The sequence below is a fragment of the Leguminivora glycinivorella genome, chromosome Z, assembly GCF_023078275.1.
Source record: "Leguminivora glycinivorella isolate SPB_JAAS2020 chromosome Z, LegGlyc_1.1, whole genome shotgun sequence".
NCBI classification, from domain to species: Eukaryota; Metazoa; Arthropoda; class Insecta; order Lepidoptera; family Tortricidae; genus Leguminivora; species Leguminivora glycinivorella.
In genome coordinates, this window is record NC_062998.1 from 12,866,781 (window position 1) to 13,155,138 (window position 288,358).

Here is a 288,358-nt window from a genome sequence, read left to right on the forward strand (position 1 = left end):
AAGGTATTTCACTGACTATGGTAGTGTAATGAAGTTCCCACAAATCACTAAGGCGCCTTCACCTCCAAACTGATTTAAATATGCAGACGGCCGTATCGATTGTCTCCGAGAATAACGCCCTTGTGACGTGGAGCGTCACCCGAGCGCGGCCCAGGTACCCTAATAACCGGGACCGTTATTTTTTGACGTTTCATTACACAAGCTCTACGAATAGGTCACAAAATAGAAAATTTAAATGGGATTGTTTTACGCTGACAAAAGAAGCTCAAAACACAGAAATCGGCTCAGAAATAACGAATGCGCAGTTTCAAATAATACTTATATATGTAAAACCACACACACACAGAATCAAATTGAGATTTGGAAGTCGCTTAAATAACAATTGATGTGTCTTATTTATTTGCTTGTTTTGTAAAAAAACACAACTTAAATTATCTAAATAAAATTATTATATTATGTTAAAATTATTGAATAAATTATTATATTATTTTATAAATATTTTTACAATTGTATATACTTATCTCAATAAGTGAAATGTAATATTTCTTTTGAGACAAATAAATATCTTTAAACCGAACCGAATATTAGGCATTTACATAGGTAGTATTATACATTGCCAAGATACGATTCCGGAAAATTCGTTGTACCTAATTAATGTGTTATAATTACATTTTATCAAATTGCGTTTTAGTGAATTTCCTTTATTACGCAGGCGGTACTATACTAACGGGTATCTGTCGAAAGTTCAAAGTCAAAGTTTTGGAACAACGTCGTTTCTTAAATGATAATTTGAAATTTTGTAAGCGATCAAGGAGGCAAATTGAAGTAATAATTTTTATATACTATAAGCACTTATTAGGTAATTACAAAAAAGCATATTTTAACAAAGTACATGTACATGGCTTTTACTAAATAAAAAATATGTAAATAGTGTAATAAAAAGACATCAAATAAATACTGTCTTGCTCATTATGTAGTCTAGAATATTTCTCGTGTTTCAACGATTTAAATACGAGACGAAAATGTTCTAAAAGAAAATCTGCCTGAAGTAAATCGTTTGGAAATTATAAAGATACGTAATTAAGCGCTGGTAAATATATTTCAGATGCCTATAAAAAGTTTATGTAGCTATTTGTGAGCACAAGTTTATCGTAAGTCTGCCAAGCCATAAAGCAGGAACATGAAGCGAATTGCAATTCTGACAAACAAAGCTAAGCTTTAACTGTCTTGACAGTTGTGGCTAGTTGAGTAATAGCTCGGGGTACTTCAGATACCGTATACGGTGAAGTATGAGGGAAGTTTCTTGAGTGGAGGAAGTATATAAGTATGTACGTGGAGCTACTTTGCATTTAACCAAAACTTTGTGAAACTAGATTTGAATGACTTCCGGGTGTGTACCTACTGGTACTTTTAGCACTTAATCAAATTTGTATGCGCTTGAAGCACATTCTACGTTTACGCGTAACGAGGTGCATACCTACTGTTATCATGTTTGGTTCCGTGGCTATAATAGTAGAAACAGAACTTTTTTTTAAATTTAATACAGTCATTAAAGAATGCTCGTTCTTTAAATTTTGTAGAAGAACATAATAGAATTTCAATTTTTATTCATCTATTTACAGTCTAGTAAATAGTATTCATATACTAAGACTATGTAAGATAAATATTAGAAACTAGCTTTTGCCCGCGGCTCCGCTCACGATAGAAAGAGACAAAAAGTAATAGCCTATGTCACTCTCCATCCCTTCAACTATCTCCACTTAAAAAATCACGTCAATTTGTCGCTCCGTTTTGCCGTGAAAGACGGACAAACAAACAGACACACACACTTTCCCATTTATAATATTTGTATGGAAGTATTGATTAACTCCATTACGTATTCTGAGATACCGAGATAAATCAACCAACAATCGAACAAGCCAAAAACAAAATATCAAATCATTTCAATTTCGTAAATTGGGCCAAATTAAGTTATAACGAGTTGTTATGAACACAAAGGATTTCTACTTCAAAAGTTGTACGTCTTTAAGATTTTCAGATAATAGCCTGCCTTTGTTATTCACGCTGATATAATGCAATATAATGAACGTATACATAACTGTGTATTTTAATATACCTACGTTACATTACATTATGTTTTGATTCTCCGTGTGGGTGTGTAAAACGCGTCGGTGCCATAATTATAGAATAACATTTGAACAACCTTCTTTATTTTATGACTCATTATATCAATGCACGCAACACGGCCTGCGGTTGATATGATAGCTGTTACACATGGTGGAGTATACTTATCATTTTTTGCATATATACATGTCAGGGCTCCCTCGCGGGCGTTATCAAATGGACGGGCTGAAAGCAAATTTTATTATAACTCTCGTAAACGGCATGTCGCCGTCGAGTCTGGGTGCCTAGCCTTATCGTCAATTCCGGGTTATTATAATCGTGTGTTCCTCGTATCTCTCAAATTATACCGTGCGGGTAATTACTTTGAATTACCAGCCTATTTGTATTTTTATGTCTGTCGCTTATTTTTCGTAATATATTGAGTTGGATACAAAAGCTAAACAAATATATACATATTTATTCATACGGAATAAAATTTGGCTCCATAGATTGACAATCTGACAAATCTTACCCTAATACTATAGATTATGAAGGTTATCTGGTAGAGATCGCTATTTAGCGATAAGACCGCCTGTTGTCTGCCTCTATTTATAATCATTTGTTTTGTCTCCACTGTATCTTTTGCTGAGGTGTGCCAATAAAGAGTATTCTATCTATCTATCTATTTTTAAGACGTTGGTGTTTTTATGATTATTTAGTATCGCATCGTGTAATGAAATCTAAATTCATAATTTTTGAAACATCTTAGTATACGTTAGGTTATCAAGACACGTGATCATATTTCTGAAACTATAAATTTAGGTATTCGTGTATAATTTAACACTGTCTGGCTCAGTCGGTAGTGACCCTGCCTGCTAAGCCGCGGTCCTGGGTTCGAATCCCGGTAAGGGCATTTATTTGTGTGATGAGCACAGATATTTGTTCCAGAGTCATGGATGTTTTCTATTTATATAAGTATGTATATTTATCTATTTAAGTATGTATATCGTCGCTTAGCACTCATAGTACAAACTTTGCTTAGTTTGGGGCTAAGTTGATCTGTGTAAGGTGTCTCCAATATTTATTTATTTATTTTATATATTTAATGCCATGGGAATACTAATATAGATTTAAAAGCTAATACTTACTACAGTTACAGAGAAGCTAAAGGATCTTTAACGAACTCTAATTATGTAATTTTGCTCACAGAATGTCTGCTGAAATTGTACAGATTTTCCTTTTGATGAATTTCCTAAATTCTCTTTGTGTTGAGCGCTGCCTCGTAAGGGCCAACGCTTTTATTATTTCAAGCAGCTTTGGCTGTGCCTCGGTGAGTTAATGAGGAAACTTCCTTATAAATACTAGCGACTACCTCTGTACATTACATCCATGTGTGGCGCTGGCGCCAGAGCCCCCGGGAGTCTTACTTAACAACTTTACTGTTGTGCGAGTATAATCACATAAGGGATTGAACAATTTAAATATGGGGCACTTTCTTGATTTACACCTACCCGGGTTATCTATTTGCTCGGTCATACCAAGGACGATATAATACCGGGACAGACAAAGTCTATACAAAAAAGCGTACCCCTGAAATCTATGGGCCTTTTAGGCTTAAAATGGCGCTGTTACGCAGCCTGGAAGTGGCCAAAGTCATATTTTCCCGAAATATTTTTGCGTGTTTTTATTTTTTATAAGAACCTATAATATGACATGCTGCTTCTTTACGTTAATATCATGATATCACGTCAATACACATTTTGATAAAATAAATTTGTAAGCATCATCAATTCATCAGTGTAGTTATGATAGTATTTAATAGGTGGCGCAAAAAAAATGAGATACGATTCTTAGTATGAAGATTGTAAATCCTATATAAATCATACTTGGTCAAGGTCATACTAGGCCCAAAAAGGATAGGCGCCTATCCGTGGTGAAACTCTGGAACTGCTATGAAAACGCTAGAACTTATTTCTGCACTCCATATAAAACGAAATCTACTAACTGTAGGTAATTACTTAGGCTACTAAATGTGGCTTTTGGAAAAATGTAGAAAAATATAGCTATGATTGCAAAGTATTGGAAACTGCACATGTTAATTTAACACTGAAGTCGAAACATATGGAAGAAGTTTTCGATTCAGTTATTGGTTATTCATAAAGGTCGGTGCAGTGCACGTGGAGTGAGTTATTTGTTGACCTTAGTTCCACGTGACGCGCTGCAGTAGCGAGGTGTGCTGGTATCTAATCCGCTCAAAGCCTGTGTGAGCTTGGGCCCGAACTCGGTATTTGGTATTCTAGAGCTTTTCCGATCCCGTACATTCAACATTGTTTCGACCTTAGTCCGTTTTGCTTTTCGCATATTGATTCTTTTCGTTGCTTTAGCTCGACTAAAACAAACGAGTATTCTTGTGATGGAAATTGGATTGCCCGGCTTAACGTCAATTTCAATCTTTATTTGAAAAAAACTGGAACGGGAAAAGTGAGAAATGCTTGATCAAATACGAAATCCATTGGATGAATATGATGTCTATTGAATAGAGCGTTAATAGTGAACTCGTGCTCAATCGACACTATACGAATCCTTTTGGAATGAAACGGAGCCGTTTCTATACGAAAGAGGAACGTCGATGAGTTTTTACTCTATACTGACGATATATATTTTTTTGACTCAATTTATTTATACCTATTCGTATGTATTTCTCATTTAAAGAAGTTAAAAATAAATGTTTAATGTTTTTTTTTGTAGTAAAATTATATGTTCCTATCAATAAATAAACATTTAATAAGGTAGAATTACAGATATAACATATACATATACACTCAATCTCAATAGAATCAGGAGTATTCATTTTAGTGGAATGACGTCTCTATAAATATTGTATTATAGGACATCAAGGAAGCGTTATTATATATATATTTATATATTTCTACTTGACTTATTAAATAGAAATTGAATTTAAAAATAACTTCTGTCCATTCTTATAATAGGCTAGTGTCCTACTAGTCAAATTAGCTTCTTTTTATGAACTGTCAAAACGATTTGGTAATATGGAATTACTATGAAATACTGAGGAGTGACGTCACGTTCAATTCATTTACTTTATATATTTCTCTTTGACTTATTAAATAGAAATAAAGTTTAAACATAACTACTGTCTATATTTTTCTTCTAATTGTGTGGTGCTTTATTTCGTGCACTGCATAAAATATTTTATTTTAAGTATAGGAAACTAGCCTATTATCTGATGCTTTATTTCGTGCATGGTATAAAATATTTTTCCCCTCACTAGCTCGGAAACACGTGTTTTGTCCTTTAATACCAGCGGGTAAAAACGCATTTTATCCACTAGTGGGTAAAGTAATTTGACCTTGGATAAAGTCAAATTGACTGCTTTAAAATTGTCAAAAGTAGGTGAATCTAGTAATTAAGATGATTTACCACCTGTGGAACTACTGGAAGCAGAAATAAACGCATTTTTTGCGTTGTAGTTTCTTCGCTGTAGTGAGGGGAAAAGTTTCGTGTTACACTCGCTTCGCTCGTGGTTCAACTATAGAATCCTTTCACTTGCTCGTTTTTCAATTCCACACTCGGCGTTAAAATACAACTTTGCCCCCTTGTATAACAAATAACTATTGTTTTGACTACAGTTCCCTATTATAGCGCTTTTATACGCGCAATCATACGCAATAGGTTCACACGCGCGCCCACACAAACACACGCACACACACATACACACACACACACATACACACACACACACACACACACACACACACACACACAAACTAGTTTAGGTTAATTAGTTTAGGTTTAGTGTACTAGGGTCCGACTGAAAACCAGCGTTGCAGTAAAAATTACTGCGACATTATGCTGAGTCGCGGCCCTTTTTAATATCCATGTTTGACCTAATTATTTTAATTTTAACATTGTAACATTGTGATATTAAATAAAGCCATTCTATGTCTATGTCTATGTCCCAGGAGACAGTCTTCATACTAAAATTCATAATTTTAAAAACTTGTATGCAATCTGACAGTTCAGATCTGTCAGTGTCTTGTCAGTGTCAGTTTGAACTGTCAGATTGCATACAAGTTTTTTTTAAGATTATGAATTTTTAAGACTGTCTGTGGGGAGCCTCTGTCTATGTCTATGTCTATAGGATTGACAATCTTCATACTAAGAATAGTACCTCAATTTTTTAGTGCCACTTATGAAATACTATCATAACTACACTGATCATGCCTACAATTTTTTTTCAAAACGGGTATTAAAGTGATATCGTAATAATAAAATAAAGAAATGATAATGTCGTTTGTTCTTATGAAAAATAAGAACACGCAAAAACATTTGGGGAAAATATGATATTTACCTGATGGTTTTCTTTACTTTGGCATGTCCAAGTGTCGAAGTGTCCGTCATTGTTTCCTATGACAGTTATGGCAGTTACCTCTTGATGATTTCTCTATATACATAGTTAAGTAATCATTACAATATTTATTAGGCGTTTTATAATTCGTTAATATGTTAAGTTTTTGTATTATTTTGTTGTCATATTTTATTTTTATACAAGTACATAAGGTCAGTGTTGGGAAGACCGTCTACCCGGAAAGATCGTCTAGTGAATTTAACTTTTGTATTTATATATCCACCACTTCTTACACCTCCGAAGGTATACCAGTTTTTTATCATTGACCCATTGGTCTTCAACATACATGCCTAGGACGAACACTAGTTAATAATAAACCGGATTCGTGTTTCGAACTCGAACATCGAGTTCAACGGTTACGCAAAAAAAAAAATAGAAGCTTAAATTAATAATTCAGTAAATTAATCACTACTTACATAACTAATAAATAACAGGGATGACTATACCACTATCTTAGGTAATACCATAAATTAAATATAACAAGATCATACCATCCCATACATTAAAATGCGACCGCCTACGAACGCGCTTACACTCCACCACACATAGATGGCGCCACAAAAAAATGTCTTGTAGCTTACGATTATACTTGTAGATGGCGTTAAGTGTCACTTTTGACATAGATTTACGGCTCGGAATTGACACTTAATGCCAATCTACAAATAATCGGTGGCAACAAGGCATTTTTTTGTGGCGCCATCTATGTGTGGTGGAGTGTAAGCGCGTTCGTAGGCGGTCGCATTTTAATGTATGGGATGGTATGATCTTGTTATATTTAATTTATGGTAATACTAAGTTTTAATAAAACCATGTTGGTGGAAAATAAATCAAAAAGAACATTTCTAACAGTATATATATATTTTTAGAAACTTGGCAATGTATTCAGAATTAAGAAATATGGCGAACGCTACGCGATGCTAGAGCCGAGATAATGTTACGCGACAGGCAATTTCCCCGCATCTTTCTGGCTTTATGCAATGCAACATTATAGTTTAACTTCGGAAACAGTTTGATTAAGATGTGGTTCGTCGTACCTACACAGATGCATGTTTTAGAGACAAGTTTATTAATGTTGAGGAAAATAGTGTCCAAACTTTTCTTCTATTCGATTTAGCTTCTTTAAGAACTGATAAACGTATTGGTACGATTTGCTAATATGGAATTAATAATATATGAAATCGATTCGAGTGACGTCACAGTTAATTGTTTTAGGTAGGTACTTATACCGGATGGCCCTCTGCCAAAAGCAAAAAATGAAAATGTATGCATATATAGGTATAGGTATATACTCCAGACTCCTTATACTGACCAACATTTGTTCAGTAACTTTTAAAAATAAATGTTTTGATTTAAAAATTAATCACCCTTCAAAGTCTATCCTAAGAGGTAACGTACACTCAGTTGAACCATACTTGTCCAATCATGTATACAAACACTGCTGGAAAACATTATCTCACTTTTCTCTGGAATTGCACATAACCATCACTAAATATGTTATTATACACTTAAAGAAACTCACAAAGTATTGAAATCAATCAAAAAACCACTGAAAAATATCATTTCTATAACGATTTCCATCAATAATTGTAATTACGAACGAATGACATCAAAAACTCCTGACATTATGAAGTATGAAGTCTATGAGTCGCAATGTTGGGATGACAACTTATCGTTATGAACGATCGATATTAACATTTGAGTTTGTATAGCTTGGAAAAAATGCGTTGATATTAATTACAATAATTTATCAGATTTATTAACCGACTTTTTTTAAGTTTTTATTACCTCTTTACAATAAATATTATATCAGTATATTTTTAGTTGTATTAGTGTTAATGTTAGGTACTAAGTATAAAATGAATACTGTACTAGCCTTTTCCATAGGATTGTTGCAAATACGACGAAACCTAATTAAATTTTGGTTTTTACATAGATATTGTGTGACGTAAAATTGAAAATCCTCTGATGACGTTAGCAGCGTTTATTTACAAATTATAGTTAATACATCATTTTATCGACATTTCCAATCACTAGTAATTGTCTTTGATCATATTTGACGTTTCGTTTGTTTACATTGGTTTACATGATAGGACAAGTAAAGATGAACCGACTGTATTACGAAATCTGTTAAGTCTAAAGCGTGACAGACAACGTCAAAGAATATAAAAATTAAAGACTAATTTTTAAAAGTCGCTGAACAAATATTGGTCAGTTAAGGAGTATTGCCCAAAGAGCATTGAATCACTACGTTTTATAATAGGGTCATTTACACCAGCGAATAAAGATAGATAAAGATAGATTTAGATTTTGACAGTTGACAGCCCTCTAACATTGAGTTAAACGGGTGGCGCAAGTGGCCCTTAGTGCGTTTTCACATTATCCGATCCGATATCAGATGTCGGACCGATATCCCATACATTACAGGCGCCATCTTGGATTTTTTCTATTGAAATCCTTCCGACATCCGATATCGGATCGGATAATGTGAAAACGGACTTAGGTGTTCAAAGAGTAAAATACAGATGTAGTGCGAAAAGTATTTCCTTCATATTTTTTCGGAAACGTTCTCATTTGTCATGCTAGCTCAGTCAATGTCAGTACATCTTGTACTGAGACTGACTGAAATAGCATGACACGTAACGTACGAAACGTTTCCGTAACAATACGAAGGCAAATCTTTTCCCACTACATCTGTAGTACATTACGACACGAGTGTGGAGTTGCGGAGTTTTTTAAATAGACACGAGTTGCGAATTTTCTTTTTGCACGTGTATTGTACGACCCTTTTAAAATTCAACATAGGCACATAAAGTACCTTCTCGCACTAGTGCTATAAAGTAGCACCTTATGTGCTGAAAATTAAATTAAATGTAGCTGATGCTTGAGAGGTGGCCATAGGAATATTAGGAACTTTGTGGAAACAAAAGTCGCCAAAGGCCGCAGAAAGTCAGTCTGGCTCTGTCGCGCCAATGGGCTAGAGCGATAGAGATAGATTGCCGTTCGGCTACGGGGCCAGCACTGTCACCATGTGCTACGCAGGCGCTACGCGCTACGAGCGTAGCCTATACAGGCCCCGTAGCCGAATGGCATTTCTCCGACGCCAAACGAAAACGAAACGCCGCGCCAGTTAGTCGGGCTCTGTCGCGCCAATATGCAAGAGCGATAGAGATAGATATCTACTAGCGTTTCGTTTCGTGAGCGTTTCGTGAGCGTATGTGCCATTCGGCTACGCACCCAGATGTAGCAAAAGGACGCACTTTCAATACCTACAACAAGTATTAACGGTAAAAATAACATGGCAATAATGAAACTCGCCGAGAGAATATATGGGCCATTTTTTTCAAAGTTGTCCACCGCACTTTTTTTGTATCATGGGTATTTTTTATTTTACGCGATTCATACATAATCGCCTGAAAAATGTCTCAAGGTTTCCATACATTTTTCAGACCTTCCATTCCGTTACCGCCATACAAAATGTATGAAAAAATGGTAACGTAATGGGAAAAAAACCATGGGGCTCCAGGCGGAAGTATGTTGATTTTGTGACTACGATTTCTGAAGAAGTCCAAGTAACCAAAGTAATTACGGTAAGTTTTTTGGTATCCCAAATATCTCAAATGCTAAGTATTATTAATAATATACAAAGTTGCCTTTTAATTGCATCATTTTAAGTTCAATATCAGATTTCGCCTCGCTCCTTTAATCTACGTAACATAATATTTTACGTTTCATCCCAAGCTGAAAATGTATGTTCGTTTAGTCATGATTAAATAGTGCCTTAGGAATGTTCACAAGGTTCAGCGGGCATATTTATTTCATCATTTTCACCGAACAGAAAAATAATAAGAGCTTCAAAACATGGCTTGAATCATGCGGAAAACGCGATGCGGGCCAGACAGGTTGTACGGTCGGTCATTCTCAAGACGTAAGGGCGAGTTCTAATTACCGCGACTCATTTGTTTTCAGTGGAATTTCAGTTCCAATTCGAATTTATCAGAATTCAAATTCTACTGAAAATAGAAGCGTCGCGGCAATTAGAATATGGACTAGACGATTGAGAATTACCGCGGTCAACCAATTTGAACCCTAGGCCACTCTGGAACCCTGTCTTATTGACACCGTATTATATTTGCCACAGAAGTCACATTGAAGTTTACTGTACAAAAATTATACAGTGGCCATAGAGAAATAAGTAAGGGAAGAGTTAACTCCAATACATCAGTAAATGCGAGTTATTTATATAGGCATAGTTAAGTGACATCTAGCGACAATCATGCGTCAATCACGCGTCAAATAGCGTGAATTACCAGTACCACTACTCGATTCTAGTGGCAACAGTGTCTCGCCGGCCAAAAATTTAATATTAGAACAGTTTACAACTTATATTACAAGCAGAAGGAATTGAAAACAGAATACTGATTGTGATTAATACTATTGTAATATTAGCTAAAAATGGTTGAGCATTCGACTCTTCGTTCGTCGCGACATCTATTGACAAGTAGCAGTACTGATAATTTATGCTAGTTGACGCGTGATTGACGCGTGATTGTCGCTAGATGTCACTTAACTATGCCTATACAAATAACTCGCATTTACTGATGTATGGAGTTACAATTTAACTCTTCCTTACTTATTCCTCTATAACAGTGGCCTAGGATTCAAATTGGTTGACTGTACGTACGTAATAGCAGATTCCAGAAGAACCGCCATCGAAAAGAAAATCATCGTCAAATGGGGGAACTTGGGACGGTCGGGGTGACTTAACACATTCATTGTCACCCGGCCAAACGTGACATCCGCCCGGGGCCTCAAAATGTTTGTCATTATGCTCTAATACCACGATCCCGACTATCGGGTCATCCGGAAAAAAACATTAAATACGGCCACAGCCGAGTTTTCGACTCTGAATGTGTTAAGACAGAGAAAATATTCACTAATAATTAGAAATATACAAATATCACACCTCAATCAAATACATATATGAAAGAGGCGCGTTCCTAGCACACAGTCTAAGCTCGTGTAGGTGAACGCGTACCATGCTTGTATGAGTGAGATATGACAGGTCGACTGTTCGCATTTTTGACAGGCGGTAACTGTGAGGTAACCGAGAGGGGGTGGGCGGCACTTTCAGCGGGGAGCGGGAGTAGCCATACTGTACGATAGTACTCTTTATTATACTGTGCAAATATCGTTGAAAGGGGGTGTATAATGTTTGAATGCTGATTTTATCATTTGGCGGCACTATTTGGAAGTGTTCTATTTCGTTACCTATTCCAAAACGTGTATGAAATCGAATCTATTTTAGAAACACGACCGACAGAAATTGGAATTAGAATTTTAATGCCTAATGTTTGAGATAGTACTGAAGGAAAAACACGGAAACATGCGATCCAAATTCAGAATTGGCCCCCTGTTTCTTTAAAGGTCGAATAACGGGTCGAAAGGTAAATTGAGAGATAAATAAAATAGGTACCTAAACATTCTCGAATTTTCGATCTCGGGGATACACTCTAGAGTGTAGACAGAGTAAACATTCTACCGAAATCAAGATTAAAAGCTAAGATTGCATTTATACAATGTTACACACAGTATACAAAAACAGTATAACTTAATTTCATTATTGAAATTATAAATATTTAATGGGTGAACTTTTCTTTGCCAGCAAAATTACGCATACTTCGACTACATGTGGTCAGAAAATTTAATTTGTTTTTAGTGTAATTAATTAACGAATATATGAATATTTAAAGGTATAAATTAATAATTATTCTAAATACAAAAATTCCTATACATAGAAAGAATAAAAAACTAAACCTAAACTAAATCTAAAAAAGGTCCCCGCGGCAAGGTGCCGCAGATGCTGGCTGCGTTACCTCGCTGGACTGCCAAACTGATTCGTTGAGCGAGGTAACTGCCAGCTCTGCGGTCGCCAGTTGTATCCCTGAGTGTAATTAGTTTATACTTATTATATTAAAAACAGATATACAAGCTATGCAATACATCATGTTTTTATAGGATTTGCTATTTTACTACTTTATTTCGAGCAGTGACCCAGTGGACATAGCTGTCCCTCACTTTTATATGAAAAAAGTGTCTCTTCCACTGGGTCACATATAGATTTAATTGTAAATGTTTTTTTTTAATTATTCCCTTAATGTAAAATAAAAATCTTTATCCACGATGGCCAGGTTAAAACTCACAAAAGTAGAGCTAATAATAAGTATGGGCAATTCTTGCAAAAAGCAAGAACAAGTTGATTCACCCTAATACATAATAAGTTAATAAGTAAGGTACACGATCAACGGGTGCATATAAAGCCTTAGGGCCGGTTGCACCAAACCGTCTGTCACCGTTAAAGCATTCGTTATTTTTTATTGTATGGGAAGTTCCATAGACCTCTGCTGCGTGACGATGATGTGTCTGTCAAATGTGGTTGATGCAACTGGCCCTTAATCTAGTATGAAACGTCAAGTCCACGTGGTGCATTTCATGCGTCAATTGAAGTTAACCGTTTTACCTTAATAACATTCTGTGTTATTTTTCATACATTTAAGCAATAAATATTCCTTACACGGCAAACTAATTAATTATTCTACCGCACGAATGTATTAAATTATAAAGTATTTATACGTGTACATACATAAATATTAATTATGCTCCACGTTAAACTAAAATTACTTATTATTTACTGATAAGTATACAGAGGGGAATACTTTACCATACATGCAGTAAATAAGTACTAAACTTATCTAAATCCACGTACCTGCAGCTTATGTTGGTGTTAAAACCATTACGCCTGCGCTGAAATAAGGTTTCAAGCTCAAGAGTTTCTGAAAATCTTTAGCTGTACCTCTCCAAACGAGCTGAAGAAATGTACAGTGTATGTGAGGTATAAATACGGTCTCTATGTGTATTTAAATAACGGTGACGACCATGCCACCCAAATCATTTTTTTAATACTTACTTTTAATTCACGTGTAGAGTACAAATATATAACCGAAGCATTGACAGACGAAAATAGCAGTCGAAGAAAATACTTCATGCACGTACTCGGACATCTAAGGGTGAACATAAAATCTAATACCGTATAAACTAGCATACCTTTATTTTGCCTCGAAATTCATGGTTTCTGCCAAGAATGTCCCAAAAATATCGATTCACGACGAATACACCATGTCTCCAGCCGAGACAGACGCCCCCTCCACTCTACGTACACATATGACTCGGCACGTCAAGTGAGATATGAAATTGTTTTCCCGCCACTAAAGTTCTTTGGCGAAAGTTCAACCACAATGAGGAAAAGTTCTACAAACTATGTTAAAAGAGTCAGTAAGCAATTCAGCAAGTTCTATCGGTATTTTAAAATCAGTTTTTTGTGAGAAGGATATGATTAGAGAACAGACTAAAAGTTTGAATGTATCGTTCAGACGTAGAGGAGGACCATGCGACAGGCTGGCGCGTGTGCTCGACTCGACTGACAGCGACCCCTGCACAGCCGCCGCCGCTACGCGCAGGTCCGCGCCCCCCAGCATCGAACCCCTGCGTAAAGATCTGGTAAGCTTTTAGAGAGCCCAGACCACGTGCCGCTCGGCACTACCGACCTTCTGGAACTAGAGCTTCGCATAAAATTTAAGCCATTCAAGATAGAGTTGAAACAAAAATGGATATACCATCACGAAGCGTCAATAAAATTTTCTGCGTTTTTACATTTCTATAATCAATAAATTGTTAGACAAGGACGGCAACAGTATATTCTAGAATCTCTCTAAAATTACAGGATCTTTTCAGCTCATGAAACAGGTGATATTGCCATTTCCCTTTACTTATACCAGCTGCTGACTTCATGGGGCACTAAACGCTGCCTTATCTGTGATAACAAACTTTCAGCCAATAGCATTCGAAGGCAACTTCGCAGCTGACTCGGCATTTGCTAGAATTTCAGGGGCGACTTTTCATTTTATTTACGTCTCTACCTTCCCAAACATCACAACGCATGCGTGTACCTTAGTGAAACCAGTTCAGGTCAAAGTGCTGTGGATTTTGCACTCTATAAAGACCCATACATACCAAACGTTTGTTAGGCGACTGGCGGGAGTTTTAAACAACTAAAGCCTGACCTGATGACTACGCGCCATGTTGCGGAATTTCATAAGAACTATTTTCTTCATACTAAAGTGAAGTGTTAATTAGGAGGCAGTGCCAAATATGAACGTCAGGCATAGGAATGGCCGTAGCAGGATAAGGGAAGAAAAAATGCCCTTTAATGATTAGAAGCTGTTTTTTTTTTCTACAGTTACACTTAGTAGAACGATTGTGCAAAGTTTTGTTGAAAAATTCCCAATGGTTCAGCCGGCAGAAAAAAAAACCAAATTCATGAAATATGATTTTTCTCTAAAAGTATTTAACTCTATCATGCAATCTTTTTTCATTTGGGTTAACTAAATAATACTTATAACCTGGAAGAAAATTGAGTCTCCAACTATAATAATATTTGTGCAAAAAGTACGTAAGTCAACATTTCAAAAAAAATTTTTTTTAGTTTCTGAAGGAGCGACCACTCTAAGTGATACTTCTAAAAAAGCCTTATTTAATGATCTGTCAGTCATAAAAGTTTGACAGTTAAAGTCGAAAAGCAACAGTGTCAAAATTAAAAACTAAAGTTGGTTGGATTATGTTACATTTTACGAGTATTGTTATACCGTTCTAACACCGCCAAATAACTTAAAAATTTATTTCCTGATCGAATGTGTAAAAATAAAACAAATTGTCGACAATATTGGCTTCAAAAAGATATACAGGGCATATTTTGATAGCGGGTCAGTGAGGGCAGCTACCAGATCCCGTGCTGCTACGCAAAAACGGTCTAAGGGAGACATTCCATCTATTTCAAATTGATGAAGATTGGCGTTTACAGATTTTGGAAAAAACATAGGGGGTGTGCGAAAAAAGTCATTTTTCACAAACTCTTTTTTGATGCTAAAAGATCCCATTCCTCTCAAGGATCAAAAGTTTGTATGGAACCAAAAAAAAATCCGGCTATAAAATCCACAAATCGAGAAAAACTTTTCCAATACAATTAACGATTCCATTCTTATTCAGTATCAATAGTTTCCTAGAGATCAACTTACGGTAATATACTAAAAAGCTACAAAAAAAATTCCCATCTGGAAAAAGGTGAAAATGTATTCTAATTTTACTATATGTTATGTTACTGTTATGTCTTCATACATTATTACGGTCCTTCAATGTAACAGGACCAATTGGCGTAATTACATTACATAATACATTTTCACGTTTTCTCCATAGTAAATTATATGGGGAAAGTTTTCTTCAATTTGTATCTTTTTAGTACATTACCGTAAGTCATCATCATTCCCTTGCCCTTTTCCCATTATTTGGGGTCGGCGCAACAGATCATCTTCCTCCATTCCTCTCTATCAGCCTTCATTTCCATACTACATAATACCTTTCACTCTCATATCATTGTTCACACATTCCATCTATCTTTTCTTAGGTCTTCCACTACCATTGTATCCATCCACCTTCATATTTACTACTCATTCATTTTATAACATCGCTTTCATCCCTCCGCATTACATGCCCATACCATGTTAATCTACTTCCTCTCAACTTCTCTGTCACTGGCGCTACGCTACTCTCAGGCTTCCTGCTCTTATATACTCATTCCGAATCCTATCCAGTCTTGTCACACCACACATCCATCGCAACATTCTCATTTCATTCACATGCAGTCTTCTCTCATCATTCGTCTTGATGGCCCAGCACTCACGGTCGGATAACGGATTTATAAATTTTCCCCTTCAGCCTGAGAGGCATACCGTAAGTCGCATGTAAAAATAAATAAAAAAAATTTTTCACATAAATTGTATGGGAAATGTTTTTCTCGATTTGTGGGTTTTCTAGCCGGAATTTTTTTTGGTTCCATACAAACTTTTTATTCTTGAGAGGAATGGGATCATTTGGATTTTTTTTTTAAATTACTTTTTTTCTCACGCCCTGTACCTATATTATTTCCAAAATCTGTAAACGCCAATCTTCATCAATTTGAAATAGATGGAATGTCTCCTTAGACCGTTTTCGCGTAGCAGCACGGGATCTGGTAGCTGCCCTCACTGACCCGCTATCAAAAATTCAAAATAAACCCTGTATATCTTAATATATTTTTAAGTTATTTGGTGGTGTTAGAACGGTATAACAATAAAATGTAACAAAATCCAAAAAACATTATTCTTTTAATTTTGACACTGTTGCTTTTCGATTTTAACTGTCAAACTTATATGACGGACAGATCATTAAACAAGGCTTTTCTAGAAGTATCACTTCGCCGTGGCTTGCGTGGGCGACGGTCGCGCGATGGTCGCGCGACGGCGATGCGACGCATACGAAATCAAACCTTGTCGATATGGAAGTATGAGACACGGCGTTAGAGTGGTCGCTCCATCAGAAATATTTTTTTTTTAAATCAACATTTCAACACTTACGTACTTTTTGCGGAAATATTATAGTTGGAGATTCAAATTTCTTCCAGGTTATAAGTACTATTTAGTTAACCAAAATGAAAAAAAGATTGTATGATAAAGTTAAATCATTTTAGAGAAAAGTCATATTTCATGAATTTGGTTTTTTTCTTCTGTTGGCTGAACCACTGTTTACCCTTGTAGTTTACCCTTGAGTGGCGGGGCCCTCACGGGTGGTCATCGCGAATGTTACTTATGTTACAAAAATTATAATTACTCAAAAAATGTAGGTATGTTGTGCATAAACCATACATCACTGGATTCATTATGAAACGGCTGAAATCATTCTATAGAAAAAAAATACATTCCATTTATGTGAATTTTGCTAGACTCGATCAAATATCAGATGGCTACATTTTCCACTTCCATTTATTAAAGTAACTTTATTTAGGCAAAAAAACAGTAAATTGGAGAAAAAAGTAACTCAGGGACTTAAATATACATTTATTTACACTTATATCTCTTTTTTTAATATATTACAGTACAATTTTTGAGAAAAAGACGGTTTTTAAACACGTGTCTCAAATATGGCAGGCGGATGGTCCAATCAAATTGGTTCATATTTCAAGTTGTTTTGAAGTTGAAGGTGTTGAACCCTTACTGAATGCCGTCCTTGTTTAGTGACGAAGTGGTGACGAAGTGTTCGTGCAAGTATGAGGAAGCTAGATATAGTTTTCGACGGTTTTATTTATATATTTAAGTATATCGTCGCACGGGGTCCGGGAGCCGGTCCCTGCCACTTATCAGCTTGTTTTTCCCAGAGTCCGGCTCCCGGCGCCTGCCACTTAACGGAATGTTTTATAAAATGACCGCGCCACTTCTCCCCTATGCAACTTGTAGCTCTGCCACCTGAGGGGTTAGGGTAGCAAAGCAGCATTTTTTTCTTAAATTTCATACTTTGACGTCAATTAACGGGGCGGTAAATAAAACTGACTGGCTCAGGATGCCAACGCCAAATCCTTGAAATACGCCTCTGAAAGCCATCCCATTTTTTTTAAATATATAAATTTACTTCTAAGTCGCCATACTGCAAAATATCGCACATTTATCGATATCGATAAATATTAGGGACTGGGTTGGTCGAGCCCTAGCGATTTTTTTCTTTGTGTTGGTAGCAGTGACATGACGTCACGACGCTTGCATGATACGCGGACGTCCGTCGTAAATCGACCGCGACCGCGACCGAACAGTGTGCACGGAACAAAACATCCAGCGAGCCAGATTTCGATCGAACGTCCACGCGCTCAAGGCCACGTCCACGTCCGTCGACCGATAGTTTGCACGGTAAAGCTAGGAACATACTACGCGGACGTCCGTCGTAAAACGACCGCGACCGCGACCTATCAGTGTGCACGGAACAAAACATCCAGAGAGCCAGATTTCGATCGGACGTCCGTGCGCTCAAGGCCACGTCCGCGTCCGTCGACCGATAGTTTGCACGGTTATGTGTATTTCCATTGTCCAGATTCCCGTCCGCGGTCGATTTACGACGGACGTCCGCGTAGTGTGTTCCTAGCTTACCTGTGCGGACTGTGTGCGACAATTTCGTATTTCTTCTTTGGTTACCTACTTGTAACAACATTCATATAAATATGAAATATTGTAAGAAAGTAAATAATATACTTATGTATAGTTTATAAACACCACAATGATTATGTAAATGTATCAATTTCCGCTACCTTAGGTTGTCTGGAAGAAATCGCTCTTTAGCGATAAGACCGCCTGTTGTTTACCTTTGTTCGTGTTGCTTCCTTGTTTTGTATTGTTGTTTTTTATCAAGGTGTGCAATAAAGAGTATTGTATTGTATTGTAATGATAATTATCTTTTCCTGCATTTTTAGAACGAGACTGGACTTGCACAGATATTGCACAGATACATAGCTAACCTGGCAACCCTGTTTATTTCTGTCTAACCGATCGAAATTTATGACAAACAATAATAGTGGTAGCTTCTGCTCAATATTTATTTTATTTATTTAATTAACTTAAGTATCCCCTTATAAATAAAGAAAACTGGTGCAATGGCTCAAGCTGAAGATACAGAACTCCGAGATTTAGTGTTGGAAGCTTTGGAAAAGAATGGATCTCTAGCTAAAATACGTGCCTTGCTTCGTGCGAATATTTTTTTGGCCTTTGAGGATGATTGTGAAAATATGAAGCAAAATGTGAATTTGGATAACATTTTAAAAATACCAGAAGGTGTGCTCGCTTTGTCGATTGTTCACGAGTTCTTGGAGTTTTGTAACCTTAAAAACACGCTGTTTGTGTATATGTCGGAGTCGCGTCAGGGTACGGAATACATGTATGAAGGCCGAAATATGTTGATTGATCGGCTTCAGTTCTTAAACGGTAATCATGATTCCAAGGAGCCTGTTCTCGTCACGTTCGTAAAAAATATTCTACGACCCCATCAGAGGAAGTACTATGAGCAGGGAGACGCCGGTAATGTGGGCCAACACGAGTCGCTTACGGCGAAACACCGCAAAGATGACCAAAACTGTACTTACATAGTCCACGAAGACTCCAGTATGTCAACTAGTAATTCGACTTCTGACAACTCATCAGATGAAAAGAATAAACTGCACTTGAAATTACCTCTTGACAATTCAGATACAGACACGTCCAGTGACTCTGTAAGGGAGAAAATGAGCTCTGAGTATATTCCCAACCAACACATACTATCCCAAGCCAGAAGCAATGTTGACAGATTTAGCCTTGACCAGTACTCCACAAACAACCAACAGAAAGATAATATTAGAGTGAGTCAAAACAATGACACTCCCAACACAAATTTGCAAGACCATGAAATAAAGCAGAATATTAATAACAGTAGTGAGTCCACATCATACATAGATATTAAATCATTTAAGCCACCAGATGAGACAGATGTGACAATACCGGTTATAGCAGTTGAACAAATTGAAAGTGTCCATCCAGCCTTCGGAACCCAACTCACACAAGTAGTTCTCAACCTGAGGATAAAACAAAATCTGAGTCTATAATATCGGCAACAATGAATAGTATTACATCAATATCTTTGAAGCAAGAACATGGAAAAGAAATTCAAAAAAGCAACTTACTCACATCAGACGATAGAGCTAAGTCAGACAATGAAGTGACAGACTACAGTTTAGATTTTTCACTATCTCAAGTATCTAGAAATAAGAGTATACCTGAAAGTGATCTGCAGATCCAAGATCAGCCGAGTAACACATCTCTAAAGGAACAAAATTCACCTCTCTTAAGCCCCCACCAGAATTCTCAAAGCTCTCAGAGTTCTGTTTCCATATCTGATGTTGCTGACCTAATTGAGTACAGTGACCGAAGTTACTTATTCGAGCGTACTCAACATAAAGAAAATGAAACTGAAGATACTCCATCTAAAGCAAGCAATCAATCTAAAAAAAGTGATCAGAATTTAGTGCCAAGTGAGGACTCCGGTGATTTTTCAGAATCCCCTATCCCATCTCTTTCAAACTTAAGTCTTGATGTGCATAGTGATTAATCTAAATCTAGTCTTAGAACTAACTGGATTGCAATTGGATCAAATTAAGGGCCAGTTGCATCAGCCACATTTGACAGATACATCATCGTCACACACCAGACGTCTATGGAACTTGGCATACAATAAAATTTAACAAACATTTTAACAGTGACAGACTGTTTGATGCAACCGGCCCTAAGTATGATTCCTTATTCAAAAGGCTGTTGAAGCATAGTGCACCATTGCACATGTAACCAAGATGTTAATTTTAGAGTAAGGCAGAATATTTTTGAGATGTGTAACTTGTTTTTTGAGAGTGCATGTGGTTCTACTATCTCAATTGTCATGTCATTTCATTTTAAAACCTATTTACTTATGTATTTTTAAGTAGCTAAATTAAAAATCACATTATGTAAAATGTCAAACTAATATCCCTTAGTAACCATTAATTTGTCAGCAATGTTTTTGTTGTCTAAATAGACTGAGATTTTACCAATTAAAAACATTTTCTATCTGAGTTGATTGTCAAGTACTTTCTTAACTGTTTAGTAAAATTCACTCTTTGAATATTGAGCTACATAATAATATTAATATTTGCAATCACTTGTAAAATCTGGAGTATATACAATATTTTTGGGATATGAAACCTGTCCTGTAAGACTAGCAAATGATTGCCACGAGAATATGTCGCCGCGAGATAGACTACCCATCCTTATGACATTAAACAATTAGACAAAGACATGTCATTTATCTCGCGGCGACATACTCTCGGGACAATCCTGTGCTAGCCCTACTGCCCTGATTATATGTGACAGTAGTGCACATCCTTGAAGTAATTTTATTTTCTTCTCTTATCATTGAACAATGGTGTTATGATATTGTAGCATTTGTCACAATAGATATGCATGCATGGCAATAACTGTGTTGAAATAATGGAAGCTTGACAAAAATTAAAAAAGTAAGTCACACACAATATAGTAACTGTGAATCTTATAAAACTTATTTGTTGCATTGCCATTAAATATAACAAGTATGTCCATCTCTCAATAAAGAAAACATACTTTTTCCCTTTTGGGAAATACAGTAAATTAAATTCAGTTACTTTGTTTTTTAACAGTTATATAAATCTGAAATCCGGACAGGGATGGCACCAATCAAACGAAATTATGTGTCAAAGTTTAGACAAGAGGTCCCATTTTACATCTTAGCATAAGGATGCTTGTATCTTTTACGGTAAATATGGCGCTATGTTACCGCACTAGTTAGGAAATATGCTCATTACGCAATGATGTCAAAAATTGAAATGACCATATGTAATGTAAAACGTTACGACGTAACGTACGTTACACGTATCTCTTCGGTCGTATTTTAATTTGTCATCACTAGTTTCGAATTCCCTGTTCTCAGCACTTGTAGCGTAACGTAATGTACTATATAGGTATAAAGAACCTGTTTTTGCAAGCAACAAAAAGGGACTTTGCTTGGAATGACGCAAATTATTAGATAGAGGTCACTTGAAATTATATTCTAGGAAAGGGATAGTGAAATCTAAGTGTATATTGTATTAATGTTATTCATAATTAAATACTTTTAATTCTACATTATACCTGCAGTCTTAGTACTGAAGTTTTTGTAAATAATTGGTAGGTAATAATATTGTATTCCTGTTTTATAAGTATGAAAATGACTGCTTTTCAAACCAGACACCACTTGGTTATAAATTGATTACCTATTTGCCAGTTCCAGGTGTTATTTGAATAAAGGTTGTGCCTTATTTATATGTAACAAGATTCCTTTGAATATAATTGTCTACCTGAATTATAATTGTCTACTATGTTTAAATTCTAGTCTTAATATACAACCGGTTCCGTCCAAATTGCTCCATTGTCATGTCATAATAATATCCGGGAAAAATATCCGCATCCATAGCTTATTTACTTTATGATCATGAATAAAAAATTGAAGTCGCGTAGTTTGTTTGTTTTTTATATTTTATTATGTTACAGAGGAATGAATTAGTGTTCTACCTTGTATAGTATCAGTGAAACACAAAACTTTTCATCACAACAACAAATCAAATCTATCAATTTATTAAATATTATTGATTTTAAATCATTTATAATACAATGTAAATTCTACGAGCCAGCTCAAGATATCAAGTTAAAATTTGTATGAAACTGCACTCTTGTGAATAAAACGAATAGCACAGTAAGCTTTTACCAGTTGGTGTGATGAAAAACAATTTTACTCATCAATAGGACTGCAGCCTTACTGACCTATCACCTGTGCCCTGTTTATCAAAACTTACAAGCCTTGTATTACAAGCATTTTGCCTGTAAAATTATTCATTATTACAAGAAAGTGTTTATCAAAACTTCACTTGTAGACTACAAGTTACAAGTGACGTTTTTAATTTTACAAGTATATTTTTACACGTGTATTCGTGATTTTGTTTATCAAAATATTACTTGTAAGTTACAACTTGTATAAAATGACGCAAAAACCTTAGGGAGTCCGGAGACCCTCTATTCCGTATTACAAGTTCACAAGTGTCGGTTGGTAGGTGTTTTTAATTATAATATTTTATTTCAAAATGTGGCTAAATGATTCGAGTGGCCACGGAACCAGATTTATAATAGTCATGTTCATACAATAAAAAATATAGTGGATTATGTTAGAAGGGAGCAAAATTACATATTTACAGCGAGAGCGTAAATTGAATCCTGAGCATAGCGAGGGATTCAAGTGTTAACAAAAGGTGGAAATTTTGTTAATATTATATACTGATAACATGAAGTCCTTGAAGGAAAAGTGCAACTTTGCTCCTCACAGAGAAAAAAGTAGCCTTTCCCTTGAGTGATGTGAAAATATCATTTTAAAATCCCGCTTCTAACGAATAGCATTTGTCGAATTATATCAATAAGCTCACTAATTCCAATAAGGTCTAGTTTACCCTTCAGGTTGGAAGGACAGATGGCAGTCGCTTTAGTAAAAACTAGTGCCTATGCCAAATCTTGGGATTAAATGTCAAAGCGGACCCCAGCCTCCATGAGCCATGGCAAATGGCGGGATAACGCAAGGAGGATGATGATGATATCAATTAGCTCATACGTGACTATGTCAAAAATTTAAATGGCTATGTGCCGGAAAATTTCGTACGATACACGTGGGAAAAGGGAATTCGTATTTTTTTTTATATGTTAGGCACAGACGTTATACTATTCAGCCATGTATTTAACTAGTCCACAACCATTTAAAAACAAAAAAAAGTGACATGGCGGGGAAAGAACATGGTTGCGGTACTTGCGGTACATTAATTTGATTTTAGAATTCACAAGAATTACAAGTAAAAATTTACAAGTGTGTAATTTCACAATCCTTGTAAGCTTTTTTTGATAAACGTAATTTACACGTAGGTACTTGTGAATTTTTTCTTGTAACGTGTAACTTGTGAACTTGTAGACTTGTAATATTTGATAAACAGGGCACTGGTCTAAGAGGAGAGAGTGAAGGCGTCTTCAAACGTCATCAGGATTATATTATAAAATTAGTGTAAGGAAGATTTCAGTACGGAACAATATATTTTCAAAAGGACACGCTTGCTCCAAGGCACTATAATTTATTATTGTTAACTTTTTTGTCATTATTGGCTCATTTATTTAGGAGTAGGCCAAATAATAATGACGTGCATTCTTATGCGGATAACTAAGTAATAAAAGGCATAAATATAATCAATGTTTATTTCACAATTTCCGTAAAGCATAGATTGTAGATATCACGTTTCAGTTATGCACACAAGTCAATCCATACCGAACACATAATTAATATACTCGTTACACTTTTCTATACAAAATTAACGCTATACTGTTATGGGTATGGCGTTCTAGCAGTTAGTGTAGTAGCATACAAAAAATTATATTAAACATATTTACAACTAGATATTTTTATTAGGTACATGAGTTTTATATGAAAATGGTATAAAAATTACACTTTCATACATTCAATTACATCTAATATCATTGTAATACAAATGCGATCCGTATCCTAACTTGCAAAAATATAACAAGAGTAAAAAAGACAATGCTCCATTTTAATTACAAACAAGAAGTTTCAGAAATACTTATTAAAACATAAAAATCATTCCAGGCACTGTCGTTACATAGAACTTCAAACGCACTTGCTTCACTAGAGGAAATTCCCTTCTAACCTGAAGCAGTCGAATTAAAAAAAACGAATATACCCAACAATTTCGTGGAAAGGTCCAATACTCGTGCTTTCAATATTTGCTCAGACTTTTACAAATACAGCAGAATACAAACCTTTGAATATATTGAATCCATCAATTTCTATGTTTTTCTTTAAAATGTTCAAATTATACACTAGTAGTATACAATAAGTCAAATAAACATTAAATGTAAATAAATATAAATAATTTACATATGGCAACTATTTGGCTTTGAATAAATGTACTATAGTTATAAAACCAAACAAGCATATAACTAAACAAATATTTATGATAGCAGCTTGCTTGTAAGACTTCCTTTTATGACTTCTAGGGCTCTATATATCTTAACGTTGAAGCCATGTCATATATTTAGATCCTGCCCGTTAAATATGTATCATACAGTTAGGAACGAAACGAGGGACATAAGTATTGCACGCGTCAAAATACAATTTGTAATGCAGACAAAGGAATATGCAATATATTTACTGAGAGTTTATTTTCATTACCATCGAAAACAATTTTTTAATAGTATGAAATGTTTCAGCAGCACAATATATACTATTAATAGCATCATGGTGGTGTTTACAGCTCGTTTCCCACAGAGCTGTCGTGCGTTAGATTCGAGTCCATGCTCGCGTTGTCGGAGTCTTGGCTTTGGTTTCCGCTGTAGTTCGCCGCTTCTTGTAGCCGCATCAGCATGTTCAACTGTAAACAAATGATTATAAATATTGGGAACACCTTACACAGATCAACTTTGCCCCAAACTAAGCAAAGCTTGCGACGATATTCATACATAAATAGATTAATACATACTTATAGAAAACATCCATGACTCAGGAAGATAATATATCTGTGCTCATCACACAAATAAATGCCCTTACTGGGATTCGAACCCAGGACCGCAGGCCAGGCAGGAGGGCAGGGCCACTACCGACTGAGCCAGACCGGCCGTTTTCGATTCATTGTAGAAGTTGCATTGTATGATTAGTTGATTACCAATTGCAAATTAAAATTCATATTTGGGAGACTTATTGCGATTCCATGTGTGTTATTAGGTAAAGGCTGTACGGTCCATATTGTCGCAGTAATATTATCATGTTGTAAAGTAGTAGTTCTAATAATGTCCTTACCAAAGGATCCTGATTGTTGTTGGTGTTTGGATCCTGATTAGTTTCTTCTATCCCGATTTCCTCGACAGTAATCGCACGTAGAGTCTGAAAATAAAATGCACATTAAGATAATTACGCCTAAACACGTACCTATATTCATTGCCGTATCGGCAAAAAAGTTAAGAATAGTTTTACCAACATAAAAGAGACTAACGTATGTTGTATAAAAAGAGGTAAATAAAGGAAGAGAAGACGGCGCGAGCTCTAATGCCATTTTAGTTACATTGCGGATTGAAGAGATCATATGTAAGTCAGGTTACCAATAAAATACCGCAATGTAATGAAACTCGCATGCATGTTCTCGCACTATGTAAAGCAGCCCTAATACTCACGTGAGAGTGGTTCGGCTCCCGCCACGGGTAGCTGGACTTGACGTGCTGCAGCGGGTCGACGGCCGCGTGCCGCCGCCGCCCGTACAACGCCACGCCTTCGCGCACCGCTTCAGACGCGTACGGCACTATGCTGTAGTTCCATACGTCTGCGAACCACGCCTGCAAAGAAGTTCTGTGGCATTAGGGTTGGTAACTTTCAAAGGTTTTATAGATTGTATTATAGCTTGACTCTGTACCAAGTTACTATATGGCAAGAAATCAGGTCAAGAAAACAAAACAACTAGGATAGGTTCGCCATTCTATAGAGACACGGAATGCCGTCATCCTCTTAATTACAGTACAACTCTTTTTTTTTCTTTAATGTTGCGGAATTTCATTAGAACTATTTTTTCATACTAAACTGTACTTTCACCGCATACATCATCAAATAACAACGCCCCCTCTTGATAATAGTCATAATCAGAGATCGGACAGTTAGGCGTCATTTGTATGACGTTTTCGGAATAATAAACCTTATGTTGTTAGAATGACGCTCAGTTGTCCGATCTCTGGTCATAAGGTTTCTGGTCTGGCTTTATTATATTGCATTTTTACCTGACTAGCATCTAAATCCATAGGACAAGCGAGGAACAGCCTCGGGCCGACAGTGACGTCACTGGATGAGTGCGCCTCTAGGAAGGCGTTGAGCGTCGACCACACGCCCGGCAGCCATTCTAGCACCGCGGCCAACGCGGGCTCGCGTCGACCTAGTCGGAGTTCGAGCGAGAATAGCTTGCGTCGGAGATATCTGTGACAAATACATTCGTGATAATAGTATTTTATGCAACAGGCGTTTAAAGGAGGTCAAAAAAGACGAGTGGCGTGGGTAACAATTTGAGGCGAAGCCGAAAATTGTTATTGAGACGCCACGAGTATTTTTTGACTCAGTTAAACACCGTTGCATACAATACTTTTTCTACGACCATGCACTTAGTATTTAATAGTTTTCTTGAATAACTTTCGTGAAATTCACACTGCTTCCTGTATTTTGACGCAAAGGTTTGCACTGTCAGCTCGGCTGCCCAGCCTTTCCGCGCACTCGCGCAGTGTCGTTATAAGGCGTTGCCATGGTTACAGAGCCAAACAATGCGTTTTCAGTTTTTTCGATACTGCGCGCATGCGCGGAAAGCCGGCGGACGCTGGCTTTGGGGTATAGACCTTTATGTAGGGTTTTAAAGATCTATGCACGACCCTGTAAATGACGAATAACAGTTCGGGAGTAGAAAAAACAAACATAAACCATAGCTGTCTTTTGAATATACAATATAAGGTCCTAATTTATTAGATGCAGATATTTTTACAGCTGATAATACTCGGTCTCTGGAGTATATTAAACCGTGAAACATTATAGCTTTTACGATGTTTTTTTGGAGAAAACGGAAAAACAAATTTGCTACGTAAAAACACCCTGTTTATGTGATTATTAAATGAAAACTCATTGAACAGATTCTAGTACCTCTTTTACGTACCACTTAACTGTAACTGGCCATTTCAATGACATGTGCAGTTTTCCCGCCGAACCTTTACGACATTTACAACAAACAATTGTTGACATGACAGACAGTGTTATTGTGACATGTGATAATGCACATGATGATTTTTTTTAGACGAAATTATAATTAATTTTTTTGTTAGGAAAATGAAATCAAAAAAGTTACATGAAAAGATTTCTTAATTTATATTTAAAGTTAATTATTTTAATGTAAAGTATCATGTGTTAAAATATCTGCAACTAATAAATTAGGACCTTATATACTAATTTGAAGTGTTTCTCTAGCAACATCATGAAATCAAGTTGATATCTGAATTTTAACTCAAATACAGCTTAGGAAAAAAAATGCATCATGAACTCATTGCGTCTAAAGCTAGGTAACAGTACTCGACTGTAAACAACAGGGCAAAGTAGTAGATAAGTGCCTTAGCCGAATGCACAAACGCTCACGATAATATCTCTAGCTATCTATCTCTATCGCTCTTGCGCATTGGCGCAACAGAGCCAGACTACATTTCTGCGTCGTTTCGGTGACGTTTCGCGTCGCAGAAATGCCATTCGGCTACGCCCCCAGGCAGTCGTGAACTGCCGAATACTCATCTCGATGGTGCCAGATCTATCCGCGTGTGTGGACTCACGTGGGCTTGTCAGTCATAATGAATGGCCTAATTATATACTGAGTAATGGGAGATGGAAATGTACATTCCAAACTTGCTATCAACTACATAATAACGCCGTGGCACAGTATAATAAAGAGTACTATCGTACAGTATGGCCACTTCCACTCCCCGCTGAAAACGCCGCCCACCCCCTCTCGGTTACCTCGCAGTTACCGCCTGTCATAAACGTGAACAGTCAACCTGTCATATCTCACTCATACAAGCATGGTACGCGTTCACCTACACGAGCTTAGAATGTGTGCTAGGAACGCGCCTCTTTCATATATTTGATCGCCAGTGTCCGAGATGTGGCCGTGGCTTGCGTGGGCGACGGTCGCGCGACGGCGATGCGACGCATACGAAATCAAACCTTATCGATATGGAAGTAGACGATGCGATGAGACGCGACGGCGACGGTCGCGCGACCGTCGCCCACGCAAGACACGGCGTAAGTCTATTGTGTGGTGGCTAAAAGAGTGGATGAAATTTCAACAAAAAAATAGCTATCTCTTTACCTGGCTAAGAATCCTTTGACAGGCTCCATGTGGTTGGCGGTGAGCAGCCATCGAAAGTTGTGGTGCAGCTGGAGATTCGTCGTGTTGCACGTCGCCTGAGACATCGTTCCTGCGGCAATCACATTTATAGACTAGTTTCTATGATATTGAATCTCTGACAATTGCAGATTGCACATTATTGGATTGGAATAAAGGGTGATATTTGAATCACACTCTCATTTCTCAAAGATGTAGGTAATTTTTACTGCCAGCTCGGTATTCTAGCAGCATACCCGACTCAACAGAGGCACCAAGCGCCTAAAGCGTTCTCCGTCTGTTGTGTCAGTGTAATGTTGCGACACTATTAGGTAATATTTACCAATGATAACAGGCATGTTCCTGTTGTCGGGCGGCAAGAGCCCCGCGAACGCGTCGCCGAGGCCGGACGCGTGCTGTAGATTGTCGAGCACCACCACGGACGGTAACGCCGCTTCTTCGCCGGCCGCCGCCGCGCCGCACTGCTCCGCGATGTTGGCTAGGTAAGCGCGCAGCTCGATGCAGGATTTGCGGTCGACACTGTTGATTCAAATAAAACTATTTTAATATGCAACCAAAAATTATGGACTTTATCATATACACCGTGTTTTTTGTTTTCCGTTAAATTCGACACCCAGTTATGTTCATCATCGGGAAATAGGAACCACACTGTATACCGCTCTTTGTTAAATTCGATATTTTTTTTCCATACATAATAAATAGATTCATTAGTGTGAGAGGACCTTAATCATAACATTAAAGGTATTGTCAAGTGTTTGACGGCACATGTCAAAATAAATAACATTAGGAAGTGATAAGGGATGCCACACACGTGTTCAGTAATTAAATTTTTTTTTTTAATAATTCGATAATCGTAAGAGTTAAGAGGCTTGTTTCTTAGAGAAATTAATTGTATTTGAAGTAAAGAATCTTCCCTTAATGTTAACGGAATTCAATAAAAACAGGGTGTATATATTATAACGTCAGGCTATCATATTTGCACTTACAAATAGTGCGTAAAAGACGGTATGACGTTTTATCGTTTATCACGCGACCATGCTTGCCTGCCTGGTGAGGGGAAACTTGTTCCTGTGTTATGACGACTAGATTAGACTCCGGGCATTTGAGGATTAAAATGGAGGTAGTGAAACGACTAAAATGGATATTGTAAAAAATGGATGTAGTAGATACTATCATAGGCTAAAGTTCTGTGCTAGACACTCTTTGTATTAAAAGGACTATGTCTATTTGCCCGTTTCGTCAACGACTGAGACCTTAAAATTTCTCGAAGAGAAATTTTAAGTGAAGTTCGGATTCTACGGGGATTATCCAATGGACGGACGGCTATGAGACACACGTAGTTATTTCAGTCACTCTCTATAGTCGAATCATGATGTAGTTTAATGAACGTATGTAAGTTAGTGTTGTATACGTACTTGAAAGTGGCAACCGCTTCAGCGGGGTTCCCTCGGCGTTCGGTGCCGTTCCGTTGCACGTAGAACTCGGCTAGCTTGGCCGCCAAGTACGACTTGCCAGTGCCGCTCGGCCCACAGAGGATCACCCGCTTGTGCTTGTGTTCCGATAATAGCGACACGTATCTGAAATTATTATGTATTTTTTTAGAAAGCAGTTTCGAGACATGAATTACTATCGAGTATTGTCGTATCGCAAAAAAATATAAATTGACATTTGATTTTTCTTCTAACAAGAAAAAAATATAACTAAGAATCAGTACTAGATCTATTGATGAATCACATGAAATCTCACCTAATCATAATATTTTTTGGTATAAGGCTGTCGAACGCTAAGCTCCCGACGCCTTGCAGACAAATGTACAGCGTGTTGACTGTCCCGATGATGTACCCGCACGGCAGCAGCTCCGGAAACCCGATCTCGGGCCCGCGCGTGGCCTCGCCCAGGTGGTACGACGTTATCGAGTCCGTGTTCAGCCCTAAGTTCGTCCCCGGGTCTATCCTCGAGAGATAATCTTTGAAAGTCTTCCTAACTATGTAATCTAAGTTCTGCCAAGTCGTCTTCCCGGATATGTAGGTGTACGCTATCGTGTACTCGTTGCAGTTTATGGTCGAGTCGCTATTGTATACGTTCTTATAGGATGTGCTGTGAGCGGATTTGTTGCTTTTGAGGCTGTTGGTGTTGGACTTGTTTATAGAGTGCGGGTAGTCCTGCGGCTCTGCCTCAGGGCTGTGGTTCTGCGAGAGTCTCGGCGAGTCGAAGCTCGGCTGCTTCTCGAAGTGGTTGTTGTACCCGCTGGCCGACTGTTTCGCATAAAACCTGCATTCGGATTCGGTGAGCGTGTCTTGTACTTCTTCGAAATATCTTTGGAATGTCTCTGGCTGTCCTAAATATACTGCTATTGCTATTTTCTTCCCGTCTGTCGTGTCGCCTTGGCTGTCTGCTACACCTGAAAAGTAACAAGACTGTATTTTTCGCAAATGCTTCACTTCCCGGAAAAGTCCCGCAATGGTGGATGAACTACACTAGAGATGATATGAAACGAAGGCAAGTGCACGATGACGGCCAGTAACGAGGTATGGAAGCTGGCCTGGCTAGATTATTTATGCTACGAACATTCGGAACATTATTACTAGTGCGAAATATTAGAAAAATGTTATGCGTACCTATATCGGAATAACTCTCCCCGATGGCCAGTTCGCGACTCTTCGGCGGCGGCAGTACAGTGTTAATATCGTAATCCCCGCTTAGCCGCTCACTGTTTAGTCCATTCGTGAATATATCCGCGGCCCCGTTCAGCCCTAGCAGCGCTTCGTTCTCACTGAGCTCACAGGACGCCTTGTTGCCGTATATAGGCTCGACCATGCTAGACTTGGGCGAGCCCTTCTTGGAAAAATCCATGGTTGGAGTGGAGGCTATGCAGTTGAAGTCGAGCTCGAGCGGCTGGGAGTGAATGTCGATGGTTGCCTGTGGGATGAAAAAATGTTATCGTTAGTTTATGTATGTGTTGACCTTCGATTAGATGTTGAGCGCAAGCTCTTAAAAATACCTATGAAATTCTAGATTAATATTCAAGTCAAAATATTCTTTATACAAATAAGAACTTTCAAATTATTACATTGCTAGTTTGGGAGAAGTGACTTTTCTTGTTCTTTTCTCCTTGCGTTATCCCGGCATTTCCCAGGGTTCACGGGAGCCTGCGGTCCCCTTTCAACAGTCCCCTGATAAGTAATCCCAAGATTTGGCGAAGGCACTTGTTTTTACGAAAGCGACTGCCATCTGACCTTCCAACCCGAAGGGTAAACTAGACCTTATTGGAATTAGTCCGGTTTCCTCACGATGTTTTCTTTAATTAATTTACTAAGCTACACTAATGTGATTTACCCTCATTCACAATCATATCGAAATATGACTCTACAATTCTTCATGTAATGACATTTGATGGAACTTTAGTTTGAAACAATCAGCCTCAAGGCGCTGACATTAAATTGACATTATATCGATTGACATTATATCTACAGTGTACAATATTACTTATCCCAGATTTCACTATTATATGGATATCTAGGCAATAGAGGCGTGTTCAGATATTTTTGAGTACCTCGGGCGCTCTTATATATCTGATGGCGATATACCATAAAATGAGCATAAACCTCATTTCGATAATTACCTATACATTTAAGTACTATTTATTCATTACTAACAACTTAGAAAGTAAACTGTATAATTCATTATTTTAGTATCATTTTATTGAAAATATATGTGCAAAACATAGAAGTGTGAGGAATAAAACAAATTAACTTAGCACACTAAATGGAAATTGGACAGCTTTCCCAACTGCTGGCGATTTCTACTTTATCTTACTAAATTCCTCGATAAATTGGAATCAGGTCAGGATTTGTAGTATATTCGATTTTATAGTGAATCAGTGGTTCTGGTTTCATTTTTCACGACAATGTTCAAAGGCAGGTCGCAGCCAGCGACGTCGGGTAAATACCTGGACAGTCAGTTGTTCTGTCCAAGTACGGTCGTAGGGCGTGACGTCACCAGCCTATGTAGCCTCGTTGTCCTGTCCAGGGTCAGTCACAACGCTAGTATACCTGGTGCATGCTGGCCTGGTCGGCGAGGCTGAAGCGGCGCGGGTCCTCGACGGCGGAGCCGCCCGTGCCGAGCGAGCTCTGGCTGCCGGCGAGCGAGCGTGACGTCACCAGCCGCTGGAGACGCTCGTTGTTTTGCTTCAGATTCAGCATCTCGTTCTGAAAAAGGTTAAGAGTTTAATATTTCTTATCATTATATATTGACAATCAGTTATGGTGTAACGAGGATTAGGGTAAAGCTTGTATGCAGTTATTTTTAAGGTAGGGGAAACTTCATTTATTCTCATAACTCGTAAATGTCATACGTTCATGGGGTTTTTGAATTTTCCTCCATAGTGTACGAGTATACACGTTAGTGCGTTTTCACACTATCCGATCCGATATCGGATGTCGGAAGTATTTCACAGGCAAAAATCAAACATGGCGGCTTAAATGTAAGGGATATCGGATCTACATCCGATATCGGATTGGATAATGTGAAAACGCACTTACTAAGCTTACGCTAAGATTACAATTGAATTGCTTAATAACGTCAATCTCGGATTAAGTCAACAGTCAGAACTAGCCATTCAGGTATTAAGAAAATGTGTCTAGTTGACTTTTATTTGTATAAACGTTATGAAAGTATCGCCCACAACCACACGTCTATAGCATAGGTATAGGACCAAGGGAACATACCTAAGTTTATAAACAACCCATACGTTCTCGTATTGTGTTCTTTCCGGTCCACATAACAGGGCCGGGCCCCGTGGACTCACGGCTACCCGAGTCTAGACTAGATTGGGATCGAACATCTGCGCGCAGTATGGTTCAATGCGTTTAATAATAAAGCTGTAGCGCATACCTTTATCTAAATTTTGCAATAATGACCTACATATTTCTAGTTTGAAAGCTTTTATGCGGGCAGATGGTTTCAATGACTGCAATTGAAATGGGGATATTCCTATCTATAAAATCTCATATCTAACATTTATGTTTAACTTTTTTATCAGAAAATATTCATAAGAGAATTTCCATACTACGCCGTGTTGCTCATGCCTTTGTAGTATTTTTCTGTTTATTAAATCTATCACCTACTTGGTTTTATGAGTTCTAAACATAAATCCGACTTTCTTGGTAACGCTCATATGCACATAAAATGAAGTACAAATAAGCCATAATAAAAAGTACTTTAGACGTGTTCTTATTTCACGCCTCCTTGTTTTAACATTATGCACATGACTTTAGCGGCTCAAAATTCCATTGTTTATGCTTCATTTTAATGTGCTCTTGTAACTAAAATATACTGCAGCCTTCGGTCACTGTAGCCGTGCTAATACATTATTAAGTTTTGAAATTTCACGGAGCTGCCGCTTGAGCTCGTCCACCAGGACTGACTCCTCTGGTGTACAACTACTGTTCACTGCGGCAGTAACAGAGCTACATACCCGCATCTTGATGACGGTGTCCTTGAGGCTCTCGAGCTGGTGCGCGGAGCTGAGCGCCTCGAGCCGGATGTCCGTCAGCACCAGGTCCTTCTCCCGGAGCTGCCGCTTCAGCTCGTCCACCAGGACTGACTCCTCGGGTTTATCTGTGACATTAATAGCCAGTTAAAAACATGTCGCTACCGTCGCAGACTAGGATTTTTTCATGACATTACACCAAAGAAATCAAACTCTTTAGCCTCGAGATATTGCCAGAAAAGAAGAGTTGAAAGGTAATATTCGTATGTGTCAATGGCAATCTACCGCCTTTTCTGACTGAAATAGTGCATCTTAAATGCGTTAAAGGTTTATAAGAGAAAATTAACGTTCTACCATCAATCATTGTTTTTACAGCTGATTACAATATTTATTTTGAATTTTTTTATGCGTAAGTAGTTATAAAAGCATTTCATTTCAGCCATGATTGTACACCCTTATTTGTGTCGCTTAGTTTAAAACTTTAGTAAATCCATTCTGCTTTAAGGTTGGATATATCAAAAATATAATATAATCTGAAAGATAATCAACCTTATAGCAGAATGGATTTACCCAAGTTTGAAGTTAAGCGACACATTTGTAGTGATGTTTATTTCTTTAGTTACGAAACTGCTAAGTGTTTTGGTGTCCTTATTTTAGCTGTGACAAACAACGTGGTTACAAAATTCAAGAGGTAAGTAGGCAAAGTGCAAATAGTAAATTGTTCACCCCACTCGTGACTTTCACTTCGGCAACCCAATTTCACTGAGACCTTGTTGGCTATTGTTTACCTAACAGGGACGTAAACCGTATTATTTGTTTAATATCTATATGGCGGTGTCCGCGAGGCATGACCGCGGCCTGCCGGCGCCTTGGCACTCTCTCAAGACCCGACCTCGCACTGTAGTTGTGATCATTTTGACGCTCACACTCGATTTTAACCAGATTTTGAGACGGAAGTTAATAATTCGATAGCGTTTGTGCGTTCACAGTAAGCTACTAATGCTAATCGATAAAATAATATATCGTCTATAAAATACAATAACTCGGATAACAATGGCTCGGAGTTTATATCAATATTAATGTGTCATTGTGGACCAAATGCTTCAGGGTTAAATTAATATAATTACTCATTCTGGAATATTTAAGCATCTTCCGCTTCACAGAATCTAATCTAGACTAATATAAGCTAAGAATAGAAATCAGCACGAAATTCATGTCTAAACAATAATATCAAATCTTTTATGACGTCCGTTTTCTGATTCTGACATGAACTCAAAGGTAATGACGAAGCGCATTGCCACATCCACCTCGCTATTTCCATCACCGGCCGGAGGGCACGTCAAGTTGTCATCTCGTGTCATGACACAGCGGTCACGGCGGCTTGATGTTTATTTGTTTACCTTTGGTTTGTTCCGCGGGCGCCTGCGGGCATGCAGGCTTGTCCTTCGCTTCGGGAAGCGCTTCATGGGAATGTTCTAGACTGTTCTCGTTGCTCCCCTCGCGGATCGTGTGCGGATCGTCGTAGTGGTGGGAGCCCGATGAGCTGTCCTGGGACGATAGCTGCCCAAGCGAAGAGTGCTTCGCCGTTTTAGAGATTTTCGCGTTTCGAGAGAAAGCTTTCGTGAATGATGAACGCAGCTGTTGACCATATTGAAAGTAAATTATATAGAAACTTAGTTAAATTGACGCATGAAGGATCAAACATATTACTTCGTAATTGATTATTCTGCTATGTAAGTATTAGATTTTTTATGTGTGTAGCTTATATTTTTATTTGAGAAATATAGAATCTTTCTTCTTACAGTATTTTGAGGCGCGTAATCTAGCAAGTACGTACCCATCCTTTCTTCTTATGCTTCTTATCATGCGGCGCCGAAGAGCCGCTGCTGAGGCTATTGATGCTCGACACGCTGTCCGTAGAAAGATGTCGGGTGATCGCTCCGTTCCCGGTCTGCGCTAGGCGCTGAGGAGAACTCTGCTGTGTTTGAGGCGCTGCTGGCTCTTGCAATTTTTCGGCCTGAGAAAAAAGTCAAGGATTAGCCCTTCTATAATGAGTATAAATATAAAAGTATCAAAGAACGCAACTGACTACAGTAGAGTTTGATGATCATTGTACTAAAGTTTTCACATTGTAAATCATTGCAATGGTTTCGCCTATGTGTGACGTTTGCACAACTCAGATAAAATTATCGGCATAGAATACCTTGGAGTGTTTTAATCTATGGCAAAAGAGCTGAGCTGACGCATCTGGTATGGTATATTGTTAGTATTTCATAAAGGCAGTATTTATTTATATTATTGTGTATTGTTACGTCAACAACTTGATCGTAGAGATTTGCCAAAGGTACGTAACTATCTCTCTAGTATTCGCACTTGTGTATCGTTTGACGACATCATGAATATTTTTTATCGAATTTAGATAATATTTCAAGTGTTTTTTCCTGCGTCGCCGAGATCTATTCAATGCGCCGACGTGTAGTTGTGCACGCGTGCGCCAAAATGTTAGAACAGTATTCTCACATGCCAGGTAAGCGGTTCGTCGGTGTTCTCATAACGATAAGAATAGGTAGGTACTAGGTACCAATAAGTCATACCAAACCCCGTCGGTGCAGGTATTATTTTCAACGTCAAGCTTCTAATATGAACTTAATACGTTTACCTAACCAGACGGGGCTATCAAATTCGATGTCTACTTGGTACAGTCGCCGTCGGATATATAGGAGCGTTCAAGGCTCTCACAAACATCTGAACACGCCTCTATTTTCAAGGCGATAGAGCGTGGTCAGATATTTTTGAGCACCTCAACAGCTTCGATATATCTGAAGGGGTCTGTATGACTACATATGACGCGCACGTTCAAGTCTACGCACACACATCCGGTGCGCAATAGGCCTTTAAAGTCGTCAATCATTATGTGAGACAGATCTGTGTGTCTTGTCACTCGTCAGCTCTAGAGACACGGCGACGTCGAAAGTGGAACGGGAACAGATCCATTGATGGCCAATTGGATGCAAATGGAACCTCTTGCTGCTTGGCTCATTTCATGTCATTTATTTTATAGGCCGTAGCTTTCCAATGTTTAACTGAATTTAAACATATGCTGAATACGTTAATACTAATATTCCACCGATTATTACAATATAATTCTTGAATGTATACTGTAAGTCACTATAAGAAACAAAGAAATAGTAGTATCTACTGATTTTACCTAAACAATACTGGCGCACCCAATATTATAGAGGCCACACACAAATCGCCAAGGAAGTTACATGTAATTTATTTTTATGTTTTTACGTTAAATATTGAGGATATATGCATCTGATTGGCCATTTCGTGGCACTTTATTCTTCTATGTCATTCTTAAAAAATATTGTTTACTGTCTGTGTGCTTACGAATAAAACTTTCTATTCTATTAAATGATAAAAATACAAATGAAATTTTATCAATTTGCAGATAATCTGCAGATAAGATTTACAGTTGTAAGTACTCAGATACTAAACCGATATCCCAATGTCAAGAGATATCGGAGGCGATCGTTAAGAGATAAACAAATACTTGATGACTATATTTTTGCACATTATTTTAACTTCACTGGACATGTTGTATAATAGTCAATAAAATACCATTTTATATTAATGGGTGAATCAAACTGGACATGGTTTTATGCAAAATTAAGCTATGAAATTATGCAAGCATGCATGTAGTCCATAGGTGGCAAAAAGGAAAGGGCTTGTTACTAGAAAAATGCGTGTGCACAGTTTAATATTTTTAAACTAGCGTGACTCGTTTGGCAATAACAGGCAAGAAAAAGATACGTTTTAGATACTTTTTAGGACCGAAAACCCAAGGTACATAATTACAATTACACGAAGGTACATATTTTTACTGTCGACTGCCATATTACACATTGACTACCACTTGTAAATTGTAACTTCTAGCTTCGAGAAATGGGCTCCGTGACGAGTATTTTGCACATGTGATCATCGAGATAGTCCATTCACTCATTCAGTGTTCACATTCTGTACTTCATGTTCCCAAATGTTAAATAAGTTGAAATTAGGAACGTCGACAAATCTAATACTTCCACAACCAACGCTTGGGCAGGTTTTTGGGAATGTAGCAAATGACAAAAGGGCTTAGTTTTGTTTGGACGTTTACGAAGTCATGTTCTTGAATGAGTAAATATAACATGCAATAGGGGAAAAGATGAGGTTACCTGTCCCGTGACGTTGACTCCGTCGGCCCTGATGCCCATGGACTGCATGTGTGCCGTGGTCAGACCCGCCTGGATCGACTGTTTCCGAAGCAGCTCGATGGTCTGTCGTAGTTCCGTAAGCTCCGAGTCCTAACACAAAATGTTTATTCACTCAGTATTGTAGCCGGTGCAGGTTCCGCACCAGGACGTCTAGTGCCTATTTTGTTTAGAGTTTGTGCGGAAAGAGATGTCATATAATAGGCGAGACGACTAAAAAAAACTAATTAGTCCGTCAGTTAGATTATCAAAGAATTTTAGACACGTATTTTTTCTTTTTTCTCGTAAACGAAAAATTACGACAGTAGGTACAGTGCGTTGAAGTCAATTTGTACAATTTTTACTTAGAAGTGACTTCACAAGCCCCCACTCCGGAACTTTGATGATCTATATCTTTGTATTTTTTCATTAATTAGAAAAAGTGAAAAATATGTGTTGAGTATTTTTGGACGATCTAACTGACGGACTAAACAGAATGCCATTTTTTTATCTAGTCTTCATCCCTATTAGTTCATAGACGGTTCCCGAACCTGTTGTTAAGTACAATTCAGCGTGAGCATACCAATTAAATACCGCAATGTAATGATAAAACTCGCAAAGTTATCACGCCGAGTAAAGCGCTCACTGCCCTTATATTCTGACTCCTTTAAATCCGCGTAGTTTTAACAAGCACGGATTTCGTTGCGCCTGTTAAACCACTGGTTTTTAGTCATTTATCGTACTTATAATGAGAGCGGTGAGGTAATAAATCAAGATTATTAGAGTATACAAAATTAAAGAAATAAGTTCAAACGACTCAAATGCGATACATACATATATATATATATATAAGGTACAGCGGGACAAATGCCGACTGGGGGGCAAACGTAACTGATCCATTTTTTCCATGTTTTACAATGTTTTCATTATTAAATAGTGTTCACCTGTTATATATGGTAGGCGTGTTTAGTGGATACATTAGTCATAGGGCTTACGGCGAAATTCTGGTCAAAAGCTGCACTTTATGCAGAAAGCAAGCCACTTTGCACAGTGATACTAGGGACCAATATAAACGTTTTCATCCGAGGAAACACGATTTTCATCCACTGGAATTCAAGATGGCGGACATTTTCCAAAATGGCGGCCGCATATTTTTAAAAATTTATAGAATCGTAACGGCTGCACCGATTTTGATGGTTGGGGTGTCTATCGCATTGTATTGAAGTGTTCATTAATATAAAAAAATAAAGTTATAAAAAAAATAAGATGGCGGCCGAATAATAAGAAAAATATGAAAATTTCAAACTTTTTTTTTCATTCTCGTGCAATTTACCAATAAATTTTCTATGATATGGTCACATTTTTATGTATTTAAATTGAACCTGATAATATTATCTACATAATAAAATAAAAATCATGAAAATCCGTTGAGTAATTTTTGAACTATACTCATTTGAAATGGAGCGCGCGGATTTGAAAGACGTTTTCGCACGTGATGTAAACAATTTTGGAATCATAACGGCTGCACCAATTTTAATGGTTGGGGTAGCTATCAGTTTGTATTAAAACATTTATTTATATAAAAATTAAAATCATTTAAAAAATAAAGATGGCGGCCGAATAATCAAAAAAATATGAAATTTTCAATTTTTTTTATTCTCACGAAATTTACAAATAGTTTTTCTACCATATGGTCACATTTTTATTTATTTAAATATAATCTGATATTAACGTCTACAAAATAAAACAAAAAACCATTAAAATCCGTTCAGTAGTTTTTGAACTATACGCATTTAAAATAAAGCGTGCGGGTTTGAAAGACGTCTTTGCACTTGATATGTGATGCATCGTATCGTTTGGTACCGCTATACACGCAAGACTGATTATTTATTTTGGTCACAACTTACTATATTACTACTCAGAATCAATGTTTTTAGTATTTATATACATTATTAGTTTTTTATTCCGAGTTTAGGTATATTTAGATAACCCCCGTAAACTTGACCATCACATAATTTTTATTTTAATACGTAAAAGAACTTAAATGCACATAACATAACATTTGTATTAATAGCAATTGTCCTTTCCGAGGACTCCAGAGATAATTTTCGACAACTCCTGTAGGGGCTACGGAAACATATATTAATACAAGACATATTTTTTGCTTCTCGTCTAGGTTATACTGAAAGATAAAAGAGATAGAAAATAATATCAAACAAGGAAATAATGATAACATTATTAATACATTGCATTATTTGCATTGCGCCGCGCAGGGTAGACCCACAACACGTACAGCGTATTGTTTCGCAGCCTTTTTCACAACCGCAATTGTCCAAGTATACATATTCATACCATATCTCCCTGTTTTCAGACCACTGCAGTACCCAACTATCATTGTACGTCTTGGCACGTACGGATGATGGCATAGGCACAGAAGTAATATCCAGAATATGAGGCGTTGTTATACGACACGGAGTGCTGCCGATGTTGGTTAGGTACTAATTTATTTTCGGTGGTAAACAGTTTCTTGCTCACCAAGTTGAACTGGAGTGAACTTTTCAAGCATGGCGATTATTCCTCCAGGAAGACTTTGTAGTTACTGCGATGTTTCTATCAAAGCTGGTATAACTTAACTTAACGTATCAGACGTTAAAGCGTAAAAACCACGAATAGCAGTAGTACCTTATACTCCGGTAGGTTATTCTCATTTGAAGTCTTAAGAAAATATACTAGATAAGAATTGGAAATTTCCCAATATAATTAGCTCCATAGATCACATGCTTAAATGCCAAATTGGGACCGTTCTTAACACATATTTTAGTGAGCAAGCATGGACTCAGGCCTGTTTACCGGTATGGTTTGGCGGCTGAGGCACTCGTAAATTGTCGTTTTGCCGTCATTCCTGCCTCCATTTACATCACGTTCGATCTCGCACGTAACGCCCTGAAAGCCTCCACGGCTACAAACTGCGAGATAAACTCAACGAAGGGCATGGGATACTCTAGCATCCGTTACCACCCTGAACTCACTCGAGGTCTCACATGAGGCAAAGACCTTTCGAGGCTCTAAGCTAGGTCCAAACCCGAATCTGGCCACTGACTTTACGTCTATCCTTCACCCGAAGACTCCAGTGGTTTTTATTTAAATACTAAGACATCTGTATCGGAAGATGTGATGATACGCGTGAGTCCCTGTTCCGCCATATCTTTTGGGCGAGGTACAATGAGGCTATCAGCTTCTTCCGGTTACGTTCCTATGGTTTACCCTGAAATAGCAGAGCAAATGTTCTCTGAGGAAGTAAATTGTTTAGAAAAAAAAATCACCACACTTATAACATCAACAGGCTATAGTTTCTGGAAAAAGTATTGTTGGTTGTCATGCTGAACAGTGTATTCCTGGAGGAATAATGGCCATGCTTGAAACCTTGATCCGCAGACTCAACATTTATCGGTTAACTTGGTGCGCTTGGAACTGTTTCCAACCAAAATTAATAACCAGCATCCCACCAACATCGCCAGCACTACAAAAACATACGCTCCTTGTCGCAGAAAACAAGTTATTTTATACATAGATATTTCTGAAGCCCCCTAAGTTGTCGAAAATTATCTCTGGAGTCCTCGGAAAGGACAATTGCTATTAATACATATGTTATGTTATGTGCATTTAAGTTCTTTTACGTATTAAAATACAAATTATGTGATGGTCAAGTTTATGGGGGTTATCTAAATATACCTAAACTCGGAATAAAAAACTAATAATGTATATAAATACTAAAAACATTGATTCTGAATAGTAATATAGTAAGTTGTGACCAAAATAAATAATCAGTCTTGCGTGTATAGCGGTACCAAACGATACGATGCATCACATATCAAGTGCAAAGACGTCTTTCAAACCCGCGCGCTTCATTTTCAATGCGTATAGTTTAAAAACTACTGAACGGATTTTAATGTTTTTTGTTTTATTTTGCAGATGATAATATTAGATTTTATTTAAAAAAATAAAAATGTGACCATATGGTAGAAAAACTGTTTGTAAATTTCGTGAGAATAAAAAAAAAAGAAAATTTCATATTTTTTTTATTATTCGGCCGCCATCTTTATTTTTTAAATGATTTTAATTTTTATATAAATAAATGTTTTAATACAAACTGATAGCTACCCCAACCATTAAAATCGGTGCAGCCGTTATGATTCCAAAATTGTTTACATCACGTGCGAAAACATCTTTCAAATCCGCGCGCTCCATTTCAAATGAGTATAGTTCAAAAACTACTCAACGGATTTTCATAATTTTTATTTTATTATGTAGATAATATTACCAGGTTTAATTTAAATACATAAAAATGTGACCATATCATAGAAAATTTATTGGTAAATTGCACGAGAATGAAAAAAAATTGTTTGAAATTTTCATATTTTTCTTATCATCTTAATTTTTTATGACTTTAATTTTTTATATTAATTAACGCTTCAATACGATGCGATAGACACCTCAACCATCAAAATCGGTGCAGCCGTTACGATTCTATAAATTTTTAAAAATATGCAGCTGCCATTTTGGAAAATGTCCGCCATCTTGAATTCTAGTGGATGAAAATCGTGTTTCCTCGGATGAAATCATTTATATTGGTCCCTAGTATCACTGTGCAAAGTGGCTTGCTTTCTGCATAAAATGCAGTTTTTTTCCGTAAGCCCTATGACTACATGTAGAACTCAACATTATAGTGTAATAATGGAAAAAATGGATCAGTTACAATTGCCCCCCAGTCGAGATTTGCTCCGCTGTACCTTAGAGGGAAAAGTATGCTCATAATATAAACTCTCACTTATTTAATTTATAATGAAAATAAAATTAATAATAAAGCGCGTCAGTGATAATTAACGATTATTTTATTACGTTTTATATAACGACAAACGCACATAGCGCGTAAGAGTGAAATTGAGTGAAATAATAAAATGTAGTTTATTGTAATGGGTGTTACCTTTCTCTCGGCAGTGGCCGTGAGTGATTGTAGTCTCTGCGTCATGTTCGAGAGGCTCTGCTCGAATGCTGATACTACATGTGCCTGTAACAATGAAAAAACACCAATTAGATTTTCTATATGTTTAAGTATTATTCTGGTTGTTACCCTAAAAGTTTGATAATAATGTCAAGGGTCGCGGCAAAGATTTTGATTACACATAATCAGAAACCCATGCCTGTATTTCCAAAAAGACAGGCAGCGCACATGAAACTGGCTAAAACTTGGAATATTATTAAATATTATTATTGCTTGATACACATGGACAGGTAGGGACAGGGACTGGCATTTTATTAGTTCATTTTTAGATAATTACTATTGATTATTTTTGCAGTTGACATACGCGCTAAGCTCGAGTTTACAGTTAATAAAAATAATAAGAAAGTACAATCCAATATAAAATGAATTTATAATGATATATTACTTGTACATAAATATATTGAATACCTACCATTGTGGATCCTAGTAATCTACATAAAAGAATGCATTCATTCATTCATTTCATACTCGTTTGTTGCATTATGCTTTCACAATTTCATGATTTGGAATTTGTAACTATTTGTTTGTATTTACACGCACGGGAACACGGTGTGTTCAGAGCAAACAAAGGAGGACAATGCAAATACCGGCTCTACGTAAATACATAGGTACGGCATTCTGTTCAGATGACAAAGATATTTTAGATTTTATTGAAACCATGAACACATATTCTTTTTCTAACATTTAGATTCCGGACAGATCAGTAAATAAACTAACCACAAAATTTTTATTTTGAAAAAACCGCCGACATAGTGAACCGATTTTCATGAAACATGGCTAAGAGCACTCGCGACTAACTCAGCTTTCAAACAAAATAAAAACGAAATCTAAATCGGTTCAACCGTTCGGGAGCTACGATGCCACAGACAGACAGACACGTCATACTTATAACACCCCGTTTTTGCGTCGGGGGTTAAACAGCCCGAAATAAAATAAAAACCCTAGCCTCGACCAACTGAGGAGCCTAACATGTTTTGTTGTTACTTGAAACTAAATATTGATCAATTTGACGGACTCTTGAAAGATTGAAGGTATGCACAAAGTTACCAACACCATCAACATCTAATCCAAAGGAAATTTTACCGTTTTAATTTTGCAGACTGGTTACCGCTCACTGTCCTCGCGCTGCCTGATCAGTATTTAGAATATGAGTATAATAATTAGGGCTTCTTTGCGACCAGTCGACCGACATCCTGCGTTCCGCGCGTGAGTAATCAGAAGTGGCCACAAGCCGGCACAGATCTCTTTAATGGGCGAGTTGTAGGACGAGATTGCTCTGTTACCCGGCATGACGTTGCTACCTCACCTCGATAATGATTTAAATTGCTCTCGCCCGTGTACGATCGATGCCTATATCGGCTCGATGACACTGTAATTGCCACATAAATACGAGTATTAAGGCCGAAATGCGCGCGGGTTTGATTTAAGATGAAATTTCTACATATTTTTTGCGTTCATCTTTTTCGACTATATTAAAGCTGCTGAAAACAATATTTCTTACTGAATGAGGTATTTACTGTTGCCGTTTCTTAAAAATTAATTATTAGGTACCTAAGGAATAGGACTGATTTCATGATTTTATCATTAATTCGCGTTTTCTCTTCACGGTTGCCAGCAGACTCGCACTATTATAAAATACAATAAGACTGACATTTATTAACAACATCAGCACGGGAAGCATGATCGCGCGATAGACGATAAAATAGCAGGCCGTCCCTATCGCACTATTGATACTTCCCGTGCAGGGGGTTGAACGATAAGTAAACATTTTATAGAAAGTATACTGGAAATGTGAGTCATCGAATTAAATTGCTTTATAGGCCGGCAATAGTGGGCGTGGGCTAACTGGACACGGGAAGCTTTGTTCAACGTCACAGGAACGCACTCAGCGAAATTAAAATACATGGTCGCAGAGGGCAACGAACGTGTTCCCTAAACGTAAACAGGGGAACATTACTCGTAGACATACATTTAGTTATGTCAGTTTTTAGTATTGTCGTTTACGACCACAAACCACGTAACGTCCGTCGAGGTCTTAAAACATTTTCTAATGTGGCATATGGACTAGCAGTAATGAAAAAACAGCGACACCTACAGACAGGTAGTCCGTCCAGTATCCTAATAGGGGTTCACCTGTTAGCGAGTATGCTGGCAAGCCAATTACGCGTTCGTCAGAGATGGATCTACGCGGGACACCTTTAGCACAAGCCGGAGGGCGATGGAGAAAAAGTGCGCGAAGCAGGTGCCGCGTAATTATTAATCGACAGCTGAGGATGCAGCCGCTCTCGGGGAATTAATGAGAGACGACAGACTTCCTAGGCATTCGCTATCTGAATCTAAAGCTGGAGATCGAGACAATAAACATATCGTTATCTTCGTCGATACTCCAGTTTTTTTAACTGAATAGGTACATATTTAAACTCTAGCTAAATGCCATTAAACATATTAAAAGTTGGCGTGTCAGAGTGCAATTTGCATAAAATAAGGTAGCAGCGTAATGCAAGTGACCATCATTTAGTAATTAACAGTTTAATGCAATAGAAGGGGAAGAGAAAGCGGACATTAACTAAGCTGTTATTCATTCAATATACTTGTTTATAACAAATGTATCCGAACACATAGTTGTACATGTCATTAAGTGGTAAAACCATGATACTAAAAATGCTATCTAGTTTTCAAACGAGATGTCGTTATTGTAGATTAGCTTTGAATTGAATTATCAACTCTGTTTATTTACGGAGACAAATGATAGAGTCCGCAATTTGTGCCAATTGGATGCAACGTGAATGTGCCTGACGAGTTGTTTCCGGCTTTCGCATAAAAAACACTCTCTACACACTTACTATTACGGTCTTGTTCAATATCTTTTATCGAGATAATGCACCCACAGTCACACTTGTTTCCCGTTCAACCGCTAAGGTAACTAAGGAGATAAAACAACAATACTTATTGACGGAAAATGTAAGCAAACCATATCAAGGTGAGACACAGCCTTCATCGTATTAAAGTTTATAATTCTATAACTCTCCTTTAACATGTGCACAATGACAATAAAATCGATAATATAACCAAAAGAAGTACATTTTATGCTTTAATAATAATCATATCATATGTTAAGGCCCACTCGGCAGCTTGTGGCTTTTATGGCTATTGTTACATATCAAATTATGTTTAAAGAATGTTGTATTTTATTATATCCTCGCCATATTTGGATTCTCAATATGCATTGTAAGATTATTTTTTGACGGTCAAGACCTGTAGTTAGGCGTCATGCCAATATTATCATCATTATGTAGAATATCTTTATTTCTTTTACTAACGTAGTTAAGATATAATATGTACAAATTATTTCGATATCATTAGTTTTATATATCTCGTATGGTACATTAAATCCCGAGGTCACGGGTTAATATCTCCCCATCAATGAGTTTTTCGGAATAAGCGTTCGTAAAAATTTGCGCCCTAATACATTATTTGAACTAGAAGTGAAACTGACGCCCTTGTACCGTGAGAAAATCCAGGACAAACGCTAGGAATTAGAGTACGGAGACGTATCTATTCTAGTTACTCCTGGTAGCTTTGTAACTTGAGCACGATTCCTAATTTAACGTGTATGCGTACGACAATGCGCCCCATGGCTATATGTTTGCTCGCTGAAAAGAGCTAAAGGTCGGAAAGCAAATTAGCGTGTAGTAATGGAGTTAATGAGGTACAAGGCCCGATCACGCCTCGCCCACAGCTTCAGCCAGATTCGTCTCACCCACTCATAAATTTATTGGGGAACAACTACTAACGCCCACGTCATGTCTTACTTACACTTAAATCTGTATCATTCATGATTTGTATGAAGTAGTAAACCGTTAGCCTCAAACACATATGTTTAAATTTATTACCGTCACAAAATCATGTTATATTTCATTGTGGTATTTACAAATGATACGAACAAAGAGTCATTAAATACAGTAAGAAATAGTATCTAAATTTATCTACGAGTGTCTATTAGTTTCGCTTGAAATAGAGGCCTCTGGTATTATTGAAGGTACCTATTCCTATGGATGAACTTTCAAATAACATTTAAACTGTAATTGAGCCGATTAAAATGCTAACATAAGATTTTTGGATCTACTATACTGTAGGGTAGTTTCTTTTGTTGGCTTCCTTGATTTTTTCTCACTTGATAGTTTCGTAGGAAGATCAGCGCTCATGCTTATTAGTCACCATCAACATGCTGAAATAAGGCCTTTGAGGCAAAATATATCCTATTTTAAAAAGCCTCAAGTTCAGACATTAAAAAAAAACACCTATTTGAATAACAATATTTATACAGGCTACACGACAGGACCAACATCTACTAGCGTGTTTACTTATTTTATAAATGGGTATGATTTATGTAAACATCTAAATAAAAACCGTCTGACTGCTATCACTTTTTTTTGGTGAAATGTTACAAAACCGGTCGTGGGAACTGAACTTATAATAATCGTTAAAAATCAGTGAATGAGCTACGGAACTATTAAGTCAACACCTGTCCTGGTCAGTTTTTTTTGGTAGCCAGGTAGGAGTATGACAAAAAGTACAAAGGCTATTTTAGAATGGGAGATTTCGAACGTTTAAACACTTTAAACTTAAAATATTTGACATAGAAATATAATACACCATACCTGACGTATTTAATTTTGTACAGTCACCGGTATAAGTGATGATTTCTGTATCTTGTCGCTTTAAAGTAACAAGGTACAGAAATCATCACTTATTAATGCCGGTGACTGTCTCGATTATATGGTATGGTTTAAGAATATCAATATTTGGAAATTATATTTTCTATATAAAACTATAAATTGTAGCGTTTTCTTTTGTTCATATTTTCTGACATATATGTATTGCTTCGGCCCCGCGCAAGCCTCAACATTATATACGAATGGGTATAGTATAGACAAATACGCTAAGTAATAGTATAATACCAACCCATCGCCGTTCCTTTAAGCACTTAATCGTCTTTACTTAAGCTTTGAAACCGATGAAACGTAATCATATGAAAGTCGACAATTCGAAAAGAACCTCATAATACCTTTTAGGGAGTAAATGTTCTACTTAGCTTAATACTATTGATAATATAAGAAGAAACTCCATGTCGCTTTTGTGTTTGCCGCTTGAGCCGCTTCGTACGACTAATAATTTATTGTCATAATAAATTAATAAAAGCTACTCACATCTTTCAGGAATAACACAAATGTAACTAAAAATGCAAAAATAAATGTATCCAATTTAATAGAGTTGAATTGCTAAAAATGATGCTTACGTAGGTTATGCCGCAATAAGTTAAAAATGCGTAGAAAACTGCACGATTAAGCCAGAAAGGCTTACCTATACCTATACCTATGTTGCTGGCGCCTAATTTACGCATTCAGTAGGTACCTAATTTACGCATACAAGCTAAAAACATTTTGTGAAATTGTTAAAAATATGAGATTTTACAAAAAAACAATAGAGGGGAACCTTCATCAGGTGAATATGCCAGGTCACCCATTAAATTTCTCCCCTACTGATGTTTCGATTTGATACGTTACTTTCATAACGTTAAACATAAATATCCATAACCATACTAAAAATGAGGGGATATCCAACACACCCTTAAATGTAATTAAGGTAGGAAAGTGATTCACCCAACCGCCAGGTTTTGTACGTTACCGATAGATCCATATTGTATCAATCCTGGTGCTGTAGGTCTTTTTATACATTTACGAGTAGAGGACAATGAAGTTTATGATATGTGTTTTCTAAATATAAGGCTGAAAAGAGGCATAAGAGACAAATATAATATTAAAGGAAACCATCACTTACCTCTTCTAATATCGGGCAACTTTTGTAGCGAGATTTTTTGATGGCCAGTTCCCACCATGGCACCGGTGGCTTGGAACGCAAGATGGTCTGGCACCCGACTTTGGGGTCGTGTGATTCGTATAGAGTATCGAGAGTTCTAGAAGAGGGCCGAGATTGTGACTCTTCATCTTCTTCTGCCGGTATTCCAGTTACACATTCGCAACACTTGTGGGGTTTCCTAATAACGGTATGAGGTCTGTAGTCAGCACTGAACGAATGTCTATAGTTTAGTCGCTTATTGTTAAACCCGCTAGTTTCACTAACCGATCTCTTAAAACCATTTCTATTACTTTGTAAAGGCATTCTTGGGATTTGATGCACTTCATTTAAGATACTAGGTTCATCGAGTAAACTAACATTATCTCCGGTGAGTGGCGTGTTAGGTTCCGAATGATACCCCATTTTGTTACGTTGTAAACTACCATAAAATGGATTTTCTTTGATATTACTCGTTCTCAAATCAATCGATTTTGGCCTTCGTAAATTGAGCGTTGCAAATTTTTGTGGAGATCGATGAAATTTAGATTTGTTAGGTAAATCTTTAAGAACATCTTCAGTGTCCGTTGATGGTATCGTGGAATTGTCACTGTAGCTAGATATAGGCCGGTCGTTATCGGTGAGGTACGAGGACGATTCCGAGCAATTATCACGGTCGCTATGGCTTCGCCTACAGTCAGCGGAGGAGCCGGTAGTGTCTGTGCGCACGGAATGCTGCTCTGCGTCTTGGTTGGCAGAGTGTCGCCTGTAAGACTGCCGCTCGCCGTTATTTAAGCTCGCGATACCAATTTTTTCACCATTTCTTACGTCCTGCTCTGTCGTATAATCTACGCTTTTCAGTCGCCCTCTTGGCTTGATGTCTATAGAATCGTAATGATTTTCTTGTTGCCCGCTCGCATATTTCACTGGAGAATTTCTCTTTGGAATCTGAAGGTTCGCTCTATCATAAATAGGCTCAGAAAAACTGAGCCGTGAAGTTTTATCCGATACAATGTTAGCAGCCCCATTACTCGAATCGTACTGTACGCCAACATTGCAATCTAGAAAACTATTTTTGTTGGGAGTTCTTTGAAGCGTAAAGTACTCTGAGTGGCGCTGAGGTAGACTGACTGTTTGATTTGGTTCTACTAGGTTTCTTATTTTAATTCGGCTTCTAGGAGCGCGAATAGTAGCGAACCCATCATGTATCGGAGAGCCATGATAAGTAGCAGAGGTGGTCACCGCCATAGTCAGCTCGCGTTACACGCTGTTGAGTCCATTCTTGCTAACCAACATGTCGTGATTCTTTGCAACACCTAAACGTGATAGGTATAATGCTTATAGGGACGTCCTATACACGGCGCGATCAGGCCTAGAAAGCGTAAAATTGTAAAATACTGCTTTTAGTCTTCATTGCCTTGCACGTGCCGAGCCTTCACGTTTAACTGTAGGTTTTGCGAAATGGAAAACATTGATGGTACGTGGTACGGCGGTTTAACTATTTAAAACTATATCTATTTTATTAATGAAAATGATAGTCCTTATTAATTTGTTTTCATCACATTTGCTGTTTAAAGGTATCATTACGTCTACGTGTACTGAAGCATAATGTACTATTTTATTCCCAAGGGAATAATGGATTTAGTTTTAAAAATTAATACAATCCGTACAATACTTCAGGCAAAGGATGTTTCAATCTGCCAAGGATTTTTATTGCACAACAAAAATTTGACTATAAAATATATTATACGATGGGAAAAATGCATTTTATTTATGTTTTACAATTATTTCAGTGTGTTTTGCATTTATTTTGTAAAATTTAACTCAGATAAATTGTTATAATTTACAATCTGACAATTACTTTCTACTCGCGCTTGACCGCGGGCGTACGCGAGGCACCCACCGTTGCCTAGCAACGGAGAGTACAACATAAAAATAAGTACAATTTTAGTTCAATCATTATGATTTATTTGCTTTTTGAACGTTGCATTTAATTTATATGCAGTATTTTCGTGTTTGTTTTCGTTCAAAAAGTGTTTGTTATCAAAAACAATGGATTTAATATGAATAATCTGATGTAGATCAAGATATACTACTGGTCGCAACGCCGCCGGTTGAAGGTTTTGCCTTATGACTGTTTCCTCTGTATTTTTCTCTCAAATGTGATGAAAAACATTGTGTGTAACTCGGGGAGTATGAATATTACTAACTCGAGTCTTTAAATCGCTCCGGCAAGCCGTCGCGATTTAACTTACTCTCGTTAGTAATATTCAACTTCCTCCCCTTGTTGCACAATGTACTATTTTGTAAACTAGCACATTTTTAGGGTTCCGTAGCCAAAATGGCAAAAACGGAACCCTTATAGTTTCGTCATGTCCGTCTGTCCGTCTGTCCGTCTGTCCGTCTGTCCGTCTGTCACAGCCGATTTACTCGGAAACTATAAGTACTACAGTGATGAAATTTGATGGGAATATGTGTTGTATGAACCGCTACAAAATTATGACACTAAATAGTAAAAAAAAAGAATTGGGGTGGGGCCCCCATACATGTAACTGAGGGATGAAAATTTTTTTTCGATGTACATACCCGTGTGGGGTATCAATGGAAAGGTCTTTTAAAATGATATAAAGTTTTCTAAAAAACATTTTTCTTAAAGTGAACGGTTTTTGAGATATCAGCTCTCAAAGTCGTAAAAAGTATGTCCCCCCCCCTCTATTTTTATAACTACGGGGTATAAAATTCTAAAAAAAATAGAGGTGATGCATGCTAATTAACTCTTTCAACGATTTTTGGTTTGATCAAAGTATCTCTTATAGTTTTTGAGATAGGTTGATTTAACTGTAATTTTGGTTTGCTGCTACGGAACCCTTTGTGCGCGAGCCCGACTCGCACTTGGCCGGTTTTATTACTATACCTAGATATTTTTCTGGCACGAACGTCAAGTTTGTGCTTGACAAAATAAAAACATCGACAATCCTTTTATCGATAAAATAGTCTTACATAAGGTTAATAATTACCCCTAATAATAACCTCTAAAATCTTGAAAAATAATTTAAGAACTTATGTATTAAACTATTAAAATAAGGTTCACATTAATGTTATATACACCTAAATTAAAGCCTGTATTCCCTAAAAGGGGTAGGCAGAGCACATGAAACTACTCAAGATCCAGTGCCACGACAATAATTAATGACATATTATAATGTAAGTTATCGATGAATATCGGAAGGAAGTCACTAGTGCCACTTCGTTCGTGCTAGAAAAATATCCAGGTATATTTATTACATTAGACAGTATTAAATAATAAAACTAAAGTAGGTGTTTAGAATCGATTGCACCCGAGAATTTCATTTGCGACGTCTAGAGTATTCAGTGGTTTGTGGTTACACAACGTAAATATAATTACGCAATTATTATTTAGACACAGGTACATAAAGCCACAGATGTCATATCTTATACTTTTAAACGAGCAATTCTTGTATATTTATTTATTTATTTATTTATTTATTTATATATATATTTATTTACACTGACGATCTCGGAAACCGCTCTAACGATTTCGCAGAAATTTGTTATGTGGGGGTTTTTGGGGGTGAAAAATCGGTCTAACTTATCCTTAGGTCCCGGAAAACGCGAATTTTCGAGTTTTCATGCGTTTTTCTTCGCGCGCCATCTCGTGTACAGTAGTTGTACTGTTAAGACAGAATTCTTTCGGTCGATGTAAGTACTATTTATTGCAAACACTAGATGGCGACACAGGTCAAGGCTAAAACGAATAGAAAAATACACTATTTGAGTTTTTGTGGCGAAATGCGCGCCATCTCGTGTGGAGTAGTTGTGTTGTTAAGGCTGAGAATTCTTTCGCTCGATGTAGGTACTATTCATTTTTGAACTAGATGGCGACACATGTCAAGGATACGAAACAGAACCGAGCGAAGCTCGGTTGCCCAGATATTATACCATAAATCAAGCAAACGTATCTACTTAGCGTGTCAAATGAACTCAGTGAAATCCACTGAGTTGTCCGTCTTTAATCGCAGCAGCTGCAAGTTGAAGTCAATCAAAACATAAAAAATGCCTCGTTACGTGATATTCAATTGCAACAACACAAAAATTATGAACAATCAAGAGCCTGAGACATATTTAAAATTACAGGCAAGAAACAACTTCAATACAAAATTTGACATGCTCGGCCCCTATACAAATAGATGAACTTGTTTCTTTTATATAAATAAAGTTCTGTGCATAAAGCTCATTGAAAATTGTTGGGTACATGGGGGCAAACGTCTCTCTTAGATCGTATAGGTTCTTAGAATACTATACCTATAAAATTGCTATATTATTGGAACACGTGGCTAAAGCTTAAGGTTTTAAGCTTCTAGTTGTCACATCGCAAGTATCGCAAGCATCCGGTGGCGGTGGCCGAGTCGACGCGTACTTTACTATAAGCATTATATTCACGCATACATTATTTTGTGTGAGTATTTCCAATAAGTGAAGTTAAGAAAAAGCTTGGTATATGTAGTCGAACTTTGTAGTAGAAGCTAAATTAAAATATTATATCATTGTCACATTATTTATTATATCAAAGTGGATATATGATGAATAATAATCAGTAAGTTAAACACGAAATAAATAGTAAATTATAGTACGATGTTTTCAGTACAGATGGTCCTCCGAAGTTTTGACCTGACATGAAATGAACTACTTCTCGCACTAGTGCGCAAAAAAAGCACCATCTGAACAGAAAAATAATTTAATTTGTTCTTAGAGAATGAATAAGTTGGCAAGCAGAACAGCAATTTTTTTTAATTTTGGTTTTACTATACATATTTACCAGTAAATGAGAAGGAACAATACCTACGCTCAGTAGTAATTTTGGAACCTGCTCTGTAATACATTTTTAAGCTGTTTTTTGTTGATTACCGACATTATATAATTTTATCATTATATTTAAGTGGCAGTGGCGTCGGGCGCTAATCACGCGTTCACAAACAATGGGTAGGTCATGTTGTAATATGGGCTGAGTTATAAGTTGTAAAAAGGGCAAAACTGCCGTCAATCGGCCGGGCGTTCGGCGCAGGGGCAGGGGCAGGGGCAGACCCTTGGGTTGTTCCTTACAAACACTTCTCAAACTTTACGCGCCGTTTAATAATAGCTTTACTATAGGGGGAATCGGTACCAAATAACAGTACATTACTACAGAGGCCGGGACAAATGGGGTTGCCGGCCGAATACATATAGACGGCGGAGCGAAGCGAGGCCCGATAGGTCTGAGGCGGGCAACCCCATTTCCCGCCGAGGTATGCATAGTGCTTTTCTCAAACATGGTATGAAATAAATAAAGTCTACTGAAAATAGTAACTTTGGATGGCTGTATCTCCTAAACGGTGCGTCGTAGCGCAAAAATAATCGAATTTTCGTTCCCCTTTAATACCTCGTATACGCCTATAAAAAAACAAAAAATTAAAAAAATATTAAAAAAAATATAATAAATTTTTTTTGTATGAAAACGCACCCAAAATCAAATATTGTCTAGGGCCCGTACCAGTTGCAGTCGGCACGTCTATAAAGCCCCTTATAGTTTTTTTTTAATTGGCTAAATACCTGGATGTTATGTCACAATTATCTGTGTTTGGAAATTAAAAAAGAAGACTTTTCCGGCCTTGGCCTGCAAGGTTTGTATGAAATTCCAATCTATCAATCGTCCTAGCCGCACCTGCAACGTCATACTTCGCTGCCAATTATAAGGCACATAACATCAATATTTCATACCATGTTTGAGAAAAATATTTTAGACGCGTTAAAAGGCCATAATTCATGTTGCAGGTTGAAGGATAGTTTGCAAAGTGTAAAAAAATGAAATAGGCATTTTGTTCAGCAGGTACATTTCAAACAGTCATCGACTCACTACTTATTAAGAGCGTTCCCTGCGCCAATGATTTGAATCCATTGATATTATTGATATTATTGAATCCATTGATATTGATAGTATTATACTCGTAGTTTCTAAAACCTATCATCGTCTTTACACAAAATAGTATCTCATAATTAGTTCATGCCTCATTGTTTCTGTAATATTTGGCGTCAAAATGGAACAATTTTAGGGTTAAAAACTGTTTTTTAGTCATAACTTTTGTTTTAATTACTTTGAAATTAAAATATCTCTTGAATCTTTAGAAAAGGCAAAGGTAAATCCAAACTTGTCGATTTCATGTATGTAACACCCTTTACTAAAATCAAATTTCGATAAGTGTTTTTTAGGCCATGTTCTAAAATTCATAAAAAAATAAGTGGTTTTTTTTTAAATATGGCTCTTACCGATAGAGATAAAGATTGAAGAACCGATGGGCGTTGGTCTTATAATTCTATCTATATAGTGCAAATTTAGCAGTTTCAATTCAAAAATTGACAAAAATCGATGAAAACCGTGTGGAGCCCCTTAAGTAGGTATTTTGCGTTTTATAACTAATATTGTATGGATTGCCCACGATGCTTAAAAACACCATAGGTATTCTAAGAACACTTCTCACGCGTTAGTAATTATCGGCAAAATTAGAAAAAAAAAAGGTTTAACGACACACTAATAAGACTGCACCTGCAGCCCAATGCGTCCCTTTGAGAACCGTCGGTTGCAATAGAGAGCGAGATGCACAAAATGTTTATGCTACCCGTCTCCCTCGCACCGGCAGTGCACGCGGCCCGGCCGTATCAACGACCTTTACTTTACGTACAGCCGGTAGTACCGAGTGTGCAGCACAATATTTTCGTTTCACGGTCATTTCGTAACATTTCAATATTCCCATGTTCATGCTGATTGACGTAATGTAAATAAACTTGAAATGCTTGAGCGGCGCTGAGGGGATTTCAATGGGCAAAATGACCGCTTGTATAAGCCGCTTGGGGTACATTGTACTTGTTTATACTAAATAACAATTAGCATAATAAGTTATAAATAAATAATATTACACATAGTGACATAGCATGTTTATTGAGTAGGTACTTTTTTTAGCTTTAGTGTCCTAGAGAAGAGATGGAAAAGGAAGAAACTCGCTAGAATACTATCTATTTAGACTGGATCTTTCATCAAGCGAAGCGTAAGAAACATTGCGTAAGCTATATAACACATATAATAGGTAATACTAATAATTAAACACATGTAGACACAGACATTTAGAAACTGTCTTGACAGTATATATATGTATACATTTAGTAAAGCAGGTTAAACCAACAAACATTGTTGGAAATTTTATCATCTTAGGTAATAAATACCATAATCATGAATAATATTAAAACAGTAATTAGTAAAATTTCGTAAAAACTAGCGCCTACGCCAAATCTTGGGATTAGTTGGCAAAGCGGACCCCAGGCTCCCATGAGCCGTGGTAAGTGCCGGGAAAACGCAAGGAGGATGATGAGTCTCTTAGTACCATACCATTAAGAGAGGATTAAAATTATAAATAAGTACGTAACGTAACCAAAATCCAACGACAATCTATTTGTAATCAGAGACAAGACAGATTACCCTCATTGCCAATACTATGGACATGGCTCATTTATTATTTTATTCAAATTCGAAGAGAAAATATAGCTAAGAAAAAACAAATACTTGGCTTACATTTTTATTTAGCACGCTCTAGCGTGAAGTTCAAAACCGACACGTGTTCCAAAGAGATCGTGACCCTAACGGTTTCTATTGGTCCCATCTCATTGTCGGCGCCGTCGATCATGCGTATGCACATGTAAAGCTACTATCGTTTAGCGAACTAATTATACTGTACTCGAACGACTCGAATCAAGCCGAAGGTACCGTTCGATACGATAACAAAAGCGAAGAGATTCTACATTTAATGAGTTAAATAAGCCCAAAGCTATGAAGAATCGGTCATTGCTCAATTTCTTGCATAGCTTAATGGTGCATTTTAATACTCGTAATTGCTAAAGCCTTGGAGGCGATGTTTTGGTAGTGGTATTGTGATATATTTTTCTTAGAAGTAATGGTCAGTGTGAGACTATTTTTCAAGCTACCCATTTGCCTAAAACAGTAATAAAATATGATGCCCCTAATCCTTTTTTCGCAACTAGCAAAAAATTACCTTTTCTTTTCAACCGGGATATGTATTTACAGGCGTTAGGATGAGAAAAATATTTTCATAAATATAATTTTTTTTATTGGTCATATAATTTACGAACTCGTGTTAGATTCGACACAAGTCTTGAATATGGCAGCCCACATCGCACACCCAATTAACAATGCAAATAACGATGATCTCAACGTAATTGATTATAATTACATGTGGACACTCCACGTGAGAAGATTGTATGTATTTACATCATCTAAGTAGGTACATATTACACCTATTTTTACCTCTGTTATATTCTGCGCACGTCGTATATCCATATATCACAGAATTTAACAAAATACGGCAATATATTAAACACGTTACTGTGATTTTTTAGATTCAAATAACGTACGAATACAACAACATGAAGTCCTTGGACGTAACGTCCACGATCATTATACATATTACATATGTAGGTACATCTGTATTAATTATACTTTGAATAAAGGCGTGTCAATTAAAGTAGAGTTATTTGATATCGCAGGGATCGCAGTTGAGCAACATTTAAAGTCTGTAGGCTCAAGGGGAGCATCTGTTGTGCACATGGCCCGCTTCTACCTATATAGCTGTACAAGAGCGCACTTGATGGGATATGGGATAGACATTCGATACGACTCCGAGGTAAAGCTTGAAACTGCGGCATCTGCTCAATCCTTATAATTACTCAGAACTCGGTCAAGGAGCCGCTTGATTGAGGTGACTGAACAATTGTCGTGACAGTATATATACAGTTAGTAAAGCAGGTTAAACCAACAACTACATTGTTTGGAAATTTTATCATGTAACGAAATATGGCGCAGATTCCGAATGTTAGACAGTAAGTTTGACCCGATCTGCCTTATCGTGTTCTCATTAGCATAAATTGTAGATTTCTATACAATAAAGCTATGAGAATATTGTCCAACTGAAATGTCAATGAGATAAAAAGTTGTCAATCGGTATGTATAATGAAGAATGTGGATGGGATGGCAGCCGGAATTGTAAACGGATAAAGCTGATGTGGATAGGATAGTCGGTCGGTTATGCGAATAACTAAGTGGGTTGGGCGCATTGTATTCGACTGTATCACATACGTCACGTCAAAAGCCAGCACTGTTTTAAGGGCACTCACGTGACCTCTGACTTCTCTTTGCTATTGTCATGCTAATGCAGGCCACTGTTACCGATCAACTGTGACACACACTAGTAATAATCAGCATTACTGAGCGCAACGGGGTATAGATATCTCATGTAGTGGGGGAAGTAAAAGTGCAGAAACGTATGGAGCAATATGTACTTTTGTCTCAGGTTATGCCGCTTGGCACGATTGTTTCTTAGAACATACTGATAGACGGTAAGTATTTGCTCAAAACAAGAAAACTAGTTTGAGTTTTTTTTGTACGTCTAACGTCGCCGTGACGCTGGTACTACCATACACAATTCCTAAAATATTTAAGACAGTTACAGTTCTACGAAATAATTTCCTACAGTGCGCAACGACATTTTGCCGCACAAGGTCCCCAGTTGAATCACATAGGTACCTTCTACAGGTGGTCTTTATAAAGTATGTTATCGACTGTTATTTCAGGTGAGTCAGACGCGACCACCTCGTGTGCCTACTGCCTGTCCCGGCGAGTTTATCGCTTGCAGCCTTATTCCCGCCTATCTCTGTTTAAGTACGGTAGCTGATGTTTCCTGACTAGATAGGATGCTCCCTTGTAGAGCTTCCTTCCGTACTTAACGATTGATCTCTTCAAGCATAAAGGATAAAACCACTCAAGCGGGTTTAACTATTCGTATATCTTTTTATAGTTTGATTAGAATAGGATGGAAGTATAATTAATGCGTCCTATTCTTATTATAGATTTTACCTGCAACGGAACATACATGATATTTTTTTTTTTTTATTAATTTCAAAATAATTGCAACCCATTTTTTACAGGCCTTGGTTAACTGTACCTATTTATGTATACGTTGTAGGTATGTTGAGAATATTATACCTACTCATAATTTTTATCACACTTACATACCGAGATTTTTTACTGAACTCCTAAGAAAGCGTGTTTAGGATTATCTAACAATGACAGACTCGCCCACATCCGTTAATTTGGAATATTCGGATGCCTACTGTTCAAGATGCCGGGCAGAGAGCAGGAGATGAGATGATTAACTACATAATGTAGTGTAAGACATGAGAATCGCTGCTCCTGTCAAGGTCGACCCCGCAAGCCGGTGACGCAACACTTGCCCGGCGTGTTTTGTATCAAAAGCGATAAATCTTGAACTGAGGTCAAAAATGGTTAGAGCGCATGTACGGGATCGATAATGTCCTCCCGAAGATACGCTTAATTTATTATCGAATCTACTTACAGTATGACTGGTGTCGTATGAAAGTTAATAAAACAGTGATTTGCTGTATAATAGCTACATTAGCTACATGACATAATTAAGTGATAGTATAATTTCAATTGACTGACGTTAATTGGAAGATAATGCACCTTCATTATTAGCGTAGTGCAAGTTATTGGTGCATAAAATATATTATATATATATCTAAAGAGCAACATACTTAATTTCTGCACCCAAAGCTGATTGGTCTGGAAATAGACAATGAAACAATTCGCAGTGACAATACAGTAGCAAATTAGCAATTAAGAATGAAAGCGCCCCGTCGCCTACACATGGACCAAAGGTAAATAGACCCTGTTGTTCGTATGCTAACCTATCTAGTAGATTTATACATAGTTATGTCGTTTCCCCCGGCATTTAGCCCATATTGTGTGTTGTGAATTATGTTGAGTATTCTTCTATTATATTAGATGCCAAAGCATCATCATTCATAGAATAATATACTGGGTGTCCGGTAATTAATGGATAACCTTTTATCTACCGGTATCTTAGGTTAGATCCAGGAAGTGGACTTGAAGGTATGGTATACGATTAATAGGTTGTTTTACATGGTTTACCAGATATTAATCGAACTTTTCTTTGATGATTAATAGCTAGCGCCATACTTCGCTTTAAGTGGAGTCAGTATGTGTAAAGATGTAAATGCGAGTTGTGTTGTATCATAGTAAATCATTATAATTTGATTAATTACTAGCCACCCAGTATAACCTTAATTTATAGGCAAGTAGCAATGGTATACATATGTTGAGTGATAACCATGCCTTGTGCGGATACTGCGGATTAGAAAATCATAGCTTTTGAATTTCGTTTCCAAAACATTTCTTTCCTTCTTCAAAATGTTTTCAATGTCGAATCTCAAGGCGGATGCAGAATGGCATAAACATTAGAATAAAATACTTTCGCTATGCTGTGTTGTGAACAAATGAGTAACTTTCGCTGCGATCCCAGGATTGGTTACATTTGAATTAAATACATATATAGTAATAAAACGAGTCGTATAATTGTAGTGTTGTCAATAGACATATTTTGCCAATCAGTTTTAAGGTAAAAGAATCAACATAACGTATATTATAAAAGATAAAAGTAATATCAAGTATTGCATGTATATACTTAATTGATACAGATCAAACCATCAAAAGATTTCTATCCTTTTTCCTTACATAGCACATGTTGCTTCAGTAATAACAGCGTTTAACGGACACAACGAATTATACTCCATCCGTATATTCATTTATTTTTCCAACCTCTGTTTCTTTTTGCTATATAACTGGTTTGCGTTTCCGATATCGGTTGCCAGTATGTTCGTTCACGTTCCAGTCGATTTAATATGCAAATCTAACATTGAATTTCCTATCGCAGTATTTAAATAATGATACATGACAAAAATATTACTTCAGACTTGGTGACTTACAGCAGCCAGGCTAAAGCTTCTGACTCTGACACCAGTTTGCTTTGAATATGTTTTAAGGAACATTTTACGAGTTCGTTGTCTTTGTACTGTAAACAAATGAACTATTCTAATTCTAACCAAAAGGCCAGGCTGGATAACCATAAACTTTTTGTTTGCCTAATAGGTCGTTAAGCCTGTGACTAAAACGTTTAGTAGATAGTACCTTCATGCTTATCGGCGTCGAACCTTAGTTGACTGCATTATGTATAAATATGACTACCTTATTACGTAGTGTGTTTATATGTATAGTAAACATGAATGTTATTGCTCGATGATGTACGCTATTGGACATTAAGTAATGCCACAGGGCGCTAGAGATCCCCTGGCCCGTCTCCACATGAATTAACCTCAATTGAGAGTGCCGAGGAGGCGCTTCGCTGATTGAAGACAGTCCACTCTAACAACCAGTAAACGACCCTCCCAGTCTTCCTGCCTCTTCAATAAACGAGCGAAATTTACTATGTAACAATGTCCCATTTATTTTAAGTTTTATTTCAATAACTGGTAATACAATCAGTTATGTACGTCGTATGTGCGTAGGTTAAAACACCTAGATACGATTCAAATATCGGTAGATAAGAGATTATAACTACTGATAACAAAAGTGTCAATTGTAACAAAGACAACGCACCTCATAAGATCGATAAACTCGACTGGACGTTTGCACTTATTCGTTTATAAACATCTTAGTTCTAGGGAGTAATGAAGCCATAATGGTACTATGATTTATGCGCCAAGTTACAGTAAATCTTTCTTTATGTACCATCCGGTGTAAGCAAAGAGGTGCTTTGAACCTCGCCCTTAAAAGAGCTTTCTCAGAACATCTTGTTAACATATTCGTATGTACATCAACTGGGTTCAAAGATGTCACGCAATACTTGTGTAGGTACTCACTCTGTTCGGTCCTTGTTTGTTTATTTTTCTTTCTGACTCTTGGAGACCATATACATCTCCAAGGTAAAAAGTAGATTAAGTATATATATATATATATATATATTTTTTATATTTGCTTAAGACAACAAGAGTCTTTTACAACTCTAAAGTTATTTTAGTTATTCGTTTTTTTTTCTTCATGTATAATTTTTTTAGATGTACTTTGACACTTAGAGACTCTATACATCTCTAACATCTCTTATTAATAATCATAATAGCTTTGTACTTTGTATAATTTCTTGTGTTAATATTTTTTTATGAATACTTTTGCTTATTAAATTGTATCTTGTTTTTTTTAATGCATGTTAATTATAAGATGTAATGTTTTGAAAAGAAGTGGCCCGCCGAGTTTCTTGCCGGTCCCATAGTGGATACCCTCCTCCAACTGAGGGGGGACTGAAATCTTCTCGAGGCTGAGGCGTAGGGTTAGAGCCGGCGTAGTTTTATTTGACGTTCATAAGCGCATTGTAATATGCCTACTTGGAAAATAAATATTTCATTTCATTTCATTTCATTTCATTTCATTACATAACAGTACATAACAGTGAGACTGAATGCCATCTTCTTCCTTCAGAACTCAGAACACAACTTTATATCTCCATTCGCGAAAGAACTCTCCACTACTGCGTGCTCTCTCACTACTGAATGCGCTCTTGGCGTCAACACCCGAGTGCGATCTGATTGCATGGCGATGGGCGGCTGTGAGAAAGGAATGCTTGAGGTTTTGTGAGGAAATGGATGCTAGGCCATCGAGTGTAATGTGAGGTACTTAGTGTTATATTGTGTTGTACCTTTCTAATTTTATACGTTGTTATATGTTATTTAAGTTTCATGGCGTATTAGCTCACTGTAATGTCATGTTAACGTATCGACAAATAAATAAATAAATAAATTATATTTATTGTTTTGTTCAAAATATATCAGTTGCATTCGGTTACACGTTAACATGCGTGTCCCTAGTTTGATTGAAGAAGATGTAGATAAGTATTCGGAAGAGGAGTTCGGAGCAACAGTGTTGCGTAAATGGGGCGCAGCCGAGCCGCCGCGCGGTGACAACTACTGGAGCACAAGTTACCTCGCTAACCACAAGATGCAGTAGTTATATTTTACCTTGTCTTACATATTCAAAGCGTTTACTGAAAGTTATACTTATCATAAGGCCTCTTACATCTTGACAGATGATTTAAGCAGCGTCTGAATGCGAGAGACAACGCTTCGCGTGACTATATAGACCTATCCGGGAGCGACATGCCCGTCCGCATTTCGTACACGTAAATTGAGGCCCCACCGCCGAGGAGAGAGTATCGCGACTGTGTCTTTTTGAACGCTTTACGGCTAAGTCTTGAAACCAGGTGTTGTCGTGGGTTTCTCTACCTCGAACGCGACTTGGCTTAGCATAGTCTGCCTGGGCAAACGAGTGCTGCTCATGCGGTGCACGTGCCCTAGCCACCTCAAACGTCTCTGTTTGAGTATTGCGGTGATGCTATGCAGCTGTGCGATCTCCAGCACTCTCTGGTTGGTAACCTTGTCCTTCCATGTGATGTTAAGAATACTTCGAAGGCAGCGCATGTGATACACGTTGAGTCTTCGTTCATGTTTAGCGTAAGACGTCCAGGTTTCGGCGCCGTACAAGAGTGTGCTTAAGACACAAGTCTGATATACAGCCATTTTGGTCTCGGTTTGGTCATTTTGGTTTTGGTTGGTTTGATCTTGCTGGAGGGTATAGAAGTCGTTGATAGTATCAGGTATTTAATATGAAAAATATGGACTGTGAGAGAGAGATCATAATTACTTTTAAACGATGCTGCTCATATCTAAACTAGCTCTAAACGGTGAAAAGAAGCAGGGCCAGAGTAAAATGCTAATAAAGATACATCTTAATTATTTTAAACAACCGTAAATTAAAATTTAACGCTTATTTTATCTTATTATGTCTTCTTCAAGCGTGATGAACTCTAATAACTTAAAAAGAAAAGGCGGAATATGATAATGTCATAAAAATAAAACACATCAAACGAGGCTGGTATCAAAACGTTTGACCCCAAATAGAACCAGATCCGCCCATAAACAGTTTTCCACTGTTTGATGTTTGCTTTTATCGCCAGTTCCAATTCGTGCAGTACTTGTTGGGTATTGGCCAGTTTCACCAGGACCAGTTCCCATCCAACCCATTTCAAAGAGTTTTGTAACAACATTAACCGCATACGAAGTGAGTTTTTAAAAGTAAACTTAACAAGAGGTGCATCCCATTCCCACAGCATCCCCAGGGCAATAACTTTGGTAATCGCGAGTATAATGTCCCACTCCGAACAGGATAGACTGCCAATAATAGGCTCAAAGGAACAGTAAAAAAAGGGGACGCGGTTACCTGCTCCCAAAAGCTAACACGCATCGTACTGAAGTTTTTAAGTACGTTACTAAGTTTTCATTTTAGAGCAGAATGCGCAATTGGTATACACTATGTTTATATATGTATTGTAAATATATTGTTCATTTCATTGTTTGAGTAAACACCCAAATTGTTTGATTCACCTATTAATCGTATTATTATTCATAACTATCGTATACCATCAACGTTTTCCATTTGAAATAAGTACACAAAACATACAATAATTCAGAAATAAATTATTGATCCTAAAATTGATCAAATACAGCAACGGAAACACCCGGATGTCTTGGTAACAAAACAACAAATTACAAGAGACGTGTTTTGCTCATATGGAGCTTTTAAAAAACGTTAAAGTCGCACGTTTCTAAAAACCTTAATGCTAAAACTCGCGGCAAGGCATTGAAGAACCACACTTGAACTAATACATCACTTGTTAATATTCAAGAAAGAAGTTTTTAAAGTAGTAATGGGTCACTGAAGTCAGCGAGAGCGCGATGCGAACCGCGATAGAGGCGACGCGCGAGCGTCCGTCCTCCGCCAAAGGTGGATGCACACTAGCCCGTGTTGACTAATGTTGTATTGCTGCCCTGTGAGTGACTACATTCAATAAAACGGAGTCACGGAACTGAGCCGAACCCAAGGAACCCGGATCACCAGTCATTGTACATGTTCCATTGGTTATTTATGGGGAATAAATATCGGGGGAAGGGAAGTGTCAAGGATAACTAATAACTATGGCCAATCCCTATGATTATTTATTGAGTTTTATCTACATTTTGGGCCAGCCTTTTCAAAGGTGATTAGGTAATATAATGCGAGACTGTACTTTAGTCTAAAGTAGCTTAATTAATATTTTTTCTGTATGTGGTTAATCTTTAGTATTTAATTTAGGTACTTAAAGTTTTTATATGCAAATATAAATATGATACCTACATATTTTTTTCGCCCTTTAATTAGGGCATTTGCCTTGTACATAATTTATAACTTTATAACCATAAATTTTCAGCCCTATTTCTCAATGAGCTAAATTGTACCTAGTCTTTTTTTATCGTGGAAAAAAGAACATTTAAAGAGTCTGAAGTAATATTCGGAAAAGTTACAAACCATCCACTCAGATGAGTATATATGTAATATGGTTCAGATCATGGGTATCATTGGTAATCGCAATCGCTTGTGCCATCCCGAACTGAAACTCCCGAGTTCGTAGAGGTGTTTAACAAAAAAACCTAGTTTGAGTGGTGATGAAGAAAGAGCGGGCACTATCGCGGCACTTGTTGCGCAAGCACCCGGGATTTATGGGCCGCGCTCGAGTTACACTTGATAACGGACACACAAGACAAGAGCGTTATGTTTGTGGTGTAAACAAAGGATCATATCTATTAAACAACATGTTTTACAGATCTGGGGAGATAGTTCAAATGAGATTTTTAGAATTTAGGGATGTTTGAATACTGATGACATCTGAAAGTCCAGACAATCTACCGACGAAGAACAGGATCTCAGAGCGTCGTGAGCAGATCATTTGGAGCACTTGAATCCAGCTCCCGAAGTTGTAGGTATGATAAAACCAAAAACGTAGGTACATCATTTGTCTGGGAACCAAGATATTTTCATAGAAATTTGAGGTCTACGACGACTTTCAATTACCGACAGACCAAGTCCTAAACAAAACTCTTTTACAAAAGAAAAACTGGCAACCAAGTTATCAAATTTGATCTAAAATAAATGTATTTTTAGGCAAATACATTCATATCTTACGTTTACCGGCAGTACGGGCGTTCTAAATTAATATTAGAATACCTATTTTCACGAATATATTTTAGTACTTAGCAATATGTAAGAAACCCGCTGGTTACGATTAGGCATTGGCGATGCATTTATGCCGAGCGCCCCTTGTTGCTAATCTTGGCATTCCGCCAGGCACGCTTCTGGTGGTAGCACACTACAAAAAATACTTACCGCACTCTTTGTTGGTGGTTAATGACAAATAATGACAAACAATAAACTAATACACGAGGCAGAATAGATACAATATGATAGAAATAAAAGAATAGTGCATCTTAGCGCGGTATCTTGAGCGCTCAGGTAGGTAAGTATTTCAAGTGCTGACTAGCAAAGTGTTGGCGGTTTATATAAACAAAAAATAAACAACATGTTTTGGTTCATTCACTCTACGCCCACACGGTACCAACGTCTATCACCTATAATGTGCGATAAGTATTTGATATGTCATAAATCAAAATCAAGGTTAATAATATACTCAGGAATGGTATCCACCTATATAATATGAATCAGCACAAATCAACTAACCTTAATAGTGTAACAATAAGTTAAGATGGGGCAAGAACGATCGATGCATCAAATTAAAACGCCATTGAAACCAATTGGTTGGTCGTTTGTAACCACAGAACGTTTGTTAAATACGACGCATTTGATGCTAATGTTCTGCCGGGAGAGAAACGCAAAAACTCGTATCGACAGCCAACGCTCCGAGCTATTTAACCGGAGCAATTAATACTAACAGTAATTACTATCAGTTCCTTTAACCGCCGCGGACATAACGGAAATACTGATTCACCTTATCGATAACATGAAATTACGGTTTTCATATAAGGCACATGGCTCGAGCGACGCTTTCATAACACGGAAAAGCTTTGGTAATCGAAAGTTGCATCGTACAATGATAGCATCGAGACAAGAAGGCTTTGTTAACGACTACAAATGTCGAAAACTATACAAAGACGAAGCAAGAACGATGAATGTGCGCTCTCCGTTGAATTATTTATGCCGCCATGCTGTACCGGCCAGTAAATTAGGAGAACAAAAATTCATTGAAAAGTCCACTTTTTCTTAGTCGGGACGAATTTAATGAGCGAAGACATTAAATAATGCAGCAGTATACCGTTAATTCCCGAAATCAACCTGCTGTATGGTAGTTTAAAAACGATAGGTATTAAATATGTTGTTTTTACCGTCGTGATCAAGTATTTTTGTACCTACTTTATACAGTTATTTTCGTACAACTAGGGAACAAATCAAATTATTTTATTGAATATATTGGCCTGCCTTGCTGTGGGCCTTGTCGTTTTTTCTTTCGTGTATGATATCTATTTCAATTTATAGTTATTATCGTACGTATAATCGCACGAATGTTAGCCACTACCTCATACCTTGCATACATATGTGCAATAATTGTCGTAGCGTTATAAATCAAAGGAGGAATTATGACCATCAATTAGAGCAATTAGCATTTAATGGTTCTTCCTGGGGCAACGGTCACTATTTCACTCCAAACATGTGTCGAGAGCGCAGCCTAGTTCTAAAAGTAAACGTTACATAATGCCGATAGGCCGATAGCGAATGCTGGCTCCTTTATAAATTATACACGGTGTACTTAACACGAGGAAACCGAATAATTTTAACAGCGTCTTCCTGAAATCATTTCAAGATTAAAATGTACTTTAAGCTTATTTGAATTTTACGAGTTAACAAAATTAAAAAAATATATATACAACTAGGTAATTATTATTTCTTAGCACTGAATCCTTTTTAGGTGGCAATGATACATTGACATCTGTAACACATTAAAAAAAAGGGAAACAAGATAAAAGTCAAAATTAATTTCAAATTTCAATTTAACGATTAAATACTAAAAAACTATTTAAATTTTATATTTTTGCCTAAATTTATTTTAACTCACATTACTCCATTTTCTCTTTTGACCTCAGAAAAGCGTCGTTAAAATATTTCAGGTTCATCATGTTACACCGTGTATAAAGCCGGTTTCTGGTTAACATGTGAGGGCAATACCAATGTAGTCATTACGGGTAACGTGTGGCGTCACTTGACATTTATATTTGATTCGACGGCTACCATCTGGTCTTACTCATTGGCGCTTATAAATTGGGGAAGATTAAAGATAAAAGGCTCACCATCATCATCACCAAACTATAAATTAATAGGGCCACAAGATTTGGGTCTAGCTAGGGACCCAGGCAACCTGGCATTGGTTTTGTGGAAGCTCCGATAACATTTAAGGGGTCCTTTGATATCCTTTAATAGTCTCTAAATCGGACCCAGCTAAATAACATCTGAGAGTAATAGAAATAATATTCGAATCATAATCTGTAATATTTGTACGATGTAAATCATTATATTAGTAATGCACAACCCTAAAACACATCAGATTTATACTACTTTATTTTATACACATACAGACAATGCAACGTATTGACACCTTAGTAACTACCTAAAGATTTTTGCAACATTTTTCTGTGCCAAAATGAAATTATAGTTCTGTTCATTATGCTTTTAGTTGCACTGAACTGCATTCGTCATGATAATATTAAGGCGTATCGGTTCTAAGAAGTAATCATTTAGTCAACTGGCAAAACAATTACAGTTCATGTAAGATAATCTTCCGAGGTAAGTCGTTATATACCACTAATAGGTATCTCAGTATAAATTGCAAAATGCTTACTTACAGTATATGTGAAAATAAAACTAAAAATCGGCATAAAAAGGGGGCTACTTTTTATTTTTACAAACGTAAAAGCTTTGGAAGAAGTTTCGTGCTTTTATCCGGAACTTTTCGAACTCAGATATACATAAATACTACTACTTACATTACTTAACATTTTCGTGATAGTCTATCTCATAAAAAACATACATTTCAGCTGAAAATCGACTCACAAATGTTGGAACCAACAAATTAATTCAGTGGTAACCATTTATTAGCATTAGCTAAATAGGTATAGGATATACGAGTAGCGGTGTTTTCAACAGTCTAGGAAAAACGTGACATATTATTACGAGACCATATAAAATGATTGACCGGTGCAGTACGACATATCTATAAAGCATTTTCAACTGCCTGTCCAAACCTAGACCGCGTTGCTTTCTCGATGGAAAATGTCAGTCAATATCACATATCTGTTTCCGGATGCAGGATGTCTGCAGCGGTCACTGTGTGAAAACGTTTCAAAGCTCGCACAGACTAAGTTCAGAAGACTCCGCGTTGTGAAGCTTTGTGTTCGCGTAGACACGCAGTCACTTTTATTTTGTGTGAAGGGTTGTAGTACTTCAATGTAATATTCATCAAAACGAACTTAAAAAGGGACTACAGCAATCGCTTTGGATTATACTCCTATATTTTTGAAATAGGTTACGTAGGTGTCAGGGTGAACACCAAACTGCATCATTAGAGCAAACAGTAAAAAACTACGTTGATACATCATGATCCAACGCGTTCGCATCATGATCAATCGCAGAGGCCAACGTGGACAGTTTCGCGGCAATAATGCGCAAAAGGTCACTAATGCGTCGCCTGCGCGGCAGCCCCAACAACATCTTGAGCGTATTTATGGAGCGTGAAAATGGCCCCATGCTCAACCGATGGCAAATTAATGCTGCACGCTGTTAGTGGGGAAGTTTATCGACAAAAAGAGGCCAAACCTTTTTTTTCTTGACCAAAGCATGAAACTTGGCACAGTTGTTCCTTATATCAAAATAAGCCGATTAAGATCGGGAGCCTTCGGGAGCCTCCCCCCTGGGGCTCGGGAAGGGGGGGTCAAAGTACCGCTTCACCCGGCTTGCTTTGAAAAATTCTAACATACCCCGTTTAGTTCATAGGTCATGTTTGGTATCGTTTTCGAGTAAATCAATAACGTAGAATTCGTTTTTAGTACTAAAATTATAATTTAATGGTAAATAAAATAAAAAAAAATAAAAAAATTTAAATTTTCATCCATGATTTACAAATTCAGTTCATCATAAATAACAAACTGTTTGCTTTTTCTATAAATAAAAAATAAGACATGATAGCCTATTTAATATAGATTATAAAAAATATAACTTTTATCCACCTTTACTAACGTTAAGTTCCACAAAAAAATTACTTTAAGACGCGCGGCGTCGGGACGCCGCGAGCGTAATTTTAAAATGCCTTTATTTTAAAAAACTCTATTAGAACCCGTTTAGCTATTAGGTCATGTTTAGTATCGTTTTCGAGTAAATAAATAACGTAGAATTTAGTTTTGGTACTAAAATGACCATTTAATGTTAAATGAAATAAAAAAAAAAAAATTCTGTGAGTTGCAAATTCAAGTCACCATAAATGTCAAACGGTTTGCTTTTTCTATAAATATAAAAATATGATATTAAAGCCTATTCACAAAGGATAGTACGCGTTCACCTACGCGAGCTTAGACTGTGTGCGGGGAACGCGCCTCTTTCATATATTTGATCGCCAGTGTCAGAGGTGTGTTAATGCATAAATAGAAAAAGATTCATTATTATTGACTCCGGTGTCGACAACGGCAACACTCGGGTCGGACCACACGATCTAAAGACCGACTGTACCTGTTATTTATTCATTGTAGTGAATCCTGTAAGAAATTTATATAATAGTATTTTATACAATCGTGATATAATACAAAACTTTTCAGTCGAGTACCATGTGTAGTACGGTACTAGAGTGAAAAGCTTAATTATATCACTATTGTATACAATACTTTTTCTACGTGTCATCATCTTCATCATCAATGGACGGAAATATCACCATTCATGCAAGTTAAAATTAATGTCAATAGAGTCGTTCACTGTTGTACATCGAATTACCTAGCAACCAATTGTTTGTAATAACCGTCTCTGATTGGCCGATACCGCGACAGATAAAAAAAATGTGTTTCAGATGCAGGAAAATTTGCCAGATATCGCAAATTAGTATAGAAATTGTATGAAGTTCTATTTTTGAAATTATTATAGTTAACTAAAGTCAATTATAATGAGCTTATTATAATTGAGTCGGAACTGCCATAGAGTATCCAACACTGAAAAGTTAGCACTTATAGTTTAGTCTGTGGTGTCCTAATTGACAGATTACTCATACTCATACTCATACTATACATTCCCTTCACAGAGACATAGCTGGGTACATATGGAACTGCATAAAGAAGGCTCTACCCACTTTATGCAGTTGCATCGGTGTTTGCAACCTGATTTACATTTACATCTTTTAACTTCTAAGCATATACTGGCCACTTCAGTATTGCCTGACTGGGATGGAAGGAAGAAGGAGACGAATGGGTACCACACTACCCATTCGTCTCCTTCTTCCTTCCATCCCCAAGAAGACGGACTTGGCAAATTTTGGTGTGGCACCAACGCCTGACTCCAAACAAGAACGCCCTGAGTCCCATTTCTCAAAACTGAAAGTTACAAGTTACAAGCGGAAGTCTCTTTGCAACTTGTCATATTAGACATTGACAACCAGTTGAAAATTGTAACTTGTAGCTTCGAGAAATGGGCCCCTGGTACACTGTGCGCAGTATATGCTGATGCAAGGCAGCCTCTGAAGGAGGTATGTGCTCCAATTGTCGATCTTTTTTGGTACCTAAAGAGGTAGGTACTTCGACCACTCATTCACCGTTACGCAACGACTTGGTCTGAATCTGAAACAATATGTGCATTATCATTTTAGAGTCTACAACTATCAATTTACAACTTTTTGGTGGATCACGTAACCTTCAGTATTACCCACTTACGTTACGTATCATACAAAATTATTACAAACTTTAGTAGAATCTGATTCGCCTCTGATATTGCTCCATCTTGTAATAGTTTGACACCTTGGGTGGCCTGGCTAAGCTTCAAAGCCAAAAGAAAACGTTTCTAGATTAGACATAGTATGGGATAGGTACGATAAACGCAGCTTGAAACGATCAACAAGGGAGAAACATGGCCACCTAAGGCTTCAAACTATTACGAGATGGAGCAATATCATAGATAGGCTAATCTGATTCTACTAAAGTTTGTAATTATTTTGTATGATAGGTAAGTGTGTAATAGTGAAGGTGATCCACCAAAATGTTGTAATTTGATAGTTGCAGAATCTGTTTAAATAAAATGACAATGCACATATTGTTTCAGATCAAGGGTCCTTACGCAGCAGTGAATGAGTGAAGGAAGAACCTCTTTACTAGAAAAGATCGACACTTGGAGAACATACCTCCTTCCGAGGCTGCCTTACTTCATCATATACTGCCATTTGTCTAAGACTGGGGCTAAAGACATGCCAACCACACCCTTGCTGCCGACGCATTAGGACACCACGGACTCCACTGCCAGTCTAGTGCTGGCCGAATTTTGTGACACGCTGCACTTAACGATTTAATCCGCAAGGCTCTCGGCACAGCGAACATACCGACAACCCTCGAACCTGTCGGCTTATCAGCAGCAGACGGAAAGCGGCCTGATGGTTGCTCGCTTTTGCCTTGGTTTCTGGGACGACCCTTGGCGCGTGACCTGTGTGGATACCTTGGCTCCGTCCAACGTCTAACGTTCGGCCCAGAAACCAGGGACTGCTGCTGCAAAACGCCCAGTTTAAACGCGCAAATATGCATTTTTAAAAAACAACTACATATTTGCGGCAATTGCATTTGAAACATTTGGACCATGGTCATCAGACACCAAGCAGTTCGTGAAGGAAGTTTTCACCAAACTTGTCTGGGTGTTTGGTGACATACGCATAGGCTTTTACATCATATTTTTTATTTAAAGAAAAAGCAAACAGTTGACATTTTTGTTGACTTGAATTTGCAAATCATAGATGAATATTTTTTATTTATTTATTTACCATTAAATTATAATTGTAGTACCAAAAATAAATTCTTTGTTATTAATTTAATAGAGTTTTTAAAATAGAGGTATTTTAAAATTACGCTCGCGGCGTCCCGACGCCGCGCGTCTTAAAGTAATTTTTTTGTGGAACTTAACGTTTGTGAAGTTATATTTTTTATAATCTATATTAAATAGGCTTTCATATCATATTTTTTATTTATAGAAAAAGCAAACAGTTTGTCATTTATGATGACTTGAATTTGTAAATCATGGATGAAAATTTCAAATTTTTTAATTTTACTTACCATTAAATTATAATTTTAGTACCAAAAATGAATTCTACGTTATTGATTTACTCGAAAACGATATCAAACATGACCTAATAGCTAAACGGGGTCTAATAGAGTTTCTAAAATAAAGGCATTTTAAAATTACGCTCGCGGCGTCCCGACGCCGCGCGTCTTAAAGTAATTTTTTTGTGGAACTTAACGTTAGTAAAGGTGGATAAAAGTTATATTTTTTATAATCTATATTAAATAGGCTATCATGTCTTATTTTTTATTTATAGAAAAAGCAAACAGTTTGTTATTTATGATGAACTGAATTTGTAAATCATGGATGAAAATTTCAATTTTTTTATTTTTTTTTATTTTATTTACCATTAAATTATAATTTTAGTACTAAAAACGAATTCTACGTTATTGATTTACTCGAAAACGATACCAAACATGACCTATTAACTAAACGGGGTAAGTTAGAATTTTTCAAACCAAGCCGGGTGAAGCGGTACTTTGACCCCCCCTCCCGGGCCCCAGGGGGGAGGCTCCCGAAGGCTCCCGATCTTAATCGGCTTATTTTTATATAAGGAACAACTGTGCCAAGTTTCATGCTTTGGTCAAAAAATTTAAGGTTTTGCAATAAACTCCCCAGCTATGTCGCTATGTCTAGGTTTAAAGTGTGAATTGTTTTAGTTTTTTAAGTCTTAGCATTAGGTAAATGTCTTACTAACACTAATATTAGTTCTTTAGAGTTGTAATGTTCTACTAACCATCTATGGACCCTGAGTCTGAAATAAATGATTTTTATTTTTATTTATTTATCATGATTATATTCAACAATAACAAATAGCTACTAACCTATTTGTGAAAATATAACAACAAACTGTTTGCGGTGGAGGCGTACTATAAGTTACTATTTCGTTTACAGTTATTCATTATGGCGGCAGAACATTTCAGTAATACACATAAATTACAACAAGACAAAAGTAAAAAAAAAAAAAAATACTTCCTTTTGTCATAAACGGTGTCGATCAAATAGTGACTGTTTGTAATATTAAAAGGACAAGCGATCTATGTCCACTTCACAATGTGACAGAGGCAGTTGGCGACTGGCACACATAGTAGCCACCCGATATGGCATCGGCCGCGGTACCGCCGGCAAATTGCACCAAGGTGCCTATAGAATGGTGGCTATGCCGACTCGGGTCGCACGGCCGTTTGTTTCATTCGATAAACTTCACTTAATAGGCGATTAGGTTTGTATTTTAACGACATGGTTAATTTAAAAAGTACAGTTCATGGAACTCATTAATGTTAATATTGATTTGTTTCGAAACGAATATACAAGTTAAAATAAAACAGATTGACTTAGCGTCGAACTAGTCACTGATTTTACTAGGCGACGAGATACATATGTACCTACATAGAAAATAAACTCACGTTGACAATAGGGAACTTAACTGTAGTTACAATAAAATATTTTATACCATGCACGAAATAAAGCATAAGATAATTATAAGAAAAACATGGACAGAAGTTATTTTTAAATCCAATTTCTATTTAATAAGTCAGGAAGAAATATATAATGTAACTGAGTCGACCGTGACATCACTCAATTCATTTTCATATACATTCCATATTAGCAAGTCGTTCAAATTCGTTTTGACAGTTCTTTAAAAGAAGCTGATTTGAATAGGAGGCAAGTAGCCTGTATAAACAAATGCCCTTACTTAATTGTGGTTCACGAACAATAAGGAATGAAAACATTATCAAATATTGCCAATGACTGTTGATTTTTTTGCATTGACATAAAATATATCATTCTGATAAATTACCTTACGAGTATTTCTCGGTATCTTTGTCAACGTCAAATGTCACCATTCAGAGTGAAAGCTAAGAAATAAATTGAAACAGTGGGTCTGTTTAGCCAACCGCAAAAAACGCTTATCCATACTAATATTATAAATGGGAAAGTGTGTGTGTCTGTTTGTTTGTCTATCTTTCACGCCAAAACGGAGCGACGAATTGACGTGATTTTTTAAGTGGAGATAGTTGAAAGGATGGAAGGTGACATAGGCTACTTTTTGTCTCTTTCAAACTCCCCACTTCCCTGAAATGGGGGGTGGAAGTTTGTATGGAGCACTCCGCAATTTTGGAATTTAACGCGAGCGAAGCCGCGGGCAAAAGCTAGTAGAAATAGTACATTACATCAGAGGCCGGGAAAATGAGGATTTCCGGCCAAGTGGGTATATACGGCGTGCGAGCGAGGCCGGATAGGGATACGAGGCCGGGAATCCGTTTTCACGCCGAGGCATGTATAGTGCTTTTCTCAAACATACAATGAAATAAAAAAAATGCTCTAAAGGACAATATTTTATAAAAAAAAGTTACTTTGCAGGCCTAGGCCTGAAAAATAATATGAAATCCCTTTACAGTCCTCTCGAGTTGTTGCGCCCAAAAAGCGATACTTCCCAGCCCATTTTAAGGAACGTAAAGACAATATTTCACTGCATGTTTGAGAAAAATAATATTACGTTACGTTGTTATAAGGCAAACATATTAGTTAACTAAGCGGTAGGCATCTCGTGCTCGGTAAACCTTACAAGGTGGCAGAGCAGAGATTAAATTCTGTCCACGCTGAAAAGATCAAATTTCAACTGACTGTTCCAGTTAATCGGACGACGTTAGCTTCTTTACTGACTAATATTAATATTCTCATATTTATGTTTCATCATAGACCATTACTTAAATGAAATGCCTTTGTGACAGGTTTAAAAGAAAGCACAAATTGTCTAGTAATTTGTTTTCAATGGCCAGAGTAATTATGAGACTGGTTCTTAAATGAAGGCGTCAATAATAGTTAAATACTTACGTTTGTGGTGAGCTGAGTTGTCAAAGTGTGTACTTTTTCTTTGGCATCGGCGAGCTCTCTCCTCAGCTTCCGTACCTGTCGATGAATGCCATTTTTAGTTGCAGAATCCATGTGACCAAATATGTGTGTAGATCTAATATACTACACACATACAGGGTCTAATTTAAAAAAATATATATGAAATAGTAAACTCAATATAATCGGTTAAATACTACAAATCAATCAATATTAAGCCGATGGTAATTTCAGTGCCGAGCGCCCACTTGATATTAATATCGGCTTCCATAGGCAGAGTAACTATCGACCAGGCCAGACCGGTCGTTACCCACAACCCTCAACAGCGCGTTTTGTACCTAGTGTGAAATAAATCAGGATGTGTGCGCCCTTACTAAAGCATATCTTTTCCGCTTATTCACCGGTACTTAGATTTCAGGGTGCGTAGCCAAATGGCACAAACGCTCACGATACGAAACGCTCGTATATATCTATCTCTATCGCTCGTGCGTATTGGCGCGACAGAGCCAGACTACCTTTCGCGGCGTTTCGTTTTCGTTTCGCGTCGCAGAAATGGCACCAGATCTGTGACGCTGACTGACGCGTAACGGATTTTATCCAAGAGGTCCTTTTACGTTCGCGCTGCCTTTTACTCGCACAGACCGTTGCATTATTTAACCTATCACACCCGTTTTGGTAGTCTGAGGAGACATACACATGAACCCTTGGAACATTTAGATGAAAACGAATATGTTTTTGCGTCGTACTATCCGGTACAGTGACTTGGATTTTTCCTACTTATTTATCTTGACTTAAAAGGGTCGACATATATAAAAAGTCGGCGAAGTGCATTTTAGACTATGCAATATATTTTCGATAAGACGTATTAATTTCTCTCCGTTTTCTTTTTTTGTCCATTCATTTTCACGTGTTGAAGCAGATGTGCCAGCACGTGCTCGGTGTTTCTGGAAGGACGTCATGGGTCGTGATGATAACAGATAACAAATTTTGCCCTTCTTCTAGCATTTATTTCAATTAATTCAAATCATATTAAATTAGAACAGATTTGCATTTGTTTTATTTCGTTCAATAGTTAAATATTAGGTTGTTGCATAATTATTTTCCCACTTCAAAAATTTCTTGCTATTTCCAGTATTGTCTGGAATATTCTAGAATAAATCTGGTATATAGCAGAATGTTCTCGAATCTTTCACGTCGGGTATATAAGCGGGGGCTTGTCACAGGGATTTAGTTAAAATATAAACAATGGACCAACAACATCTTCGAGCGATTTACTTATACGATACACAAATTGGGAACCAGTTCAAGGGAAACAGCAAATAAGATTAAAAGTGCTTTTGGCCCAAACACTACTACCGATCGCACAGTACGAAATTGGTTCCAGCGCTTTGATGAAGGAGACACAAGTCTAAAAGACATTCCTCATACTGGTCGCCCCGTAACTTTTGACGAAGTGGCATTGCGGCGCAAGCTTGAGTTGCATCCGGATTCCACCACCAGAGATTTAGAGAAGATTCTAAAATATCACTACAGTACCATAGATCGCCATCTACAATCCATGGGTTACCGTAAAGTTTTGTCAAGATGGACGCCTCATGATTTGACCGATGCTCAACGTGAAGTATGTGTTAGCATTTGTGAAAGTCTGCTGCTGCGTCCCCAAAAAAAGAACATCATCACTGGAGACGAATCCTGGATCTTGGTACGAGAACGTCACACGAAAAGCCTTTTGGATACCTGCCGATAAACGGCCACCAACACAGCCGAAAAGCAGTACGCATGGTCGGAAATTTCTCCTGTCAGTCTTCTGGGATTCGCAAGGAATGTTGTTTTGGGAGTTACTGGAGGATAACCAGACTATTGACGCCGAAGTCTACGTGAATCAACTAAAGAAGTTGGCGAACGCTGTTAAAGAAAAACGGCCAAAACGTCTTGAAGTGTCATTACTTCATGATAATACAAGACCACATGTTGCGATTGTATTGTATTGTATTGTATTGAGGACCCGTAAATTTCTAGAGGAGCTCGGTTGGACAACGATACCTCACCCACCTTATAGCCCTGATTTGGCACCTTCCGACTATCACCTTTTCCGGGCTTTAAAACAGCATCTTCGTAAAAAGAAATTCGAAAATTCCGGTCAGCTAAAAAATCACCTTGCTAATTTTTTTGCCTCTCAGCCACTTTCTTTTTGGGCTAAGGGTATCGGTTTTTGCCTAGCAGATGGCTACATGTTCTAGATAATAATGGTGATTATATTGTCGATTAATTGATTTGATGCAGTGGGTGTCATACCCATATAGGCCATAATACCCATAAATGACGACCGGTCTGGCTCAGTCGGTAGTGACCCTGCCTGCTAAGCTGCGGTCCTGGGTTCGAATCCCGGTAAGGGCATTTATTTGTGTGATGAGCATGAGCACAGATATTTGTTCCTGAGTCATGGATGTTTTCTATGTATATAAGTATGTATCTATCTATTTAAGTATGTATATTGTCGCTTAGCACCCATAGTACAAGCCTTGCTTAGTTTGGGGCTAAGTTGATCTGTGTTAAGGTGTCCCCAATATTTATTTATTTATTTATTTAATATATAGACTTTTAATCTTCAAAACAAATCTGATCGGATTATATCATTAATACGAGTAGATAGATACTTGTCATTAAGCCCAGGCTGACCTCAGCCCGCAAGACGCTAGTGGCTCTTAAAAAAAACTATTACTTATAATATGTGTGCCTATCTAACATGTCTAAACCTAATGATTTCTTCTGTGGTTGTTATTTCTTTTCAAATGTTTATTATTGTACTTACGTCGTGTGCCTGCCTCTCCTCGGACCCTGCGCCGGCGGCAAGCGAGGACGCAGTCGAAACCAGCGAGGCGGTCGATCCGTGAACTGTCGGAAAATCATTCGGTAAGTTAGATGTCAAGAAACATTTATTACGATGTACATTTTACCAATGTGGGTGTAGTTTTTAATACAGAGGTAGACTTTTATGACGTCACAATTGCTGCTATTTTCATATCTGTCATGTCATAGTTATATTCAGATCATCGTTATGTATTGATTTCAAATATCCTAGATGACTTGAGCGTAAGGCCTGATTTAGACGGCATGCGAACTCGCATGCTATTTTGGTTGCATTGCGGGCTGTTGAGATTACATACAATTTTGCACAGCCATCAAATACCGCAATGTTATTAAACTCGTATACGAGTTCTCGTACCATCTAAATAGGTACTAATTCGATTTCTGGGTAGGTACAAAACGGACATGACCAGTGTGCGTAGCCGAATGCACAAACGCTCACGAAACGCTCACGATAATATAGCTCTTTCGTATCTATTTATCTCTAGCCAGACTACATTTCTGCGGTGTTTTGGTGGCGTTTCGCGTCGTAGAAATGTCATTCGGCTACGGGGCCTGGCTCCTTTACGTAAATGTTTTTGAAGAGAAACCAATTAGATAATTGTATCTTATACAATGACCTAAGTATAAAAGATTTTTCCCCTCACTACCTCGGAAACACGTGTTTTGTCCTTTAATACCAGCGGGTAAAAACGCATTTTATCCACTAGTGGGTAAAGTAATTTGACCTTGAATAAAGTCAAATTAACTGCTTTAAAATTGATAAAAGTAGGTGAATCTAGTAACAAAGATGATTTACCACCTGTGGAACTACTGGAAGCAGTGATAAACGCATTTTTAGCGTTGTAGTTGTAGCGAGGACGCTATAGTGAGGGGAAACGTTTTGTGTTACACTCGGGTGCAAATGTATTTTTCATCACACCCGCACTTTAAATGTGCTATTGCACGCAGGCGGAGCGTGAGTTATAGAAAAATCGTTCTCCCAAGGGAATAATGAAATTTCTTGTACCATACTCAACTTTTTTACATCTATTTACATATTTTTTACATTGCGAGTGTGATGAAAAACATTGTGTGTAACTCGGAAAGTATGAATATTACTAACTCGAGTCTTTAAATCGCTCCGGCAAGCCGTCGCGATTTAACTTACTCTCGTTAGTAATATTCAACTTCCTCCCCTTGTTGCACAATGTACTATTACTTCTCGTGTGTTAAAAACTCGCAAGTTCAGGATTCTATTCTTGAACCACTCGCTTCGCTCGTGGTTCAACTATAGAATCATTTCACTTGCTCGTTTTTCAATTCCACACTCGGCGTTAAAATACAACTTTGCCCCCTTGTATAACAAATAACTATTAGCTCGTCTATATTTAGATGTCACTTTAAAACACATGAACATTAAACATGATTAAAAACCTACATAAAATGATACAAACGAAGTAAAATATGCAAGGACATGTACCAAAGCGGACTTATCCCCGAAAGGGGTCTCATCCAGTTAACCCGTGAGAAAACAAGTAAATCGGTACAGTCTCACGCTCACGGGCGGTCTGTCGTTATTGTTTCATTTATTGGTTTATTGATTTACTGTAATTCATGCATTTAGTATAATCGGGCGTTCAGCCAATAAATCAAGTCGATAACAGGTGAAATGAGGCTACTGTAGCATTACCTACATCTGAAGGCCATGGGAATTTACATCAGGTATTTCAGAACTAGGTTCCGACCGTGTCTTCGTCTATGTGAAAGTATGATTTGATTGACACAAACTATACATAGTACCTATATCCTTTCCCAAGCATCACAATATCTTTACGTTTGTTTAGAGAAAAGGGGTGTCCGTCCGCTACCCCATTTTTTTCAAGCCTCAATAGGGAATAATAATATTAATAGGTACTCTAATATCTATCACATTTTTCTGGCAAAAAATAGAAAGACTTAATTTTGCATTTATAATATATGTGTACTAAACACTGAAATAATGTAAGAATAGTATAAATTCAACTTTAAGTACGTAGTGAAGTACTGTGAAGTCTGTGATGCCACAGTACGTATGTATTATAAAATCCCTTTTATTTGTTTCGTGAAATTTACTATTAGAAGTGCCTACGAAAACTAAGAACAGGTACTTGCGCGTAAAAAAGGTAACACTTTTGTTACGAGTGCAGGTAAGATTAAACCTTTCATTGTGAACAAATTATCAATGGAACCAGAGGGTCGTTGCGTGACCGGTACTGAGCAAAAAAAAATGTCCTTTAATATTTATGGTTCTTCAATTTATACTATACATTCTTCTTCTTCTTCCTAGCGCCAGGGTCCGCTTTCCTGCTCAGCCTTCTCCACTTAATAATTGAATAATTTATACTATACATTATTCAATTAAATTCAGAAACAACTTATAAATAGTTGTAATAGTAGATAATTATACATATAATATATATAAAATAGGATGCCTGCGCTGTGACATACGCGCAGTGGAAGAACATGTCCGCAATCAGTTCTAACTATTAAATACTAATTGTTATGGATACATTCAGTATTATTCTCTTGGCCATGAAAAAGAGGCATCATATATTGTAGGTAATAAATATTTATACTTGCTACATGTTTTTTATGCAAACTGTACACATACCAGCGCACAAGAAGGGTTTTAAAAAGAGTTTTATCTTATACCAAATACAGCGAGGTCCCTACATAGCATTGGCGGATCTGCCTACGACCTATCTTCGGTTCACAATGTGTAGGTACTTACAATAAGTTAAGCTCGCGGCGGCGTCTCTATAAATTGATTTTTATATGGTTGTACCCCCAAAGAGACTTTGAGTGTACCGTGGGAATTTATGTAAGAACGTTCCTATAAATTTATTTGTTTATTGTTGAAACAGTGATCGATCGAAGAACGTCGACCTACGACCAGCGTACGCTATAGAACCACGCTGAAATAAGTTAGCAATTATTTAGACAGCCTCAGCGATGCACATGTTATTTTAAATATTAAACTTCGATGTAATTATGGCGACTGCTCAACCATTGCAGTGGCAGAATAGGATATATTTTATTCCAGACAAATTATGAAATTACACATTATAACAAAAACAAAAAGGTATGAAGACCCACAAAATGGCCTCATCTCAGCGTGTTGCCGGTGACTTCCAGGGCTGATCTTCCGATGACGATATCAAGTGAGAAAGAAAATCTTTACCAACTTATCTTAGCTTGACTCTAGTAGTCACTTATTATAAGGCACAGCGGGGCAAATTTCAACTGGGGGTCAAATGTAACTGGTCAATTTTTTCCATGTTTTACAATGTTTGCATTATTAAATAGTGTCCACCGGTTATATATGGTAGGCGTGTTCAGTAGATACATGTAGAACTCAACATCATAATGGAAAAAATGAATTAGTTACATTTGCCCCCCAGTCGAGATTTGAACCGCTGTACTTTACGTACACTTTCATTGATAGGTACAGCTACAACTGCATTCGATCGACGTCGAACCGGACCGTCCGTGTGTCCAGTAACACGTATAATATATATTATATGAAATAAATAAATATTATAGGACAGTCTTATATAGATTGACTGAGTCCCACGGTAAGCTCAAGATGGCTTGTGTTGAAGGTACTTAGTAAACGATATATATATAATATACAAATACTTATATACATAGAAAATATCCATGACTCAGGAACAAATATCTGTGCTCATCACACAAATAAATGCCCTTACCGGGATTCGAACCCGGGACCGCGGCGTAGCAGGCAGGGTCACTACACGCTAGGCCAGACCGGTCGTCAAGTAATATAATAAGGATAGGTAAGGATATGGTAAGGTCGTTAAGTATATACCGTCATCGTTTTTCTTGGAGTAGTGGTGGGAGTGCCTCGGCGTGTGAATGACGTTGCCGGGCTGGTGCGTCGGGCTGAGAGCCGACCGCGGCGAAGGCGACGGCGGCTCTGACACGCCGTAGTTGATGCCTGGAAGATATTGTTTAGTTAGGCTAGGTAATAGTAGGTAAGCAGTGTATAATAAGCACTACGCCATAAATTAAATATAACAAGATCATACCATCCCATACATTAAAATGCGACCGCCTAAGACCGCGCTTACACTCCACCACACATAGATGGCGCCACAAAAAAAATGTCTTGTAGCTTTCATTTATACTTGTAGATGGCGTTAAGTGTCACTTTTGACATAGATTTACGGCTCGGAATTGACACTTAATGCCAATCTACAAATAATCGGTGGCAACAAGGCATTTTTCTGTGGCGCCATCTATGTGTGGTGGAGTGTAAGCGCGTTCGTAGGCGGTCGCATTTTAATGTATGGGATGGTATGATCTTGTTATATTTAATTTATGACTACGCGGCTAGCCTCAAACGGCCAGCCGCACAACGGACACTGTACGTACTATGGCATCGCGCAGTATGGCCACTCCCGCTCCCCGCTAAAATGCCGCCCACCCCTGTCGGTTACCTCACAGTTACCGCCTGTCAAAAATGCTAACCGTCGACCTGTCATATTTCACTCATACAAGCATAGTACGCGTTCACCTACACGAACTTAGACTGTGCTAGGAACGCGCCTCTTTCATATATTTGAACGCGCCTCGTTTATTTCATATATTTGATCGCCAGTGTCCGAGGTATGGCTTAGTGCGTACTAGCCCTACAGAATACTACAAGACAAATCCCCTCAGATAAGTTCGCCTTTGTACTGTTCTTTACTGTAATTACTGTGTTTTTTGTTATTAATTGTACAATAAAGAGTTTACTACTACATACTACTACAAATGACCATAATTGCGAGAATCTCCAATGTCCCTTACATCTCCTCAAACATATCGACGCGGAAACGGCTTTCGCCGACATAAAGTCACTTGTTAGTGTGAACATGCGTACGAATGTGTTCAGCGACGAGGACGCGCAGGCGTCCGTTATACTAACGAGCGATTTTGGTCGGCTAGAGCACAGAATATATAATCGTACAAGCTAGAGTCGATTCCGCGTCAATAGGTTTGGGGAGACCCTTCTACTAGAGTGATCTTACTCATCATCTTCCATCGTCATGGCAGCACTGAACTGTTTTGTTACTTATACCTTTAGTTCATGGGGTCTAGAGATAAACATTTCGCTGGATAATATCGGCCTATCGTCCGCGGTAAGGTAACATATGGTAAATCGCTATTTCTCCCCATCGCTCCTCCGTATAAGGCACTGGTCCCACCGTGCGCTAGTAAGCTATGAGCTATCGGCTATAAAAACGAACAAAAGATAAGCACCCCGTGCAAATAAAAGAGACACGGCGATATTGATAGCTCACCGCCGGGCGAGTAAATAAACATCGCCGTGTCTTTTTTTATGACGACCGGTCTGGCGCAGTCGGTAGTGATCCTGCCTGCTACGCCGCGGTCCCGGGTTCGAATCCCGGTAAGGGCATTTATTTGTGTGATGAGCACAGATATTTGTTCCTGAGTCATGGATGTTTTCGATGTATATAAGTATTTATATATTTTATATCGTTGTCTGAGTACCCACAACACAAGCCTTCTTGAGCTTACCGTGGGCCTCAGTCAATCTGTGTAAGAATGAAAATGAAAATGAAATGAAAATGAAATATTTATTTTTCAAGTAGGCATATTACAATGCGCATATGAACGTCAAATAAAGCTACGCCGGCTCTAACCCTACGCCTCAGCCTCGAGAAGATTTCAGTCCCCCCTCAGTTGGGAGGGGGGTATCCACTATGGGACCGGCAAGAAACTCGGCGGGCAACTTCTTTTCAAAACATTACATCTTATAATTAACATGCATTAAATAACAACATACAATTTAACATGCAAAAGTATTCATCAAAGAATATGAACAGACTAGGTACTCTATGGAAATCAATTTCAATAAATTATATTATCTTATACTATTAAACGAGCAATTCTTGTATATTTATTTATTTATTTATTTATTTATTTATTTATTTATTTATATATACCGACGATCTCGGAAACCGCTCTAACGATTTCGCTGAAATTTGTTTTGTGGGGGTTTTCGGGGGTGAAAAATCGATCTAGCGTAGCCTTAGATCCCGGAAAACGCGAATTTTCGAGTTTTCATGAGTTTTTCTTTCGCATTTGTAAACGTAAAATATGGTCCTTAATTTCGCCGCGCGCGCATCGATTCCGCGTAGCTCAGTCGCACGAGGTCGGTCTAATGTACGCAGATAGATCGTAGGTGTCAGGGTTTCGAATCCCGGCCAGAAATTAAGTTTTTGTTTTTTGTCTTTTTTTTTGTTTTTGTATTTATAAGAGTTTTTTTTTAATCTAAAGACGTGATATATTAAAATAGAACCGAGCGAAGCTCGGTCGCCCAGATATTTGCTTAATAATACGTCGTTCTTCTTCAGAGAAAACATATCAAATTGTCATAGAAGAAAAAGATAATATGAATCTCAATATCATTAAATATGTAATTTACCTACACAACATAAAATATAAAATATTTGATGTGCTTTCTTATCTGAACTGTGTCCTCTATACATAATACAATTATTTTAATTGCTATTCGTTTTTTGTAGTTTCTGGTTCGGGCCATGCATGTTTGTCTGTCAAATAGTCCTCGACTCTGTAATAAGCCTTTAACATCAATGATTTTTTTAAGTAGTTCTTAAGAGCTGGGAGGGGTAATCTCAAAGCAGTGTCAGGTAACTTATTATAAAAATGAATGCATTGCCCAACAAATGACTTCTGTACTTTACGGACACGAAACTTCTTTATGGCAAGCTTATTTTTGTTTCTAGTGTTATAATTATGGATATCAGAATTCTTAGTGAAACAGTCTAAATTCTTAACAACATAAATTATACTATCATAAATGTATTGGGAAGCTACAGTTAAGATATTAATTTCTTTGAAGAGTTCTCTTACTGATTCACGTGTTCCTAAGTTGTAAATAGAACGAATGGCTCTCTTTTGTAATACAAAGATAGTCTGTATGTCAGCTGCTTTGCCCCAAACCAGAATACCGTATGACATTACACTGTGAAAATAACTATGATACACTAGGCGAGCTGTCTCAACATTAGTCAGTTGCCTGATTCTCCTAACGGCGTATGCGGCTGAACTTAATTTGCTTGCTAGTTTCTTTATATGAGGACTCCATTGTAGATTTTTGTCCAATGTTAAACCAAGAAACAGTGTTGTATCTACCATCTCTAAGCATTCATCATTCAAAAGTATTTTTGTATCGATTGGTTTAACATTCGGCAGAGAAAATCGAATACATTTGGTTTTCTTAGAATTAAGAAGTAAATTGTTGACAGTAAACCACTGCAGTACATCAGCTAACGTGCTATTAATTACATTGTAATCCGTAGATTTTCGGTCAACATTAAAAAGCAGTGATGTATCATCAGCAAAAAGTACTATTTCACAAAAGTTTTTCACTATACATGGCAAATCATTTATATAAACCAAAAACAGGAATGGACCTAAAATTGAGCCTTGTGGCACTCCTAATTGGACTACAGTCCCGCTAGAGCGAGTTTTGTTAACAACTACTGTTTGTGTTCTATTGCTAAGGTAAGAAGACATAAAGTTTAGGGCATTTATAGACAAACCATAGTGTTCTAATTTCAAAATGAGCGTTCCATGATCCACACAATCAAAGGCTTTTGAAAGATCACAAAATATGCCAATTGCATCACAAGAATTTTCCCAAAAATTATATATATGTTTAATGAGTACCGAAGCAGCATCGGTCGTGGAACGGCCCCTTGTGAAACCGAACTGTTTGCTTGTAAGTAATCTATGTCTGTTGAAGTGTCCCAGTAGATCATTTAACATTAGCTTCTCAAAGACTTTACTTAGTACAGGAAGTATTGATATGGGACGGAAATTGGTTATATCACTCGAATCACCCGATTTAAAAAGCGGTATGACTTTGCTACATTTCATAAGATCTGGAAAGGTGCCTTGTGAAATTGAAATATTATATATTACGGCCAAGTAAGGTGCTATTATATCTATGACATGACTAATTACTTTAACTGATGTTCCCCATAAGTCTTCCGTTTTCTTTAAATTGAGTGACTTGAATGTTTTAACAATATTTACAGAGTCTACTTGACTAAATTCAAATGAATTATTACATTTCTTAACATTAGCACAAAGTAATGAATGGGCTTGAGCCGCAGAAGAATGTAAACATTTTGTGGTGTTAACGGCTATATTTGAGAAATAATCTTCGAATGCCGAGGCAACATCGCTGTTCGACACTATTTGTTGATTATCTGATACAATGTTGACTTGACAATCGCGTGATTTACATTTACCAGCTTCTTTATTTATAATACTCCAAGTTGTTTTCACTTTGTTGCCCGACACTTTCAATTTAGAACTAATAAAGTTTTTCTTGGCAGTTAAACACACTTTCTTGAAGATTCTTGAGTAGTTTCTTACATAGTCCAGGAATTCTGAATTCTTGTTCAGCTCTCTCTCACCATAAAGTTCATAAAGTCTTTTTCTACTTTTGTGAATACCTACAGTAGCCCATTCACTAAACTTTGTTTTAACTTTTGACCCACTAATAGATTTCACTTTGAAATTGTTATTAAATTGATTAAGAATTACATTGAAAACATCTTGATACAAATGATTACAGTCATAATGCGAAAATGGTATTATAGACAAACTATGTAGAATTTCATTTTTGAATGATTCCAAGCGAGATCCAGTAATGGGTCTATATGTTATTGTTTGTGGAGTATCATGAATAACGTTTAAGAAAGCTGCCCTTTGGCCGCTGTGATCGGAATGAAAACAGTTAAATAATTTCTTATCTATACATTCACAGTTACAAAAAATATTATCTAGGCATGTTGCACTAGTCACACCTACCCGGGTAGGTTCAAGAAATAAATTAAATAAATTAAATGATTTAAACAAACAGAACATTTTAACAGTATTACTAGATGACTCGAGCAAGTTAACATTAAAATCTCCACATACAATAACATGTTTTTGGCCCTTGCATACTAAATTCAGAACATTTTCCATTGTAGATTCAAATATGCTGAAGTCAGCTGATGGTGGTCTATAAACACATACAATAATATATCTGTCTAATTCAACACATGAAATTTCTATAGTTCTTTCTATGGAATATTTTACAACATCTTTGCGCTCTTTACACTTCATACAATTTTTAACAATAATAAGGGAGCCACCATGAGCAGCAGATTTTCTGGCAAAAAAACTAGCTAATTTAAAATTAACATAATCAAATATCAACTGTTCTTGTTTCAACCAATGTTCAGTAATACACATAACTTCAACATTATTACTATCTAAAAATAATCCTACTTCTAATTCTTTGCTGGAAAAACCCTGAATATTCTGGTGAACAACGTTCATATTCAGGTGTTTTTCCGCTGTCTTACAATCTAGTTTAAATGAGGCATGGGGTCCTTGGCTTTGTCAGCTGACTGAGACTTATATATAACACTATTACATCTATTTGGCTCAATATTGAAGGCCAATAACTCCACTAAATATACAAATAATTTCTTTGGCAAAAATACCTTCCGTGGAGCTAGCATGAAGCGCTCAATGAATTTATTTAAGTCAAAGAAATGGTACTTTTTATTAACAGCTATGGCATGGTACATTAAAGAATTATAGTAAGCTATCTTACAATTATAGTCATATGATACATTTTCTGCATAAGGTAGTGCACATAATATAATTTTCCCCACACCAGATTTTTCAATAACATTTAGTGTGGACATTAATTTATCTATGCTAAGCTTATCTACATTAAGACTATTTCCTAATAAAATTACTAATGTAGTACTGCTATCATAACATCCCTTTGAAATAAGGTCACATAAATGAGACAAAGTAATGTTTTGATAACAGTAATTTGTCACTTGTTGCTCTAACTGGTAGCTTAATAATGGGCCCATTCCTAACCCAATCTGATCTGAAAAAACAACAGTCTTACTGACTGCTCTAGGGGGCTGTTTAACTACTGCCGCATGCCTAGTTGTGTCGTGGGCCACATCGGCTTGAATAATCTTTGCTGGTGGCATTTGGCCACAATTACAATGTTTTCCATTTAATAATGCCTTACACCGCTCCTCCAAATCTCTATTTTCTAGCAGCAATTTATTAAAAGCCTGTATGTGCTCCTCAACTTGTTTTTTAGTAGTCTCATACATGGTGGATACTGCCAAAAGCTCATCTTTCAGCCTGTTAATGTCGGCATTTAATTTCAGAAAATTTGATTCCTTGACTTCCAGCTCTGAATGACAGTCTTGAACCCTATTTTTCATAACTGTTAATGTATGTTTTAATTTACTATATTTTTTAATACATGCCTGGCCTTTGATCAGCTTTTGGGTTCTCCTAATATACCTATTAATCTTAATGTACTTTTTTAACTTATTACTACTATTAAAGAATACTATGTGTTTGGAGTCCCTACTCAATTGTGTTTCACCGCTTACCAACTCTTGGTACACATTCTGTAACTGCGAAGCATCATAGTGCTCCCGCTCTTTCCTAAACAAATTAAGTTCCTCATTAGCCTCAATGTCCTTATAATATTTATTTATTTACACGGGAGTGATTATCTTTTGTTCGTTTTTATAGCCGATAGCTCATAGTTTACTAGCTCGCGGTGGGACCAGTGCCTTAGTGCTAAAGATCTAGTTGTGTTTCGTTCGTCAAGGAGCGTGGACGATTCACACTGGCTAGGCAGACTGTTACTTTGGAACTATGGCGAACTGGTGATCGGTGGGATAAGTTAGTTTTGCTCGTAATTCATAACTTACTGATTTCGGATAATGTTAAAACTAATGAAATACATATGTTACCTTGTCCCCCTGGTCCATATTGCACGGGCAGGCAATAATAAGGCTCATAGTCACTCTCGGAGGACCTTTGCAGCATCGACGGATACAACTTCTCAGACTTCGTGGATCTGCAATGACAGAATACTTAAGCGATATGCTCTGGGAGTTAACAGTCATAAATATATGAGGCGCAGGACACACAGCAAGCGTCATTTAGTACTTTTAAAATTTTTGAGTTTTCGAGGTGATTTCGTATGCACGGACCCTTAATCTGTTAAACAAAAGGTACTGTTTAGTGTTTACTCCCTACGCAGTTATTTAATTTAATTTTCCTGCTTTTAAGGCTAAAATCGTTCCCGTCATAATATAAGAGAATGGGAACACGCTTGTTTAAGAGTGTCGCTATATATCTCATATTGGGGCATTGCTCGAGAACGTCGCTTACGAAATGCTTGGCTTGTATGGCAGCTATTTCAATTTTCAATCAAATCCGTAGAGCTCGATGAAATACTGCAAGTTTGTTAACCAAGTCATGAAAGGTTATCAGACACAACTTCGCGTCTTCAGAAGTATTAGAAGAATTGTATTTCGTAAGCAAAATTCTCGTGGAATGCCCCTATTGGGGCTAATTACCTATTTTCCGAAGTCATGATTGAGGTGTTCCATATTTGAACCGCAATAATATCACGATAGATGATTTTTAAACTTTAACGATACTACAAAGGCGTCTGTTTAACTAATTAAGGGTTCGAGCCGAAAGAAACATGTCTGAAATTTTCACTGCACTCATACTTTCGAAATGCGCAATAATGTCGCGGTGTGTTCTACGCCTAAGGCACGGCACGAAACGACACATTATAGCTGACAAAAGCTCATAATTAAAGTACGCATAACTGATTATTCATTATCCATACAACTTATGAATGGACAAATAAAACAAAAACAATGAATGAAATTCGACGCTTTAAAAATTTAAATATTACAAAATAATTTGTTATTTGGCTTCAAAATAATGAGTGATATTACTTTGTGAAGTGTAACAAAATGTGTATAAATCAATAAATTAGTGGTAATAAGCCGTGCCAGTCATGCGATTGTAATAAGAGTTTACTTTTACGTGAAGCGTGCCACCTGGAAGCTAAAACAAACAAATTTCCGACCGTGGCATACCTTGGGAACGTCCTATCTCTCAGATAGCTAAAAATTGTAATTGTCAATAAGATTATTTTAACTGGTTTATTATTCAAAAGAAATTATATGTTCGATGGCAATGAATAAGGAGTTTAAGCATGACGAATGAGTTCAGTGATTGAAAATGAGATGTGCATGACCCCCTTAATTCCAATTCCTACATGTATGTTCCACTGCACGGTTTGGAAAAAATCGTGTGTCCACCAGTGTACTGATGTACTTATGTGTAATGTCGGCCACATGTTATAGAGTTGTAAGAATATTTTTAGCTACAAGCATTTCGCTCCATCAGAAAGGCGAGAATATTCGCGATTAGAAAGTGCCTATATAAACTGCTGACTGCAAGAGAGAAATATACAAAAATTACTATACAAATATAGCGAAATGATTATTGTTACTACTCTTTAGTGTAACTATAGGGAATACGTAAAATCTCTTTTTATATTTTCAAAGTTTCCAAATTACTTTAATTTTATTCTTGATATTTTAGAGCTTTTTTTGTAATTATAGATTTCAAATTATCCATGCGCAAAAATCGCAAAATGTACTTTTTTATCATTTTTAAATAGTTTATAAAACCGAACCCACCTAATACTGTTGCTCCGGTTTAGCCTGGAGCCCTGCGGTTCCCGGTGCATGATGAGCTTATTGTGAGTGAGTGAGCTGCGGTGGTGTGAGTTAGGGGAGGAGGTGTGGTTGTGCGCGGCCGAGTGCAGCGACGTGAGAGACTCCATCGACTCGCCCTCGGACAACCGACCGCTCGCCGAGTAAGTGTTGCTGAAAGGGGAAACGCGATAAGGGGCATGCTGGCCAGGAGTTTGACCGGGGCAAGCATGACTAACATGTGCGTATGACACTTCTGGTAAACAAAACACAAATAGCACACAGGTATTGGGCAAAGGCGGAATGAAATGAACTAGGTATGTTAATGATATGACAATGCTATGATACAGTTGGAGGAGTTGAAAACCTTGGGGTCGGTTGCAAACATCATTAACTTTAAAAATTGCTGATGGTGTAAAGTCATAGGTACACTATTTTACAAAATAAATATACTAACCAGATAATCATGAATAGAAATCCTTATAGTTTTAATTATTTACACACACACTCTCTGCCATAGAGCACAATATTTAATCTAATGTTTAAAATATAATACAAAATAACAATATTCACCTGTGCCTCAGCCAAGGAGCGTAGGGTATTCCATAATCTGACTTCACTTCTGAATAAGTTTGTGTATCCGAAAGGCTACCGTCACTGATCTTAATCCCACCTCTTGGGGTGATTCTGGAAACAATTAAAAAATTTGGTTAGAAAATATTAAATACTATGAAAAAATGTTCATTGACCAGGTTGTGGTCAATGCAGGCATCTAAGTGATATAAAAGTTCCCAGGATCTTAAAGATATTTTCAAACATGTAAACTATCTTGTTTGCTCACAATGATAAGATATTACAAGTGCACAGTAAACAACTAAACATATAATATTTATTACAATTTATAAGCACTTGAATGAAACTTTACCTGAATGTATGTGACATTATTTTATTCTATAACACTTGTTTTTTTCCAAATAATCATAACAAGAAAAAAACAAAAGAGACCACATTGATTTTGTTGCGGCTGACATCAAGAGAATACTTCGCAGTAGACTTATTTGTATTGACCAAGTGGCACTAATACAGGCCCGTATTCAGAATTGCAATGTATGTACAGCTACAGTTGCACATTTTTAAGATGTCATTGTTTTAGATGTACTAATTTTGACATTAATATTAATGTTGGGTTTCTATAAAAAAAATTTAAGCCACTGACCCTTGAAATAGATTTTTTTTTTACATAACACACTATTTCAGGTAAATAATTAATTACTTATAGCATATGAAATTGTGATTTCCAGTCAAAATTGTAACTATTATAGAATAATATTTCAAATATTTCAATCCAGCCCTGTACTCCAGTTATTAAAATCCAAGTATATGACATGTACTAGCAAAAAACTGTAGTTATTTCTCTGTCTAACATTAGAGAATACAAACATACTGTCTCAACAGACACCTAAATTGTTTAATTGTTGATGTAGCCCAAGCAATTGGCTCACCAATTACCACATTGTGTTGATTATAAGATCAGCTGTTTAGTGCAATTCATTCCCGACTAGCTACAGTGAAGCATCTTTGTACTCTTGCCACAGAAAACCACCTACCAAGACCACGAGTTACCTATAATCTAAGTATCAGGTGGTTGGTCTAAGGCTCTTTCTGATAATAAGTGTTTTTACCTGTGATGGTGAAACAGTGCAGCGAAATCATGTGTTCCAGGCTTAGGAAGGGACTGAGAACCAAGCAATCGCTCCCGTACTGATGCTGACAACTGCGCTGCCGCCGTACCACCGAGTGAATAAGACTTCGGACCAATCCCATTTTCTATTACAGAAAAACATATTACAGATAATTCACGCGTGTCACATTATAAGATCAGAAAATTTTCGTTTATATTAGCAATAACTTACTGTGAATTTGAAGGTCTTGAGTGCAAGTTTGAGTCCCGCCAGATACTTTAACTTTAGTACGAGGAACTGCTGAAACTTGAGCCATTCTACCACCTAGAACAACAAACGATGCTAACAATTTAATGGCGTTGCACGTTTGCTGACAATTTCATTAATAATTAATGTTTTGTACATTTTGCTTAGGCTTTTTTTAATAAACAAAACATTAAGATCATATTAAAAACACTCACTAACTTGTTTGGCGCGCCGAGTATAATTGAGTTTGACATTGACATATCCATTTCTTTTTTATTAAAATGACGGCTGGACTCTGAACTTTAAGCTAGGAACATACTACGCGGACGTCCGTCGTAAAACGACCGCGACCGCGACCTATCAGTGTGCACGGAACAAAACATCCAGAGAGCCAGATTTCGATCGGACGTCCGTCCGCTCAAGGCCACGTCCGCGTCCGTCGACCGATAGTTTGCACGGTTATGTGTTTTTCCATTGTCCAGATTCCCGTCCGCGGTCGATTCACGACGGACGTCCGCGTAGTGTGTTCCTAGCTTAAGCCTTTCCAACAAATCGAACGTCAAACAAGGTTTAAAAAAATAAATTAGATTTGAAATATTTTTTCATGGATTGCAAAATGTATAATTTAACATATCGACCCAGGTACTATTTACTATTATCAAAGGATTTTTTTAATTTGTCGCCTAATTATACTGACGAAGTGGGTTTGTTCGAGTATACGTTTCTTCGAACAGCGCCCTCTATTGTATACAGACAACAACAAAAGTTTTATCTATTCATCAATAGATGTCGCTTAAAATGAAGCTTCCGTGGCACCATCTTGTAACGAGTAGAAATGAATGATAGTTTGTATTTCGAAAGTAAATGACTAGATGGCAGCAAAAAGAAAAGATGTTATTCCTTGCACTTCGGTTTCTACGTAATTTAATTTGTGTGTGAGTGTTTTTCCTAATCTACCCTAAAAAGAAGTACGCGATCTTATAATCAAAACATTTGTAGATTATAGTGAAAGGCCTTTGTCACTGAATCTACAAATATCCGACAGCAATAATACTATTGACCGTATTTTTTCTTCAAATATTCGTATTACAATCTTTGTTTCTTTAAAAAAGATATATTTTGTAATACGATATCTAATTGCTAGAATACGTTCAAGTAACAACCATAAACCTAAGCTACTTCTAATAACGGGCTAAGACTATCTTGCCCTAAGTGAACATTCGTTTCACCATAAATTCGCATTGCTACCTAACACACAAAATTTTGATGATGATGATACATACATTTCGCGATGCCAATAAAAGTAAACAGTCGCTGTAGCATTACTAATGAACTCGAGTTCGATTCTACATTAAACTTTTAATTACCGTGCCCATGCTGCGGTGGGCTGTTGGATTGCGAAGTCGGTTGCTGCACGCCGTTTTGCCTCTTCACGTAACCGAAGTTCTGCGGCACTTTGGCTTTGCTTGAGCAGTTGCTGCCGTTGCCTCCACTTGAAACGCTTGATGGCCGTGAAGAAGAACCACTGGGTGATTGAACCTGAAATATAAAAGTATCTGTTAAATACTATTCTGAAACAATACCCATTAAAAAAAAATTTGCTTACTAAATAAGTTATTTAAATGTAGTCAATGGAATGACGAAGTTTTATTTGTAGAATTCGTAAGTATTAGGTGCAGGACGATTCGCAAAAACAGGCACGAATAGAATTAATGAGGGAATGAAAATATCTAGGTACTTTACTTATTAAAGTTTTTACGTTGAAAAGTGTTCGAGACGTAAAAGGTGCTTACGATAATCTATGGCTTTTGCGTAATGAGAACATAAATATAGCTATTAAGTTGTCTTACCTGTGGCCCGCCACTCCTAGAAGCATGCTGGTTTGAAGAGTTCGCTGCTGCATACTGTAATGGATATACAAAATGGTAATGGTATAATAAAAAGTGAATCCAGCTCGTGCTCGAAATTCGGGTTTTTTTAAACCTAAATTCGCCAAATTTTAATAAAAAGCGAATTTCGGGCACGTGAAAGCAGGAAAGCATAAAAACGTGGCATAATAATAATTAAAAGTAGGTAAGTATCTGTAAAGAATTGATGTCGTAAGCAGTTTTCTAACACAGTGGTGGCCCGAGCGCCGTTCGCCCTTTGCCCGTGTCACGGAGCACCTACACTAAACTATAAGTATGTATACTCAGTGAACTAAAATCTAAAACTCGAAACAGACCTGCGGATGCGGCGCGATGCCCAACTGCTGAGCCGCAGTAAGTTTCTCCCTCTTATGATGTTGCGGTGAGTGGTGACCCGCCCGCCGTTCACCCTTGCGTCCGTGCGACGGACTCGGCGGTGCCTGCGTCGGCTGGTTCTACAAATATAACAATAGTTTCATTGGTCATTGTTGGATGACTTAGGGCCAGTTGCATCAACCACATTTGACAGACACCTCATCGTCGCGCAGCAGACGCCTATGGAACTTCCCATACAATAAAATTCAACGAACGCTTTAACGGTGACAGACGGTTTGGTGCAACCGAATTAAGCGTTCGCCAAATTTTTAGTATGGGAATTTCCTGCTGCGTGATGTTGACGTGTCCTGTCAATTGTGGTTGAGGCAATCTAGCCCTAATTGTGATGTACCTACACTACCTACTTACGTAAAAGATAAGTACCACATTGTCGCTTAACATTAGCGCGAACTTTGCTAGTATCTTTCTTTATATTAATTACCTGAAAACAACAGTGAGAATTTACAACAAGTTGTTCAAACAATCTGTGCCAAGTTAGGAGTCGAGCTGGACCCTCGCGACGTGGACGACGTGCGACGTGTTGGCCTCCGCGGCGGCGGCGTGGGCGGCGTCGAGCGGCCGCGACCCATCGTGCTGACGTTGACGCGGCGCGCCCCGCGCGACCAGATCCTGCGCGCCGCCAGGGTGCGACGCGGGCTCACTACCGATATGCTGGAGGTGCCGGGAAACTCTCGTCGCGTGTACATCAATGAACACCTCACGAAGGCGAACAGGGTTCTATTTAGCAAAGCTCGAGCCGCAGGAGCTCAACTGAATTTCAAATTCACGTGGACCGCAAACGGCACAATTTATATGCGTCGCTCAGAAACCAGCTCTGTAGTGAAAATTTCGTCGGAAGCTGTACTGGAAAAACTGCTTAGGGGACCAGCATCTAATACTCAATCTGAGCCGTTTCAAGGGCTGTCTAATTGAACGCGGGTACATAATACTATTAACCCTGCTAGCAACTTGCTTCCATATAATATTTTATAATTTTGATATTAATTTAAACACAAGCTTGCCTTGTTATGGATCTCAAAAATATCTGTCTCGTGCCATATTTTATTGTAGTTCTAATACTGTATTTATTTGGAACCGAACTGTTATATTAAGCCTTTACTGTTTAACTCGTTATCTGTCTGTTGCTACTCCCTACTCTATATCATACATAACAAACACAACACTCACCATTCTACCACTATACGTCTTTAGTATGGACTTACACAAACTGTACCAACTCTACATCAATCCGATTCAGGAGAAAGTCGTATATTTAACTAATCTTAATCGGAACAAGTCAAGAATTAGTACTGTTATTTGCAGTAACGCATTACTTATTAATACAAAAACCAAACTGATCTACTCATTCCAGGAAATCGTGATATTTAATCAACTTAGATATACTCTGAGCACTAAAACCTTTTATTTTCCAACATTGACACACACCTACCTTTCTTTCAAATATGAATAGTGCCACCATCGCAGAAGATTTAGACGCTGTAATTAATATTCCTTGTTTTGAAATTCCCAATCCGGACTACTGTAAAACTGTTTTTAAATTAAAGCGTAATTTTAAAGTTCTGACCTATAACATTAGGAGTATTAATAAAAATTTGGATCTTTTCCTCCTTAATATATATCGAATGCAGACTGATTTTGATGTACTAGTGTTAACTGAGTGTAGGCTACAAGACTCTGCAACCATTGATCAAATTCCAGGATACTCAGCTTATCATACATCACACAACATAAACCAAAACGGCGGAGTAATAATATATGTCAGAGACCACTTTACTGTCACTGCTTCAGAGCCCCATTTTAATGAAGCCTGCTGTTTATTAGTAGAGATTCCAAACCAGGCCACTATTCTTGGCTTGTACAGATCTCCATCCTTTAAGTGTACGTCTAATTTCCTACTTGACCTAGAGAGTATTCTTGATAAACTCCAACAAGTAACCCAATTAATCATTGCAGGTGACATAAATATTGATATACTACCTTCAAATACTCACCACGCTAATAATGCCACAGAATACCTATGTCTTCTTGCAGAAAATGGCCTCTCGCCCGCGATAACTTTGCCCACGCGTGAAAGAGCCTGTTTGGATCATGTGTTCGTAAGAACTCAACGATCAATAACTGGCCTGGTGTGTGACCTTAATATTACAGACCACAAGGCAGCCGCTATAGAAATCTCTTCTCAATTGTCCTCTAGTACAAAACGAGACAGAACTAAAATTGTAGTTGACTACGAAGGCGTCAATCAGGAGCTCTCAGCGACAGATTGGAGCGACGTGTTAGGAGAAACTGATGTGAATAACGCAACTAACACCTTCATGACCACTATCAAGGAGACTATAGAAGCTAACTCGAAGCACGTAAAGATTCCTCGATCCAAATTCACGCTGAAGCCCTGGATGACGCCAGGACTCCTCCGCTGTACACAACACCGTGACAAGCTGCATTTAAAATCAAAACAACATCCACACGACTCCGTACTCCAATTAACCTATAACCGATATAAAAACTTCTGCAATAATCTCATTAAAAAATTTAAAACCGAATACGAAAAAAATGAACTTCTTAATAGTAATAATAACTCAAAGAAACTGTGGAAAGCAGTCAAAACTATTTGTAATATTAATAAAAAAAGCACAACACATTCTGAACTCATATCTGCAACCAATCCTGAGGAATCTCTTAATAACTTCAATAGATTCTTTTCCTCCGTCGGTCAAAATTTAGCCAATAAAATCATATTACAATCCGGAAAATCAGAGGAAGATCTTGCCAATAATATTAAACTAAGCGCTTGCAACGAAAAGTCCTTCTTTATGCATCCAACTGACTATAGAGAAGTTGAAACCATTATCAGACAATTAAAAGACGACAGTTCACCAGGCATCGATGGCGTTACTAACAAACTCTTAAAATTTATAATTAAATCTATTATGTTGCCTCTAACCCATATCTATAACTTAAGCCTTGGTTCTGGCTGCTTTCCTGACCAATGGAAAATCGCATCGGTTACTCCGATACATAAGGATGGGCCAAAAAGTATTCCCAGTAATTATAGACCGATTTCGCTGCTCAGTGTATTATCAAAAGTCTTAGAAAAATTAGTCAACAATCGTCTAGTAAAGTACCTTGAAAGTAATAACCTATTATCGGATCGGCAGTTCGGCTTTAGGAGGAACAAATCCACGGAAGATGCCACTACAACTCTTGTTAATCTAGTCTCATCCTATTTAGATAAAAATTTAAAATGTATTGGCATCTTCCTGGATCTGGCTAAGGCCTTTGATACCGTGTCGACACCGATTTTACTCCGAAAACTTCAGAATCTGGGAATACACGGTGTCCCACTTTCGTGGTTCGCTAGTTACTTGAAAGATAGAAGTCAACTTGTTAGAATAGGTTCCTTTAATAGCATGAAAGAAAATATTAAATTCGGCGTTCCACAGGGGAGTATTCTTGGTCCCACCCTTTTTACTATTTACATGAACGATATCCTAAAATTACAAATTCCTAATGCCGAAATTCTTTGTTACGCTGATGATACCGTCATACTTTTTAATGGCGTATCTTGGGAGGACACCGTTGCGACTTCGGAAAAGGGCATGAGATTGGCCTCGGACTGGTTCCGTTCCAATCTCTTAACCTTGAACTGTACCAAAACTAAATTTATCTGTTTCTATAAAACCAAACTCTCTAAACCATCTTTTACTCCCATAATAAAAATTCATTCATGCCCAGAATACCCTATCTCAAACTCCTGCAACTGCGAATCCATACAGAACACTGATGTGATAAAATATCTTGGACTTTTAGTAGATGACAAACTGAACTTCAAAATCCACATTAACAAACTCTCCGCTCGAATAAGAAAATCCATATTTATTTTCAAAAAACTACGTAACTCAGCCGACGAATCCCTACTTAAAATGATCTACACCGCACTCTGTCAATCTGTAATTGGCTATTGCATTACAGTTTGGGGAAGTGCAGCAAAGACCTCAATGTTGGAAATTGAAAGGGCTCAACGTTCAGTTTTAAAAGTTATGTTTAAAAGACCCTTTCGATGTCCAACTATTGATCTCTTTGCTCAAGCAAAAGTATTTACAGTGCGCCAACTATTTTTACTGAAAATAACCTTACAAACACACAAATCTTCCAAACTGATTCCATGTTATAGATCTTTAATCAAAAAACGTGTCTTTAACCTACCAATCCCCGAAGTACGTTCCGCTTTTGGGATGCGTTTTGGAGAACGAATCCGATCAACTACTTACAACGCCATTCTTAAACACTGCAACATTAAATACTGCACCATGACAGAAGCAAAAAAACTCTTATCTCAATTTTTACTTTCCCTCACTTATGCCGAGACAGAAGATATTTTAGTTAATGTTCTTTAAATCTTGTTTTTTTTTTTTTTTTTTTTTTTTATACATTTCAAAAGCATGTAGGTATCTTTGTACTTACCTGTATTCCTTACACTTACTTTACTTAAGATTATTTGCATTGTGTAACTAACTCAATTACTTAAATTGTAACTGGTTCCCCGCGATACAGGCGTAGCCTAGTGCGGAGACCTCTGTCATATCTGTTATTCATTTTATGGGCAATAAAGTTATTCTTATTCTTATTCTTACCTGTTAGAGCGTTCTTAATCTTATACTTAAACGACTATGTCATACCTTTCGCTTGAGAATGGCACAATTATCCAAGACCGGTAAAATGTATCACTTTGTCGCATGCCATAAAGACGCTTTGACACTTTATAGTAGGTAAGCGATAAAGTGGCAGGTTTTACAAACTGCGGAAACAAGTTCACAATTGATAATAAAATAAGCAATAAAAGGATATCAAAAACTTCACCTTCCTACAACTTCTACAGCAATATGATAGGAAATGTGTAAAAAATACACCTACCTCTACATATTATGTTGGTAACCACCACACTAGATCAATATATTCATGAAATCCAAAAATCAAGTACTTAGATATAAACAGGGTATAGAGTAAACTAAACCTAACCTTCAAGTAGCATATTTTAATACTGGCCTTGTAACTTAGATCCAAAACAGCTCAGCAATAAGTAATGAATGTATGCACATAACGCATACCTATTCATGTTACACCAGACAACAATGAACTACTACTTAGTGCAGTAATATAAGGGCGTTAATTTAATACTGCTCCATTAAAGTTTCTTCATAGTGTGTTGCTCGCACGCTCTAGTGAAAGTATGTGAATCAGTACTTAGCCACCATCTATAGGTATACGTATATAAGAAAACATGAGAGGATTTTATATACTTCTTCCTATACTATAATAAGTGCTGAATTTTATGTTAGGTAAGTATTACATACTCAGGTATAATCAGATTACTCAGACTCGGAGTACATTTGCACAGCCTGCGTTATATAAATCACTGCAGAGTTAATTTAACCTGACTCACGTTATAGTTCTTGCGCGGTTGCTACTCGGTCAGCTGCCCGAAATCGGCCTTGCTGCCCTAATGTCTATAAACATTACGTACCAGCGGCGGAGTCCCGATTCCAGGCGAGTCCGTGTACTTCTTCCACGTGGTGTCCTGACGGGGCGCCGGCGGCTGCCGCTCGGTATGCCGAACGCAATCGGCCTTGCTGCCCTAATGTCTATAAACATTACGAACCAGCGGCGGTGTCCCGACTCCAGGCGAGTCCGTGTACTTCTTCCACGTTGTGTCCTGACGGGGCGCCGGCGGCTGTCGCTCGGTCTGCTGCCCGCAGTCGGCCTTGCTGCGCGTGCGGCCCACCACACGGTACACCACACCGCTGCCGCCCTCCATGCCTCTACTGCGCGGTCCGCGTCTGTAGAAATACCCCGAATATAATGCGGTATTGAAAAACACCTTGTAACATGACAGATGCAGACGCACTCCAAACGAACTGCAGAATCTGTGGTAGGTACATATAAAGTGCAGTCCCCATTGCTATACATGTTACAGTTAGGTTAGGTGGCAGTCGGAATATAAAGATAAATATGTATGTGTATCGACCCTTATAAAATTACCTACTCTAACACACCCACTTTGGTAATAGCGAGCGCGATTTTCAAAGTTTCTATGAGATGTCCACTTTTCGCGCTTAAATGTTTTAAATTTCTAGTCTTTCTACTTACATATATACTGTCAAGATTAAGAGTGTTTTATGTATTAGAGCGATTTCAATGTAAACGGGGCAACGGCGTAGGCCCTATGGTCATAAAAGCTGATTAGGTGCGAGAGTAAAAAAACGGAAGGGGAGAACTTAATTGTAAGAATGGTTTATGTACTTACATCAACAAAATTTAGTCGAATGTAAGCAAAGCATTTGAGCGAGAGTCATTCTCAAATATTTTTAAATTCCTTTTTATTATTTTAGTAATCCCAGTGGAATCTGGGTTCTTGTTGTTTGAAAAAAACTTAGTGTAGGTACTAAATAAGAAAAATTACCAACAATATCGTTTGATATATACGAACTCCTACCTCGTCCTACCTATACCTATCTTCGGCGATAAAATCAATGTATTGGATAGTGTAAAACAAAGTAAAAGCATTCTTTAAGATAAGTCTAGGTAAAAATTTATAAATTACGAAGAAAAATTTCCAAGTAAATCCTATTGAACATTTTTCTTCGAAGAAGCAATCGCTTTAAACTCATTTTCTAAGGTTTTTCGATAAGAGCAAAATAAAAAGGAAAAAATGCTGGTACCGACAGATACCCAAACACTTGAATTTAATATAAAAAAGGGACCATTGAATTAAAATAGGTACTGCTAGGGGAGACAGCCCCCGACAGTAATAATGAGTCAGCGTAGCGCGTAAGTACCTAAATATAAATAGGGACCTATTATAGCCACATTTGAAAAAGGTTTTCAGGTTTTAACTAATAACCTGATATTTTAAGAACAGAATGATTAATGATTTTTCGTAGGTATGTATTTGTTCCGGTGTGGAATTACTTAGGTGGCAGCTACTACCTAGGTTGGTACCTATCAGCCGCTAAATAGCGAAGCCCTCATTTCTGTGATAATGTAACATAGGCGTGTGAAAATAAATTTGGCTACTTAGGCTAACACAGTATACAAATTCTTCCATCTCTTCTTAGTCTTTTTTATTTGTGTCGCTTAACTTAACTCCAATCCATTCTGCTATTTATAAGGATGATTATCTTTCAGATTTTTATATGTTTTTCTATATTATCAACTTTAAAGCAGAATAGATTTAGGTGCTCGAGCCGAGTTTAAAGTTAAGCAACACATTTTTCTTCTCATTATTTCTTTTAGGTTTATTACACTCTGTTTTCAGAAAGTCGATAGAGCAGAATAGGGAAAGATCTTTTTGACCCTGTGAACTCTGTCTGAGCGGAACTTACGCGTGCCTAATGTGGCTATAGGTAGGTAAGTGTAAGCACAGTATAATAAAGAGTACTATCGTACAGTATGGCCACTCCGCTCCCCTTTACCTCCCTTTACCTCTCATGCAAAAAGGCCAGGTCAGAAGTACTCGAAACCGACGAGCGTGTATGAGAAACGTTATGAAAGTGTGTGAAGCGAAAGTGATTTGTCAGGATCGTAGTAAATGGAAATCCGTGATCTCTGCCTACCCCTCTGGGAAACAGGCGTGATTGTATGTATGTATGTATGTATGTACCTCTCAGATACTGCCTGTCAAAAACTCGAACAGTCAATCTGTCATATCTCACTCATACAAGCATGGTACGCGTTCACCTACACGAGCTTAGACTGTGTGCTAGGAACGCGCCTCTTTCATATATTTGATCGCTAGTGTCCGAGATAGAGTTGTGCTGTTCCCGAGAACGTTCTCCCGTTTGTATGGGAAATGTTCTCTCAGGAGAATATTCTCCATAGTAAAATGAGAACGTTCCCGAGAACGGCACAACTCTAGTCCGAGATGTGGTGTAAGGCTGGAGTGCGCGCTCATAATATTGAGCGTGCAAAGGGCGAAGAACAATTGAAGTTCATACAAGTGTCTTGAGTCGACACTGCATAGGGTGGACGCACGCTCGCCCGCCACGCTGCACGCCCCGCCGAACGCTCCGCTCCCAGCGTCCACTCAGGCCTTACTCTAAAGATTCTTATCATCTGACAGTTTTCTCAGTTAAAAAAAATAATAATTTCATTAGTAAAGTAGAGTTTAATAAGCTACCGGCGGAGCGGAGCTATTAAAGCCTTATACTTTTCCCGTCGAAGCCGTCAGATTTAACGATTAAAATAAAAGAAGGGCCATCATAATTGGATCCATTTGAAGTCTTATTTTCTATAAAGCTTGCTAATCCTTGTAAATGACGGATGGTTTTATCGGGTACCTAACGAACACCTGTATTTTACAGTTGCGCAACTTAGGTACCTACGCAACTTTAATGTTCAAAGTTGTTTACGTTGACTTGTTACCAATATAAGGGTACTAGCTTGCGCTCGCGTTAGAAACAGACAAAAAGTAGCCTATGTCACTCTCCATCCCTTCAATTAACTATCTTCACTTTAAAAAATCACGTCAATTCGTCGCACCGTTTTGCCGTGAAAGACGGACAAACAAACAGACACACACACTTTCCCATTTATAATATTAGTATGGATTAAGTATTTTTGAAGTGCGAATTTCAACTAACAGCGTTTTACCGCGGAATGGAATAGGTATCGAGACAAACCTTATTGGTTTAACGATACTATGTAAATTAATTGGAGATTTATGTTTGTAATTATCTAAATAAATAAATAAAAATAAACGTTTAACGCGTTTAACGCTCAGTGTAATTAACCAACTCGAATTTTGACAAACGTTTTCAGCGTTTCACTTCTTCCGCGCGGAGGGACTTCACGCACTATTTTTATCCAATTTTGACTGGCAGAGAATTCCTTGTAGCTTTAAGTCCGCTTTTGTAACTACCTATGTTACTTTACAATAAAATTAATATTAATATTTTAACTAAACAAACTAAATTCGTCGATTTACGAAAGTACAAAGTATCTGTTTGCTATACTAATATACTACACAGAACAACAATTCCTTTGAGTTTATTACATTGTACAACGTATCTTTGAAGCGGTATGAATGCATTGATAATCCAAGTGCTCTCATTACATGACGTGTGTAATAATATGCGTATGACCTAATTTGATGTAAAGATTACAGTTTAAACAAAATGGTTGCAACCCGATACCGCATTGAGTCGTCGAGTAGGTACCTACTTATAAAAACATTGCTTGTACACGTGATATACTCGTACCTAGAAATAGGTACATGGTATAACGTGAGAAAACTGAATAATTTCTGGTCAGATAATAATACTAAAATGTCATATTTTAAACGCATTTGGATTTCGCCTAGTTGGAAAGTTATTTATAATTAGGTAAAAAAACATCTTATTGTTACTCAATACAATAGGAAAGTGACAAATAACCTTTCTGAAACTTAGATTTAATTTATATTTAATGTCAATTTAAAGAATGTAATTTACTTAAAAAAATATAAACAAGTAAGAAAAAAGTATTTTTTTTGCCGAAATTGCGTTAACTCATTTCTTTCTTATGGTTTCCTCGTGACACCGTGTATATCTGAAGTTTCCACGCCTGAACGGTTACATTATACTTCATCTACGAATTTTGGTTGTATTAGTATTTCAAATTAAAAAGTTCTTATTCCTCTAGAATCATAAGGATCATTTGGAAAAAGCACATACTTATACTTTATTTCGCGTAGCTACTGTACTGTAAAGCATGATAACTGATAACTATTTTGATTAACTCGTACCGTGTTTACAAGTTTCGAAAAAAATTAAAACATTGTCACTTGTCACTCGTCTTGAGAAAGCAGTACACATAATTTGAATTGTAATATATCATTTTCCTATCAGTTATTACTCACAAAGGAATAATGCATGTTTTAAGAGCACACATCAATCAAGCGTGCTCTCGATTCAGATCAATAGACTCTCTATACCCGTACGATTCAAGCTTATTTCTTATCTCCAATTTGATATTTCTGCTATACATAGTGTACAAACAAAGTTAAAAGATAAATAAAATGCTCGCCGCCAGATATATCATATCTATACCTAAATAAATATGTCAACCACGAATAAGATGTTCAAAATAATCCTTATTCTATTCACATTATTGTGGGAAAAAGTCGCCAATCCCTCGGTTAAAATAAAGTTGAATAAAAGTATAGAATTTTACAACATTTAAAGGTTTTCTGAGCTCTTTAAAGTCGTACAATCCATTACTAAGCAGGAAACTCAGCCCTTGCAAAGGAAATGAAGCCAAGCGGAGCGCGTACATTCAGTGTTCTGGGCAGGTTAAGTAAACTTCTTGGGATTACGTACAAACACAGCCGAGCATTCGTGGCAAACCCGACAAGCTCTCATCAGATACCGGCCGCAGTGGCCTACATAAGGGTAGCAAGTGGGTAGCAATGTGTACAGAACAAAAGGGGACTAAACAGTACATAAAAATGTAGGTTTGTAATATAAGTGTGATAGATTATTTGGCATTCTTGCTATCTGTTTGTGTATCGAGCTTAAGTCCAATGGCGATGAGCCAACAGCAGCAGTGAACTGATTTTCGCACACAGGTTAGAAAGCGGGCGACTGAGGTATTCTTTGTCTTTCCTCATTTTCGCGTAAGAAAACATCAAATGCAAATCCTTACTCAGCAGGATGTGTATTAATCTACATCGGCAACCCGGCAATCTTTGTCGGTGCCGTTTTGTCATCACAACATTGACATTTTAATGAAAACTGCGCGCCCGAAGCCACGCACTAATGATGACGGATCCGCTGAAAGCGTCGGCTCATACCGCCCTGCTCATTATCTATGAACTGAGCAGCTTTCTCATTATTCCTCACTTCCTACTCCCTATTATTTACTAGGCATGAATGCCTCTTTTTCTGGGAATTTGCAGAATGCAGCCATGTTATTGTTCGTTGTTTTATTAAAGATTGCCAGCTCAATTCACCAATATTAAGGAAAAGTGGAGACCTGAATAAGAAATTAAGAGTCGTTTTATAATCCATACTAATATTATAAATGGAAAAGTGTGTGTGTCTGTTTGTTTGTCCGTCTTTCACGACATAACGAAGCGTCGAATTGACGTGATTTTTTAAGTGGAGATAGCTGAAGGGATGGAGAGTGACATAAGTAGGCTACTTTTAGTCTCTTTCTAATGCGAGTGAAGCCGCGGGCAAAAGCTAGTAAGTAATAAATCAAATTAAAAGTTGGACACTATATTAAATATAATCCAGAAGTGTCTGAAGTCTATATAATCGGTCGGTGTAATCGTGACTGTAACAAAGTTTCCGACGTCCTAACTTGGAAACAAGTTATCGGCAGAACGGATCGGGGACTTGGACATTTCAGACAAGAAAATCTAGGCGGAAGATATTTACGTAGGCTTAATTTAATTTAATAAAGGTTTTATGAGAGACACGTAAAATTGGAGAAGGATTTTATGAAGAAATTTAAGTTATTTGTGAACAATTGAAATAGATTGATGCTATCCAATAAACTATGTATTAATACGATGTAAAGTTGCAGAATTTCAGGTTATCTAAAATAAATAAAATGTGATATGTGTTATTTGATTGACCATAAAGATGACGGTAAGAAACTAAAACTATTTCAAACTAAACCCTTGTCTAGTAATATGAAAAGATATCACAATGGCCCAACAATGGCCGCCTGTTCATACGACTAATTTCCTTAGCCTTTCCTTTGATGAGTTTTCCACAACAATAATGCTATTAGCTATTGTTAGCACTAACAAGTAACACCTATCAAAGCAATCCAGCCAAGTATATCCGCCGCGTATGGTACAAGTCCATCACCCTTTTATTGATCCTTCCTTTACGTTGTTGTGTTTCAGAGTTTCTTTATTAAATTGACTTTAAGATTTTAATTAATCTGTTCACGAGTATTCCTTAGAATTATTAAGCGATATGTTAGACACATATCGAATTTAATCAGTGTATCTATTATGTTTGCCTACTCGTAAGCTCTCGTTAAAATAATTACATCTTAGATTTGAGAACGGATATTATGAGAAATATGTACCTACTTATATTTATGCAAATTCATAAATAGGTACTCTAAAAACACGTGCGCATCTATGCATACAAAATTACAAATACGCGTTCGGACAAATTGACAAGGCTAAACAAATCATTTAACTTGATACGCCATATCGCCGAAATCGATTGAAACTAATCGAATGAGCAGCATGCGGGCGGACACTCGATGCCAAAACAATCGAATCCATGATTCACAAACAGTGAAAGGCCTACGTATAGCCGACTGGCATCGATTGTATGCTCTTCCTCGAAATACCCGCCCTACGGCGGGGTAGTGTGTATGTATAGGCGCACGATCGTTTACCCCTAACGTTCGGAGCAATGTCATGAGTTTGCGGGTAAGTCATGTCGGCGCTTTGGGAGGAATTCACAATTACTTGGTACGGCGTAGTACGGGTACGAATGTAATATAAAGTTTAATAGTTTATGTAAGATTATTAATAAATCTTAGTACAATAATATCTCATCTTTCCCACGAAGGCGTCTTGTCAATACGCCTATTAGAAGACAAGTATTTATTACCAAAACAATTGCACGTGTGATAACATTGAATAACTCAATTATATAATTTGCAAGTTCGCACGTTCATTCAGTGGATTAAATATCCGGTTATAAATATAAAAGCTTATCAGGTTCACACTCCACATAAATAAATATCACTTATTTTGCTTTGATTACCTTTACCATTATGTAATATCAACAATACTTTAGACGTGTAATAGTTATTGTTAAACTAATTTAAAAAGATGATTAAGTAGTATTTTATAATACATGAAATGCTTTATAAATCATTTTTTGTCATGATCATTTGAGTTATCGCGAAAAGGAAAAAATATATGTATGGATAGATTTAAATTTTGAAATATTTTCATTTTGATACATCCATACTAATATTATAAATGGGAAAGTGTGTGTATCTGTTAGTTTGTCCGTCTTTCACGTCAAAACGCAGCGACGAATTGACGTGATTTTTTAAGTGAAGATAGTTGAAGGGATGGAGAGTGACATAGAACTACTTTTTGTCTTTCAAATGCGAGCGAAGCCGCGAGCAAAAGCTAGTTTTACAATAAAGGGGACAACTGATAACTGGAGTTGTTAAAAGCAATTGAGTGGATACATATTATGTTTTTGTACTTCGTTTTGCTAATAAATTCTTAATTGAAACTTTAAAAAGAGTCATTTTTCGAGTTGGACAAGAACAAACGGAATAAAAACGTTCACCCCGATGCAGTTAGTTAGCTTTTACCAAACTAGGGGACAAGAATTTAATGTAAATTGAAATTCTTACAGATTGATTGTGGTCGCAATGTGCACGCTACGTCCATACATTAATTAAATTATCTTTACCAAGAACTGTATTTTTTATATAAATATTATTTTTTTTGCTTGTTGATAAGTAGATAAGTACCTAAGCTATAATGGTCCGCAGTTCTGTAGACTGTTATCAACTTTTTTTTTTAAATTTAGGTACTTAATACCGTAATTTGTATGACGCTTTTTGCATTGAATAAAAAAACTATTGACTATTAGTCTCCATACAACGGAGAAAACAGCAAACACGTGCTAAGCTACTTTAATTTGGTGTAACTGTACGTGAAATGGATTCAAAAGGGATTTCTTCAAATACAAACTATAGATATATGAACGACTCGCTTCAAATTAACCTGACACATCGTTGGGCACAGGCAATCGAGATGAAGGGTGAGGCATTGGCCGTTAGTTTGGACATCGCGAAAGCGTTTGATCGCGTTTGGCATAAAGCACTTCTTTCGAAGTTACCATCCTACGGGCTTCCCGAGAGATTATGTGTTTGGGTGGGTAGCTTCCTGGCAGACAGAAGCATAAAGGTCTTAGTTGACGGTAAATGCTCTGACTCCATGCCTGTGAATGCTGGTGTTCCCCAAGGCTGTGTGCTATCACCTACGCTATTCCTCTTGCATATCAATGACATGCTGCAAACCAGCGGCATTCATTGTTATGCGGATGATAGTACGGTTGATGCTACTTACACCGGCCGCACCAATATCTCTCGGGAATACGTCATCGAGAGCCGGAACAAACTTGTGTCTGAAATTGAGACTTCCTTGAAAGAAGTCTCTGAATGGGGTCGACTTAACTTAGTCCGATTTAACCCTACCAAGACACAGGTTTGCGCGTTTACCGCAAAAAAGTTAGAGTTTGTCGCATCACCCTTTTTTGAGAGCACTCCCCTCACTGCCACAGCCAGTATAGGAATTCTAGGCGTTGACATTTCGAGTGCAGTCCAGTTTCGCGGTCATTTAGAAGGTAAGGCCAAACTGGCCTCAAAAAAGCTGGGTGTGCTCAATAGATCGAGACAGTATTTCACTCCAGCCCACCGCCTTCAGCTCTATAAGGCGCAGGTTCGCCCACACATGGAGTACTGTTCTCATCTATGGGCAGGGGCACCTCAGTACCAGCTTCTCCTCTGGACCGCATCCAACGACGAGCGACTCGAATTGTCAACTGCCAGCATATCTCCGATCGGCTTGACCCCTTGGCGCTGCGTAGAGATGTGGCCTCGCTCTGCATTTTCTATCGCATGTATAACGGGGAGTGCTCCGAGGAATTGTTCGGATTAATCCCTACCGCTTCTTTCCGCCATCGCCCTACGCGACAACATTTCCATCGTCATCATCTAGATGGCTGGCAGTCCTCAACTGTGCGTTTCTCCAGAAACTTCCTGCCCCGCACAGCTAAACTGTGGAATGAATTGTCGCCTGCGGTATTTCCGGACCGATGCGACCTTCAAATCTTCAAGAAAAGAGCGTACACCCATCTTAAAGGCCGGCAACGCACCTCCAACACCTCTGGTGTTTCGGGTGTCCATGGGCGGCGGTGATCGCTTACCATCAGGCGACCTGTCTGCTCGTTTGCCTCCTATCCCATAAAAAAAAAAAAAAAAAAAAAAAAAAAAAAATGCCTACATAATGCACTGTAAGAACCATTCATCCAATTGAAATAGACTAATATTTTATTTAAAGGATACGGTGACAGGTTACGGTGACCGATTTCCATCAGGCGAACCGTATGCTTGTTTGCCACCGACTTGCCACCGACGTAGTATAATAAAATAAAATAAAGGCTCCATTATTGTTTTAACTTTAAGATAATTATTATTTACTTAGTTATACTTAAAATGACCTCTAGACTAGATACGATATGAATCGGATAAGTGTGTTGCTTAACTTCAAACTCGGGTAAAACCATTGTGCTTTAAGGTTGATAATATAATAGTATTTTATGCAACTGGTGGTTAAAAGAGGTCAAAAAAGGTGAGTGGCGTGGGTAGCAATTTGAGGCGAAGCCGAAAATTGTTAATAAAGACGCCACGAGCATTTTTTGACTCAGTTAAACACCGTTGCATACAATACTTTTTCTACGACCAAGCACTTATTTTGAAAGAAAATTATAAATTCAACAAATACCTACTTTCAGTCATCTTAGTTATCTAGGTGGACCGCCTACCATTTTGAATATGTTTGAGTGCAAACATGAAAATAAAACTGTCTATGGTATGGTTCTTTGAAGCCTGGCCACTAAGACGCATCGAGCCGAGTTGAATCGAGTTCTTATTAGATTTGGGGCAATTAATTAAAAGACACATTGCGATTTATAAGAGTTCAAATATATTATCGCAATATAGTAAGGCAAGGTGTGCTCCTATTAATAGCTACCAAGCGACTAAAGTACAAACGAAGTCCTTAAGATTAGGAACTATGGGCTGTTGTTTTTTATTCAATAGTTTACATGTATGAGAGAGAAAGTATAACAATATACTTGTTAGAGTAAGATAGATTTAGTTTTGTTAATTCCAACACGCCCCCTCAAAAATAAATCTATGATTAAAATCATTATACAAAACAATAACAGCATCACCCGCCTTTTTCTGGGAAATATTATGGCCAACATTTGTTCAAAGGTAAGGGAAACCCAGTAAAACCTTACCAGCCATGTCATGAACTTATTTCTAAAATACAAACCAATTTATTTGACATTTCCTATCTATATGGTACCATATTTAACAATTTTATTCAACACATATGCATATGTAGTTCAACACACCAGAATCGATTGATCAGATCGATTCAAGTTAATTATAAGTAGACACAATTAGTCAAATTTAAGTATAATCACACATACACTTATAACGTTTAAGTCTTAATATTAACACTGACATTTTAAATACCCACAAGTGTGTACGTATTCATATTGCAATATTTAATATAGCATTTATACAAAATTAAACATCATGAACAATTGAAAATACATTACAGTTGTTTCTTGCATCTAAACGAAACATTTATAATTTCACAGTAAATCAATCGTATATAATTTTCATTAATATGTATCAATAATAATATGTAGTTTCAGCTTACGCTTTTTTATTTCATATACAAAAACCACAAATTCAACCATTCTCAGTCAACAATTCTTTCAGTAGTTTCAGTAGGATTGTACTGAAATGCATGAAGTTCACTTTTTTATACATTTTTCATGTCTTTTATCAAAACTTAAAAGTTTAGCTTTATCAATGTCTTTGACAATTAACGAAAACCACTTGACAGAAATTTGTAACCCCTACAGAGTGTTCACTGTTCAGCTCACTTAAGATTTCCTTATCCGTGAGAATCAACCCGATATGCTTTAGCATAACGAAACGTATTGCTTTGTTTATATTAGTTTAAAAGGGCTAAGAACAACTACACTTTACTTACAACAAAGGGCCTTTGTTTTTCAATTTGAAACTCTTTGCATTATTTATTTCACATTCCAAAATAATCCTAGTGCAAAGACTGTGACTTGAAATCGAAAGTGCTTAATCGATATTTGTATATTTCATTTTAGTCTGTACATCCATACATAGATACATACAATCACGCCTGTAACCCATGAAGGGATAGGCAGAGCACATGAAACGACTCAAGTTTGTGTCACTTCTGGCAAATTTAGTTTAGTCTGTGTAATTGAGTAATTTTCATATTTGAAATAAAATGCATTTGTTATCTATAGTTAACTTTTTATGATAGATTTATGTAGTTAAAAAAGTTAAACTAAAATACTTTATCTGTACGAAATATAATATTAATAATTGAAAGTAATTTACTGATTGACTTTTTAATTACAGTAACTGATTCTTTTGCCTTTGTCTATTACAGTTAAATTATGAAATATTTAACCTAAATTTGTTCTCTGAATAATCTGGTATAAACTAATAGAAATACCAAAAAAAATATAACACATATTTAATATTACTGTTTATCTTGTTTTTATATTCGTTTTAAATGGCATATTTACTCTTACACGTCCAAACTAAAATCTTGTGGTCTGAACAAAACAAATTTACTAGGTATCAAAGCGTATGAAAGCGGTTTAATACCTACACCATGTGGTGGTATTGTAAAGATTCAATTTACCATTATCTGTCATTTCTTTACGATGCAATTATTTGGAATGTATAGTTTACAAACTAAGAACAAATACTTTAATACTTTAAGACTAAAACATATTGCTTAAATCAGGGATAACTCCCAATATTATTAGGTTCATGTAGTCCACTTAGACTTTGCGTAACATATTCGATAGTCAGTATCACCGCAGGCAGTTAATTCACCCACATAGACTATTCGTAAAACGTATTTTCAAATACTTCAGACTCAAGGCAGTTGAACCTCCAAACCTTTAGACGAATGTGGTCTCTCTTTAGACTGTTCGGAAATCTGAATGTCAATTTAGAGTCTCACATAGCTTAATGTGGTCTTTCCTTAGACTATTCGGAAAGCCGAATGTCAATTTAAAGTCTCACATGGCCTAATTAATGTGGTCTTTCGTTAGACTGTTCAGAAAACTGAACGTCAATTTAAAGTCTCACATGGCCTATTTAATGTGGTCTTTCGTTAGACTGTTCGAAAACCGAACGTCAATTTAAAGTCTCACATGGTCTATTTAACGTGGTCTTTCGTTAGACTGTTCGAAAACCGAACGTCAATTTAAAGTCTCACATGGCTTATTTAATGTGGTCTTTCGTTAGACTGTTCGAAAACCGAACGTCAATGGAATTTCCAATTTCTTCAGTCTCATGTGGCCTAATCTTAGACTATTCGGAAAACCGAATGTCAATGGAATTTCCAATTTCTTCAGTCTCATGTGGCCTAATCTTAGACTATTCGGAAAACCGAATGTCAATGGAATTTCCAATTTCTTCAGTCTCATGTGGCCTAATCTTAGACTATTCGGAAAACCGAATGTCAATGGAATTTCCAATTTCTTCAGTCTCATGTGGCCTAATCTTAGACTATTCGGAAAACCGAATGTCAATGGAATTTCCAATTTCTTCAGACTCATGTGAAAGTCACTAGACACACATGGCCTAACGTCTGTCTTTCAGATAAAATCTGAAAGTCAATATTGGAATTCTTTGCAGGCTCACATGGTCTAACGTCTGTCTTTTCAAGAAAACTCTGAAAGTCAATATTGGAATTCTTTACCGGCTCACATGGTCTAACGTCTGTCTTTTCAGAAAAACTCTGAAAGTCAATATTGGAATTCTTTACCGGCTCACATGGTCTAACGTCTGTCTTTTCAGAAAAACTCTGAAAGTCAATATTGGAATTCTTTACCGGCTCACATGGTCTAACGTCTGTCTTTTCAGAAAAACTCTGAAAGTCAATATTGGAATTCTTTACCGGCTCACATGGTCTAACTTTTGTCTTTTCAGAAGAACTCTGAAAGTCAATACTGGAATGCTCGTAGTCTAACATGACCGATATAAGAATATCTTGTAAACACTGTAAAAGTGATATTGGAATGTCCTTTAAAGTGCTATCACTAACTACACTATCACTGTTCTCACACCTTTGGCATTATAATTATTTGTTGAGACAGCAAAATACAAACCACATCTTTGTTACAATCAGAATCAAATACCTGTAGTATTTGTACGTGGCCTCAAAGGTGTATTACAATTAAACCAGTGTTTCAGTGAGCTTTTCATATTCACACAAGACACAAATTCCAGTTATTTACTTCACTCAAGAACGACAAGTCAATAGTAAATTGACAATCAACATCAAAGTGTCATTTCGTTTCTTTTTTACGAATATTTGATATGGACACTTATATATAATAAAAATACTGCCATATATATATATATATATATATATATATATAGCAAACACACTGTAAAGTCAAAGACTCTTTATGATTTATAAATTCTTAAACATCTCAATTGATAATATGATAAATTTCAAACAAATCTATTGCAAAAAAAATACTTTCAAGTATCGAGCGCTCCAAAGTACCCATTCAACAAAAAACATGTTTTTTTTATTCTTAAGAGTCAAACAAGCGACATCATTGGATACCTTGTGTCAAAAGAAACTTTCGTAGCTGTTACAATGCTTGATTTTTGCCATCATTTTATGTAGCATTTATTTTAATGTGTACGGTTTTTTTTTATGAGCTGTTGCATTTGTTAATGCTCAAACGTAATAATATTTCATAGCATTACTTGTAATTAATTATTTGTGTTCTGAGTCAAGCAAATAAAACTAAAACAAATTAATACATATGTATGTAGTTATGCACTGTCTTCTAAAACTCACAATTGTTTAAAATTTTACTTTGAATAGATACAATATCTATTACCTATGCAGGTTATTAAAATAATAGCAAATATAACCATACGTACCAAACCTTACACTCACTGTGTAAGCCAATGCCATTGTTGGATTTGATGGTATGACTGTCATCATATAGAGGTGGTGTCAGCATGCTCAAGGTAGACAGAGAGCCACGTAGCACTAACATCTCGCCGTTACCACATACGTTACCAAGTACGTGTGTGCGCATATGTTGCACGTTGAGGGTTCCATAGTCGATAGTCTTATCTGGTCACAATGATGTTTCTTGCTCATGTATGTAACAATTATTTATGTTCTATATTACTCTGAAGAATTGCTCATCGAACTCGTACTGCGATAAGATCACATATTTTTGGACATTCTATGATATATGAGGCATAGTAGCAGATTAATCGTTTAGCGCTGCGTGTTGTAAGTACGTTTTCGGCGTTTAAGATTCCTTTATTATCGGTTTGATGGTCGTATTAAAAATTGGTCCCAATATAGCGCAGGCGTCAGGTAAAATAAGTCAACGTGGATTTTCATGTTGTGTTCATGTACAATGTACATCTTTGAGTAAGTATTTAGTATTCTCACTCAAGTTTATTCAAACTTACTCGTAATTTCCAGCGTTATCACTGTTATCAGTTTGCGAACTTCTTCGTCGACATAAGTCAGCTGCATCTTCAACTTGGTTAGACATTCTACCGCTTGTCTTGATCCAATTTTAACGGGTCTTTCATAAATGCCATTAAAATGATTGAACGACTTCAAAATTTCAAATGTGTAACTTCCGCGTACTTAGCTTTTCACCACAAAGGGATTAATGTTCCGTTGAATGGTTAAATTGTTCACAATCACATTAACATCACTTAAATGGTCCGAATCTCACAACACTATTTTCAAAAGTCTGTTAAATGTGTCTGGGCCCATAACCTATTAGATTTGGGGCAATTAATTAAAAGACACATTGCGATTTATAAGAGTTCAAATATATTATCGCAATATAGTAAGGCAAGGTGTGCTCCTATTAATAGCTACCAAGCGACTAAAGTACAAACGAAGTCCTTAAGATTAGGAACTATGGGCTGTTGTTTTTTATTCAATAGTTTACATGTATGAGAGAGAAAGTATAACAATATACTTGTTAGAGTAAGATAGATTTAGTTTTGTTAATTCCAACAGTTCTCATACATTTGAATGCGATTCGAAGCGTCGCCAATGAACGCAGCAGAAAACGAAGGAGTCTCGACTCTGCGAATTGGTTTGTTAAGTTGGTAGCAATGTATTTACTGAACTGTAACAGCTATATCGTGCTACTGCTACTAAATGTTTTCAGGGTATAGACTAGATAGATTTGTCCTGGCATCTTTTATGTAGGGTTTTAAAGTTCTATGCACGACCTTGTAACTCACGAATAACAGTACGGGAGTAGAAAAAAATAATAATCTAATCGGAAAGACAATTAACCTATAGCCACAGTATAATAAAGAGTACTATAGCAGAATGGAGTTTGAAGTTAAGCGACACAAGTATGACACTGTATCAAAGGTGATTAGGTACTTCTCACAAAAACGTCACTTTTGATACTGGCATAATATTAAATTCAATCAAACAGTAAAATCGTTGAAGAATCTGAAGTTTGAATCGAGCCGTTAGTCAAGATCTGAGGCGGTATAAAGAGAGGGTGGCGTGTTTTATAACCAGAAGTTCGTTCCTTCGTTCTAAGCTTTTAATACTGGCACGACTGCGAATTTATTATTTTTAATTTCTTATCGTCCTAACATAATTCACGTGATTCCAGTTGTATTTAATATGATTCCAGAATAAAATACTAGCATTAGATACCTAATATATCATAATATTTAATAATCAGTACAGAGTAGAGAATCAAGAAAACATCTTACGCTCGACGTTTTTTACAGCAGCTACATTCAAGTAGGTAAATAGAGCTGATCTATTTTATTATCATATTAATATTAACTAGGTATATGACATGACATATTATACCGAGTGTTGGCCACATGTCACAAAGCGCAATACATTGACATCGCTCGCGGCCAGATGTCCGCAAGGCCTTCGCCTCGTGGCAAATACTTTACTTCGAGTTCGAACAGTGGGATAAAAGTTCACACGCATTGCTCTGACATTCATGAATATCCAATAGATGTTCAACCATAGCCAATAGAATTCTGTTCGTCCACAAACGAGATGCTTTTAAGATTTTTACGAATGAATTTTATTTACCGAGTGTTAAAACATAGTCTTACCAAAATCATTGTTTCTTCAGCTGTACTCACGTTGAAACTGACTTAAGTCCTTTTTAAAATAGCACATATGTTCTAAAAACTATTAAGCACCGTAAGCTTACAACATCTACTGCGAAAAGCAAAGACACGTAGCAAGGCAACACTGATCCTTACACAAAGTTATGCAAAATTATTATCATGTGACGTATCAAAAACCGAGCAAATTATTGTTACATGTTACGTTTATTCACCCCCGGTTCAAACTAAGAAGGCACAACGCGTATGGTCCACTACATCGAATAAGATACACTTAGCAACTATCTACCACCAAAAGTCAAAGGATTATTTGTCGTAGTGTAAAATATTAGAGAATGTCTATCCTGCCCGGTGCCGGGCCTTTGTTAAGTACGGTCCAGAGCCCGGCGCCAGCTGTGATCAGGGTTCGGCGCGCGTACGTCTGGCGTTGGGCGATCGATGCGGCCAACAGATTTACATTTTCCGCGGAGGAAATCGGAAAAGTTTGTCACGTGCGTGTGTGAACGCGGGCGGCGAATACGGCGCGCCCGCTCGCCGAGAGAGCGCGGCGCCGAGTGCCGCCCGCCCTGCCGCCGCCGGGCCCGAGGCCCGCCGCGCGGGAGCCGAGCCGGCGACCCGCGCTGCTACGCCGCTGGCTGCTCCCGCTCTCGGCACGCTCTCAACCTCACCACACCACACGGCTCACGCTAACCCGAATCATAACTAATTGACATTTCCGATCAAGTTGAAATATCAAAATATCTGCAACCGGGATGGATGGAATTACCTATCTGACCATCAAGATACATGTGGTGTTATTCATCGAATTCATACGTTTATAAAAGTCACACAAACTACACAGCGTGAGCATCTAATTCATATTAAAATAGAAAGTATTGATCAAAAAAATTACAAAACGTGGGAAAAATGATAGCAATCCAAATATTAATGGAAAAGCGGAGGGAATAATCTGTCGTAGCGTCCAAAGAGCAATTTTATGCTGAGGATCATTAAGGTCCCGAATGGTGCGGTACTGTTGGGGGTGGTTAGTGTCGTGGCTGTCGTAAATAGAGGCGCGCGGGGCAGGGACGACGTGAGACGTAGGAGTATCGATTTTGGCTACCCCGCCCTCTCCCCAGTACTGCGACAGTGTGGGTGAGCAGTCCTCGCTCCGTGCAGCGGCCACGAACGCTGCGCGAGAATACCTCACCACAAATGCTTTGTTCGCTTCGATTACCTACTAACAAACTTTGCGAAATGAACCAGCGCTTGACTATCTCTTAACGTGTAGGATGTTACGTTACGAGTCACGGGTGCGTCCGGCCCACAGCGTAAGCCCCGTAATCTGCTTGCTTAGAGGTGTGCGTAATGCGGACCCTCTACAGATCGATGCTCACCCTCGTCTTATAAGATAATGCCAAGTATTTAATTGATATATACGTACTTATAGTACCTGCTTATACATGATCATATTTATTGACAAGAAAATAGTTTATTCAAAGGGTCGATTCCAATAAGAAATGTTTTCGTAATCATTATAATAGACTTTGTACCTTGTACCTATAGTACCTATTTGGTTCTTTGAATTCGTCTTGTACAGGCTCTTTAACATCCTTTTTATAATATAAATCTAGAAACAAAATATTGAAATCCACTAGTTGAACTGAGAGCAGGTCGATACTACACATATTACATTATGTAACGTTTGATAGTGACGAAAGGCGGGCCGACCACTTGTGGAGCGAGACGCTTACCCGACGCTATTGGAAAATGGATTTGCTCACATTCACGTTACATGAATCAGACTCGGCAGGCTTTCGCGTAGCCAAATAATTCGCGATGTGCATCTGTTAGAGAGTCGAAGAACAATTGCAATTGCAAGCAATTCGGATTATGCGACGTTCTTGCCAATGTCACTTTTTCCTATTCGCAATTCTGGACAATCTGAATCTGTGGTCGAATTCAGATTGCGTATAATTGCGAATAGGAAGAAACTATACTGTACACAAATAATGACAGTGCACAATAGCGCATGAGGCGAAATACCTATTGTGTGGAATTCGAATTGCGTAGAATCGCGAAGAGGAAGAAACTATACTGTATACAAATAATGACTGTGCACAATAACGAATGAGGTGAAATACCTATTGCGTCGAATTCGGATTGCGTAGAATTGCGAATAGGAAGAAACTATTCTGTACACAAATAATGGCTGTGCACAGACGCGAATGAGGCAAAATACCTATTGTGTGGAACTTAGATTGTGCAGAATTGCGAACAGGAAGAATCGCTTCTGTACAGAAATAATGGCTGTGCACAGAAGCGAATGAGGCGAAATACCTATTGTGTGCAATTCAGAATGTGCAGAATTGCGAACAGGAAGAATCGCCACTGTTCACAAGTAATTACTGTCCACAATAGCGAATGAGGTGAAATACTAATTGGGTAGAATTCAGATTGTCCAGAATTGCAAATAGGAAAAAGTGACATTGGCAAGAACGTCGCATAATCCAGCAATTCACCGGGAAATCGAAAATTCAATTTGGCATATGGATTAATTGCATCTTCGGGTTACGACCGTGGCTAATACTAAATGCAATAAAGTTGAAGTCAGTCGAGCTGACGTCTCCGTAAGCCGGTACCCTAATAAACGCAATCCCGCTGAGACAATGAATTGTACGTCGTGAAAGCTTTGTGTCAATTTTATCACGGCGGAGTTACGATTACAGACTCGCCACATAAGAGCGAAAGCATTGTACATTTTAAAGACCTTCAAATCAAGAGTGAACAGGCATCTTCTGGGCGAGCTCACTCCATCGTAGGCCACGTCTTTGCCTTTGGCTAGTCTGTGGTCAAGAGTAAGCCCATTTATAATAAAAAAAAACTTACCTTTCATCTAGTTGCTGGAGTTGCGACGGCTGCTGGTAGTTGACACGTCGTCCGTAGAGTGACGCCCCTCCTTCAGACATGTATCCGTCCATTATATCGTTATTTCTTCCTCGATCCATGTCGTTAATGTTTATTCTTCTCAAACAGTCACCGTCAGATAAATATCCCGATGCAACTTCCATATCACAATAATCAGGGTTCGAAAAACCGGGGCCGTAATTAATTCGATCGCGCATTGCTATATTTTCTCTACCAAAGTTAGCTTTGACAGTGTTGGCGTGATGCGGATACGTCGGTGTGTTCTTCTGTGATAGACCAGATGTTCGCATAGGAAGGGTGAGGTGGCTATTGTAGCCTCTTAGCAGTGGTCTCATAGGCATTACGTTCATCAACGGATTGTCATCTTCGCCAAGTGAATTGTCACGACAGTGAGACGGCGTGCTAGACCTGCTTCCACCCTCTAGCTTTTTATTTATGTCTGACAAAGTATTGTGATCAAATGCTGGTTTTAATCCAGAGTTTTCTAGTAATCGTCTCTGTGCTGCCTGTTTTTCAGATATTTCTGCCTCATTTATAACATCATTGATGTACGTTGCATTCATATCAATTCTCTTGCTACCAGAATGACCATTCGATGTTGTTTTCGACATTTCAGAGCCGGATTCACTGGAAGGTCTGTATATAACACTACCGTCACTAGAGTTTGAATGCTGTCCGGTAGTACTATGTGTAGAATTTGAATGCAAACTTTCAGACATTTGAGAAGTGACATTTTGTGTGGCATTATTAATCACAGGCATCGGAGATACAGCAAGTGTTTGTTTTTGTGAAACATCTTTGCTTAAATTAGATTGTTCTCTACTAAATGGAAGTGCACTTACATTGTTTGTAGAATTTAAACTAGAATTGCTCTGTATTGGACTTAATTGACTATTTGTACCTTTATGTATAATATGTCGTTCGTCCTTTGATATTTTAAATGTCCCCTTTACAGCAGCAGTGGGCTTGGGAATACCAGTGTGATTTTGTAACGATACATTTTGCCCGGTGTTTACACTATCAGTGTTATTTTCAGTTTTCTGTTCGCTTAGTTTTATTTGACTTCCTGACAATTTGACCATTTTTCCTTTTGAATTCCTTGGGTGATCATCAATCTGATTCAATTTAGTATTACTTATCGATTTAGGTGCAGCTAGCTTCGATTCTTTGTCTCTTGCAGTAAGTTTCGGGCTGTTTCGTGATTTATCATTATTACTTGATTTAACATTCAATTTATTTAAATTTGTGGACGAATCCTTCAAGTTTTTAGAGCTTATTAATTTAGACTTTACAGTTTTACCAGATTTATCTTTTGATAAAGTATCACTTTGTTGCCTTATACTTTTAGGTCCTAACAAATTCGACGTTTTGATATGTGCGTTGGTAGTATTTGATGATTCGTTTAAACTTAAGCTAGAGTCTGATCGTTCACTTTTGGCAGAAGAGAAACCGCTGGAAGAACTTGTTCGCTTGGACACCGCCGTGCTTTTACTATGTTGTTTCTCATTACTAGGCTTATCTTTATTAAAAAGTTTCAATTTGTCCAGCATGGACTGCTTCGTTGGCGTCCCATTCTGATTGGTCGCTTTTTGGGAATGCGATTGAGGTTGCGTGAATGGACTAGCCGGGATCTTGCTGCCGGGGGCCAAAAGCGAGGAATTTGGTCGTGATCTGTAAACAAGTAACATATATTGGAAGGGTAGGAAAATTACATTTTCTCTAAAATACTTGTAATCTACTGCAGATAATTTATAACTTACCCAGACGACGACGCAGGTGCTCGTGGTATGAAGCTGACAGCTCCCTGTCCCAGAGGGCTAGTAGAGCGACTGGAGCTCGCCGACAGAGCACTTTTTCCACCTGAAGAAATACACCAGTTTATAGTTTATTGTTAAACACAGTCGCAAGCTCATGGGTCGCCCGTATCAAACTTATTATACCAAACATTCGATATTAAAATAGCTTTCAGCGCAAGTTTATCAGACGGGCCGTGTAAATATTTTAGGTAAACAGTCGCGAGATAAGTCGAGAGATTTCGTTTATCATAATAATACGGGTGGTCTGCGCTGCGCCCGCGACGCACTGAACTGTTTGGCTAAAATGTTTTGTCGTCACTCACAACTTTGTCTACTTGACGAAGAGCTATGTTACCCCTGTGTGTGTTGATATAAAAAGGGGAACCTTAAACATACTGGGGCTCTTCCTACTTTGGTTTTCGACAATCGATCGTGGCATACAAAATAATAATTTCGTGACGTCATTTAGTACTTGACAATGATATGCGTGCGCGTGTACCAACCCTAAAGTAGGGACATTATAATGAGCCAATGGCGGCCATAAACATGGTGTGTTATGAGTTTCTAGTGTTGCTAAGTATGTCACCGCGTAGCGTGACCACGACTTTTAACTACAAATTTGAATACAAAAGCTCGGAAAAATCTTTGATATGCACTTACACGAATATTTTGATTTGTTTATTTTTCATTGACTCGTTTCTTAACTGTTTCTACAAATAAATATGTGAAATATACATACTAGAATGGTTTTAAAATATAAAAGGTCAATTGTTTTTTTATAGGTACTTAAGATTTTTTTTTTTAGGATGAAATAAAAAGGACCGTTCAAACTTTGCATAGTGACTTTTTTGGACAACATTTATTTTTTCTTTGAACAACTTTCAATTCATATGGGACCAATGCTGATATCGCGAAATAAAATTTGACTGTTCTATAGAAATAAGCGGCATCATGACGGTCGAAATGTATGGAGCGAATTTTTTTTTGAGATTTCAGCATTGGTTACCTTCTCTCCCCTACATTCTACAAACGAGTTAAGACTAACTTTAAAATGACCATCTTCATTCGAACCGATCCGTAATCATCGCCGCGAGGTGTCGGTGTCACGCGAGCACACAGGTGATTGTCAAGTAATAGCGTTATTGTGTGCCATGTCACTCCTAGACCAATAGACGGGAAGGCGGGACAATAAAGCGGTTGACAGAGTCGCATGCGATGCGACAAGTGTAACCAACTCCCGTGCTTGACTCATACATATTTAGTGCTGCACTGAAGTGATGTCGTAACTTACGAAAGTTGTCTACTATCAATATAAATTAGACAAATAAATAAATAAATAAAAATTATAGGACAGTTTCGTTTTCTTTTAACCCCTTATTTGCCAAGAGTGGCCCTGAAGCTTTAGTAGTTTCATGTGCTCTGCCTACCCCTCATGCGCGGATCCAGGGGGGGTCATGGGAGTCATGACCCCCCCCTGGAGCCCAGGTTGGCCATACAAATAGACCATGTGACCCCCCCTCTGGGGCCTGAGCCTTTACCACGTGACCCCCCCTGGGCACGAAGCTGGATCCGCGCTCGCTACCCCTTTATGGGATACAGGCGTGATTGTATGTATGTATGTATGTGTATAGGACATTCTTACACAGATCGACTGAATCCCACAGTAAGCTCAAGAAGGCTTGTGTTGCAGGTACTCAGACAACTATATATATAATAAACAAATACTTATATACATAGAAAACATCCATGACTCAGGAACAAATATCTGTGCACATCACACAAATAAATGCCCTTACTGGGATTCGAACCCGGGACCGCGGCGTAGCAGGCAGGGTCACTGCGCGCTAGGGCAGACCGGTCGTCAAAGAAGCCAGCCGTAAATGCCAGGCGTAATGAAAATAATGCAGAAAATAACAAAGCCACTATTGCTCGTTCCTGCTAACACTGATTTAATAATGACCAACCGTTCTTCAGTCGACTCGATCCTTCATCATCACCGATGGTGTCGCGCAAGTACAGTCGCCATCAGATATATCGGAGCGCCCAGGTGATTTGTCTGAACACGCCTTATATGGCGTTAGGCGTGTTCAGATATTGTGTGCGATATATGTCACTACCACAGGTGATTTGTCGAGTTATAATACTATTGTGTGCTATGTCACTCCTAGGACAATAAACGGGACGGCGCGACAACGCTGTTGACAGAGTCGCATGCGACAAATGTAATAACCAACTCCCGTGCTTGACTCATATTTAGTTACCGCACTGTAAGTGACAGCTCGCCAAAATATTTATCGTAACTTGACTAACTTGTATGTATGTCTACTATCTATGTAAATTAAGCAAGCCAATCCTAATGATAATAATACAGAAAATAATAAATTCATTCGCAATAACAGAGCAACTACTGCTCCCTACTCCCCTACGTAATTTAACACTGATTTAAAAATGACCAACCGTTCTTCAGTGGAGGCGATCCGTCATCATCACTGAAGGTGTCACGCGAGCACACACAGGTGATTTGTCGAGTAATAGCGCTATTGTGTGCAATGTCACTCCTAAGACAAGAACCGGGAAGGCGGCTGACCGAGGTGCATACAAGTATTATAAGTGTAATCAACTCCCGTATAAGTCCGTTTTCACATTATCCGATCCGATATCGGATGTCGGAAGAATTTCAAAGGAAAAAATCCAAGATGCCGCCTGTAATGTATGGGATGTCTGTTCTACATCCGATATCGGATCGGATAATGTGAAAACGCACTTAGGCTCATTATTCAGTGATTCAGTGCTGCACTGGAGCGATAGCTCGCCAAAATATCGTAACATGGAGCTAGGAAAATTGTGAATTATCTTACAATTAGGAAAGCCGGAAGTAATAAAAATCTATTTTGTGAACCTAAGTATATATTTTTCTATTCACATCACAAAATAACCCAACCTAAGTTTGAAAAGAAATAAAATCTGAGTCTCTAGAGACCATTTACTTTCTCTCAGAATTTATGACTGGCTGTTAATAATCATAAATTTATTTGTATAAGTACTTACCAAATATGATACTAAACAAATGGAAGAGAATTGCTAATAATCTTCACATCTACATTTTATTATAAGAACTTTTACGCCCGAATTTCAAAGTTGTGAAATTTGCCTGAATCAGAAGACATTATCAGTACCTTTTACCTATATATCGACCTACTTAAATTACAATAAATGGTTACTAACAATTTCGACAGATACTTACAACAACACTACTTGTATTGTATACAATTAACAGAACAGATTAACAAAACTTTCAACCCCAACTTTCATACCACGAGTATGCGATTAGCGGTCATAAAATACTCCTACGGGAGTAAAAGGTGCGCGCGCGTCGAGTAATGCACATCAACTGGCGAGTGGCGCGCAACAAGCATGATTCCAAACTGTCTATGGCTTTAGCCACTCGAATCCAGCCGCTAACCACCCTACTCACGGTCTCCGTCTTCTGATAAAGGAGCATCATGCTTCCAAACTATAATTAAGAGACTAGCCACTCGACTTCAGCCGCTAGCCACCGAACTTAAGGCCCTCGTCGCCTGATAAAGGATGCACCACACACCCGTCTGATAAAGCTCCGCTCAATTGACTGCTAAGACAATTAACACATGACTCTACACAATGTGCAGCTTGTTACGTTGTAATTTATTGCCGGAATATTAGGTCTGCCTTATCAAAACTGTAAGTCGATTACATAGTTGGATTCTGATAAATAATTTACTGAGTAGAACCAAAGAGGATCGAGTTTTATGGAGAGTTACTGTCAAAGTAAAATGTGTAATCACATTGCATAGACTCACAAGCTTAAAACTTTTGAACCTCAGTTTTGACAATTTGGCCCATATTGTTAGCTTGATATGTGTTAAAATGTCAAATATTAATATTAGCGCCATCTAGCCGAGCGTTCCCCAAAGGCGTAACGCCATCTAGGCCACCGTACCTTTTTCTCTATGGCTTTGAGGTACGTTTTTTTCTTAGAACTTATCCGTCTATACGGAGTTACATATATGTCTCTGGTAGAACGGAGCGTCTATGTTTCGGGTTGAGTAAAAATGCTGTCACATGCCTGGCAATTCTTTACAATTATTCTTAAAAGCAAGGTATTTAATTAAATATCTTTTCCCCTCTCTAGCTCGGAAACACGTGTTTTGTCCTTTAATACCAGCGGGTAAAAACGCATTTTATCCACTAATTTCTTGAATAAAGTCAAATTAACTGCTTTAAAATTGATAAAAGTAGGTGAATCTAGTAATAAAGATGATTTACCACCTGTGGAACTACTGGAAGCAGTGATAAACGCATTTTTTGCGTTGTAGTTTCCTCGCTATAGTGAGGGGAAAAGTTTTGTGTTACACTGGTGCAAATGTATTTTACGTGTGTTAAAAAACTCAAGTTCAGGATACTATTCTCGAAACTCGCTTCGCTCGTGGTTCAACTATAGAATCCTTTCACTTGCTCGTTTTTTCAATTCCACACTACTTTGCCCCCCTTGTATAACAAATAACTATTGATTTACTATCAATTCAGTTTTTTTAGACACGTAAGATCCAAGTCAGCAAGCCACTACTATCACTACATTATTTAGACACTAGCTTATTAAATACGCAGATTGAAGAAATAAACTGTCCACTATTTTCATTTTCTCTTACAATGTCTAAATACTCTTACTTACTGTACGATTGATTACATCGCTTTAGCTAAAGCGTTCCTAAAATAGCTTACTAGCACCGAGTAAATACTTAACTTGTACGTAACGCACAGCCAAGTTCCCGTGTTAAGTATTCCAACTCTGCCAGCTTGATAAGTAGGTAAGTACTTAGTTTGTAAGGTATTAGACACTGTCGGCGCGATTGGAACTTTAAGTGAATGTTCAGACACTTCAAGTATTATCTCTAGAGGTAGATACGATAATGTCATGTCAACCATGAGTCTCATGGCATCTTTTCAAACAATATCGTATAAGTATAGAGCTAATACTTGACGTAGGTATCTTAATCTCGTGCGGCGACTGGTTAAGAATTTGACCACCTCCTTTTTTTTTTATTGAGGTCCCGATATTTCCCGGTCAATATAAGTCTAATAAAACTAACCGTGAAACATTTAAAACTAACTACTTTTTCTGCCATTTCACAATTTCGTTAACTTTCAACTGCGCTCACTGGAACTTAGCAGTTTCATGTGCTTTGCCAACCCCTTTTTAACCCCGACGAAAAAACGACGGTGTGTTATAAGTTTGACGTGTATGTCTGTCTGTCTGTCTGTGTGTGTGTCTGTTTGTGCATCGTAGCTCCCGAACGGATGAACCGATTTAGTTTTTTTTTTTTGTTTCAAAGCTGAGTTAGTCGGGAGTGTTCTTAGCCACGTTTCATGAAAATCGGCCCACTATGTCGCGGTCGGGGGTTTTTTTTAATGTTTATTTTGTAGTTAAATAGGTTATTGGAATACAAGCGTGAGTTTATGCATAGTATCTTAACTTTATCTCGTCCGAATCGCGGCATATTAAATTTTCGTTGACAGAAGGCTACAGTAATAAGTTCAGTTAGTTTGATTCAGACCATTCAAGGCGGTCTAATCCGACTCGCAATACTCGAGATTAGATTAATTTAGAATTGAATGCAATCCGCTTCCATTCATGTCGCATCTTCTATAGTTCAATATTACTTGATAGCGTTCTTAAATCAGGATATCCAGTTATTATGCAATAATGTATTTCATTTGTTTATCAGATTTGAAAATAGATTCTTAGTTTGTAATTTATATTTTTGTACATCAGTTAACATTCTCGTTTTTTTTTATTTACAATACATTTCTACAAAGAACCGCCCATCACTGCCTTTTATACTTAAATATTACATATAAGTATTAAGAAGGTATTTTATCAAATAAATATCACAACACCCCTTTGTTACCATAAAGACAAATATTTTCACGTTTTTTAAGTAGAATTTAGCGAATCTAATAAATCCATCACATGCGACTGCGCCAGTTAGCTTTGCTCAGACCATTTTTTGCTGCGTAGCAGGATGCCCTTAGATTTTAAGATAAAATTTATTTATCGCCAAAACTATGTCATATGTATAAAAATGATTTAGGTTAAAGTAGATTAGGTATATTATAGTACTTATTTGTTTTACAAGGGGGATTTTTTTTAACCACTCGTGCTAATATGGAACCCCGAAAATATCCAAAATTGAACTACAATCAAATAAAGTAATTCAGAAAGTGGAGTCTTGAGCATAACGTGGGTTTCAAGGTACTGTCAGCTGCAAAAGTGTTTGGCGAATTTATCAATGAATTCATTCATAATTTCTCCATACACTTTTGCTGCTGATAGTACAAAGGCCCAACTATTTTTACGCTTGAATAAAATGCAAAACGTTTCACTAGGTACGTGAAATCGAAGAAAACATTAAATGCAAAATATCAAAATCAAATAAAATCATATCGAAATGAACATATTTATAACAAAATCTTGATTTAAAACTCACTTTTATCAGGTGACTTTAAAAAACAAAAAATTTGCATCTGAATACTTTGCCCCACTTTGTAGTTAGGTATAACTCGAGAATTCCTCATCAATTTTTGAACAATGAAGAGCTTTTTGCCGGTAGTTTTGGAGGAAAATCCATCACGTGTCTTCCTAGACGAAATGAAAAGCTATTGTTTTACAAAGTATGGTGTTACCTGTATGGACGGGCGTGGCAGGTAACGGCCGCTTATCGGGCGGGGCTCTCCGCACCGCCGCCGCCGACGCTGGCAGCGGGATCGACGTCTGCAGCACCGACACTTGTCTGTAACAAGCAGGTTTTGTGTTGAAAATACATACGGTTAATACAAAGATCCCATCTGAAATAGGTGAGTATTTAAGTTTAAATCCAAAGCTGCAAACTTCTGAATAGTCAATTTTAATTTTTTCGCTCTCAGATATTAGATGGGTTCTAAATCTTGGGTTATTACACAAAGTACTATTAATTAATTTACAATTCACTTTAAGTAATTATTAATTATTTATTTCAAAACAAGTAAACACTGTCACAACTGTACAATTAAAAGTAGTATGTATAAGTTCTGCTACTTCCCACTAGATGGCGTTTACCCACGCGCATACGCACCCTAGATAGTAATTTGTGTATACGGCAAACTCTATAGTATTGTCAAATAAATTCACATAACGTAACTGAACTAAATAAGTGTGTTATATTTACTAATAGCTTTAGGTAAAGGCAATATATTTTTTTCTAAATTCTTTTGTAAACATACAATATATGACGACGGTTTGGCCTAGTCGGTAGTGACCCTCCCTGCTACGCCGCAGTCCCGGATTCGAATCTCGGTAAGGGCATTTATTTGTGTGATGAGCACAGATATTTGTTCCTGTGTCATGGATGTTTTCTATGTATATAAGTATTTGTATATTATATATATCGTTGTCTGAGTACCCATAACACAAGCCTTCTTGAGCTTACCGTGGGACTCAGTCAATCTGTGTAAGAATGTCCTTTAATCCATACTAATATTATAAATGGGAAAGTGTATGTGTCTGTTTGTTTGTCTGTCTTTCACGGCAAAACGGAGCGACGAATTGACGTGATTTTTTAAGTGGAGATAGTTGAAGGGATGGAGAGTGACATAGGCTATTTTTTGTCTCTTCCTAACGCGAGCGAAGCCGCGGGCAAAAGCTAGTATTTGTTTATTTCATTATTTCCCGTATTATGTTGTTATATAACTTAGTTAAGGTACTAAATAATTATGTTTTTTAAGATTATGAAACATACAGTAAACCCACGTGGATTTGAAGTCTAGTATTTGACTTTTCAATCTTTATTATCTTAAGGATCAGGCAGGTCCAGTTGCTAGGCGCAAAACTCCTCTCCTATTTCAGATTAAATCACTTAAGAGTTTCTCCGGCACGTCTGCCACTTATTGCCGACTTATTGGCAAGTTTAAATGTAGGTACAGAATTAGTCAAGAGCTTAGAGCTTATTTACAGAAATACGTACTACAATAACCAATAATGTACCTATATTATTCCAAGTTATAGAAGCTGTAATGATGTGACTTGTGAGATAATATTGTAATAACGTTATACATATTTACGAACAAAGCCCTTAGAATATGGCTACATTGTAAAAAAAAATATACTAAATGTCAGTACTTAGGTAATGAGGCAACAGTGTAGTCAGTATTACCGTTTGCTCATCTCAAAATATGAGGGCGGCCTAACAACAAAAATGTACTTATACACAAATAGTATCTGTTGGTTGCACCAAACCGTCTGTCACCGTTAAAGCTAGCTTTCGTTAAATTTTATTGCATGGGAAGTTCCATATTATGTGTCTACTGCGTGACGATGATGTGTCTGTCAAATGTGGTTGATGTGGCTGGTGCCTGATTTTTTTATAATAAGTAGTAAGTACTTGAATTGGCTGTATGCTCATGAAAAGGTAGCGGTTAATCACTACATAAGGGTTGACTGGTAGAGAATACATAATAACATTAAGGTCGCCTTTTGTAAATTAAGTTTGTGCAATCAAGTATATGATTAGATACTTACGAGCCAATGTCTACATTATGGTAAGCGACAACGTTGTACAGTCAACTAATTGGAACCCAAAGCCACTGTAGAACTATGTCATAGTGACTTTATAAATCAGATTGTAAGAAATCTCTTACTGCTTGTCATTTTGACATGGTTGTAGAGTGGCCTAGGGTTCCAATTGGTTGACTGTATCATATATCTGAAAACGTCACAAATACTCCATAGCCACTCGGGCGCTACAATGTCCTGCGCGCAGCCAATATATTTCATAACATTCAGTGGTGTCACTATAAATAATAAACCTACTTTAATGGTAGGTACCTACCTACCTACTCGGCGCTATCGATTTTCCAAAGCGCGTTATAATATAGGTAGTGTTACAAATTACATGATCTGGGTTACATTACACTACTACTATAACGATAGCAACACTTTAATATTCGAATGAACATGAATATCATATCGATTAATATTTAAGATGCCGTGAGTTGAAACAGAGTTTTTGGATAATTGTACCGTCTTTGAAAACATGTTAGGACCACTGTCAAAGTTGCTACAATCCATCTTGAAGGTTTCAGGTCTAAAGAGCTTCATTCATCAAAGAAATTTAACATTTCGTATAGGTAATGAGAAACTGGCATAGGTACCTTCATACCTCCATATATGTGAATGTGCACAGGAAAACGTCACACTTTGTCGATTGCTATAAAGCCGCTTTGTCAGTTTATTCATATAAAGAACAAGTAAACATCGTCGCCTTAATGTTAACCGCCAAAGTGGGACGTTTTACTAAACACACTCACATATGTTTATTTACAAGGAAATAGAATAATTTTAACCTAGAATTTCTGAGGCCAAAAGCCAGACAAAAGGAAAAAATCTTAATTCTTGTCCAGCTTAGCGCCAAACAAAAACATATGCATCATGATCACGTTTCCTCTGGAAAAACCTGGTGTGTACAAAGTTGAGTGCAGTTGTGGCAGTTCTTACATAGGGCAGACCAAGCGCACTATTGCCTGCAGAATTAAAGAACACATTGCTGCAGTCAAAAAGAACGATACTCGCAAGTCTGCTATTGCTCAACATCTCATTGAGTCGGGTGCAAATCATTGGATCGAGTTGCATAGTCCTAAGGTAATTTCGACGGAACGCCACTACATACCGAGATCGGTAAGAGAAGCCATTGAGATTCACAAGTATAAAAATTTCAATCGTGAGGATGGCTTCAAACTATCTATTTAATGTATGGAATCCAGTGATTTGTTTGTGTAAAAAACCGGTGAAGTCAGAATTGAACAAACGTAGTGACACTGTGAGTGTAGTGTGTTTGGACAGACCATCGAGTGTTAATGCGACCAGTGGTAACGCTGAAAGTGAACGCAGCCGACGCGCGCGAAGGAGGGTAGATCGCGCGCTGTCTATGCAACTTTAACATCCACCCGCCTTCGTCAGTTTTCCGTGATCATGATGCATGCAACTGCGTCGAAATATCGGGAGCTCGACAAAAATCAAAAAGGTAATCACGGTCTATATCCCGGTCAATATAAGTCTAACAAAAACATAGTATTTTTTACCTCACTCGACGAGCTTTTTTACTAACCAATAAGATCGGGCAAAACAATCTCTAACGTTAAAACGTTTCCAAGTATTGAGCAGGTAAAAGTGTCATATTTTTCGATAACATCAGATTTTATATACCTACGGTTGTTCAGGATTTCCTATTAATAAATAAGCAAGTCAATAAGCCCGCGCCCTCACAGGCCAGTGCGCTCGCTCGCGCGAACGCGTGCCTTCACGTATAGGTAAATCCACAGTCTACAGAGCCCCTATTATAGACGGCTGAGGTCTGCTGAAATCACGATCAATACAGGTAATATTTATTTTTAGTTTGATTAAATTTATTTCAATTCATCCCATAGTCTATTCAATTGTGATGAAAGTTGTATTGGTTGTTTTAGTTAAAGTTGTACCTGACTTGATGAGTCTAGAGCAAAAGTATTTCCCAATGTTAAAACGTGTCTAAATATCAGCGGGCCCATTTTTGAGTCTCACGCGTTCGAATTCAGAAAATTGTCACTGAAAATAAGCAGGTCACCGTTTTCAACCGGTATTTTAGTGACAAAATCCCGTATGCGAGATTCAAAAATCGCCCTCCAGGCTGGTAAACGGGTACGCGGATACAATAATTCTTAATTACATACACCGTGTCCAATAAGTCCGAATACTCACATTTTACCTCAGTTCTAAAGATATAGGGATCACAGGCCATCAAATTCTTATTTAAACTAAAGAGTATATTCCTCTTAATAAAATACAAGCACAAAGTACATGAAATTTCCGAAGTGTCTAAGAAAAACAAAGAGGTAAAGTGCCAACAAAATACTTGCTCGGCACGCAGGTGACGAGTTATTTTTTATAAGGAGAATCTGTATGTGATAAAACAGACGCCACGTGTCCAAAATAAACTATTATGGGTACCGAGGATAGATAACGTTCCGGGCAACTAGAAAAATGTGCCTAGGTTCCAGAGCTCACCATCGGCCCAGGTGTGGGATGCAGTACGTAAGCGAGGTAAACTACCTTCAGTACTTACAGATAAAAGCGTTAAAATCAACGTTTTTTTCTTTAAAACCAAGGTTTTGGAGAAAAAAATGCCTTAAAGTTAAAAAGGATGCTTGGGAATGAGTATCATGTGTCCCAACAAGACGCACCTCCAGCACATTCGGCAAATGGTATTCTAGCGTAGTTTCAGACTAATTTGGCAGTTTTTTATCCGAAACATGAGTGGCCACCCAGGCCTCCAGGTTTAGGCGTATTAGACTATTTTGTATGGTCATACATGCTTTGAAGACTAAATTTTTATAAAATCATAAACCTTGATCATTTCAAAAAGGTTATCGAGAGTATTTGGGATGAAATGTGAAGAAAACGGTGCGTGCCGCGTGTGATCCGTTTGAGAAGCGTTTGAGGCTGGTAAACAAGTTAATGCTGGAGTTATTCTAAAACATTTGTTGTGAATGTAGTAAATAAGAGTGCCATTCATAAAATATAATAATAATGTAGTAACTATTTGTTCATTTTGTTTTATTGGCTATTTGTGCTGTATTCAAACTTATTGGACACGGTGTAAGTATATATCAAATCTTTGCGATAGAAACTGTACTTATAGGTATTATTTAAATAGAATTATCTTAACAGAACCTTTTATATAACAAAATAACACGTCGGTATAACCTGTTCATTAGATTTAATTTCCTTATAAGTATATTTAAGTACTTATTTATACACGTACCATAGCTTAGTAACTTTCTTGTAAGTAAGCTTTTTTGTCCTTTATTCTCCTGACGCATTGCAACAACTTCTACCCCTGACCAATTTACGCTAACTTTATAAATCTGATGCTCAGCAACTAGTTGCCGCATGCAAACATGATTAACTGTCAAAAGTTTGTTGTTAACTTCTTAGTGACCTATCAAACCCCGCTCCATTTCACAGTAACATTATTAATTTGAGCTAATGCTCGTCCAGGGTACTTAACCAACATCACAATCGGCTAGTCTTCGTAAGCATATGGTAGGTAGCTCTCCCTTCCGCTCTTCTTTAGTAGCGCAGTAGCGCGACAGAGCCAGACTGCCTTTTGATAGCCACGTACTCCACGTAGCCTCAACTTTTGTCACTTCAGCTAGACTGGAAGAGTACATCGAGACACAATACACGTGAAGCAAACTACGAACAACATTGAGTTGCGCGTTTATTATAGTCCGTGTCATCCATAATGACGCGTAAATTGTCAAATCTAGCCTTTATTCAAATGTCATGACGAGTCGCGGCAGTGTCTATGTGAGTTCATGGTTTATACAATATTGTTGGTCGGTACGTCGGTAGCCGCATGCGGTCGGTACATCGAAACGTTGGTTGGTAAATACAGGGTGTAAACCTAATACGGGCGAACCTCTTAACGGTGGTGAGTATAGGACATATAGATCTATTCAAATTGATTCGGCCCGCAACGTAAGGTCATTTCTCAAAATTTTGCCACCCCCACCTGTCAGTACGTTTATGTTAAACTTTTTTTTTAGTATACAATATCTTCATAAATAAATTATCAATACATATTAAAAGACAGTTTTTACATAGAGGCCTGATGCTTTGACTTCGATTTATTTTATATTAATGAAATATTTTGTCGTTGACCTGTCGAGACAAACTCGCAAGCACTGTGCGATCCCTACTCCACATCTGCCGCCCCACCCCGCATGAATCGAAGCCGCCAGTATCGGCCATCACCTGCAACTCAAGCAACGGCACGTGCTCACTACGCCTTGATTAGAAAATAGAAAATTTTAATTACCTCGAACGGGAGTTTGTAACGGGTAAGTAGTCGTTATTCTGTCAATCATAATTTGGTTATTGTTTGATATACTGCATTAACTGTAACATATGTTTCGTATTTTGTTGCTTAATTTTTAGTCACCTAAATATTTAGTTCGTTCGGCAAATACTTTTTGAGTTTTGGCGAAATAACTGGCATTTTGTCGTTCACCTGTGCATCGTTCACCTGGCTAAAATAGGCAAGTGAACGACATTTTGGGACAGGGTGACGACAATAATGATAAATTTACCAATCGTAATAATACTTTTTTACACCTTCAATATTTGTTTTGTGCGTTAAATGAGAAAAGTATTAATGTTATATCGGTTTAGGCTGCATTTCTCAAAGGATTGTTGCTTTTTGGCGGTGTGTATCCTTCACCTGTGCGATAAAGCCAGGTGAACGACTCAGTGACAGGAAACCGACACGTCGATCACTTGTCATAAGCCAGATGAACCATTACGAGGGGCGATCAATCGGATCAATAAGTAATGATAATGAGTATTAAAACATAATCTAGAATATGAGTATCCTTATATTTTTATAATTAAAAGTAACTCTTCTGTGATTTATTTACAATTTTAATTTTTTCATTTGTTTTTTGCCCCCTTTAAAAAAAGAAATCTTAATTATAGTCTAAATACCGTGTCAGTAAGCAAGTGCTTGCTTGAAGTGAAGTCACTTCATTACTTCAGAGTAGCTATTATATTACAATTATATTTAAAGGTCGGGTCGGGTATAAAATATTAATGGCCCTTATATTGCCTTCAATATGAGGTATGTCACTTGTAGCTTTAAATACACCAATTAAGCAGCACCCTCGGCAATTTGAGGGTTCGGCCAATTTTTATTTGATTGTTTAAAATTTTGTTATTTTAAGTAATCAATTTTTTTATATAAAAAAATATATTCTTCTTTAATACTAAATATATACATTCAATAAAAAAAAACCAAAATCGGTCCAGTAACGAGATATCGAGTAATAAACACAAAAAAAAAAATAATAAAATACTGACGAATTGAGAACCCCCTTCCTTGAGATTTGGGCGGCGGTTAAAAACTATTATAATGCTGATGGGCAGGTGAATGACGTCCATATCAGGTGAATGACCACCAAAGTACAGGTGATCGACTACGGACGCAGGTTAGCGACGCTTGTCGTTAACTTGTCAAATGTGTCATACCAATTTGTACTAATTTGTCGTTAACCTGCTGCTGTTGTCGATAACCTGTGTATATTTATCCTTCACCTGATCATGATGTCGTTCACCTGAATTTTAATCGATCATAACTTCTAAAATAATTAATTGATATCGGTGCCTTTGACATTTTTGAAATGTTTGAGACACATTCAAACGATCCCTGCAAAAAAAATTTTTTTTAAAATGCTACATTTAAAAAAAGCAAATCTTTCACCTGTCGGTGCCAAAATTTTGAGAAATGGCCGTAATGCAAACACACTCGCGTTAAACGCTCGTTGACAGTTGTCATTGATTGTCATCGCAACCCCGTTTGCAGTACATTGAGGCTGGGAAATTTTTCAAAAATTCGTTATGGGGTAAAAATTAAGAGTAACTCAAAAACACCTCTTAAATAATGATAACAATATTGAATTATATGCCTGGTTTCATTTATCGCCCTTATTACGTTTACGCGCTGTATACTCGAATACTCATACCTATACGACGGGCCTATTGCAAATGCCACAGTGTTTTCGTGGTCAGGCAAAATGTTCGGGAAATGTACTGCAAACTGCAACTATGCCTCTAATTTTCGTATTGAGTATTGGAAATAGTGGGCATCTGTCGAATGTCAGTATTGTATGTGCTATATGTATAAGCTATATTTGGAAAGTGTTTCATATTTACTACATAAGTAGTACCTCTAAATCTTTCCTCGTCCTTTTAATAGTATTTTTTCTACTCCCAAACTGTTATTCGTCATTAACAGGGTCGTGCATAGAACTTTAAAACCCTACATAAAAGTCTATTCCCCATAGCCAGCGTCCGCCGGCTTTCCGCGCATGCGCGCAGTATCGAAAAAACTGAAAACGCATTGTTTGGCTCTGTAACCATGGCAACGCCTTATAACGATACAGCGCGGGAAGGCTTTGGGTAGCTGAGCTGACAGTGCAAACCTTTGCGTCAAAATACAGGAAACAGTGTGAATTTCACGAAAGTTATTCAAGAAAACTATTAAAAACTAAGTGCATGGTCGTAGAAAAAGTATTGTATGCAACGGTGTTTAACTGAGTCAAAAAATACTCGTGGCGTCTTAATAACAATTTTCGGCTTCGCCTCAAATTGTTACCCACGCCACTCGTCTTTTTTGATCTACTTTAAACGCCTGTTTCATAAAATACTATTATGCAACTGGTGGTTAAAAGAGGTCAAAAAACCGGCCAAGAGCGTGTCGGACCACGCTCAGTGTAGGGTTCCGTAGTTTTCCGTATTTTTCTCAAAAATTACAGTTAAATCAACCTATCTCAAAAACTATAAGAGATACTTTGATCAAACCAAAAATCGTTGAAAGAGTTAATTAGCATGCATCACCTCTATTTTTTTTTGAATTTTATACCCCGTAGTTATAAAAATAGAGGGGGGGGGGACATACTTTTTACGACTTTGAGAGCTGATATCTCAAAAACCGTTCACTTTAAGAAAAATGTTTTTTAGAAAACTTTATATCATTTTAAAAGACCTTTCCATTGATACCCCACACGGGTATGTACATCGAAAAAAAAAATTTTCATCCCTCAGTTACATGTATGGGGGCCCCACCCCCAATTCCTTTTTTTTACTATTTAGTGTCATAATTTTGTAGCGGTTCATACAACACATATTCCCATCAAATTTCATCACTGTAGTACTTATAGTTTCCGAGTAAATCGGCTGTGACAGACGGACAGACGGACAGACGGACAGACGGACATGACGAAACTATAAGGGTTCCGTTTTTGCCATTTTGGCTACGGAACCCTAAAAAGGTGAGTGGCGTGGGTAACAATTTGAGGCAAAGCCGAAAATTGTTAATAAAGACGCCACGAGCATTTTTTGACTCAGTTAAACACCGTTGCATACAATACTTTTTCTACGACCAAGCACTTATTTTGAAAGAAAATTATAAATCAACAAATACCTACTTTCAGTCATCTTAGTTATCTAGTGGACCGCCTACCATTTTGAATATGCAGTTTGAGTGCAAACATGAAAATAAAACTGTCTATGGTATGGTTCTTTGAAGCCTGGCCACTAAGACGAATCGAGCCGAGTTGAATCGAGTTCTCATACATTTGAATGCGATTCGACGCGTCGCCAATGAACGCAGCAGAAAACGAAGGAGTCTCGACTCTGCGAATTGGTTTGTTAAGTTGGTAGCAATGTATTTACTGAACTGTAACAGCTATATCGTGCTACTGCTACTAAATGTTTTCAGGGTATAGACTAGATAGACTTGTCCTGACATCTTTTATGTAGGGTTTTTAAGTTCTATGCACAACCTTGTAACTCACGAATAACAGTACGGGAGTAGAAAAAAGTTATAACAATTTGAAAGTTAACTTAACAAAATTAATATTTTTGGTGTGTTTAATTCAGCATACTGACTGAATTCAATTGTGATAGAATGAATATATTTTAAACGAGGAACAAAACAACAGGTGCTTTTGAATTTCGAACCTTCATTTTGGAAGGTATCTTCAAAATTGCGCTCACATGTGTCAGCCAAAACCCAACAAACAAAATATCCTTATAAAATCAATCTATAAGGGCTAAACACTCATAGTAGTTTTAAAATAGCATTCATTATGCCAGAGTTCCTTATAGCGGCTCATTATAAGAGAATTTGGCCTAATAGTACATTTACTCTTATAATTTGGCCATGTACACGTTAATAAGTCAAATTTATATGACTGCAATAAGGGTTTAAAAATATTTACTCTTATAGTAGCTCATTATAAGAGGATTTGGCCAATAGTACATTTACTCTTATAACTTGGCCATGTACACGTTAATAAGTCCAATTTATATGACTGCAATAAGGGTTTAAAAATATTTAGTCTTATAGTAGCTCATTATAAGAGGATTTGGCCAATAGTACATTTACTCTTATAACTTGGCCATGTACACGTTAAGAAGTCCAATTTATATGACTGCAATAAGGGTTTAAAAATATGTATTCTTATAGAAGCCATTTAAAATGCCTTTTCGCTGTATAATATTCAAAGCACTATAAAAGCTTTTGTTATGGCCAATTATTCTTATAAAAGTAATGCATAAGATAACTATGATGCTTTATGCCTCATAGGAGCATATTATAAAACGTCTATCCAGCAAACAAATTATAGCATTTTATAAAGTGTTTAAAAGAATTAAAGCAATACATTTTCTCTTATACAATAATTATAAAGGCATTATTCTTGAAAGTGTCGTATTAAAAGTTTTTATAAAACTTGATTCGTCATTTTGAAAATCCAGCGAATGTGAACAATCTGATCCCAACTTATCGATTAGTGGTTCCGTAGAGGATGCCATTATGGAATAATTATAAGAATATGCAGGCAAGCAGCAGTGACAGTAATACAGGTATATCGTTAAATGATGAATTGAGTTTGGATTTAGCTTAATAATTATATTTTTTGTTCTTATTTAAGGTGTCTGTAGCTCTGCGGTGAAAAATGTTAAGGTATATACAGTGGGGCCGCGGGGCAGATCTCGACTGGAGGGCAAACGTAACTGGTCCATTGTTTCCATGTTTTACAATGTTTACATTATTAAATAGAGTGTCCACCGGTTATACCAGACTAGCATGCACTCGGAGGTGGCCAATTATACATAACTGAGCGTATAAGAGACTATTACCAAGGCACTCAGTTTTTTTATCCATCAGTACCTACTAATATTAATTTTTAAGATTAACTTTATTAGAATAAGTTCCAAAAGTGTATTCCTTACTTTATGGAAAAAAAAAATCTTTTATTGCGGATTATCATTGTGAATGTTGGACGATCTGAATAAGTGAATACAATGTTCGGCTATTTTAAGAAGAAACCGATTTTATATGTAGTCCTTTTGGGACTAAGACAGATTAAAATTGAGGACAAATAAAGACAAACTCACTGTTTTTAAGATATTTATTTATGTGCAACGAAACCAAACCGATACAAGTGACTTTATAAGATTAATATTTTCAGTTCTATTGCTCACGATGTTGCTGTTTCAATGAGTCTACATACTTCAAAATATTAATATATTCTTCAGAGCGCCTACACGGTGGTAGAAATTGTAATTAACCTATCAGTAAATTTCCAAAATAATAAGTAGTTTCTTTTATCGAGGTCTTCATCACATTCACAAAAGATATATTGATTTTCGTTTTCTTGTTGAATTATCAGCGCCATCTTTGCTTGGTGTGATTTTCTTACAACCTAAACTATTTCCTGCGTCCTCTTCCATTTTGCATGTTTTCTGATCCACCACTCCGGGCTTATTTTTGGGTGTAAGTAATGATTGTGACTGATTTTCTCCATCAGAATATGTGCCGTTTTGTAGTTCATCTGCAATAAAAAAAAATATTTAATTGAAGTCTTAGGCTAGGCTGTTTATAGTTATCGACACAAAGTCCATTGTGATGGCGGTACTGAAATCGTCTGTGGTTTTCAATAACACTTACTTACTAAGAGGAGGAGAAGAGTTGTCATCTTCACGTCACTAAAAACGGCTGACTATGTATCTCATCCACAGATTCTGTAACAATAACCATAATAATAAATATCAAATAGAGTATTTGACTCAGCATTTACAATAAATCAATAGGAAGTAATAAAATAAGGCACCAGAAGATTAAATATTCCGAAGCACAAGTTTGTTTTAAATTGAAAATTCTAGGTATAACTTCCTAATGAAATATTGAAAATATCAGTATTACCTGACATGCTGCGGACTACACGGTTTTATTTTGTTCTATGCCGGTTAATCGAACCAAACCTTTATCAAAGCGTTCCCCAAAATACCGGTTTAAAAAGAACGGTCTTTCGAACAAAAATGCAATTTCAAAGGTTTGCGCCAAGTACATGATAACTAGACAGCGGATTTCAGGTAGTGATTTAAATATTAATATGGATATGACTAGTGCAATTTTTTAAATACATGTCATGTGGTTTATAATCTATTATTATTACCTACATCGCACACCACAAACTTCACTGAATAATTAGATTAAATTAATGTTATTTTTTCAACAAACTACATTTAAAAAAAAGTATTTTATTCTAAATAATGGACTTTCAATTTAAATATATATAAGAAGCGAATTATTTTCATTTTTATATTCTGAGCCATAATAGAAGTTTTTACTGTGCAATGCGCAGAAGAAATATTAAAGAAATAAGTATAAATAAATATTTTTTTTATATTAAAGGAAAAAATGGAAAAATTTACGCTTCCGGCGGGACTTGAACCCGCACCATTTTTGCAATCCGTCCCGCCGGAAGCGTAAATTTTTTCCATTTTTTCCTTTAATATAAAAATGTTTAGAATCGTTAGCGGACGTTTCTGCTTAATAAAAATTAATATTTTTTTTATTTTTATTTATTATCATTATAATTTTTGCCCAATATTCACAAAAGCATCCAAAAAGGGTTTTACTTTTATGTTCCCATACATTTTTTCGTGTGTAGAAAAAATAATAAATATTGTATGCGAGTCATATTCATATTAATATTTAAATCGCTACCTGAAATCTGCTCTCTAATGATAACGTTATGAATTTTTAACTGGTATCCGTTACAAATATTTAACTAGATGGTAAGGTTCGGGATTTCACTAATTGTGAGAAGGAACCCTAAAGATATATAAAATGGCGAATCATAAGTAACACCGGTGGCTATTATAAAGTTTTTACTCTTATAGAGTATTTGTAAATGATGTGCTTACTGCTTTTACTCTTATAACAGCCTTGCTCAAGACATGTCAAAATTAATTAACCACATTTTTAGTACAAAACCGTTGAAATACAAGGGCGCATTAATAATACAACACATTTTATATCACATTTCACCATGAAATTGGATTCCCACACAGTTTTCATAATAAATAAGCAAATAATTGTAATATGTAAAAGTTAACTTACCGTTTACTAACTTGCAAAATGGATGACTTGATGATGATGTACACATAAATCACTACGAAAAGCACAATAAACTTTTAAAACAGCATCCTGTTTCGCCGTTATGAGATTTACTCCCTTATATCTGATGATCACAAAACGTGTACAAGAGCTATTGCCCTTATTAAAGCTTTGAATATGATTCTTACAAGTATAATTGCCTTTATTAAAGCTTTAAATATGATTCTTATTAGTACATTAGCCTTTTAAAAGCACTTTTCTTGCCATTATAAGGTTAACTTTCTTATTGCATGCCATAATAAAGCACGTACAAGATAAGAAAGCTAATAATATAGCAACTACAAGGGGGATATAAGGTTTTTGGCCTTATAAGGTGTGCCCAAATGCCCTCTTGTAAAGGGTTTACAAGGTTATTATAAGAGTACTATTTTTGGCATTATAAGCCACTATAAGACTAATTTTTGTTAGTTGGGAAGGCCGTATCGAGTATGACGGGCGGTTCCGGAGCCGTCAGTCCCGGAAATGGATGCTGTCGAGCAGCCTGCGACGGCGTATGTTGCTCGCGTTACGATTTCAGAACTCCGTTAAAAATTCAGTAGATGGTATTTCGATGCCTGCCAAGTGTGAACTTTTGTAGTCTTCCAGTACATATATCAAAAACACCGAGATTGTCCGAGCTACGAGCCAGTGTTATAATTTCAAAATAGACAGGCAAGTATGGTCGCGCGATAAATGATAAAACATCAGGCCGTCCCTATCGGACTATTTGTAACTGCAATAGGGACGGCCTGATGTTTTATCATTTATCGCGCGACCATGCTTGCCTGCCAGGTATGTGAAAAATTAACTTGTCATCCATTATCTACGTAACTAAATTTCGAGTTATGTAATGAATTCTGTTTGCATTCTATGTTACTAGCTGAAAATTTTCATTCTAGAATCTCATTATTATAACAGTACATATTACAGTCTTGATGATTCAACTCGAGCGTGTAAGTACGCCGTGAACCTATAAAATGAATAGAAAAGATAACCACTTGCCGACAGTTTTCTGACTGTGTCTTATAGATAATCGTAAGATTAATATTCGTCAGCTATTAATAAATGCTTATAAAAGAGCCGCTCCTCCAGTGACAATTACATTGAAATCATTTAACATCCGAATACACCTTTTCACCCCACATCACATCGTGAATGCGCACATCTCTGCTCGCCGATCAAAGCTTAGACACATTTCGCTTTTACGATATTGATGAAATGTTTCTCGCCGTAAAACTCCACGGAGCGTGACTTAAATCAACTTCGTCTTTATTTTTAGAATGTTCGATCGCAATGCTCTCAAGTTTGTAACTTTAAAACTGTTGGACACAAAGATTGTTTACCGGAGCTTTTCGGAGCTTACGAAACATACTAGGTACTTATTTAAAGAAACTTTGTGTTTACTATGGTATCTCTGCCTACGTTATTCTTATTACCAAATATTGGAAGCTATTTTTCAAAGTGTTTTTTTGACCCACGTTGGTGATTTAGTTCTATCGAGTTAACGTCATAATCATAATCGTAGAATTCCCTCGACAAATGCCTCAACGTGCCTAATAAAATTAAATTATATACTTACAGTTGTATTGTTACCTAAAAAAATTGTGCTCCCTGATATCTCGAATCACTGATGTCCATATTATCTTAAAAAATACTGACCCCCTTATTCATAAACGTACTCTAAAGTTATCAAGCCGATAAAGTTCGTTTGTCCCTTTCCGACGTATTAGTGTGATAAAAAGGGACAAACGAACTTTATCGGCTTGATAACTTTAGTGAACGTTTATGAATAAGGGGGTGAAAATATAATTATAGGAAATTAAATTTAAAAATGTATCCATAATGGCTAGAATATTGATTAAACCAAAACCCTTTCGATTATCACATAAGAAAACATGTTCGGCAAAACAAGGGCCCTCCTGTACATACCTTCGAACCTCGGGCGAAGTGGGCAAACTCCTCGATTTCCGACTCTTGGCATGGTGACGGGGGTGCCCTGGACCCGAGCTGGTGTTTCCCATAGCTGACCACTATAGTCTACTTCCACGGCACATTTTAGTGCATTTATACATATAAATTTATTTTTCACAACACTAGTTTTTATTTCTATTAGTTCACACCGTCACAAAATTGGCGTCATTTCAGTTGTGTTTCATTATTAATAACACGTCAAAATAAATGAAACTGGCCATTAGTAGACTTTACATTCAGCTATAAAAAATAATTGTAAATAGTAAACCAACCTGGGATGTCAAAGATCGAGCCACAACAATAGTTGTAAGCTATAACAGGAAAGTACTGGTAAACTTCGCGTTCGTATTTTATTGTAAGTAATTAATTATATGATGTTACCCAGTTAATACCACATAGAATATAATATTATCCTACAGTTTTATTAACTATATTAACTTGGGTATCTTTCAATGGTACGTATAGGTACCTAAGTCTAACTTTATAAACTGATAGCAGCAGAGAACAGTTTTATTTGACGTTCATATGCGCATTGTAATATGCCTACTTGAAAAATAAATGTTTCATTTTCATTCATTTCATTTTTCATTTTCATTTTCAACAAACAGTTGGAGGATTGTAGTTGTACTGCTTAGTTATTTAGTTATTCGGCATTTGGCTGAGGTACGAGTACCTATAAATTATATACCTATATATTGTGTCTGTGTAGACAAGTCCTAAAGGCAAAACAGAATTTGGCACACCGACATTTGACTTTGAAATGTAATCCTTATGGGTAAGTCATAAGGGTAGTTTTATGACTAATACTGTAGAGTAAGTTACGAGCACGAATCCATAGCCGACCAAAATGCCAACGGTCGCCGAAGCTTCGGACATTGCAAACATTCCTTAGGCTAGTCTCATCGAACAGCGGTCACCGTGGTATTGTCATTGGTTTGTAATAAACCACTCTTTTTTTTTTAATCTAATGTTTCAAATTATTTAACGATGACATGAATTTAAAAGACGTACGTTCTAAAGACGTGGTGTAGAAGAGCATATTTAGGTAGAAGTTACCTATATTGGATATATGTTACTTAAATTAACTCAATTGTCACAGTGAACTAATGGATGGATAGAAAAGGGGATGTGTAATGACCGAACGATTAGTTATTATCGTCGCCGTTCGGCGAACAGGGACAATGGAAAAAAGGACTAATTACGGGTGAGTCTTGTGTGAAGGGCTCTTATGGTTCATTAACCTTTTTTGTATTCATGTTTTTTTATTTTGATTTAAATTTAGATTGGAGCAGTGCTAAAACCAAGATTTTGCTTAAGTTTATATGAAGTAAAAATTCTAATATATGATGAGAAACTTCGTTAAGGTAGTAAACATTAGGTTAATCAATCAGTCAATCGCATCCACTCAATGAAATCAGAATAGACAGATATTATTTTATTATATATTTTTTATATTATTCTGTGCCAACATCCATTGTAATTTATGTGAAAAAGACGAACAATGAAGCTACAGGTGTTCCAACACAGTACGAGTATCTCGAATAATAGAAAAAAATATCTTTCATTTGTTCACGCTTGCATGCATTCAGTATTTTCGATATTGAAATATATAACAGGGATAGGTACTACAGAGAGTTGTATGCGAATACGAACACTAGGGGGAGGAACCATTTACATGGCGTGCGATTTTAGTTACATTGCGGATTTTTCAGGTTACATGAGTAATATTCAGCACAGTTCGCTATGTGATGAAACTCAAATGCGAGTTTTCGCGTAAACGTAAACGGGCCCTAAAAACAACAGTCGCGCTTCATAATCAGAGGGCATTTCGCCACTCCGATATCGAACAGACAGCGGCTGGCCATCCACAGCGGTATCTATTCATCCAAGTGCATTCCATTGTGGAGCTGGAAGTGGCTGGAGCATTCAGATTACGCTGCGGGTGTGCGAGTGTGCGGCAGCCGGCACTGTTCCCCAGTACCGATTCACTGAACTTGGAACTGTTTTCGCTGTACCGGCAGTTTGAATTTAAATTGATAATTCTAAATGTGGAGCACCGTATTGTTTGATCCTGTACCTATGCGTTTTTTTTAATGAAAATACGTACTTGTATTATCACAGTTTCTTAAGAACCTATGAATGGGTTAGGAACCTAGAAATACCAAAGACTATATAACTCCTTATAGACAGATAAAGTCTAAGAAAAAAACGGACCTCAGTACCATCAAAGAGGATCGAGTATTATAGAGAATGACTGTCAAAGTAAAATGTGGAATCACAGTGCATAGACTGCCATCTCTCGACACAAGCTTAAAACTTTTGAACCTCAGTTTTGACAATTTGGCCTATATTCTTAGCTTGATATGTTTTAAAATGTCAAATATTAATATTAGCGCCATCTAGCCGAGCGTACCCCAAAGGTGTATCGCCATCTAGCTCACCGTACCTTTTTCTGTATGGTTTTGGGGTACGTTTTTTTCTTAGACTTTATCGGTCTTTACGAAGTTATATAGGTCTTTGGTACCATACAGGAAAAGGTACGGTGGCCTAGATGGCATTACACCTTTGGGGTACGCTCAGCTAGATGGCGCTAATATTAATATTTGACATTTTAAAACATATCAAGCTAATAATATTATGGGCTAAATTGTCAAAACTGAGGTTCAAAAGTTTTAAGCCTGTGTCGAGAGATGGCAGTCTATGTATTTATTTATTTATTTATTATTTATTGCACATAAAAAAATAAGTACAAATGGTGGACATAATGCCTTAAGGCATTCTCTACCAGTCAACCACTGGGTCAAAAAGAAACATTTGATACGTGCAGGCATCGTGACAGAAAACAATAATCAGAAATCACTTTCTATTCTAATATTTACAAATTAAAACTATTATCATTAAATACTATAATGAGGGGATGAACTTACACATATACTTTATAAGATATACTTACTTACATAAACAGCTACTTATATACATAATACCTACATGTACCTACTATGAAACGTTAATCACTAGATAGATAAGTGCTTACGAACCATGCGTTTAAAAATAAATTTACTTGGAGGTTTCCTAATACCCTATGCTACCCTGTGCTATGCTTTAGCTATGTACTGTGATTACATTGATTACACATTTTACTTTGACAGTAATGCTCTATAATACCCGATCCTTTTTGGAAATACTTATTTCACTGACTCTTAATATCTACAGTCCATAATAATTAGTAGCATTCCACCATGTTTTACCTTCTCAAAATTAAAGTGAAAACTTTTTCATGGTTTTAAAAAAAATTTCTTAACGTATTTTGTTAAAAGTAATATTCTGTTGTTCTCGCTTACTTAATGAAAATAATAAAATTTCTCTCTATAACAAACCACTTCTAATAAAAGAAACAATACACTCCCCAATTCCGCTGCTAACACCGCGGAGCGTGAATAACATTTCGAGGAGTGAAATTACAGTATATGAAGGTGTGAATGCGGGTAAATAATTCATGAGCGCTTCACCTAAGCCCCCGAGCATAAGAACCCGAATAAGAACATGCTTTAACCATATTGACAATAGACAATTCACATAAAAGGAGCTGGGAGCGCTCGTGAGATGTCAAATGTCTCTCGTGAAGGATAAATCTAGATTTGTGGGTGATGCATTGTGCCGTACAGGATTTAAATTCATAACATTTATACGCGTCGAGTTTTCGCGTCCCGCACTGGCAGTTATGAATGTTATCGCCACTGTGCATCTGTGCTGCATTTCAATCCTGAGAGTTGTAAAATTATTTAAAAATAAATTCAATAAGCATTATTCACTGCAAACTATGTTAAGCAGTCAGCCAATAAAGCTTAAGTACAATTGGACTTTTTAATGCAGGATAGCATAAATACTCTCGGGAAATACTCGAGATGGAAAATTGAATGTTTGCAGTGGAACAATGTTTACAATGGTACAGTTTCCGGTAATAAAGTCTCATAAATACTCGATAGAAGGAAATGCTAAACGAGGACTATATTTTACTCAAGCAGGTATCCACTCTTTGTAGTGTTCTCTATTTTTATTAATTAACAGTTGGTCTTTGTGTCTTCATCGGAATACAATATTATGTAAAACTAACTTAAAAATCGAGAAATATGATGTGGCGAATTAAAATCTATGTTTATTGCATATTTTACCCATTATGGATTAGTGCGACTGCCCACGGCATAAATCATTTTAGGTCATGAATTTTATGACATTTAAGATACTTATACACACAAACTGTTCAAAAGCAGAAGAAAACTGAAGGAAACTCACTCTATGCCAGCATTATCCGGTGGCTGAGGTGTTACAGTGGAAGAATGGAGTGCTCACATAAAAGCAAATTAATTAAGCTCACACAATAGGTGGCTATTAGTAGCGTTTGCGAAAAGAGGGTCGCGGGGCGCGCAGAAACACGGCTCATTTAGCGTGAGAATATGCGGCTTTCCAGCGCAGAGGATCCTAATGCTTCGAGTACAATATCGTCACTACTTTTAAAAAAACTTGTATCTTCGTCTGTCAATGAAAAGAAAATTGTAGTAAGTATGTATGGAAGGCATTTAGACTTACTGCGTTTTAACTTTGAGGAACAGCGTGAGATACGAGATTTTTTAAAAGTAGTTATTTAACTTCCAGTTCTCAAAAAGTTTGTACATAGTCACGTCAGCAAATTTTTATTGATCCTATTTTGTTACCAACATTTAGTAATATACGTCGACTTTCGTAAGATATATACATGATAATTGTTATAGTTAAGAAAATATAAATACTAGAGAACCTTAATGACGAAATAAAACTTACTGAAATCTCAATTCATCAAAAAAATCTTGATAACAAAATAGGAATAATAAAAACAAATTTAACTTTTTCCTTAATTTTTGAACAAAATTTTTGAGAACTGCTGAAGTCCGGAAATCCTTTAATAGCAATAAATTCGAATTTTGAACTGCAATTGGATTAAAGAAAGTTCCAAATTCAACACTGCATTGCTTAGGTTTAGGAAGTTGCTATCTGATATTTTTTTAAATTTCTCTTAAAATGCAGATAAAGCATAAACACCCTGGATGGAATAATGCCAGTAGCATTTAACAGTATTAAAATTGTGTTTTTATTTTATGTCGAATGTGGCGCTGAACTTAAAATATTACAACAATTTATTCTTGTTTGTGGTTCAATTTTATACTTCTTTTTGTTGCCTTAATATAATAAAGTCGATAACAATAGTATATTATATAACGGTAACGTTATGAAGGCTATAAAAGTTGAGTACCGCGGTTAGGCCACGAAGGCTTGCCGAGTGGCCTAAGTAAGGTACGAGACTTTTATAGCCTTCATAATGTTACGATTGTATACTATACTTTTTCTACGACAGCCACATAAATACCTATTCAAGAATAATAAAATGGGTTAGTTACTTACTTCATATAATGAATGGGAATATTTGTGTGGATCGTCGTTAGCATTGAGTATTCTGTCCACAAAATGTTGATGGTGAGATATTGTTGCACAATTCTTCAAAGTATGCCAACAATGCGATTTCAGAGAAAGTTGAAACATTTTTTTGCAATTTCCATGTCATAAAACAATCATAACATTTTTGCTACGCTGTATCCGACTTTTCAGGTAACAAATTGTCAGTCACTTTGAGCGCCATAGCCTTGATTTCTTGGGGAGTATATTGTTCACCAGAATCACTCATAATTACTTAAGTTTTTGCACAACGTCGACTTAAAATAAAGTATAAAACACTAAAATAGTTCAAATAATTTTTTAAAAAGTTTACAAATGCGGGAACCAATAATGCACAGCCAGAGAATGCTCAACCCAAGAATTTACGACCCAGGAATTGGCGTCCATGATGTACGAGAGTTCTTGGGCCGTGAATTGATGGGTTGGGCATTCTCGGGCTGTACACGTTTGGTCCGGGCGATAATTCGAAGCCACTTTTTTTACAGGGCGGCAGTAATATACGACCCCGTAATTCGCGTCCAAAAAAGTGGACGCCGATTTTGGGTTGTACATTTCTGGGTCGTACATTAACCGAACTCTTCATGCCATAGACAAGAGAAATAGAAAATAAGCCGGTTTTCAATTACGAAAAATGTGGTTGCGTTCAAGAATATTTAAATGTCAAATGTAAAATTATTTGATAAACTTATGATTTTTACCTTTGTTTTGCAATATCTAATATGTAAAACGCATTTCAGTTTATTTTTTCATCTTGATTTAAATTATGAACCTAAATATTATATTATTTATTAAGAGTTATTTATTATTGCAAATGAAAACATACCTGATAAATGGAAGTTGTACTTTTAAAAATAAACTTACAGAACTCCTATATTCATATGAATACTGCTCAGCAGTTATCATATGAACCTATAGACAAATAGACTTTTCTATCGTTACTCAAATGAACTTAATTTGGATACCGCTGACAATAATCTAATTGACAGATTTAAGTGCTGGAGTAGAAAAATGTTTGTATATTATCAGTACAAGTAGTACAAGTACATCCTGGCGGCCGCGAGTTCGCGGCCTACTCAGGGGTGGCGCGCGTTCTCACGGAACGCAAGTTCGCACTTTCTATTGTTACTTTATATCGCGAGATAAACATATTGAAAAAAAAAATACCATAGGACATTCTTACACAGATCTACTACTGATAAAGTCCCACGGAAAAGTTCAATAAGGCTTGTGATGTTGGAACTTGAACAAAAATATATAAATACAGTATATATACCTAGAAAGTACCCAAAACTTGAATATAATAGTATAACATTTTATGTGAGTATTAATTCGTTTGAATCATAGGTAACCCTAGCACCGGACGCCGCGCACGTGCGGCTCGTTTCTTTGTAAGAATTTTGTAGGTATTAAAAAAGGCGGCATTTCGTAAACATCAAAGCAGTGGGCCTTCTGTACTTGTACTATTATATATTCTGTGATATTATTATAGTTTTAAGGTTTTAAATCGCATAGTTACAAACAATAAAATATATGATTTCGACGTCCTATACTCCTATCTGAAAAAACTGCAAGTAGTAAAAGCGCAACTTTTAATAGAATCAGGCTGAAAAGTATCTCGTTAAAATAAACAGTGTGGAGTGCGGGCAACCGACAGTTTCACTTTACGACGCGCAATTACTTTTGACAGTTCGCTCGCTCAGAACTAAAGAGCTCATCAAATGTTTAAAATAACAAACTTTAAAATTTACTGTGTGACATGAATGTTAAGTTAGCACACAATATCGTCTTCGGTTACCACGATAGTTATTCAATATTCATCCCATGAAAAAATAATTTAAGGTATTGTTAGTTTGAGTTACTATTATTACACGAAAGCTAAGCGTGAAAAAAAAAAAAACAGACTTAAATATGATTTTTGCAATGAATTCGCAGAAATACAGACCCATTTCCAATTTGATCGTACTGAAAAACAAATTTTAATACCTACCTACACTGTTCCTTTTATCTGCCTAAAATAACTGTACCTAACTCGTGAAGGATTTCTATTTTAAGAAACGTTAAAACACTAGTTTTAAAATAAAGTAAGTAAGTAAGTAAATATTCTTTATTGCACCACAAGGATAACAGATTACAAATAGCAGACATTAAACATAGGTAGCAACAGGCGGTCTTATCGCTGTAAGCGATCTCTACCAGACAACCTTAGGGTAAACGCAGAACCTATCTAATATTTCTTTATTTAAAGTAAAAATTGACATTCTCACTTGCAACTATCACGTTTCAGATTGTTGCAAACAGAGAGGGCTGAAATCCAGCGGATTTCATATATTTTCATTATAGTAAAGCGAGGGTAGAGAGCAAACAGGTACAACCCTGCGAGAGATGCGACACTAAATTGGATTTATAACAGCCAGCTTACTTTTTGGGAATTTTAATATTTCCCTGTAACATACTTCTACGCTTCATTTCTTATGAACACAAGATTTAGGGGCCACTTATTGTATTACGTAGTACATCACATTTAATCGATTTTTCAGAAATTATTTTCGCGAGAAATGCACGAAATTTGCATGACAAATAGAATATGATACAAATATATCACATTTATTTTATTTACCAATTCTGGAATATTTCTTATTGTTTACTTATTACAGTTTAAGTAATTTTAGAAACAATTGTGACCTAATGTCAGTAAACAATACCAAAGGATAAGAGTATTATAGAGTTACTGTTGAAGTGAAATTTGTAAACACAGTGCATAGACTGCCATCTCTTGACACAGGCTTATAACTTTCGAACCTCCGTTTTGACAATTTGGCTCATATTCTTAGCTTGATACATTGTGTTAAAATGTCAAATATTATTAGCGCCGTCTAGCTGAGCGTACCACAAAGGTGTAATGCCATCTAGGCCACTGTACCTTTTTCTGTATGGTACTGGGGTACGTTTTTATCTTAGACTTTATCTGTTTATAATACGGAGTTATATATGTCTTTGACAATACATAAAAGTTGTATCAGAGTTACTATTAGATATTAAATGTTCAATTTAAATACTTATGTATATGTATCACGCACACTACTTTGAAGCCCATAAAACTAGTAACGTAAACCTTGCAATGGCTGCTATCGATTATTCGTGTGAACTATTGTTGTGCCGACGGGGGCACAGAATCCTAGGGGCGGCCGCGCCCGCTACTTCTACCGAATAAACAAATACAGTAAATACAAGCTTACACCACGAGTCTCATACAGTCACGAGTTCGGTTGAGCCGGCGTAATTACTTTAAAACATCCGTCAAGTGCAAAAATATGTATCGAAAAAATCGTCTCATGTATGGTACCTACCTACTACGCTCTTATTACACCATACACCGGATTAAGATGTTATGGGACATATTTTTGAGTAAGATGTGTACGCCCATATTTTTGCACTTGACTGTAGTACACGGCAATTTAGTTAAACGGTCTAGTGTTTAGTCGACAAGAGTATCCTACCTACCTAGCAATTATTAAAACGAATGAAAACTTTAACTATATTGTATTTAAAAAAGTAAGTAAGTAAAAGTAAGTAAGTAAGTAAGTTTTAAGTATGCGTCGCGCTCTCGACATGTAAAGGCGGGGTGTCGCTACTCTTGAGAAAGGCTCTCGAAATTATTAAAACGAATCGACTTAATACGTGAGTAACCCGCTTAAAATATTTTTAAATATGAATGAAAACAATAATAAACATTACTCATTTGGTTTATGTGATGGTCAACTTAAATATGATCAATCGACCGAAAAGTTCACGGAATAACAATTATAATTATATTGTGAATCGATTCATCTTACTTTCGACTCGTATCTCTAAGCCACGCTAATAATTTACCAATTAAATTTTATGATAGTTTATCTACAATTTTACATGATAGTTTATCTACAATTTAAATGATTGTTTATCGACAGTTTTAAATGATAGTTTAACTACAATTTTAAATGATAGTTTATCTACAATTTTAAATGATAGTTTATCTACAATTTTAAATGATAGTTTATCTATAATTGTAAATGATAGTTTATCTACAACTAGCTTTTGCCACGGCTTCGCTCGCGTTAGAAAAGAGACAAATCTTCACTTAAAAATCACGTCAATACGTCGCTCCGTTGACGGACGAAAGACGGACAAACAAAAACAGACACACACACTTTCCCTTTTATACCCTTCCCCTTCCCTTTCCCTTCTTTTTTTCCCTTTAATATTAGTATGGATTTAAAATGATAGTTTATCTACAATCGTAAATGATGGTTTATCTACAATTGTAAATGATAGTTGATCTACAATTATGATAGTTTATTATCTACAATTTGCCTAAGAAAGGCAAATATTGCTCGCTGTTGCGTAAATTCAAATTAGGTTTGATCATACAATCTAAAGCACCGTAAAATAGGCGATCTAGCTCGAAGTTATCTAACAATTTATAGGGTCAGATGTATTGAATATCATATAATTTTATGCGTTAAGTAATAAAGGACTTGTTACTCGAACGCTGGAGCCTTTGCAACTTGCGCACCCACTCGCTCGAGACTGGTTTAGGCTGATCAACTATAGAATACATCAACAATCACATTAAAGACCTTAAGACTGTCAATTAAGAGCTATGTTTGAATGTCTGGGTAGATATTAAACTTTAAAGATTGTGTACGCTCCCGGCGTGCCCACATTGAAATAACTTGCAAGTATACCTACAGATTTATTTTCAAATATCGGTGTATGAAAGCATCGCCTACTAAAGTATTAGATAATGTTATGATAGTGTATGTATAATGCAATCATCTACCACTCGCCGTACGTATTCTAGAAAGTAACTCGTAAGTTTTTTTGGTTTGTAAGATACAAATATTATAGACATCTGCATCACGGGTGGCGCTTTTATGAATATCATTAATAGTTGAAAACGACAATACGCATAATAATTCTCGTTCTATAAAACACCTGCGTATTTAATTACATGTGCGGCATAAAATCAGAACTTTACCAACGGAGCAAGCAATGAAAACTCGGCTTAAAGAGAAGTCAGCTCCACGTAAACGGACCGAATTTATTGCACTGCACGTCTCTAGGCACGCCGAGAACAGCGGGAGTTCCGAGTAAATTGTTCCCTACAACCTGACGTTAGTACGTTACCGAGTATATTCCATTGACTTCAGTATATAAGGATATGGCATACAGGCACCAATATTGTGCCACCACAGTGTCAGTATCAGTAACAGCGATGTGCACATATGCGAGCCAAGCGCGAAGTCTATACGTGCGACCAATCGCGCGTGATGCATACTCATCGACAAATCGCGTTGTTGCGTTCCACCAAGGCGCATTAAAAGATAATGTTCAGTTAAAAATAGAGAGTGTAATCGTTAAGTATAAGCTTTTAATCTGTAAATAGGCCTGAATAACTTATTATTACTACTAACTATTAAATAATTTGTCTAATGTCATTGGGTAACGTACTTTCGATATAAGTTTTCTGATATTTGTTATTCTTACAGAATAATCGATTTTTACATTGCCACTATATTGCCAAATCTTGAAAATAGAAATCTTTGGTGTCTACAGAATATACACACACTACTCACACTCGCTTAGTTTCCAATAAACTGCATCAGAGCCGCACGAGCAGCGTCCAGTTTAATTAAATTGCAGGTTAAAACTAAACATGTCGTTGAGTCTATATTGATACGTGCCGTATGCGTACCTAACTCACTTTCAGAACCACTACTGTAAGTTTTTGAGCTATTAAAATATTTTATTCGGGTGCCTAGTGCCTAATTAAACATTATAACATCAAATTACATACGAAGACAGGTATAATTATAATAATGTATAAATTGATTAATTCAAGTTAGTTTGTGTGTCTACTTACGAGTATCTAGAGATCGCCTTGTTTAAGTTTTTAAATTTTTATGTAAGCTGATTTGAGAAATAAATCTAGTGCGTAACTGCGTAAGTGACAATCCTCACGAAGATCGACTCGGCTGTTTCATAGATGAATAATTTTATTAAAAAATACAACTGATAGAGTTCCTGTTTGTCAAAGCGATCATTAAAAGACTTCATTCCCAGTATCTAACTATTGCGCAACGAAAACTTATAGATGAGCGCAGTCCAACGCCAAAGTTACAAACATCCGATAGTTGGACTCTTTGTCTAGTTGCGAAGGAGATAATTGAAGACAAATGAAGGTAAACTTTCATTGAGTGGACTCCGCCGTCTTGAAACATTTGAATTAAGGGTTATAACAATTTACTGTTTGTAATAAGTCAGCAGTTATAACCTCATTCAATATTGTACGGATCGATGCATCATCCATACTAATATTATATCTCTAAATGAGAAAGTGTGTGTGTCTGCTTGTTTGTCCGTCCTTCACGGCTAAACAGAGCTACGAATTGTCGTGATTTTTTAAGTGGAGATAGTTGAAGGGATGAAAAGTGACATAGGCTACTTTTTGTCTCCTTCTAACGCGAGCGAAGCCGCGGGTAAAGCTAGTTGTTTTATACGTATATACTTTCAACGAATGAATAGACTTGAGATCATTCATTATGCACTAAGATATCGTTTGAAATTACCATAAATTAAATCTAAAGTGGACAGTTTTTGCTAAACACCCTTATCCGATTAAAGGGCACCGGTTTTAAAAACACTGCTTTATTATGTAATACCATATCAATGTATTTTTATTGAACATCATTTCTGATGGTGATGACTGTGATGAGACTGAGTTATGTTATGAGGCTTGCAAGCTGAACGTGAGTTAAATGGTTGATTGTTACAAATCGTCAGGATAAATTGTTTTTAGGTGTATCATTAGAAGATCGTTTAAATTTTATTACTAAGGGATTCAAGGTTTTTTAATGTTCCAGTGTTCCTCATTTAAAACACCTTCGGAGTGCAAAGTAGCAAAATATCTACCGTGAGAAAGAAACCTGTAAGGGTTAATACGTTTTAAAAACGGTTTGTAAATAGCTCGCGGCAAACACACCCATGCCACGCCAGATCAAACGCCTGTTCAAGTAATTTGGCACACAAAGTACTTTATAACGTCCCTATATTGCAGTCGTGAGACAATAAAAGAAACCACGTAACAAATTAAATTCTCGCTACCTCATTTTCATTTATCTACGAAACACGACTATTTTAATAAATTTCACTTTTTTTTCTAGAGGTTTCTGTACACTCGTGGTGGCGATGCCAGCCTCATAGGAGATTTCACATGTGTACCTAACACTCAGATCTTAGTGCGAGATATTTTTTAAAATACGTAAATATTTTCTCAGTCTCTTTTGACAAAGGCTGTGAAAGCCAGAAATTTCACTTGTTTAAGAGGAAAAATGGCATTTAGTTATTAGAGCGCGGTATACATTATACAGAATGGAAAAAAACCTGTTTAATTTACGTACCTACTTATCGATTTTCTAGTATCTACATATAGTATGTTAAATGTATAATATTCTCTACAACACTTATTCTTCAGAACACTCTGAATACTCTGATGCTGTATACTTAAGCTTTATGAACTTTGATGACACCCCATTTGTTACATCTCGCGGTTATAATATTAGAGTTTCAAGAGTGATTAATGATTTGGGATTTAGGTATTAATTCCACACTTCTTTTAATACTTGGTACTTTTGTGATTCATCGACTTTCGACTGTCACAACTTTCCCTGATTTTATCAGAAAGCCAACGCTGATAGGTCCAACTGATGATAGGTCCTAATAAGATTATGATATCATATAATTAGGTACCTACTTACATATATGTTAATAATTATTATGATTGACGTAAATAATTCCTTGTTTTGAACGAATTTCTTGGTACGAATAAGTACATTGTATACCTATAAATAAACGCGATTGTCCTAAACAACCTGAAGGCAAGTACTCAAGTTGCTATTAGGACTGTAAATTTAAGATTAAGTTAAATTATACTACCTACGCGTAGGTGTCGAGCGTAGGCGTCAGGACGAGATACCGACAACTCCTCGAGCTTGTGGCGGGCAATGGCCATGCAATAAGTAAAACGAAAGATTTACCACGAACAAGCATCGCGAACCTAGGCGCGGGCGCAACGCACAGACTTCGCAACAGCGATGCGTGGGCGGTTAAGCTCAACTAATAAACACAACTTTAGCACCCAAGGCGCCATCGCCATCACCATTTATCTACCTTACATCATTAAATACTGGACTTGGAAACAATTTTACTATTTGTTTACCCGCATTGCGTGACAAATAAACTTCAAACAAAAAAGTTTGACACTCGAGCTGAACTTAAAGTTTACCGATACTTTCCACGAAGCCAATTTACGGTTCTCGTACCAACATCCAGTATACCAAAAGTAAACGTCGGTTACGGTGATTCACTGGCCAAATAAAAAGACTCGCAGCTAGAATTAACTCGAACTGGATAAAATGTAAACATCAAAACCATCTCTCGTTGCGTCCAAACAGCTCCGATTAGAGTAGCGCCGTATAAGGGAGCTATAAATAGTCTGTAGCGAGCTTTGCACACCATAAACAATAATTCTTAAGACGATTTGTCACAGTCGCACTGTCGGGCCGATGGTGCTCGGGCACGGAGCGCGACACGGACGGCGCCGGGCGCGGCGCGAGGCGAGCGCGCGGCGGCGCGGGAGCGTGCGCACGCGACCATTGCATCCGCTCAACAGGACGGAATAGTCGACAAAAGCACCAGGGCCTTCGCCCCTTCCGAATCCGTGATCGCGCGGAATACAGCGAATGTTAAACACTATAGCCAAAGCTATACGTGCCAGTATGAAAAACTGAGCGAGAGTGCCATCTGCGCCAGGGAGGGGCCCTTGCATTAGCGGGATGACATTATGCACTCACAGAAGGGTTCGCGGCTTATCTCGTTAAATCAGCCGTCCCGTCCCTGCTGCGGTGAAATAATTTACAGCAACGACCGGCGGAAAACATCTTCCGGGTTGCAAACTACGGTGGGATTACCGTTTGACTAGATTTAACTTTACTATCCTGAACTTAATTACATAAGTTTCAATAATTGTGTGCCTATTATACCAAATGAACTAGACTTGTCAGGGTTTACGTTATAATATTGTGTAGGTAGTTCTAAATGAAATCACAGTTATTATAAATAATTAAAAGATTTGAAATAAATTAATATTACAGTTTTCTGGTGTGGTGTGGTTCTTCATTTGCCTAAAAGTACTATTTTTGGTATTTGATAAATTTAATATGAACAAAGAAAATGTTATATTAATTTATTTCAAATCTACATTTTAATTATTTATAATAACTCACAATTCCAAAAATAGGTACTTTTAGGCACGTTTAATAACTGAAGAACCACCAATAATTCAACGAATTAAATAGCACCTACTATTACAAATATTACAATACTGCTCAATTCAAATAAATATAAATAATATCTAAATACGTCTCTAATCATGTGATAAATAGTTGGTTACCTTTCGCATGCGAATATTACAGCATTGTAATAATACGAGGGTGCGTGCTTGCAGCCCGGTCCAGGCACCGCTTTGCGTCATTATGAATTTTAGATATCGATAAGTGGCGTCAATCATTATTTATTGTTCTGGTATTGTATAATATGAAATCTGTTAACTCCAGTTTCTTTTGGTTGGGCCACGTTGGGCTTATAATAAATATACAATCTATTTAGTACTTATACATAATCATTATATTAGATTGTATCCATATTATCATATTAATTAGTAATTTACCTCGAACACTGGCGAGTTTTAAATCATGAGGCGGTTTGTTCTAATTTTGACTAGGTACCTATCGATTTATATTTAATATTTGGGTATCTTTTGAGACCGCAGTTAAGGTAATGGCGCCTATTAACGTGGTACTTAAGGCAGATTTCAAAAGATACCAAAAAATTAAGGGTATCAAAGCTCATTAACGACCACAAATATTTTTTTTATGGAAAAGTATTTATTGAACTATTAGTTTTGAAGAGTTTTAGGATCATTTTAGTTTATTATATGTCATAAAATGATTATTGAAGTCAACATACCTAAATTTTCTATTACCGTGGTAATGAACAGGTTGCAGTTCTATTAACGCGAATTGAGATTTCATTACCGAGGGTATGAATGACAGTGTTTTTCTGCCATCGGTAAATAGAAACCCATCTCAAAATTCGGAGCTTAATACCGACGGTTGAATATACAAATTATGACAAATACATATACCTATACTATCCTCCTTTATGAAAACCCACAGAAGACTCAGTTTCACCTAAGAAATCTGTACTTACGGTACACTAAATGTCATATTTTGATACAAGACTAATATGTCGCTCGGTAATAGATACTTCTATAGGAACCCATTACCGACCCAAACAAATATTGCATGGATCGGTAATAGATTCTTATATATTCTATTACCGAGGGTTATCTGATCGTACCATCGGTAATAGGCATAAATTGGAGTATTATAAAATCTAATTCCGACCCATAAAAACAAATTCATACAGATGTATTTTCATTACAAATCAAAATAAAATATTGCAACCTTATATTAAAACCAAGTTTACATAACTGGTAAGTAAGCATCAGACTTTATGTCAATGTTTAAAAAAATTGACAAATTAACGGTTTTCATAGAAACTACGAAATCAGTCATGAAGTTTTTGCTAAAAATTAAGGTTTTGTTGAATAATTTTCATACCGCGTAAATAGTTCTTCGATAGCGTGAATAGATCAAGATTGAAACAACTGTAAGACATTATATAACTGATCACATATACTTAAAATAAAGCAAAAAGAACTAATATCACTACTTTAACTATTACCGTGGTATACCACAGTAATAGAATCTACTCACGAAATGGCGCCTTTCACCGCTGTCTTTTAATTTCCACTTTAAACACATTTCCAGGCTAAACAATACGTAAAAAGTACTCAGAAGTCATAAACTATAAACAATAATTTGAAATGCATAACTTTCTCCTGTTTGCCATAATTATTACGTAAACTACTAAATGAGATTGGAGTTCACTTAGGTTTAGCGTCACACGTCAGTATGACACAACCTCTTCTCGCGGCCCCGTGGCAAAAACTGTCAAATAGCGAGCGTCTTCTTTCATTCACACTCTCTATCGCCTATATGTGCGTTAGTCAACTAAACAGGCTTCCTTTGTGTGAGTAACTTTTTTTAAGAAATTGGTCGGTTTGCCTATAAAATGCGTATTTGCAAATGCGGCGGTAATGGACGTCGATTTCGATACCCGCGTTGATAGTCGCCGTTACCTTAATACGTTTTTGTTATAATCACAGCAATTATACAGAAATTCAAAATTACGGATAATTATAGAGCGGAACTCCACAAGTATTATTTAATTTTAAACTACGCAATATTTAGTAAATAACGTACCCTTCTGCCAAGTGCAGGGCCGGGCTAAGTTATCGCCCGAATTGTGAAACTAACATTCCCCGCACTGCAATGCAGTTGTTGAGCTGAATTTCACAAAAAGTTCAACCATTTTATATCGCCGCCGCTGCAATGTATCACATGTACAACTTGACGGGTTTATACTAGTTTATGTGTGTGCTATACATGTATAATTAAATACGTTATTAAATGAGTACCTACGTATTTAAATTTTCAGAAAAGTGTTACAAGAGTGTCATTTGACATTAAATTATACAGTAATGTGTCGCTTAACTTCAAACTCGGGTAAATCCATTCTGCTAGAAAGTTGATTATCTTATAGATAATATCATTTTTTTAAATAATCAACCTTAAAGCAATGGATTTACCCGGTTTTGAAGTTAAGCGACACAGTTATAATATAAATAAACATTGTTTTATTGAAGCTCTTGTTTGTTGCAAATTCTATATCATTCAGTCAAATAGGGTACCAGGTAAAGCATCTCAAATTCTCAATGAAATAAAAAAATATATTTAAATTTTTACTCAATTTTAGGAAACGGAATCTAGGTAAATCTCCACCATTTACTAGGATTTCAGCCAAACTACTAGGATTTTATAATCTGCCTCCTTATAAAATATTCCACGAATTCCCTTTACGGAATCGAGCTATAGCTGGGCTATTTGGAGAATATACTTACTATGTTCTTCTAGTCATGAATCGGCTAATTGTTTTTTTTTTTCATTCCACAGGAAAGTAAGACTAATGATGATTTATTTAGTAAAACAGGGGTAAAGTAAATGTAATACAAATAACAAACAAATCAAATTAAAATGATTCTAAACTAATAGTGAACAAGCTAAACTAAACTAAAATTAAGACTAAATAATTAATTACGTTCGCCCTATCACTTGATCCAAAAGTGCTGGCAGCATTGCCGCGTTGCACAGCCAGCGAAATTTGTAAGACCGGTAAGAGACAGAAAATAATAATTATCGAGACAATTGAAAGAACTTTTAAGTTACGTATACATATCGTTAGTTGATTTGTTATACTATACTTAGGGCCGGTTGCATCAAACCGTCTATCACCGTTAATGCGTTCGTTAAATTTTATTGTATGGGAAGTTCCATAGACGTCTGCTGCGTGACGATGATGCGTCGGTCAAATGTGGTTGATGCAACCGGCCCTTAGTGTTCTTATATCCAAATTCTCCTTAACCATGCCCCCATGACTCATCATCACTTGATATTAGGTACTACATTAATAAAATCTAATTATGGGTAGGTAACATTCTCTAATTAGGCCTACCACATTTTACATGAGTTTATCTTCCTCGACAGTCATCTAGATTCGTATGGAGGTACGTAAACAGAAAGCACATCCACTATTCAATTTCCTAATGGGAGCTTTCACCGCGGGTATATTACTTCAAACCGACGGGTACATTACAGTGTGCTGGCTTGTTTGACGATATGTCCCGACCAGCCGGCTGGAAATGCGTTGCTCCATAAACGTGCAGCCGAAATTTTCGGAGCCACTGGACCAAAATCGGATTGATTAGACACCTCCATTTACTTGGCACAACCGAATCTGCATATGGATCTGTCGTTTACCTCCAGGGGCTGAATTTGTTCAGTAAAACTCGAGGTCAGAATTTTCGTTTGTGGCCTGAATATTGGTCGTTATATCTACGTCTATTATTTAAGCAAATCGACCGAGACGAAAGCACGCGTAGGTACATAATTTTATGGTATATTTAAAAATGAAAAAGAGTTGGAAATATTCTGTTATTCGCTAGATCGTTTAGATGAGTTAATTACTAATTTAACCGCCTGCCTAACTGCTTCCTTCATGCATTTCGTAGTCTCCCATAAACATCGACTTTATAGGTTCATCGTTTTCGATCTTTGGACTGACGTCTAACGTCCTATTCTATGGTACAGCAATAAAACACTTAAGATTAAGTAAAGCATTGAGCTCTCAAGACGCAATTTACGAGGACGTAAAACTGTAGTTTGAAAGAGGTATTTTCACCAAAGGCCAGTCAAGCGCACGGCGGCCGTCGTAAACCGGGCACGCTCCCGACGGCTTTCCTATCAGACAATATGGATGGATGATGTTCAATACCGGGAGACCAGTTAACATAGAAAATAGTATACTGAAAATAAAGCTAAGCTATTAGACAGTGACCGAAGTGTTAGATGTGGAAGTTTATAATATATGTTTTCGGATATTTAATTATTTATTGCATTCTGTTACTTAACACCACATGAAACATTGACAAACAACAAACTGAAGGCATTACCAGGATTGCAGTGAGGTTTGACGACCGGTCTGGCTCAGTCGGTAGTGACCCTGCCTGCTAAGCCGCGGTCCTGGGTTCGAATCCCGGTAAGGGCATTTATTTGTGTGATGAGCACAGATATTTGTTCCTGAGTCATGGATGTTTTCTATGTATCTAAGTATGTATTTATCTATTTAAGTATGTATATCGTCGCTTAGCACCCATAGCACAAGCTTTGCTTAGTTTGGGGCTAAGTTGATTTGTGTTAGGTGTCTCCAATATTTATTTATTTATTTTCACAACTTTACCTAGTATGTATTTCTGTATAAGTACCTACTAATTTAGAGTTTTGACTATCTTATAAATATTCCAGTGACTAAGTGGTTCAAATACACTACGTACGTTACTCCAAAGCTAACATTTGTGTAAAAATAGGAGCTGCAAAATATAAATTAAAATTTTATATTGACGTAGTACGCAATTTATAATTATGTTAAAAACGTGTTACTAAGAGTAAGCATGAGTAAGCTCAACATGATATAGTATGATCTGATGGCTCTCAAGCTAATCTTACTAAGTTTCTAAGAGAACTAAAATTAGCAACGGATATTTATAAAGTGTTCGAGAAGCGCTATTATAATGTATAGGTATTGGATACTCAGGATTTGAACCTATGAGCTATGAGTTTGAATTGTAGTTTTGGTGAAAACAAAAATACAATTAAGTAAATACATAACTAACTTGCATTTGTACTCATTTATTTGAGCATTGCACCATAATTTAAATTGTGGTTATAAAAAATGGATATGATTTCATTGCAATGGAAATAATGAAATAATTTTAACGCTTATTGATTATGTCATGAACATACCTATAGCTGTTGGTACTCTTAGGGCCCCTTGCACCAACGAAAATGGAGGGTTAACCCGAGCGTTAACCCACCATTTTATATGTAATTTGACAGTTGACAGCTCACTAACCCTGAGTTAAATGGTTGGTGCAAGTGGACCGTAGATAAATAATTAAATATCTCACAATTTTTATAGTCCACTAATCTTGATATTAATTAAATTAAGTAGTTAAAGTACCTACTTATTTTTTATATGTAATGAAATGTAGTGCGATGAAAAACGTTATGTTACTCTAGGCGTTAAATGACTCCGGCAAGCCGTCGCGATTTAACTTACACTTGTTAGCAATTTTCAACTTCTGCCCAACGTTGCACATTTTACACAATGTACTATTTTTCAAATTTATAAGTCACTAGCTTTTGCTCGCGGCTTCGCTTGCGCTAAAATCGAAAATTGCGGAGTGCTCCAAACTTCTACCTTTCATTTTAGGGAAGTGGGGGGTTAGAAAGAGACAAAAAGTAGCCTATGTCACTCTCCATCCCTTCAGCTATCTCCAGTTAAAAAATCACGTTAATTCGTCGTTCCGTTTTGCCGTGAATGACGGACAAATAAACAGACACACACACTTTCCCATTTATAATTAGTATGGATAAAGTTATTAGTTTACCATATCAACTTAGGTAGTACGGCGACGCTAGCAACTAAGTATTCAATATTACGCTTATAAGTGTTAAGTTATAGCACCCTAACTTTCCTAATTGGGTATTGGATAACAGACCGCGGTAACGCGAGACGGGACACGAAGCGAAAAGTCTTATGTGCTAGGTAGGAAAATTGCGAACTTGTATTATATACTTAGTTAGTAGGTACATAATTATCTCCTTACTTGCTCAAAGTTTCGAGTTCATCATGTATTGATAAAAAGAAAATATGGATATGGGAAGCGAGCGGTATTTTAAGATAGCGGTATTTTAAGTAAGTCCTGTAGATAGGGAGTATTTTAATTTCACATTTTACTCCAGTATTTTTTGTCAATTTACAGGTATTTCGTTTTCTAGGTGTATAAAATATGGTTGATAATTTGATAAAGGAAGTACCTATCTGTAATGTAGGAATGGAAGATGTTTCCTTATGTTTCTAACTTTCTACACGTGTACATAAATAATAAATATATTATAGAATATTTTTACAGAGATGACTGAGACCCACGGTAAGTTCAAGTGGGCTTAAATTGTTACTTAGACAACGATATACATATATATATACAATATGTAAATACTTAACTATGTACATGGAAAACATCCATGACTTGAGAATAAATATTTGAGTGCTCATCACACAAATAACTAAAGGTCTTACTTCCTATGTGTGTCTTATTATTCGAATTATTAAGGAACAGGGTCCCTACCGACTAGGCCTGATCGGTCGTCAGTCAAACATATGGATACACACAGGTATAGATAAATTAAATAAAATACATTTCCCCCCCTAGCAACACAATTGATATCAAAGATCGTATCATGGCGCATACAAATCAATGTGTATAAATGTGTAGGCTGCAGAATGACATTCGAGTTGCCGGGCCGCCGTGACCCATACAAGGAGTGTCTCTGTAAGGAAAGTGGTCCCCATTGTGCAGCATGCAACCCGGGTTGTTCACCTATGAGAAAAACTCGTGAGATCTCAAACTGGTTTATTATTCGTGTCTAGATGCTCTCACTTTTCTTTATGAGAAGAATTTGATACCTATGTGGTAACTACTGACACAGTTCTGCAGAATGCTAGTGATAATTTTATCGCGCATGTGCCTGTATTTGATATAGAAACCTACTCTGAAGATCATTAAGTAACTGTGAACTTGTATCACTTGTATGAGAGCTTCATCAAAGGATAAATATGTAGTTCATTTGCGAGTATCTACAACCAGAAGCAGTCTTATTAAATTCAAACTTGTTAGGATCAAATTATACAGGATGGCATATTAAAGCTCATTATTGGTAACGAGCCATGTTAGGCGCTCAACGGTGGCTCGTGCCGCCCATTGCACGCCTCACACGATTGCCTCAGTTAAATTATATGCATAATGCAGGTAGCGGTGCGGTTCACGCACGTGCGTTGGTCTGAGGGCGCCGAACATACGTCACCCTCGAACGAACAATGGAAGCTCGGATATGACGCCTTCAGACGCATAGGCTGTTACTCCGGCAAAGACACCCAATGTCACACAATAGCTTGTTAGCCTTTTGTCGTGCGGCGAGTTCGAGACGGGGTGTACCGTGACGTCCTCCGTGTTGTCTGCGTACCTAATCAGAGAAGCTTTGACCGGGAGTCAACAGGGTTAGGGTTAAGAGCTAAGCGCGTCAAAGTTAACACCTCAGAAGCCTTTCAAATCAACAACTCACTGACGAATATCACGTTACCTACACATAGAACCAGCAGTAAACTTCTGTTCAAATGAGAGCTAAGAAGATACTTATAATTGTTTACGTTTCAGTGAGTTTCTAGCATGCTAAATTACCTACCTATCGTCGAGGGCAGTCTTCAATTTGCACTTCAGTCCCCTTTGTTTACAAACATAGAACATGAGTAAACCAGTAACAGCGAGAATCACCTCGGCAACTCGCCAATAGAGGGCGCTTAGTTTAAAAATAGAAGTGTCACCGTAAAGCCGTTAGTAGCGTGGCTAGGATTAATTTATAGCCGTCGCGGCGGTAGGCATTTCCGATCTACCGTTTGTGTACGCAGCTGTTTGTGAACTCCCTTTCAATAGGTATCCAACCGCACACTTCTTCCTAATATGATATGGGGTGTTTACTAGTTTAGCAACATAATGTTACTAGTAGAAGTAGTGGTTAATTTTTAGCATCTGTGATTGTTGATTTCCATCTTACCATCCATTGGCTTTTGTTTTATTTTGATTACTATAAACACCAAAGATGTTTTAAGTAAGTAGCTACAGATACTAATGTTGCAATACCCTACCATTTAATGTAAATTTGAAGCACATAAATATCTCTAATATGATCTAGGTATCTCTATCTCTACTTAAATGCCATCATTTTACCCGCCAAATAAGTAAACTACAACCTATTTAGCTCAAACATTTTGAGCATTGTGAACAGATGACGTCAAGAATACAGTCACCTCAAGCCTAATCCTTGTTTGTTCATCATCATCATCCTCGCGGTATCCCGGCACTTGACTCGGCTCATGGAGCCTGGGGTACGCTTTATTGACAGAAGACAGTAGACGCATATTAGATAAAATACTATTTTGATTTAAAATCGTTTTAAACACTATCGTATTCAAAAGTCTTCCATTCCACTGTATTTTAGTGCAATGGGCACTTTCGCCCGGACACATCACAAGCTTGGCGATGCCTCTGAAGTAGAGATGACCCTAATAATAGTTTTTGCCGAATACATACATTCTCGTAATATTCAGTCACAGTCGGCCAAAGCACCGAATCGACCAAAATTTTAGTTAATTACTTATTTGTACCTGAAGACGGTTTGCATTTTGCAACAAAGCAGATCCATGGCTGTTGTTAGTAACTTATTTATTATTAATCTGTGACTGTTGCCCACAGAACTTAATTTAGATAGAAGAAACAAATTCATTTGTATGAGCGTGTCAAATTTTGTTGAAGTTGATTCTTGCCTGTATTTTAAATATGTCTCAGGCTCTTGATTGTTCATAATTTTTGTGTTGTTGCAATTGAATATCACGTAACGAGGCATTTTTTATGTTTTGGTTGACTTCAACTTACAAAAATTGACGCCCGAAAAAGCTGCGAGTAAAGACGACAACTCAGTGGATTTCACTGAGTTCATTTGACACGCTAAGTAGATACGTTTGCTTGATCTATGGTATATATGACATCTGTGCTGTTGCTCTAAAATCATTTGTACCTAAATAAAAATGTCCACGAATACATATTAAAAACTCTCCAGTGTGCATTTTTAATAGAGTTTTTTTGTTTTGTAGGTAGTGTAGCGATACCGATTACTGGAAAACATTCGGTAATGCGGCCGGATAGGTACCGAATACTTGCCGGATATATGACGCACCTCTACCCTGAAGCCACTCCTTATTATAAGCGCGTTAATACATATTACGCGGAACGGGTTATTTTAGCACGCCTGCTTTGGCTGAACTTAGCGTTGTTTTGTCATTATTGCTTCTCGCAGATATAATTGGCAGTTTGTCAATTTATGTAGGTATTTCTGTGAGTCAAAGATGTTTTACCATCGCAGGTATGTTACCTCCGGAACATGCCAATATTGCCAACTAGCTTTTGCCCGCGGCTTCGCTCGCGTTAGAAAGAGATAAAAAGTAGCCTATCCCTTTAGGTGGCGGAGCTACAAGTTGCATAGGGGATAAGTGGCACGGTCGTTTTATAAAACATTCCGTTAAGTGGCAGGTATGTCATTCTCCATACCTTTAAATCTCCACTTAAAAGCAAGTCAATTCGTCGCTCCGTTTTGCCGTGAAAGACGGACAAACAAACAGACACACACACTTTCCCATTTATAATATTATTAGTAAATTTGTTTAGCGTAGTTACTTTGCAGGAGGTCTTATACCTAAATAAAATTGAAAAAGTGGTAGCGCTGGTAGGTATAAAATACTGTCAGAGAAGGGGCCGTCTCCTTTCCTTTTAAAACCCTATTAAGGTTACATAATAAAATTATAGTTAATTGTTTTACACTACGGTAACGTCTACCGCGAATTCAGACTTTGTCAAAAGTGAAATAAATTTTAGGAAAAATAATCAAAATTAATTTAGTAATTGCCAACTGTGAATAAATAACATTTTTTTTAAATTAAATATATCTCAACTTACTGCAGCGACCGATCATTCTATAACACCCAAACGTTATCCAAAAACCCAAAACTGTTAATTTTTAATTGTAAAAAAAATCATTAAAAAAGATACCAATATGGACGTAAACTTATGGAAGTTTATGTCTATTGAACTCTATTGGTCTTTATTCTATTTCAACTTTTCACTCTAACAAGATGTGCAAAGGAGCGCCACCTGTAATGTGTTTTTAGAAACTGCTCTCAGACCGGCATTGTATACTAACCCGTCACTCGCACTACTTCGACTACTCGCCGCTAGATGGCGCTAAAATAAAAATTATCGACACGGCAAGAACCGCAAGTAATTATTTTGTTCCTTGATAGAATTATGATTTTAATTATAATTTTATTACTATAAATAGAACCTACCTGTTAGCTGCTAAAGTTGACATGTCGATGTTGTTCCCACACGCTGTTAAGATCTCATCACAACTGCTGCCACCTTTGATGCGCTGTACAGAACTCAGGGACACATCTTCGCTTGAGTTTTTCACCACGTTTGTAGTATTGCTGCTAGATGGCGCTGATCTTTGCTTCGAGGCCTGTTTGTGCCGACTTAGAGCGAAAAACAAAGCCAGTACAGCTTTTAGTTTTGCATCACGGATGTCCACAGCTGTCACTTGTTCTAAACCTTGGACATTTTGGGCGTGGAGAAAGTCCAAGCAGCATTGCACGTTTTCCAACTGTAACAACAGACATTTTCATAATGAATATGGTACATTGATATGGGCAGGGATAGGGATATAATCATGGTGGGTCTAGTTAGAGTAGCTAGGGCAAGAATTCACAAAACATCAAGCGTCAACTCCCAGGAGCATTTACCCGATTTCCTAAAGGGGTCAGCAACAAACTTACTAACATTATTAGTAAGTACCGTCAACTACAAACTACTTTGACTCGTGGGGTAAAATTGATCCTTGTATTTTGCACTAAAATGAATTCGGTTTCAAAGGTTTTCATTATATATTTTATTATGTGGTTACATCATACATTGTTTAATTCGCGTTCAAAACGTTACCTCATGAATCAAGTAACCCCAGACTACCGGTAGTTGTGTGTATTACCTACCCACCCACTCACACCCTATCTATGGGCTTTTTCAGTTTTCAAGAATACTTCCATTAAGGGGTCTTGTACCCTCCAACAAGTTACACACAGTAGTAATGTGACAGTATACTTCCAGGTGGAATTGGTTAAACAAAACAAAACAAAACAGGCAGGTCTATACCAAAAGGTACGGTATGGTACGGACAAGGATGATTTATATAGGAATTATAATCTTCAGACTAAGAATCGTTCCTCAATTTTTTTTGCGCCACTACACTGATGATGAAAATGTGCATTGACGTGATATCATGATATTAAAATAAAGGAGCATGTCATTTTTTCTAAAAAATAAAAACTCAAAAATATTTAAGGAAAACGCCACTACACTGATGATGAAAATGTGCATTGACGTGAGGCTGCAAAACAGCGCCATCAAGTTTAAGGAAAATAAGCCACTTCCAGGCTGCAAAAAGCCCATACATTTCAGGGGTACGCCTTTTTGTATGGGCTTCGTCTGTCCCTGTATTATATCGTCCTTGATACAAAGTAGGTATAGATTATTTTAATTAGGTAGTAATACATATCTCGGGCTTTTATTAACTTTTACTGACATGCACTATTTGGTATAATTACACTGGCTGGTTCAAGTAGTTTATGGCATGGAATAAAGGTTAACTAAAAGTGGCGTTGTGTTGCGAAATCCTGCCACCTAACATTGCGTAAGCTACGAGTAGTAGGGTTACTGAGATATTTACTATGAGAGTGGTAACGTCCTTTTATATATTACAGGATATACAGGCAAAGGGCATACGATTAATAAATAGTTTAATAAATGACTAATTAACTACCTACATACTAGATGACTGCGTTACCAGCAACATCTTAATGGATGCAATTAATATGCGCTGTATCATTCTATTGATTGACTTTGACTTGCCTGGTTACCAATGCTCTGAAATGAGTTTACATTTACAATTTAACTCTAAAATTGTATTAACACTTCTATCTATATCTAGCTAGCGGTTGGAAGCGGACTCATTGCGAGCCATTGACTAAAAAGATGCATATTTCACATAAAGGAACTTAAGGAGCCGTTTGCTAGTCAAAATCAAGGTTGGGATATTAAGTGCCTGTCGGCAGTAGAACCAGTGACCTATGGGTACTGGTATGGGGATACGTCCGTATATGGCTCGGCGACCGCGCAAGCACTGTTGCAACTCGCAAGAGACCTTGCGTACACGAAAGACCGAGTTTCAGGACACATGTAAATCGAATAGGATAAAAGAGAAATAAAGAGAGTGACAGGAGGTCAGACTCCGAAGGGTTAAGGTAATAAACAGATTCTCGGCGGAAATGGCATTTAAATGACCACAAAATTAACATTTTGAAAAAACCCCCGATCGCGACATAGTCGACCGATTTTCATGAAACATGGCTAAGAACACTCCCGACTAACGCAGCTTCCAGACAAAAAAACTAAATCTAAATCGATTCATCCGTTCGGGAGCTACGATGCCACAGACAGACAGACACACACACACAGACAGACAGACAGACAGACACGTCAAATTTATAACACCCCGTCGTTTTTGCGTCGGGGGCTAAAAAGAGAAATAAAGAGTCCTGTGACAGGAGGTCAGACTTCGGAAGCTTAAGGTAATAAACAGATTCTCAGCGGAAATGGCATTTCAAAAAAATAAGCGCGTTACAAAACACGGAGAAACTAAAAAGCAAAAAATAATAAACCTTTGAATTCAGATTTCTCATCGTATTGCAATAATCTAAACATCCAAATTATAAACAAATCAATTATTTTTGCAGTCGGTACCAGACCTGGCCCCGTAGCCGAATGGCATTTCTCCGACGCCAAACGAAAGCGATACGCCGCTGGCTCTGTCGCGCCAATACGCAAGCGCGATAGAGATAGATATCTACTAGCGCTTCGTTTCGTGAGCGTTTCGTGAGCGATTGTGCCATTCGGCTAGCCACCCTGTTCGTCGCCTTGCTATTGCCCGTTTGCCCCACCCAACCATACCCAGGCTGGCACCGACTCCAAAAATAATTGATTTGTTTATAATTTGGATGTTTAGATTATTGCAATACGATAAGAAATCTGAATTCAAAGGTTTATTATTTTTTAACCGACTTCAAAAAAGGAGGAGGTTATCAATTCGACTAAATGTTTTTTTTTTGTATGTATGTTCCTCGATATCTCCGAGAATTGTGGACCGATTTTCAAACTTGGAGATATCGAGGAACATACATACAAAAAAAAAACATTCAGTCGAATTGAGAACCTCCTCCTTTTTTGAAGTCGGTTAAAAAGTAGCCGCATTTCTCCGTTTTACGACTACAGGATTCGTTCCTTCTCAAATTAAAATGAACGCATGAATTGTTAATTTTAGTGTGAAGTTCACCTTTAACAAAATGGAAGTCGATATAGTGTAGGTGTTTAGACTGTGTAGCCTACGCGACACATAAAAAAACAATAAAAATCCTACTAAGAATTGGCACTCGACACAACTTGCTGTAATGTGTAATGCAAATATCGACACGAGCTATGCAATTTGCATCGACATACCTCCCCGGGATCCGGCCCGAGTTAACATACGGATAAGTGTAATTAATTCATGCGATCCTTATCCGCAGGGTACTTGGCCAAAGTCACAAACGCTTACGCTTCGGAGCTAGCTCTCCCTAATCGCTCTTACGGCCCAGCCACGACATTGGTCTGAGCGCGACAGCGGTGAGCGGCAGCCATACGTGCGAATGAAAAGTCCCATATCTGTGTCTCGCTCCAATGTATGGCCGCCGCTCACCGCTTGGTCGCTGTACACATGTGGCCCACGGTTCCACCAACCCTTGGTAGAACCCCTTGGCCAAGATAAGAGTCGCTGTTTACACATTGGCGAATCAATCACTTGGCATTGGCTCTTGGAAAACGTTGGAATTTACGTTTTCAGCAAAATTTGATTAAAAAATAATAACCCCGTAGTAAAATTAAATAATTTGAAATATTAACAATTTTTTGAATATTCCGATAAGCACATTTATCTTTTTTAGGCAATATATTAAACATTTGCAAGGTTATTTTATTTCCTAACAATCAACACTATTATTGGCATAGATAAACTTATTATTTTCGTAAATATTTCACTACTGTCCTCTCTGACGGCTGACGACAAACTGAATGAAGCGCCAACATGTGAAAGCAGTTGGCCATTGGCGCCAAGATCCTTTGATGTGTGGACAAAAAACCGACACCAGTCGGTTGGCCGGCCAGCGCTAGCGCCAACTACCAACATACGGCCAAGTAGCCCTCTACACGCTTGGCCAAGGGGTTCCACCAAGGGTTGGACCAACCGTTGGCCCCATATGTACAGCGGCCATTAGACCAATGTCGTGGCTGAGCCGTTAGTGGCGCGTCAGAGGGAGACTGCACTTCGATCGCCACGATTGTATTCGGTTAGGCCGGCAGGTCTTAAGGCGCGCACACACGAGGCAGGTCCGACCCGTTATTAGGGCTTAGGTCATGGCGCACGGCTCGATGTGTGTCGAGGCCTCGTCCTGCAACTGCAAGTACTGCAAGCAGCGAAACTTCGAAATGAATAGGTACGTGAATTATATCTACATAAAACCCTTGTTTGAGGTTCCTGAATTTCTATTTTTTTCAGAATCAGTATTACTCTATATAGCGACCCTTATGTAATGGAAAGCCACATATGTATAGAGAAAAAACATATTATTATAAAATCAAGAATGTGAAGTGAAATATTAAATCGGGTGCCGTTACATTATATTTCATTTCAACTTTACATCCTAATCTTTCTACATATTATGTTATATAACAGTATATAACTTACTCGTATATATTGACTTAAAAGCTCGGTACCATTCATTAATCTATCTTTTTTTACGCCTACCTAATATGGTTTTCCTATAACTAGTGGTTTTTTAAAACGTTTTATGACTTGTTACGGACATTTAGATTGTGATAACAAAGGGACGGACTGTCAGTGGCAACGGTCACGCACATGGCGCAGTACACAGAATAGTATTTTATGCAACTGGTGGTTAAAAGAGGTCAAAAAAGGTGAGTGGCGTGGGTAACAATTTGAGGCGAAGCCGAAAATTGTTAATAAAGACGCCACGAGCATTTTTTGACTCAGTTAAACACCGTTGCATACAATACTTTTTCTACGACCAAGCACTTATTTTGAAAGAAAATTATAAATCAACAAATACCTACTTTCAGTCATCTTAGTTATCTAGTGGACCGCCTACCATTTTGAATATGCAGTTTGAGTGCAAACATGAAAATAAAACTGTCTATGGTATGGTTCTTTGAAGCCTGGCCACTAAGACGAATCGAGCCGAGTTGAATCGAGTTCTCATACATTTGAATGCGATTCGACGCGTCGCCAATGAACGCAGCAGAAAACGAAGGAGTCTCGACTCTGCGAATTGGTTTGTTAAGTTGGTAGCAATGTATTTACTGAACTGTAACAGCTATATCGTGCTACTTCTACTAAATGTTTTCAGGGTATAGACTATATAGATAGACTTGTCCTGACATCTTTTATGTAGGGTTTTTAAGTTCTATGCACGACCTTGTAACTCACGAATAACAGTACGGGAGTAGAAAAAGGAATTAATTGTATTGCAATAAACTAACCACAAATTTTAAAATTTTGAAAAAAACCCCGACATAGTGGACCGATTTTCATGAAACATGGCTAAGAACACTCCCGACTAACTCAGCTTTCAAACAAAAAAAAAACTAAATCTAAATCGGTTAAGCCGTTTGGGAGCTACGGTTCTACAGACAGACAAACACACAGACAGACAGACACGTCAAACTTATAACACCCCGTCATTTTTGCGTCGGGGGTTAATAAATGAATATGAATACGAATATTACGATCTCAGAATGAAATACGCCAATAAAGCAATTGTAATATAGAAAAGCTTCGTTTATGTAAATTGTGATTTGATATGGCCGATGTAATAAATGAAGAAAAATGGTAATCGTCAACTTGATATTTTTATTCACTAATTTACGTACTCTGATTTATTTTAATATACAGGGTGGGGCCTGTAACAAAAGCAAAAAATTAAACTGTTTATTGACTCGTTGCATTAATTCATTTATTAGTTATCCTGTGTAAACACAAGACAATAATTGATGACCTGTCATTTACTCACAGGTTAACTGGAAGAAATCCCTCTAAGGGATAAGTTCGCCTTTGTACTTCACATCTCAATGTATGTTATTTTTAATGTGTTTTTGTACAATAAAGAGTTACTACTACTACTACTAAATGTGTACCTATTTGCTGTTTTAAAGTCCCTTAAGAATAATAAGAAAATCCCAATAAAAAGCTCTATCTTCGGTTGAGTTCTAACGAAGTAGATTTCCTCGGAGCTCACAATAAACCTACTGTAGCTTTAGCGTATGCTATGCATTTTGTGGACAATGTGTTATTTTGAGTTATTACTAAGGTATTGTACTTTGATAATACATTTTTAGATGAAAGCGCGTCCTTTAATACACCTTAAGCTTTCAGAGATAACAATAATGCGACCACCAAGATCAGAGAACATGTTTGTATCAAAGTTTCAACATTTCTTGAAAGTTTCGCCAGTAGAATTACTGCATTATTCGTAAAATAATATTAAAATTTATGATTGTTAGAATTTATAGTTGAACGCTATAAATAGTGGTCAAATTAATAAATTTTAAGTACCAGTGTTCAACACGCTAATTCCACAATCAGCCCAATAGATGACACCTTTCTGAAGCGGCATCTACTGGTCCACTGTCAAGCATTGCTATACTGTTACGTTAGTAGGTAGGACTGCAGTACCCCGCTCGCATCTCCGACCCTGTCCATATATATCTGCCCAGCGTCTACATAACGAAGGGATTCAAAAGTTATGAAACGTTCCATGATCGGTCGTTAAGTCAGCGAGGTAGGTCTCGGCCGATAACGACTTTCCCTGCCGTTGCGTGGCCCCATACTTAACTACACTGTACCTAAAGAGCGTACAGACTCATAAATCTGTCGGTACAAATTAGCCCACTTTACATTTCGACCGGCGCGGTGGATTCGAGCAGCCCGGAACAAATCACAAAATTCTGACTTGTTTTCTTTTGTGTAAACACATCAACATTGTAAGATCCGAGTGGAGTGGCGTGAGAATGCTTCAGTGTAGCCGGAACGGGAACGTTTCACGGCTCTTCAATACAATGACTTACTTTTTGCCCTACATACTTTCTTAACACGTTGGTCGGTATTTTAATTTGACTAAAACATTTATTATTTATTTATTTATGTTATGGAGAACCAACAGCTATCAAACTAACAGTATACCTACAACAATATATAATTCAGAAAGCCAATTACAGGATCTCACAGATAGATACAAAGTAATATTAATTAAACTAATGCTAGCACTTATACCAATGCACACACATGCTTACAAGTGGATTGAGCATAGTTTGAAAATTATAAGTTCCAGCTTTATACTTTCATAAACAATATTGTAGAGAATTTTATGAAGAATATACTTCTCCTAGACATCGTGATGATAGCTTTCACGGTTTTCATGGAAATATTAAAAAACTGAAATCAGGGATACAAAAGTGGGGGGAAAGAGGGGAAACATTGACACCTCGGCGTGTTTCTACTTCCATATTTTCTTATAAACCTATAAGCTATATACATGCCAAGTTTCATGCTTTCTGCCAGACGGGACTATACATTCATACTAACTATCCGTTAACGCCCCGCACTATTCCTACTACCTAAATTTAATAGTACTAGTAGGTACTAGTACGTACTAAATAATGCGAAATACACTGTCAGTCTATATTTGTAAGCTCTTCACGCTGAAACCGCTGACCCGATAGTGATTAAATGTGACAGGGAAAGAGTTTAAGAGCCGAGGAAGGATAAGGGCATATATTTTTAACCACTCATCATCACTTGACGCAACCAAGCGGGTAGAAGCTTACTAGGTCATAGGCACCTATAAGTACACGTACTAGTAATAAAGTATATCATAGGCAGTGCAAAGACCAATTATTTAAAACAAAATAAAAGTGGATCGTATAATTACATATTGAACTAGAATATTGCATACTGGGCATCAAGTATTGCGGATACGTAACGGGCAGTCGGTACTCAGCTTTGAACAAAGGTGCAACAGTCTGGGCGCCGGAAGCCGAAACAATGACCTGGCAAGCGGTGCGGTTCTATAAGGTACAGGCTCTTTGTTGGTGTGCCGAGAAATTTAGTAATGCCCCTTGACATCTCTTGTTGGCCAATAAAGTCAATTTCTATACCCAAAATATTTGAAATCGTTGCTTACTCACACTTATTTCATTTAAATACTACAGAATAACAAGCTAATTTATGGTAAGCGATCACTCCCGCCCATGGACTCCCTAAACGCCAAAAGGGTTGGAGGTGCGTTGCCAGCCTTTAGGCTGGGAGTGCTCTTTTCCTGAAGGTCGTATTCGTACGGAAATACCGCTGGCGACAATTCATTCCACAGTATTTTGGAACTGTTCAGCCAATTTCGATTAATTTTAACATATAATAACGGAAGAATGTTCTAATACAGCCGGATTTAATGAGCTACGAGTATTAAAGGTACAGGAAGTAGGCATTGAAGCGTAATTTCATGAAATTGGTACATGTTAACTAGATATGTGTGACATATTTTACAAGTGTAACACTTTTTGTGTAGGTTGTTGACACTCCCGGGGCCAACGCAAGTAAATTATATTATTTTAACTTTTATTCCTACTTCTGCATGGATGTATTAGCTGTGGGTACAGAAGATTGACGTCCCAGTGAATACGGAGATTACGGAGGTATTCGTGAACACTGAATTACCCTGTATTAGCTTATAAAAATATAATATTTGTTAGACAAGAGCAATTGCTATGTGATAGAGTGAGTTCTGTGACAGAGAGACTACCTGTAATTGGTTCTTTGTTTTTTATGTTTGTTGTATTATCTGTGTAAATAGCTGTTGGTACTCCCTAAATAAATAATAAATAATAATAGAGTTTTTTGATGATCCCTCCCGAAAAAATACGTAAGTATATGTCAGCATTTTATTATTTAGGTAAGTATAGCAATTTATTTATTAATCCTGCTTACTTATACAGGGTGCCCGGTAATTAATGGACAACCTTTTAATACTACCTAAAATTTTAAAAAGTGTGAAAGTCTCGAAAACCAGGCTACTTTTACTGAACCTTAATGTCGATTTTCTGGACGTATAAGGTGGTTAAAAGGTCTTGGTGGTTAAAAGGTTGTCCATTAATTACCGGGCACCCGGTATGTATATATTTTGTATTATAAAATTAAAATCTAGTAATTGTAATAAACATCAGGTAGTAATAAGATACGAGTAGTATAAATAATGAACTAATTATGTACCAGCTCTTACAGAAATAATTTCTTGGGCAGTTCCATGAGTTACTGTACAAACATATTTTAGCCCTATTATACATTTATATAATTATAAATAAATAACTAGCCGTTTATCTATCGTATACAAGATACAAGCCTAGACCATTAATGGTTAACCAGATCATTACGTGGATTCCTTTGCATCAGAGTGTTCATTGTGAAGTCAAGGAATGCCACTTCGGTTCAAGAGTCCTATTCACGTACCTACCTACGATAACACGTGATACTTACATGGACCTCCCCTTGTCTATTATTTTAGTAAGTAGCTACCGTCTTAGTGTGCACACTAGGTATAAAAATATTGAAATTGCTGGAATATCTTTCATAAATCGACCAAGTATAATTTTACATTTTACCCTACGTGATAAATAATGATTGAGGATACAAGACGACGGTATAAATAATAATAATAAAAATACACGTGTACACGTTGGTAGTTAGTACAAACATTTCCTGAAACCAGTCGCTCTAAAGTTGTCCATCTTACATGTACAATTTTTGTTTCGCGATTGTTTTGTGAAAAAAAAAACTTTTTTCAATGAAGATTGAAAAAAATATATCAATAGTGTGACTAAACACCCTCTTTGTTTATATTTTTTTGTAGGTACAAGGTGGTCTAGATATGTACACTCGTAATTATTACGGTACTTATAAAATAAGAGGAAGGTCCATTAAAGACAACACTTAAGATAGTGTGCTACAAAGATGCTGTCATAAAATGTAGTTAGTGTAGTTCATTAAAATAATACATTAAATTGTTACTTCACAAGTTCACATCGCAACAAAAAATTCGATACGTACTCGTTGGAATGATAAATGTCTTCATTGACTCTAACGAACCTATCAAGAGTAGGAGCATGGCCTTAAATTGCTAAATAAGAAACAACTGCAAACTAACTGCTTCTGTATAGCCCGATGGTTGACTGGTAGAGAATGCCTCAAGGCGCTAAGTCCGCCATTTGTACTCTTTTTTTGTAAATTTGTGCAATAAAGTTTAAATAAATACTTATAAATAAAATAGGTACATAGATAGAGTTTCAGGACACAAGTCTAATTTTCACGGACGTTAGGTTGTGATTTTTGGTTACTTAAGTGCAGTAATGTATAAACAGGGTACCGGTGTTCGAGATTTTTCACACTTTTTAAAATTTTAATACTAAGTACCTAAAATTTTAAAAAGTGTGAAAATCTCGAAAACCAGGCGACTTTTACTAAACCTTAATGTCGATTTTCTTGACCAGTATAAGGTGCCCTCTTGGTGGTTAAAAGGTTGTCCATTAATTACCGGGCACCCGGTATATTATATTAATAGCCTATATGGTATCCCACAGCTGGGCAAAGGCCTCCCCCATGGAACTCCATCCGTCACGGTCTTGAGCAATCTCTGGCCAGTCGTTATGATATGCGTCTAGGTCATCCCGCCATCTCCGCCTGGCTCTGCCAGATCCTCGCCCGTCTTGCGGCACCCAAATCGTGGAAATGTTTGCCCACCTCTGTGGGTGCATGCGACAGATATGGCCGGCCCAGTGCTATATAAATGTAGTAATAGTAGGTAAGGTTACATAGGTAGGTTTTCCATTGGAAATGAGTAGAAGTAAATTTTATTGCCGCAATTTTTTTATAGTTTATTTCAACTTTTTCCAAATTTTTTGATATCTGATTTACGCGAGAACGAACTGTAGTTATTTACATAATATCATGAACTGAATTCAATTTCTTTCCTTCGTGTTAAATTTGACCTATATTTGATTGGTCTAAGCACTTCCAGGTACTTACCTACGTCTTAATATTTCATTAACTACAGACGTCAGATTGCTTAGTAAGCTAGTGTTAATTTGTGTTCTGGCGCACTTTCCGCAAATACATGTTCAAACATTGTGCGCCCCGGCTCCTCAGAAACCTAACAAGGTCTTCGCTTAATACCTCTCTGGTTTGAGCTGTTTTAATTACAGCAATGCCTTTTAATTGAATATAGCATTGAAATAGCCGTTTTCGACTTGTCAACATCTTAAACGATAACATACATAATACACCTTATGAATTTAATGAATATGTATTGATGTTCGCGACTGGAACCCATAATATTGTGCTCATTGTGTGACGCAAGTTGCCAATATGTGTCTATCAAAGCGGCTCACCAGATTGACCTTCAAATTGACAAGTTCAGGACGCACACATGCCTGCAGACGCATTTTCATGCTAACTAAATCGCTAATACCAAACACATGTTCAGCATTAGTGATTTGTACGCGGTGCACGTTTTATTTGGTTTTGAGCACTGCGCGTAGGCATGGCATAATGATACTTTGCGATTTATTAGTGTTACTTTTGACTGTGGAGTAGGTATACTCAGGAACATCAAAATCATCTGTTTCATATCTTTAGGTTTTCGACTTTAGTTAATAAAGATATTTTTATTATACTTATCATCTTGTAGTTATTCAGAACCTCATATTTCTTGCGACTTATTTACAACGAGAGTTAGTGCAAAACTCTACATTTCTAAGGCCGATATTAAACTATCATAGAAATATGATCATAGACAACATGCCGTCATTTCCCTTCACGTTGAATAATTAAAATTTTGAAAAAATCCCGGCATAGTGGATCGAATTTCATACTAATTCAGCTTTCAAACAAAAAAACAATCTAAATCCGTTCATCCGTTCGGGAGCTGATGCATCAGACAGACACACACAAGGAGACAGACAAACAGACAGACACGTCAAACTTATTACACTCCGTCGTTTTTGCGTCGGGGGTTAAAAAGGGAGGCATACACACCTATGATCATATTTCTATGATAGTGTAATATCGGCCTAATACAATGAAATAGTGATCTCGATTAAAGTCATGCCATGGAAGTATGCTGTCTCGCACGTCGGATTACCAATAAAGATGTCACTAGATTGAATACGGCAGTCTACGGGTTGTTATTGAATAAATATGGCATAACAACAGAGCCAAACTTTTAACAATGGACGAACATCTACACTGTATTCATCCGCTCAGTCCCAGAATGTTCCATTCAGTACTTACATCGCGAAATATGGTATGGACCAGGGATTTCTGAGACTAGATAAATATAAAACCTTACTTCAGAAAACAAACAAAATCTGTGCCAATATACTTCGATTAGTTCCATTTATCTCACTGACTCTGATTTTATATAATATAAGCTTTTTCCCGCGGCTTCGCTCGCGTTAGAAAGAGACAAAAAGTAGCCTATGTCACTCTCCATCCCTTCAACTATCTCCATTTAAAAAATCACGTCAATTCTTCGCTCTGTTTTGCCGTGAAAGACGGACAAACAAACAGACACACACACTTTCCCATTTATAATAGTAGTATGGATTATATTATATATTATCATAATATTATATTTGTTGATTATTATTAAAGGTCGCGTCTATAAATAGGCTGTTGATAAATATTTCCTGAAAGAGGTAAACGTGGCCTATATTCCGGCGCTATTGTGATTTGTGTGGGCGAAATAAGATTTCTAGCGGACGTGACAATTGCGACTGGTACGTGACTACAGGACATGTGATCTCACCACCAGTTTAAAGGAATCGCAAGAGGATAGCCGCCACCAAGGAGGCAAGGATGATTAATATGTATAGGATTGACAATCTTCATACTAAGAATCGTACATCAATTTTTTAACGCCTATTAAATACTATCATAACTACTCTTATGATGCCTACATTTTTTTTCTGAATGTGTATTGATGTGATATCATGATATTAAAATTAAGAAATATGTCATTTGTTCTTATAAAAAATAAAAACAAGCAAAAATATTCGGGGAAAATATGATTTTTCCCACTTCCAGGCTGCGAAACAGCGCCATCTACTTTTATCCCTAAGGGGCCCATTTCAGGGGTACAATTTTTTGTAAGTATGGGCTTTGTCAGTTCCGGTATATATCGTCCTTGGCCACCACTATTTCTATTAATAAACCAATGTATCCTTCAGTCAATGAAAATATTAGTCAGTGAGTAATGAGTATACTTATAGCGAAACTGAAGGTATTGGGTTGGTAAGAAAGTAATGAGCGATCGATTGAATTCCACATAAAATTTTTGAGAGAGTTCTAGAATCTTCTATGGTCGAAAGTATATAAAGGGCGAGTCGCACAGTTTCTCGTCAGTCATTCACTAGCTGTCGCCGAGCTAATATAAGGAAGAAAATGGACAAATTAAAAGTGCATGTAATGCATTGCTTACTATATGAATTTCAGTCTGGCCATTCAGCCGCCGAAGCAGTGCGTAATATATGTCAGCGTGTTGCTCCTGAAGTTGTGTCTGAGGCCACGGCGAAACGATGGTTCCAGCGGTTTCGTAGTGGCGACTTTTCATTATCAGATCAACCTAAGTCTGGTCGACCGGTGAAGATTGATGTAGCCAAATTAAAAACCTTAATTGAAGGAGATCCGAGGCTAACGAGTCGTACTCTTGCTACCGAGTTAGGCTGCTCTCGTGTCACCATAGAAACACATTTACACGAGTTGGGAAAAAACTACAAATACAGTGTTTGGATACCGCACGAACTTGATAGAGATCAACTAAACCGCCGTGCCGATATCTGCATACAACTTCTGTCTTTTCGCCGCACATTCAACTGGTTGGACCATTTTATCACTGGAGATGAAAAATGGGTCTTATATATAAATCACACACGCAAACGTCAGTGGCTAGCTCCAAACGAAAAAGGAATAGAGGCACCAAAAACAGAGCCTCACCCGAAAAAAGTTATGCTGTCCGTTTGGTGGGATATTCATGGTATTATTCACTGGGAACTCCTAACAAGTGGAATGACTGTTACGGCATCAATATACTGTAATCAGCTTGAAAATTTAAACCAAAAAATTTGTCAGAATCGTCCACAGCATGCTAAAGTTTTTTTCTTACACGACAATGCTCGCCCACACATTGCAAAAGTGACTCGGCTAAAGCTATTGGAGCTAGGTTGGAAAGTGATACCTCATCCACCGTACTCTCCAGACTTGGCACCTACGGATTACGCATTGTTCAGATCGCTAAGCAATGCCTTGAATTAAAAAAAGTTCGATAATCAAGCCCATCTACGACAGTACATAGCTGAGTTTTTTGAATCTAAACCTAAGAACTTCTTCGCCGATGCTATTCATTCTTTACCAGAACGATGGAGACAAGTAGTAGATAACGAAGGCCATTATATTTTTGATAAATGATTAAAGTAATAAATTAAATAAAAATTACAATATTGGTTATGATTCGCTCATTACTTTCTTACCAACCCAATATTTTATTCGTATGTTCGTTCTTCGAATCAGTAGGTATTATACGAGATGATTCTGTAGCGCCTACGAAATTGTACTTTAGTCTTACACCAGCGTTTCGTGGAATCATTGGTTGTAGGTGTCTAATAATAATTGTAATTGGCAAAAACATTGCTAACAATGAGACTTAGCAGTAAGTTGAGTAACCAGACCGATCTACTATACGTTGACTCACGCTCCGGTTTTGCGGCTAGACTGAAATTAGACCAAAACAAGGATACAACCCAGAATTGTTGATATCCATTAGCATTCATTATTGCTACTTACTGCTGTTAATACTGATAGTCGTATTGAGATCTTGTGTAGCTTTCCACTGAGAATGCAACTCAGATGTACTTACAAGTTACCTATACAAACAGCAGAAGATAACGATTCCAATCATATCGTAAAGTCAAGTGATATTATCATATCGTATTATGATGATTATGAGATGTATTTACATATAGACGGGTGCCGGTTTCCGAACGGTGACCCGGTTGCTCTAGCCGGGCGCGACAAAAAACGTAAACGGCCGACACGCGTCGCGTCCTACTTGCCGTCTGGTTTTTACGTCTCTTAATCTGTTGTATTAGTATAAAAGGGGTATGAACTCAACTATTTATAATTGATATCTGTGACTATACCTAGGCTCTTTTTGCTCGCTCTGGTAATTCAGTGTTTGCCTTGTTAAGGATAACCAATACGTAGAACGAAGACGCGTGCCTTGGTTCGTGTTGTGATGCCAATGTTAGGTACTCATGGTTAGATTTGATAAATGACACAATATATAATTAAGGGTAGGATCCGAATACGTAATTATATCTCCGATCCAAACAGACGGGCCGTATACCCACTATTAGAGGGTTATGATTAAGACCGGTATTTTAAACTTTAAATAAATTTAAAAGAATGGACAGGATAAGCTAACCGAATTTTCCGCCATTGGCCCTACCCTACAACAAGGACGGATTTCTCCACAAGGGTGTGTCAGCAGCAAGATTGCATATTTTATAAATACTGGTTTCACGTCTGAATGACAAGGCGGCATGTGAAAAACGTTGTGTGAAACATAAGCGACTTTTGCTGGAATACAAAACAATTTCTTTAAACATACGAAATTTTCTCACTCTCATCTGGTTTGTTCATGTAACACAGCGGGGCAAATCTCTACCGGGGGATGTAACTGGTCCATTTTATCCATGTTTTACACTGTTGCATTATTAAATAGAGTGTCCACCGGTTATATAAATATGGTAGGCGTGTTCAGTGGATACATGTAGAACTTAACATCATAGTGTAAAAATGGATCAGTTACAATTGCCCCCCAGTCGAGATTTGCCCCGCTGTACCTTAGTATGTTTCACGGTTGCAACGTCATATGATAGAGCTGTAATTTCGGAGTCAATCAAAGACAGATCATGCTTATTTTTAAATTAGGTACTTACGTTAAGTATGCATGTATTTAAATAAGACTTTGATAGGTATTATACTTTGTTTCTAATATATGTCTTCCAAATAAAAAAACATGATGCCAGAGCAAATGAAGTGCTGCAGTTATAAGGGACGAAGCAGAACGTAAAGTAATTATTGGACGTATCATTTTTACAGCTGCACCATCTCACAATGATTTATCACTAATGCCCAGGAAAATAATATATGGCGGTAGGTATTGTTTGGTGAGAAAAATATGTTTAAGAAATTAAACCATGGTTGATATTAATATTCAAAACTTATACGAGTATTTTTTATACCTACTAGGTATTTTTTTACAAACACTTCTGTAAAACTTATTGTGTACTTTGTCTCTTATCTAGTTAGTTTAGATTCTAAAAATTTCTAGTAGGCCTACCTACATCATAGGTATTATCTGTTTTCCGTAACATCAAATTATGCATAAGTAGGTAGCTAGGAACCTCAGCCGGTATTTTACAGTAAATACCTATTATCATTTACAGTTATTCGCATAGGTAGTTTTCTTAATATATTTCTGCCTCTGCGTTTTATTTATCATTGAATCTGTCAAAAGTAAATAATTTCGTATTTATTAGAAAATACATCATCACCGGAGTTGACCAGAGTCGTATTTTGTTTCTTGTGCATTACTTGTAAACTATGTCAGGTATCTTCTTGCATACGAGTATCTTCTTGATATCTATGTGGCCATGAAGATTTTATGATCGAAGTGCATTTAATTAATTAATGGTACAATACGGGTATCAACCGAGAAAAATACGGTTGTTATTATAATGGTCATTTTTATTTCATAAAGAGATTTTACATGAAGTTCGAGACAAATTTTCTTTTCCTATATAAAGTTTGAATTTATAAATAGTAAGTTTCTTCTAGCAGTGCTTGCAGTGAAGATTACCTGGTTTGAATATTTTCCCTCTCAATTAGTAAATTTTTGGGACATTATTAGGTTTAGGTTTGTCCTTATGAGGTAAGCTTAAAATTATTCCCGCATTTATAACGCCCTGCCAACTATGAATTAAACGCATATCTAATGTATAGCGGATAACAGGTAGGAATTATTACATTAATTCTAGTTTCCTACACTAATTGCTAAAGGTCCGCAAAATCATAATTTTATTTTACCGGTCCAAAAACATACGATTTATAAAGTTAACGGTTTACTCATACCATACCTATTTATTTAGACACCTGATTTCGTACGATGTTCGCAATTCATTAAACGAGATGGCATATACCGTTTTAAATAAGCAGACTCAATTTTTCTATCTCTAAAACAAACCTGTATCACTGGCTCAAAACCAATAACTCCACAAAAAATACACTACACGATTACTTCACCGTCTTCATACACTCACAAATAACACCAGTCACAAAAATCGAGAGAAAATAATCGTAACTGTTTACTTTGGTCGTAAAGTCGAGTGATCGAGAACGCCACCGCTACATCGCAAGGCTGGCGCGCGAATGAGCCGGCCCGAAGACCGACGGAGTAATCAGACTCGCGGAGGCAGCAACTTGTTAACCTCTGACCTTAAATACTAATACTGAAACTTTAACAGTATTGAAAAAAAAACTATTGTTTTAGGAAGGCAAAATAAATCTTCAATATATTATTTCGTGGAGTAGTAGTGTGCTATGTGCTATCTATGGGCTGATTATTGATTTCTTTCAAGACTCTCCAGTAGGGATAGCCATAAATACTATAAATACTATATAAATATGTATACTAATAAAATTTTAAACTATGTTGTGGCTCACAAGAAGTCCTACTTCTGTCGTTCATGTTTTCAAAAGAACTTTTCATTGTTTTCGATCTATTTTCGAGTGAGGAAATCGGTCTTACGGGCCGATTTTTGAGTCTCACGCGTTCGAATTTCAGAAAATTGTCACTGAAAATAATAAGCAAGTCACCGTTTTCAACCGGTATTTTAGTGACAAAATCCCGTATGCGAGATTCAAAAATCGCCCTCAAAATCGTCAGAAAGAATCATTTTCATCAACCATATCAACCATAAGTAGTTTCAGTTCAGAAGTTCTACGCTGAACTTGTGCAACGTCATCTGCCGATCAGACGAGATGGTAATCTGCACAAAGGTCACGGCCAGCGCTCGACATACTCGTGTCCGGTCCATCATGCAATGAAGAGTTCATAGTGTTAGCCTGCTCCAAAGTTGGCTTGACGAAAGTTAACTCTGCAGTTCATAACAATGCAGACTTTTGAATATTTTATTTTTAGTTCACAATTGTTAGGTAGGTACTACTTTATTAGTAAGATGAGTAAAGATCGTTATCAGCGTGCTGTATTGGTGGCAGAGTATGGTTGCCAAAAAAACAAATACACAAGTATTTAAAACATTACATTACATATACTTAAAAAATTAATGAAATACATACATATTTATAATTACTTATCCAAATTACATTGAGTAAATAACTAAAATTTGTTCAATAGATTTGGCTGTCAGACGTTCACGTCAATTAGAAAATTAAAATCTAGGTATTGTGTCATATTCATACTGGGATTATTCGTGCACTTTATTACACTCCTCCGTGCACTGCTTTTGACTTGAACTACTTGAATAACAATTCTAGATAATTAGTCGTATTTAGAGTGCATTTGATTATTTGGATTAAAATAATATACCTACACTTCGCGTAATGTATTTCTATGACATACATAATTAATGTCATTTGACGTATATTATTTTAAAAATATATAGTTGGTCGGAAAAGGCTTTGTACCGTAGAGTACTAATCCTAAGAAGGTAAGTATTTATTTTGTAGTTAAGAACAAAGTTAATATTTAAATGTATTTGTTTTTTTTTGCCAACCGTACCATCTGCCACGAAAAGTGCACCTTGATAACGATCTTTAAAGATGAGACACAATGTCAATTTCTAGGAAAAGTATTTTTTCCGTCCGTTATTTCGAGGCAAGTAAATGTAATTATTGTATACCTATATAGATAAGTTTGATACTTATTTAAAAATAGCCCCCGCAAAGTCTATGTTAACAAAATTGCTTCCAACTTCATTTGGTCTGACTGTTTGCTTGTTTTACCCGCAATTATTATGGAATGAATCACTTCGGAAGATAAACAATCAGCAACGGATTATACTTAATCCTGTTTTAATTGGAAGCTGATTTTACTATATCAGATTTCTATAAACCTTACGGACGCAATATATTTTTTTTTTAAATAATTAAGAACTTTAAATAACTTTGCCCGTGTGGTGACGGGTTAAGAACTTCACCACCCCCTTTCTTCCCGTGGGTGTCGTAGAAGGCGACTGTGGGATATGGGTTAAATTGTGGCGTAGGCGAGAGGCTGGCAACCTGTCACTGCAATGTCACAGTTTCGTTTTCAGTCAACCCCTTATTTGCCAAGAGTGGCACTGAAACTTGAGTAGTTTCATGTGCTCTGCCTACCCCTTCATGGGACACAGGCGTGATTGTATGTATGTATGTATGTATGTAAATAACTTGTTATTGACTTAAAACTCGAAGAAGCTACTCGATGCCTGTCGCCGCTAATAAAACTGAATTCTCGCACATACATCGGCAATAAATCACAAGACCTCAGACGAGCAAACAATTTATTTGTTACGATATCTAACTTTGACAATCTCCTAATTCATAATACTTCTATTTTGCAAATTGAAACGTGCATAGCAAATCTGTAAAGTCCATATTTCGAAGACAACGTTCGATGAGGTTACGTGTTTAGAAAAGCACGCAGTAGATTTGTCAGTTCCCAGCCCTAGCCGAAGTGACAATCGCTGACGCTACGTGGCGCTCGAAACGCAGCCTGGCTCTGTCGCGCCACTGCAGAAAAGCAATGGAGAGAGTTAGCTACGATAACGATATGGCTGTACGCGTTTGTGACGTTGGCTACCCAGTTATTGCCTAACGATTTATCACGCAACCTTCGCAAAAAACATCTCAAACTATTTCAACTATTATGTTTTTTGCTGGATTCCTTTGAGGCGATGAAAGGGCATGGTGGGAGGCCGGTACTTAAGTACCTAATTAACTACTAAAAGGATTTGATTTGGCTTTTAAAATACCATAAGAATACGTAAATAAATAAATACATATCAAACATTGTGCCACAAGAGGAAAAAAAAAACAAATTAAAAAGTTTGAGCTCGTCTGATTGATCATCACGGCCATCGTGACGACAGGCTTTTAAATGATATCAATTTGTTGAAATATGTTATTAGCACTATAAAAACATAAAAAGTAAAGTATACATACTAAAGAAGTTAGTAAGTATATGGATCGACTTTATGGAGTATTCACTTAGCAGCGTTCTTTTAGATGCAGTCCGCATTTGAGGAGTGTCTTTTCAAAAGGGCTTTGTTTCCACTTTGAACTTTTTTTTGGTAAATCGAGAAAAACATAATTCCACGGTATTGATTTTGAAATTAATATTTAATTTGCAAAATTGTAATATTGTAAGTTGACGTTAATGCTATGATTACATCAAACGTAACATGTGTACCTAAATACATATTGAATTACCATATGTTTTTGAGAATTAAGCACTTTTGATTTGAAATTTTGGGAATTAAGCCCTTTTGTTGTGGCCTTGTAGCGTAAATGTTATTATTTTAAAATAGTTTAGTTTCTTTTTGGATTTTGTATTAACTTACTTGATATCAATGTTGTTGTACTACATATATTGGTTTATCCACATAAATAATCATTACACATTTTTCAAAATGTGTTCTCAACTTTGATGTTACTCTTTTGTTTTAAGATCAAGGTGAGACTTTTTGAGCTTTAATCTCAAAACAACACGTAATAGAAAAAATGGAAATAAGCCCTTTTGAAAAGACACTCCCACAGAACTTAATTAACCGTCGCCTCATATCTCAAGAAGGACGGTTATCAAGTCGTCTGTATGTTTTTTTTATTTTTTTTTTATTATTTTTTATGTTTGTTCCTCGATATCTCCGTCGTTACTGGACCGATTTTGAAATTTTTTTTTTGATTGAATGTATATGCATACAGATTGGTCCCATTTTTCTCAGAACCCAGTTCTGATGATGGGATCCTGGAGAAATCGAGGGAACTCCTCAAATCTGAAAGGCATACATATGGTGATTTTTGTGTTTTTAAAGGAACAGCATGCATTTAGGTACGGAACAGTGACATTTGGTGCAGTGGAACTGCTGATGATGGCCAGAACGGAACTCTTCAAATCTGAACGGCACGCTTATAGTGACTTTGGTATTTTTATACGAACAGCATGCACTTTCGTCCAGAACAGTGACATTTGGTGCAGTGGAATTTCTGATGATGGTCAGAACCGAACTCCTCAAATCTGAACGGCACGCTTATAGTGACTTTGGTATTTTTATAAGAACAGCATGCACTTTCGTCCAGAACACTGACATTTGGTGCAGTGGAACTGCTGATAATGGCCAGAACCAAACTCCTCAAACCTGAACGGCACACTCATAGTGACTTTGGTATTTTTGTAAGAAAAACATGCATTTAAGTTCAGAACAGTGACATTTATTTAGTTATGTTTGTTAAGCATATGTTTTGAAGTCAATGTTTGTCAAGCTTCGATTTCTTATAATATAATCGGATTCATGAGGAATTGAGAAACTCCTCAAACCTTAACGTTATACGTATATTCATTTGTGTTGCCATCTAATAATTAAAGCATTAGGTAAAAGCAGTTTTAAAAAATACTTACACATTTCTACATAATCCAACATTCGCAAGTAGCTTTCACCAGAACCCAAAAGGCGACGGTTTTTTTTTCTTAAAAATTATTTAGATAGAAGAAACAAATTCATATATTTGTATAGGGGCCGAGCGTGTCAAATTTTGTACTGAAGTTGATTCTTGCCTGTAATTTTAAATATGTCTCAGGCTCTTGATTGTTCATAATTTTTATGTTGTTGCAATTGAATATCACGTAACGAGGCATTTTTTATGTTTTGGTTGACTTCAACTTACAAAAATTGACGCCCGAAAGCTGCAAGCTGCGAGTAAAGACGGACAACTCAGTGGATTTCACTGAGTTCATTTGACACGCTAAGTAGATACGTTTGCTTGATCTATGGTAGGTATATATGACATCTGTGGACACTCCTCATTTTATATACTGTGACAGCCAAATCGCCAAATAATTATACCTACCGGAACACATCTTTATTTTTATGGTAACAAAGATATTCAATGCTGACTGTACGTACAATCCATACTTACATACTAATATTATAAATGGGAAAGTGTGTGTGTCTGTTCATTTGTCCGTCTTTCGCGGCAAAACGGAGCGACGAATTGACGTGTTTTTTTAGGTGGAGATAGTTGAAGGGATGGAGAGTGAGTGAGATACTTTTTGTGAGTGAGAGAGTGAGAGTGAGATACTTTTTGTCTCTTTCTAACGCATGCGTATAAGTAATATTAGTTATGTAGATTTTAATGAATGTCGCAACAAGAGCGCAGTCCCTGGATACTGGGAAAATCCGCAGTACGAGTACGTAAGTCCACAGTATATACACTGAACAATAAGTCCCACTTCATGTCGCTATTACGAGTTACGAGCCAAGCCAGTAAACATGCTTAATAGTGCTTCCAGTCTTAAGACTCGATAGATTTTGTTTACTATAATTATTACACCTGTCCATCTCGTCACACCTGGTAGGCACGAATTCAATAATGTGGAGACTGTAGAGTAAAAAACCGGCCAAGAGCGTGTCGGGACACGCTCAGTGGAGGGTTCCGTAGTTTCCCGTATTTTTTTCAAAAACTGTTCAAAACTGTACCCTAATAAAACATTTTTTTCCAAGTTTAATTATAATTTTTATATTTACAAAAGTCCCTATTTTCCTCTGTATGTTTATCATTATCACAATTGTCTTTCCTGCAGTGCGGACAAGACCGGCCGGCATACTTTATTTGAAATAAAGTTTGAGTGGATAAAACTAGACTATTAAAGTAGTCTGGAGTGAGCCGCATGGTCCTATGGACTAGCAAATTTTATATTCTACCAGGGGCGGCTCACTCCACGATTCTATCACCGCGCTACAAGTACATGCTAGCGGCCGCGAGTTCGCGGCCTAATCAGGGGTGGCGCGCATTCTCATGGAACGCACGTTCGCACATTCTAATTGTTACTTTACGTCGCGAGTTTGTTTAAGTTTCATATGCGATGTCCGCGTGTGGAATGGCTAATAAAGCTTAGTTAAATAGACATCATGAATAAAATAGCACAATCTTACATAGATCTACTATTGATTGAGTCCCACGCAAGCGCGGATCCAGCTTCGTGCCCAGGGGGGGGGTCACGTGGTAAAGGCCCGGGGCCCCAGGGGGGGTCACGTGGTCTATTTGTCCTGGATGGATGTTGGGACTTAAACAAAAATATATAAATACTGTATATAATATCTAGAAAGTACCCAAGCCATGAATATAATAGCAAATTTTTTTTTTATATTCTACACAGCTTTTATAATACTTTGGTGATAAAAATCACTTTTGTAAACTTATGTGATAAAAATCACTTTTTTTAAGGCTCGGCGGGTTGACCGTCCCCACGCGCTAAGGCAAGACCATCTAGTGCTCGTTGTCGCGTAATTTCATATGGAAATAAGTATCAAAATCATGTTCATTGTTATATTCTGTAATAACAAGGAGTAATGTGATAGATATTAAAACAAATAACGTTGATATTTTCAACATTTCAGCATTACTCTATTTATAAGGCAAGACCGTCATATGTCCCGTAAATGAGGTCGATAACCTTATTTTTTCAGGTCCACAGTTCCAGACAAAAGCAAAGCAGAAACTTATATTTAAAATTAACCTTCAACACCCGTTTAAACTCGACTTATTTCCCGTAAAGCCTAAAAAAGGTGCCTTACTCTTCTATGCCTGCTTCTATAAGCTTCCATGCTTCTATAAAACAATAAATTGAACGCGGTTTAAGAGCATTAATTGTACTAAACAGGAAGAACGATTATTATTTAAATTACTACTTTACATACATAATGCACAAATATTCCACCTGCTTCTATTCTTCTAATTTTTTGCGTAACCATGTTGAACTCGATGGTCGAGTTCGAAACTAGTATGCGTCCTAGGGATATCTAATTGAAGATCAATGGATTAAGGATGAAAAACTGGTATACCTTCGGAGGTGTAAGAAGTGACAGATAATTATATAAAAACAAAAGTTATATTCAGTAGACGGTCTTTCTGGGTAGACGGTCTTCCCGACACTGACCTTAAATCTCCTACAAATATTTATACTCGTATATATCACCGACATTAGTCGGTAGAAACTCGACCGCAGCCGACACCGCAGTGGTCTAGCTTTCAAAGCTGCCCCGTTTCCATCAGCACCCGCTCAAACAATGGTTTGACTTATGATCCAAATGTATGCACGCTGGTTTAGACTGGCGGTATGGAATGTACTAGTAACATTAAAAATATGCGTGTTTATTTTGATCTCGTATTTATTAATATTTGAGTCCTACACTACGTAGTATGTACTTTTAAATATTTTAGAAGATGATACAATTTGACATAACGTCATAGGTACATGGCATAGTATCTACAACGTGTTTTTTATTGATTTCCGTTAAGTTTAGGTCAATTACAAATAATTTATTGAAAAAACTAGTATCTTGACTCTTAATGTTATCGAGTTATTCAAAAAATAAATTCTCACAACTCAATAATTGTAGAACGGCCTAGTATTATTTATTTTTATGAGATGTGCCGTGAGATATTTGACACTAATTTTAATATTCTTCTTAAGGGTCTCCCACACTTATTAATTTTATTTATCATCTTTAAAAACGATTAATGATATATAGGATAGATCCTGATAATGAACCTCGACGTGTCCAATTTAACGGAAAACAAAAACACGGTATATATAAAAATCTAATTATAAAGCTGTGACAGCAATAAAACAAACATTACCCTTCTTACTCTTACTTAATTACAATAATCATTACTCTTTTTAAATGCAATACTGCCCTAACCTAAAAACTGACATCGACGAACGGCTCCATTCCGCAATTTTAAACGCCCGCTTTCAGATCCAGCTTCACCACTCGGCGTTGTAACACAAAACCTCAATTAAAGTCGGGAAATCGAAATAATTTTCCGCATTCAATAAACTTTCAGCAGTGTATCGGGTTACCGGCAACGCCTCCATTGGCGGCCGCTTGTTGAACAATATGTCAGGTTATCGTAGGGCATGGTTTACGGCCCATTCCTGCGCTCCGCGGGGCAGGCACCACTGTTCGGTTATGGGAACGAGTGCGAAATCAACAGTTTCCGACGTCGATATATTTACGCCGACGCCTCCATCTTTAATTTTTTCCTTTAAAATCCTTCCTACAGTTCCTACAGCCGATATCGGATCGGATAATGTGAAAAACGCACTAAGGGCCTGACAACCTCATATTATTATGTCCTGTTGTTTTAATTTCTTGGACTTTGATTAGAAGTTAGAATGAGTCTGGAATGAGAAGGCACACTCAAAGGTTATGACAGATGGCGCTACCCTATTAGTCCATTGCACAGATAAAGAATTTCATACGTGAGAGCGAGAAGATGATATTTGTTTTTTCTCTCTCTCTCTCTCTCTCTCTCTCATATGAATGTCAGTGACATGCCTAGACTCCGCCGCCTGGCGGGATAAAAAATGTCAGTGTGCCTCCTCATTAGAATGACCATTTCAAAACATTATTTAGGTATACCAAAATCAACCCTACAAAAATCATCCCGAAAAAAGAACTTAAAAAACTTAATTAAATACGTTTTTACTTATCCATGGATAAAGCATGTACCCAGTATGCCCACTAACAGATGTCTTATCCACGTGGATAAGTGATATGGACAACCTCTAACGGTGATAGGTATGACAACCTCTTAAGTGGTTTTCCGTTCTTATTGATATTATAAATGCAAAGGTTGTTCTTTAGTTACGCTTTCACGCATTGCCATTAACTAATTTTATGAAACGATGAGCAACTGTATTAATTATTTTCTCGTTTTACCAATAATAATAATTCAATGCAAGTCGTATGTTACTAGCTCAAAGATCTTCCCTTATCTTTAATCCTAGAAAATATACCATATTTATCTCTGCTCTAAAAATTTATGAGGTCACTGCATATTTTTTACATATTATGGAATGTCAATGTAATTTTTACATGGGCACCTCATCAAAGTTAAAATTATTGAACTGAGCTGAGTAAAAATTGTCTTAAAATTACACCCTTTTTACGATTACCGAAACTGATCTACAAACGGGACCTAACTGATATACCAAGCCAAGACTAAACGATCATATCGCGATTGCCAGAGAAATCTAAACAGCCTTAGGTACACATACAAATGTAATGTAAAATCTAGCTGTTATTAGCTCAAAGGCAATGACGATCAGATAACGAAAAGGCACGGTCGAGTTCACAAACATCTCCACAAGCCAACATGCCAAAAATATAGTTGAAAGTCTCTTAGACAGTGAAAATAAGGTAGCGTGTACATATATTTGGAATGCTGGTTAGTAAAGATGTTTGTGAACTCGGTTGTGCCTATACTGGGCGTTTGGCTGGCGGATGTGGTTGAGCTAGAGTTCTCGTCGCATGGGTGTCATTTTACAGGCACGATTACCACTACAAGGTGAAAAAAATTATGTAAGTGCGTGCACAAGCACGTGCTGCCAGTGCATAATCTTCCTTAGAAGTACCAATGTTCATTATTTTTTCCCCTCACTAGCTCGGAAACACGTGTTTTGTCCTTTAATACCAGCGGGTAAAAACGCATTTTATCCACTAGTGGGTAAAGTAATTTGACCTTGAATAAATTCAAATTAACTGCTTTAAAATTGATAAAAGTAGGTGAATCTAGTAATAAAGATGATTTACCACCTGTGAAACTACTGGAAGCAGTGATGAACGCATTTTTTGCGTTGTAGTTTCCTCGCTGTAGTGAGGGGAAAGTTTTGTGTTACACTCGGGTGCAAATGTATTTTACTTCTCGTGTGTTAAAAAACTCGCAAGTTTAGGATTCTATTCTCGAACGACTAGCTTCGCTCGTGGTTCAACTATAGAATCCTTTCACTTGCTCGTTTTTCAATTCCACACTCGGCGTTAAAATACAACTTTGCCCCCTTGTATAACAAATAACTATTATACTTAGGTACGCATTTGCGCAAAGAGGGTTCTGTGATACTCGTAGATTACGTTTCAATAATTTGTTGCTTGAGACCGTTATTTTTATAAAATATCGGATCTTACTTTCAAGCAGAAAAAAAAATAGAGAAGAGTCGTGAAATGAATGGGGTCCAATACATTCCACGACTCTTCTCTTTCCGAACAGACTCTATCAGTTTGTGTCATTTCAATTCCTTTGTTTGTCTTTTGTTTGAATTTAACCCTGAAGAAGCTCGGGTTTGCTTTTATGTACTTATTTACTTCTAAAGTATGTTCCTTAGATTGCCTTGCCCGCTAGCTAGAGAATCTACTCGCGAATCAATATCACTTAATATATTTATTTGTCCTCCAGGCTCACCGCAAATAATGCGAGTGCACACACTGGCCTGATTCGGGTATGTGGGCTATCGTATTTTACCCATTACCCCGCCATGTACGGCCGTGTGTACCTGCCCCATTGATTTATAAGCCGATAGCTATTTCGGGCGAACGAAACACTCGTGCGCCGCTTTCATTTTTGCCCCTGTTCAATAATAAACAATCAACCGGATATTTGAAGGTGTTTTGTTTTGACGTCTATGAGATTAATAGTATTCTTATACGAGTGTTAATATGGGTTTTTATGGTTATTTGTTATTTAGTAAACTTTTTACCGAAAGGGATCGGGATTGATGTATGTTCCATTATTTATAATTATAGAATAACAAAAGCTACTCGGGTAATGATGGAACCTCTCTGAAGCTAATTTCATTTAATCATTAGATCTTTACACACTTGGGATAAACTTAATAATCGAATATGATTAATGGACTTTAACTGTAATATGATCTCTCAAGAACAAAAGAAAATAGGGCACCGAATACAATTCAAACGATGATCATCTGAAAATTACTTATAAACTAACCAACTAAATTCTATGCATTGGGTACCTACAGTTCTCTGTAATTGAAATAAAATACTGAACTACCGGTGTTTATGAATGGACCTTTGCTTACAATGTATAGAACCTACGTTTGTTTGTAACATAAAATTCTCAGAAATGAATTAATGTGTACGCGCGACATTGCAACTATTATTTTACGACATCAATAAATATGAACGTCCTAGAAAAAGTATCAACAATTTAAAGTGATTTTCCTTTACCTAACAGTCATTGTAATTACTAGTAATATGACACTTATGTATAAGTATAATATCATCTTTTACAATAGGAATATTTTGAATTGCAAAACGATGAGGTCATGACGTTAAGGTTTTTTAATTAGATTTTGTGGATGGAAATTATGATTTCACGAATCACAATTAGGTACGCTGACAACAATAACAAAAGAAAGTCTTGAGCCGAAAGAAATCAGGGATGTCTAAATTCGTGCGACATATGAACTTTCTATTGTGTGTTGCCAAAGCAAAGTATTAGGAGAGACACACCGGGACACCACTTTGAACTTCAACAATGTTCTGATTTTGTACGTGCCAGCTACGAGTTTCCAATTCCTTTGAAACGAACTATTTCTTCCGATGGCTATTTGACATTCGTATTCGTGAGGATAGGTAGGACACAAAAGGTAAGCGAGGTAGACACGAAAGAAATAGGAACTTTAGGCATACATAGTATGGCGCATGCGGTGAGCACTATCCAAGAGAACCAAAAAATATCTGCCTACCTCCCGACTAAAGAATAAATCACTACATGATGCGGTGATATCCCGGGGACATGATAGCTCGGAGATCACGGGTCAGAGCTCTAACGAGCTCACAGGCTTACCATTTGACGACCAATGACGCCCTCCAGCACATCCGTCAGTAGCAGGCCGACAGAGCAGTGTAATGATCTCCGGACTATCACGTGATAGACATTGACTCTTTCGCCCGCTCTGTCCTGTCCCGTTGTGACATAAATCAAAGGTGTCTACAGACTTACCATTTGCTGCGGGTTCCTCTGCTTGCGGTGGGCCCGTGGCACCTTGAGCCCGGTAACGCCCTAGAGATCTTATAGTACGTCAGCCAGGAACAGTCCGTCGGCACTCTCAGTAAGTGTCACGTGACTACTGTATAAATAAATACATCGATCCATTACCTCTGTTAGCGACGCGTCGAAATATATGTAAAATAGCATAAGAATTCGATTAAGACTGTATTCGCAATAAAGATTATTTCGTAGGTAGGAAACGGGTAGAACTGCGTTAGTTAAGTTAATTTTGTCAATTCCGATTATTAAGTATGATAATAAGACTCATATGTGATGTATTCGATAGCAGGCAATTCCCATATTCCTTCCTTCCCAAGTCGCGGAAACCGAGTCCAAAGTTCAATCTAAACTCAGACTGTCCATTGGACTACGATTAATAGCCAATAAGCACTAACGTGAGAGGCTTAGAGCGAGAAAACCGAACTCTCCTCTGATTGGCTAAAAATATTTCCTTAAAGTTCCGAAATCATTTTCCTTTCACCCGAAAATTGCCTTAGGATTACTCGAATCCAAGCCAATAACTCGATAACTATGAGACATATGAAGATGTAAATAGTTTTAAAACGTAGCTGGGAACTTACGTAACACGATAACCTACATTTCCATAGTAATATGCCGTTATCGATAACAATGGAGCTCAAGGCAAGCTGAGAAACCAGTCTATTGTATGGCCCGGACGGCTAATCACCTCTTCTATTGTGTAAAAACGTAAACAAACGCAGGTGCATTCCACTCGAGGTGAATGACCCTAGTGTCAGGTGCATTGTTACGTAATTTCGAAGCGATAGCCTAATTAGTTTATAAGCAATTAGGATTTGAACGAAAAATGATAGCGTTAAATTCACGTAATCGAGCGCCGTAACGCGTTCGACCAATCACGACGCGCCATCCGTCGCCTATCGGGCGCAATTATTTACCTCTCTATCGCACGGAGCCTCGCGCTCAGCCGAGTCGTGATTGGGCGAATAAATTGAAATGTTTCTTTCCGTGAAGCGTAGGCGCATTCTGAAAAGGGGTATAAAAGGAACGATCGCTCGGTATGGGACATTCGAATTCGACCGGAACAAGAAGAACCAGCAGCCTCCAAGGAAAACCAGCAGCCAGCAGCCTACTACAAGCAGCCTACAGCCAGCAGCCAGCAGCCTACAGCCAGCAGCTAGCAGCCTACAGCCAGCAGCCAGCCACCCTCCACGACGGGTAGCGGCAGCAGCAGAAAACGACAGCATCGCGACGTATCGTCCGTACCGAGCGTTTCGTTAGGATCAAGTTAGGATATTAGCTTAGGAGTATTTTTATAACCGCGTTAAAATTAGAGTCGTTGATTTTTGTAAATATAAACCATTTGATTTGATTCGTTTTTTAGTTAGTTTAATCCAAAATCATAATCGGTACGGTTGATTGCTGAGGACGACATCGAAGCTCAAGGTACAGGCCCGGGACGAAAGAGTGAGTCGCACGAGCTCCAGCACATTCTCTCCACTTCGAGCCGTCGATAGGAAGCTTTGCGGACGCGGTCTGCAACAGTTTCTGGTCCTTCGAGCCGGATATTCGTGCGGACTACGGGTCTACAGCGACGTACCTGTCATGAGCGACGACAGGATGGTAAGGACGAGGTCCAGGTCCAACCGAGCTGCGTCAGTGACGAGCGAAGAGGAGAGGCAGCAACTACTCGACGAAGGCGCGTCGGCGGCCCGCGAACGAGAGGCCGCACGCGCAAGCGCTGAGAGGGCGATGGGCGCCGACGCGGCGCGCCCTCCCTCACCTCCCTCCGGACCCGCTGGCGTAACGGAAGGGCTTAGCGTCGCCGGCGCGCAACCGATGGGCGCGGCGACAGCTAACAGCACGCTCAGGTATGGATTAACCGTAGAGACACCGAGGTCACCGTCCTACGACACGACATTGCTATGGCGAAGGGATTTAGCCAAGCGGTTACGGCGTCGTTCCAGACCCACGCCGATCCCAGCTAGACATCCCAAGGCTGCCGTCATAGACAGAACTACCGAGAAACGAAAGTCGCTGCAGGAAACTACCAAGGAGGTAAATAAACCAATTATTAAAGCTCAGTCCGTCAGATCACATGCGAGCAGTCGCACTGTGATAGAAGCGCAGCTGTCTCAGGCGGAGCTCGAGGCCAGCGAACGGCTAGCGGAGATATCCCGGAGGGAGTTGCAGCTAGAAGCGGACATGGTACGTAAACGGCTAGACGCCAGAAAACTGCAGATCCGCGCTAATGCGGATAGCGCAGACGAGCACGAATCTGCTGGTAGCGTGCGGAATTCGAATCAAGATCGATTAGACGAATGGCTAGAGAACTCGCGAGACGCGACGTCAAAACCCATTTGTAAGAGGTTAACCGACGAACCTCTACCCAAGTACGAGACTCCGAGACGACCTGCGCAGGCGGAGCGGCATATTCGAGGCCTCTCACCGGACCGCCAGGTATATCGGCGATCGATATCGCCACCGTCGGAGTCGCGTAGGCGATCGATATCGCCACCGGAGCGACGCAGGCGATCGACGACGCCGCCGGCGCGTCGCGAGCGATCGACGTCGCCACAGCTGGACGCGCGTACTCCGCACACGGCGCACACGCGCGCCACCGAAGGTACTGTAGCAGAGTCCATGCTGCACCTGTTCGAGAGGATGCAGATGGCGGCCCGTCCAGCCCCGAAGGATATATTCGAGCTGCCGCATTTCTACGGAGACGTCAGCGAGTGGAGAAGTTTCTACAATACCTACGCAGAGACATCGAAGCGGTATAAGTTTACTGACTACGAGAACGTGGCGCGGCTCAGGATGGCTTTACGCGGGGACGCAAAGACGTGTGTGTCTCACGTGTTATCGACAGCCACCAGACCCGATATGATCGTGAGAATACTGAAAAAGCAGTTTGGACGCAGCGAGGTATTGTTAGACAAGGCGATTGACGACCTGCGAAAGTTGCCGCAGTTGGGGCCTACCGCGAACGACCTCAACACTTTCGCGATAAAAATAATGAACGTGGTATCTACAGTTATGGATATCGATCGAAGGCACTATGCCGATAACCCCATGCTCATCAGAGAGGTTACGGACAGGTTGTCGCCGCATCTTCGAAGCAGATGGTGCGACTACGCGAAGAAACATCGAGACAGCAAGGACCCGGAGATTCTGCAGTTGGCGGATTTCCTCATGGAGGAGAGCGAACAGGAGATGTCCTTCTGTCACGCCCGCGCCGCCCCGAGGCGAGCGCAGGCGCCGTTATCAGTGCCGCACGCGCGCGCAGCCGGCGCTCGCGTGAAAATATCCGCAACGCACAACCCGCCGAGAGCTCCCACAGGACGTCAACACGAGGTGCAGAAAGTGACGTACGCGACACGTCAAGCCACAACATCCCGTTCGACGACGTGCCTGTTCTGCGGTGGCGGTCACCTGACGCCGGACTGCCGCAAGTTAGCCGCCCAATCCGTGGGCGCTAGATGGGAGTGGGCGAAATTAAATCGTATATGCTATCGCTGTATCGACGCGAAGCATATGAAAACACAATGCAAGGCCAAAGCGTGCGGCGTTGCAGGCTGTCCTCACGTACACCATCGACTGCTTCATGCGGACTCGCCGCAGGAAGTGCGTGAGGATACGGCTATGGTGCTAACACAAGAAATCAGGTCAGTACCTACATCGTCAGCAGTGACGTCATCGGCCGAGCCAGCGGACACGACGGAGCCGCGAGCTGCGGACGACGAGAACGACGCCCGCGTGTACGTGTCGTCAACACCGGACTACAGCGTGCTGCTAAAGGTACTACCCGTAACCGTATCAGGTCCAAAGGGAACGGCGCATATCTTCGCTTTCCTTGACGATGGATCCACCTTGTCAATGATCGACCAGGACGTCGCGGACGAGATCGGCGCGGTCGGTCAAGACGAGCCGCTATGCATAAGAGGTATTCAGCGGTTGAAACTTAGCTCAGTGACACAGACGGTCAAGGCTAAAGTAAGCCCCGCTCGTGGCGGCTTGACATACGATATATCCCTAAAAACGGTAGACGGACTAGGGATACGCTCGCAGTCATTAAATAAGAAGCGTCTATTGGAATACGAACATCTGGCGGACTTGGGCGACGAGTGCTACACGGGCATGGGCGTGCCGCAGATGTTAATAGGCGGAGACTTCAGTCATCTTATAAACCCGACGGAGGTGAGGCAGGGCGGCGAGGACGAGCCGTGCGCAGTTAAAACCTCGTTAGGATGGGTTTTCTTCGGGCGAATGCCGAGGTATGTACCAAATAACGAGCAGGTCGTGATGCACTGCCACAGTGACGACAGTGATCTCGTGGAGCAGGTCAAGAAACACTGGGCAGTCGAGGCGCTTGGCATAACGGCAAAGGACAACATTCGACCCGACGACCAGCGAGCGATCGATACATTCGAACGAACAGTAAAAAAGGTAGGACAGAGATACGAAGTCGGCCAACTATGGGCTGCCGACGACATAAAGCTGCCACCGAGTTTCAACATGGCGAAGGCGAGATTACGCAATCTAGAAGCCCGCATGTCGAGAGATCCTGACTTCGCCAACGAGTATCAAGCACAGATACACAAGCTTCTGGAAAAGGGGTACGCAGAGCGCATCATGGAACCACCGCAGTCAGATCGGATGTGGTTTCTGCCCCATTTCAGCGTCTACAATTTAAATAAAGGAAAGTATCGCGCTGTATTCGATTGCGCCGCGAAAAGTCAGGGATGTGCATTGAACGATTTCATCCTCGCGGGACCGGATTTACTACAGAGCCTGCTGGGGATACTACTTCGATTCCGTGAGTGGGAATTCGCCGTCACCGCGGACATACAGGAAATGTTCCTTCAAATACAGCTGCGAAGAGAGGATCGGCATAGTCAGCTCTTCATCTGGAGGGGATCGCGGCGTGACGTGACACCGTGGACGTACCAGCTAAGCCGGGTATGTTTCGGTAACATCTCTTCTCCTTTTCTCGCACACTCGGTGCGGAATAGGAATGCGACGGACAACAAGGATCGCTATCCGGACGCGGTCTACGATATCCATAATAATCACTACATGGACGATTATGTGGCATCATATGAGACAGAACGGGAACTCATATCAACAGCGACACAGGTGAGACTAGCACACGCGGAGGCTAGCTTTCGGCTGCGCAGCTACGCTAGCAACAGCGAGTTGTTAATGCGAAACATCGATCCGGAGGAGCGAGCGACGGGACCTTCTCATCTCGGAGAAAAGCAACAGACCGTCCTCGGAATGACGTGGGACCCAGAGACGGATACGCTGGGGTACAACACGAAAATGCTACGAGTGCCAGACGACGTGAAAAGGTACGAGCGATCGCCCACTAAAAGGGAACTTTTGAGTGCCGTAATGTCAGTTTACGACCCATTAGGCCTCATAGCGCAGTATATGATAAGCGCTAAGATCGTATTCCAACGTGTGTGGACAAAGGGCACGGACTGGGACGAGCGGCTGCCGGCGGAGGAAGCGGAGGACTTTTTCCGGTGGCTGAGGGCACTGAGCGACGTGTCCGCGCTGCGAATACCCCGACGATACGCCACGCCCACCGGTGCAGTTAGAAGAGAACTGCATATTTTCAGTGATGCATCGACCGAGGCCTACAGCGCGGCGGCCTATTGGCGAGTATCGAACGACGAGGAGGAAACGCAAGTGAGCTTAGCTATAGCGAAAAGCCGAGTTTGCCCGCTAAAGGTAATGACAGTTCCCAGGCTCGAATTAACCGCAGCAGTCGTCGGCGTGCGGCTGGCGGAGACAATTTTACGCGAGCAGCGTTATCCTGTGACAAAGGTGACGTATTGGACAGATTCCATGGTTGTTCTCGGATGGGTTCGCGATGACGCGCGAAACTATCGTCCGTACGTGTCACACCGACTTGCGGAGATCGCCGAGAAAACAGATAGAGACGCGTGGAGGTATGTACCAACCGCTCAGAACCCCGCAGATCGAGCGACGAGATGTCAACCAGCGCAGAGCGTGCGCATCGAGGACGAGTGGTACGAAGGACCGCGCTTTCTCTATGGACCCGAGACATCATGGCCTAGTCACACATCGAATCGAACAGACGACCTGCCTGAGAGGAAGGCGAGGCCGTCAACCGAGACGTCACTGGCGATCATCTCAGCGAAGCCAGACCCTTCGAGCGTACTGCCAGACGTGAGACGGTTTAGCAGTTACGACAGACTGTTGAACGCGACAGCGAACGTCTTGCTATTCATCGAGAAAATGAGAACGAAGAATAAAGCCTTGCAGCTACAAGTCAGACATTTGAGAAAGGCAGAACACATGTGGTTGCAATACAGTCAACGACGAAGCTTTCCCGAAGAGCTTCGAGCCTTAAGCCAGAATAGGCTCATCGATCGCAAATCGCGATTATACGACCTGGCACCCGAGCTAGGCGATGACGGCGTGTTACGCATGAAGACGAGGCTGGGCAGCGCTCCAGTATTGTACACCGCGCTACAACCGATAATACTGGATGGCCGCGAGCCGTTCACCCGTCTACTCATCCTGCGAGCTCACCGACGATCAGCGCACATTCACAACGAAGCAGTAATCAACGAACTGCGACAAGAATATTGGATACTACATCTGCGGCCGACCGTGAAGTCTGTAGCTCGAAACTGCGCGCTATGCACACTACGACGAGCAACACCGAGAGCGCAGCCCTTAGGCGATCTCCCGCCCGAGCGACTACAGGCGTATCAACGTCCCTTCACTCACACCGCACAAGACTACATGGGACCGATGTTCGTCACGATCGGACGGCGCAGAGAAAAACGCTGGGTGTGTCTATACACGTGCCTAGTGACGCGCGCTATTCACCTTGAAAGCGTGCACAGTCTTTCAACCGACAGCGCGCTACTATCACTACGAAGATTCGCCGCGAGAAGAGGATGGCCCAGGACGATGTACAGCGATAACGCGACGTGCTTCAGGGCGGCGGCGACGGAACTACGTGAGGCGTACCGGCAATGGCTGCCTGTACTGCAAACTTACGCCACTCAGAACCGAATGGAGTGGAAATTCATCCCACCTGGCAATCCTTCGGCCGGGGGCGCGTGGGAGCGAATGATAAGGACAGTTAAGATAGCGATGTCCTACACTTTCAACGAACGAGCACCGAAACCCGAAGTTTTCGAAACTCTACTCGCCGAGATAGAGAATATCGTCAACCGACGACCACTTACACATGTCAACGTCGATCCAGACTCCGAAGAAAGTTTGACTCCAGCACACTTTCTACTTCTTCATAACGCTAACCTACCGATGATTGGCGTTTACGACGAGAACGAGAAGAAGCAATGGAAGATGGCCCAAGCGCTTGCCGACCACTTTTGGCGGCGCTGGACCAAAGAGTACTTTCCTCTACTGGCACCGAGGAAGTCGTCCCACGACGGAGGGCGGCAACTTCAACCAGGCGATGTGGTCATCGTCGCTGAACCCAATGGTCCACGCAGCGTGTGGCCCCGAGGCGTCGTCGAGACTACCTATCCGGGACCCGATGGACGGGTCCGCTCCGCTGACATCAGAACGAGACACGGGACGCTACGCAGGCCCAGCTGCAGGCTGGCGGTCATCGCGTCGCAACCCATGCACCAGGAGTCTTCGACTGCGGGGACAAAATGTTAGCGACGCGTCGAAATATATGTAAAATAGCATAAGAATTCGATTAAGACTGTATTCGCAATAAAGATTATTTCGTAGGTAGGAAACGGGTAGAACTGCGTTAGTTAAGTTAATTTTGTCAATTCCGATTATTAAGTATGATAATAAGACTCATATGTGATGTATTCGATAGCAGGCAATTCCCATATTCCTTCCTTCCCAAGTCGCGGAAACCGAGTCCAAAGTTCAATCTAAACTCAGACTGTCCATTGGACTACGATTAATAGCCAATAAGCACTAACGTGAGAGGCTTAGAGCGAGAAAACCGAACTCTCCTCTGATTGGCTAAAAATATTTCCTTAAAGTTCCGAAATCATTTTCCTTTCACCCGAAAATTGCCTTAGGATTACTCGAATCCAAGCCAATAACTCGATAACTATGAGACATATGAAGATGTAAATAGTTTTAAAACGTAGCTGGGAACTTACGTAACACGATAACCTACATTTCCATAGTAATATGCCGTTATCGATAACAATGGAGCTCAAGGCAAGCTGAGAAACCAGTCTATTGTATGGCCCGGACGGCTAATCACCTCTTCTATTGTGTAAAAACGTAAACAAACGCAGGTGCATTCCACTCGAGGTGAATGACCCTAGTGTCAGGTGCATTGTTACGTAATTTCGAAGCGATAGCCTAATTAGTTTATAAGCAATTAGGATTTGAACGAAAAATGATAGCGTTAAATTCACGTAATCGAGCGCCGTAACGCGTTCGACCAATCACGACGCGCCATCCGTCGCCTATCGGGCGCAATTATTTACCTCTCTATCGCACGGAGCCTCGCGCTCAGCCGAGTCGTGATTGGGCGAATAAATTGAAATGTTTCTTTCCGTGAAGCGTAGGCGCATTCTGAAAAGGGGTATAAAAGGAACGATCGCTCGGTATGGGACATTCGAATTCGACCGGAACAAGAAGAACCAGCAGCCTCCAAGGAAAACCAGCAGCCAGCAGCCTACTACAAGCAGCCTACAGCCAGCAGCCAGCAGCCTACAGCCAGCAGCTAGCAGCCTACAGCCAGCAGCCAGCCACCCTCCACGACGGGTAGCGGCAGCAGCAGAAAACGACAGCATCGCGACGTATCGTCCGTACCGAGCGTTTCGTTAGGATCAAGTTAGGATATTAGCTTAGGAGTATTTTTATAACCGCGTTAAAATTAGAGTCGTTGATTTTTGTAAATATAAACCATTTGATTTGATTCGTTTTTTAGTTAGTTTAATCCAAAATCATAATCGGTACGGTTGATTGCTGAGGACGACATCGAAGCTCAAGGTACAGGCCCGGGACGAAAGAGTGAGTCGCACGAGCTCCAGCACATTCTCTCCACTTCGAGCCGTCGATAGGAAGCTTTGCGGACGCGGTCTGCAACAACCTCTTGCCCTATTGTGGTGCAATCCAGTAGTCAAAGCTCTAGAGAGTCTAAATACTTATTGCTGCGGGTTCCTCAACTTGCGGTGCGCCCGCGGCACCTTGAGCCCGGTGACGCCTTCGAACACGTCAGCCAGGAACAGTCCGTCGGCACTCTCAGTAAGTGTCACGTGACTACTGTATAAATAAATACATCGATCCATTACCTCTTGCCCTATTGTGGTGCAATCCAGTAGTCAAAGCTCTAGAGAGTCTAAATACTTATTGCTGCGGGTTCCTCAACTTGCGGTGCGCCCGCGGCACCTTGAGCCCGGTGACGCCTTCGAACACGTCAGCCAGCAATAGAGATGGGTAGGGGTGAGTAAATACTGAGTATTTACCCGTAATTTACTCAAAGCACCGAGTAAATACTCGTATTTACTCATTTGGGTGAGTAGAAACTGTTACCTAAAAATAATTTAAAAATGAGATTTAAGTACTTAGTCGTGTTTATTTTAACTGTGTGGACATGTTTAAATGATATTTATATTATTAGAAGCTTATGGGAGTCTTAGTTTGTCGAAAAAGAGGTAATCACTGTGAGAAAAAAATAGTGATAATGTTTAGTTAGCAGTTCTGTTTTAAAAAAGCAGGTATTTACAGTAAAAGTATGAGACATAAATTAAATTGATGTTCTAGATAACGGCATGACGTTCGGAAGTGATTGTCAATGTAGCACTTACGACCTTTTATTAAGGGTTTTCTAAAGAAAACTCAAAAATGGCTCAGCTGATGACGTTTAAAGTAGTAGTTTTGTGTTTTGTATTATATGGGCAATAATTTGACGGTTTCTGGATATTTTTCCAACAACGTATTCGAAAGTTATAAAGGTATAAACATTATTTCGGCCTCAATTATCGTTTTATTCCAAAACTGTTCATATTATTAAAAAACTTTTTTAGAAACATTCAATTAATTTTTAAAGACCTATCAGATGATGTATAACACACAGGTAATTTCTGAATTTTATTTTTGTGAAAAATAGTTACATGTATGGAGAGCACGTCTTTAAAATAAAATTCATATAAATTTGATTACTTAACTTAGTAGCCGATAACAAAATACACCAATGTTTCTAATTTTTATTTCCATTTCAGCACGCTAAATAGTTTATACCCACCAATTTGAGTAAAAACGAGTAAATACGGGTATTTTGAGTAAATACTGAGTATTTACTCGATATTTACTCTTGAGTATTTACTCACTACCCATCTCTAGCCAGCAACATTCCGTCGGGCCGCTCAGTAAGTGTCACGTGACTACTGTATACATAAATACATCGGTCCATTGCCTCCTGCCCCATTGTGGTGTAATCCAGTAGTCAAAGCTCTAGAGAGTCTAATGACTTACCATTTGCTGCGGGTTCCTGGGCTTGCGGTGCGCCCGCGGCACCTTAAGCCCGGTGACGCCCTCGAGCACGTCAGCCAGCAGAAGCCCGTCGGCACAGTCGCGCGCCAGCCCGCCGCCGCCGGCGCCCGCGCGGCGGCGCGACCGCGCCCGCTCCAGGTAGTGGTTCGCCCAATCGGTGTAGATCTGAAAACAAACGTTGATAAAATTAGTAAATTGTTCGCTGTTCTACCTGCTCGCTAATATTATAGATGGTGCAGGTATACACGAAGATGCTCGCCTTGTTATTAAACCTTAAATGTTAGATTTGACGCGTCATCACGAATGAGAGGATCTATAGGTACCATCAGCAACACTGTTAGTAGCTGTACATTTGTAATCCTTATTACAAGGGAATGAAGTCTACCGATGGTTAGTTAAGAGTGTGGCTGTTAGTACAGTCAACCAATTGGAACCTTATTACCCTAGGCCACTCTACAACTATGTATGTCAAAATGACAAGCAGTAAGAGATTTCTAACAATCTGATTTATGACGTCACTATGACATAGTTCAGTGGCCAAGAGTGGTGTGGTTGACTGTACATATATAGTTAGTAACTAGACGGTACCTACGTTAGTAACTTATGAATAATCAGTGATATAGTGCCTTTATATTGTTACCTAACCGTAAGCTATTTCTAACATACGACTTATACATAACTTTAATTGTAAGCGGCATGAAGTAGATTCGGGCACGCCACTTGTCATTATTTCAATGCTTAGCACCGGAATTAATGATTTTAAGTATAAAATTTCACCACATATACTTAGACGATTTTCAGTAGTTTAGCATATGTAGTTATAAATTCATAAATCTATAACGGCAGATACTGACAGACTGCAATCTAACTGCAAATTGTATGAGAACGTCGTTGCAGTCGGTGTACAATTCTCATACAAGTTGCAGTCTTGCAATTGGGTCTCAGTGCGATGTACCGGCCCTTGATGTAGGTTACATGCTTAAAAATTGTAGGCATCGATAAACTGCAATAAGAATAACCTTGAGGTTGCGTAACACATCCAATCGAATCACACTCAAGTACGTGGTGATATGATAATCGCCACGTTAAAGACTCAATAAAATAACAATTAAATTATGCTTTTAATTAAAACTGTGTTTTAATGCAGCGTGTAGGTAATATTGGTTAAATTACCGACCACGTGGCACATAACATTATTTCGTGAATTTAAAAGTAACTTTTGGACCTAAATAAAGTAGGCAATTTAAGAAATCTTACCTTAATAACAAGAAAGATTGGAGAAGAAATAACGAATAACTCATAATCGGCAGTTTCATTTCTACAAAGAGCTGTAATGCATATTGTACATATTTTAATAAATAACAGGATAGTAAAGTTACACTTTTTCGATACTGGTAACTCTAGAAACTTATTATCAAATCCTTGGCATACCCAAGTGTAGGTAAACTAAATATAAATATGACGTGTTAACCATTAACAACAATAAAAAATAATTTCATGAACAAATCTGTTTAATTGCTCCAGCCATATTCTGATCTCGGCTAAAATTAAGTATTCTAGAAGGCTCCGACTGACAAAGGACATCTCCGTAACCTTCAGAAAGATTTCACGAAGATAACTTGCTTTTACGGAGATGCGCGTGTCTTGGGTGCATTGCACAATCTTGACCGAATAATTTAACCTTAACGACATTATCCGCAAAAAAAAATCCTCGAGGAAAACATAATTCGCTGTTAAAAAATCTTCTTCAAGCTAGATAGATATTTTTGATATCCCCGTCGTGGCAAGTGTTATTTTAAACGCCAAATTTCTATTCTATCATATCGTTTACTTATTACCGTTTCACATGCGGGGCTATCGAAATTGCTATCAAGCCTGGCAAGGCGGTCAACTCATATTCCTATGTGGTTCATGTCATGACTTCATGAGTCACAATATATTGATTTAGACTAACACGATTTGCACTCATAATTTTAGAACAAAACGGGACTTAATCGTGTAAACACTTACATTTATATTTGGCCCGACGTTTCGAACATCACATATGTTCGTGGTCACGGGTAGACTGACGAGGAATTGCATCAACATCTAGCCGCGCGAGTTTCTCGAACTACCCGCGCTTGTTCTTGATTATAACCACTGGATCTAGCTCCATAGTCCCAAAATTTATCAACGGAACGTCTGTTCTACAGCAAAAAGTACGTGAAGCGATTGGAATTAGAAAGCATCGAAATTTCAACCAAAATGAGGGGCAGGGAATTTCTTCTTCGTGGAATCCAGTGATTAGCAAATGTAAGCGTGAAAAACACGTAGGGACACACCGGCAGATATCGTGAGTGTTGTGTGTAGGCAAAGTGACAACCCTAGCAAAAGTGAATAATCAAGAACAAGTGCGGGTAGTTCGAGAAACTCGCGCGGCTAAAGTAAAATCCATAAACCTACGGACCAAATTGACAAGTAAGTGTGAACGAATGTTGCCACAGTTTGGCCAGTGTCGTTCTTATCGATATTAAAATTATGATTACATCGTAGATTTAAGGTGCACCTAGACGGGACAATGAAATTGGCAATTTAATCGGCTAATCAATATACCAACTTTTTCTGTGATTTTGACAGATCAAAAGGTCTGTAGAGTATTAGAGATATTTTTAGGGTTCCGTACCTCAAAAGGAAAAAACGGAACCCTTATAGGATCACTTTGTTGTCCGTCTGTCCGTCCGTCCGTCCGTCTGTCAAGACCCTTTTTCTCAGGAACGCGTGGAGGTATGAAGCTGAAATTTATATCAATTACTCAGGTCTACTGTCCCTTGAAGCTGTGAAAAAATCAAACTTCTAAGCCAACGCAATCAAAAGATACAGCCGTTTATGCCGCAAATTTTCGACACTTGCAAGGGAATCAAAACCTAAAGGGTGCTTCCCGTGAACTCAGAATCTTGAAATTTGGTACGAAGCAACGTCTTATAGCATAGATAAAGGAAAAATTACGAAAACCATAAATTTTTAGTTACATCACATAATATATTTTTTTTTAATAATTTTAACCTTACTACCCATTTCCTCATAAACGCGTAGAGGTATTAAATTGAAATTCATACGAAATTTGTACGGAACCCTCGGTGCGCGAGTCCGACTCGCACATGGCCGGTTTTTTTTATTTCGAAGCAGCAATAATATTATTCGAAAATTATATAGATATTTATGACATACTTGCCATAGCGTGACAGATAGTTGATTATCGTCGGACATGGTATTTTATTTTTTACCTACAGGCTCGGAAACCTTTTTATGTTTTAAAACTAGTGGGTAAAAATGCGTGGCATCCATCCACTACCTCGAAGATACATAGAACAAACCAAAATGTGTACTTCTTATTTGAAACTAATATACTTATTCTTGATTTAAACTTGTCTGTTGTATGTACTTTACAACTTGTCGATATATTGTTATCGACATATACCCTTCCCTATTTTAATTTTGCTGTTCCTGGTATCATTTTACCTGTCAGTCATTTGTCAATTTAGTCCGTAGGATTATGAATTTTACTTTAGAAGATGTTGATGCATTTCCTCGTCAGTCTATCCGTGACCACGAACATAATGTGATGTTCGAAACGTCGGGCCAAATATAAATGTAAGTGTTTACGCTATTAAGTCCCGTTTTGTTCTAAAATTATGAGTCACAATGGTTTGATTCTTTTATGCCTATCCGATGTATTCAAATCGAATGTTCTTTAACCATTTTTTCTCGAATCCGAAACGATTTACAGGAATCGCCAGGCATGAGCGATAACCGACCGCCAAAGCAAAGAGTGATGCACTCTTATTTCAATGTCACGCCGCAGATTCCCGGAGGCCTGACTCACGAACATCGTAAAAGATCTTTCCTGTAAGTTTTTTAGGTTACACACACATTAAATATATTATACGCTTCTTCTTAAATAATCCACCCAGTTTAAACAGTTGCATACACTTTACACGAAAAGAAGAAAATGAATTATTAATATCAAGCTAAGCTACACCAAGCACCTACTCGAAATGAAGACGTCACAGACACTTTGATTTATGAATATAACAATAAGCTTCTTCGTTGTAAGTACTTCAGGACCGGTTTGATAAAAATTGATCTTACGGGAACAACCGTAATGGATTAAGGACTGTATCGTTAATTATAGGGACACAACAAACCTCGTCTAAATGTTGACATGTGCATAATTTTGTATTATTATGGTCCGAGAGTATGATCTGAAGGTATTGGTAAGTACTATTTGATATAAGAAGGTCTGATATATTTTTTATTTTAGGGACTTTATGGTACTTTCATTAAGGTCTAGCAAATACATTTCGGACAACCCCTAATCTGGCTTAATTTGAGAATATCTCAAAGACTTTTTGTACGATTGCGACAAACAAAGGTTAATATGCTGCCAAAATATATTTTTTAAGAGTCCTCTTCATGGTTGTTCAATTGGGTACTTGCAGAATAAATGCGGTGAATTTATATAATTTAAAAAAAACGCATTTTTGAGCAACGTTCCGGTTTGCCGTAAATTTTTGATACAAGCAGGATGAGAGAAATAGATAAAAAAAATGAGGCATAGGCCAATGTCTAATAGACATTCATGGTGTTTGAACAGTGCCTAAACCAGATCGATATAAACAGTGTATGATAGTTAAATTCGACATCAAAGTCGGAGTTAGCGTAAGCACCATGCCACATTCTCTAAATGGCCGCCATACACAGATCATGAACTTTATTTTTTTAAATAACAGTGGCTAGACTATGTCTAGATATTCTGCTTTGTGGATCATGTGTCGTTGAGGTTCGCACTGTACAATTTTTTTTCGCAATTGTGTCGTCTTGTACGCACTTTGTGAATTTTCTAGTAGCATTTGTCCGAAATCGTAATTGGTACTCGGGAGGATTAAGTCAATGCTGTCTAAACCACATGCTTTATGTCGAGTTTCTAGGACAAAATGCGTACCTTATTATGTGCCTTATTAAGCCCATGTCTTGTTATAAGAAAAAAATATAATAGCAAATAAATACGGCTACTCAAAGTTGTCCCCATATTTAACGATACAGTCCTTAGGTCCTAGGTTTTAGTAACAAAACAGAAGGAAATCGTTGCTTCGTCTCATATGTTTTAAATCACGATGGTGGACGCACCATAAAAGTTTTCCAATCTCATCAGCATTGTGATAAGTATGAGCGATGTTCGCATTGAATTCTTAAAAGGATTAAGTCATATTCGAGTCAATTTGCCGAAGAATGGGGACAGGCGGGCGCGCGGCGCGACTGTCAGTCGCCGACCGGCCTTCTCCGCTGCGCTCGGGACCGATGGAACCGTAGGCAAGTGGCCAATCACCATCGCTCCGCGGCGAGCGATACACAACTGTAACTGTCGCAATAATCTGGTACAAAGATAGAGAGACAGAAAGCATCGATATCGAATCGCAAGCGATTGCCATCTTGTCTAGGCATAGGCAAGGCTCCCAAGGCCCCCAAACATCGCTCATGCTCCGTGGCGAACGATACGCAACTGTCGGTATCAGTATCAGTACCAATACGGAAGAGCAATAGAGAGTGCATATCTTTCGCTAAGGTGCGTTAGCGATTCGACTGTCTTTGGGCCCCAAGTGCCTAGGCAAGGCAACAACCGCTTGCGATAAAAAAAATATGAAAAGCTTGCGATAAGACAACGAAACGAAATGCTTTGTTTATGTCTTATATATTATATTATTAGTGTGACAGTGACATTAGCGTTTCATTCGCCACAGAGCAGCGCCGATTGGCCTGATACGGTTCACATCTTTGATCTTAACGCACACACTTAATGGATTTGAAATACCGCTTTGATGGGTCCTAACGACTTCTCGATTACCGGCTGCTAATTATAAGCCAACACATGAACATGCAGATGTTATGACAATATACATTTGTATGGCTATTTACAGTATGCAATTAGGATTTTTAAATTCACCACGTAACGTAATTAATTGTATCAATATCTAACGTAGTGACTGACGGACGCATGAATTTTGAGCAGAAACAACCGAAACTAAAAAAATACACCACGCATAAACTTCTTACACTTTTCTGTGGCGCATCTAAGTTCTCAAGGTTTCTGTAATTTTCTTTATAATATGAATAAATTAAAAAAAAACACTTCCATTTATTTTACTAAAGTAGGTATACCTACAGATATTCTTGCGACGAATAACTCGAATAAGAAGCTGTTTGGGAACATCACTTTAGTAGGTTTTACGCCGTCACGGGTGACCTCTGTTATCCCTTTGCCTAACTAAAACATACCACTATTATTCTTGTGTCACAACATGACGTATACAAGTCTATGTAAAGCCTAACCAGAAATATATGACTTGTCAGGAGGGCGCTCTTATTCTGATGTATGGGGTGACAGTTCACTTTAGTATGAAGAAAATAGTTCGAATGAAATTCCGCAACATGGCGCGTAGTCATACATCGTCACTACTTTGAAAAAATCTCGTATCTCACGCTGCTTCTCAAAGTTAAAACGCAGTAAGTCTATATGCATTCCATACATACTTACTACGCCAAATCTTGGGATTAGTTGTCAAAGCGGACCCCAGGCTCCCATGAGCCGTGGCAAATGCCGGGACAACGCAAGGAGAAAAAAAAAACATACTACAATTTTCTTTTTATTGACAGAAGAAGATACAAGTTTTTTTAAAAGTAGTGACGATATGTATTTCTGGTCAGGCTTTAAATATATGATCTTATCCATACTAATATATATTTTTAAGCTCTATATTTATGTTAGCGACGCGTCGAAATATATGTAAAATAGCATAAGAATTCGATTAAGACTGTATTCGCAATAAAGATTATTTCGTAGGTAGGAAACGGGTAGAACTGCGTTAGTTAAGTTAATTTTGTCAATTCCGATTATTAAGTATGATAATAAGACTCATATGTGATGTATTCGATAGCAGGCAATTCCCATATTCCTTCCTTCCCAAGTCGCGGAAACCGAGTCCAAAGTTCAATCTAAACTCAGACTGTCCATTGGACTACGATTAATAGCCAATAAGCACTAACGTGAGAGGCTTAGAGCGAGAAAACCGAACTCTCCTCTGATTGGCTAAAAATATTTCCTTAAAGTTCCGAAATCATTTTCCTTTCACCCGAAAATTGCCTTAGGATTACTCGAATCCAAGCCAATAACTCGATAACTATAAGACATATAAAGATGTAAATAGTTTTAAAACGTAGCTGGGAACTTACGTAACACGATAACCTACATTTCCATAGTAATATTCCGTTATCGATAACAATGGAGCTCAAGGCGAGCCGCGAAACCAGTCTATTGTATGGCCCGGACGGCTAATCACCTCTTCTATTGTGTAAAAACGTAAACAAACGCAGGTGCATTCCACTCGAGGTGAATGACCCTAGTGTCAGGTGCATTGTTACGTAATTTCGAAGCGATAGCCTAATTAGTTTATAAGTAATTAGGATTTGAACGAAAAATGATAGCGTTAAATTCACGTAATCGAGCGCCGTAACGCGTTCGACCAATCACGACGCGCCATCCGTCGCCTATCGGGCGCAATTATTTACCTCTCTATCGCACGGAGCCTCGCGCTCAGCCGAGTCGTGATTGGGCGAATAAATTGAAATGTTTCTTTCCGTGAAGCGTAGGCGCATTCTGAAAAGGGGTATAAAAGGAACGATCGCTCGGTATGGGACATTCGAATTCGACCGGAACAAGAAGAACCAGCAGCCTCCAAGGAAAACCAGCAGCCAGCAGCCTACTACAAGCAGCCTACAGCCAGCAGCTAGCAGCCTACAGCCAGCAGCCAGCCACCCTCCACGACGGGTAGCGGCAGCAGCAGAAAACGACAGCATCGCGACGTATCGTCCGTACCGAGCGTTTCGTTAGGATCAAGTTAGGATATTAGCTTAGGAGTATTTTTATAACCGCGTTAAAATTAGAGTCGTTGATTTTTTGTAAATATAAACCATTTGATTTGATTCGTTTTTTAGTTAGTGTATTCCAAAATCATAATCGGTACGGTTGATTGCTGAGGACGACATCGAAGCTCAAGGTACAGGCCCGGGACGAAAGAGTGAGTCGCACGAGCTCCAGCACATTCTCTCCACTTCGAGCCGTCGATAGGAAGCTTTGCGGACGCGGTCTGCAACAGTTTCTGGTCCTTCGAGCCGGATCTTCGTGCGGACTACGGGTCTACAGCGACGTACCTGTCATGAGCGACGACAGGATGGTAAGGACGAGGTCCAGGTCCAACCGAGCTGCGTCAGTGACGAGCGAAGAGGAGAGGCAGCAACTACTCGACGAAGGCGCGTCGGCGGCCCGCGAACGAGAGGCCGCACGCGCAAGCGCTGAGAGGGCGATGGGCGCCGACGCGGCGCGCCCTCCCTCACCTCCCTCCGGACCCGCTGGCGTAACGGAAGGGCTTAGCGTCGCCGGCGCGCAACCGATGGGCGCGGCGACAGCTAACAGCACGCTCAGGTATGGATTAACCGTAGAGACACCGAGGTCACCGTCCTACGACACGACATTGCTATGGCGAAGGGATTTAGCCAAGCGGTTACGGCGTCGTTCCAGACCCACGCCGATCCCAGCTAGACATCCCAAGGCTGCCGTCATAGACAGAACTACCGAGAAACGAAAGTCGCTGCAGGAAACTACCAAGGAGGTAAATAAACCAATTATTAAAGCTCAGTCCGTCAGATCACATGCGAGCAGTCGCACTGTGATAGAAGCGCAGCTGTCTCAGGCGGAGCTCGAGGCCAGCGAACGGCTAGCGGAGATATCCCGGAGGGAGTTGCAGCTAGAAGCGGACATGGTACGTAAACGGCTAGACGCCAGAAAACTGCAGATCCGCGCTAATGCGGATAGCGCAGACGAGCACGAATCTGCTGGTAGCGTGCGGAATTCGAATCAAGATCGATTAGACGAATGGCTAGAGAACTCGCGAGACGCGACGTCAAAACCCATTTGTAAGAGGTTAACCGACGAACCTCTACCCAAGTACGAGACTCCGAGACGACCTGCGCAGGCGGAGCGGCATATTCGAGGCCTCTCACCGGACCGCCAGGTATATCGGCGATCGATATCGCCACCGTCGGAGTCGCGTAGGCGATCGATATCGCCACCGGAGCGACGCAGGCGATCGACGACGCCGCCGGCGCGTCGCGAGCGATCGACGTCGCCACAGCTGGACGCGCGTACTCCGCACACGGCGCACACGCGCGCCACCGAAGGTACTGTAGCAGAGTCCATGCTGCACCTGTTCGAGAGGATGCAGATGGCGGCCCGTCCAGCCCCGAAGGATATATTCGAGCTGCCGCATTTCTACGGAGACGTCAGCGAGTGGAGAAGTTTCTACAATACCTACGCAGAGACATCGAAGCGGTATAAGTTTACTGACTACGAGAACGTGGCGCGGCTCAGGATGGCTTTACGCGGGGACGCAAAGACGTGTGTGTCTCACGTGTTATCGACAGCCACCAGACCCGATATGATCGTGAGAATACTGAAAAAGCAGTTTGGACGCAGCGAGGTATTGTTAGACAAGGCGATTGACGACCTGCGAAAGTTGCCGCAGTTGGGGCCTACCGCGAACGACCTCAACACTTTCGCGATAAAAATAATGAACGTGGTATCTACAGTTATGGATATCGATCGAAGGCACTATGCCGATAACCCCATGCTCATCAGAGAGGTTACGGACAGGTTGTCGCCGCATCTTCGAAGCAGATGGTGCGACTACGCGAAGAAACATCGAGACAGCAAGGACCCGGAGATTCTGCAGTTGGCGGATTTCCTCATGGAGGAGAGCGAACAGGAGATGTCCTTCTGTCACGCCCGCGCCGCCCCGAGGCGAGCGCAGGCGCCGTTATCAGTGCCGCACGCGCGCGCAGCCGGCGCTCGCGTGAAAATATCCGCAACGCACAACCCGCCGAGAGCTCCCACAGGACGTCAACACGAGGTGCAGAAAGTGACGTACGCGACACGTCAAGCCACAACATTCCGTTCGACGACGTGCCTGTTCTGCGGTGGCGGTCACCTGACGCCGGACTGCCGCAAGTTAGCCGCCCAATCCGTGGGCGCTAGATGGGAGTGGGCGAAATTAAATCGTATATGCTATCGCTGTATCGACGCGAAGCATATGAAAACACAATGCAAGGCCAAAGCGTGCGGCGTTGCAGGCTGTCCTCACGTACACCATCGACTGCTTCATGCGGACTCGCCGCAGGAAGTGCGTGAGGATACGGCTATGGTGCTAACACAAGAAATCAGGTCAGTACCTACATCGTCAGCAGTGACGTCATCGGCCGAGCCAGCGGACACGACGGAGCCGCGAGCTGCGGACGACGAGAACGACGCCCGCGTGTACGTGTCGTCAACACCGGACTACAGCGTGCTGCTAAAGGTACTACCCGTAACCGTATCAGGTCCAAAGGGAACGGCGCATATCTTCGCTTTCCTTGACGATGGATCCACCTTGTCAATGATCGACCAGGACGTCGCGGACGAGATCGGCGCGGTCGGTCAAGACGAGCCGCTATGCATAAGAGGTATTCAGCGGTTGAAACTTAGCTCAGTGACACAGACGGTCAAGGCTAAAGTAAGCCCCGCTCGTGGCGGCTTGACATACGATATATCCCTAAAAACGGTAGACGGACTAGGGATACGCTCGCAGTCATTAAATAAGAAGCGTCTATTGGAATACGAACATCTGGCGGACTTGGGCGACGAGTGCTACACGGGCATGGGCGTGCCGCAGATGTTAATAGGCGGAGACTTCAGTCATCTTATAAACCCGACGGAGGTGAGGCAGGGCGGCGAGGACGAGCCGTGCGCAGTTAAAACCTCGTTAGGATGGGTTTTCTTCGGGCGAATGCCGAGGTATGTACCAAATAACGAGCAGGTCGTGATGCACTGCCACAGTGACGACAGTGATCTCGTGGAGCAGGTCAAGAAACACTGGGCAGTCGAGGCGCTTGGCATAACGGCAAAGGACAACATTCGACCCGACGACCAGCGAGCGATCGATACATTCGAACGAACAGTAAAAAAGGTAGGACAGAGATACGAAGTCGGCCAACTATGGGCTGCCGACGACATAAAGCTGCCACCGAGTTTCAACATGGCGAAGGCGAGATTACGCAATCTAGAAGCCCGCATGTCGAGAGATCCTGACTTCGCCAACGAGTATCAAGCACAGATACACAAGCTTCTGGAAAAGGGGTACGCAGAGCGCATCATGGAACCACCGCAGTCAGATCGGATGTGGTTTCTGCCCCATTTCAGCGTCTACAATTTAAATAAAGGAAAGTATCGCGCTGTATTCGATTGCGCCGCGAAAAGTCAGGGATGTGCATTGAACGATTTCATCCTCGCGGGACCGGATTTACTACAGAGCCTGCTGGGGATACTACTTCGATTCCGTGAGTGGGAATTCGCCGTCACCGCGGACATACAGGAAATGTTCCTTCAAATACAGCTGCGAAGAGAGGATCGGCATAGTCAGCTCTTCATCTGGAGGGGATCGCGGCGTGACGTGACACCGTGGACGTACCAGCTAAACCGGGTATGTTTCGGTAACATCTCTTCTCCTTTTCTCGCACACTCGGTGCGGAATAGGAATGCGACGGACAACAAGGATCGCTATCCGGACGCGGTCTACGATATCCATAATAATCACTACATGGACGATTATGTGGCATCATATGAGACAGAACGGGAACTCATATCAACAGCGACACAGGTGAGACTAGCACACGCGGAGGCTAGCTTTCGGCTGCGCAGCTACGCTAGCAACAGCGAGTTGTTAATGCGAAACATCGATCCGGAGGAGCGAGCGACGGGACCTTCTCATCTCGGAGAAAAGCAACAGACCGTCCTCGGAATGACGTGGGACCCAGAGACGGATACGCTGGGGTACAACACGAAAATGCTACGAGTGCCAGACGACGTGAAAAGGTACGAGCGATCGCCCACTAAAAGGGAACTTTTGAGTGCCGTAATGTCAGTTTACGACCCATTAGGCCTCATAGCGCAGTATATGATAAGCGCTAAGATCATATTCCAACGTGTGTGGACAAAGGGCACGGACTGGGACGAGCGGCTGCCGGCGGAGGAAGCGGAGGACTTTTTCCGGTGGCTGAGGGCACTGAGCGACGTGTCCGCGCTGCGAATACCCCGACGATACGCCACGCCCACCGGTGCAGTTAGAAGAGAACTGCATATTTTCAGTGATGCATCGACCGAGGCCTACAGCGCGGCGGCCTATTGGCGAGTATCGAACGACGAGGAGGAAACGCAAGTGAGCTTAGCTATAGCGAAAAGCCGAGTTTGCCCGCTAAAGGTAATGACAGTTCCCAGGCTCGAATTAACCGCAGCAGTCGTCGGCGTGCGGCTGGCGGAGACAATTTTACGCGAGCAGCGTTATCCTGTGACAAAGGTGACGTATTGGACAGATTCCATGGTTGTTCTCGGATGGGTTCGCGATGACGCGCGAAACTATCGTCCGTACGTGTCACACCGACTTGCGGAGATCGCCGAGAAAACAGATAGAGACGCGTGGAGGTATGTACCAACCGCTCAGAACCCCGCAGATCGAGCGACGAGATGCCAACCAGCGCAGAGCGTGCGCATCGAGGACGAGTGGTACGAAGGACCGCGCTTTCTCTATGGACCCGAGACATCATGGCCTAGTCACACATCGAATCGAACAGACGACCTGCCTGAGAGGAAGGCGAGGCCGTCAACTGAGACGTCACTGGCGATCATCTCAGCGAAGCCAGACCCTTCGAGCGTATTGCCAGACGTGAGACGGTTTAGCAGTTACGACAGACTGTTGAACGCGACAGCGAACGTCTTGCTATTCATCGAGAAAATGAGAACGAAGAATAAAGCCTTGCAGCTACAAGTCAGACATTTGAGAAAGGCAGAACACATGTGGTTGCAATACAGTCAACGACGAAGCTTTCCCGAAGAGCTTCGAGCCTTAAGCCAGAATAGGCTCATCGATCGCAAATCGCGATTATACGACCTGGCACCCGAGCTAGGCGATGACGGCGTGTTACGCATGAAGACGAGGCTGGGCAGCGCTCCAGTATTGTACACCGCGCTACAACCGATAATACTGGATGGCCGCGAGCCGTTCACCCGTCTACTCATCCTGCGAGCTCACCGACGATCAGCGCACATTCACAACGAAGCAGTAATCAACGAACTGCGACAAGAATATTGGATACTACATCTGCGGCCGACCGTGAAGTCTGTAGCTCGAAACTGCGCGCTATGCACACTACGACGAGCAACACCGAGAGCGCAGCCCTTAGGCGATCTCCCGCCCGAGCGACTACAGGCGTATCAACGTCCCTTCACTCACACCGCACAAGACTACATGGGACCGATGTTCGTCACGATCGGACGGCGCAGAGAAAAACGCTGGGTGTGTCTATACACGTGCCTAGTGACGCGCGCTATTCACCTTGAAAGCGTGCACAGTCTTTCAACCGACAGCGCGCTACTATCACTACGAAGATTCGCCGCGAGAAGAGGATGGCCCAGGACGATGTACAGCGATAACGCGACGTGCTTCAGGGCGGCGGCGACGGAACTACGTGAGGCGTACCGGCAATGGCTGCCTGTACTGCAAACTTACGCCACTCAGAACCGAATGGAGTGGAAATTCATCCCACCTGGCAATCCTTCGGCCGGGGGCGCGTGGGAGCGAATGATAAGGACAGTTAAGATAGCGATGTCCTACACTTTCAACGAACGAGCACCGAAACCCGAAGTTTTCGAAACTCTACTCGCCGAGATAGAGAATATCGTCAACCGACGACCACTTACACATGTCAACGTCGATCCAGACTCCGAAGAAAGTTTGACTCCAGCACACTTTCTACTTCTTCATAACGCTAACCTACCGATGATTGGCGTTTACGACGAGAACGAGAAGAAGCAATGGAAGATGGCCCAAGCGCTTGCCGACCACTTTTGGCGGCGCTGGACCAAAGAGTACTTTCCTCTACTGGCACCGAGGAAGTCGTCCCACGACGGAGGGCGGCAACTTCAACCAGGCGATGTGGTCATCGTCGCTGAACCCAATGGTCCACGCAGCGTGTGGCTCCGAGGCGTCGTCGAGACTACCTACCCGGGACCCGATGGACGGGTCCGCTCCGCTGACATCAGAACGAGACACGGGACGCTACGCAGGCCCAGCTGCAGGCTGGCGGTCATCGCGTCGCAACCCATGCACCAGGAGTCTTCGACTGCGGGGACAAAATGTTAGCGACGCGTCGAAATATATGTAAAATAGCATAAGAATTCGATTAAGACTGTATTCGCAATAAAGATTATTTCGTAGGTAGGAAACGGGTAGAACTGCGTTAGTTAAGTTAATTTTGTCAATTCCGATTATTAAGTATGATAATAAGACTCATATGTGATGTATTCGATAGCAGGCAATTCCCATATTCCTTCCTTCCCAAGTCGCGGAAACCGAGTCCAAAGTTCAATCTAAACTCAGACTGTCCATTGGACTACGATTAATAGCCAATAAGCACTAACGTGAGAGGCTTAGAGCGAGAAAACCGAACTCTCCTCTGATTGGCTAAAAATATTTCCTTAAAGTTCCGAAATCATTTTCCTTTCACCCGAAAATTGCCTTAGGATTACTCGAATCCAAGCCAATAACTCGATAACTATAAGACATATAAAGATGTAAATAGTTTTAAAACGTAGCTGGGAACTTACGTAACACGATAACCTACATTTCCATAGTAATATTCCGTTATCGATAACAATGGAGCTCAAGGCGAGCCGCGAAACCAGTCTATTGTATGGCCCGGACGGCTAATCACCTCTTCTATTGTGTAAAAACGTAAACAAACGCAGGTGCATTCCACTCGAGGTGAATGACCCTAGTGTCAGGTGCATTGTTACGTAATTTCGAAGCGATAGCCTAATTAGTTTATAAGTAATTAGGATTTGAACGAAAAATGATAGCGTTAAATTCACGTAATCGAGCGCCGTAACGCGTTCGACCAATCACGACGCGCCATCCGTCGCCTATCGGGCGCAATTATTTACCTCTCTATCGCACGGAGCCTCGCGCTCAGCCGAGTCGTGATTGGGCGAATAAATTGAAATGTTTCTTTCCGTGAAGCGTAGGCGCATTCTGAAAAGGGGTATAAAAGGAACGATCGCTCGGTATGGGACATTCGAATTCGACCGGAACAAGAAGAACCAGCAGCCTCCAAGGAAAACCAGCAGCCAGCAGCCTACTACAAGCAGCCTACAGCCAGCAGCTAGCAGCCTACAGCCAGCAGCCAGCCACCCTCCACGACGGGTAGCGGATTTACATATTTACATAATTATATAAGAAACTAAGACTAAACTTAAAAGCTAGCTAATGTCTAAAATAGGCCCTTGAGGCATTGTACCCAGGATATATATTATTATAAATAGGAAAGTGTGTGTGTCTGTTTGTTTGTCCGTCTTTCACGGCAAAACGGAGTTACGAATTGACGTGAGTGGAGATAGCCGAAGGGATGGAGAGTGACATAGGCTATTTTTTGTCTCTTTCTAACCCCCACCCCCACCCCAATTCCCTAAAATGGGGGGTGGAAGTTTGTATGGAGCATTCCCCAATTTATGAATTTAACGGCTCAGCCACGACATTGGTCTAAGCGCGGCAGCGGTGAGCTGCAGCCATACGTGCGAATGAAAAGTCCCATCGCTGTGTCTCGCTCCAATGTATGGCCGCCGCTCACCGCTGACGCGCTTAGACCAAAGTCGTGGCTGAGCCGTAACGCAAAAAGCTAGTTTCTTATAAATTGTTACGCTTTTCTCTAAGCCCTGACAATTCAAATAGCCCTATAAGTAGTACGCATCAACACTGTCACTCATTATCATAAATCAATATTCAAAGATTTTATCAGAGCAATCGAACACTTATAGAATAATCATGACATTATGATACATGGGAACATTTTTCCGCCCTAGGAGATATAACTAGGCACTCCATCTCAATAGTCACGGTTTCGACTTTCGACAACTATCACAAGCGAGTTTATTCAAATAGGTCCCGAATAGCTTTCAATTGTCATAAATCTGCCGACTGACATATTTATCGCTCCGTCTCACTGTACGTAGAATGTGTTATATCCGCTACTGAGAACTAACCAATCTTAGGGCAAGTCTGGTATTAATAAGTTAGTAACCATTAGGTACATTAAGTATCTATAAAAATATTAAGACACAGGACTTAAAAAATTAACTAAGTTTAGGTAACGCTGTTCAAAAATGAATACAGGTAAGCGTGTTCGCCAAATAATGCAGTAGTTTTTACATCAATTGAGCAGAATAATTGAGTGGATCCATTTAGATCGTATTCGTTCATTCAGTTATATTCGTAAATAAATAGTTACCCCCATATTCATAAACGTACTCTAAAGTTATCAAGCCAATAAAATTCGTTTGTCCCTTTCCGACGTATTGGTGTGACAGAAAAGGACAAACGAACTTTATCGGCTTGATAACTTTATACTACGTTTATGAATAAGGGGGTTAGAGTATAACCTTTAAGTTCAAACAAAAAATACGAGTAAGTATAGTCACGTTCGGATGAAGAAAACTAAAATTACTGCAAAAGTATTTCCTCGTTTCCTTAATCGTTAATTTTCTTCTCCAGCACTTAGCTCAAGATAAGGACTGCTTCGAGTGAGAGGGTGAGGGTGCATATAAGTGCATATGTGCAGTGTTAATGCCCACTATATGCACAAAGCGACGAGCGCCGAAGGCATTTACCCTACATAGTGCAGTGCAGCGTTATTGGCAAGATCCAGCGTGCAGCGTGCGTAGCCGAATGCACAAACGCTCACGAAACCCTCACGAAACGAAACGCTCGTAGATATCTATCTCCATCGCTCTTGCGTGGATTGGCGCGACAGAGCCAGACTACCTTTCGCGGCGTTTCGTTTTCGTTTCGCGTCGTAGAAATGCCATTCGGCTACGGGGCCAGTGCGGCTGAGCTCACCCGCGGACGTACAACGGAACGGATATTTCTCTCCTAATGGACACATACGAGAAAAAGAATCATGAAAAGGGAAATTTACATACCTACCACTATTTACATACCTACTAGTTACTACTTTATAATAGCTATACGTATACAAATAAAAAAAATCCGATATCATCCGAGACCAGCTGTTGCTTGATATATTATGTTGTTTTATTACATATATTATAATTAAAAAAAATACATTATTTTTCTACGCGATGCAGCAAGTTGGAGCAAGTTTAAGGTCTGTGTGCAGATTTTTGATCAATTTCGAAAGATAAGTATCTTTATATTATAAATTACTCAATTATCTGCTACAGTTGGCTAATAATGATAATTGATAAGACATGACTTAAGCAGATATTTTATGAATTTAGTAATAATTTTGAACATGTTTGCTGAGAGGAGCATTTTGAACACACCTTTATTTAATTACCACTTACTGAAATATAATTATTATATGACCCATTTAAGATCTAAATTTCTAAAATAACAGTAAACAAACTATAAATAAATTTAGGTAGCTTTCCGCCAAACTCTCGTACTAGGTAGGCCTAAAAGCGTTAAGTGCGGAAGCAGAATGAGGTCGCTTGGCTTTTAATAACGCTGGGCGGGACTCGGGCCGGCTAGTTCCAGGCCTGCTGATGCCAGTGCTCACCGAGCTATCGCCTCGAGGCAACCAATGGGTACAGTATGTAACTGACCGAAAAACATATACTCAATCCCATGTTTAGGTCATACGGAGGAATTAAATATTTCTTTGGGGTCAACCCAACCAAAAAATGTTTTCATACATGTTGCTGGTCTGACCTTATCGTAGGGTAGTTTTTTCGCACTATCGCTCTACCGTATTGGTGAGAGCCACTTGTGATCTTTGCCACGAAACGTCAACGATTGCACGTTTGGCGAGAGGCACAATATTGGCAAAATCCAAGTATAGGTACAAATCACCTCTAAAATGCCTAACACCAGGTGAGGTAGATTTTTTATTCTTCAAATAAACTGACGCGTTTGATCAGGATGGATGTGTTGAGACTGCTGAACAAAAAGGAGCCATTTTTTTGTCGAAATATTAGGGGCAATTTTGGTTACGATAGCTCGCCAGTTCTCGCTAAGTTATCGAAACGTTGAGCGGCGCTAGGAGCGCCTGCGCCTGCGCAGGGACCCGGGGACAATTCAATTGCGTCTCAGAATTGGCTTGTCAAGACACTAATCGGTGAGCTATTAGCTATTGAATCAATTATAACAAGTAAATAACAAAAAATATTAGATTTTCTATCAAAAAGTATTATACTAATTGAGTAGGTTTGAGGTGGTACGTAGGTTTGAATCCCAGGCCACTCTAGAATCCTGTCTTATTGACACCGTTCTGTATTTGTCATAGAAGTAAACCATATAAACACATGTTGCCAACCAGTTTTGTGGTCCCCTTCCCCGCACCCCGGCAATCAAAAATCGCATACAAAGAAAAAAAAAATTCATCAAACCATGCCGTGTGGGGTATCAAATAAAAGGGCTTACTGAGTAGTTCACGAATATATAGGTATAGCATACTATAACATTTATTACACTTCCTCTAAGAATTTTTTTGAAAGTTTACTAAAATGCTCGATTTTCGAGTTAACTTTAAACCACTATTGCTTGAGAAGTTATGAATCTATTTTAATCTTTATTATTTTAAATAACTAACAATAGTCCATTGTATACAAAACAATAGTTAATACAGTCAAAAAGTTGCATGGGGGAGCGAGGGGAGCAATCAAAGATGGCGAGTTTCGATATTTCTCTCGTGGCCAAACGTTGTGTATAACTGTTGTTTTAGATATTTTTTCTACTCCTGCTTTCCTCCTCCCACTTTAATCTGTCAATTATATTGTCCCGCAATCAAATTCCACTCAGAAACCGAATTTTAAGAACCATATTGAAACATCTAAACTCGCCATTTTTGATTGCTCCCCCGCTCCTCCATGCAACTTTTCACTATACGAACTATTGGTTCGCAAACAATAGACTACTGTTAGTTATTTAAAATAATAATGATTAAAATATATTCATAACTTCTCAAGCAATAGTGGTTTAAAGTTAACTCGAAAATCGAGCACACGGCATGGTTTGATGAAAATTTGTTTTTTCTTTGTATGCAATTTTTGATTGCCAGGGTGCGGGAAAGGGGACCAGAAAACTGGTTGGCAACATGTGTTTATATGGTGTCCGGGATCTATAAAATATATATCTGAAGTCAGAATGAGGTGCGCTATTTTTGCAAACGAACATCCCCTTGGAGCCTGCTCTATACAGTGAAAAAGCTCTACAGTGACCTATGATTCAAATGCGTTGACTGTTCTTACGAATATGTTTGTTAGTAAGTAATAAATTATTCCAGCCGTTAATTATTCAAAATTAAAGTGAAAGGGACATGTTACCTGAACAATAGACCGCGTTTGCCTGGTGACGTCATCGGTGGAGCCTTGGATGGAGCGGGGGGCTCTTATACACGTGGGTATCATGCTGTTACAGTTCCACCACACTCTTTATACTAGTAGTTTTAGGTTCCATTGCTAAATATGTTAATCACTTTTTTAAACACTTGAAGGTAAATAATAATAAGATACAATGTGGAGAAGATCGTGTGGAAGCTCTATTGACGCTTCTAACTCTTGACTCTGTACACTACTAGGCTTGCTACAGGGTTAGCACATAATTACCGCGGGAATATGTCGCCGCGAGATAGACTACCCGTCTTCATGTCATTTATACAGTTAGAAGAAGACGTGTCGTGTGATCTATCTCGCGGCGACATACTCTCGTGGTCATCACGTGCTAGGCCTACCGATGGTCGGTTGAGTAGAAGCGAAGGATATCACTGTTGGTCACAATCCTCAGCCATATGAGGGAACCACTGAGAAGAGAGAAGCGAACCTCTTAAAGGGCCCTCTGACTTTCAAGTCGCAGTTAGAAGTAAAATGTGACAGTGCCGAACAACTACAAGCCGCCATCATCTGGCGAAATGATAGTCAGTCAACTCCTTAACTTTTTGAAACAAAAACGAATCTTGCTATAAATATGACGGTTTTCCTAAACAATAATTTTATAAGCCGTTCTTCTCCACATTGACCTTAACATAACTTCTGTCCATCAAATGTTGATTTAACCATTTTTACATATACCTTTGCCTATACCTATATCAAATAGTTTCTTCTATGTTCATATAAATATTTAATGAAGTTTATCTCAAATTAATACATATAAGTAATCCAGTTAAATTTAATCTAATTTAGTTTCATTAATAGGCTAGTATTAGCAACTGTCAACAAACGATTCGCCCTCATATATTATAATAATCCGCCCGTATTTTTCTTCCTCAGCCGGTCTGTTTGGAGATGCGTTGACACAATGCGTCAGACGGACCAGCCTCGCGTGAGCCGCCGCGTTCCTTTGGTAAATAGATACACGGGTGACACACGTAATGCCTGGAATACACGAGGCAAGTAAGGTAGGACAGCGAGATATTGCCAGTTAATTAGCAAACTGGGCCCTGTATACATAACTACGTAGCAAATTGGCTAGGAAACTATTGTTGGAGTTAGGATAGTATGAATTGAAGGGCGTGCATAAGTATGGACCTGACTTGACTTTTTGCTTTATTTTAAGCTTTATTGTGTGTAGTTACGGTTACGGCTGACTAGCCTTACTGACATCACGTAGACAGCCCTATAGCTGACTATCAAGCTACCTAGCTTACTATCCTGACTTGAACGACTAGTCTCGTGTATTCCAGGCACAAGTTTCCGAGCGTGTGTCACGGTTCATGAATGAATGGATGTGTGTAGTGAAATAAACTCTTCCAGGAATATTTACTCTAGCGATCGGCGCCACATCCCACGCGGCACTGGCGAGACTGGACTAAACCGAAGAAAGCTTAGCATTTGTTCAGAATTAATATTAAGTACATTAACCTTTTTTTTTAAATATGTACAGTGTTTATAATGTTATCACGCATAAGCTAAAGTTATCCACAAATTATCAGTTCGTAGAGGAATCAGTTAATAGTATTGGCATAAGACAATAATTGAAAATCAAAAATAGACCATTATCTCTCAATACTCAGTACTAGAGTGAGTAATGTGTTAAACCTACTGAGTTTGCAATCCAATTTTGATACATAAATTGCTGATTCACGGGACGAACCTATGATCTTAAAGTGGCGTGGGTGGCTTTACCGATAAACGATAAATTCGAAAACTCTTTCCAATCATACGATAATTTTTACTATCACTGTCAGGTAGACTTAGGTAAGTATGTATAGGTATAGTTTCAGTCAGTCATATCATGTCATATATCCCGTAAATATGTTTGATTAAATATTACTATATACATATAAGTACATTATAAATATGTAGGATGCAACTGCAAATGGCCGCTTTATTACTGTAATGCTAATAAACAATTTAATAATGTTTATTCTGGTTGTACAACGTAACGTAGTAAAAATGGATATACTTAGTCTATGAAAAATGTTTTGTTAGACCTAATTTTAATTGATCCTGAATTTATTTAATTCCAGCTCTGCTTATAACTAAATGTGATTCATTATTTCTTCAAACGCTACGTTGCAGGATTTATTAAGAACAACATTGTTGCACGGAGCTTGGACTGTAGCCAAGAATACGATCGTTGACGTTCCGTAGCGAATCGTACTTATATCTCTATCGCTCTTCCGTATTGGTAAGAGAGATCCAACGTATCTTACGGCAAGAACCGTTAAAGAAGATTGTAGTCTTGGCTACAGGCCTGTACCGTGTCGATCGATGTACCTACATTACGAAGTTACACATAGACGATAAGGTGTAGGCGCTATTGAACGATTATATTGAAATGAAATACACAGTACCAATACGGCTAACTTGAGACAATGACTAAGAACCTTACAGTGGGAGGGCTTACTAATACTTTTGTCTTTATGCGTGTAAGGGTCCGAGGTCATACATACGAGCCTCACTGTATTTTGTTCTACAAGTTTTCTTTTAAAATAGGTGACATGGTGCATTATGTTATTTTAATACTCAGGTAAAAACATATGCCTAATGTTACCACAGTGTAAAGTGCTTTCATATCAGCAGCAACCTTCAAATTTTATTACCTAATGGACATATTTACGATACATGGGTGATACAAACAAGATAAGTAACCGCATGATTTGCAACTAATTTCTTATTTCAAATTAGTTAAAAACATCACTATCAAGCAACTTCATGCACGTCCATCAGATCAATGAACAGGGCGATTTGTTGACTGTAAACGTTGAGCAATATAGGTTGATGGTGTTAGTGTTACGGTGGCTAAGTGGGCCGGCGGGGCTCCGCAGTCCGCGCACAACATCCGACTCAGATATTTATTTACACGCTTGTCAAAAGTTCGACACACCGCGTATAAATAGCCACGCGGAAGGTGCGCCGGAGCAACGAACTTGTGTGACATAATCATAAAACACGGCCATTTAAAGCACAATGTGAAACAAAACATCCGTTAAAAGAGTTGAAGATAACGCGGCTACCGTAGAAGGATTTATGTGGCTCCGAGATAGGCGCCTATGCGAGCCGCACGAAATAAACAAGGATTGTAGCTGGCCGAAGTCTAGAATACACGGGTATGTGTAGTGAAAACACATTTAAGACGCTACAGGAGCGAAAATGCTTAAATGGAAAGGAGCCCCCCTTTCAATCTGGGAATTTTAGTTAAATATACTAGTGTTATTAACTAGATTTACCGAAAAAAAAAATTGTCCATTAGAAATAACTCAGTCAAAAGAAATTGAGAAAAAATCTTTAAAATCGAGGTGCCGCTCTCGACTGTTTCCTCCTTCAAAACTTAATCAATCGGGAATTGAGAATCTGAATAACAATGAAATAATCTGTGTGTTTTTTGGCTAATTGTTACCAATCTTGAGTATCACACCTTTTTTTGCGCTGTAATGGAAAAGGCCGTTTTTAGAAATTTTTGATTGGCTCTAGCGTCTTTAAAAATAAAAAAATGAAAACGGTCCGACACAGATAAAAATAATAATAATTTGTGTTGAAATACCTAGTCCATTACGATAAAAGTGCGTAAAAAAGGAAGTTCGAAACGAGTGGCGATAAATTACAACACGACCGAAGGGAGTGTTTTAAATCGACACGAGTTTTTCAGTACAGATGGCCCTCCGAAGTTTCGACCTGACATATAATGAACCAGTTCTCGCACTAGTGCGTAAAAAAAAACAGCATCTGTACCGAAAAAATCATTGCTCTATCTTCAAAAACCAGGGAGGAAATAGTCGAGAGCGTTTGTATGGAGAATTGACCCCTCCTGTATCGTCTTAAAATGTGAATAAGGATCAAGTAGGTACGCATATATAACAAAAGCTGTGTCTTCAGATCCCAAAACTTGTAAGCATATGCAATGTATGTACCGAAGTCTCATGCCTAACAGTGATTTTAATAAGTATATTATTATTTTCAGAAACCTGACAGGCCATGATGGGAAATCGAATAAGAACCTAAGTCTGAAATAGGTACCTAAGCTTGTATTTTTTTCAGGTACTGAACTGCTTTTACACTAATAGTAGTACCCGTACAAGAACGTCTGCTGAGTGGGAATATTAGCGTAAGTCCCAAATTCTTTTAATCAATCCTGGAAAATGTACAGCCTATATTTGAGCAATTTTTCAGCTTTGCCTCGTGTGACCTCTCCAAGCAGAACACACAGTACCTATGTACATTATAGGTATATAGGTAGTAAACTCAAAACGAAAATGTCGATACTATGACATATTATTTATTCTCTGCGCCTCTCTGTGGTACACCAACAAAGCGCCGCGCCGCTTGATAGCTTCGGTGCATCACGTAGATGCGTGGGCGACCGCGGTTTTGTATCGAACGAGCTTTTCAACAGCTACCGAGAGCTCTCATACGAGTAATGTTAGTCCAACCAGGGGGTCATGGGAAACCAATATTTTCAGAGATTTTTGATGGGCGGTAAAATAATGACTACCTACATTATATTCATTATTAGGTATGGTGTAAATGTTATCTACCTTGTGTTTCGTAATCGTGTTTATAAGATTTGATGTGATATTTTATTCCGAATTTAGAAATTTATTCTTTGGATCTCAGAGCTATATTAGTTAGTTAGAAAATTATTACTTGCCTGGCATAAAGCACTTGGAAATATAAAGATAATTGATGTACTCTTAAATAATATTTAATACTGGCATTATTCACAAAAAAAAGATAATGACTTGCAAGTTGCCAGATTATTAATATTGCTCTTCAAATCCTGTATAAGGGCGCTCAATTCCAAAGCTTAATAATTATTTAGTTAGGTATATGATTTAGCAATTAAATTGGTCTTTAATGATCATAAATGATTATTTATTAACAAGTTGAGTTTTTCCATTGTTGTTTAATGGTGAATCCATACAAACAACGCTGACATTTAAAAAAAAAAGGTTCTTTACGGAAGCAGTTCCGAGTTCGAATGTTTTAATCACGACTACCAAGTTTCAAATAGGGAATAGTAGAATAGCGATACAAATAAATCATTAGTTTTATATCTAACATATACTCAAACGTACTCGTTAAATGTAAAAAAGAAAATTTCAAATCATTTAATACTCCTTCACTCAGAAACTTTTGCGTTTAATACCTTAACGACATATAAGGTCATAAACATAATAACAATCAGTTCAACGGAAATAAATAATTTTAGCACATCTATTGTTAAAGAAAGGGCGTGTCTGAGAAGTTGGCCACCGATATCAATCATCATTAAAATTATACTATACAACGCACACACATACCGGTATCGGTACATAATGATGCCGCACACAGATACGTACTTACTGAGAGCAGTAGAGGAGTGGTTATGGTTAGATTGACTTATACTGATTAAAGTACGAATAGCTATTAAGGATTTAGAATAGGCGGTTTGTACACCATTAAAGTCAAATGAACGGCTTAATATTAAATCGTTAAATAGACGTTAAATAAAATATACAATAGATAAATAAATAAGTTCCATGATACGTATATGCCGCAGTCTAGTAAAGGCTAAGTATTTCATTATTGGTAGCCAATCAGGCGTTATTGCTATACGAATGCAGATACAAAAGATAGTTCTGTTTAGTCGTAGGAACACGTTTTATAGATAAGCAAACGTATTATATTATATGGGTACAAAATAAATAATAAGACCGAATAAATTGATATAAATAAATATAACATATATAATACTATAATAAATAAAACAAGTAAATAACAAAAAATATTAGATTTTCTATCAAAAAGTATTATACTAATTGAGTAGGTTTGAGGTGGTACGTAGGTTTGAATCCCAGGCCACTCTAGAATCCTGTCTTATTGACACCGTTCTGTATTTGTCATAGAAGTAACTTCGACGTTTACTAGACCAGGCTCCAAGGGGATGTTCGTTTGCAAAAATAGCGCACCTCATTCTAACTTCAGATATATATTTTATAGATCCCGGACACCATATAAACACATGTTGCCAACCAGTTTTGTGGTCCCCTTCCCCGCACCCCGGCAATCAAAAATCGCATACAAAGAAAAAAAAATTTTTCATCAAACCATGCCGTGTGGGGTATCAAATAAAAGGGCTTACTGAGTAGTTCACGAATATATAGGTATAGCATACTATAACATTTATTACACTTCCTCTAAGATTTTTTTTGAAAGTTTACTAAAATGCTCGATTTTCGAGTTAACTTTAAACCACTATTGCTTGAGAAGTTATGAATCTATTTTAATCTTTATTTTAGTATATACAAAATAATAGTTAATACAGTCAAAAAGTTGCATGGGGGAGCGAGGGGAGCAATCAAAGATGGCGAGTTTCGATATTTCTCTCGTGGCCAAACGTTGTGTATAACTGTTGTTTTAGATATTTTTTCTACTCCTGCTTTCCTCCTCCCACTTTAATCTGTCAATTATATTGTCCCGCAATCAAATTCCACTCAGAAACCGAATTTTAAGAACCATATTGAAACATCTATTTAAACTCGCCATTTTTGATTGCTCCCCGCTCCTCCATGCAACTTTTCACTATACGAACTATTGGTTCGCAAACAATAGACTACTGTTAGTTATTTAAAATAATAATGATTAAAATATATTCATAACTTCTCAAGCAATAGTGGTTTAAAGTTAACTCGAAAATCGAGCATTTTAGTAAACTTTCATAAAAATTCGTAGAGGAAGTGTAAGACATATTATAGTATGCCATATATTCGTGAACTACTCAGTAAGCACTTTCATTCGATACCCCACACGGCATGGTTTGATGAAAATTTGTTTTTTCTTTGTATGCAATTTTTGATTGCCAGGGTGCGGGAAAGGGGACCAGAAAACTGGTTGGCAACATGTGTTTATATGGTGTCCGGGATCTATAAAATATATATCTGAAGTCAGAATGAGGTGCGCTATTTTTGCAAACGAACATCCCCTTGGAGCCTGCTCTATACAGTGAAAAAGCTCTACAGTGACCTATGATTCAAATCCGTTGACTGTTCTTACGAATATGTTTGTTAGTAAGTAATAAATTATTCCAGCCGTTAATTATTCAAAATTAAAGTGAAAGGGACATGTTACCTGAACAATAGACCGCGTTTGCCTGGTGACGTCATCGGTGGAGCCTTGGATGGAGCGGGGGGCTCTTATACACGTGGGTATCATGCTGTTACAGTTCCACCACACTCTTTATACTAGTAGTTTTAGCTTCCATTGCTAAATATGTTAATCACTTTTTTAAACACTTGAAGGTAAATAATAATAAGATACAATGTGGAGAAGATCGTCTGGAAGCTCTATTGACGCTTCTAACTATTGACTCTGTACACTATTAGGCTTGCTACAGGGTTAGCACATAATTACCGCGGGAATATGTCGCCGCGAGATAGACTACCCGTCTTCATGTCATTTATACAGTTAGAAGAAGACGTGTGATCTATCTCGCGGCGACATACTCTCGTGGCCATCACGTGCTAGGCCTACTGATGGTCGGTTGAGTAGAAGCGAAGGATATCACTGTTGGTCACAATCCTCAGCCATATGAGGGAACCACTGAGAAGAGAGAAGCGAACCTCTTAAAGGGCCCTCTGACTTTCAAGTCGCAGTTAGAAGTAAAATGTGACAGTGCCGAACAACTACAAGCCGCCATCATCTGGCGAAATGATAGTCAGTCGACTCCTTAACTTTTTGAAACAAAAACGAATCTTGCTATAAATATGACGGTTTTCCTAAACAATAATTTTATATGCCGTTCTTCTCCACATTGACCTTAATATAACTTCTGTTCATCAAATGTTGATTTAACCATTTTTAATACCTTTGCCTATACCTATATCAAATAGTTTCTTCTATGTTCATATAAATATTTAATGACGTTTATCTCAAATTAATACATATAAGTAATCCAGTTAAATTTAATCTAATTTAGTTTCATTAATAGGCTAGTATTAGCAACTGTCAACAAACGATTCGCCCTCATATATTACAATAATCCGCCCGTATTTTTCTTCCTCAACCGGTCTGTTTGGAGATGCGTTGACACAATGCGTCAGACGGACCAGCCTCGCGTGAGCCGCCGCGTTCCTTTGGTAAATAGATACACGGGTGACACACGTAATGCCTGGAATACACGAGGCAAGTAAGGTAGGACAGCGAGATATTGCCAGTTAATTAGCAAACTGGGCCCTGTATACATAACTACGTAGCAAATTGGCTAGGAAACTATTGTTGGAGTTAGGATAGTATGAATTGAAGGGCGTGCATAAGTATGGACCTGACGTGACTTTTTGCTTTATTTTAAGCTTTATTGTGTGTAGTTACGGTTAACGGTTGGGCAAAGGCCTCCCAAAGGGCCATCAGCTGACTAGCCTTACTGACATCACGTAGACAGCCCTATAGCTGACTATCAAGCTACCTAGCTTACTATCCTGACTTGAACGACTAGTCTCGTGTATTCCAGCCACAAGTTTCCGAGCGTGTGTCACGGTTCATGAATGAATGGATGTGTGTAGTGAAATAAACTCTTCCAGGAATATTTACTCTAGCGATCGGCGCCACATCCCACGCGGCACTGGCGAGACTGGACTAAACCGAAGAAAGCTTAGCATTTCTTCAGAATACATTAAGTACATTAACCTCTTTTTTTTTAAATATGTACAGTGTTTATAATGTTATCACGCATAAGCTAAAGTTATCCACAACTTATCAGTTCGTAGAGGAATCAGCCTGTCCGTTACAACCAAATGTAGCAGTGCCGATTAACTGACAGGCGCGTATATCGTACTGATACTGTGGAACCTTTAATAGTATTGGCATAAGACAATAATTGAAAACCAAAAATAGACCATTATCTCTTAATACTCAGTACTAGAGTGAGTAATGTGTTAAACCTACTGAGTTTGCAATCCAATTTTGATACATATATTGCTGATTCACGGGACGTACCTATGATCTTAAAGTGGCGTGGGTGGCTTTACCGATAAACGATAAATTCGAAAACTCTTTCCAATCATACGATAATTTTTACTATCACTGTCAGATAGACTTAGGTAAGTATGTATAGGTATAGTTTCAGTCAGTCATATCATGTCATATATCCCGTAAATATGTTTGATTAAATATTACTATATACATATAAGTACATTATAAATATGTAGGATGCAACTGCAAATGGCCGCTTTATTACTGTAATGCTAATAAACAATTTAATAATGTTTATTCTGGTTGTACAACATAACGTAGTAAAAATGGATATACTTAGTCTATGAAAAATGTTTTGTTAGACCTAATTTTAATTGATCCTGAATTTATTTAATTCCAGCTCTGCTTATAACTAAATGTAATTCATTATTTCTTCAAACGCTACGTTGCAGGATTTATTAAGAACAACATTGTTGCACGGAGCTTGGACTGTAGCCAAGAATACGATCGTTGACGTTCCGTAGCGAATCGTACTTATATCTCTATCGCTCTTCCGTATTGGTAAGATGAGAGAGATCCAACGTATCTTACGGCAAGAACCGTTAAAGAAGATTGTAGTCTTGGCTACAGGCCTGTACCGTGTCGATCGATGTACCTACATTACGAAGTTACACATAGACGATAAGGTGTAGGCGCTATTGAACGATTATATTGAAATGAAATACACAGTACCAATACGGCTAACTTGAGACAATGACTAAGAACCTTACAGTGGGAGGACTTACTAATACTTTTGTCTTTATGCATGTAAGGGTCCGAGGTCATACATACGAGCCTCACTGTATTTTGTTCTACAAGTTTTCTTTTAAAATAGGTGACATGGTGCATTATGTTATTTTAATACTCAGGTAAAAACATGTGCCTAATGTTACCACAGTGTAAAGTACTTTCATATCAGCAGCAACCTTCAAATTTTATTACCTAATGGACATATTTACGATACATGGGTGATACAAACAAGATAAGTAACCGCATGATTTGCAACTAATTTCTTATTTCAAATTAGTTAAAATCATCACTATCAAGCACCTTCATGCGCGTAATCGTCCATCAGATCAATGAACAGGGCGATTTGTTGACTGTAAACGTTGAGCAATATAGGTTGATGGTGTTAGTGTTACGGTGGCTAAGTGGGCCGGCGGGGCTCCGCAGTCCGCGCACAACATCCGACTCAGATATTTATTTACACGCTTGTCAAAAGTTCGACACACCGCGTATAAATAGCCACGCGGAAGGTGCGCCGGAGCAACGAACTTGTGTGACATAATCATAAAACACGGCCATTTAAAGCACAATGTGAAACAAAACATCCGTTAAAAGAGTTGAAGATAACGCGGCTACCGTAGAAGGATTTATGTGGCTCCGAGATAGGCGCCTATGCGAGCCGCACGAAATAAACAAGGATTGTAGCTGGCCGAAGTCTAGAATACACGGGTATGTGTAGTTAAAACACATTTAAGACGCTACAGGAGCGAAAATGCTTAAATGGAAAGGAGCCCCCCTTTCAATCTGGGAATTTTAGTTAAATATACCAGTGTTATTAACTAGATTTACCGAAAAAAAAAATTGTCCATTAGAAATAACTCAGTCAAAAGAAATTGAGAAAAAATCTTTAAAATCGAGGTGCCGCTCTCGACTGTTTCCTCCTTCAAAACTTAATCAATCGGGAATTGAGAATCTGAATAACAATGAAATAATCTGTGTGTTTTTTGGCTAATTGTTACCAATCTTGAGTATCACGCCTTTTTTTGCGCTGTAATGGAAAAGGCCGTTTTTAGAAATTTTTGATTGGCTCTAGCGTCTTTAAAAATAAAAAAATCAAAACGGTCCGACACTGATAAAAATAATAATAATTTGTGTTGAAATACCTAGTCCATTACGATAAAAGTGCGTAAAAAAGGAAGTTCGAAACGAGTGGCGATAAATTACAACACGACCGAAGGGAGTGTTTTAAATCGACACGAGTTTTTCAGTACAGATGGCCCTCCGAAGTTTCGACCTGACATATAATGAACCAGTTCTCGCACTAGTGCGTAAAAAAAACAGCATCTGTACCGAAAAAATCATTGCTCTATCTTCAAAAACCAGGGAGGAAATAGTCGAGAGCGTTTGTATGGAGAATGGACCCCTCCTGTATCGTCTTAAAATGTGAATAAGGATCAAGTAGGTACGCATATAACAAAAGCTGTGTCTTCAGATCCCAAAACTTGTAAGCATATGCAATGTATGTACCGAAGTCTCATGCCTAACAGTGATTTTAATAAGTATATTATTATTTTCAGAAACCTAACAGGCCATGATGGGAAATCGAATAAGAACCTAAGTCTGAAATAGGTACCTAAGCTTGTATTTTTTTCAGGTACTGAACTGCTTTTACACTAATATGTAGTAGTACCCGTACAAGAACGTCTGCTGAGTGGGAATATTAGCGTAAGTCCCAAATTCTTTTAATCAATCCTGGAAAATGTACAGCCCTCAGCTTTGCCTCGTGTGACCTTGAGAACACACAATGTTTATAGGCACAGTATAATAAAGAGTACTATCGTACAGTATGGCCACTCCCGCTCCCCGCTGAAAGTGTCGGTTACCTCACAGTTACCGCCTGTCAAAAACGCGAACAGTCGACCTGTCATATCTCACATACAAGCATAGTAAACGTTCACCTACACGAGCTTAGACTGTGTGATAGGAACGCGCCTCTTTCATATATTTTATCGCCAGTGTCCGAGGTGTGTTATAGGTATATAGGTAGTAAACTCAAAACGAAAATGTCGATACTATGACATATTATTTATTCTCTGCGCCTCTCTGTGGTACACCAACAAAGCGCCGCGCCGCTTGATAGCTTCGGTGCATCACGTAGATGCGTGGGCGACCGCGGTTTTGTATCGAACGAGCTTTTCAACAGCTACCGAGAGCTCTCATACGAGTAATGTTAGTCCAACCAGGGGGTCATGGGAAACCAATATTTTCAGAGATTTTTGATGGGCGGTAAAATAATGACTACCTACATTATATTCATTATTAGGTATGGTGTAAATGTTATCTACCTTGTGTTTCGTAATCGTGTTTATAAGATTTTATGTGATATTTTATTCCGAATTTAGAAATTTATTCTTTGGATCTCAGAGCTATATTAGTTAGTTAGAAAATTATTACTTGCCTGGCATAAAGCACTTGGAAATATAAAGATAATTGATGTACTCTTAAATAATATTTAATACTGGCATTATTCACAAAAAAAAGATAATGACTTGCAAGTTGCCAGATTATTAAGATTTCTCTTCAAATCCCGTATAAGGGCGCTCAATTCCAAAGCTTAATAATTAGTTAGGTATATGATTTAGCAATTAAATTGGTCTTTAATGATCATAAATGATTATTTATTAAGAAGTTGAGTTTTTCCATTGTTGTTTAATGGTGAATCCATACAAACAACGCTGAAATTTAAAAAAAAGGTTCTTTACGGAAGCAGTTCCGAGTTCGAATGTTTTAATCACGACTACCAAGTTTCAAATAGGGAATAGTAGAATAGCGATACAAATAAATCATTAGTTTTATATCTAACATATACTCAAACGTACTCGTTAAATGTAAAAAAGAAAATTTCAAATCATTTAATACTCCTTCACTCAGAAACTTTTGCGTTTAATACCTTAACGACATATAAGGTCATAAACATAATAACAATCAGTTCAACGGAAATAAATAATTTTAGCACATCTATTGTTAAAGAAAGGGCGTGTCTGAGAAGTTGGCCACCGATATCAATCATCATTAAAATTATACTATACAACGCACACACATACGTTGTATCGGTAGATAATGATGCCGCACACAGATACGAACTTACTGAGAGCAGTAGAGGAGTGGTTATGGTTAGATTGACTTATACTGATTAAAGTACGAATAGCTAAATATTAAGGATTTAGAATAGGCGGTTTGTACACCATTAAAGTCAAATGAACGGCTTAATATTAAATCGTAAAATAGACGTTAAATAAAATAACAATAGAATAAATAAATACAAGTTCCATGATACGTATATGCCGCAGTCTAGTAAAGGCTAAGTATTTCATTATTGGTAGCCAATCAGGCGTTATTGCTATACGAATGCAGATACAAAAGATAGTTCTGTTTAGTCGTAGGAACACGTTTTATAGATAAGCAAACGTATTATATTATATGGGTACAAAATAAATAATAAGACCGAATAAATTGATATAAATAAAAACCGGCCAAGTGCGAGTCGGGCTCGCGCACAAAGGGTTCCGTAGCAGCAAATATAATAAACCAATAACTTAACCAAAATTACAGTTAAATCAACCTATCTCAAAAACTATAAGAGATACTTTGATCAAACCAAAAATCGTTGAAAGAGTTAATTAGCATGCATCACCTCTATTTTTTTTAGAATTTTATACCCCGTAGTTATAAAAATAGAGGGGGGGGGACATACTTTTTACGACTTTGAGAGCTGATATCTCAAAAACCGTTCACTTTAAGAAAAATGTTTTTTAGAAAACTTTATATCATTTTAAAAGACCTTTCCATTGATACCCCACACGGGTATGTACATCGAAAAAAAAATTTTCATCCCTCAGTTACATGTATGGGGGCCCCACCCCAATTCTTTTTTTTACTATTTAGTGTCATAATTTTGTAGCGGTTCATACAACACATATTCCCATCAAATTTCATCACTGTAGTACTTATAGTTTCCGAGTAAATCGGCTGTGACAGACGGACAGGCGGACAGACGGACAGACGGACAGACGGACATGACGAAACTATAAGGGTTCCGTTTTTGCCATTTTGGCTACGGAACCCTAAAAAGGTATAAATATTTTAAAATTATGTGATGAAACAAGTTCTAATAAGGTCAGTTAAGTTACAGTCCTAACAATTTTGGTTAAAATATGATAAAAGTATACAATTTATATTAAAGTCTCACTAATGAAATGATACTCGTACATAAAAATCGCTGTGCATATAAATCCTAATTGAATCTGGTTTATACGAACATAATTAAATGTACAAAAATCTAAAGACATTTAACTGTAGGTATCGCCATTTCGAGGGTTTTACTTGTATACACCATATAATGACATTAATGAATACGCAAAAATGCTATGGCGAATAAATCTCATTAAGTGAAATTAATCCAAATGAACCCTTCATTCTAAAACAACAGCGCAACTGATATAAAACTAATTAGCCGAACCATTTGTAATTGAAACTCAATAGACCAACTAACGATCCGAGTCATAAGGGAACGTAATTGTAACATTGTTCTCAATTCGTAAGGTACCGTTGCATTGCCCTTCGAGTAATATAAAAATGTATCCAAAACTGATGCAAAAAACCGAACGAGGCCCAGTGATAAATCTTAGCAGTGTTACTTGCGAGGCAATCTACCTCGGCCACGATTGTAATTTACATTTTGCCATTATCATTCGTTTAATTTAGTAAACATGTGAAGGCGAAACATTTCGCAAGTAAACGTCACTATAAATATAAACAACAAACGCACGATATAACTTGTAAATAAACAACATTTGAGGTTAAATCAACAATGTTGCACAGAGAAAAAATAAGACACGTGATATGTCACACTTGTTTAAAGTTGTCGCAGATTCACACGTATCGTGTCGTGTCGCAGACGGCGTGACACGCGACAGATTTAGCCCGGCGACATGACGGCATGCAGCGCGCGCTGACCGACAGGCGCGTGGCCGGTGCGCGAGCGGCGGTCTGACTAACAGAGCTTTGTCGAAAGCGCTCCATCTACGAAAGCTCTCGAGATTAGAGAGAGACGACGGACGACCTAAAAGCGTGTGCTGTGACAAACAAAATAAAAATAAGCCGAAATCAAAGGAACGGGGAATTTCGTAACTTATTTGTGACATTTTAAGGTACCTATAATGTTAGGCTAATGTAACGTGAGGTTATGTTTCTCATTTAAAATATTTGTAAAACAATGGTATATCACTTTAATATGGTTGAGCGTGTAGTACCTAATCTGGCAAGGAATGGTTTAAATTATGCGATGGTAACGACATTTTTAACTAAACTTTTCTTTACACTGTTCAATGTTCATAATATTAATTTCTCCCGGCATCTCACAGTGCCCTCAACTATTACTAAACGAGACGAGAACAAGCGTAAGTGTTCCATGTCAAAGGGTTCGAAAATCAGATATGTACTTACATTGTACAGTACATATTTATATTTTGAAGTGAAGAGCCGAAAAAAAGAATTTTATTTATTACAACATTAATTTATTCTATGTAAGATACCTAAGACAAAATGTGGATATTTATTACATTCGCAAATAATAAAACTTTGGAAGTATGTACGACGGGATGGGTTTTTTAAATACAATTCGCATTTGCACAAAAAAAATACAATTCGCTATTGTCAAAATACATTACGTAGGTAAATCATGCTGATCATGCATCGAAATTTTAGAACTAGTGTTAAATGAAACACTGATTTACACAGGGACAAACGTCGGAGGTAAGTGTTTTAAAATATAATAATACGCGATTAAGTCCCGTTTGCAATTTTCAATAGTGTTAAATGTTTGGCTATTTGTCATATCATCGTTATAAACTTAAATAATAAAGTGGCTGGCCGGAAAAATCTCAGCCACTGGGCCCACTGGAGTCGTGACAATCAAGGGAAATTATAGCAGGCTAATGAAAAAAAAAATACATATTTTCAAAACTTTCATTGTCTTTCAGTCTTTCATCAACAACAATGCAACTAAGCAACCTCGCAAACGGTGCCAACTCGACACGGATCCCTAAACCCGGGGTCTTTTGTTACCGTGCGGACGCGAAGCCTGACGTCCGGGAAACCCACACTTGACCCACCGACGTATTTAGTTTAGACCCTTTGTGCGAGACTGGATAAAGGGGCGCGTGACGTATCTCTCCACAAAAAACCTATGAATACAAGTTTATCATTGTAACACTCGTTTTGGGATCGTGACAGTGGGATCGGTGTGATAGCAGTGTCGGTTTATTATTTAAAATTAATATTATATCATAAATTCACTGTTAATATATAATAGATAAGGTTAATGTTCGTTTGAATATTCATTTTTAACTATTTTATTGTAGAATTGTTTAAACTGTAGACGTAATAATTTTTCATTATAGTTACCTGTCTTTTTTTTTTAAATCAAATCAAGTAATTTCTAAACTTCTATTCCTAACCTTTGATGCAAACCGAGAAATTACATTGAAGCCAATAGTAAGACTGGGCCAATTACTACAGCAATCACCCTACATAGATAACGCTATGATCACTAATGTGTAAGTGCATCGTCTCCCAACTGTCCCATATGGTACTCGTACGTACGTACGGTACGGGCACAGGTGAGGCAGGAAGCGCACGGGCGGCTATTTCGGACCGGGCGCGCGCTCGACCGCCCGACGCCGCCCCACATCAATGAACGGTTTGCCACCGCTTGTTTTCCGCCCTGGGACTGCGCGAAAGTTAACTAACGTGTCTTGATACTTGAATGAATATTTGTTACTGTAAAATTACTAACCATTTGCATACTGTGACAGTTTTTTCCTATGTAATGTATGTAGAAATGATTATTAATGTTTGGTGCATCGTCTCCCATATGGTACGGGCACAGGTGAGACAGGAAGCGCACGGGCGGCTATTTCGGACCGGGCGCGCGCTCGCCCGCCCGTCGCCGCCCCACATCAATGAACGGTTTGCCACCGCTTGTTTCTCCGCCCTGTGACTGCGCGAAAATTGACTGACATGTTTTGATACTTGAACAATTTTGATACGTTTCTTGATTTTAAATAGTATTTTATAAATGCATAATGTTGAAAACACAGATAAGTAACTATGCAAATTCACAAAATGTTTCTAAGAATTGCTTACCTAGACAAAACTATAAAGAAATTTATTAAAATGAATTAAATGTTTATATTCAACTCTGAAGGCTCTGAACATCACCTAGGTACCTACTTTTATTAATTGACGGAAATATTTATTTTTAGATTTGTATCATTCAAAAGTAACTAGAATTATTAGAATACGCCCACCCCAAAGGTAATTCAGAGAATTTTCTGCTTCCAATTTAAACGATCAAAACCGTTTCTCAAACTTCTATTACGAATATAAATAGATCGGTCTTATTTCTTTTTTACGGCTGTTTTAGTATTAATGGGCAACTTTTTATAATAAATTCTGACTTTATAGTCGACGTCGGTTGCTCGCGATTGAAGCTCAGCAATCGCGTATGCAACATTTTATGATATTTTACTTCAGCAACCTCGTTTACCGATTATACACTATCTACAAATGTGTGCTTTATTATGAATGCAGTAATGTTGACTTGTGATTATACGATTTTGACAGAAATTACGTTGAAGAAATAGACATTTACGAGCGACTTGTTTATTTGATGTTGCTTGTTGCATTGCATAATGTAGATGTAATTGGGATGTTGTAGGCCGACCCAAAATCAAATTAGGCTACCATATGCATGTCTATAAACATTAATTATTCTATTATTTTTCATATTTAGATTAATGAGTCACTAAAATTGTTACATGTGCAAATAAGAATACACATATCAAAAACACAAAAAAATAAAATGTTAAGCCCAAATGTGTCATGCACATTTAATTTAATTTAAATCCGTCTAACTAAACTAAAGTTTTTATTTAACATGTTCCTTATATAATTATGTTTTCAGCACAAGCTTGCGCGCCTTTAGCACAACTTGCTCGAGACAAGGCAAGTTGTGCTAAAGGGGCTGATGTGCACGTCATTCATTCATACTAGCACATTAGCGTATTAGCAAGCGAGATATTTATGTTAGAATAGAATAGAATCAGTTTCATCCGTAAACACACAGACAATAAACAATATGTATGAATGACATAGAAGAATAAAGTGCATAGAAATGTTATCAGATGTCTGTAGTCACGACAGAGGACACGTATTTCACGTAGGTCCATTTTCCGAGATGAAGCTTTATATTTAGCTGTAGTAATCCAGCTACAGACCATTTTATAAAATCCTGGCTAGAATTTTAAAACGCCGAGTATCAGCTAAAATGTACCAAAAATTATTCAACCGAGGATTATTCGACGGTCCTTCGTAATTCAATATTCTCCATATTTACGAAAAACCCGCTGTGTAAAAACATACTTCCGCTTGGGGTTAGGTATACATGTACCTATGTACAAATTTAATAGATATTGGTAGAATTGATAACGTTAAATATTAAACCAAAATACCTTAAACGATTTTATTTAGCTAGTGAGCCTTTTAATCGTGCCTACTGTGTACCTTACGAACCCCACACGGATGCTTATACTAACCACTTAAGTACATGATTTTGATAACTTTAGCTACCAGCAGGCTTAGCACATGATCGCCGCGAGATAGACTACCTGTCCTTATGTCATTAATACAATTAGACAAAGACGTGTCATCTATCTCGCGGCGACATACTCCCGCGGCCATCATGTGCTAGGCCTACAGGCAGGCAATTATGGTCGCGCGATAAATGATAAAACATCTGGCCGTCCCTATCGCACTTACTAATAGTGCGATAGGGACGGCCTGATATTTTATCGTCTATCGCGCGACCATGCTAATACCCGTGCAGCTCACCCGCTGTCACCTATAATATATCTAATAGTATTAGAATTAGTAGCAAATGAGTAGCTGGAAAACAAAATCACAAGTATTTTCCGAGACGTTTTGCTATTGAAGAAATATTGAATTAAACTGATGCTATCTGCAATATACATACGAGTCTAGAATAAGTAGTGAGCAAAGAGGATAGAGTATTTTAGACAGTTACTGTCAAAGTAAAATGTGTAATAACAGTGTATAGACTTTCATCTCTCACCACTGGCTTAAAACTTTTGAACCTCAGTTTTGACAATTTGGTCCATATTCTTAGCTTGACATGTGTTAAAATGTTAAATATTAATATTAGCGTTAGCGCCATCTAGCCGAGCGTCCCCCAAAGTTGTAACGCTATCTAGACCACAGTACCCTTTTCTTTATTGTTCTGACTGTTCTGGGGTACGTTTTTTTCTTAGACTTTATATGTCTATACGGAATTACATATGTCTTTGGTAGGAGTTAGAAATTTGAACTGACCCCTTCGAAAACGAGGATGGCTCTTAAATAGACTAGTCAGACTAGCGGTGTGACTCACCGGCTGACTCAACCCCGCGACTGATTTAACTGTCCTGTTGCACATCTGCAGGTACGGGGTGTTCATTTAGACACCTGCAATCAATTACGGCGAGAATATACGAGTATGTGCCTATATCAAGTAAAAGTTACCATATTGTCGCTTAAGAAAATTTGGTCTTTTGATGTGATATGTATTACATGAGAACGTCACATATCGAATTATGACGCCAACCCCAAAAACAATCCCGTAGAAAATGTCAGTATCAGACTAGCCAAAATGTATGAAACAGGCCATTTTTGATGTACTTATAATTTAAAACCTACCTCTACATCTCTGCCGTTCAAGAGGTTTAGGTTCTGTTAAAATTTTGTCAGGTGTTCAGGAAAAGAAGAAATTTCCTTCTTTCCTTTTTTAATACCCCTATAATAGTGTTTAACGATTTCTTCAACTACACGCATACACTATTATGTTGTCTACATAAACCAGTACTGATTTGTATTTTAGCTCTGCTAGTACTGTATCCATAGCTCGCTGAAATACCGCCTGCGACGTCTTCAGGCCGAAAGGAAGAGTTTTGAAGGAATATAACCCTGACTGAGTAATAAAACTTGTTTTTTCTTTTCCTTTTCCAAGTCTTAATTGCCAATAACCAGAATTGAGGTCTAATTCTGCGAAATATCTTGCTCCTTCTAGGCATGCAAGTAGTTCCTCGATCTTTGGTATTGGGTAAGCATCGGCTTTTATTTTCTTATTTAACGCCCTGAAATCGATGCAAAAACGTGGTTTTCCATCCGATTTTTCTACAATCACGACTGGTGAAGAATACGGACTTTGTGATCGTTCAATAATGTCATTTTTTAACATTTCTTGCACTTGTTCTTCAATTAATTCTCTTTGTTTCGCTGAAGTCCTGTAAGGTGGTCTGTGGACCGGGATTTCATCTGTAGTCTCAATGTCGATTAAATAACCATTGTAGGCTCCTAGATTTGATGCACAGTAAGCAAATCTATCTTCATAATTGTGTAGCAAGCTCTTGAGTTGTTGGATTTGGGTATGTGTTAAATTTTCATTTACCTTTATGGAGTTGATGTCTTCCGTAATACTAAATAATTCTCTGTGTTGGTTTAATTGAAGATCGCCATCCTTGATTATGGGTATGTCCCCTGATTTCTGGATGATGACAGCGTTTACTGAAGTATCCTTTGTTGGCGATTCGTTATTTGTTTTCCCGTTTCGTAATTAATATCTGCCTCGTAATCTTCTGCGAAGTCAGTACCCAAAATGAACTGGTCACGTGGTAAGTTCAATACCTGAAATGTATAAATTTGCGTTGCTTGCTGACGTTGTTGTTGGTGGAATTGGCGATGGTATTGGTGTATGATATGATGGAGCTGACGTTGACGCAATTGGCGTTGACGCCCCTGTTATTGTATAGGAGCTACATAGTGTTTCCTTATCAGGTATTGTGGTTGGCAATGAAATTGAAACACTTTCAGTGAGTGGTATATTTAACTGAGGGGATTTGTCGGCTTCAAAAATGTCTACGTATTGCCAAACTGCTTTCCGCAAATCCTCTTTTGTTTGTGCCTGTATTGTCGCAAAATACATTTTGTATTTCTCACTGGTATTTCTCTGGAAGTGTTTTATAAATGTCTCATTGTTTATGCCCGTCGCTTTGGTGGCTAAAGCATCCAGAGCATAGTAATAGTCTAACGGCGACTCATGAGGTGCTTGTGTTCTATAATAAAATGCCTGTGCATAATTGACGCGTGATGGAAATTCCTTTTTGAGCTTGTCATATATGTCATCAAGGGATGCAAAGTTGTTTAAATTTGCTTTGTAAAATTGCAAAGCTGGTCCGCTTAAATATGCCGCAATTGCATACTTATTTTGTTCCTCCTTATATTTTTTTACTTGAGAAACAATTTTGTACTGGATGATGAAATCTTCAACGTCCGTTGTTCCGTTGAATTTTTCCAATTCCATGTTAATAATAATAATAATGTCTATGTATGAAACAGGCCATTTTTGATGTACTCGTATCGGCGACGATGGTCATTATCACACACTTGCTCCGATAATCCTAAACGAGGTCTAATAAAACTGTCACCAGTGGCAAAGTTAAGGCCGCTGCTTAAGTACTGTCAACTACTGTCAATATGTCGCCCGGAGCTCAGGCCCGCGTCACTCTTCATCGGCCGGGGCACCTAGCCAACGTCACTAATATCACAATCGATTACGCTTCATATGCACACACGCACGCACGCACGCACGCACACACGCACACACTTGTATAGTCAACCAATTTTAATCCTAGGCCACTGTAGAACTTTTTACAGTAAACTTCGAAGTACGTCGAAGTGACTTCTATGACAAATACATCACGGTGTCAATAAGACAGGGTTCTAGAGGGGCCTAGGATTGAAATTGGTTGACTGTACGTGGACGCACTTATTGGGCCATTGCACAATACACGCCAATATTTCCATGTCTGTGTACATGCGAACGACACGACGATACGACACAACGACAACTGCATGCTCAATGAGCTAACAACTGCGACATTGTCTCTAGTATGGTACTTAATCGTGCGCGACAGTACAAAATCGATCGATTGTCACTTTGGCTAGGCTGACTGGCACGCTCTGATTACTAGTCATACTAGACTCGTCTTTTAACAGTTTTAATAATGGTTGTGATTTAAACTTATACCTAAACCTGTCAAGGTTTGACAAGTCCAACAAAAACTTTTCTGCTTATTTCTTTATGATAATTTGGTTGCTAATAATGTTGTTATGAGGCAACTATAGGTAGGTATAAAACATCAATGAAAGACATTTGCGTTTGCAAACGTCATAATGGCTATTGAACTCTAGTCCATAAATATATCCAAATTATTGATATGTACTCGTAAGAGTCACATCATGGCACTTGGTTCCGACTTGGTTGACTGGACTAAGGTCCGCTCGCGTTTGTATGCCCCGCGCGTGTCATTAACGGTTCATTATATTTTAAGCCAGTTTAATTGGCTTACCGTTGCCTATCGTGCTTTGAATCTCAACTGTGTATTTATCCTAAAACGAGGAAAAATATAAGTCACACTCGCGAACTATAAGTGCCCGTATTTTTGAGAACATTTTATAAATAATATGTCCCATAAGTATGCGAAATAAATATTTTTAATGTACGACAAAAAACAGCCACCCGTTGGTTGCCACAAATTACAAGGCCAAGGGGTAGACCACGTCAAAGATGGCGGGACGAACTCGAGGCCTTTGAGACACACTGGTGGGAGACTTCCGAGGATAGGGATACGTGGAAGAGTAAGAGGGAGGCCTTTGCCCAGCAGTGGGACAATGTGGGCTAATAATAATAATAATAATCATTCACCAGCAACTTGCTCTTCAATACGGCCTTGTGGACCGCGAAGTACCGTACTACAAGTACTTACCTGCGCCAGTTCTCGAAAATGGTCGTGCCACGCTCTATTGGGATCGATCTATTATCACTGACAGGACTATTGTAGCCAATAAGCCTGACATTGTGATAATAGATCGACTGCAACGCCGGGCCGTGCTCGTTGACATCACCATCCCCCATGATGAGAATCTCGTGAAAGCCGAGAAGGACAAGTCCAGTAAGTACCTAGACTTGGCTCACGAGATAACCGCCATGTGGGATGTTGATTCAACGATCATTGTTCCGATAGTCGTTTCAACGAACGGTCTCATAGCGAAGAGTCTCGACCACCATCTTAAGAGACTCTCGCTAGGTGGATGGATCAATTTTATAATGTGTTTATATGTTTTATATTGTTTTGTAAGTGTTATTTTTATTTTACTTTTATACTCATATTGTACAAAACCTAACTTAAGAAGGAAGATAAATAAAGGAAATAATAATAATATAACGACATATGTGGAGCCGAAGACATCAATACCAAAAATGGCAAAGAAGGTAAAGTATAGTGTGGCTACCACGACTTCATAATGTATGTTAGGTAGGTACTCGATTGCGAGAATCTCCCGGAAAATTTTCGTATTTTTTGATTCTAAGTACATAGGTAAGTTCTATTATGTAGGGGGTTCTATTTACTTGATCCCTACATTACTTAAATATTACGGATAGCTACATTTTCTACGACGTTGTCGATATGGAGTTTTAACGTACTTACTTCGATATTTCAGAACTGAACTTGAGGTAGTGAATAAATACACTAGGTAGTGGAACTCGAACTTTTTGCTAAACAGTAGTGGGACGTAAAGGAATATAAAGGAGACGAACTGTAAAAAGGAAAGACTGAAAATGGAAGTAAAATGCTGGGAACTCTACGCTGATCAAATAAAACTGCAGTGAATTTCGGTCGGAGCTGCGAAAGGAATGAAAGGATTCCTAGATTTTATTCTTAACTATTTACTTTTTACGCTTTGCATAGTTCATGTCCTTGTGAAATAAAACCTTGGCTAGGTACTAGTAGGGGAATATTTCTGAATTTCAAGCGCATTATTTCGTTACACGAAAATGTGTGGAAAACGGCGAAATACACGAAATTGTGTGGTTGAAGTTCAAAAATTCCCTCCCCTCCCCACCAGATCCCGGCTCATAAATTCACATATATTAATTTAATTAAAATACGACAGTTTCGTACAAATCGCGCCACTTCCCTCCCGCCCGTTTAGGCCCTTAATTGTTTCGAACGCGTCGTATTATTTTGATTTATGGCTTTGTGATTGCTGCAACTCGATTATACAGTCTTTGTTGGTTCTAAATTGAATGAAATGAAAAATAAATTAGCCATTGTGAAGAGTAGGAAAGCGGAATGCTTTGACAGTACCTTACCGATGACACAATGAGTGAAATGGCAATGGAAAATAATTCAAGTATAAATATACATAATATTTGTATACCTACTCAGTTGTAGATAGATTGCTAATTAACTTAATTGATATTCTCTAATTTACGACAGTCATCTCTATCTATGGACATGAGCAACATCAGATGAGCTACCTAATTATGCTAACCTTAGAAGACACTACAGGTAAGTGCTTTAGTAACTTTTGTAAGCATCAGGTTTCTTGTAGAACCTTTGATTAATATAGTGTTGCTTTCAATCAGTACAGCAATGAAATTATCAATGACAATATCAATTTCACATCTCGCCAGTACCTATCGCTAGCGATTAATGCAAATTGTCAACTAACTGGTCACATGGTACACGGTACGTATCGCGTTACAGCACGGTCCAGTAACTCGGGCGCGTCAATTGAACGGTCGCGTCGAATCATCGCGTTCATTTAGATTTATTCCAACTAACGAAATTATTGTTAATAGAGTGCACTGCGCGCTGCACTCGTGATTAATGGCCGCGACAATCAAAACAAACACGACGATGAGACGATGAAAGTAAATACGGTATTTATATTTAGGTTAAGCGATATACCTATGGAATATTAATTTAACCTTTCGTATGCCAAAATGTTGTTATTTCATTAGTAACCAGCAACTCGTTCACAGTTTCCATGAATAATGTTTCGATTTCCTTGTACGTCCAAGCAAATGAATTCCATGATGACCCATCGGCTATAATGACCCCGTGCGGGACACTGAGTTGTGTAGTTCATGGATGTGTTAATCATAAGAAAGCATACAGATGTAGTAAAAAAAAATCCTTTGTACGTCTTGTACTGAGACTGACTGAAATAAAATGAGACATTTTGTACGTTTCTGTAAGAATACGAAGGAAAATCTTTTCGCACTACGTCTGTACCTACTAACTTTAACATATAAAATGTAAAGGCTAAACGACATGGAACATTCAGGTTAGGTGCCGTTTTCATTTGACATCTTAAATGACGTGTCCCAAAAATAGGATAACATAAGTAATATTACAAATAAAAAGTAATATTACAAAAGTAATATTTGACATCTTAAATCACGTGTCCCAAAAATAGGATAACATAATTGCTGTCGCTTGTGATCTAATCTCAAAACATACGCAAAATTATAAGTTCCTAACTTACTCTTAATAGTCGTGTAATAACCAGAGATCGGACGGATTTCGACATTCTTAGTGACTTACGTCATTTTGATGACTTTTAGTATGAGATGTCGCACAAAAATCCGATCTCTGGTAATAACAGTGTAAGAGAATACCTACACATATAACCTAGACTACATACCTACATGAGTAAGTTCAAACGTTTATCATTTAGAGTTTGTTTAGAAAGTCAAGAGTCGTGGAATGTTGGACCCCATGCATTTCACGACTTGACGTTCTCGAACAGTCCAGACTCTTTAAAAATTAGAGCGCTTAACTGAGGCCGCTAAAATGTTTGAAATAAGTTTTTCATCGCTGCTCCTGACGGATTGTTTTTGCCAATATAAATTAACTCGCGGCTTCTCTGATGAAAAACCACATGTAAGATTTGCAGGCCACGGGTCAAAAACTCAAAACTGAAATGGTGGCTAAATATGTATAACGTGTACTACCAGTATATAGGACGTAAGTCGTCAGGAGGTTAAACAACATTAAACATACAATGGGAAAACATAACATAATTTCCATTCGTGGGTTTGTTTGCGTTAATGCAATAATAACAAAGTCTCCGTTCCCCCTACTTCGTGGCATTATTTCGGGCATGGCGTGTTTAGTCGGAAATGTACGAAATACGAACCTTATTCAGTGGGATGTCACGATTGAAAAGCAAAATGAATCATCATCCTTCTTGCGTTATCCCGGCATTTGCCACGGCTCATGGGAGGGTCCGCTTTGACAACTAATCGCATGATTTGGCGTAGGCACTAGTTTTACGAAAGCGACTGTCATCTGACCTTCCAACCCGAAGGGTGACTAGACCTTATTGGAATTAGTCCGGTTTCCACACGATGTTTTCCTTCACCGAAAAGCAAAATGAATATTTTTGATATTAAAATCAATACATTTAATTACTCATTAAGTCTAACCACATCATTGCGGTATAAAACGTTTTTCATACATTTGATGTTTAATGAAAGGGACGTTTGTCGTAGCTGTGCCATCTCTTTTTGAACGGTGATGACATGATGTTGAAGGTAGTTCCTTAAGAGGTAATCCTTATTACATATTAGGATGTGTACTTATTATTGTATATTATATGATGGATTAGTTCCGATAGAAGGATGGAAGATAAGATAGGTACTATAAATAGTATACGGGACGCTTCAGACGTAGTTATTAATTATTATGCATGACATTGTTCGTGTGGCAAATTAAATTATATCAACATCTTATGAAAGTGCCAAACACTGATATTATTACGCCATTACAAAGACAAGTATTTATCAAAACAAATCATATTGAACAAACACAATTTGCAGCCGTTGTATGATCATTATCACATAAGTATGTAAACTAGCCAATTTTTAATTATTTTGCCACAGAAATACAACAAGAGTGGCGTAAGTGTATTGAAGATGGTCGCAAGTTCGTCCATGGACCTGGTTTGCGGCACTTGCAGACAAAAGGGAAACAAGGTACCGTAGCAAACCGTTTCAATTGGTTGCAAGCTTCCCTTGTCAGCTATGTGGCAAAGTATATCGCTATCGCATAGGTTGTCGTTATAATTACGTTGAATTTAGTCAGAACGAGTTTTAAGTTATTTTTTTTTATTTCGTTTTCTTTCAACCCCTTTTTGCCATGAGTGGCACTGAAACTTGAGTAGTTCATGTGCTCTGCCTACCCCTTTATGGGATACGGGCGTGATTGTATGTATGTATGTATGTACGTAAATATATAGTATTAGTAATTGACAAGGAAGGTCTTTAGTTTTGTCAGATACTAACATTTTCCTTTGGATAATATCATTTATTTCTGATACAAGTGATTGTTATATCATGTTGTTTTGTTTTTATTACCCTAAACGCACATAAGGTAACTGTCCCATATTACGGGAACTTAAAACGTTTCCTACTTTGAGTGAGGATTGTAAAAAATATTTGAAGTTTCTAGTCGTGTTAATTATTTTATTTTAAGGATAAGTCTTCTACGATGGATTTAAGACACTATTTTGCATCGTAACTTCTAATTTATAGAAATTACCGTTGTTTTACTTAACCCTTAGTTTGCCCATTATTCCGGGATACAATTTTGGTATGGCTTCAATTCCGGGAGTCGTTGTACGTAATTACGGGATACCTTTAAAGTCCACGTTGTTGAAGCATAATGTAAAAAACGAATTAAAAATATTGTTTACATAAAACCTGAGAAAAAACAAATCAGCAAATTTTAATTGATCCTATTTTGTTATCAACATTTAGAAATCACACAGATAATAAACAATTTTACATACAAATAGATATAGCCTTAAAATAAAACTTAATTAAATCTAAAAACCTAAATACATAACCCTAAAACTAAAAACATAAATATATAAATGCACATATCGTTTTGATAGATGCTTATACAGAGTGTATTTTTTATAATTGGCAATGTTTTGATGTGTTGGGGTGGGACGGGAAATATGATATTTTACGGTATTAACTATTGTATGATATAATGACAGGGTGTTATAAGTTTTACTGTCTGTCTAAGGCATCGCTTTCGAATGGATGAATCAATTTAGATTAGATTTTTTCGTTTGAAAGCTGAATTAGTCGAGTGTTCTTAGCCATGTTTGATGAAAAACGCTTTACAATGTCGGGGTTTTTTTTTAAAATTTAATATCAATCCAGAAGCTATTGCCGGTTATAAAAATTGCATTTTTACTATTTTATATATATGTCTATCCTATTATGTATTATCCTCATGTAAATTTTAGCTTTCTAGTAGTAATAATGATTGAGCTAAATCGTAGACGGACAGACTGACTGACGGACAAACCAATATGCGGTATAAAGATTTTTAGCGAACTAAGGAAGTTTAAAAACATAATAGTCGGGTCTCTATACCTTATTTTGTGTTTTTATATTTTAATATACTTTATATAGGCATACCGGAATAAGATACACTCATATAAAGTCGTGTACTTAATTACGGCAGTCAAAACGAAGGCTATATTAAAAGACAAACAAGATTTTTTTCTTAGTACATTGGAAGATTATATAACAATTATACTCAAAACATCGAAATAAGTAACCTTTGTGCTTTAATTTTGTGAAATAAAACAAATTTAATGTCGATGCCACACTCCAATATTTCGCACGTATTACTCAACGAGTATACATTTCGTACTCAATTATGAGACTAAAATCTAAAAAATATATGTACCGTAATTATGTCACTATAATCTGTAATCTTTACTCAATAAATTTACATCAAATATATAAATATACTTCACCGCAAATAGTAATAAAACATAAAAACATTGCGGACTGTGTTTCCGTTATTCCGGGATAATCCCGCAATTATGTACAACGCGTCAAAATGGTGTACATTATTCCGGGAGCGGGTATTTTAATTAAAATATGCTTTAAATTAATTTGAAAAGATGATATAAATGTCTTTTAATAACTATAAGACAATTATGATACAAATTTAATATAAATAAACTTACCCGCATCACAGTAAACCCTTAAGAAGTTCCGCTGCCGCGTTAAGCTCACCGTCAAACACGCCCATAGAAACCACTGCGTGGTTGCGACTGACGCGTTTGGAGGTAACAGTATTTATGATTCCTATGTGCATATACAGAGTGTTTCAATGAACGTAATACAAAATAAGTGATTCCGGCTCTATTAAAGACGAAGAATATAATGCACGTATTCCGGCTCTATTAAAGACGAAGAATATAATGCACGTACCCAGGTCTTAAAATTCTACGTAATTATTTTTTGCAAATTTTCTAACAAAATAAATAAATCCAATTCTTGAAGTGTGGTCACTCATTGTCACGTCATGGCATGACGTCAATTGTAGGTGTCTTATCATTTTATCAAGGTGTTGATTATTGTGACAGGTAAACATGTCAGAATGCATTTTATTCATAAAATGTCAGTCTAGATAAACAAAAAGGTGAGTTTATACTACAAAAACTAGGTTCGAACTATGTATTTTCTCTAGGTAGGGTAACCATGTTGTGACCAAAATAACAGGATTTAGGGAAACAATGATACTAATGATTATTAACTAGTTTAACAACATGCTACCTAACATAGTGTTTTAGCAATAGGAAGACGAGTTTGAAAAACATGTTTTGTATTATGTTCATTGAAATTTCTGTTTATGGGAATCCTTTTGAAATTGATGGTCCTCGTGAGTTTAGTACAAATAATTGAAGCAACTCAAAGGTTTATCGATAAAAAGTATATACCTAAATGGTACACTATTAAGTAAATGCTCTTACATCCATAGTTCAATATCCGAGTGCAACAAAGACATACTCTTCTTTAAATGCATTGGACATGTTGTCAGTTTTAATTAAACTTTGATCCAAAGGCAATTCGGTTAAATTGAGTGATTTTGTTAGTGCTCGTCAAGATGCTGTCAGGCGCAGACGTTTTATCTTCTTCCCTCCTCTTTTCCCCCTCACTATTCGTAATAATAGGCAGCTCATGTATATTAATTACCTAGGTACTTATATCTTATTCACTTAAGTATTAAAGAAATAACTGTAACCAGAGTTTTTGAAATAGGTACCGAGAGGCACTGGTCCCACCGCGAGCTAGTAAGCTATGAGCTATAGGCTATAAAAACGAACAAAAGATAAGCACTCCCGTGCAAATAAAAGAGACACGGCGATATTGATAGTTCACCGCTGGGCGAGTAACTAGAAACATCGCCGTATCTCTTTTATTTACACGGGAGTGACTATCTTTTGTTCGTTTTTATAGCCGATAGCTCGTAGTTTACTAGCTCGCGGTGGGACCAGTGCCTAAAGCCCCATTTAGATGGTACGAGTTTCTCGCCCGTCTTGGTCGAGAAACTCGTATAACATTATCGTATGCGATAATCGCCTGTCGACTATCGTACGAAAACGTTTACATTCGTGCGAGAAATAAAAACTCGCATACGAGTATCGTATGCGATACTCGCCAGGCGATTATCGCCAGGAGAAATAGTTTAGACGGAGAATAGAATTTTCGGGAGATATTTCCATAACGTTTCTCGACTCGTCTATTATATACCGGTTCTAAAAGGGCATGTTCAGTAACTATCGGTCAATGTATTTGAATAATCTAATAATAATGAAAAAGTGCTTGGAATAAAATATCGACATTAGGGTCCCCCCACTTCTAGCGTCTCGCGAGCGTCGCGTTGGGCCAACTGTATGGAAAAAGACGCCGCGTCGACGTCGCCCATACAGCCCATACAGTTGGCCCGACGCGACGCTCGCGAGACGCTACATGTGGGGGGACCCAAGCCTTGTATTAGTGTGTTTCCATGACAACCCATACGATTTGACAGTTCGCGCACTTGTAATACAAGGCTTGTACCTTTTGAGAAACGGGCCCCAGGACTATTAGTAATTGAGTTACTAAATTAATGACTCAGGACCAAAAATCTGTCCCGTCACAAATACGGGAATTGTTACCCTTAGACCGTATTCACGTTATCCGATCCGATATCGGATGTCGGAAGGATTTCAAAGGCAAAAATCAAAAATGGCGCCTTTAATGTATAGGATATCGATCCGACATCCGATATCGGATAGGATAATGTGAAAACGCACTTACGAGATGACAATTGACAACCCCAGGACGGCCAGGGCTATCTTTACATAGATCGAGTTATATTACCTGTCAAGCGAGAGTGGTAATCGAATTGCAAAATCAAATATTGATCTTACAATGTGATTACGACCCCCAATCTCACGTTAGGAAGTAACCAAATATAGATCATTCACGCGCAGATTTGTCAAATCTAACCTTTAAGACACCCCAATAAGAACCGAGACAAGGCACATGACTTCGTGAATGACAAGATTTACACATGTAGGTACCTGGTGCGTAGCCGAATGGCATTTCTGCGACGCGAAACGAAAACGAAACGCCGCGAAAGGTAGCCTGGCTCTGTCGCGCCAATACGCACGAGCGATAGAGATAGATATCTACGAGCGTTTCGTTTCGTGAGCGTTTCGTGAGCGTTTGTGCCATTCGGCTACATACCCTGATAATATAAAAGCAGTAGGTAATCAATTTCAATCCACAAGCAATCCGCTTATTACTCGTCTATAATATCGGCACACCACTGCGAAGGGTGCATGGCTGATGCGAAGGCACAATACAACCACTATAAGGGGAGGCTGTGAACTCTATATAAATGTTATTTCTTTCCCTCGTCGAGATGAGTAGGTAAACTTCGCTAATGAAGGAAACGGAAATAGACGTTTCATATGGGGTGCGAAATGGATAGAACAGAGAGTTCTTACGAAGAATATTTTGGTCTAAATTTAAATAGACATGTATATTATACATACAGGAAGCGCTGGTGGCCTAGCGGCAAGAGCATGCGCCTTTTGATCCGGAGGTCGCGGGTTCGAACCCGGCTCGTACAAATGAGTTTTTCGGAACTTATGTGCGAAATGTCATTTGATATTTGCCAGTCCCTTTTCGGTAAAGGAAAACATTGTGAGGAAACCGGACTAATTCCAATAAGACCTAGTTATATACCCTTCGGGTTGGAAGTTTAGATGGCAGTCGCTTTAGTAAAAACTAGTGCCTACGCCAAATCTTGAGAATAGTTGTCAAAGCGGACCCTGGGCTCCCATGAGCCATGCAGGGATAACGCAAGGAGGATGATACATACATGCATTAGCCGTAATCCACGATGTGAAGAAGGTATACTTATATTTATGCAGGTATATATAGGTCAGTCAGACTAAGAGAGTCCGCGTGTGCATATGGAGTCGTAAGTAAGACTGATGTTGGTGCGTAAGGTGGATTTACCTACAATTTACCCGCTTGCGTGTTCCCGCATTAAGGGCCGGTCGCATCAACCCGACTAGTCCTTAGTCGAAAAAATGTATACGTCACGCAATAGAACTATGGAATTGGACAATTTGACAAACAATTTGGTGCAACAGACCCTAAAATGCGTAAATTTTAGCGTAATTGGATTTTATGTTTGACGACAAGTATACAAATTAGAGTGTAATCTGATTTAATACACTTAGCACCCAATATAGTTATGCAGTGGTCACCAACGCTAATAAACAACGGTATCGGTAACAGACAGCTTATTTCGTATAACGAACTGTTCACTAAATACCACAAATTAACCCTTATACCATATTAATGTACAGTCGACTACAAAGAGATGTATCCACTTCTTAACCTTATTGCATTGTAATAAGGTGAAAAAGTGGATATGCCAATACCCATCTTATTTCCATAAATTTTATTTTAAGAGGATAGTGCACCACAAGATTTTTTAAATACATTTTTATTGTATAATATAGGTATTAAGAATAGGCTTGTAACTGGAGTTAGTATAGTTGAATACTTTCTATATTTCCAGATACAAAGATTGTTTATTTATTAAATATAGCTGTTACTTGCCAAACAATAACATAATTGTTTAAATATAACATTAGTTATTGCGTATAATTTTAGACGTAAACTCAATGTATCAATGTATGTCTCGGTGAGAACTGATGTGGAGGTAAATGCATGTTTACCATATAATTTAGTTTTTATACAAAAGTATGTACATTTAACTCTGTTTGTTCTCCTAATAAATAAATAAATAATAAATAAACTATTTTTACAGGTTAATCCTAATACAATAGTGCCTAAATTTAAATTATCCTTACATCTACTTAAATGTTTTATACAATCGCATGTCAATAATAATTAATAATTATACACAAAATTTTAATATTATTAAATTCCATTATACAGTATACATTATTCCTTTTTTTTTGTGTTTATACCTACTACAAAATTAAGTTTAATAAATATTTCTTATGCAGAATTTGGTCGGTACCACAACACCATACGCCCCACCCCTATGTATTATTTTTACATAATATAATTATGCATAATATAAGTGTGCACGGGAAAACATCCCTCTTTGTCGATTGCTATAAAGCCGCTTTATCAGTTTATTCATATTAAGATACAAGTAAATCTCGCCTTAATGGTGACCGACAAAGTGGAACGTTTTTCTAAACACACTCACATATATGCAAAAACTTGATACCACATAACTAGATTTCATGAGAATCATGAGTCATGAGTATAAAAATGAATGATCTTTTTCTGTGTAAAAAAAGGGATAAAAAATCCACAATGTCATTATGAAGGGTCACGGACAAATAAATATATTTGTACGGATAAGTCACCGCTAACCTCTTAACAGAGTGTGTTTAGGACCGGCCGTGACAGGCGTCAAACTGGTGCGGGTTCGATTCCGGCCTCATACATATTCAGATTAGCCCGGGGACTGTGGGGACAGCATTGTGCAACCCCTCGCGTGCGCAGGTACACGAGTGTCCAGAGCTGTTAACGACACACGTCTAATATGTAACCACTTGAAAACTTTTGTAATAGGTTTGAAATAAATTTATGTAAAGCCTGACCAGGGGGCCGATTTTCGAGTCTCACTGTCACTAAAATACCGGTTGAAAACGGTGAATTGCCTATTATTTTCAGTGACAATTTTCTGAATTCGAACGCCGTGAGACTCAAAAATCGGCCTCTGAAATATACAGGATGTAACATTAATGCCGGTGATCCATTTAAGAGCATAACCGGTATCGAATAGCGGTTACGAATACCACTTCCTTTTTTTAAAATAAACACCATGAAAATTAAAGGTACTATAGAAGGTAATGTATAAGCCGTAGGATTTATCTTCGGTAATTATGTTACATAGTGTATTATTTACATGACTATTGTCATGAGGGCGCTGTTATTATGGTGTATGCGGTGACAGTTCAGTATAGTATGCAAAAAAAACCCCCGACCGCGACATAGTAGTCCGATTTTCATGAAACATGGCTAAGAACACTCCCGACACAGCTTTCAGACAAAAAAAACTAAATCTAAATCGGTTCATCCGTTCGGGAGCTACGATGCCACAGACAGACACACAAACAGACAGACAGACGGACAGACAGACAGACAAACAGACAGATAGAAAAACACACAGACAGACACGTCAAACTTATAACACCCCTTCGTTTTTGCGTCGGGGTTTAAAAATAGTTCTAATTAAATTCTGCAACATGGCGCGTCTTAGTCGTAGGAATATTTCGGGTGGTTTTAAATAACGACTGTATGACTTGTATGAGATTGATCTCTTTGTATGGCTCAAGGGTAAAGCTGGTGGAGAATGCCTCCTGGCATTAAGTTCACCTTTTGTACAATTATTATTGTGCAATATAGTTTAGATAAATAGATAAACGGCCTTCTTCGTGTAGGTGTCACATTCAATAATCTTTACTGCGCGATACCGGGTCGAATGACCTTATAATATGAAGTATGGCTAATTTACAAGTTATACTAATTGCCGTAGCGGGGGTTTCAATTATGTATTGTAAGCAAAATGAGGATACATTAATATGCTAAGTCTTGTAGAGTGACTTAAACTAGCTAGGTGCTCGAAATTTAGCAATGCTGATTTAGGTGTCTAATATACACATACTGATACTAAACAGTTACGCCGTGTCTTGCGTCGCGCGACCGTCACCGTCGCGTCTCATACTTCCATATCGATAAGGTTTGATTTCGTATGCGTCGCATCGCCGTCGCGCGACTATCGCGCGACCGTCGCCCACGCAAGCCACGGCGTTAATAATACTGCATTAATAATATACTTTTTTTTTGTTAACGCCGTTGCTTGCGTGGGCGACGGTCGCGCGATGGTCGCGCGACGGCGATGCGACGCATACGAAATCAAACCTTATCGATATGGAAGTATGAGACGCGACGGCGACCGTCGCCCACGCAAGACACGGCGTAATGATTGATTTGTTTCAGAAAAATTTCTCTTTTTTTAAAAAAATTACATTGTAAACGAATTTGATAGCTTGTAAACTTTGACATTGATTAGTAATTAATATTATATGTAATTTTTTTCATTTCATGAATATGATAAGATTGATAAGGCGCAACGACTTTAACAGCCTCGCTGGTGCATGTGTTATTTTAAACGTCAAAATTCAATTAAATGATGACGTTTACCACCCTTGCTGAGGCGGGGGATATCAAAATCGTTGCCAATTTACCTTGCCGACTTGGCCGACTATAATTCCCGTCCGTCCTATCGAACCACAAACATACGCACATAAAAAGGTAGAAACAGCACCTTAACGCGGCATTAACCCCACATTACTCAGATAACGTGTCCAGCATATATTCCACGACACTTTTCCGCTAGGCGAGCGGGAAGTAGGAAATAGCCATTGACTTACATAATACTTCGAAAGGACGTGACATACGGGTACCAAAATGGTGTCAGCGCAAAAAGGTGTCCGTTTTGCAAAAAAAAGCCAGTGTATTGTTTGTCCTCGTTTTCGTTAGTCAGAATTTAGTTTTTCTCAGAAACGGGTAGGTAAGTTTTCAACAAACCTATGAAATAGATTAAAGAAAGTTAACGGTTTCAGAATTATAAATAATGGCAATCATTATGACAAACAAAGGGATCCGGTGCAGTCTATGTGATCAATCGCGCGCGTGATGTGAACTTATCAAGAAGTCGCGTAATCGCGTTCCACCACGAGTACCACGACACATCAAACGAGAATGTTTTGAAATTGTGCTGTGATTTGCCTTATCCTTACTTTAGAATTCTTTGGAAATAGCAGGAAAAGTCGCGCGCGGTGAGCCAGATAATTCGCATCATATTATTGCGGCCAAGGCAGGATGGGACCGTTGAATGCCACGATCAATTAACCAACCGTATACAGTAATAGACAGGTAGTTTTGATACTTTTCTTCCTGGTTGGGTTATCTAAGTACTATAAGGATCACTTCTTTTAATTCAATGAATAGAATTTTCTACTCATCTGGTGGCGAATTCAAACTTAGGGTAAACTTGCCTCATTCGGTGACACGCCTAATTCGGTGAAACAACCAAAAATCGTTTCGGAATAGTGTTTCAAAGCTTGTATCACCGAATTAGGCGTGTCACCGAATGAGGCGAGTTTACCCTACTCGTACATCGTGTCATTGAAATACATTCCAATGATATCTAAAATATCTAAATTGTTCTGCGAAGCGTCTGGTTGAGGTGACCGAAGTGCTGGCGACTTCCTCGCACAACGTGTCAGCATTGCGATACAGCGAGGAAATGTCGCCAGGTACGTAGAAATACTATGATAAATATATAAAAAGTGAATCTCTATTATTCTAAGTGTCAGTGTAAGCGTCAAAGGCAGACGTTTACGTCAATTCCAAGCCGCGCTTGTGTAACTGCGTAAAGATACAAGCACTCGGCGGCGCACCGCCTCGTCACCTGGGGGTGCGCTTGGATTGAAATTTTCATTTTATTCTTGAGAAACAACCACCCTTATCGCATCCCTTGCTCCCTTAGCGGATAATGTTGCTAGTATTTAATTCTGAATGGCGCTATGCATTGTTGTTGAGAGAAAGTTTCTTTAGAACAACGTTAGAAGGCTTTTTGGCGTCTGTAGCTGTACATAGTTTAAGCAAAGGACTACATAATTACAGTAAGTAAAGGTTTGTTTTGATAACGCTGCATTCTTCATCTGATCCATTAAAAAGCAATAATCATTACCTCGACGGTGGTCTTCCCGGAAGCTTGCCATTTCATGAGATGTTCACCCTTGAGAGACCAGCCAGGGGCGTAGCTGATAAGCCCCCCGGCCGCGGCCCCCGCGTTGCTAGCTGCGTCGCTCGCCGCCTCCGCTTTCGACTTCTTGGGGCTCGTCTGAAGCCGGAAAAAACTGCGCCCGTGAATCTTGCAACTTTTTGAAGGGGAGAAGAAAAATGAGCTCTTCTTAGGTGATTTTTCTTGTTCCTCTGCCGGTTTTGAAGTGGAAGCGTTCGACTCGGTGGCATTCTGTGTTTCGAGCTCGGTTGTTTCGCTAGAGCTAGGTTTAGGGCCCGAGTGTTCGTCCGCCACAAACAACAACGTCCTCTGAACAAACGGCGTGGCTTTGTTGTAAAACTCGCACTGTTCGGGAACTTTAAAACTGGCCGGAATTGTAGTTCGTTGCGATTTTGAGAATCGACGCTCCATGTATTTTCTAGCCATATCATTACGGTTCAATTTTCAGTTCGATCTTGTTAGACTCATAATTACTGAAGTTCTACTTTCCACCTAATTATTAGAATTCAATAACAAACGATTCCAATGGCATTTTACAAACTAATAAAACATCGTTTCATCTTAAAGCATTTCATAAGAGTAAAACAACAAAAAGGTAAAGAAGAAAAATAAACCAAGCAGAATAAATCTATAGGGGTCCCTGAAATTGGTAAAATGGGTGGATATTCGTAAACTATATACCCTTCCTTCCCCACCTGACGAATAGCAAAACCTAGCAATATCGTCACTAGAAATGATTTCACTGTGACACTGAAAAATTTTCGAAACTGATAAATTTAAATATTGTTTTAAATTACAGGAACAGTGGAAAAATTCATACCTCCGGCAGGACTGGAACCTGCGACCTCTGGCTTTGCCTCTGGTTTTGGGCGCGGCTGGCTCCGGCAAAGCCAGAGGTCGCAGGTTCGAGTCCTGCCGGAGGTTTGAATTTTTCAATTTTTCCTGTAATTTAAAAAAAATGTAATATCGCTCGTAGACGTTTCTGCATGATAAAAAATAAAAAAACAAATTTTAAAGTTAACCAAAATAATAACTAGTATTATTACGAAACCACGAAACCATTATCGTGGTTTCGTATACTACATAGTTGCAGGTGAAATATCCATCATTCTCAAATATTTTTGGAGGGCAGGGCACTGTTTGATGCCGACTGACAGTACAAGTGTGGGAACTTTCCTTAGATACCAGTAAAATAAATAACCTAATGGTCAATCGATGATATTAATATTCTTCAAACGCTGAAAACTATTACAAATTTAATATTCAAACCCACAAAATGCATAAACGTCGATGCAAAATGGTTGCTGCAGGTGCTTAAATCTTTAAGCTTAGAAGTGAAGCCTTCAATATCCCCTTCCAGAGGTTCTATGCGACATGAAACGCTTCCTGCAACGGTTTGCAATTTTCACGCGGAGGCTCTGCCGGGCCCTATCGATCTGTGCGTGAGTACACACTGCCGCCCTCGCCCGATGCGTGCAAAACGGCCCTGCGTCCCGTCGCTACCTTAACACAACGGACTAAGGTATCTTCTCACTTGTCACCTGAGTACCAAACTGGCGATTTTCATACAATGTAGAAACATTTTAACACAAGGACGCAGAGTTGATATTGGTTGAAATATTTGCCGCCCGCAGAATCATCCACCTTGTCAATATTAGTCCGGTATTTTATTTTGAGAAATAAATAGAAGTTGCCTGGGTTTTATTTTGGTACTATTGGATTAACTGGTAATCGATTAGAAGCTTAAGGCTGTGTTGTGACTTGCGACGAAAAATATGTTGCAAAGAAAAGAACGTGTTTCTAAAACAATAGAATAACTTAAATTGATTTCCTCGTTAGATATCCTTGGTATAGTTAAACATAACTTCGGGCTGAAAGCTCCTAATCAGGGCCTATTATATATAAGTACCTACCTATGGTGAACCGGATATGGATAAATGGGCTTAGGGGCCTAGCCAAGACGAAAAATTGATATAATAACGATATATTTGATGTGATGATATTTAGTGTGTTTTATTCATTTTATTATGGACACTTATTGTTTCTCGAACTGATTCAACCAAATAATTACATAAATTCCTATTTACTCGTATACTTACTGCTTTTTAACTTTGAAATACAGAACTTTTATAAGGAAAGCTGTTATTAATTTCCAATTAAACTCTGTCGGATATTCAAAACAAAGGAAACTCGACAACACCAGCAGGGTTAGCACATGATTGCCTCGAGAGTATGTCGCCGCGAGATAGACTACCCGTCCTTATGTCATTAATACAGTTAGAAGAAGACGTGTGATCTATCTCGCGGCGACATACTCCCGCGGCAATCATGTGCTAGGCCTACAGGGAAAGTAAAACATGTTGCAAGAGCTCTGTTTGCACGCACGGCACAGCACTCCACGCAAACATTTTGTCGTTATAAAGAGCTAGCCCCGGAAAATGGTAAGAATTACGAGTGATGCACGTTAGGGCTGTTTTCCACATGTCATAAATGGGTCTTTTTTTTTTTTCAAAGTTGTCCATCCCACTTTTTTTAGATTTGGAAATTTTTATGTGTTTTCCACTCAGAATCGCGAGTTCTTTCAATCCTAATAGGAGAAAAAAAGTGTCACAAGGTTTTTTTCTCATTCCGTTACCACTTTTTCATACATTTTGTATGGCGGTAACGGAATGGAAGGTTGGAAAAAATGTACCTATGGAAATCTTGGGACATTTTTTTTCTCCTATCAGGATCGAAAGAGCTCTCGATTCTAAGTATGAATCGCGTAAAAAATACCCAAAAAATGGCCCAAATATGCCAATGAAGCCTTCGTGCCCCGGCCCCGGTATCCATACCAGTTGCACCTTGTTTTGCCTTCCAAGCTTGTTAAGAGCTTGGATGCCGTTTAATACCAGTCTGTGTTTGCACTCACGGCGCTTCACGGAAATCACTTGTTGACGGAGAAATATTAGCTCCAAAAAATTGTTAGCAATAGCCTTCACATTGGGCCTTCTTTACACATGTACCTGCATACTTCTACATAGGTACAGCTATAGAGGTATACTATTTCTATAAGTCCCAAAGGGGTAGTAACTATAAATAGCAAACAAGGAATATTAAATAATTAGCAATAGTAACGCCTGGCACTACTTGTATTTTGTATACGTAATTCCCCGTAGGTCTATGTTGTCTGTGATCCAATCAAGGACACTTGGACACTTCAATACTTTCTCGGACCTTCATCAACAAAAGCTATCCCACGTTGCATCCGGCAATAAGGACAGTTAGGACAGTATAGCTAAGTAACTGACCAGTTCCGTTCCTTTTCCTGACCTAGCTCTCAGTCTATGCGGTTCAAAGCGGTGCTACCGAGTTTGCCAAACTTATTGTTTTTTAACGCCGGTAACGGGATTACATTGTACTTTATACCATGGTTTAACCATGGTTTTACTTCAAGCTTTAACAAACTTTATATCAAGCCATTCAAGCAAAGGTGGACAGAATGAGAGCTTGGACTAGAAGAGCTTGTAAGTACCGGCCGGTAGAAAAGGTTGATATTTGTAGAGTTATCAGTGTTCGTGACTCTACGCCACACTCATCAACATAGAACTCGGATTAATGCAACATTAAAAATAAATAGACATATTTAGTTATCTCAGATACTTAAGTAACTTTTATTTTATTTTTTCTGACTTTATAAATACCATCGTGTCCAATATGCGTCCGAAAAAGATAAATCAAATATTCCTTCATTTAATACGGTAACAATAAAACACAGATTAATCATTTTCATCAATCATCACTCATGGCAAGCGCACCAAATTCATAATCCAAAAATTTCAAAGACGGTATACAAATAATATTATACATATTCCCTGGGTACAGACATCGCAAAAGGACACATGGAAAATGTTTTTTTTTTTTTTTTTTTTTAGTTTATTTAGAACACAAACAGTCATAATAAACATCATACATATATGTAGTACATAATGTACCAGAAACTAAAGTAATACAAATAGACCTGGAGGTTCATAACATACATATGAGGTTAACCTAAACAGTAGTTAATAACAACATAGTAGTATAAATACGTAGTTCAGAAATAAGCGCAACACATAAATATGTATTACGATTCCAAAAGCATTGACAAATACAGGCTTCGAAAAATATTTTTTACTATAATACAGTTATTTAAAAAAGTTTACGTCTCAATTGCAATTTTAGACTAGATAACGAATTATTAAAGGGATCAATATCGAATAAGTGTTTATTATAGAAACTGGGAACTCGTCTGAAAAAAGTATGCTTAGAATATTTCTTACGAGAAAAACTCACATGGAATAAAGGCCTTGGCCGTAAGGGGAGACGCGGACAACCGAAGGTCACTAGCTTTAGGAGATCTGGACTATTAATGGCACCTTTAAGAATTTTAAACAGAAACATTACATCTAAATAATTCCTGCGATTAGACAAAGTCGGGACACCAAAATATTTAGCCGCTAATGCGGAATTATCAAAATATTTACCTGTTCTGTAGGCTAAGGATTTTAAGAAAATATTTTGTATCCTCTCTAAACGGACAATGTGAACTTGATACTGAGGAGACCAAACTACACTACCAAATTCGAGGATACTTCTTACCAAGGAATAAAATAACAATTTATAGGTAACAGGTCTTTTGAAAGGCTGGCCAATACGAAGGATCATCCCTAGCTTTTTATAAGCACGCTTACATAAGTTATCAATGTGTAAGTTATAGTTCAATTGTGAGTCCATTGTAACACCTAAGTCCCTAATGGATGATACCCGTGCTATTATATTACCAGAAAAAGAGTAATTAAAAATTATTGGATTGAGTTTGCGACTAAAACTAATTATGAAACATTTGTCGGTGTTTAAGAACAGGTGATTGTCTAAGCAATATTGGTGGAAGTTATTTAAATCTTGTTGCAATGAACGGCAGTCTACTTCCGATGATATAGCCCCAAAAATTTTGGTGTCATCTGCGTAAACAAGATGTTCAGCATTACGGAAGCAGGTCGCCATGTCATTGACGTACAAGATAAACAATAAAGGACCTAAATGGGAGCCCTGGGGTACTCCAGAAGGGACAGGGAGAAAACATGATGTGTATCCCTTCAACGCTACTGCCTGGCTCCGGTTGGAAAGATACGATTTAATCCACCGCAGAAGGTCACCGTGTATACCGAGTTCGAGTAATTTCTTAACTAAGTGATTATGGTTAATTTTGTCAAAACATTTCGAAAAATCGGTATACACGGCATCCACCTGGTGGCCAGAACATAATCTATCAATAATAAAATCCGAGAAGGTAAGAAGATTTGTGTCAACACTACGACCTTGACAAAAACCATGTTGACTGGGCGCGATATGCTGATAGAAAGCGGCAGTTATTTTATTATATACCAATTTCTCAAAAATTTTAGCGAAAATATTAAATTTACTAATTGGTCTATAATTAATTACCTGACCAGCATCCCCACTCTTGTAAATTGGTGTTATCAGAGCACTTTTCCATTTAGTAGGAAAGTGGCCCTCCGATAAAGACTTTCTATATATCTGTGTTAAAGGCGCGGTAAGCTCTTTAGCGCACATAAGGATGAAATAAGGATGTATCATATCTGTACCACTACCCTTACTAATATTTACCCTTTTTAAAAACTCAAACACACTATCCTCTGAAATATCAAAGCTACTGAGGTCTATAAGTGAGTCAACAGGTGCAAGTGACAAGTCCAGTGGCGCAGAAAGATTAGGTACAAAAACAGAGTTAAAATAAGTATTGAAAAAATTGCTGATGGTCTGTCCATCCTTGGATGTATCATTTAGATAAGACATCTGATCAGGTATATGATTGCTCGGAAATTTAGATTTCATAAAGGACCAAAAGTAATTGGGATTATGATGAATTTTGTCCTCAGCCAAAGAAATAAAATCATTATAACACTTTTTAGCCATTTTATGTTCCCTAGACCTCAATAAAACGAATTCAGCCCTATCTAGGGGATTTCCATATGTTTTCCATCGCTTATGAATGGTCAACTTCTGCCTTCGAATTTTAATTAGTGCACGTGAAAACCACGGCGGATACCTATTATTAGAAAATACTGGTTTATGTGGCACATATTTTTCTATTAAATTACTAAGAACAGAATAAAAGTGCGTGACAGAAGTCTCAACATCCATGTTCGCCAGACATAACCAATCGGTCTCGGATAGTTCTTTACGAATATTGTCATAGTCACCGCGACGAAAACTGGGCTTGATAGTCTGATTGGGCTTTAATTGAGGCAAATAATTAGATAATTCTAGGGCCAACGAAACATACAGCGCCTTATGTTGGGGATCCTCTAATGTAAGCGGAGATGAGCTGGCGGTGACCTCGCAGTTTACGTTTGACATAACTAGGTCTAACACGCGTCCATTAATATTAAAACATGAGTTAAATTGGTTTACACCTGTCAAAGCCATAAAATCAGAAAGAAGAATTGCAATGGTGTCAACACTAGGCTGAATATCGAGATAATTTGAGACAACACACAGGGACCATGAGGCATGGGAAACATTAAAATCGCCTACAAAAATAAAGACATCGTCAGGATTGAAAATGTTTTAATTTCAGAAACGATTTTAATAGCGCAGAGAAGAAAAACAGCTTGAAAAGGTTTTAATTTCAAACTTATCATACTACTTTTTTTTTAATACCACGTCGGTGGCAAACAGGTATACGGCCCGCCTGATGTAAAGCGGTCACCGTAACCTATGGACGCCTGCAACTCAAGGGCTGTCACATGCGCGTTGCCGACCCATTAGAAACTTAACTACATATTATGTATGAATGACTATTTGTCAGGAGGGCGCTGTTATTCTGATGTAGGTATGCGGTGCGTGACAGTTCAGAATAGTATGAAAAATTAAAATTTTGAAAAACCCTCGACTGCGACATAGTAGACCGATTTTCATGAAACATGGCTAAGAACACTTCCGACTAACTCAGCTTTTAGACAAAAAAACTAAAATCTAAATCGGTTCAGCCGTGCGGGAGCTACGATGCCACAGACAGACACACAAACAGACAGACAAACAGACAGACAGACAGACATACAGACGGACAGACAGACAGACAGACACGTCAAACTTATAACACCCCGTCGTTTTTGCGTCGGGGGTTAAAAATAGTTCTAATGAAATTGCGCAACATGGCGCGTAATCATATATTTGATTCTGGCAGGCAAGCACGGTCGCAGGATAAACGATAAAAAGATCAAGCCGTCCCTATCGCACTTACAAATATTGCGAAAAGGATGGCCTGAAGTTTTATCATTTACAGCGCGACCATGCTTGCCTGGTCAGGCTTTAATAACGAATGCCATAATTTGATCCGACTCATACCCGTAAGTAGGTACCAAAGAGGATCGAGTATTATAGAGAGTTACTGTCGAAGTAAAATGTGTAATCACAGTGCATAGATTGCCATCTCTTGACACAGGCTTGAAACTTTTGAACCTCACTTATGACAATTTGGCCCACATTCTTAGCTTGATATGTTTTGAAATGTCAAATATTAATATTAGCGCCATTTAGCTGAGCGTACCCCAAAGGTGTAATGCTATCTATGCCACCGTACCTTTTTCTGTATGGTACTAAGGTACGTTTTTAGGGTTCCGTAGTCAACTAGGAACCCTTATAGTTTCGCCATGTCTGTCTGTCCGTCCGTCCGTCCGTCCGTCCGTCCGTCCGTCCGCGGATAATCTCAGTAACCGTAGGCACTAGAAAGCTGAAATTTGGTACCAATATGTATATCAATCACGCCAACAAAGTGCAAAAATAATAAATGGAAAAAAATGTTTTATTAGGGTACCCCCCCTACATGTAAAGTGGGGGCTGATATTTTTTTTCATTCCAACCCCAACGTGTGATATATTGTTGGATAGGTATTTAAAAATGAAGAAGGGTTTACTAAGATCATTTTTTGATAATATTAATAGTTTTGGAAATAATCGCTTCTAAAGGAAAAAAAAGTGCGTCCCCCCCCCTCTAACTTTTGAACCCTATGTTCAAAAAATATGAAAAAAAATCACAATAGTAGAACTTTATAAAAACTTTCTAGGAAAATTATTTTGAACTTGATAGGTTCAGTAGTTTTTGAGAAAAATACGGAAAACTACGGAACCCTACACTGAGCGTGGCCCGACACGCTCTTGGCCGGTTTTTTTCTTAGACTTTATCTGTCTATACGAAGTTACACTGAGAGAAATTTGCATTGTGAATTTAACAAGTTCGACTTGTTGCGATTTATCCGTTTGAATCAGCCAAACGTATGTTTAAAACAATATGTGTCAGGTTGTTTTTATAAAATCGACTTGTTGATTCAAAATTGCCGATTCAAATGACAAGTAGCTTGTTGTTTGAACCAAAGAGCACGTAGGCGCTATTTTAACTAAAAAACTTGTTGAACGAACATGAAAACTGGTTGTATTTTCTCTCAGTGCTCAATGGTCCTTAATGTAATTTAAAAATGTATTACCATATTTCGACATAACAAACTACGAATACTAATATAATAATTTTAATTTTAATATACCATATAATAACTATGTACCTAAATAAATTGTGACGTGTAATATGTAACAATATTATAAATAAATGAGTATGAGTATGAGTATGTCTTTGGTAGGTACAAAGCGAGCGATATGAAATTATACATCAGAGCACGCTGTACCGTTTTGCCGAGTCGTGACTCTGGTTATCGTATCGCAGCGGTCAATCGCGCGAGCCGTAGGCCCGCGTGACCCTGCACTATTGTCCCCGCGTCGATACCAATAAGGATGGGGATCCAATTGCTTCGTATTTTGGGATGTCTGTTGGATAGTATATCGTCACTACTTTGAAAAAATCTCGTATCTCATGCTTCTCCTCAAGTAAAGAACGCAGTAAGTCTCTATACATTCCATACATACTTACTACAATTTTCTTTTCATTGACAGAAGAAGATACATGTTTCTTTAAAAGTAGTGACGATATGTAAGTAGGGCTATGTTATAATACTTTCTTCAAAGAACGTAGGGTAACGTAACGTAACGTAATTACTTGGTTGGGTATAGTGTAAAAGTATATATTTTATTTGGAAATGGTATATTTAATATTAAAGGGTGTAGGAAAGAAACTGTAAATTTTAAGTGACAAAACTGAGAATACTTAGCTACTTAGCTATAATCTAGCTTGAAAAGATTCGTGAGGAGGACCTTAATAAGTTTTCATCACACTCGCACTTTAAATGTGCTATTGCACGCAGGCGGAGCGAGAGTTATAGAAAAATCGTTCACCAAGGGAATAATGAAATTTCTTGTACCGTACTTAACTTTTTTACATCTATTTTTTACATTGCGAGTGTGATGAAAAACATTGTGTGTAACTCGGGGAGTATGAATATTACTAACTCGAGTCTTTCTCGTTAGTAATATTCAACTTCCTCCTCTTGTTGCACAATGTACTATTATTTGTAGCCTATTTTGTTGCCAATGTGTTTCCAGTTCTGACGATCTAGCTTCTTCCGCGAACATCTTTCAAAATAATTTTCACGCATTTTCAACAAAGCTACGTAGTAACTACATAACTATCTAAGAAAATAGGTATACCAAACATATTTCTAATTTTTCCAGCCAGTATCCTCTTTCACTGCCCTCAGCCATTGTTAATAACCCCAAGGAAAATACAACATTGTCATGCTGTCATGAAGGATCGGTGACACGCACACGCGAACATGACCTAAAAGGGCTTTCGTAAATACTGTCAAAGGAAGTCAATATTAATAGAGGGAAGGCGACGTATTACTATGTTATTTACAAATATGTACCTACTACCTATACTATAAATAAATAAAAATAAATATTGGGGGACACCTTACACAGATCAACCTAGCCCCAAACTAAGCAAAGCTTGTACTATGGGTGCTAGGCGACGATATACATACTTATATAGATAAATACATACATATATACATAGAAAATATCCATGATTCAGGAACAAATATCTGTGCTCATCGCACACATAAATGCCCTTACATGGGATTCGAACCCGGGACCGCGGCTTAGCAGGCAGGGTCACTACCAACTATGCCAGACCGGTCGCCAAAGCGACTATGTCTCCGGGATAAGTAGAAAATTGTTTGAATATTAGTAATTAGGTAAATAAAAAATGCTTTGCATACTAGAGATAGCTTCTATAAATGATATTAAATTCCCATTAATCTTAAATTCTGATAAAATAGGACATTACGATACAGGTGGGGAAATGGGGAAGATCGAAACGAGTGGCGATAAATTAAAAAACACGACCGAAGAAAATAGTACATTTCGGTACAAGTCAGTACATATGGTGCTTTTTTACGAACTAGTGCGAGAAGTGGTCCATTTCTTGTCAGGTCGAAACTTTGGAGTGTCATCTGTACTGAAAAACGTCGTTCGATACACGTTCGAAAATGAAATTCGTAACTCGTGTCGATTTAAAATACTCCCTTCGGTCGTGTTTTAATTTATCGCCATTTAGGACTTCCTCTGATGAAAAACCGTATGTTACCAAATCTACGTACCACTGAAAGGGTAGCAGCTAGCAGCTCTACATTTATTAATAAAATTACAATATTTAAAACCCATTCAACGAATCACAAGAGCTGAAACTTCCTCCGTTTTAAAATAAGAAACAATACCATCCACGCGACTGGATCCAAGACAAAATCTAATATATCTACAATCGAAAAGCGCTTAACATTCTTGCCGTGCAACCGAGTTTCCGAACGATTTATTTTAACGAATATTACGCTCGGTAGATGTCACTGAACAAAGTGAATAGAAATAATGGAGCACCTACTATGTCCGTTCAGTTCAGAAATAGACGCGCGCACCCCATGTTCCGACTCGCGCGAACTTGACAATCTACTAAGATATTTTTAACACGCTTTTATTATTAAACTTAATTTGTAGAAAATATTTGGAAAACAAGGGATTTGTTACTTGTGGCTACAGCTACACACTGCACACATAATGGATTTATTCGATGATGTAGGAAGAACCTATGACACGTTGAGTACGATCGTAAAGTGTAAAAATATGGGTGCATACAAGCTATAAAAAATATATCACATAGCTCGTAGGCACATACATACCGACGAATTAACGCTATGGAACATATTTTTGAACAAACTATGTGCGCCCATATTTTTACTTGACATTGGTTAAGTTAAGGTTATTGGTAAATATAAAGTGCAAAAATATTATAAAAGGCAAGACATTACTTACTAATATTATAAATGGGAAAGTGTGTGTGTCTGTTTGTTTGTCCGTCTTTTACGGCAAAGCGGAGCGACAAATTGACGTGATTTTTTAAGTGGAGATAGTTGAAGGGATAGAGAGTGACATAGGCTACTTTGTCTATTCTAACCCACCCACTTCCCCAAAATGGGGGGTGGAAGTGTGTATAGAGCATTCCGAAATTTTCGAATGTAACTCGAGCGAAGCCGCGGGCACAAGCTAGTATAATATAAAAATAGAATATGATTTAGTACATAGTTCCCACAAACAATTGACTACATGTATGATGTGTTTACGTGTAAGCAGATTTGAACACTGACGCTCCATAATTACACGTCTTCCAATGGCGCGAGGTGTGATATGCAAGCCGATAGCCGCCTCACACATTACGCGCCTAGATAACGTGGCGAGCTTTACGCCCTTGCCTCGTACTTGATAATCATATAATTGGCCGGCAACGGGCAGGCCCTATAGCCAAGAACACAATCATTGACTCTCTGAAGCGTATCGTAGATATATCTCTCTTTCGATCTTCTGTATTGGAGCGACAGAGCCAGTTACGTATCGTTCGCAACTATTGTATTTTTGGCTACGGAGCCAGTGGCGGCAGTGCACGAATTTGCATTTTAATCACGCGTTGATTTGAAGTAATACCCCGGCGCGCATGCGAAAGCGTTAAACATTTGCACATGCGTTCACTTGACAGGTTGTCGAGAGATGCATGTAACTCTTGTAAGTATAATTCTGCGCCTCGTTTACAATAATTAATTACTTGTATATAAATGGGCACTACAGGCATCAACAGTCTTCGTAGCCAGAGTAAAAAGTCCAAGTAGACGTAGGTAATGAGGCCACTGCTCTCTACTGTACATATTATTATATTCAAATTACACAGTTACATATTCGTATCAATTACTAAACAGTTTCCTTTTTAAAACAAGGATACTTGATTAAACCTAATTATTCGATGAAAATCGGCTATGTTAGTTTACTTCTCTGTTTTTGGAAGAATGTTTAAAATGATAAAAATTTTGTGTTTAGAACTTAATGCCTCACTTTTTAGAGATATCAAGATTGACGGGGTTATACAATTCCGATTATCCTAGTTACCCAATGCGCGAGCAATAATTCACGGCAGTAGGTGTCACCGCTACACCAAACTTATGACAGTTACTGACTGTTACAAGCGCCCGGCCCTCCCCAGGGTTATGTGAAACTTAATTCGGTTCTTGAGGCGTCTTAATTAAGTTCCCGGGCCGTGTGGGGTGTACCTTTACTAATAAATATTAAGGAAGAAGTTGTAAGTAACGTGTACGGCGTGAATATAAATTACAGCGGGCGACAGCCTCGACTCCGGGACTTGAGATCCAGGTGTGTGGTTACGCAGTGAGCACGCATGACGAGCGGGGAGAAAATTACTAATTGGTACTTTTGAGGTCAGAGGTATATCCATACTATACTAATATTATAATTGGGAAAGTGTGTGTGTCTGTTTGTTTGTCCGTCTTTCACGGCAAAACGGAGCGACGAATCGACGTGACTTTTTAGGTGGAGATAGTTGAAGGGATGGAGAGTGACATATACTACTTTTTGTCTCTTTCTAACGCGAGCGAAGCCGCGGTCAAAAGCTAGGAAGCTATATTATGTTATGTATGACTTCAACAAGGTCTTTACATTTGGATTTGTAAGTACTTAAATATGTTAATTAATTTTTAATTTTAATTTTTATTAATTTGTTTTTTATTGTTAAATTTTGGAAAATGACGATCCTTATTGGGGGACAATATGATGATTATTAATATTATTTTTAATTTTATGACGATCATGATGATGGGAATTCTTATATTTTTGTACAGAAACGCAAACCTAAGTATATTGTAATTTTTTTCGTGAAATAAATCATCTATCTATCTATCTATCATCTGTGAATATATTATATACTGAAATAGACACCATGGGTACACAAAAGAAAAAACAATTGATCAAGTCCACTGGTGCCGACGCTGCGAATCGAACCCATCTCTATCAGCTTTCGCGGATGACGTGATTACCTCGACTAGTGAATTTTTTTACCCGTCGATATTTTTCCGGTGTATGTTGTCTCTAAAGGCTAGGCGCTATTTTTTGCACAATAAAAGAAGTAACACAATAATGATCAGGAAAAATGGATCACCTTATTTGACATCACCATCACATACATTTCATATAGGTAAATCGTATTGACACCTCTTATAAAGAAACTGATATGATTAGTAGGAAAACTAGGGAAGCCTCTAGCAACTGTGACTATACGTATCATTTAAGGCCCCGTAAGATTATAAGTTTACATATATCAGAATTAAGCAACCTATGTGGTCTTAGTCAATTTAATATAAAAGTGATCAAGACGATAATACGCCCATGAATCGCTCAGTTTCGTAGCAATACGGATAGGATCCATTACGGTACAAGCATCGGTACCATAAGCAGATAAGCCTATTAGTTCCACACGCGCTGGCCACAAAGGTTATTGGAGCGATCTATTCTAAACAGGCACGCACTAATCTACAGTATTATATTTATTACATTTGAAGTTATCATCCATTTCATTTAATTCCACCAAACTTTTCGGTTAAGTATTACAGATTCTGTTCGCATTTCTAGATAGTTTACGATTATACGCATACGAGTAAACAGAGTAAAAAGATATTAGCACAAAGTAAACAAAAAATGTGCCACTTTCAAATAAAATGTATCATTGTCGTTTAAATACGACTAAAAGCACGCTAAAAATGCTAACTTTGTAATAAAAACTTCAAATATGAAGTGGGATTCATAATAATGCACATATCAAGAAGGTATAGTTAAAATATCCATATTAAGAAAAATCTTTGCTTATAATCGTATCGCGTTTTTTCCTGTCGTCAATTTGCTACTGTCATTCAAGGAACCTAATATATAAAAAGTAACTAATATAAAATAAATGTACCTAATATTTAGTCGCTGCAAAATAATGAGGCCGCATCCCTTTCGTTCGGTAAGCTGCTGCTATATTCTCATCGCAAGCGAACTACAAGACAAAAACTTTACAAATTGTTTTTTGAATGTTGGACTAGATGAGGGATCAGAAATCCACGGTTCGCGAGAATAATGTAAAAGAAGAAGAATAATCTAAGAACTTTTGTTTAAAATATATTTATACTTATCAAAATCATAAAGTGAATGCTGGATATGAATATTTTGAATAGGTTAAACTACTGATTTCTCAACTGTAGATACATACATCTGCGGCTGTTAAAGTCAGGCAAAAGATTCTAACTGGCTCTGACAATTTTAAAACTGGTAATCGGGGTATTTACTACTATATTTTAGGTTTCTTGAGGCCTGAGCCTATAGCTGGTTTGAACAATCAGCTTGCTTGCTCAGCGCGCGGGAATGCACTCGGTCTCCGCCGCGTGGTGCCGTTTCCGGCGACCGGCACAGGACTTCCTACAGCGACTGAAATTCTTAATAACTTGAAAAATCTACGTTTACTGGGAACTCCTACGCTATGAAGTTAGCTGCTAATGAAAATTGTAATAAACGCAGGGATGAAATACAATTACGTGTTTATATGTATAGTATGTATACTAGGTAGCTCGGAGGGATTAGTATCTTGTAAGCAGTGATTTATGGTTGTGGTAGATTTTAGAATACTAACATATTGCTTCTATTATTAAACAAGCAAATGGAGAGCTCAGACAAAGTGTCTCGCATTGATCTGCAGTTAAACAAAAACCCTTTTTAGGGTTTTTAACCCTTAATAGGGCAGATGAATTTCATTTGAATTCTGTCAAATTGTCAAATAAAGTCTAAACTATGGTGGTAAATATATGCCCCCCGCCTTATTAAGGATTAAAGAACAACTATGCTATTCAACTTTTCAACAAAATAGTAGGTACATATCTGATGAATTCAATTTCACAATGCGATTAATTTAACACGTTCGGCGCGGAAGTCACGGTGATAGAAAGAAAAAAGTTTATCATAATGATCTATCGAGTGGCGAGCTTTTTGGCACGCCCGCCGATACCCTCGAACACACTTGATGTTGCCCATTGAGTTTAACGACAGCATTAATGCGTTAATAATGGCGAATTTTAGGTATATGAAAATTTGACAACATAATGGTACAGCGTTGGTTGGTTTAATTTAATATCAACCAAAATGTTATTTTATAATAAGTGGACAGTACCTAGTTACGCTATGGTTGAACGACCTTTAGATATTACATAAGCGTAATACAATATTCTATAAGGTACAGCGGGGCAAATTTCGACTGGGGGCAATTGTAACTAATCCATTTTTTTCCATTTATTACACTACGATGTTGAGTTCTACATGTATCCACTGAACACGCCTACCATATATAACCGGTGGACACTCTATTTAATAATGCAAACATAGTAAAACATGGAAAAAATGGACCAGTTACATTTGCCCCCCCGTAGAGATTTGCCCCGCTGTACCTTACTTAACTTAACTAAAAGGTACAAGAGAAACCCTTATTTGTTCTTGTTGAATTCATTTTGCGATTTTGTTATGTCAAATGTATCTAATAGCGATTGTATCGACGAATAACTTTAGACGGAATACCACAGTAAGCCTTCAACAAAATATCTAACAATAATTTAATTTAATAAACAAAATTATGTGCGGGCTTCGCGTGTGCGTATCAAGGATTAAAGCAACGGACATGGCAGAGGGAAGCACGGGATTCGTGGGGGGAGGAGGGGGGGACTAATCACCTCTGTCAAGTCCCTGATGGAGGCGCCTTTCCTGGCGCGGGACATATGGTTTACAATACAATTATAATGGGAAACCAAATACGTTTTGGAGTCGGCCGAATAAAGGATATAAATACATTAGTCCTTTTGCAGGACAGATTTATATGGACCAGTCTAAGAATAGCTGGTAAAACAAACCTTAGTATCGTTACTATGGATTAAGTTTTCATAATGCTATAAGTATGTAGATGTAATTGTAACGTATAAAGCATCTATATATCAACTCCTTAACATTCCAGCTTTATACAGACATAACATGGAATGGAGGGCGTGATATTTACTATGAGCAGACGTATCTACTTTATCACAGCCAATTAGAAATTAATTATTCTACTTGCAAAATCATTTCCATCATTATCGCGAATACATCATCTCAGGGATTTGATACGCTATAGTTAATCGTAGCCATCGTAGGTTCAGTCAACATCAATACTGTGGCTCTACTAGTAAAAACCGGCCAAGAGCGTGTCGGGCCACGCTCAGTGTAGGGTTCCGTAGTTTTCCGTATTTTTCTCAAAAACTACTGAACCTATCAAGTTCAAAACAATTTTCCTAGAAAGTCTTTATAAAGTTCTACTTTTGTGATTTTTTTCATATTTTTTAAACATACGGTTCAAAAGTTAGGGGGGGGGACGCACTTTTTTTTCCTTTAGGAGCGATTATTTCCAAAAATAATTGATCATTAATATTGAGATCAGTACCCATGAAAACCTATTTTACGACACCCATGACAACTTTTGTGTCAAAGTGACAGTCAGCAATGTCAGATTCCACATTGGTCATTAATTTTGGAATCAGCACCCCTAAAACCTATTTTACGACACCCATGACGACTTTTGTGTCAAAGTGACAGTCAGCAATGTCAGATTCCAAATTGGTCATTAATTTTGGAATCAGCACCCCTAAAACCTATTTTACGACACCCATGACGACTTTTGTGTCAGAGTGACAGTCAGCAACGTCAGATTGAACATTGGTCATTAATTTTGATATCAGCACCCCCTAAAACCTATTTTACGACACCCATGACGACTTTTGTGTCAAAGTGACAGTCAGCAATGTCAGATTCCACATTGGTCATTAATTTTGGAATCAGCACCCCCTAAAACCTATTTTACGACACCCATGACGACTTTTGTGTCAAAGTGACAGTCAGCAATGTCAGATTCCACATTGGTCATTAATTTTGGAATCAGCACCCCTAAAACCTATTTTACGACACCCATGACGACTTTTGTGTCAAAGTGACAGTCAGCAATGTCAGATTCCAAATTGGTCATTAATTTTGGAATCAGCACCCCTAAAACCTATTCTACGACACCCATGACGACTTTTGTGTCAGAGTGACAGTCAGCAACGTCAGATTGAACATTGGTCATTAATTTTGGAATCAGCAGTCAGATTCCACATTGGTCATTAATTTTGGAATCAGCACCCCTAAAACCTATTTTACGACACCCATGATGACTTTTGTGTCAAAGTGACACAGCAAGCCTCAGTATAGTACTTTGCTTATGAAAGTACATGAGACCAATCTCATTTTTTTTTATAATGACCATCTAAATCATCTGTCTTTTGGTTAAGCTATGTATTTGAAGATATTAAGTTTCGGCACATATTTCTATACGTTACATTAATTATGACTGCTGTACGACTGGTACTATCAGCTGCAAAAGTGCATGGAGAAATTATGAATGAATTCATTGATAATTCCCCATGCACTTTTCCAGCTGATAGTATACATTAGCTACATACTGTACCTATATAAGTATTACTGAAACGCGATTAATTTGCAATTGAGATTGCTGTCACTTCATAAAAACTTTGACGTATGAATAGGCAAACCTGTCAACGTTAATCAGATTTTCATCACGATGGAATAATACCTACTTCAAATGTAGAACTAAATAAAAAAAAATGAGTTAAACAAAGTTATTACATAAAAATACATAACAGATAAGAATTTTAGGCATATTTGACTATTTGTACACCAAAGCAAAATGCGACATTGAAAAACTACCCACAACTTTCAAAAATGCTGGATAAGTAAATATTAGGTAACAGGATCTATAAATTATACTTAAATAATAAATACATAAGTTACATAACTAATACAGCATATATTACGTGTAGACAAAGAATCAGAGATAGTAGGAACCCAACAAATGTACCGAATCAACAAATGATTGCCAAACTAGATCATACAGGTCCAACTCTATAAAACAAAACATAAAACTTATAAAATGCCATCGAAATCACTTGACACCAGCCGGCGAACCGCCAACGCAACATCAACAAGTCCGAACCGTCCGGCTCACAACCACCCAAACAGTAAACAAGCGTAGTATTGAACTTGACGACGACACGTCACAATCGCGTACGCGTACAGTTCCCGCCTAAACGGAGGCTTTCAGGCGTTCGTCCTGGGGAGCGAGCGGCACGCGACTGGGGCGGATCGATCCGCCCTGCCGCTGCCGGCACAACCATGCTCCCGCGGGGATGCAGATGCACGGGACGGAACTCGCACTGCTGGATCTGGCTTGGCTTGGGGATCACAAATCAACCATCGACGGGCACTTTCGTGAGAACAATCACAACAAATATTTTTTCAAAGGTAGGGTAAATTGTATGTTTTTCCTACTCAGAACCACGAGCCCTTTCGATCTAGGACAAAAAACAAGAGACAAAAAAATGGTCCCAAATATTCGATTACTTTGCAACTTTGCATATTTCCCACTTTGTAACCGCTGTACAAAGTGTTTGAAAAATGGTAACGAAATGGAAAAATTAAATTTGTGACGCTTTTTTTACCTAGTAGGATTGAAAGGGCTCGTGATTCTGAGTAGTAAAAACATTAAATTTACCTATTTAAAAAAAAGTTTGAATCTTTTTTCGCGAAAATACCCATACCTGTGTACGTAGCCAAATGCACAAACGCTCACGAAACGCTCGCGATAATACCTCTTTCGTAGCTATCTATTTCTATCGCTCTTGCGTATTGGCGTGACAGAGCCACACTACATTCCTGCGGCGTATCGGCTGCGGGGCCTGAACGGTCGAGTGATGGTATTGATGACACTTTATGTGACACCATATAATAATGAACTGTCATAAACATCATCATTGGCTGCACCAGGTTTATCGAATGCTTGATCAATCCTCCAAGAGCAAGAGATACAGGTAGATACGATTTCCCAGTATAACGTTTTTTTTTTACTTATTTAATAAAGGTACGAGTATGGTGTAATAACATAATTAATCACAAAATACTACCGTCTAACCTTTTCCCGAGAAATGCAATAATTGTGAAACATACAGTGACACTTGTTAGGAAAAAAGTTTCCTCAAAATTTAAATAGAATTTACATTTAGGTACGGAACAGAGAATTGCAACAAAGTAGATAAATTAAATAAAATTAATCTACTTCAAATGATCGAGTATAAATTGACACTTTTCCTGCCACATCCTGCCGCCGCAGCTCTAGATCCGTGCGCAAACACAAATTGAATAACTCACAGAAGATCCACGTATTCGAACCTGAGGATCGACGGACCATCTATCCGCGGAGACTGTCCCTCGCTGTACTTGGCGGTACGCGGTACCTAAGTCCCGGAAGCAATTGTTCTGTTTTTGAGTTTAGAACCATTTGTATGTAACACAATAAAAGTTCAAAATAGATTTTTGAACATAGGTACAAAAAATTGTACAGGAGGACTGAGGAGGGTAGAGGTCGCTCAGTGCGGCAAGGACAATTGAATAGGTACTTGCAATTTATTTTGTTACGAGTACTTTCCTGGAACGTGGCGTGGGTTCATCCGTAGAAGCATAAACATGACTTTAGATATGGGAATATATAGGAAATTTATTATTTCTCAAAATTGTAAATTATAACAAACTCTATTTAGGTAAGTACTTAAGTAATTTTGATAAGAATGTTCCTTTATTCCTCAGTCATCTAATTTTAACTAGGTATCCTAAAATAACAACAACAATCAGATCAGCTTGAGATCTCAATACAACGTAGTCACCAAAGTGATATCGGGTCAATTCTATCTGGAGACACACAGGCTGGAATATAAATCAGTTATTTATTTGTCCACTATTCCCGTTATTATGTTGTAAACTCAACTAGTCGTTACCTAAAGCCTAATTGCTGAGATACTTCATTCAAAAATGGTAACAAACCATTGCCCAATACACCCCATAACTTTTCACCAGCGCGTAGAATTTCATATAAATCGTGGTTGAATTTATCTAGATCCCGACGGCAGGGAAGGACGACAGGGGCGATAATTAGTGCGCTCGCTATTCTAAGAGAGCCGCCCTTCCTCCGGCGACAGCTAAAAATGGCCCAATCAGTACCTAGCCACGTCACAATCGCTTAGTACCCTCATATTGTTATAGTAGCTAGCTCTCTCTACCGCTCTTCCGCGACAAAGTTGAGTTTCAATCGCTACGTTAGCACCTACGATTGTCACTTCGGCTAGATCGGCTCCTCCGGCTAAAAATGGCCCAGCCCAATCAGTCAAACGCGCGGCGGGAATCACACGTCGGATGTTGTTAGCGATGAACGCGGGCTGAAGTGCATCAAACTAACATGACAGAAAATAGCTCGAGATCTGAGAGGAAAACTATAAGTACTAAAGTGGCTTAAAGTAAAGATGTAGGTATTTTTTTTATCTAACTTAAATGGAGTTTAAAATAGGGAAACTCGAACTCGTTGTTTACGACGCAAGGATCCCGAAATATTTTACCGATCAAAGTAAGTAAGGAAAAAGTATTGCACTACTATTAAATATAAATTGTTTTGCCAAATTTTTATTTTTCTTCTATTTAGATTCAAATGTTATACATTAAATAGGTTTGTTTTGCAAAAAAAAAAAAAAAACATTTTTGGCACAAGCTTTTATCGCCGACTGTACCTTTCTTTCAACAGTCATCTACTCTCCGAGACGTTTCTAAAAACCCCTTACTCGATGGAGATACGACGTTTCATAACAGAGTTCCTATGACCACCTTTCTGCTCCATCATCAGGTCAGCTCCATGATATCATAATATTGCATTGTCACGTGATTTATATACGTGTGCAAAATTTCAGCTCAATCGGAAACCGGGAAGTGGGTCAAATTTAGCTTCTACGTTTTGATGCACACTAACATACTAACAAGTGAAGTTGAATAATAGTTATTTGTTATACAAGGGGGCAAAGTTGTATTTTAACGCCGAGTGTGGAAATGAAAAACGAGCAAGTGAAAGGATTCTATAGTTGAACCACGAGCGAATCGAGTGGTTCGAGAACAGAATCCTGAACTTTCGAGTTTTTTAACACACAAGAAGTAAAATACATTTGCACCCGAGTGTAACACAAAACTTTTCCCCTCACTATAGCGAGGAAACTACAACGCAAAAAATGCGTTTATCACTGCTTTCAGTAGTTCCACTGGTGGTAAATCATCTTTATTACTAGATTCAAGGTACTTTTACCAATTTTAAAGCAGTTAATTTGACTTTATTCAAGGTCAAATTACATTACCCACTAGTGGATAAAATGCGTTTTTACCC

At 38.1% G+C, this 288,358-nt stretch overlaps 2 protein-coding genes across 7 annotated transcripts; one reads left to right on the plus strand and one right to left on the minus strand.

Annotated features, from left to right (window-relative positions):
- Nucleotides 1-19,014: 19,014 nt before the first annotated feature.
- On the plus strand, nt 19,015-22,523 carry LOC125241818 (dentin sialophosphoprotein-like). The gene is given in 2 exon segments (XM_048150461.1): nt 19,015-20,072; nt 20,075-22,523. Coding segments are annotated over 2 exon segments (1,482 nt in total). The 5' UTR covers nt 19,015-19,091; the 3' UTR covers nt 20,576-22,523.
- Nucleotides 22,524-24,280: 1,757 nt separating this feature from the next.
- On the minus strand, nt 24,281-229,784 carry LOC125241288 (protein sickie). 6 transcript variants are annotated; one of them, XM_048149682.1, is made up of 34 exons: nt 229,656-229,784; nt 210,125-210,307; nt 170,571-170,884; nt 129,925-130,031; nt 123,166-123,265; nt 121,367-123,076; nt 102,135-102,312; nt 96,397-96,534; nt 96,023-96,076; nt 95,540-95,711; nt 94,158-94,250; nt 93,927-94,071; nt 92,818-92,931; nt 92,230-92,418; nt 91,621-91,647; nt 90,472-90,578; nt 83,448-83,576; nt 79,542-79,624; nt 76,715-76,789; nt 43,729-43,812; nt 38,730-38,858; nt 36,350-36,529; nt 35,913-36,150; nt 34,498-34,640; nt 33,074-33,229; nt 31,640-31,940; nt 30,768-31,422; nt 30,437-30,598; nt 29,344-29,540; nt 28,986-29,094; nt 26,875-27,067; nt 26,281-26,439; nt 25,910-25,993; nt 24,281-25,484 (listed from the first exon to the last, which is right to left on the minus strand). In XM_048149682.1, exons 1-34 carry the CDS (start codon nt 229,737-229,739, stop codon nt 25,362-25,364), a joined length of 6,915 nt encoding a protein of 2,304 aa, XP_048005639.1. In that variant the 5' UTR covers nt 229,740-229,784; the 3' UTR covers nt 24,281-25,361. The 6 variants fall into 6 exon arrangements, with proteins under 6 accessions (XP_048005639.1, XP_048005641.1, XP_048005640.1 ...); XM_048149684.1 differs by lacking the exon at nt 92,230-92,418; XM_048149683.1 differs by lacking the exon at nt 91,621-91,647.
- Nucleotides 229,785-288,358: the final 58,574 nt, after the last annotated feature.

What these genes read in the sequence shown, in the direction of transcription:
- LOC125241288 (XM_048149682.1), bottom strand. Translation starts at nt 229,739, where the DNA reads ATGATACCCACGTGTATAAGAGCCCCCCGCTCCATCCAAGGCTCCACC. An exon ending in AGAGATAGGACGTTCCCAAG is followed by an intron (nt 90,579 to 91,620) that starts GTATGCCACGGT and finishes CTGTCATTGCAG; the next exon opens with ATCCACGAAGTCTGAGAAGT. An exon ending in GAAGCGGTTGCCACTTTCAA is followed by an intron (nt 29,541 to 30,436) that starts GTACGTATACAA and finishes TTGAATCAACAG; the next exon opens with TGTCGACCGCAAATCCTGCA.